Source organism: Chlorocebus sabaeus, chromosome 17 (genome assembly GCF_047675955.1).
Source record: "Chlorocebus sabaeus isolate Y175 chromosome 17, mChlSab1.0.hap1, whole genome shotgun sequence".
In the NCBI taxonomy this organism is placed as follows: domain Eukaryota; kingdom Metazoa; phylum Chordata; class Mammalia; order Primates; family Cercopithecidae; genus Chlorocebus; species Chlorocebus sabaeus.
In genome coordinates this window covers 69,423,823-69,627,132 of record NC_132920.1, presented here as the reverse complement: position 1 = coordinate 69,627,132, position 203,310 = coordinate 69,423,823, and the positions used below count along the sequence as shown (strand labels likewise).

The following is a 203,310-nucleotide window of genomic DNA, read 5'->3' as shown; positions in this document are numbered from 1 at the left end:
GTGGCCAATAGTATAAATTTACATTTAAAGCTAAATTCATTGGTTTGTGTATCTGGATTTACACATATCACAACTTGGATGTGCATATCATGCGACTTCTTTATTTCTCTATAACTGATCTAATCTTTATGACCCTACTCACCCACACACTAGGAAGTAGGGTTGAAATACTGAATTTGGTTTTCTTTTCTTTTTTTTTTTTTTATACTTTAAGTTCTAGGGTACATGTGCACAACGTGCAGATTTGTTACATATGTTTACAGTGCCATGTTGGTGTGCTGCACCCATTAACTTGTCATTTACATTAGGTATATCTCCTAATGCTATCCCTTCACCCCACCCCGCCCCCCCCCCCCACAGTAGGACTCTGTGTGTGATGATCCCCTTCCTGTGTCCAAGTGATCTCATTGTTCAGTTCCCACCTGTGAGTGAGAACATGCGGTATTTGGTTTTCTGTCCTTGTGATAGTTTGCTGAGAATGATGGTTTCCAGCTGCATCCATGTCCCTACAAAGGACGCGAACTCATCCTTTTTTATGGCTGCATAGTATTCCATGGTGTATATGTGCCACATTTTCTTAATCCAGTCTGTCACTGATGGACATTTGGATTGATTCCAAGTCTTTGATATTGTGAATAGTGCTGCAATAAACATACGTGTGCATGAGTCTTTATAGCAGCGTGACTTAAAATCCTTTGGGTATATCCCCAGTAGTGGGATGGCTGGGTCAAATTGTATTTCTAGTTCTAGATCCTTGAGGAATCGCCGCACTGTTTTCCACAATGGTTGAACTAGTTTACAGTCCCACCAACAGTGTAAAAGTGTTCCTATTTCTCCACATCCTCTCCAGCAGCTGTTGTCTCCTGATTTTTTAATGATTGCTATTCTAACTTGAATTTGGTTTTCAAATATTAGTATACTCCAACTATCTGAAGAGATTAAATGGGGTAATCCTGCAGTAATTCTGCAAAAACATTTCATTCTCCTTTCTCTATTTCTCTTTAAGATGGCATTTGAATGTGTGGGAGAGAAGTGTAAATCACTCAGTAGCACTGGGGAAAAGGGAGAATGCTGGCCTCATGCTAGTCCTTGGATATGCACTGAATGACTAGCCACTGAACTTAGTCATTGAATTGATATTGAAAGTAAAAACACAGAAATCAGTACAACGCAAGTACCTAAGAATACAGACACAACTATAAACTACCAGTACAATCATACTCTGCATGCTGACTGACTCACAGCACTGCACCTGCTGTTAGTGTCCGATGTTAATAAACCCCTTGTCTATCCCCTCTCAGCTTAATAAGGATCCAATGGCTTCTTTCAGCAGACTAGGTCTCCCCAGTCTGGTGCTATAGCTCCCTCTCTCACCTTTGCTTCCCCAGTTCTCTGCACAAACCTCTAGACAATGAAAGCAGGCTTCCCACTACATTATAACCCTCTTCTTCCTGAGAAGACATCTACTATCTCCTATTTATTTGCCTGGAACTGTAATGATGACTTTATATTAGAAGAGAAAACCAGCTTATAAATAAGGAGAAAAATCAGGAATTAGTGTTTTTTTAAAATATTATTCCTATATCCCATGATAAAATACAAAAAGTAATGTCATATAAATACTAGAATACTAAGACTTCATGTATGCTTTAAAACAGTAAATTGAACTACTTAAAATCTTTGTTTCCTTTATATCAACCTGTGACTATAGAGACAATTTCTTACAAACTTGCTTCCAGAGGCTGTATGTGCCCTTTATTCTGATACCATAAAAATCAAGATGAACCTACATTCTTTTTTTTTTTTTTTTTTTTTTTTTTGAGATGGAGTTTCACTTGTTGCCCAGGTTGGAGTGCAATGGCAAGATCTCGGCTCACTACAACCTCCGCCTCCCGGGTTCAAGCGAGTCTCCTGCCTCAACTTCCCGAGTAGCTGGGATTACAGGTGCCTGCCACCACACTCAGCTAATTTTTTGTATTTTTAGTAGAGATCAGGGATTCACCATGTTGACCAGGCTGGTCTCAAACTCCTGACCTCAAGTGATCAACCCATCTCGGCCTCCCAAACTACTGGGATTACAGGTGTGAGTCACCATGCCTGGTCTAACCTACATTCTTAAGGCTAGTCATTTGACACCCAAATCAATATCATATATGGAGAAGAAAATGAGTCAGTAGAAGTAACCTATCATTAAGTAGACTAAAATCACCTGAAATTGAAAGTAAGGTAGACTTTAAATTTTTTTTTTTTCCTGTTAAACATCTTTCTTTTGGTAGCATCATCTGGTTTTCCTTTCAGTGATCAAGTCTTCTCCACTTTCAGTCTAGGTTGTTTAAGTGGAGCTGATCATAACTCTCTCATCTAGGAGTAGGCATGTGACTTAGCCCTGCATAGTGAGCATATCTTACCTCCTTGGGCATAGCAATTGGTTCAAGGGTGTGTGCATGATCCAAGTCATCCAATGATATTTAGTGTTGGGATTGTATTGGGATTATTCAGAAGAGAAACCATTTTTCACTGGAAGAGTTAGCAGTAAGCCTAGAGTTTCTGGAGGCCACCTCAGATAGACAGCTTACTCGTGGAAGATAGCCAACACAAAACAAACTAGAGCTAGGGAATAAAAAGAGAAAGATGACTTCATTTGAGTCTCTGAATTTAGCAAGCCCTGAAGCAGGATGCAACCCTTGAGTTTTCTACGATGTTAGTCAGTGAATTCTCTTTTTGTTGTTGTAGGTTTAGTTAACTTGAATTTAAATTTCTATCAGTTGCAGATAAAAAGACTGCTGAGTAATATAGACTGTACTGTTTCTACTGCATACCACACCATTGCCAAGAGTTTATCCACCTCCCTTATAGTTTATTTAGATTCTTTCCAGAGGGCTAAGTGTAGATTTATGAGGAAATATTTTGTATGTCATTGATACATGTAAGAGAAATAGAGTTTCTGTTTATTATTTCTCAGAATATATTATTGTAATTGAGTAAAGAATGGTGTCCTGGCTGATTGTGCAACCATTAAAAACAAACAAAACAAAACAAAAAGCAAGTAGTAATAACTTGACTGGAAATTACACACTAACCCCTGCTGGTTGTTTGGAATGCCAAAAGGAACAGTTTTTTGCTACCTCAAACATAACTGTAAGTCTAGGGATGGAAACTCCATCATCAGCAGGAACAATCAACTACAATATTTCAAATATGGTGGTAAATTTTCAACATGTGTAAATCTTGAAAACTTTTAGTAGTATTTGCTTACAAATTATTTAAAATTGTATTCTAGTGCATTTTTGTATATTCCTAGATTATAAGCAATTTACTAACTCTAAACAGCAGCAGCAACCTTTAACCATTATAAAAATTGCCTTTGTCTAGATTAGGACTTCTGTAAATTCTGCAAAAATAAATATTTCCATTTTTTTGAAGCTTTGATCACTCAGGCTCAAGTGATCCTCCCACCTCAGCCTCCGAGCAGCAGGCGCCACCTCTGTGAGCCACCACACCCAGCTAATTTTTTAAAAAGTTTTGTAGAGAAGCAGTCTCACTAGGTTGTCCAGGCTAGTCTCAAACTCCTGGGCTCAAGCAATCATCCTATCAAAATGCATGGACTACAGGCGTAAGCTACGACATCCAGCCAAGATTTTCATTTTTAATAATTCAAGCATGAAGATATTTGGGGCAGCCAGATCATAGAACTAACAGCAAAATGTTAGGGTTCTGGAGTATTTCAGAAATAATATTTATCTTAAAAATAGACCATGTGTTCTACCTTTGAGGCACTGGAGGATGGAAGGATAGTCTAGTTGTATTACCAAATTTTTTTGGACACACTAAACACATTCACCCTGTAATTATAGCATTCACATTATGTATTGAACTATGTATGTTCTATTTTACAAATTAGATATGCCTGACCTGTTCTGAAGTCTGGTTTATGCATAACAATTCTGTGTAGTCTCATTAGAAAAAAATAAAAAGTGTTCATGTCTCTGTATTGCTATTTATATTTTTGAAAGATAACAATAAAGATAAGTTTTAATAAAATGGAGACTATGTAATCATCAAAATTTTAATATGAGAAACTTAGCATTATAAAAATAAACCAAGTTTGAAACTGGGCTTTTACTATATTTAAATTCAACCTAATTTTAAAGAGACGTGGAATCAACGCTGAGTGTCTGAATTCGTTAATAAAGCTACACACTATTTTCACTCCATGTAATTCAGTTGGCAACGTATGTTAAACAATAACTTCATATCTTCCTTTAATAAAAATTGACTGTCAGAATTGAAACTTTCTTTTCATGAATAATTGATAAAAACAACAAATATGCCTTCCTAAAGTGACTTAAATTACACTAAATTGAAGCAGCAAAATTCGTACTACCTTAAATTTCAAACTTTCTTTAAAAGAAAAACAATGTTTAAAAAGTATAATAAAATGTAGCATTGTATTTATTTATTTTTGTGAAACACTGTGCTGATACTTTTAAATTGGCAGGCCCAGTGGCTCACAGCTGTAATCCCAGCACTTTGGGAGGCCGAGGCGGGTGGATCACCTGAGGTCAGGAGTTCGAGACCAGCCTGGCCAACATGGTGAAACCCCGCCTCTACTAAAAATACAAAAATTAGCCAGGCATGGTGGCGCGCCTGTAATCCCAGCTACTCAGGGGATTTGAGACAGGAGAATTGCTTGAACCCAGGAAGCAGAGGTTGCAGTGAGCCCAGATCCCGCCACTGAACTCCAGCCTGGGCGACAGAGCAAGACTCCATCTCAAAATAAAAGTAAATAAATAAATAAATAAATAAATACATTGTTTCTTATCTAATCCAAAATGTTAAATGAAACAAAACATTTCAAGTAAAACTTGTTTTTGCCCACACTTTTAACACAAGTGTAAAGTGAAAATCTTTCTCTGCTTGTCTAAAATGTTGTTGACAACATTTTTAAAAATCTATTGAGATTATCCTAAGTTGAAGAGGAGGCTATGTGGTAACACTGATGTTGGGATCCCACACACACCAACATGACTACTCTTTTATTATCTATGCCATTATGTCATTCCATCAATTATAGTCTGTTGTACAAGAAGCACTTTGAGAGCAAATGATGGTTTATTTATTTTGTCCCGATATTTCGTATTCCCAGGTCTATTCAAATATTCGTTAAGGGATAAATAGGTAAATGGAAAGGTGGGAAAAAAAAAAAGACCCCGGTTTTACAGTCTTGGCTGTTACATGCCATCAGTGTTGGATAAGTCATCTAACTCTCTGGATCTCAGTTTCCTCAGCTGTAAAGGGATGAAGTTGGACTAAATAATGTCTAAGTTTTTTCAGACCTAAAGCTCTATGGATCCCCAAGAGGGCTGCTGCCAATCAGACACTTTTAAGGCAAACATATACCCTATCCTAATGTTTTATAATTTATAATAATAAAACTCCCTGAACTTGATATCTCTTTATTATCCTATGTAAAATCCATTAATATCCTCTATAATATCTTTTTTCACACCTATGTGATACAAATCGTAAATAAATGTAATGTAATTGTGAGCTCTGGGAAAGTAGATTCCTTTCAGAGCTTAATATTTTTAAATATCCCCGTTAGTGATTATGGACAATATGAATTCAACATCTGTTTATTGGATAAGTGGCTAAAGAATCCTGATTTTTTAAACTTATTTTATAATGCTTTAGTTTCTTTCCATTATTCTTTTTTCAATTGATATTAGAATTCTAATTATATAAGTGTCCTTTATGTAGAAATCATATTTCTATTTTTAGTATAAAACTTTAAAGTTTAAATGCAGATAATTATTGACTCACAAACCTTGCAAATAATCATCCATATATTTTCCTAAATCAAGTATACCAACATGAGTGAATAATTATATTTTGGTACCTAATTTTTACTTAGCATAACTGAGCCTACACACATCTGCTACTCACAGATGAAAATAGAAAAAATGATTAAAAATAAGGGTAAGGAAATCAAGAAAAACTAATCTGAAAAGAAATCCAGGCAAGAGAATTAAGACATTAGCAATTTTCTTTTAAGACTCATAAAAAGACTTGTGTGGAGTGGGAAAAAAATACAACAGAAAAGAATCAACTCACTGAGAAAGAATATGAAAAAAACCAACAACATTTCTTAGGTCTAAGCCTATCTTGGCAAATACGTATGTTGAAAATGGGTGCCTTTGTTCACAATATTTTTTCATATTTCTTTTTGTGTTCAAAGACAACCAATAAAAGAAGTGAAAATATTTTTAACTTATTAGTAGACATTGATTTTACAATGCCTCTAAGCGCTGGATCTTAGCTGGACTGGAAAAATCTTATTAGGATGTCCAGTTATGAAGCCACTAAATAAGAAAAAGCGAGCTAGAAGACAGAGAAATTTGAACTTTTAGGAGATATGGACAAATTTATAGGACATGACCTCATCAAAGTCAAGGGTATGGAAGAATTACAATGCTTTTGACACGTTCAAAAACTGAGATTGGAGCAGAGGCAATTTTGTGACTAGCACGCTGACATGTAAGCGATTCAGAGCCTGGCTGGTGTTAGAGTAGGTGAGAAAGAGTTACCCCACACAGTAGCCACAGATCAGAGAAATAGACACAAATACAGAGAAGAAAATGGGAAATAATTCATCCTAGTAAGATAGGTGATAACACAAAACAGAGAGTCACAGAGCACTAGCGTTGGCAAAATAATCTTGTTGAAAAACATTAGATCTGATGGGAATTTACAGCACCTGGTTTTGAGAGTCCCAGGTCAAAACCAAACCAAATAGCTGAGTGACCACAGGCAATAAATAAAAGCCAAATTATTTATTGTCTATAATCATTCAGCAATATACATTTCAGGTTCCATTTACTCAGTTCTGAGCCAGACACTACCAGGAGTAGGAGGTATAGGAAAAGGGATGGAGATGAATGAGGTCCAACTTTGCCCCCAGGGAGCTTAGACTCCAAAGGAATAGACAAACAGGTGGCAAGGACTTTCTGGTTCAAAGTGGAAAGACATGAGTGGTAAAAAGCACATTGAGAGTCTAGAATAAAGAAACAATTCTCACCTAGGGAGCAGAACAGAAATGTTTTAAACTAGGTTAAAAATACAGCATAAGCAAGGATTCAGAAGTAACAAAATGCACATTTTAGGGGCTAATGAATAAACTAATGTCAACTGAAGGCAGGGTGCAAAAAATCTGAAAAATTGTTACGGGTCAGGTCTTACAAGAAATGTCATACTTTATTCTTTTTGCAACTGACTGCAACTACAAAAGTTTTTGCACCATGTATAATCATTAGTCTCAAAAATATTTTTCAAAATTGACTATTTCAGCAGCTGAAAGTGCATTTCTGGCTGTTTCAAAAGTTATTTAAATAATTGCTATGCCATCTGAAGATTGGAAGGTAATAAAGCACATTGTTTAAGGACAAGCTGTAAGGTCAGACTGACTTGATTCAGATCCCATATCTGCCACTTACTAGCTGTATGACTTGAGCATGCTACTAAATCTCTCTGTGCCTCAGTTTCTTCATCAGTAAAAGACATGCTAATGGCATATAGCAATAATTTCACAAGGGTAGCCTCTAAGAAAAGAGAGACGATGACCATTGCAAGGGGTACAAAATGGAGAAAGAATAACAAAATTCACGTGCAAAGTAAAAAATCCATCCATTTGTCTTTCTTGCTTTTAACATCTTCATTTTTAAAAATCCACGTTCCCACCAAGGAAATAAAAACAAATCATCAGGAATTTAAGTATATATTACTCAGTTATATACATGCAATTTTTTGATCAAGAACAAGCAAGTAAATAAATACCCCTATTCTCAGCATGAGGGCATTGGTTCTCAAAGTGCTACTCCAGAGCAGCAGCAGAAACAGCATCCCCTGGGCCTTGTTAGAAATGCAAATGATCTTGCCCCACCCCAGACTTACTGGATCAGAAATTTTGCGAATGGGTCCAGCACTTGGTCCTTTAACAAGCTCTCTGGGTAATTCTGATACTAATGTTTGAAGACCAAAACATTAGACATAAAGCTTTGCCCCAGTTTGTAGGAATCTATCTACAGGTACTTAGGGAGAGGAATCCCCTCCCCTCTTTATTAGAAAAAGTAATGGAAAACAATGTATATGGAGTGGGCAGAAGTGTTTAATTTGGAACCATTTGAGAAGCTGCTTTGTGTTTCTGTGAGGAGATGCCATGCCAGTTATGCCAAATATATTTACATATCATCTTCCCAGGAGACAGGACAATTTTTTGAATGTAGTCATGTATATTCTTTTAAAATTCTTAGCTAAGTTTATTATAGTGCCAAAGACAACTTGAGATTTGTAATGAGAATAAGAAAAAGGTTAATGAAAAATAAATACATAAGAAATAATCCGTACTATTCCTAGTAGAAAACTTAGGGGAAAAGCTCCTTGGTATTGACCTTGATGATTTTTTTGATATCACACCAAAAGCTCAGGCAACAAGAGCAAAATTAAACACGTGGCACTACACTAACTAAAAAGCTTCCCAGTAAAAGAAACAGTCAATAAAATGAAAATGCAACCTATAGAATGGGAGAAAATATTTAAAAACCATGTATCTAATAAGGGTTAATATCCAAACAATATATGAAACTCATACAACTCAACAGCTAATAAAAACCAAATGGCCAAATTTACAAATGGGCAATGGACCTGAATCAAAATTTGCCAAAAGGGACATGTATATGGCCAACAGAAATGTTAAAGAGTGTTCAACATCATTACTCATCTGGGAAACACAAATCAAAACCACAATGAGATATCAGCTCACACAAGCTTAGAGATAGCAAGTGTTGGGGAGGGTATAGAGGAAAGGAAACCTTTATATATTGCTGGTGGGAATGTATGTTGGGACAGCTATTAAGGAAAACAATGTGGAGGCTCAAGAAATTGAAACTAGAAGTACCATATGACCCAGCAATCCCTCTGTTGGGTATATACCCAAAGGAAATGAAATTATCACCTCATAGAGATATCTGTACTCCTTTGTTCTTTCCAGCATTATTTATAATAGCCAAGATATGGAAATAATTTAAGTATCTATCAAAAGATGAATAGATTTTTTTAAATTATGGTATGTATCTGCAATGGAATATTATTTGGCCTGTAAAAGGAGATACTGCCATGTGTAATAACATGGATGAACCTAGAGGACCTTATGCTAAGGAAGTAAGTCAGACACAGAAAGAAAAAGACTGGATGATTTTACTTATACGTGGATTAAAAACAAAAAAAAGTTAAATAAATAAAAACAGTAAAACAGTGGTTACCAGGAGCAGGGAGGGGGAGGAAAAGGAGAGAAGTAGGTTAGAGAGTACAAATTCACAGTTATGTATGATACGTTTAGAGATACAATGTACAACATGAGGATGTAGTTAATAATATTATATTGTATACTAAAAATGTGTTAAGAGATGGATTTTAGGTATTCTCAATTCACTCACACATACAAGGTAACTATGGAAGGTGATGGATATGTAAATTTGTTTGTAGTAATCATTTCACTCATTTCATTATGTATATGTGTGTAAAAACACCATGTAATACACCTCAAATATGTACAATAAAAATTTTTAATAAGAAACTACAAACAAAATGCATATTAAACGCCACAATGAAAAAAACAAACTTTAAAAATCAACAAAAGCAACCAACTTTAAAAATTTCTCATGTGTTACATCTTCAAACACACATGGAATTCACTGGCTAGAAGATACTGAAGCAAATAGTTTTGTTGTTAACTATAGTCACCCTACTCTGCTATTAAACACTAGAACTTATTCTTCCTATCTAACTGTGTTTTGGTACCCATTAACAAGAAAGCTAAATTTTAAGTTAAATAAAATTAAAGGATATTGTCTAAAAAAAAAAAAGTGCAAATGATACATTTATATAGCTAAGAATAGAACTAGCAGTTATAGTACCTAAAATAAAATTACAAGGACTATAAATCTTTATCCTTTAGGGTATACTGCTGGGATTAGAAAGAAAATCTACTTATGATTTATGGTCTTAATAGTTCTGAGATGTCTATGAGCTTTTTTTTTTCTTTTTCACTTCTTAAACTTGCTTTGGCCAACCTTATCATGGCATTTGGAGCTTACATTTTATAGTGGAAATATACCATGTAAGCATGATCCATGTTCAGTGTCTCAGTAACAAATATTCCTTATTAATACATATTACCAAAATACAGCTTCTTGTGAAAAATAAATTTGAGTCTAAGTATTTCAGAGTATATAGCAACAGAAAGTGCAAGAAAATATGGTCCACTATATGTGGATTGAGGTGTTTTATTAGTCAAGTGAGAGTTGGTAGACTTGGCTCAAAAGCACCATGTCATAAAACACAATAGCCAAGTAACATCTGTGTAGACAGGTTACGTATAGACAAAACATAGCATAGACTGTTGCAAGAATATAATGAGAAAAAGGGATGGTTTCTTTAAGGTCATTTATTAACAGCCCTTAAGCTCAATCTATAGAGAAATTAAAGTGCTGAAGTGAGACAATTATCTGGAAAGACTGGGTAATAAAAGTTTAATTTTTTTAAGTTGTTGCAGCCTTTATCTACTTTGGATGTTTATATTTAGATCACTGAATAATCACCCAATTGCCCAGGTAGCTTTGGGTTATAAATGAGCATAAGCTGTTTACCCAGGGCAAAAATAAATGAGTTTTCCACTTTAGGACAGAGCTAGGAAATCAGAGTGGGAGTTGATCAGAACTAAATGTCCTAGAAAGCTTGATGCAGAAGTAGTCAAAGTTGCAGTGGCACATGAATGGAAGTGATGTAGAAAACATCTAAAATAAGGGAAAAAAGATTAATCCCATGGTGAAATTTCAGTATTTGTAGAGTATGAATGGAAGAGATATTTTCATTCTTTTAAAAAAATTTTTATAAACCCCTGAATTTCCGAGCAGGCAATTTAAACCAGTCTTGATGAGAAGGCAATAATTTAAAAACAAAAATAAGAGCAAAATTACAGTAGATTGATGATAATATGAACTAGACCTGTGACCTCCAATATTTGCATTTCCTGCCCTTAAACTTTCTGATCTAGATTCCGTAATCATCTCAAAGAAATTCTGAAGAAAAAATGGTAAATGAAGGAAAAGTTGTTCACAACATATATTCTCTGATGCTGTTGATTATAGTCTTATATTCTTTATCTGGGTGGAATGTGCATCATCAATATAATGTATGTGTATTTCATTTCTGACCTCAATTTTTTTCTCACGTAGCCTGATAAATGTTTATTCCTTACAGATTACAAAGACCCGTGATACATTTTATGCCATTGAATTCTAACAACACCTCTATTAGTTGCCAAAGTGGTTATTAAACCTATCAGGTAGTATACAAAGAGTTAGCAAAACAGAGGTCAGCCTGACTTTGAAGCCAGGTTCTGCCTCTTAGTAACTGTGGAAGTTTGAGAAGTTACTTAACCTCTTGATGCGTCAGTTTACTCATATGTAAAGTGGGGACAAAAAAATATTCCTTCCATCAAAGGGTCATTGTAAGAGTTGAGTTAGTTAATGCTTGTAAAGTACCTGGAGCCATGCCTGGAACATAGTAGGTGTTAAATAACTAGGAGTTGTTAGTCCTCTATTTAGAATTAGATCTAATTTTGAAATCTCAGTTCCATGTGTCTTATAGCTGTATGCCCTGGGAAAATCCCTTCTTTTATTTGATGCCTTCTTTCTTCTTGGATAATTTGGAGATTTAAAAAAAAATCAAAAAGAAATTTCACAGGGGTGTTATGAAGACTTAATGGGATAAAATGTGTCACAGTTCTTTGTAACGTACAAGGAATAAAAGTTGACCTAGATGGCTAAGAAGTTTTGGTGCCAGAAATCAACTGTATATATATAATACTAACCTTCTTAGACACCAATGTTCACTGACTTTCTGACTCTACGAGTACATTCCAGATTTGTTTAGTAATAAAGGAAAGTAAAATTGATCCTTAACCCATCAAGGCTAACCTGCATTTACCATGGAAAACGACAATGTTAAAAATTACACTTCTGACAAAAGTTACATGTTAACAATAGCTTTTCATTTCAGTATGCGCATCATTCTCAGTTATGTGATAGTATTGTAATCAAAGGTTCAGAAAAGCTAATGAAATACTATAAAATGTCAACTGTAAAATTAATTTTAGTGGAACAAATTGGAGAAGTGGAAAAGACAAATTGGTTGGGAATAAGACCATCCTAATAATTAGCCATCAGAAAATAGTCTCACTGAGCAAAATAAAGGTCACATGGGGGTTGGCTGCTAAGGTTCAGAATTATGAATCAGAAAGTGGATAATATTCAGAAATCAATGGAGAAACTAAAAACTTTAAGCCATGCAAAATAATCAGCAATGAATTACACTTGGATAAACACTTTCTTCAAGTCTCCAAATACATGGCAATCGTGACAAGTGAAGCAAAAGCAGGTGGAAAGTTGAGGAGGGAAGGTATTATTGGACTTGCATAATACCAAATATTTCCCTTATCTATTACTCTAGGATTTATATCTTCATCTGATACTACTATGTCTGATAATTTTACAAGTGACGGATAAGGGCTGAGAAGTGGGACAGGAAATAACTAAGACAATCAAAAGAGAAAATCATGCTTGTAAAGTGCCTAGAGCTATGCTAATTCTGAATATTATCCACTTTCTTATCCCCTAAGAAAATCTGTGGAAGAGGAAAAGAAGAAGAATCAAATATGAAACTTATGAAATACATCCTTAGTAAAGCCCTTAAATCCCATTACTCTAAACGTCTGGAATTGACGTGAAGTACTGACAACTGTAGAGCACCATCTAGTTTTGGCCTCTAGAACTGCAACCAAGTCTTCTGATTCCCAATGGTATGTGAAGTTAATTCCCAGAGGGGGAAGGAAAACTTACATTTTAGTGTTTTTAGTTTATTGATTAAAATTCTAAATTGGCTGTTTTTTTCCCATTCCCTCAGAAAATAAGCATACTTTGCAACAGTTGTTGTTCATTTGACATATTAGTTTCTTACGGAAAATAAATCATTCATAGGTAAATATGAAATATAAAACAGATCATAATAGCACAGATTTATGGACATTTAAACACAATGATGTCAGTGCTTTCATTATGAACTTCTTTCTCTGGTGCTCATGAATCAGCAGCATAAATTTGCAGTAAGTGTAATTTTGGTGTATAATGAACTCCAGTGTATTTTAGAAACAATCTAATTTTAATAAAATCAGTATTTTATAAAAAGAAGAAGATTCCACTTAACAGTTTTAATGTCGAAAGTATCTTTTAGTCTTGAATGGAAAATTAAGTTTTTGTTCTCTGAAAATATTTTAAAACAAAATGTTTTTGCCATCTTCATTTTTTCTCGGCTTAAAGATTACATTATACATTTCAGCTAATCGTTTATACTGCCCTTTTTGGTCAATTTAAATATTCCTCCAGTTGAGTTTATTGTGCATGTGTAACTATTTAGAAATAATTAAAAGAAAGGAAATAAAATTTTACAAGAGTTTTTAAAAGAATGAGAACACAGATTGATTTAGTTAACTTGAATTTTGTTCATAAAAAGACATCCTTCATTCTTGACAACTCACCATAGTGTTCATGTTGTATTCCTACATAAGCTTTAAAAGCATTTATTAGTTATAAAAAGAGTAATCACTTTTGATTATTCTGACAAAAATCTTTGGAAGTTTCACATTGAAAAATGTCATCAATGCTTCAAAATTATAATACTTTCTATTTATATAGAACCATAGTATCTCAAAACACTGTTTAATACATCACTCATTATCAACAAGCTTTATGTAAGAGGCCACTTTAAGTGCTTTAACCTATATCTTTTCTATTCCTTAATTATTCTACCTATACTTAATTAAACTTCTGGTTTATTTTTTTCTTCTTGCCATGTAGTTGAAAATGTGTTTATTACTCTAGGAAAATATCTAACTACCTGATGCCAGGATTCAGTGACTACTGGGAGCAGCTAAGTCTTAGTATTCAGGCCATTTGACGCTTCTCAAGAGCTAAAACATAATTAGGTAATGCTGAACCTGATGAAGGGCGAAATAAAGCATCCTTCAGTATAGCCACTTCTACAACACCCTAAAGAATTAGTCTTATCCCAACTGACCCAACCATGCACTGTTCTGAAGAGGATTCAACACACTTGTCAGTTGTTCTTAAATAATCTCCTTAGTCCAGTTCCAACCCTTGAAGATTGTATCATATTGTTAGTTTCTATAGAAACTTTCTTTCCAACCTTCTCAAAAATATTGCTTAGGACTCTAATCCAAAGCAAGCATTATTGAACTACTTCTGGGTAAAAAGTGCACCTATCAGACAATAAGAAAGCAAATTTAGGGGAGCAAGAGGAAAATTGTCAGATCACTGGTTTTCCAGATAAGACAACTGTCAGTTCTAGTAAGGGATGAAATGTGGAATGATCAACTCTGTCAAAATTCAACTAGAATGTTTTGGACATTTGAATAAAATTGGCAGATTTAATTATGCTTTTTCATTTTCAAATTGGTCTTTGCAACTCAAGGCAAGCATTTGAAATGTCAAGGACTTAAGCTATGTTAACCAATTTACAAACAGGAGCATATATATCTTACTTTGCAAAGAGTTACCTAGTATGTATTTTAAAAAAGGTAATTAATTTGTAAATACATATTCTTTTCTCCAAAACAAAATTGCTCTCATCTTATGATTTTCTACAATACATAAACAGTCTTTGAATATACTGCCTAAAGGTTTCTACATTTTTTATTTTTACTCATCTAGATAAAAAATTCAAAACTAATGTATGAACTACAGTGCCCCTGTGCAGTGAATGCTCCAAAAGGGCAAATTCCTAAGAATCAGTATGAATATAAAAGTTAAAGGGAAAAGCAAATAAAAGTTGGAGGGGGATCGAATCTTTATGGAATTACTGCAGCAGTTGGTAGATAAGACAATTAGGCCACATAGATAGAGAAACAAATGCACAAACACATGGAACTTTGATCAATCATCTAAAGTTGTTTCTCCTGAGATCATGATAAATAAACTTACAATATCTGATCAGAAAGAATCCTAAAACAGGTACAATCATCCCTTGGTATCTATGGTAGATTAGTTCCAGGACCTCCCTCAGATACAAAAATCCGGGAATGCTCAAGTTCCTGAAATAAAATGGGCTACTATTTGCTTGTCGCTTATGCACATTCTCCTGTATACTTTAAATCTCCCATAGATTACTTATAATAGCTGATACAGTGTAAATACTATGTGAATAGTTGTTAGACTGTGTTCCTTAGGGAATAACGGCAAGAAAAAAAGTCTGTATATGTGCAGTACAGATGCAAATTTTTGATCCATGGTTGGTTGAATCCAAGGGTGTGGAACCCATGAATACAGAGGGCCAATTATACTATGTTTTGGGAATGTCTCTTTTTATATATAATTTTTTAAAAAATTAAAAACAAAAACAAAGATGAGGTCTTGCTATGTTGCCCAGGCTGGTCTTGAACTCCTGTACTCAAGTGATCCACCCGCCTAGGCCTCCCAAAGTGTTGGGATTACAGGCGTGATCCACCTTGCCTGGCCAAGGAACTTCTCTTTTTTTTGCCTTGTTTTTCTTAAGTTGGTTATGTCTCTGGTTATTGCTAGAGGGAATTTCTCTCTAATTCTAAATTTCTCTGGGAAAAGCAACTTTCTATTAGTAAAAATGTTAATGAATTACCAATGATATCTTGAAACTACAAAAGTATTCCATGTTAAATGTGCATTTTATAATGATAGAAACAATCCAAGTCTTGAATTACATGGAATCTTGTTTATCAGTGTTGATTTGCTATCAGAGGGTGACCAGACAGTGACAAGAGCAAAAAATGGAAAGCAGGCAGAAAGAATCAGTTAAAGAACAGATTTGTAAGAGGTGCAGAGGCCAATCTCAGTAGCACATCATAGCTGACAGAATGTGTAGAATGCTGGCATAGCAGGATGAGATATATCATCTCATGTCTCTTGAGAAACATGACAGCCCCACAGATGTAGTACACTTCTCATTGATTTCTATTTATCCCGTAAACTAGAATAGGCAGCACAACACAGAACTGTAGTAGTCTATCCAAACATTTTCCCTTTTATATTTACGTTTTCCATGAAAATAAATTCAATGAAACCTGAACAATAAACTTAAATAAGTCTAACGGAAATGATTAAATCTATCAAGTGAAATTTAATTTCTGATTTGTTTATACTCCTCTTTGTCTACCTATAAATTCTGGAACCACTGGACATCTATTGGAATGTTCAGTGGTATAAATTCTGGAACCACTGAGCATCTATTGAAATGTTCAGTGGTTCCAGAATTGACCTAACGGTGGCAAAAATATTGATCAAATCCTCATATCATCTCTATGATACTTTTGATCCAATCCTCTATAGTTTTAAAACAAGAGTCTATGATCTGTCATCTTATTCTGTTATAAATTTATGTGACACATGGAGCTTTTTGCTAATTATTGAGACAGGATATAAATCATTCAAAATTAATTTATCTACTAATGTACGCTATTAAAGAATGTGGACCAAATCAAGGAGTTTGGGTTTTGCTTTTTTGTCTGCCACAGTGTGGTGCACCTTATGGTCATCTAACACAAGAGCTTCTTTTCCATGTTTGTAGAATTCCCACCACATGAGGCAGAACTTGCCTCCCACCATTAAAGTTGAAAATAAGAGATAGTCTCTTTCCCAGCTAAGTGCACAACACAGGTGGCAGTTGTGTTTTCACCAGACTACTTTAATGGTGTGATTTAATCATTGTTTCTTGCTGTATAGCCTTTAAGAAGTTGTGTGAGTTACCCAGTACCTGTTTAACAAACCCATTTTCTGCTTAAATCAAACAGAGTGAGTTTCATTTGCAGAATGATAGAGAGAGCAAATGAAGAGGCATGTTGCAGACCACAGTCTATCATGACAAAGGAGGGAAGCACAGGGTCTAATATCTGCCCTGGTGGAATGGAAAGCAGTGAAAATCCTGTTTATATTAATTGATAGGACTTCAGAAATCACAGCATCAAATTATTTACTAAATCATCTAGGATGAAATACCCACTGAATACAAGGCTTTTGGGAAATAAGTAGCCAATCCCCAGGAGTAGTTTGAAGGGCTTGAAGAATTAAGAGACTTAATTCTTGGGAAACGGTAGTTATTTCTAACAGTACGATACAACTTACACATAAAGAGAATGACAAGGTAAGGGAGGATAACTAAGGATCTCTCTGTTCTACATTTATGGAGCAAATTTATGCATTTGTCTGATTTTGTTTCATGGACGTATATCGTTCTCAAGAAAATTTACAGTGGCATGGGTGCCTGATGGAGCACTAATACAGACTAACGTCACTCCTTTCACAAAATATTCAACTTGAATTTTGAATGATTTCCCCCACATTGGAAAGAGTCAGGTATCATTAAATAATTAAATCCAAGATAGATAAGAAAGGAAGTAAAAGAACATGTAATCCTTAACTGTGTTAAAATTTCCACATCAAGATAAGTGAATTGTGTCATTAGTTAGGCAGGTTATGGTATAGGGCATGCTTCAGTACTTGAAAATTCAGAATGCAATAGAGAAGTTGGGAACAAAGATTTCCCAACCTCCCAACAAAGAGCAGGAAGCTGAGGACAAGTATACAGGAGAAAGCTAACCTGACAGCAAATGTTGGCCTCAATGGAAGGAACAAGTGTTTAAAGACGACTCAGATAAACATTGACACCAACTTGATCTCAAATGCAGGGTTTAGTAGGAAGGGATCTGATTAGTTGTTCAGTTTGTAAGTTGACAGAATCCCCACCCCTTCACATTTCCTAGGGAATGGGGACTTACAGTATTATAATTCGCTAAGTCAATGAGACCTCAACGACTGGCTTCCATTTAAGTTGATGTCTCAGGAGACTCAATTAAGATTTTTAAAAAAGAACTGAGATAACAAAGGTTTGATATATACATATGAAGGTGGAAACCCAACCTATTAACTCCAGCCTATATTGATGATGAGTAGGGAATACAAGGATTTAACATTACCATAGGTACTTTACCAACAGCACAGGAGGTTTTGGTCAGCACAAGAGTTGTGCACTGCAAACAGATTCCTAATGTCAGATAATGAGTAAGGAATACAAGGATTTAACATTACCATAGGTACTTTACCAACAGCACAGGAGGTTTTGGTCAGCACAAGAGTTGTGCACTGCAAACAAATTCCTAATGTCAGACATTTCCAAAGTCCCTGATAACTAAATTTCCTGCTTCAACTAGGACTCTTCAAGACCTAGACTGAAATTGATTTTTTTGAATTGTGTGACATCCATTTGTATGGCACAGCATTTACTGAAGAAAACAAAACAAGTCAAGGGTTGAAAAATTGTCTAAGATGTTGTGTAAAAGATTTTGCGGTCATGTTTTAGAGATCACAGGGAATGAGAGTTTTTCAGAAGACCAGAGATGGTCATTGTAGTCTCCACTTTGAAAAAAGAAAAACAGATAAATCATTTAAAAGTAGATTAAAAAATAGAGGTAGACTTTGCTTCTTGAAAAAATTCCATTTGGATCATTAACCAGAGGAATTTTCGACTTTGGAGAAATAATGTAGTAAACATTAAATGAATTAATGAGTCATTTAGATAAGATATACCAAGATAGCATCATTTCCTTTTTTTTTTTTTTTTTTATTTAAAAAAAAGGGTCTCTAGACTGGTGGTAGATAAAATAAAAACCAAATGTGTAGTCTACAAAATATTTGATTGAAGCCCTTTTTGATAATTTGTGAAAAAGATGGTGAAACATTAAGTAATAGTATATGTATTAACAATGTAAATTGTTTAGAAAGATGTTAGACACCGAATATGAAGTTGAAACTGACTTCTGACTATAAAATTCCTTATTAAGGACATTAATTATTTAAATTTTTTATAGAAACATAACTCAGGCCAAGCAGCCCAAGATGGAGATAATGCAATTAACTTAGAAGTATATAATCATCAAATAACTTCATATTGTCCCATTTCTTTATCATTTTCACATTTTCATTACAGTTACTTCTGTTAATAGACTTTGATAAGAAAGAACCAGATGGAATTGAGATTTTTCTCTTGCTTTGGCCTGCATTTCATGGCACCTTTGTGTTTCCTTTGTTAGATGTGTTACAATAGATAACGCTTTTTCCAACATCCTGAAATTTCTTCTCTGAAGACAAGACCACCTGGAGAACATTCTGCTTTTTCATTTCATGAGTTCTGATAAGAATGAACTTTGATGGCAGTCTCTCTATTTAGGTGAATGGTTTGTGTGACCCGTTGCTCCTCTTGCTTTGATCTGTAGACGTTCATCCTGAGTAGCACACTTGGAATAGAGAATCTTGTGTGCCTGAGAGATTCTGAAACTTTTACCAGGTTAATGATAGTTCATGCAGAGAAGTAGAAGTCACAAATATTGTATGGATTTTTAAAAGTTCCCCACTTGTCTTTCTAACAGAAGCCCACCTGTTCGTCGTGGAGTATGAGATGGGAGCCTGAATTGCAATGGAGCTGAAGAAGGTAGTGCATTACAGTCAGGGATTTAGCTCATTTAGGTTTAGGTCCTAGGCTTGTGCCTGCTAGTGGTCATCCTGAAGCCCTTAGGTTTCATCAGTTTCTGTGAGACACAGTGTCTTCTGCAACCCTGGGTTCTCAGGGTAGACGCAATTTTAAAAGTGTAACTTTTCTCTTAGGCTTCCATTTTTCTATTTTCCTCATAAGAGTATTTCTCTGCTTATTAGATTGTTACTCTTGTTTTACAACCTTCCAAAGGGTGGGTTTTCACCACAAGAAATGATCTTTTAGCCTCTTTTTTCTTACTGGTCAACTCTCTGCCCTGATGATCTTAACTAATTTCACGACTCCCAACATACCTCCTCTGTGAGAATGACTCCCAACTCCCATTTCTAGCCCTGATCCTTTTCCTAATCTCCAAATTTAGTTTGGGCTGCCTATGCAGCTTGACATGGCACTCAACTCAACATTTCCAAAACGTATTTTCTATTCCCATACTCTCAATTCTCAGAAAATAAAAAGCAAAGAAATCGTGTTTCTCCTTAAAGAATAAAATAGGCCAGACGAAATGGCTCATGCCTGTAATCCCGACTTTTTAGGAGGCCAAGGTGGGCAGATCACTTGATCCCAGTTCAAGTCCAGCCAGGGCAACATGGCAAAACGCAGTCTCTACAAAATTTTTTTAAAAAAATTAGCTGGTTGTGGTAACATGTGCCTGTAGTCCCAGCTACTTAGGAGGCTGAGGCAGGAGGACTACCTCAGCCCAGGAGGTCTAGGCTGCAGTGAGCCATGACTGTGCCACTGCACTCCAGCCCGGGTGACAGAGTGAGACCCTATCTCAAAATTAATTAGTTAATTAATTAATGGCTTTTGTAACTAGTACCACTAATACTATATTCCCACTCATCAAACATGAAAGTTCAGGTTTTTTATTTTTTAAAAAACTCCATTGTCATAGACAATATCACCTACTGTAATATATTTTACTTGTAATATTTTTTACTCTGCCTCCTGTTGTTCGTTTTAAAACTACTCCCTCTTTCAGGCCCATTTTGCTTTTTACTATTATGATAGTTTTCCAGTGGATTCCCTACCTCCAAAGCATGTTATATACTGTTGTGACACTTATTCTTAAAATGTAGGAGTAATTATGTCACCTTCCTGCTTATAATCCTAAAAGACTCCCTATGGTTTACCAAATTAAAAAGAAAATCCTTGTCTGACATCTTGTCAGCAGCTGTATCCAACTTTTTGTCTTTATTTTTCGTCATTTATAACAGATATGAGGACAGTTTTTGCATCACTCGTGCCCAAATCCCTGGGTGCCTGTCAAGATGTGTATTTCTAAGATACACGTTTCACCTACTGAAGCAGAATCTCTAGATGTGGAGGCTTAGAATTTTCAGTTTCAAAAACCTTCTTACACACTTTAAAGTTGTAGAACCATTATCCAAAATTCAGTCAAAGTTGTCAATTTGCTGATTGTCAAATATGGCCTATGCCTTCTGGCCTCTTTCTCTTTATTCATGCTCCTCCCTCTTTCTGGAATCCCCTTTACCTTCTGATCCCTACTTATTTAAACCCTATGCATTCTTCAGGAATACCACATGCCAGCCCCATTGTAAGTGTTCCTACTAAATAAATGACTTTTTTTTCCTGGCAAGTTCCTCAACTTCTCTAGTCACAATTTCTTCAAAGTCAAAAACACTGTTTTAAACTCAATGATCTCCAAAGTAATGTTCTTCCAAATTGTGATTCTTGTTTTTATGTCTGTTTTGGTACTTGGCACAATCTGTCTAATGTTATGTATTTGTATACTTTTGATCTTTGTATTGTAAGGACCTTAAGAATACAAACTATGTCTGTTGCTATCTGTACTCTGCAGTGCTTTGCAACATGTGTGTCATGTAAGTGGCTTAAAGGAGGTAGACAGATATTTACATTTTGCTATGCTTTTGCATCCTGGATTTTCCTGCCTTGACCATAATAATTTAGGCATATGTGCTTGATATAAATGGAAAATTAATCTGATGGTCCTTTTAAAAAATTAAATGATTTAGTATTAATTAAATACTACAGTGTTAATGACATTTTCTATGGTATTAACATAAAGGAATGTGCAACGTGAGACATGGACATCAAAATTCCATTATAAGAAGTAACATTTTTAGTTCTCTTCAGAAGCATATTGATAGTTCAGGGCATTTATGATACTAGTGGCTTCTTAACATGCATAGTAGGTCAACTGTAATTCAATGTTATCAAAGAAAAAGATCTATTTGAAAGAAGTCAACACCTAGAAGTTAGTTACATTGATTTCTGTAATGCAAAAATGACTATTTATATTTAAGTACTTTGAGAAATGTGTCTGAAATTTAGCCTGCAATATTAGCAGGCTATTTTACTATTTTACTTTTCCAGATTTTACTAATTCTGGATATATACCGATATATTCTCTGATAATGAGAACAAATTTCCACTAGTGTATTCAAGAAATAATTAGACAAATAAACTATAGCAAGAAGAATGATGGTTAGATATCAGGAGGAACTTGATATCACTATGAAGTCTATAAAGTCATAAAAATAACATTAGAAATAAAAATGTTAGAAATAATATTAGAAAATGTAAGTATATAGTCTCTTTATAGAAGATGAAAAAATACCTTTTCAATCTGCATTACGCAAATGGGTCAAAAGCACATGCCACTTATGTCATGTGAACAGATATAAAATAGGGCTTACTAGGGGAAAACATAAAAAGAAATAATAGAGGGTACACAAGTAACTCAAATCTCGTTGCTTAGGTCAAAGATAGTTTGCACACGCTATGTCTGACAGTCCAAATAAGACTCTCCTCCTGAATGTTCTGTAGATGTATAGGATGGAGAATCAGGAAACATCTATATGACCATGTAATGGTGGAAGCTCGTGTTTGAGCAAATGGCATTGTTAGAAAAGGGTAACTTCTGGAACCCAGTGTGTGGTAACCGCCAGTTCTTCCGTTGCATTAACTCTGACTTGTAAAATCTGCTCACTCCCTAGCTGAATGCCCTGAACACAGTCAAAAAAGCATTGCAAAGATTTTGAGAACAACATTATGAGATAACCCACTGTACAAGACCTACATGAACTTCTGAGTGGCTCAGCCAAGGGGCAGACACAAAGAGCACAGCAAAACTTTGCTACTAACCCAACATTGCATGCAAGAGATGAGCCAGAACTTTGTCTGTGTGAACCAAGAAAAAAGAAATCAGCACTCTCCAGAGGATTTTAACAAGATCCAGAGTGTTGCACAACATAATGTCTGAAATGTCCAGGATATGATGCAGAACGACTTAGCCTACAAAAAATGCAAAGAATTTTCAAGAGAAAAAGTAACCAACAAAGGGAAACTCCAAGATGATCCAGATGTTGGAATTATCAGGTAAAACTTTATACTAACAATTTTAACCACCCTCCTTGAGGTAAAGCTGAACATTCTTGAGATGAATGAAAAGTTAGAAGGTATATTCTGCATTTTTTGGTTGTCATATTCTGTCATGTTTCATATATGTCCTTTAGGCATTGACTGCTTTCTTTAAACCTTCTGTATTGTTATTTTTATTTTACCTGCATATTATAGCAATTTGAGAGAGACTCTATAATTGTAGATATTGTTTATATCTTTGTGGCTCTGCCAGTTTTTGATTTATAAATTTTGAACTATTATTAAATACATACAAATTTGATATTTGATATTTAAAAATTGAACATTTATCATTATGAAGTTACACTCTATTCTTAGTAAAAATTTTAGACTCAAAGCCTATATTTTATATTAATATATATTAATCATATTAAATATACATATGTAATATGTATTATGCATGTTAAACATATAATTCACTCTCTTTCTTACATTTTAATTTTTATTTATTACCAGGAAAGGGTTGAGGCCCAGATAATTTACTCTCTTTCATTTAGAATTACTTGTTACAGTTTTTTTCTTCATTTTTACTTTAAATCTATTTCTATCTTTAGTTTTTTGATGTATCTGTTGTGATTAGAATTTTAAAAATCTAGTCTGACAAATATTAGTGAAAGTTTTTATTCTTTACAAACAACACTAAGACCTTATAACACTTCCATTACATTAACCTGGTATTTCACCTTTCTCCAGCATAACTGATGAAGTCATTTTTGGGTTTACCTAGTCCTTGTATTGCTTCAACATTGTATTTTTTTTTTTAATTTACAATTGTGAAATATGTTAAACATAGATATGTGCATGTAATGCATAAGTACAGTTTGAAGAATAATACTAAAATAACACTTAAACATCACTGAGTGATATGGTTTGGCTGTGTCCCCATCCAAATCTCATCTTGAATTGTAGTTCCCATAATCCCCATGTGTCATGGGAGGGACTAGGTGAGAGATAATTGAATCATGGGGCGGTCACACTCATGCTGTTCTCGTGATAGTGAGTGAGTTCTCATGAGTTCTGATGGTTTTATGAGGGACTTTTCTCCCTTTGCTCAGCACTTCTCTCTCCTGCCACCTTGTGAAGGAGAACATGTTTGCTTCCCCTTTCAGAGACTAAACTGTGAGTCAATGAAACCTCTTTTCTTTATAAATTTCCCCATCTTCGGTATGTCTTTATTAGCAGTGTGAGAATGGACTAATGCACTGAGCCTAGAAAAATGAAGCTTTAAAAGTCTGTTAAAGCTTCCTGTAAGTCACTCCCACCTCCCCATATCAGCTTCATTTTTCCACGACAGAGGAAACCACTATTTTTATCTTTATCGTGCCTTTGTTTTGGTAGCTTCACTACATATGTATCTCTAAACAATATATTACATAATTTTCCCCTTTTAAAAATATTACATTATTAAAACGATACTACATATATTCTTTGGTAACCTGCTTTTTTGCTCAACAATAATTTCTGAAATCTTTTCATAGTGATATGCACAGTTGTTCATTTTTATCACTCTGTGTATTACTTTATTTTTGTTACCATTTTTAAAAAGCTGCTAAAACATTCATGGGCATGCCTTTGGGTGAACATGTGCAGAAATTTCCCTCAGGTGTAATTCTAGAAGTTAAAATGCTAGGTAGTATGGTGTATGCCCATGTTCAACTTTATATCATAACAGTGCCCTGTTATTTTTGAGACACTGTCAGAGCAGTTTTCATTACTCTACACCCTTGCCACCACTTCAAGTATTTGTCAACTTTGAAGTGTTTTTCTATCATGTTGGTGTGAAGAGTTCTTCATTTGTTGGTTTAATTTGTATTTCCCTGATTACTGAAGTGTTTGAACATCTTTTATATATTATTGGCCATATATCCTATGTGAGTCCATACAATATTAGGGTAAAAAAAGGCAAAATTAATCTATAGTGATAGAAGTTATAATAATAATTAACAAGTAATGAGGAGATGGGCAGTTGCCAATTTGTAGAGGTCTTAAGGAAGTTTTTTGGGGTGCCATATATGTTCCATAGCTCTATTTGGGTGTGGTTATACAGAGTATGTGTAAGTAGAAATTCATCAAGATAGAAACTTAAAATTTGTGTACTGTGCTGTACATGTTATATAGCAATAAAAAAATGCTCTCAACTGAAAAGGAAAAGGTAAATAATATCACAGCATTTCTAAAACAATAATAATAACAACACCATATAATGGAATCTTGGTGGTGCAATTGAATTAGCAATTTGAGGCAAAAATCATAATCTTAAAACTATGCCAACAAAAATGGTAATAAAGATAAAAGCAAAAATTAATGAAATGAAAAAATGATAAAACTAATAAATAAGTAAAAATATTGGGTCTTTAAAAACTCAAGAAAATAGGAAAATATCAAGAACACAAAATAAAAATGATTAGGAGAAAATAACCATTGAATAAAGGACTTTTAAAAGTTAATGAGACTGGTCACTTCCAAGATGGCCAAATAGAAACAGTGTTGGTTTGCAGCTCCCAGCAAAACCAACACAGAAGATGGGTGATTTCTGCATCTCCAAATGAGGTACCTGGTTCATCTCACTGGGACTGGTTGGACAGCAGGCACGGCCCACAGAGGGTGAGCCAAAGCAGGACAGGGCGTCACCTCACCCAGGAAGTGCAAGGGGTCAGGGAATCTACCTTTCCTAGCCAAAGGAAGCCGTGACAGACTGTACCTGGAAAAACGGTATACTTCTGCTCCAATAATGTGCTTTTCAATAGTCTTAGCAACCAGCAGACCAGGAGATTCCCTCCCGTGCCTGGCTCAGTAGGTCCCATGCCCACGGAGCCTTGCTAACTGCTAGCGCAGCAGTCTGAGATCGACCTCTGAGGCTGCAGCCTGGCAGGGAGAGGGATGTCTGCCATTGCTGAGGCCTCAGTAGGTAAACAAAGTGGCTGGGAAGCTTGAACTTGGCAAAACCCACCACAGCTCAGCAAGGCCTACTGCCTCTATGGACTCCACCTCTGTGGGCAGGGCATAGTTGAATAAAAGGCAGCAGACAACTTCTGCAGACTTAAACATCTCTGTCTGACAGCTCTGAAGAAAGCAGTGGTTCTCCCAGCATGACGTTCAATCTCTGAGAATGGACAGACTGCCTCCTCACGTGGGTCCCTGAGCCCTGAGCCCCGTGTAGCCTGACTGGGAGACACCTCTCAGTAGGGGCCGACAGACACCTCATACAGGTGGGTGCCCCTCTGGGACAAAGCTTCCAGAGGAAGGATCAGGCAGCAATATTTGCTGTTCTGCAATATTTGCTGTTTTGCAGCCACCGCTGGTGATATCCAGGCAAACAGGGTCTGGAGTGGACCTCCAGCAAACTCCAACAGACCTGCAGTGGAGGGGCCTGTTAGAAGGAAAACTAACAAACAGAAAGGAATAGCATCAACATCAACAAATAGGACATCCACACCAAAACCCCATCGGTAGGTCACCAACATCAAAGACCAAAGGTAGATAAAACCACAAGATGGGGAGAAGCCAGAGCAAAAAAGCTGAAAATTCCAAAAAACAGAGTGCCTCTTCTCCTCCAAAGGACTGCAACTCCTCGCTGCAAAATGGAAACAAAACTGGATGGAGAATGACTTTGACAAGTTGACAGAAGTAGGCTTCAGAAGGTCAGTAATAACAAACTTCTCTGAGCTAAAGGGAATAAGGGGAATAACCCATCACAAGAAAGATAAAAACCTTGAAAAAAGGTTAGACGAATGGCTAACTAGAATAAACAGTGTAGAGAAGACCTTAAGTGACCTGATGAAACTGAAAACCACAACACGAGAACTTCTTGACACATGCACAAGCTTCAACAGCCGATTTGATCAAGTGGAAGAAAGGGTATCAGTGATTGAAAATCAAATAAGTGAAATAAAGTGAGAAGACAAGATTAGAGAAAAAAGAGTAAAAGGAAATGAACAAAGCATCTAAGAAATATGGGACTATGCAAAAAAACTAGATCTATGTTTGATTGGTGTACTGAAAGTGATGGGGAGAATGGAACCAAGTTAGAAAACACTCTTCAGGATATTATGCAGGAGAACTTCCCCAACTTAGCAAGGCAGGCCAACATTCAAATTCAGGAAATACAGAGAATACCACAAAGATACTCCTCAAGAAGAGCAACCCAAGACACATAATTGTCAGATTCACCAAGGTTGAGATGAAGGAAAAAATGTTAAGGGCAGTCAGAGAGAGAGGTCAGGTTACCCACAAAGGAAAACCCATCAGACTAACAGCAGATCTCTCAGCAGAAATCCTACAAGCCATAAGAAAGTGGGGGCCAATATTCAACATTCTTAAGGAAAAGGATTTTCATCCCAGAATTTCATATCCAGCCAAACTAATCCTCATAATTGAAGGAGAAATAAAATCCTTTACAGACAACCAAATGCTGAGAAATTTTATCACCACCAAGCCTGCCTTACAAGAGCTCCTGAAGGAAGCACTAAACATGGAAAGGAACAACCAGTACCGCCATTGCAAAAACAGGCCAAATTATAAAGACCATTGATGCTATGAAGAAACTGCATCAACTAATGGGCAACATAAGCAGCTAACATCATAATGACAGGATCAAATTCACACATAACAATATTAACCTTAAATGTTAATGGACTAAATGCCCCAGTTAAAAGACAGACTGGCAAATTGGATAAAGAGTCAAGACCAATCAGTGTGCTGTATTCAGGAGACCGTCTCACATGCAGAGACACACATAGGCTCAAAATAAAGGGATGGAGGAAGATCTAACAAGCAAATGAAAAGCAAAAAAAGAGCAGGTGTTGCAATCCTAGTCACCGATAAAACAGACTTTAAACCAACGAAGATCAAAAGAGAAAAAGAAGGTCTATACATAATGGTAAAGGGATCAATTCAACAAGAAGAGCTAACTATCCTAAATATACATGCCCCCAATGCAGGAGCACCCAGATTCATAAAGCAAGTCCTTAGAGACTTACAAAGAGACTTAGGCTCCCACACAATAATAATGGGAGACTTTAACACCCCACTGTCAATATTAGACAGAACAATGAGACAGAAGTTTAACAAAGATATCCAGGAATTGAACTCAGCTCTGCACCAAGCAGACCTAATAGACATCTACAGAACTCTCCACCCCAAATCAACAGAATATGCATTCTTCTCAGCACCACATTGCACTTATTCTAAAATTGACTATGTAATTGGAAGTAAAACACTCCTCAGCAAATGTAAAAGAACAGAAATCACAACAAACTGTCTCTCAGATCACAGTGCAATCAAACTAGAACTCAGGATTAAGAAACTCACTCAAAACTGCACAACTACATGGAAACTGAACAACCTGCTCCTGAATGACTACGGGATAAATAATTAAATGAAGGCAGAAATAAAGATGTTCTTTGAAACCAATGAGAACAAAGACACAACGTACCAGAATCTCTGGGACACATTTAAAGCAGTATGTAGAGGGAAATTTATAGCACTCAATGCCCACAAGAGAAAGCAGGAAAGATCTAAAATTGACATCCTAACATCATAATTAAAAGAACTAGAGAAGCAAGAGCAAACAAATTCAAAAGGTAGCAGAAGGCAAGAAATAACTAAGATCAGAGCAGAACCAAAGGAGATAGAGACACAAAAAGCCCTTGAAAAAAGCAATGAATCGAGGAGCTGGATTCTTTATTGAAAAGATCAACAAAATAGATAGACCACTAGCAAGACTAATAAAGAAGAAAAGAGAGAAGAATCAAATAGATGCAATAAAAAAATGATAAAGGGGATATCACCACCAATCCCCCAGAAATACAAACTACCATCAGAGAATAAATGCCCCTACACAAATAAACTAGAAAATCTAGAATAAATAGATAAATTCCTGGACACATACACCATCCCAAGACTAAACCAGGAAGAAGTTGAGTATGCGAACAGACCAATAACAGACCCTGAAATTGAGGCAGCAATTAATAGCTTACCAACAAAAAAAGTCCAGGACCAGACGGATTCATAGCCGAATTCTACCAGAGGTACAAGGAGGAGCTGGTACCATTCCTTCTGGAACTATTCCAATCAATAGAAAAAGAGGGAATCCTCCCTAACTCATTTTATGAGGCCAGCATCATCCTGATACCAAAGCAGAGACACAACAACAACAAAAAAAGAATTTTAGACCAATATCCCTGATGAACATCAATGCAAAAATCCTCAATAAAATATTGGCAAACCGAATTCAGCAGTACATCAAAAAGCTTATCCACCACAATCAAGTTGGTTTCATCCCTGGGATGCAAGGCTGAAATATATGCAACATACGCAAATCAATAAACATATCCATCACATAAACAGAACCAATGACAAAAACCACATGATTATCTCAATAGATGCAGAAAAGGCCTTTGACAAAATTCAACAGCCCTTCAAGCTAAAAACTGTCAATAAACTAGGTATTGATGGAACATATCTCAAAATAATAAGAGCTATTTATGACAAGCCTACAGCCAATATGATACTGAATGGGCAAAAAATGGAAGCATTCCCTTTGAAAACCAGCACAAGACAAGGATGCCCTCTCTCAGCACTCCTATTCAACATAGTGTTGGAAGTTCTGGCCAGGGCAATCAGGCAAGAGAAAGAAATGAAGGGTATTCAATTAGGAAAAGAGAAAGTCAAATTGTACCTGTTCGCAGATGACATGATTGTATATTTAGAAAACCCCATCATCTCAGCCCCAAATCTCCTTAAGCTAACAAGCAACTTCAGCAAAGTCTCAGGATACAAAATCAATGTGCAAAAATCACAAGCTTTCCTATACACGAATAACAGGCAAACAGAGAGTCAAATCATGAGTGAACTCCCATTCACAGTTGCTACAAAGAGAATAAAATACCTAGGAATCCAACTTATAAGGGATGGGAAGGACCTCTTCAAGGAGAACTACAAATCACTGCTCAACGAAATAAAAGACGACACAAACAAATGGAAGAACATTCCATGCTCACAGATAGGAAGAATCAATATTGTGAAAATGGCCATACTGCCCAACGTAATTTATAGATTCAATGCCATCCCCATCAAGCTACCAATGACTTTCTTCACAGAATTGGAAAAAAACTACTTTAAAGTTCATATGGAGCACAAAAAGAGCCCGCATAGCCAAGACAATCCTAAGCTAAAAGAACAAAGCTGGAAGCATCATGCTACCTGACTTCAAACTACACTACAAAGCTACAGTAACCAAAACAGCATGGCACTGGTACCAAAGCAGATATATAGACCAATGGAACAGAACAGAGGTCTCAGAAATAACATCACACATCTACAACCATCTGATCTTTGACAAACCTGACAGAAACAAGAAATGGGGAAAGAATTCCCTATTTAATAAATAGTGCTGGGAAAACTGGCTAGCCATATGTAGGAAGCTGAAACTGGATCCCTTCCTTACACCTTATACAAAAATTAATTCAAGATGGATTAAAGACTTAAATGTAAGAACTAAAGTCATAAAAACCCTAGAAGAAAACCTAGGCAATACCATTCAGGACATAGGCATGGGCAAAGACTTTATGACTAAAACACCAAAAGCAATGGCAACGAAAGCCAAAAGAGACAAATGAATCTAATTAAACTAAAGGGCTTCTGCACAGCAACAGAAACTATCATCAGCGTGAACAGGCAACCTACAAAATGGGAGAAAATTTTTACAATCTACCCGTCTGACAAAGGGCTAATATCCAGAATCTACAAAGAATTTAAACAAATTTACAAGAAAACAAACAAACCCATCAAAAAGTGGGCAAAGGATATGAACAGACACTTCTCAAAAGAAGACATTTATGCAGCCAACAGACACATGAAAAAATGCTCATCATCACTGGTTATTAGAGAAATGTAAATCAAAACCACAATGAGATACCATCTCATGCCAGTTAGAATGACGATCATTAAAAAGTCAGGAAACAACCGATGCTGGAGAGGATGTGGAGAAATAGGAGTGCTTTCACATTGTTGGAGGGAGTGTAAATTAGTTCAACCATTGTGGAAGATAGTGTGGTGATTCTTCAAGGATCTATAACTAGAAATACCATTTGAACCAATGATCCCATTACTGGATATCTACCCAAAGGATTATAAATCATGCTACTATAAAGACACATGCAGATGTATATTTATTGCAGCACTATTCACAGTACCAAAGATTTAGAACCAACCCAAATGTCAATCAATGATAGACTGGATTAAAAAAATGTGGCTGGGTGCCATGGCTCATGCCTGTTATCCCAGCACTTTGGGAGGCCGAGTTGGGCAGATCACCTGAGGTTGGGAGTTTGAGACCAGCCTGACCAATGTGGAGAAACCACATCTCTACTAAAAATACAAAAAATTTTCCAGGCATGGTGGCACATGCCTGTAATACCAGCTACTTGGGAAGGCTGAGGCAGGAGAATTGCTTGAGCCTCGGAGGTGGAGGTTGTGGTGAGCAAGAAAAGGAAATGTGGCACATATATACCATGGAATACTATGCAGCCATAAAAAAGGATGAGTTCATGTCCTTTGCAGGGACATGGATGAAACTGGAAACCATCATTCTCAGCAAACTATCACAAGGACAGAAAACCAAATACCACATGTTCTCACTCATAGGTGGAAATTGAACAATGAGAACACAAGGACACAGGGTGGGGGAACATCACATAACAGGGGCTGTTGGGGGGTGGGGTGCTGGAGGAGAGATAGCATTAGGAGAAATACTTAATGTAAATGACGAGTTGATGAGTGCAGCATGCCAACATGGCACATGTATACCTATGTAACAAACCGGCATGTTGTGCACATGTACCCTAGAACTTAAAGTATAATTAAGAAACAAAATAAAAATTAATGAGACTACCTTTCACAAACTTCTGCAAATAATTTTTAAGACATGAATTAAATGGATAATTTGCTGGGAAAACACAATTTGTCAGAAGCGACCACAATATAGAAAATTCCACACACTATTTTCCATGGCATATAGAATTTTTTTTAGCAGTCTCTATTAAAATTAGACATGTATACTTTAAGACCAAGCATATATATATAAAATTACCTACCCACAAAACATTTTAGAGGTACTTTTTAATAAGGGAATGGTATAAAATCTTCGAAATCAATAATTGAATGATGTTTCAGAATTTAGAAAAAATAGAGAGAACTTTTATTAAGCAGGTTTAAAAGTAACAAATAGCCTTAAAAGGTATAAATACTATTTTTTAAATTTTGAAGTATATAATATATATTATAGACATGAACCACTGCATCCAGCCAAAATGTACAAATAATAATCAGAATACATAATGTAGGAAAAAACCCTATTTACAATTAAAAAAGAAAAGTTAAAAATACTTAGAAATAAACTGAAAAGAAATTTTTAAACCCTATGTCTTTGTTTGGGCTGTTATAACAAGTACCATAGACTGGGTACCTTATAAACAATAAACATTTATTTCTCACAGTTCTGGGGGCTGGGAAGTATAAGATCAAGACACCAGCAGATTTGCTGTCTGGTGAAGTCCCATTCCTCATAGATGGCACCTTCTCACTGTGTCCTCTCATGGTGGAAGGATTCATGAACTTCTATGGGCCTCTTGTATAAGAGCACTAATTCTATATATGAAGGCTGTGCCTTCACGGCCTAATAACTTCCCCAAAGTTCCCACCTCCTGATTCCATCAGCTTGGGGGTTAGGATTTCAACATATACATTTGAAAGGGACATATGCACTAAGACTATAGTACCCTATATTAGTAAAGCTTTAAATGTTACTAAAATATGTAAAAGTAGACTTGAAACTTGGGTACATAGAAACATCTCATGTCTATGTAATTACCAAAATGTTTTATTTTCTGGAGTTAATTTTAAATCAAGTCAATTGTAAAATTTACACAGAAAGCAAAAGCAAGACTACTTAGAATAATCCTGCTAAAAAGAGAAATACGGAGTGTATTAGTTTGCTAGAATTTCCATAACAAAATTCTACAAATTGGGTGGCTTAAATAATGAAAATTCATTGTCTCACAGTTCTGGTGTCTAAAGATCCAAAATCAAGATCTCAGCAGGGTCAGTTTCTTTCTGAGGGCTGTGAAGAAAGGATGTTCCAGGCTTCTGTCTTTGGCTTATAGATGGCCATTTTCTCCCTATGTTTCTTTTTTTTTTTTTTTTTTTTTTTTTTTTTTTTGAGGCAGAGTTTCACTCTTTCACCCAGGCTGGAGTGTAGTGGTGCGATCTCAGCTCACTGCAACCTCCTCCCCTCAGGTTCAAGCAATCCTCCTGCCTCAGCCTCCCAAGTAGCCAAGATTACAGGTGCCGGCCACCATGCCTAGCTAATTTTTGCATTTTTAGTAGAGACAGGGTTTCACCATGTTGGCCAGGCTGGTCTGGAACTCCTGACTTCAGGTGATCCACCCACCTCGGCCTCCCAAAGTGCTAGGATTACAGGTGTGAGTCACCATGCCTGGTCCTCCCTATGTTTCTTTACATCACTTTCCCTCTATGCAGGTCTGTTTCCAATTTCCAGGTGGTTTTTTTTTTTTTTTTTTTTTTTTTTTTGAGACGGAGTCTCACTCTGTTGCCCAGGCTGGAGTGCAGTGGCCGGATCTCAGCTCACTGCAAGCTCCGCCTCCCGGGTTTACACTAGTCTCCTGCCTCAGCCTCCCGAGTAGCTGGGACTACAGGCGCCTGCCACCTCGCCCGGCTAGTTTTTTGTATTTTTTAGTAGAGACGGGTTTTCACTGTGTTAGCCAGGATGGTCTCGATCTCCTGACCTCGTGATCTGCCCCTCTTGGCCTCCCAAAGTGCTGGGATTACAGGCTTGAGCCACCGCGCTCAGCCCCCAATTTCCAGGTTTTATAAGGATACCAGTTAAACTGGATTAGAGTCCATGCTATTGACTTCATTTTACATGATTCCTCTGTAAAGAGACTATCTCCAAATGCGGTCACTTACCTGAGGTGGTGAGGATTAAGACTTCAACTTATACGTTTTGGGGAGACATAATTCAACCCATAAAAAGGGAGAACTAGCATTTCCAAATAATATAATATCCCATAAAGCCAGTGAGACACTGGCTGGTATGAGTAGATAGACCTATGCAACAGCAAAGTAAGTACAGAAGTAGACCCAAGCACATAAGCAAACTTGCTTATAATTCAAATTCAAACCCACATCAATCATTAGGAATCCATGGGAAAAAACTGTGCTATTATGAAGTTATAAGTGCTTTTACTTTAGCAAAAATGGGGTTGACCACAAGATTGAAATGTAGAATAATAATATATCATGAATCTATCATGTATTATTAAGGAAAACCAAGGTATTTGGTGTGGAGCACTAACCTTTGGAGATTACAATCATAGAGACAAATATCATCATGCCATGCTCTGAAGTGGAATAATGGGATAGATGGACATAGCTCCTAACAAAAGGCAATGACTGAAATGCCTTGGGATTTGGAATTTGGAGACTTCCAGTCTGTCATTTATGGCCCCCGGACAAAGCAGGGAAGTCAGGCAAGTGTGCCTGGGAGACAGCATATGGTTCTGAGAATTTTTAAAAAGTGTCAGTTGGGGCACCCCCAGAAAAGGCAAACAGAGCAGATGGGCATGTGGCAGTAGAGGAGGGAGCACTAGGAAATGGGCAGCAAGGCTGCTGGCTGGCCTGGGCCCAGGACACGTGGGAGTGACAAGCTGGATAATACACCAAAGCAAGAAAGATAACATTCCCTGTTACAAAAAGGTTCGTACTGAAAAGAGTAAAGCAGAAGAGATTATAGGAGAAAGAAAAAATCAAATGTATACATAAAGAGACAAAAATTGTTCAAAAAAATATAACCTGCTCCACAACATTGGGGTACACTGTAGTTGTGTCTCTTTTAATGTTAAAATGAATTATTACGTCTCCAATGTGTCTATTATCAAGAATTTTAGTATCACCAACCATCCAGTAACCTCAAGGGCATACTCATTCTGAAAGCATCAGTATGCTTCTAGCCACAGAGAGCCAGGGCTAGAGAGCAAGTACAGTACACAACTCCATTGCTTACTGCTATTGCTCAGTGTTGCTGTGAGAGACTGGTTTGATGGAGCTGCAGAGTCCTGTCCATTGCTGCAGGGTAACTCTTGCTGGTTCAGGGCCATGCACAAAGTCATCATGGTGCCCCACATTGGGAGGCAAGGTGGTCTTTCTTTTAAATTAACTTTCTGTAGAGGACTACGTGATCGCAAACGAGACGTTCCGATAAGTCCTGCTCTTGCAAACGAAGCAGGGCGTTCCTTCCCTGCAAATAGGAAGGACAAAGGAGCCAGCTGCTAACAGCAGACCCTGGGGGCTTGTTTATGTGTAAACATCTTGAAAATCCAGAAAGTCAGGGAAAGGTCAGAAAAACAATAATGTGTCTTGTGACTTGGTAACATTCCACAAACAGCTGTATAAAATAAAGCAGAGCGTGCCATTCGAGGCAGCCGCCATGTTTGTCTTGTCTTGTGTTGTCTTGTGTGTTATTCCTTTGTTTAGGAAACACGCTGACCCCAACAACTTTCCCTTGCTCAGTTCTTATTTTCTAAAGCCTAACCATTGTGGCAGAGTCAGGAGGTGCCTTCCAGATCAAGTCAGAATAAATCCTCACTTAAAACTTGAGAACCATCGTAGGCACATATTTGTATAGGGACCTAATTTTCCCCAAATGAGTTGATTTAAAAGGTTTCTTGGTTTCCTTGAACTGTGAGGCCTAATTAAAACCACTGTGATGGTCCACACAGCTGAGCTTCCCAAATTTGTATCTCAGGGAACAAGGTTTGGGGATTGATTCATTTTTTTCTCCGAGAAGACCTTGGATTCTCCTCCCCAGTAACCACCTTTGGTGTACCAAGACCTTTGGTGAGGAGTTGAGGGGCAAAGAGGAGGCTGAAAAGAGTGGGGGTAGCATTGGTCCAGTGAGTCTATTTTCCCTGCTTTTATATAAGTGAGAGAGACTCTGAATGATTCTTCATAGAAAAAATAGCTATTTGAGAGAAATTTTCTGTCTTGCATTTCTGAGTTAGCAAAAGGAGCAGTCACTTCTCTTATTAAAATATGTGTGTGTATGTGTGTCATGTATTTGCCATATTAAACGCCCTATTTTATGCAAAAGAACACTGTAAATAGGGATGATTAAAGACTAGTGCATGTGTTTGTAGTTTTTTAGAGTGGCTGTTTCATTCATTCATTCATTTGACAAAAAGTTATGGATAATATCCTGTGTCTCAACACTGAGGATGTGGATAGCATGCATAACCCCAGACCTAGAGGCTAAAGTCGAAGAAATCGGTAAGTTAAATGGACCATTTTAATACAACAGAGTAAATTCATATGCTGGCTAATGAGTACAGTGTTGTGCAATTATTAAAAAGGTTGTATTAATTAGGTCTCTTTTGTTGTTGCAAAGACAGAAGTTCCTTGAGAATATCTTAACTCATGTGGAGCTTATTAAAAGGTTCCATGTGGAAAGGAGAAAGACAGAAATCATGCTCATTCACCTTGGCTTCTTGGGGAGTCAGGAAATTTCCCCAAACCAGGACCCACAAAAAAAAAAAAAAAAAAAAAAATAGAATCTCCTTCTGTAGGGCTAGGTTTCATGGACTTCAGAATGTAGAAAGTCATTCAGGAGCCAGTCAATTCTATCAACTCTTACATTACATATACTTTTTCATCTATTCTCTTATTTGCTACTTTGATTAAATGTCCACTTGCCTCCTTCTTTTGGATTCAGAGCTTGCATTTCTTCCTTTCTCCTCGTTTTTGGTTACTCACAATCTCTGCCTCCTTAGTTCTGTTGCCAGATATTTGCTCTTACCTTCTTTCTGTACACCTTTCTCTTTCTCTGTTTACTAACTGGCCAACTACTTCTCTCCCTCTTTTTTCAAAATTCAGAACTTCATGAATTTGCATTCAGTTTATCCTCATTGTCATTTTGGGCAAAACTCTTGGGCCTGCCTGCCTTGTTTCCTACTTTGCAGTCTATAGACTGGCTGTTCTCCTCTTCCCCAGTTTTATCATCTGGTCAGGAAACCAGAATCAAAGCAGGTATAACATGACCACTAATGTGTTCCATTATTCCCTGCAACAAAGAGTTACGAGCAGGGTTCAAAGGGCCTTCAGACATGGGAGGCAGTTGGCAACTATGTCTACCCAAACAAAGATGCATGTCAATATTTATAATGATTTATACTTATAACAACATTCAAACTACCAATCACAAAATTTTGTTGGCAATATAGCACCTATGTGTACAAAGGTTGTCAAGATAAGTTATAATGTGATGCCCAGACACTTTTAGGCTTCTATCTTGTAGACTACAAACCCTTAACTTTCTGAAGAACAGGTGAGTGGTTTCATGTGAGTCCTAGTGTTACAATTTTTGGTTATTCAGGTATTTTCTTCTAGGGTCTGATTTTATATGTACACAACACATTAAAAATATGTAGATAATTGTTTTGGGAGCCTATAAAATATTTTAGCATAACTATTACAATAGACAAAATAGATAGTAATAATTTTAGTGCTAAAATTACAGGAAGCATTTTATAATTATCTTATTTAGTAAAGCAAAACAACAATAATTGAGAATTCTCTAAGTCAATTTTTTATTCTGCATTTTTATTTTCACAAACATTTTACAAAATTAATACGAGCCTATGTTAAATCATGTGGTTCATTTGAAGTACCTGATAACTGAGTATTATCTTGCAGTTTATATTTTCTGTCTCTTTTGCATGGAGTAAAGGTCAGGTAACAATCAAACTGAATGTGTGAAAGTAGTTCCTTGGTTGGAACAAAAAAATGTCATGGTGGAATTGATGGATCCTGTGACATATGATAATACAGGCTTACTAACCTCACAAGAATGTCTTTAGATTAGTCAATGTTATGCAGTATTCACATTGCGAACAAATAGTTTTAAGAATACTATCATGTACATCCCATTTTGTAATTAATATTTCATTAGCAGAAAATATGCAATGACAAATAGTTCTATTTCCAGTTCCAGCAGTAATTAGATTACATGCCCATTTAATACATATTTCAATAGTGCCAGTACTCTTTTTATCTCCAAGTAAAAACAAAAATTTATACAATTATCAAGTGACTCCACTATAAAACTGGCACTCCAGGATTGCTCACTGGCGGAGATTTAGTTACGCATAAGGCCTGATTATACTTAATTTGCAAACAAAGACTTGAAGTTATTAATACCATTTTGTACCACATACTTATGGGAACAGACCTTTTCTACATTTGCATTATTGAAATCAAAATCCCAAAACAGATTAATTATAAAACCAGACACGAGTCTGCATCTTTCTACTATTAAACTCAGGACTGGATGATTTTTTTTTCAGCCAAACGCCACTATGCATCACATTAAAATAATGTTATTAACATGATTTTATCTTCTTTTTAAGTATCACTTGAATTTTTATTTGTTGTAAAGTTGTATAAGGCCTATAAAATCAAGGCATTCATCCATTGTTTTACTTTTTACTTATTTAAACAGCATCATGAAAATAATTTAAGTTGTCATTAGATTGTCCCAAAATGTTTTCTCATTTTAAAATGATTAATTTATGTACTGCTCAAGTTTGAGAAACAATGGTTAATTGTGGAAGAGACGGAGGATTTTATTCATGTTTAATTCCAAAACACAGAGCTACTTCTCAAAAATAAGGCAGTTAAAAGAGGAAAAGACGACGCAGATGCTTAGCGAGATATCTGTGAATGAGAGAGGTGTACATAAAAATGCAACAGAAAGACGGAAGCAGTGATGGGGGCACTGTTAAGCAGGAGATGGTGCTTAGTGTGAAAAGCTAGCCTGTCTGTCAGGCAAGTTTTCTGGGAAGTAACCAGAGAGAGGGCAGTGAGAATTTTTTTCTCACCTGCAAGGCAGATCCAGGAGACAAACTTTTAGCTTTGTAGGAGCTCCTCCTCAAGAAAAAGAATAGAAAATTATGAATACAAAGGTAGACTCAAAAGTAAATGTTAATTTAGAATGAGAGAAACAGATTAGAAAATCTTAACAGATGCCAAATACCACAGACATCACAAAACCTAGAAAATAGCCTTCATTTTGACTCCACAGTTTCAAAAATAGTGTCTCGTCCACTACCCACAAACTTCTTGGTTTGAGATACATTCCTGTCATAATATACAAACCTCTGGTCTTGCCTTTGTGTCATAGTGCACATCAAGTTGGAATCACGGGCAATAAGAATATTCCTGGAAGCCATTGCTATACCTGGATGCCTAGCAATAACTTAACTAAACATGAGAGTAACTCCATGTAAATACATGCCACGCAACCTAAACTAAATGCATACCTAACCCTACTTACCCTGAGCTAGAGCCTCAGAATGCTGCAGCCACTTCAGGGATACTCATATGAGGCAAAATGTGAAAGCGAAAATGGAAAGCCTCAACAGACTGAAGTGAAAATACATTACTTACAAAAATTTGCAAAAAAACCGTAGGTCCATGGGAGCACATTGCTAGGCCTTTTTTTCCACCATGGAAAACACCTGTGCAAGTGGATCATTGACATTGAAGCTCCATTAACATGATGGTAAATCTGCCCCTGCAGACATGTGAGAGAATATGAGAGTGAGGTCTAAAGGAAACTTAAAAGAAGTATAATTACCCTAATTACCCTTTGGTAATTTCTCATGGGGGTGAATAAAATCTCCCTTTCTTCTAATTATATTTTTATGCCCAACTGGTGTTTCTTTGAATGTGAGTCCAGGAGACTGGATTACAAGTAGCTCCAGAAACGTAAGTTACAAGGTAATTAGATAATGATACACAGATGATTGATTTGGGCACTTGGTAACGGTAAAGACTGAATGGGTTTCAAGAAAGTTATGAAAACTTGTATTTGCAGATCAGGAAAAAAAAATCTGGCCTGAAGAAAGATGAGTTGTAATCATCAGAAATGATAGGACAACTCCCTATCTTTCACGAAGCTCCATCTTCCCTTGAAAATTAAGCTTATTCTAGTACTGGTCAGATGTTAATTGACATACTGACTTAGCAAAGAAAAAGCTGTGTGTGTGTGCGTGTGTGTGTTTGAGTTTGCTTAAAATATATAAAAAAGAATTTTCTTGAGAGTTCTCTGTTGACAGACCAAAGTGAGTGACTGAAGCATAAGTCTCAGATCATTGATGTTTGTTGAGCCAGCCTGAGGGTTCACCTGGTTAAAATGCCAAGTCACAGATGCATTCTGTGGCTGTACTTTCAAAGAGGTTATCAGGAAGTTTAGTATTACATATTTTCCTTTAAGAAAAGGGGCGGGCAGGTAGCAGTTAAACTAATGATTACATACTTGTAGATTTTTAGTTAGTACCCAATAAATCTACATTTTATGTAAGATAAAGTGAACATGTGAAGAAAAAGGGAATAGAGGAAGCAGACATCTCAGGCAAGGGTAAAAGAACAATTGATTTCTCTTGTCTTTGTTCGGTACCTGGGAAGATAAGCTAGTGATCAACATTATCATTGTGGAGTCTTTTGAAAGGGCTAGTTTTTGTTTAGCCCTTAGAGGAGAAAGCCTAATGGTGGTTAGCAAGGGTGGGGGTTATAATGAGGCATGTCCGTCAACATCCATCCTGTCATGACTGTTAATTCAGCTTCCAAGATTTCCCTGGACTCCCCTTGGCCAAGAGAGACATCCATTCAGTCAGTTGGGGGCTTACAATTTTTTATTTTTATTTCTCACTATCAAATTTAACTACCCAATCTGCATTCCATTTCAATATGAGAAAAGGCTTCTGTGAAATGACAATCGATCTAGAAAGTATGCATGTGGACATATGTTTATGTGTTGATAAAAGTAATTTTAACAGTCAAAATGTGATATCTTATTGGTGCTAGATTTTTTTTTCTAAGTTCTCATTTGTAGATATAGCACTGACTTTTTATTTGGTACAATTCTTAAGCTGTCTCAGCAAAACATCATCTATATGTGATGCTAAAAAATGAAATAGATACAGAACCAACATTACTGAAGTCATTTGGTCTTATCAATATCTGATTAACTACATAACAGAGTAAAATAAAACAACCCAAAATTGAAATGAATAAACCTTTCATTTCAAAATTAAATGGAAATACTAAAGGCCTATAAAAATTTTAACACTGTTCCTTCTTTTTATTCAGGGCTAAATCTAGCCAGTAGTATTTTTTATAACATCCATTTATTCATATTTTTAAAATTAGAAACATCCTTATAATAGGAAAGCTGCATTTTAATATAAAACTGAAACATTATACACTTAGTTATTCTGCAAATAATTAGAATCTTTTTTGAACTATAGATATCACTGGCTGTCTTCATTTTGCAGAATACAAAATGAACAATAGACTTTAATTAAAACAAGGATATTGGGTCTTTTCTTATTTAGACATATCAGTTTCTCATTAACTACTCAAAAATTGAAATAGCATTGTTTTTCCACTATTGCTAGAACATAAAGCATCTATGAAAAACGCCCTCTTTGTCTTCACCAGGAGTCCTGTTTTCCTTGGTGTTATTCTATTTAAGCAAGTCTTTCCCCTTCTGCTGAGTGTCTTCCATTTGTTCCTCCAGGTACACGTTCTACCCTTCTCCACCTTGCTCTGTGCCCCAGGAGGCTGATCATTATGTTTGCCATAAATAGGCTCCCTTGCCTTTTGGTTTCCTGTTAAATACATTCAAAAAGAGTAACAGAGTATTTATCCCCTGGCTCCCTTCTTGGGGGACTGTAGGTTGACAACGACTACTAGAAAGCTTTTTCCTAAGTGTGTAGGTCTTTTCAGATTCCAGTAACTTCTCCTTCTGAGACAGGGAATGTCCTTTCAGCGGTGGTAATGGTTTCCTGTTTTGACAACTCTAGGGTTAGTTTCCCTTTTTCCTGCTCACATCTTTGTAAATAGTCCAATCATTGAACTCTTCTTCTGAATCACCCTTTTAGATGTACTACCCTCTGTTTCTTGCCAGAATCCTGACTGATTGCCTCCTCTTTTTTTTCTGACTACCTCATTTCTTCAGAGTTCAAGTTGTTAAAAAAAATGATCTGACAATCAAACTTAAATTCATATGTTAAGTGAGACAAAGCAAGAACTTTTCTTAGGGGGCTGCTGCCCGCTCCCCTTGCCAAGCATGGAAATAAAGAAAAATATTGAGTTCCTTTAAGGGAACTTTCAGACACCTGGTTAGCCCTGAGAAGTAAATGAGCAACTTGATAAGCAAGAAGGCAAGAGTAGCTTAAAACTATAGCCAAGGGAATTAGAGTTTTGAGATGTTTGGTTTCCTTGTAACCACTCAATGGGTTCACCTTGCTCATTGCTTAGACAGAGCCAATTTATCAAGAGAGGGCAATTGCAATGGAGTAAGTCACACAGAGCCAGCTGTGCAGGAGACTGATGTTTCATTATTACTCAAATCAAGTCTCCTTTGAGGATCAGAGTTTTTAAAGATAATTTGGCGGGTAGGGGCTTGGGAAGTGGGGAGTGCTAATTGGTCAGGTTGGAGATGGGATCATAGGGGGTTGACTTTTTCTTGCTGTTTTCTGTTCATCTGGGTGGGATGGTAGAACTGGTTGGGCCAGATTACTGGTCTGGGTGGTGTCTGCTGATCCACTCGGTGCAGATTCTGCAAAATATCTCAAGCACTGATCTTAGGTTTCACAATAGTGATGTTATCCCCAGCAATTTGGGGAGGAGCCAGAGGCTGCATGCCCCTAAACTGTAATTTCTAATCTTGTAGCTAATTTGTTAGTCCTGCAAAGGCAGACTGGTCCCCAGGCAAGAAGGCGGTCTTTTCAGGAAAGGTCTATTCTCAATTTTGTTTCAGAATCAAGCCATGAACTGAATTCCTTCTCAAAATTAGTTTGGCTTATCCCCAGGAATGAACAAGGACAGCTTAAAGATTAGGAACCAGATGGAATCAGTTAGGTGTGATTTCTGTCACTGTCATAATTTCCTCAGTTATAATTTTGCAAAGGCAGTTTCACCCTGTAGAAACTAAAGAGAACATCACCATATATTTCCCTGAGTTGTTTCTTAGAAGCTGGTACCCCCACCAAATGGATCCACTGGCATGTAGACCTCAGATAAGAGGTAATTGAGGACTGAACTCTTGCTTTAAATTTCTTCCTGAGGGTCCTGGAGGAAGTCACGCCCACAGGCCAGACTTAATATTTCTTTCTTCTGATCCCAAATTTTTAAACAAAGTTTCTCTTCTTTAACCAATTGCAAGTCAGAAAATCTTTGAAATCCAGTTATGACCTGGAAGCGCCCTGCCCCACCTGACTCTGCTTCCACCTTTGTAGGCCAAACCAATGTATCACCTCTATGTGTTGATTTATAATTTTGCCTGTGACTCCTGCTTTCCTGAAATTTACCTCTGCCTTTAAACACCCTTGCTTGCAAGCCATCTGGAAGGTTGGGTCTTACATCTCAGCTGCCCAATTCTCCTTGCTTGGTACCCTACTAATAAAGGCCCTCCTTTCTCCTGCTGCAAAACAACCTTCGTTTGAATATTTGGCCTTACTGCACTGAGCAATGGGACCCCTGTTCGATTTAGTAACATAAGAGTGGCCATGCCTTTTCTATGTTTCTTAGAAATGAGTTCAAATCTGAGTCACTTCTGCAGAAATCACCGTTAATCTTATCCTATTTAACTTTTTCATTTTTCCACCCTTTTTAGTCAAGCTTCCTGAAAGAATACATCTGTTGTCCTAATTCATGTCCATTCGTGGCCTCTGTTGTCCTAATTCTCCTTCATTCCTCTAATCCAGTGCAATCTGTCTGCTTCCTATCCACTCCAGTGGAATTATTCTAGAAAATTCATTAACGACCCCCCAATCATGTTGCCGTACTCAGTGGGCACTTGCTAGTCCTCTCATTGCATTTGGTATTGACAGCTACTCATTAGTTTCAAAAAGTATCTTCTTTCTTTGTTTCTATGATGTATACTGATTATTAATTCTAACTACTATTTTCCTTTTATTCTCTTCATAAAATTTGCTGGTTTTTTAGGGTTGTCTATTTACCTTACGATTATTCTCACTTCTACCAATTTTTCCTGGAAATTTTTTGCCTTTTCATTGCTTCGGCTTTCACTTGAGTACAGATGACTCATATCTCTGTGGCAGGTCCCTTGGCTGAGTTTCCTGCCTATACATTCTATGAACTAGAGCAATCCGTGTTCCTCAGGCACCTCAAATCCAAGGCACCAAATAAAATCTACTACCTTGTTTCCTTCAATCTGAGGTGACATTGACTGTAAGATGCACCATCATTTTATAAATGATGAAGAACAAAATATACCAATTACAGTGGTAAGATCCCATCAATTTAAAGGTGCATCCTAACATCAGAGATGTTAAAATATAAAGGAGAAAAGTACATCTTAGAATCTATAAAATACAGTTTATTTCTGTCATTCCTCACCCTTAATCTTCTCTTCTTCACATGTTCCCTATCTTCATTAGTGGCATCATCATTCTCTACATCTCTCAATTTACAATCCTGAAAGGCATCTCTAATGTTAACTCAGCTTGGCTATAATACTCAGCTATTCAAATGCTATGTGTTGCCCTGAAGGTATTTTGTACATATGATAAATATCTACAATCAGTTGACTAAGTACAGTTGACTCCTGAATAAGTTGGGGGTTAGGAATGCTGAATCCCCATGCAGTTGAAAAATCTGCCTATAACTTTTGACTCTTCAAAAACTTAACTAGTGATAACCTACTGTTTCCTGGAAGCCTTACCAATAACATAAATAGTTGATTAACACATATTTTGCATGTTGTATGCCTTATATATTGCATTCTTCCAATAATAAAAACTAGAGAAAAGAAAATGTTATTAAGAAAATTATGGTTGGGCATGGTGGCTCACACCTATAATCCCAGCACTTTGGGAGGCCGAGGTGGGTGGATAACCTGAGGTCAGGAGTTCAGGACCAGCCTGGCCAACATGGATAAATCCCACCACTATTAAAAATACAAAACTTAGTCAGGCATGGTGGCAGGTGCCTGTAATCCCGGCTACTCAGAAGGCTGAGGCAGAAGAATCGCTTGAACCTGGGAAGCAGAGGTTGCAGTGAGCTAAGGTCGTGCCACTGCACTCCAGCCTGGGTGAGAGAGTCTCTGTCTCAAAAAAAAAAAAAAAAGAAAGAAAGAAAGAAAGAAAGAAAAGAAAAGAAAGTCATGAGGAGGAGAAAATATATTTACTATTAATTAAATGACAATGGATTGTCATAAAGGTCGTCATCCTCATTGTCATCATGTTCAGTGGGTTGAAGAGAAGAGAAAGGAGGGGTTGGTCTTGCTGTCTCAGGGTTGGAAGAGGCAGGAGAAAATCTGCACATAAGTAGACTTGCACAGTTCAAATATGTGTTGTTCAAGGGCCAACTGTAAATAAAATTATTCTCAATGATCCCGTGGGTCAGATTCAATCAATTGAAGGGACTTATGGCAGATTTCAGTTTCCCTCAGAAAGAAGAAATTTTACCAATGACTGTCAATGTCAGCTCCTGCCTGAGAGTTTCCAGTCTGCTCTTCCTGATGGCCTGCTCTATGGATTTCTAACTTGCCTAAGGAGCCCCCACAATTGCATAAGCCAATTCTTCGCTCGCTCCCACAATTCACATGTGTTGTGGGAGGGACCCGGTGGAGGTAATTGAATCGTGGGGCCCAGTCTTTCCCATGCTATTCTTGTGATAGTGAATAAGTCTCACAAGATCTGATGGGTTTATCAGGGGTTTCTGCTTTTGCTTCTTCCTTATTCTCTCTTGCCGCCACCATGTAAGAAGGCCTTTCACTCTCTGCCATGATTGAGACCTCCCCAGCCATGTGGAACTGTAAGTCAAATTAAACTTCCTTTTCTTCCCAGTCTCAAGTATGTCTTTGTCAGCAGCATGTAAATGGACTAATAGGGTAAATTGGAACCAGTAGTGTGGGGCACTGCTGAAAATTTACCCAAAAATGTGGCGACTTTGGAACTGGGTAACAGAGGCTGAAACAGTTTGGAAGGCTCAGAAAAAGACAGGAAAATATAAGAAAGTTTGGAACTTCCTAGAGACTTGTTGAATGGCTTTGGCAAAAAGTTGATAGCAATATGGACAACAAAGTCCAGGCTTAGGTATTCTCAGATGGAAATGAGGAACTTGTTGAGAAATGGAGTAAAGGTGACTCTTGCTATGTTTTAGCAAAGAGACTGGTGGCATTTTGTCCCTGCCCTAGAGATCTGTGGAACTTTGAATTTAAGAGAGATGATTTAGGATATCTGGTGGAATAAATGTCTAAGCAGCAAAGCGTTCAAGAGGTGGCTTGGGTGCTTAGGACGTTCAGTTTTATAAGGGAAGCAGAGCATAAAAGTTTGGAAAATTTGCAACCTGACAATGCAATAGAAAAGAAAACCCCATTTTCTGAGGAAAAATTTAAGCCAGTTGCAGAAATTTCCATAAATAACAAGAAGCCAAATGTTAATTCCAAAGACAATGTGTAAAATGTCTCCAGGGAATGTTAGGGGTTTTTGCAGCAGCCCCTCTCATCACAGACCCAGAGGCATAGGAGGTAAAAATGGTTTCATGGGCCAGGGCCAGGGTTCATGTGCTGTGTGCACCCTAGGGACTTGGTATCCTGTGTCCCAGCCGCTCCAGCCATGACTAAAAGGGGCCAAGGTAGAGTTCCGGCAGTGGCTTCAGAGGGTGTGAGCCCCAAGCCTTGGTAACTTCCATGTGGTGTTGAGCCTGCAGGTGCACAGAAGTCAAGAATTGAGGTTTGGGAACCTCTGCCTAGATTTCAGAAGATGTATGGAAATACCTGGATGTCCAGGCAAAAGTTTGCTGCAGGGCCGGGGCACTCATGGAGAACCTCTGCTAGGAGAATGCAGGCGGGAAATGTGGGATCAGAGCCCCCACACAGAGCCCTACTGGGGCACTGCTTAGTGGAGCTGTGAGAAGGGGCCACCATCCTCCAGACCTCAGAATGGTAGATCCACCCATATCTTGCACCGTGGGCCTGGAAAAGCTGCAGACACTCAATGCCAGCCCATGAAAGCAGCTGGGAGAAAGGCTGTACCCTGCAAAGCCACAGAGTCGGAGCTGCCCAAGACCATGGGAACCCACTTCTTGCATCAATGTGACCTGCATGTGAGACATGGAGTCAAAGGAGATTATTTTGGAGCTTTAGGATTTGACTGTCCTGCTGGATTTTGGACTTGCATGGGGCCTGTAGCCCCTTCATTTGGGCTGATTTCTCCCATCTGGAATGTCTGTATTTACCCAATGCCTGTACCTCCTTGTATCTAGGAAGTAACTAACTTGCTTTGGATTTTGTAGGCTCATAGGCAGAAGGAACTTGCCTTGCCTCAGATGAGATGTTGGACTGTGAACTTCTGAGTTAATGCTGAAATCAGTTAAGACTTTTGGGGACTGTTGGGAAGGCAAGATTGCTTTTGAAATGCGAGGACATGAGATTTGAGAGGGACCAGGGGCAGCATGATATGGTTTAGCTGTGTCCCCACCCAAATCTCAACTTAAATTGTTTCTCCCAGAATTCCCACATGTTGTGGGAGGGACCCAGTGGGAGGAAAGTGAATCATGGGGGTTGGTCCTTCCTGTGCTATTCTTGTGATAGTGAATAAGTCTCACAAGATCTGATGGGTTCAGCAGGGGTTTCTGTTTTTGCTTCTTCCTCATTCTCTCTTGCTGCCACCATGTAAGAAGTGCCTTTTGCCCTCTACCATGATTGTGAGACATCCCTAGCTATGTGCAACTGTAAGTCAAATTAAACCTCCTTTTCTTCTCAGTCTCAGGTATGTCTTTATCAGCAGCATGAGGACGATTTATACAATAATTTTAATTTAGAATATTTTTAAAAACAGGATTCAGATATAACAGTTTAAATTCCCTACTTTATATCTTTATTACATTAAAAACAATGTAATAAGGATTACATGAAACAATAAGTTACAGAATATATTTGGCAGCAAATGATAATGTAAAGATAAATGATTCCAGTCTAATGTAAAGATAAATGATTCCAGTCTATCAATTGTTTAAAAATTTAAAGATCAATTTTAAATTATTTCACATAGTGCTACACAAATTGTTATCCAGAAATGACTTACTGTAGCCTCATAAATTCTAACAAGACCGATTGGTTTTACAAAATGTTATGACTGTAAGTCATTAACATATGGGAATTGAATACTAAAGGTTATACCTTGAATTCAAATATAAGCTGAAAAACTCTGCCTAGAAATAAAGCAAACAGAATCATGCTATGAAAAAGAATATATGCTTGACTCAGGAGAGGGATCCTATTGCTTGAAGAGCAACACATGCTACAAAAAAAGAGCACTTTTGTTAAAACTATTGAGTGTGCTATAGATCATTTTTAAGTGTCATAAATAAAAAGCAGTTGTTATTATAACTTCTACTCATATTGTAAACTGACTTTGACATCACCTTATGGTTGAGTAGTATATGTAAATTTATTTTTATACCTTGAAATACACACCAGGTTTAGGAATTGACACAACAAAAAATACTTAGAGGTATTCAATGTGTCTAAATTATGAATAAGTTATTTTTTTCATATGCAAAAGAAAAATCTTAAGAAAAACATTTCTTATTAGTGTACATGGAAATGTTTGTTTTATTAGGAGAAGAGAAGTGTATAAACAGTAGTCATTGAGAGCTTATAATTACAGAAATATGGAAATGTAAATTTTACAATTCACATTGTGATACTGTGTGCAATCTAATTTTAGGATAGCAAATTAGAAAGTTGTTCACAAATAAAAAACACCCAGATATTAACATTTCAGTGGCATTCTTCTCCCTGGCATTTTTTTTTTCTATTCAATGAAATAGATGAACTAGGTGTTTTTTGTTTTTTGTTTTTTTTTTTTTTTTGAGAACAAGTCTCACTCTGTTGTCCAGGCTGGAGTGCAGTGACGTGATCTTAGGTCACCGGGTCACTACAACCTCTGTCTCCCGAGTTCAAGTGATTCTCGTGCTTCAGCCTCCCGAGTACCTGGGACTAAAGGCATGAGTCACCACACCCAACTAATTTCTGTATTTTTAGTAGAGACAAGGTTTTACTATGTTGGCTAGGCTGGTCTCAAACTCCTGACCTCAGGTGATCCACCTGCCTTGACTTCCCAAAGTGCTGGGATTACAGGCATGAGTCAGAAGTAGATTTTTTAATATACTTTATATGTTGGGCCTCAAAAAAGCCATTTTGATTTTGAATAACAAAATGTAGACCATAAATATTTACTTTTTCAGAGATTGGCACTTGTGTAAAACTTTTGGCTTCCTACAGGATTATATCTAAATGAACAAATGTTCTGGCAGAACCAAATGGGTCTCTCAACCATATGTTCCTGTGACCTTATAAACACAAAAAGCCTTATCACAAAAGAAGAAATATCTTAGGGTTGTGATGGCTTATTTAGTTAGATGACACGGAAGGATTAGGAGGGAAAAGGAGATCATTTAGTGTTGGGAAGAAAAGGCAGGTGCGCTGAAACATCCTCAGCACCACATTAATGTTCCCCTTGGATCATTGCTAAATCTTCTTGACAGAAGACCAAGTATAGGCACTACATAGAACACAGCAGAACACTACATTCTAAATCAGCACATTATGGATCATGACAGACATGCACAAAGTCACTAGGATTTGAGGCCAGTAATGTTTGACTGTAGCCCGACTGAAGGAATTAAAATCGCTGAGGAAGGAATTTGTCAATCAGGAGGATTATTGGTTAGCAATGGAAGCACAGAAAAAATGACAGTTGGAAAGAGAAATTTTAAGGTTTTCCAAGAGTTTTATTTGGACTTGGATAGTTCAATGTTTTCAGGTAACAAATTTTAAAAATTTGGTATATAATCATGAACTATGTTTTAAAAACATCAATATGTTAACATTCAGTTGTACAACACACATAGTTAATTTGGATGCGTAGCTAAACTGTGGTCTAAATATATTACATAATTTCAGATTACAAACTATATCCCTAGTTTAGTCCCCATTATGCAATTAGCTTAACTCCACTTTCAGGAGCTAAGTTGTGAAGTCATTTCTACAGGGTTGCTTTAGACTGCAGACCCTGAAGTAGGCTTTAGTCACCCACCCTTCTATTCTACAGTTCAAGCCCTAGTTAAGTCTCTATGTACTACTTCTTGGTTTTGGGGTTTTGATCAGAAAACAGTCCCCTGATTCTTTTTATCTCTTTTGTGTCTTATTAAAATAAATTTTTCTTCCAGGCTGTTCTTATTTCCTGTTAATACTTTCAGTATTCTTTTTGTTCTTTCTACGAATTCCTACGTAAGATTATTTTTATAAATTTTGTCTCCCAGTTTATGCCACTTGATCATAATCCTATCTTTGTTTTTATTTATTTATTGATTTATTTTTGAGACAGAGTCTCGAGTGCAGTGGCCCGATCTTGGCTCACTGCAACCTCCACCTCCCAGGTTCACACCATTCTCCTGCCTCAGCCTCCCCAATAGCTGAGACTATAGGCACCTGCCACCACACCCAGCCAATTTTTTCTATTTTTAGTAGAGACAGGGTTTCACCATGTTAGCCAGGATGGTCTTGACCTCCTGACCTCGTGATCCACCCACCTCAGCCTCCCAAAGTGCTGGGATTACAAGCATGAGCCACCGTGCCCGGCCCTAGCTTTGGTTTTCTAAAAGCACCTCATAAAGGGAATGAGACACCACTGTTATACCTCCTGACCCTCAAACCCACCCCCAATCCCCCACTTCCAGGAGGGGCACTCATTGAATGCCATGGAGGGTACAGATCAGGGGAGGAATTGTCCTTACTTCATGAATACTTTTCTTAATAGTTTTGACATCTATGTTCATGGTAGTCTTATTTTTTTTTTTGTTTTACCTTTGCCTGGTTTTGGCTTGAAAATGACCTTTCTGTAGGCCATCATTGCCTGGTTTGGTTCCCCCCTTGGGGCTGCTCCCCAACTCTCTGCTGTCCATGTGTGCCTCCCCCAGCAAAGGGTGTTTCATCTCTCCACAGCTCTCCACAGGAATAAGCACATGAATAGGGTGATTCTCAGGGGCAATCCACCAAAGCATTCAGTGAGTTCAATGTGCCTGTGTGTGTGTGTGTGTGTGGTGAGAATATGAGGAGGAGCTAGTCTATACCCTTTCTGCACCAAGATACTGGGAATTTCTGTGTGCTAGCCACCTGTAGCAGTTACAAGAGGCAGGGCGTCTCCCAAAATTCAGGTCACGCCCTCCCTTCAAATTCTGTGTCTTCCCTCAACTGGCTCTAGGGGAGAGGAACCATTCAAAAGCTGAGGGATGGAGAAATGAGGGCAAAAATAGTTGCTCCTTCATAAACTTTTCTTTCCTTCAAAGGCCACTAGCTCTCTTAATATAAGTCAAGGGAGTCTAGGTTTTGATAGAAGTTTTTCCGGAATGTTCTATGGCAGATGCACCTGACAGCAATAACTTACTTAACTTGAGCATACTCTGAGAAAGACCCTATGGTCTAAGAAGAATTACAAGCTCAGGAGTCTAGAAGTGGCCAACCCAGGGATTCATTCCTTATCTATGAGGAATATCTGAACTCCCGGCCCATTTTGTGAACACAGGCCATACAGGGAATTAAAGCCCTTTGTTTTGGGTTAAATGAAGGTTGCCAGGTGGTTGTTGGGGGAGAGTGCTAAGTGAAAATGCTGTATAAACTGAATGCTTTTTACAAATGGTAGTGTTTCTCCTATATGTTCTCCCTATATGTAAGTTCCTCCCTATATGTAAGTTCGCCGGCTCTGGGTCTCTTCTTAGGCCTCTTGAACATAGTGCCATTCCTACTGAAGTCAATAGGGGTCTGGCATGACAGATATCTTCTCTTAATAAATCTCTTGGGGTTGACTAGCTTTTTATGTGTTTCCTTGAACTTATAATGGAACAGAGTTCACAGAAATCCTGGTATCTGTCCATGAGTTGTTGGGTGAGGGGTTAAGTAAGTTGCATTCTACAGTAACTACAGGCGAACAGGAAATAGCTATTAGTTTTCTACATTCTCATTGAACACATCAGAATGTGCATACAAAAAGCCCCAAAAACTCTTAAAGGGAAGTATTTTAGGGTAGGAAGGATTGTGTAAATTTATAAGAACGACTTTTGTTTCTAAATTATTCAAATTGAAATATTTATAAATGAGCATGTATTTCCTTTGTAATTGTAAATAGCAAATAAAAATATTATGTTTAAAAAACTCTGGTTTGATTCAGAGGCTTCTTAGATTTAAAAACATCATTCCAGAGAATGTACTCAGTCCTTGCTGGTCTGATTTACATGTTAAATGACTAGACGTAAGAATAAAGAGAAGGTTGAAATGCATGCTTCTACCGACCCAAAATGACTTTTTCTTCTCACCCTACTCATCTTGCTGATTCAAATTACTGTTCCTCTGTAACTAGTCACTCTTGTCAGCAACACAGAAATATGAGGCTTTTCTGACCTGAAAGTCAAGCAACTGTACAATACAACTTTGGGAGTCAGAGGCAGCAAAAGGGTTCAGCCAGTTTATTAAATGGACTTAATTCAATGGAGGGCACATCAGATGTTAAAAATATTTAGTATAGACTCAGTAAAAGCTCCAGTTTCACATATAATTTAAAGCAGTGGGGAATATTTTTATCATAATAATTTATTTGACCCAATATATCCCAAATATTATCATTTTAATATGTAATCAATATATAATTATTAATGAAGTGTAACTTTTGGTACTAAATCTTGGCAACTCTGTCTAATATTTTAAGTTTTCAGCACATGTCAGTTCCGAGCAGCCTATTCCATGTGCTCAGCAGCCCCATGTGGCCAGTGGCTGCCACACCGAAGTGCAGCACTGAGGGCTCTGACTCTTGATCTAATGAAGCTGAAGGGCCTGAAACACTCTTCAGCTTCCTTAGCTGTTCCCTTAGGTGAGAGAACAGCCTCTGCCTCCCAACATCTCTCCTTAGGCCCAAGGGTGAGAGATTTTGCCCCTAGAAAGCAGGGACTGCAAGAAGAAAGTGTCTACAGGTACCACTGCTGCCCACCTGATGTCCATCTTCCTTCCAGAGATCAGACAGTAAACAAAGGATGATAAGGCCTCCCAAAAAGGAAACTCAATGTCTTCAGATCTGTCTACATCCTTGATCTCCAAAGTGTAGATATGGAGGAAATAGATTAAAGGCAAACTTCTTATTTTGCTATTTGCTATTCGGCCTTGGCCCTAATGGTCAGGCCATGGCTGTTTCCTTCTGTGGCATGGGGGACTGTGTAATTTAAGCACCAATCACATGTACACATCTACATGCATTTCGGTATAACTCACCACCATCTAACAAGAGATCCAACTTTAAATAAGGGGAAAACGAAATCTGTACCTGTAGGGTGCTTTCTGTTCGCAGGTAACTAGTAATCAACCTGTCATTGAATCCTGGCATCCTATTCGCACTGGGTACATGTATTAGTTAGCTCTTGCATAACAAACTGTGCAAGACTTACTAGCTCATGATGGAGTTGCTCAGCTATTTGGGCAGGGCTCAACTGGGCCATTCTTTTGGGCTCAGGTGGGCTCCTTCGGGCATATGTGATCAGCTGCTGGTTGACTAGGTGGCTCTGCTTCTGAGTGTGAGTTGGCTGTCAACTGGAGCAGTTTGGCTCCTCTCCCCATGATATCTCACTCTCCAGCAGGCTAACATGGGCTTGAGGTCATGGAGATGGCAGGGTTCTCCAGAAATGGGACATTTCAGGAAATTTTGACTTTCCTAAAAATCCTTAGGGGAGTCTTTTTCTTTTCAGCTCTAGAACCCTCTCCCTGGGTCCTGACTCTGGGCTCCCTTTCTCACCTTCAGGTGGGCAGGAGACCTGGATCCCGGTCCTCAGAGAAAACGGAGGCCCTAGGGCTTCCATGGAGGAGGGTCAGATTTTTACTTTTACTTGTCTTCATTCTAACTATGAATTATCCCTTATATGCATAATTAAAAAGGGATTCAATAATTTATTCTATAGCTCTTAGACCCCTCAGCCAAATAAAATTTCTACAAATGTATTAACAAGAGGAGAAGATTCATAAACAGATTTGTTTAATGAGAGCTGTTGCTGATCTGTGTAATTCCATCCTTAACTCCAAAGAGTGGTGTATTTGTGGGTGAGGTGGAGGGGTGGGTGGGTTGGAGTGGGGTGTTACCTTCTAACCCCTAGCCTAGTAAGGGAGGTCTCAAGGGAGCTACTTGGAGAATTTGAAATACGGCCCCTGAAATTGAGGACACAGAGGGCTAGTGTCTGACCCAGTAGAGACAACTACAGTGGACTGTAGAGTCAGGGGCTGACTTTCTTGGGTATAATCCAAAAGGGCTGATTCCTTTGATTGTAGAACTAGGAGAATGGAGCTACATTGGGATTGGCCTGTGCTCCCAAAGTTGTTGGTGCAAGGTATGTATCATCATTCCTACAGAGGGGATTTAGACTATTTGGGGAAAGGGAAAGAACTGGCTTGGGGTTGTCTTAGGCCTCTTCTCCAACTTAAGTGAGCTTCTAGAAGAAGATTACAAGACATCAGCAGGAAAAGGCATAATTAAGTGTACCTCAGTATGCTCTGGGGCTTGTGGAGGAGATATGTGACTACCTGTCAGTGGCTCAAGTCCCTGCAAGTTTGTGTCTTTTCACAGTCAGACTTTTGTTGATGCTATTTCAATCATAAAAGCCATGAGCTGTATGAAGGTCTGAAGGAGGTAATTTTCCTTAGTGGTACCCATTCATTTGGTAGTCAGAACCAAGGACACAAAGCTCTAGCCACTCCACAAGTCAGTCAATATTGCAAACCATAAATAGTAGTATACTTAACCAACATATAAATATTATAGGCTAAACATTCTAAAAGAAAGTAACATTTAACATCAAGAGAAAGGTTAGGAAAACGGGGTTAACCAATCCAAAGAGAGTAACATGGACAAGGAGAGTATCCTGGGCTGATCAGGATGCATGTCAACACTCTGCAAGGAAGAGTCTTTGATTTGAGAAGAGCCTTTGGTGGCAGATGCTGGATGCTGATCATGAGCAACAGTAAGACAGTGTCTGTTAAGATGGTTATCTCGAGCTGATGAAGTTCTACTCTTTTTATAGCCTCAGAGTCCTCTGGTGATGACTGAGGGTAAAGAGTGTGCCTGGTTATGTGCTTATCTGGTTGGGTGCAGTCTCTATTGATTAGGTGAACATCTGGTCCCTTCTGGCATGATTCCTTTTGAAATGTAAATGGAGTCTTTTTTAAGAAGTAGTTATTTATGTAAAGGATGCTCTCTACAACCTGGAATAGAGATATCAACCTGGAAGTGATACCCTTCCTCACTTTAAGGAAGCTATGACAGAGGTCTCCAGGGATATGAATTATTAAGGGAGAAAGTGAAATTCAAACATTTCCAGGCCTAGAGGACTTAAAGCCAGCTTATGATGGTACCAGTTCAAGTTAAGACTATTCTCCCCTATTCTCTTCTTCTCTTCTTATTCTGTCCGGGCAGGAAGGACTATCCTACTTTTTTCCTACAGCAGGCTTCCAGCTGGAAGTAGATTCTAGGTAGAGGATAACTCATCACCACATAATACATTGGAAAAAGATGATGGTATTTTTTCTCACAAGAGTTGTTTCTTGACTACATCACAGTGGTGAAACATGCACTCACACCCCTGTGGACTCAGGTAAGCCATCCCAGGAGTTTCCTCCTTCTTCACTGTGGGCCTATGGCAGTGTGTTTTGTTTGCTGATGCATATACCTTTATGTACAAAGCTATCATGGAAATTCACAGGCACGCAGACATCTGAATAGAAAGGGTAAAACATCAAGTGATAAGTTCATGTCCAGCCAACTAGTTATCCCGGCTTGACACCAGTGCCAGTAAATTAAAGTCATTTGGACAGCTAGTCAACTTTTATTCAGAGTCACCCATTCTTGTAATCACACACATTCCACCTTGTACACGAGGGCCAAACTTCCTTTTAGTGAAGAAGTATAAACCTCTAAAATTGACTTGGATCTCCAGGTGCACCTAGTCCGTTCTTTGTGGAGTTCCCCTGTTCCAGTCTATCAGCTTAGGCTGAGTCAAATAGCCCAATAAGGTTACCCTGCTATGAGCCAACACCCCGCTCTGCAGCCCTCCCACATCTCAGCGGGCGCGGAAGCCAGCGCGGGCAGCGTGGTGACGTCACTGCGTCCGGACGCGCCCCGCCCCTGAGCAGTCCTTGCTGCCCCGCCTCCACCCTGCTCGCCGCCAGGGGACGCTAGTGGGTCGAGTCTCCTTGGCAACCACTTGCTCCTCCTCCTCCGCCCTTTTAACCTTTAGGGTGCGCGGGTGCAGTGTACCTCGCGCTCTCTCCCCTTTCCCCCTCCCCTTTCCCCACCCTGGCGCTCTGGTCGGTCTGGACCGGAAGCGAAGATGGCGACTCCTGGCGCGGCCTCGGCGGAGCTGGTGATCGGCTGGTGTATTTTCGGCCTCTTACTACTGGTAGGGGAGGCGCTTGGAGTTTTCCCGATGTTTGGACTGGCGGAGGAAGGGAGGGGTCGGCCCTGCAGTTGGCCTTTCCGGACCCCGAGACCCTCTTCGCCCCGCCCCTCTTTTAGCCTGGACTATGGAGGGCTTTTCGGTGTTGGGGGCTTGGGCGGGCGGCGGGGGCAGGGGGGTGCCGATTTTCGGTCGCTTTTGCTTTCATTTCACTGATGACGTCTAGGGTTGCAGGGTCCTTTTTGGAAGCTCTTGCCGTCATCCCTGATTTGGGCAATGGGGCCGGTGGGGTTTGGGGGCGGAGGAGACCCTCGGGGTTGAGAAGCATGTAGTGGCCTTTCGTCCTCTGTAAAACAGTGGGCACACAGTGTGGGTCGGCAGCGCTGGATCTTTGCAAGTTAAGTAGGCGCTGGCGTTGTTTACTTGTCGCCTTCTCTGTATGTTTTTTCCCCCATGTTCCCTACCTTTGGGGCTAGTGAGTCTCCAACCTCTGTACCCATTGTGTGATTCTGCCTTGATGACGTGAGTTGCTAGTTCTGACTTCCAGGTGTCACATTCTCTTCAAATCTTTTTTTGATTGGTGTAGATACCTGTGGAGGGCGTAGCTGTAGCCCTCTTTATTACCAGTATCGGAGTATATACTACTACCTGTCTGCCCTCAGGTGCTTTCTTTTCCAGTGATCTTATTTCTGCATATTCAGTGAGCAAAATGTAGATTGAAATGGCTTAAAGTGGCCTGGCTATTACTTCCCTATTCATATTAAAACCCTTTGTTTTATTTTATTTGAGAGTTCAATTTATTTCCTTTCATAACCTCTCTTCCTTCTCAAATCTTCTCTTCTCATCCTCCGAGCCTGTAGTTACTTTCTGTTCCCATTTATTTTGACCTTTTTGCATTGCAAAACAAAACAAAAACCTCCAGTTCTGGAAATCAGGCTTGTTTAGTTTTACTTTAATTGTCAGATCCAGTCAGTGTCTGGTACCTATGTAGTATGTTCTAGTAAATTTTTGCAGTAGAGACTAAAAAAGAAAGAAAGAAAGAAAAGAATGGTGTGAAAATTTAAGAAAAGGATCCTCTTGTTACTGTCATCACTGTCACAGGTAAAAATACTGCCTTTACCCTGGATTATGTTAGTCCTCTCTTGGAGGAAATGAAACCCTAAAGGTTGACTGTGGTCTCTGCAGCCACCCAGTCCTGTATTCTGAGAGTCCCCTTGGCTTTTCCAGTCCATCAGATTTAGTTTGTTTAGAAGAAAATAAATAAACATGTAATGTATGAAAGTTAATTGAGGCTATCTTGGCAGTTATAAATTAATCAACATTTACGGTACGGAAGTGGTGTGAATTTTAAGAGGATGTTAACGAAACAAGATATGGCTTTAAAGAGGGCCTGAAGATAGGTGGGAAAACTGAAATTCTTGAAACATGTATTTTATGGACCGAAAGCCAAAGTATGACTAAATAAAGTAGGACTTAAGAGAATAGACAACAATATTGGAAGAAAATGAGAATTGTGGTAGAGTTTGGATAGATGAAGAAGGGAAGCCATTTAAGTTGGCAGTATTACAGCAAGGACAAATAAAATCAGAAGGGAATTAGGAGTTTGACACTTGAATGTTGGCGTGGATAAGAGCATTAGGAAGAAGGACTCTTGTTTACATTTCTGCAAATCTCTTTAAATCCTGGTTTATTAGAAGAAAGGCTGGTTTCTTATGTTGGCTTCTACATTCAGTTTTTTGGAGTATGTTATTTTGGTCGAAATGTATGAAGAAAATACAGCTGCAATGATAGGTAGTCAGAAACAGAGGAGCATTTTTCAGATAATTGTGGATGTTTTTCGATCCTACACCAAAGCCCAACAAGTGGAAGATTCTTAAAGGTCAGTTGCAAGGTGGAATCTGAAACGCTATCAATGAGCTTTTCATTCATTGTTACATTAAAATCCATTAGCCCATCTTGCACTTTGAAAGGATCTTTTACCCATGCATGGTTTTGTACTATGATGCTATGGCCACTTAGAAAATATTGGTTTACTGAGGTATGCACATCTTTTAAATATGGATACGTTTCATTACACAATATCAAAATATCACATTTCATTAAATTGCAACTGATCTTGTCAGAAATGTCTCTGAAAATTCTAAGTATTGAAGAGTTGTCAAGCTTATAGTTGTGGATGTAAGTCTTTCAAACTCCAGTTTTCATTTGAAAGTTTGACTCTTATCATTAGTATCAAATACTGTCAGTTTTTCTTTAAGTGATAGGTTCCCTTTGTTCATTTGACAAAATCTGCCAAAAAGCGAAGTCTGAATAACCATAGTTTGACGATTGTTCTTTCAAGTAAAAATGGTGTTCCTTGAAGAGTGGTGGTTTTAGCTTTTAACTCTAAACTTTTCCTGGAGATGGCCATCACATCTTGGTATGCAACAGAAGGACTTTATGTATGCATGCTTCATATTTTACCCCACAAAGTATTAAAAAGAGTCAAGGGTTGAATTTCAATAAAATGAATTTATACTGCTTTGGGAAGCACAGTCTTAATTTAAATTGTCCCTTTTTGAGCTCGTGGTGAAGAATACAATGATTACTGGTGCAGTTTGGTGCCACTGTCTTGAGTCACGCTAATGCACCAGTAGTTTTACCCACTGTGGCTATGAACCATGAGTGCAAATGCCAGCACAATGAAAAAGGCAAATAGCATCTTAGTATTTATTATGAGAATAGTTTTCAACTTCTGAATCTCCAGGAAGGATTCTGGGGACTCCCAGGACCTAGGGATTTCACAATTGGAGAACTTCTGCCAGTCATCTACTAAAGATTCAGGACATGGGCCAGGTGTGGTGGCTCACGCCTGTAATCCTAGCACTTTGGAAGGCTGAGGCAGGTGGATCATTTGAGCTCAGGAGTTCGAGACCAGCCTGGGCAACAATGGCAAAATCCCATCCCTACTAAAAATACAAAAAATTAGCCGGGCCAGGTGGCAAATGCCTAAGGTTCCAGCTACTCGGAAGGCTGAGGTGAGAGGATTGCTTGAGCCCAGGAGGTGGTTGTTGCAGGCAGTTGCAGCAAGCTCTGATAGTGCCTGGGCAACAGAGGGAAACCTTGTCTCAAAAAAAAAAAAAAAAAAAAATTCCGGACATGAATGTTGCCTGCTTTTGTCATCTTGGGCAAAAAGAATGGGCTTCAGTTTCTTCCCACATAAAGAATTGTTAGATTTGGTCCCTCATGCATGTAATCTAACTATGTCTGTCTTTGCTATATCAAATCTAAACTGTTCTGTCTAGCTCCAGTGTCCTCTGTAATTTGGCTCACACCACCTTTAAATTGTATTTGCCATTACAGTAGGAGACTCTCCGTTTTTGTAAAGCAAATTTATTCTTGTTCCTTAAAGTGTGGGCATCATCTGGGAACTTGTTAGAAATACCAACTATGTGACCCCAGTCCTACTGAATCAGAATCTGCAGTTTAATAAGATCCCAGATGGTATATCATGTATTCTCATTAGTTTAATAAAGATTCATCTCTTCTCATTCCTTCTTCTGCCCCAGTGGTTCACAACCTTGACCTTTCATCAGAACCACCTGGGGAGTTTTAATAATCTCTGTTCAGATCAGTTTATTTTGAATCTTTTGGGAGAAGCTGGGGGGACTTTTATAATTGTTAACAGAATTATATATTTGTTTCTTTTATCAAATGTTCTAATAACAACTACTATTTGTTAAGTAGTTACTATGGCCAGCCACTATGGTAAACCCTTTATATCTCATTTAATCCTTAAAGCTTGTTATGAAAGAACTATTCCTATTGATGAGGATACTTGGTTTTATTTTATATTGTAATAATAATTGATAACATGAACAAAAAGCTCTTTAAGTTTATCAGTTTTAAAACCATTATAAAGGGATTCTGAGACCAAAAAATTTGGGAATCTCTGGCTTAACTCTTCTGCCTGGTTGCCCTTTCGCAGCTTGTCTGCCTGATATTGGCAAAATTCTTTGTTTGTAGTAATACCTACAAAATTCAGGTTTTCTTTCATTCTTGAAATCCAATAAAAAGTTTACTGGAACATTTTGTGTCAAATACTGCTAAGGATAGAAAGATGAGGCTCAGCTTTTAAAGACTTCAAAATAAATTTGGGGAATGTTAAAAATATTTGTGAATTCCTTTAAAAACAAGCTCATTCAAATCTTAATATAAAGGAACATTTTATGAAAAATAAATTTCCCAAAATCAAGAATTTGAGCCTAGATCCTTTTTGTTTGTTTGTTCCAAAGTGTTAACTCCCTTCTCAATTTTTTCTTGCTCTTCTGTCACCAGCTGAAAGACCAGCAGTATGAAGGAATGACATGCAGCAACTTGGATAGGTTTTAAGTGCTCTGTGCCAAATGACACAAGCCAGACTGAAAAGACAACATACTACGTGAAGGCATTATGATGTTCTAGAAAGGGACAGAAAACAGATAGTGGTTGTCAGGGTGATACCAGTGGGCTGAGGGAGATCCCCAAACACTGGTGGGATCTCAACCCCAGCTGGTTTTCAGGTGCTTGACACTGTCATGAGAACACATTAAAGGGCAAGTCAGAAAATAGTGCAAGTATGGAGATTTATTAAAGGGAAAGTACACACTCTTGTGGGCATTCTTAAGAGAGAGACGCTTAATTAGGTTTTGAGTTTCTACATTTATGAATTTATCCAAGGGATATATTCATGAAAATTCCTGGAAAAAGGTAGAGACTTCTTGAAATTATGGTGCCACCCATTTTTGCATCAAATATGAGTGGTCTTGGAACTGCCATGGTGCTGGTAGGTGTGTGATTGAGCATGTTAATGAGCATATAATGAGGTCCTGGGTGAAACCTAGGTCAAATCCATTGCCATGTTGGGTCCAGTGGGTTTTAACCAGCTTGGTCCACACCCTGGTTTTTCAGGGTCTTATTAGCCCTTAGCCCCTAGTCATGAAAACTGCTCTGTGGAATTTTTTAGGAGTTCCTACAAAGGGTCAAAGGAATTTTCTGAGATGATGGAATTGTTCCTGTATCTTGCTTGTGGTAGAAGAATTTGGAAGCTGCAAAACCAGTTTGGTGGTTTTATTAGTTTCATTTAGGTCCTGGAACTGCAGGATGCTCAGAAAGAAAGTAACCAATGAATCTGTTGAAAAAGTGAAAAGAAAAAAACAAGGCTTTTAAAACTACCAGAGCTGTTATTTAGAACCATGGTTCTCAAGTTTGACTCAGATTGAAATCCTCAGGCATTTAAAGTACTGATGCCTGGAGGAGGCTTATGCTCCATTGATAGAATTGATTGGGGAACGTAGGGAAGGTAGAAGGGTACTTAAAAGTTACCCAGGTGATTCTGACTCCCAGTCAAGGCTGAACTAACATAGTCTCTGTCTGCGATTCCCTGTAATTGAGTAGAGTAGAAGTTCTCAGAATATAGCTCCGTACAGTACAGCAGCAGCCTCACCTGGGGAAGCTGTTAGAAATGCAGATTTTCTGGCTCCACTCCAGACTTCTTGAATCTGAAACTCGGAGGATGGGGCCTAGCAATCCATGCTTTAACAGTTCCTCCAAGTAATTCCGATGCCTCCTAAAGTTAGAGAATCATTAAAGTCCTATGCACTGTGTTAGTCCCTAGAATGGTGTTGGTAACTATTAAGAGTACCTGGCTAACTAGAGATGTCAACCTCTATCTCTGAGTGAACTTTTTTCACTGGAAAGCTCCTTGCTGTGCACATGTATCCATTTTCAGCACTGACTTTTCTTTGTTTAATGCTCTTTAAAATTTAAATTATAGTATAATATGATAATTGCGTGGCGATTACTGGCAGTTAATCTTTAGCTCAATGCTATTCTTGAACTGTCAGAACAGGTCAGAAGTTAATTTTTATCCAAGTTATATTCTGTAATGCTTCAGTAATAAGCCTAAAATAGAACAGCTTCTACTCATATCTCCTTTAGGTTGGAAAAATCTACAGGGAAAAAATATTCAAAGCTAGTTATAACTGTGATGTGTGAAACCATTAATGTTTGCACTGTGTTGGGTGAGGAAATATGTAACTGAGCACTGTTATTAATAGTATTGTGTGTGTATGCCTACGTGATGTACTGCATTCATGAAATAGGCTTTGAAAATTATACATCTTGGGCAAGTTTTGAAGGATGGTAGGCTTACCTTACACAACTAAAATAACCTTTACTTCACATAAGATTTCCTGCTAAAAACTTTCAAACACGTGCAAAAGTCAGAGAAAATATATTGGGTAGTAACAAACATCTCTTTTTGTTCTATTTCAGGCTATTTTGGCATTCTGCTGGATATATGTTCGTAAATACCAAAGTCGGCGGGAAAGTGAAGTTGTCTCCACCATAACAGCAATTTTTTCTCTAGCAATTGCACTTATCACATCAGCACTTCTACCAGTGGATATATTTTTGGTTTCTTACATGAAAAATCAAAATGGTACATTTAAGGTAAATATAATCTTACTTTGCAGATTTTTTTTTTCCTTTCAAATTTCTGGCACAGTGGGCAGTCCGATATATATTATGTTTTTTTTTTGTATCTGGGAATGAATGAGAATGGAAATACAACATAGAGGCTGAGAATGTGACATCTAACCTGATAGATTAGAAGCAGACTTTCAACTGACATAAGAACTATTAATTCAGCAACCTTGCAAATGCTTCAAGTAATCATAATAGGTTATATATTTTTTGCTGCTCATAACTCCCTTGAAGCTTATTTGATTTGCGTTAATGCAATAAGTACATAATTTAGAAGGGCTTTTGTTAGTGGCAGATCGGGATCCTAATCTCTGTTTCATATTGAGTACTTTGAGTCAGTATGGTGTAGTGAGTTAGGCTGGCAATTATAAGACCTGAGTTCTAGTCTTGACCCTTAATTGTCTAGCTGCGGACCTTTAGCCAAACCACTTAACTTTTCTGGACTTGAGGTTCCTCATTTTAAAATTGAAGGGTGTGGACTAAAGGTTTCTGAGTTTCCTTTAAATTATGCAAATTACTTTTAAGTTTCTTACTAGCTTAAGCTTCTATGACTCGGAAACTGTCGTTATAGTTTGTTATAGGCCTAGTATTTAGCTTTAGTACTTAAATATTTGAATGAAATAGTATTTCAGTTATCTTAATGATGCATGATTACAAGATTACAAAATAACTTCCTGAATTGGGCTAAATTGGGTAAATAATTTTTATTTTATTTTATTTTATATTTTGTTTATTTTATTTTATATTTTATGTATTTTTTTATTTTATTGAGATAGAGACTAACTCTGTTGCCCAGGCTGGAGTACAGTGGCGTGATCTCGGCTCACTGCAACTTCTGCCTCCTGGGTTCAAGCTCGTCCCTCAGCTTCCAAGTAGCTAGGAATACAGACGGGCAGCCACCATGCCCAGCTAGTTCTTTTTGTATTTTTAGTAGTGATGGGGTTTCGCCGTGTTGGCCAGGCTGGTCTTAAACGCCGGGCCTCAAGTGATCCACCTGCCCAGCCTCCCAAAGTGCTGGGATTGCAGGCACGAGCCACCATGCCTGGTCCAAATGGGGTAAATAATTTGAAAATATTTTTGTAGTTAGGTTTAAATTTATTCTGATTACTGTGGCAATTAGATATATTCTGATTGCTAGGAAAACCACATTTTTTTCCTGTACACCATTTATTTAGCAGTTTTTAATTGAGCACTTAGTGTGTGCCAAACATCATAATGTTATGAAGATAGTAACTAACATCTATTGACTATTTGCTGTGTGTCAGACTCTATTTTAAGTGGTTTACATTTAGTAGCTTCCCTTGATCTCTCAGACAATCCTGTGAGATAAGTAGTTTTATCTATGGTTTTCATGGGTGAAAAATCAAGATTCAGAGAGGTGAAGTAACATAGCCTGTAAGTGCTGCAGTTGGGATTTGAAGCTCTGCAGTCTGGTTCCAGAGAGCTTTGTTCATGAGGTTTCTTGGGAAGATGGCTTCTAAACAAGAAAGAGATACTTTCAGGTAGCTCAGTAAATGGGGTATCTACCAGTGAGTCTACATTTTTTCAAAATATAAACTTAATTCACATTTTATATTTTGGGTTGAAACATTTCTAGAGAAGATGACTAATTTTACTGGTATCGTTGGGTTTTCTCTGCTTTTTATTATTGGGCAAGAAGAATGCACTTTTAATAATGTTAGACATAGATAATTAAATGGTTGATTGTAACATTATGAGGTCATTTTCTCTGAGAAATAAGTGTCATTTTAGAATTACATTCTATAAAAATGGTTAATTTCTTGTGACTCTGTATATAGCTGTGTTTCTTAGATAACAGATTTTGACATTTTCAGAATTTCTGGATATTCTTTTTATTTTAAAATAGTGTAGTGTAATTCCCCATGTACAGTACATAATTATAAATTTCTAGGATATTTTTCTCTTTAAAAGCTGTTACTTTTAAATAGATAATGATATATATGTATGTGCATGTATTATAATGTCTGGAGGTAATATAATTATCCCTGGTATAATTATTGTTTGAATTGGATATTTTTTTAGTTTAGAATTGAGAATGTTTGATTTATTTAGATTTTGTAGGAAAACATTTCATCTTTAAATTTCTAAAGTATTTTCATGAAATTATGAACTTTCTATTAGATTAAGTATTGTTTTGGGCCCATGCTTAAATTAGTGGTCACTTCCTGGGAAATAGGTTTGTTTTGTTTCTTTGTTTTTGATATTTAAATCTATGAGATTGCATTATACTTGTTTGAGCAAGATTTTAAGAATGCATTCACTAAAGAAACAGAAATATTAACTATAAAAATTTAGGGTGCTTGTTTTAATACATGTGCCCTAAAATAAAAAATATGACTGTAGTTAACACACTTACTTTATATTTGTTAAATCTAAATGTTACACCAATATTTAGAAGGAAAAAAAAATCTGTTAAAGTTTTTCCCTCTACTTTTTAAAACTTTGTTTCATTATTAGGATATTAGTTATTCATCAGTTGTTGGTTCTCTTTTTTTTCTCCTTTTCTTTTTTTGAGACAGAGTTTCACTCTTGTTGACAAGTTTGGAGTGTGATGGTGTGATCTTGGCCCACTGCAACTCTGCCTCCCGGGTTCAAGCAATTCTCCTGTCTCAGCCTCCTGAGTGTCTGGGATTACAGATGCACACCACCATGCCCGGCCAATTTTTTGTGTTTTTAGTAGAGATGTGGTTTCACCATGTTAGCCAGGCTGGTCTCGAACTCCTGACCTCAGGTGATCCACCTGCCTTGGCCTCCCAAGGTGCTGGGAGCCCCTGTGAGCCCCTGTGCCTGGCCTTTCCTACTTTTCATTACTAAGTTGTCTCTAGTTCTGTTTGTTTTTAGCTTAGATAATGTATCAGTTTTTTCTTGGTGGTTTTGTTGATACCTTGAAACATTCTGTGTGTCTGTATTTTCCCTTCTCATTTTGGGGGGCTTGGTGAGGATTAGTGCAATTCATGAGTTTTTATTTGAAACTGGACTATTTGCTGATTCTCAAAGAGTAGAACTGAAAAAAATTTTGAAAACATTTTCCAAACTCTAGACAATAGTTTTTTCCCAAAGTTATTGCTGAATTCAGGTGCCTAGTGAAAGATAAGTTTAAGTGTTTAAGAATTAATCCTTCAAACTTCATGCCACGGTTATAAATGTAGTCAGAGTAAAAAGGATGCCAACGTGGTTTTAGTCTATTCCAACCTTATTTGTAAAGATAAATGTACAAGTTGACATTGTTTTCCATGATGAATGTTAACATGTACTAATATTTACAATGTGCATTTGAAATTCCTAAATGAATATATGCATTTTCTAACTTTCTCTGCTTCCACCTCAAATATTTTGAAGCCTCTCTCTAATTATGGACTTGGCTTGCAAAGTATAATGATTTGAAACTCCACATATCAATGATTGCTAACATTTTTCTTAAAAACAGAAGGTGCCCAGACTTTTCTGTGAGCAGGCAGTCATTGCTAGTTTCTTTATTTTTGTTTTAGTTACCCTCCTATAATTTTCTCTGTCTTCTTATGGCAGGGGTATGTTATAATGCCTGAGTTGTTTCTGTTGACCTTTCTTTCAACATATGGCATTATTAATAATTTTAGCTAGATAATTTGTTTCTAGCTTTTTTCTAAAATAATTAACTTTTTAGATAACAAAAAAGAACCTTTTAGAGTACAGCTGGAAGTGCTCTCTTTAACAGTCTTTGATAGTTGGCCAATAACATTGGGTGGGGATATACATGAAATATACTGATCCAATGGAAAAAAAAAAAGAAATTGACACTAATATGAATAAATATTCTTTCTTTTATACAACATGTAAAAATAAAAAATTTAGTTAATATTAAGGTATGTCATGAAAACGTTTAATGTTTTGGTGTTTGTTCACATCTTACTCCTGTTCCCTAATTATGAATATCTTTATGGCCTGTTATTAGATGTCTGAGCTAAACTCTACGGCTCCCTCATTCCTAATTTCAGCTGGTGGGAATTGTATCTTAGAACTTTGTGCTTTTTATTGAACCTTAATTATGTTTATTTACTTAATACTAAGTATGTAGTATGTGCCTGACAATTGTAGGTACTGGAGATTAATTGTTAAGGCAAATGAGGTTGTTTTTCTTATGGAGCTTAATCTGCAATGCTAGATCAATAGTCAACAAATAAAATAAGGTCACTTTATAGTGATAAATTCTATGAGGAAATATAACAGATTGATATGAGAGTCTAGTCAGGTTATGAGTGTTTTGGAGAGGGGCAAAGCTGCTGAGCTTTCTTGCCATGATACCTGGATGAGGAGCCAATCTAGTAAAGAGCCAGAGGGAGAGAGCCTTTAGGGAGAAGCAGCAGCAAATAGAGAGGTCTTTAGGCCGGGATGAACTTGGCTTATTTGGCTGATGTGTGTTGTTGAGGGTTTTGCTTTGATAAAAGCTGAGATCCAGAATAAGGCAGGAGCCAGATTGTTTATGACTTCTAAGTCATATTAATAAGTTTAGATTTTCTCCTGACTGCAATATGAAGTTAATGAAGGTAAAAGATAAAGGTGACTTGGGCTAGAGTGGTGCTAGTGGAGAAAATTGATTAAAATTGGCATGTATTTTAGAGGTAGAGCTGCTGGGATTTGCTGATAGATTAGATATAGGGGGACAGGTGAAGGAAAAAGAAAATTGGAGCACCGATGCCTAGGTTTTTGTATACCTTAGAGAAATAGGGAAACCTGGAGGAATAAGAGGGCATATGCATGTGCACGGGCAAGTGAGGGGGTGTAGAGAAAAGAGTTATAGTTCGGACAGGCTACCTTCAAAGTGTGTACTGTACTCTCTATCCAGGTGGAGGTGTTAAATAGGGAGTTGAAGCTCTGTGAAGAGCTTAGTGCTGGAGAGAAGTATTTGGGAAGCAACATATGGATGAAATCTACAGTTATGGACTGACTAGGAGCTGGGAAGACTGAGTAGTCAGAGAAGCCTTGACATTGGACCGAGGACTGGAGTTCTCTGTTGTGTAGAAGGTCAGCTGAAGGGGAGAATCTGCAACGTGAGAGATAAGAAAAACAGAAGAGGGAGACTTTATGGAAATCAGAATAATGTGTTTCGGAAAGAAAGAATGATAGCTTTTTCCAGTGGTGTTGAGAGGTGAAGTGAGTTGGGTAGAGAAGTGATTGGTGGCTTTGGTCAGTGGTGACCATGAAGAATAATTTCAGCAGAACAGTAGGATGGTTAGGTTGAGTGGGTTAGATATGAACAGAGAGGTAAGGAAGAAGTGATAAGGAATGCTGACAACTTTTCAGGAAGTTTTTGTTCTCTAGGAAAGTGAGAAGAGGAGTTAGTAGAGGTGTTTTTATTTGTGGTGGTTGTGTATCTCTTTGTGTTTAGTAGTTACTAGAATTTGTATACTTTAGAATTCAGTAGAGTGAGAGGAATTTTTGAGGCATGAGAAGGTATTATTGCAGGTGCAGTTTCCTCCAGAGGATGAGGGTTCTCAAAGTGAAGGGGTTGGGTGTAATAGGAGTATGGGTACTTCAGAGGAAGGAAGGTCTAGAATTTGGATACAAATGGAGGTAGGTTTTAGATTTAATAGTAAGTTGAGTGAGCTCCTGTCTTGGGACTACATATTATTTTAGAGACCTGTAAGTCAGTATTTCTCAATCATGGACATTTTGCCTTGGGTAATTCTTTGTTATGGGGGCCTGCCCTGTGAATTGTAGGTGTTTAGTGGCATCCTTGACTTCTTAACTCCTAGATTCCTGTAGCATACTGACTCTGCCCACCATGTCTCTGGACATTGTCAGATGCCCCATGGGGATCAAAATGGCTCCTGAATGAGAACCACTGTTTTTATGGTGAAGTTACCAGGTAAAAGTGAGGAGAATCATGTTGGAGTTTTGGGTTATGCAGCAGGTTTCAAAAGTCAACTTGAAAAATGGGGAATGGAATTTACATATGCCACCAATTACATTCTTGTTCTATGGAATTCATATCCTTGTCTTCTGAAATATTCTTGTTTAATATTCTTTATTTAGTTCTTGATTGTCTCACATTCCTTTGTGTCCTAAATGACTCTGAAGTTCCTTTTAGTTTCTACTTTGAGAGGCAATAGTTTATAAACATATCAGGGTCATAGTGGTTCCCAAAATTAGAAGGAAAGTTTTACAAACTAAGCTCTCTTGACAATACATCAAGTATCTTGGAGGCAAGAGAGTATGTAAAAGCCAAATACACTAATAGTACTTGAGTGATATTGTATATCTTACACATATTTGTAGCTTTAAAATAGTAACAGCAATACTCTTGTTGCTACAAGAACTGGTGAGGCAAAAGATCCTTATAGAGTAAAAGATGCTAGATTTCAGTGATTCTTTTGCTTCACGTTAACCTTCAGACTTTGTATTTTTAATATTTTTTTTGAGATTGGGATTTTGTCCAATTTCAAACTAATTTTTAAGTGATTCTCAGTGGAGACATTACTACCTCCTGGGGCTGTCTTGGAAATTAGTGGGAAGTTTGTATAACATATAATAAGTAAAAAAAGATGGTTGTCATTATTCTCTGGCCCATTGATACATTGTTCTTAATTTGCTCGTCTTCAAAATCCTTTTAGGCCAGGCACGGTGGCTCACACCTATAAACCTAGAGGCTGAGGCAGGCAGATCACTTGAATCCAGGAGTTCAAGACCAGCCTGGGCAACGTGGTGAAACCCAGTCTCTACAAAAAATACAAAAATTAGCTGGGCATGGTGGTGTGCACCTATGGTCCCACCTACTTGGAAACCTGAAGGTGGGAGGATCACCTGAACCCGGGAAGGTCTAGACTGCAGTGAGCCATACTCATGCCACTGCACTGCAACCTGGGTGACAGAGTGAGACCCTGTCTCAAAAACAAAACAAAACCCACAAAAATACTTTTAAACTTCTGTTTTGATACAGAAGCAATCACTAAAGAAGCACAGCTCTTAGGAATTGAAGCTTTGATTATGTACATGCTCATTTGGATACTTGAATCATTGATGGAAAAATTTTCAATGATTGTACAGAATTCTCCCCAATGCTTTCCCATTCTGTGTGGTAAGCACTACTTACATTTTCTTTTCACTTTTTCTATAATATGTTTGGGTATTTCTTTCATTACTTTTGTTAGACAAAGATTACATGTGTTAAAACTTTTGGTTGTGATTTGTTCTGTTTCCCCCTACTCAAAAGTGCTTCATGGATATCTATCTATGCTAGTTTATATAGGTCTCATTGTTTTTAATATCAACATGTTATTCTATGTTATGCATGTACAGTAGTAAATTTTACTATTTCTATTCTGGCATTTAGATTGTCTCCAGTTTCATTTTTCTTTTAAAAAATATTTTAAATGACCCTACACCGAATATTGTTGGGTAAAGGACTCTTGGGCAAAAACCAATAAATGTTGCTTGGTACAGTCTCTAATTTACCCTGACAAGGGTCAGCAAGTGCTCAGGTTCTTTTGTAACTTACTTATGCAAAGAGAGAAACTCTCCCAAAGTGCAGGTGCTTTAGTAGAGGTGTATAACCTCCTGGTGTTTTCTCTCTCTCTTTTTTTTTTCTTGAGACAGAGTCTTGCTCTGTTGCTCAGGCTGGAGTGTAGTGGCATGATCTTGGCTCGCTGCAACCTCTGCCTCCCAAGTTAAAGCAATTCTCATTCCTCATCCTTCCAAGAAGCTAGAATTACAGGTGTGTGCTACCACGCCTGGTCTCAAACTCCTGACCTCAAGCAATCCATTTGCCTCAGCCCCCTAGAGTGCTGGGATTGCAGATGTAAGCCACCATACCTGGCCTCTTAAGAATGGTCTTGCAGGTAGAATAAACACCTTGGATTTGGGTGCCAAGGAATATGAGCTGAGTAGGTACAAGTGGTTCACTGAGTGCTAGGACATACCAATTGCTGAACACCTGGAGACTTTGGGTCTCTTAGTCCCATGAGTAATGGAATTTGGTACAGCTCCTGCTGTGTGGGAAAGGAAGGGCCCACTTGGGCTAGCTTATCACTTTGTAAGAGCTCCTGAGGTAATTTGTTGGACAAGTAGTATTGTCCAATGAATAAAATATCTATGTATTAATATCCATCCTAATTTGTGTGAATATTTTTAGGATCGATTCAATAAAGAATGTCTACATGGTAGACTATCTTAATGTGTAGCAGATGGTTTTCCCTCCACATTTTGACATTACTGGATGCTATTGTTTTAAATTTTGCCAATAGGTAGGTGAAAGATTATATAATAGTAGATTTTCATGTTTTATTAGTAAAGGATAGTAATTGGGAAATTCCTCCTTGTTGGTCTTTTTCAAATGTATTTGTGGCCCTAGCTTGTTTTTTCAGATGATTTTTAGAATGAATATGTTAATATACTCTACCTCCTAGCACAACAGGATTTCGAAATACACTCTACCTCCTAGCACAACGGGATTTCGATTGGTGATATATATTAATTTCAAGATTAATTTGGATAGCAGTTGGTATTTACAATCTTTACATGTGGGAACAGGTGACTTTCCATTTATTAAATTGTTTATATCCTATGATTTATTTTTTATATTATTAACATACATTTTTCTATTTGGCCTATTAAGGGTTTGTTTGTAGAAGTAAGTTTGGATTTTCTACATTTTTTGATCTTTTAGACGTTTGTCAGCAAGAAATTTGTAGCTACTCATTGCTAGAGGTGTTTATGGGCAAAAAAGGAGAAAAGAAAAGAAAACTCCTAAATTATCTTAAGAGAATTAAATATTGATGCCCTTTTTTAAGAGCACTTGTAGAATGTTGACACTGACTTGAGCTCTTAAAGTGTTTATAAAAAATTGACCTGGATTCTAAATTGTACTTTATACTTAATAGCAGTGATAAGTCCTTTAGACTCTCCAGGTTTAATTTTTCACATGCACAGAATTTAGAATATAGGCCAAAAGACTTGACATTGTACCTCAGTTCTGACATTATAGGGTATAGTTTTTTTTTTTTTTCTATTGGAAAAGATTAATTTGAATTATATTTTCTAAGTTTAGTAATTCGAACAACACTTATGTGGGATGAATGCAAAGGAGATTAGACTGATTTTGCTTGTAGGTTTTTTAAAAAAATGTATAATATGCTCAAATATGTTCTTTCTGAAGTACAAATCAGGTTTGTTAATCTCTCCTTAAAATTCATCACTATTTTCCATTGCCTTTAGGACAAAGTCCAAAATACTTAGCATGACTCACAAGCCCCTGACGTATATGTCCTTCTCTTCCCTCTCTCCATCTGCTTTCTCTTACCTTTCCAAAAGCTCAGTTGAATCTATATTTAGCTACTTGAAGTTCTTTTTCAAACGTTCTGTGTACGTTCTTTTCTCCCTTCTTTCCTTCCTACTATTTTCTCTGTTTCCCTGAGATCATTCTGATCCTCCCAGGATCAGATGCCATTCCTGATCTTCAGTCTGAGTTAGGTGCCTTTTGTCTTTGTGTTTTCCCAGAACTGTGTTGTCTTATCTCAGCATTTACATACTGAAATTTGTCTGTTGTCTGTCTCTCACTTATTGAAGGCATAGATTGTTTTTATTTGAGTGGATAGATTTTGGAAGTGATATTGAGTTGTATTAAAACCTAACTCTTAATTGTTAGGCAAATGGATGTTTCATTAATATTTCTATTGTTTCCTTTTATCCTAGGACTGGGCTAATGCTAATGTCAGCAGACAGATTGAGGACACTGTATTATATGGTTACTATAGTAAGTATCTTTCAGTTTCTTTTCCTATTGGGACTGCTAACCAAAATATTGATACGGCTCCGATGGGTGGAGAACCCCAGCTTCTTCCTCTTGGGTCGAATTAGAAAAAAACCGACATGGACACACGTGGAGCAGTTTTAAGGAGCAGGGCGTTTAATAGTCAAGAAAGAAAGGAGAAGAAAGAAAGAAGAAACTCTCCGGTGCAGAGACAGAGGGAGGCGACTTCAAAGCTAAGAGAGGGAACCCCACCTGCCATGGATACCAGTCAGGTATATGAAGAGGCTGGAGGAGTCAGTGTTTGATTTGCATAGGGCTCAGGGGATTGGTTTGACCAGGCATGTCATTCACATAGCCTGCAAAAAAAAAAAAAAAAACCGGGCCCTCCCACCCTAGCCTGTTAATATGCAAATACAGGGCGCCATGATGTTCTACACAGGTGGGGATATGTGGGGGCGGCCATGTCGCCAGGAACATGTGGGGCAACGGCAAGAAGAAGAGTGCGGGTATTGTCAGGTTTGGGTAGACCCAGTTTCTAGTGGCCTGCATTTGCATGTCAAAGGGTGCCGGCCTGTCTCTAAGAGCCAGGGAAGAAACTTTTCTGGAGATGCTTTAAAAAATGAAAACTTCCTAAGGACCCTTTTCCTCTCTATCTGCCTAAAATAATTTCTTAATAATTCCTACAATATAAAGCTACATATAAACTTTTAATTTGGAAACCACATAGGAGATTTCTGTTTTCTACAACAGGAATAAATAATATGCATTCATTCTCAAAATCCTGAAACTTCTTTAACCTACTTTGCTTCACTTAGATTCACTTTTTATCTCTTCTTTGTAGTGGTTAAATCAAGTTACTTTAAATCTCACCTCTCCTTTTATCATTATCAATTTCCCGCTCCTGTTTTCTTGGTTTTAAATTTCAGTTTTCTAAAAATTTTTTCTAAGTATTGCCATTAGTAGACTTCAGTCTCTGGGGAATTTATCCTACCAACTTCATTGTTCTCCACAGAGTCATTTTAATCCCGGACTTATGGTTGCTTGGCTCCTCCTCCCTCCCTCCCTCAAACATCTTTCTCAGTATTAGATTCTAAAAGCTTTATAATAATATGAAAGCTAAATGTTTCCAAAATTTTTTCTTTGAATAAACATGAAACTTGTGTTTTATTAAAAAAACTGTGATTGTTGAGTTAGGAGAGGGATGTCATTTTTTCCAGCAATGAAGTAAGATGGCTGAATAAGATTTCAGTAGGACATTAAATGGGAAACTGAAAAAAAAAATCTACAAAAGCTTCTGTGGATGGGAAATGTTTTCGAGTTCTATTGAATTTTTTTTTTTTTTTTTTTTTTTTTTTGAGACTGAGTCTCACCCTGTTGCCCAGCCTGGAGTGCAGTGGCACAATCTCAGCTCACTGCAGCCTCTGCCTCCTGGGTTCAAGCGATTTTCCTGCGTTAGCCTCCTGAGTAGCTGGGATTACAGGTGCACACCATCACGCCCAGCTAATTTTTGTATTTTTTAGTAGAGATGGGGTTTCACCACGTTGGCCAGGCTGGTCTTGAACTCCTGACCTAGTGATCCACCCACCTTGGCTTCCCAAAGTGTTGGGATTACAGGCGTGAGCCACCGGGCCCGGCCCCATTGAGTTTTAATTCAGCTGCTTTGCTCCTTTGCCTTTATTGTGATCTAAAATCTGTAGACCCCATGAAATTTTATTTCTTTCAGGTAGATTTTAGGAAGAATTTATGAAATTTCAAAATATTTCTGATGAATATATTAAGTATAATAAAACACAATTTTGACCTATTAAAATTTTTGAAATGGAGCTATATTAAGTAGAATGTTGCCTTTTTAGTATAAATAAAATATAAATTACTTCTACACAGAGTTTTAGGGGGGAAGTCTGTCTCCTGTATGACACTAAAGTATAGTCATTCTTTAGAACATATGATGAGATAAGCCAGTTTATACGTTTGTGAAGTCAAGGTCTACGATCTCTCTTATCGTTGAATCTAGAGGCCATTGGACTAATCCTTTGTAACTAAGTTCGCAAAAGACTTGTAAACTGGAATGTTAATTCATGCAGCCTTTTTCAGTTTGTTCTATGGAGAGAATTAAACCTACAGAAAAGAATTTTAGTAAGTATTTTTCTTAGTCCTCCCAAAGGTAGTGTGTCCTCAGTCCACTCAAGGATAATGTGCCCTTAGTATCATTTTAAATGCCTGGGAGGTAAGTTATTCATTACAAACAGTAGATGTCTTGGGACTTAAGGCTTGATTTTCTGTAGAACTTAAGTTATAGTGAGAAATATAATTGCTTTGACTAGGATAGTTGAGACACTGATCTAGGAAAAAAATTTGTTTGAAAAGCCAGATTATGAATTGAAAAGTTTGTTTTATGACTATGAAATCAAAACAGGAAAATTTGATTGGATAATATGAATGGTTGTTGTTATAATATTAGTCATCTTCATCTCAGCTATGGCTAATAGGCCTTTGGCCCTGACCCAGAGGTGACCTACAGCTAGGAGCCTGAAAGGATTCCACAGCTTCGAACGTAGTTACTATCCTGAAGCTCAGCTATTTCTTTTGAAATGCTAGATACTATCTAACTGCCCTAATAGGAAGCATCTAATATGTCTTCTCCTGGATTTTGAGAACTATACAGAGTTCAAATAGAAAACACAGTTTTTATCCATCTCTTCTGTCAGATGCTAAGTTCATCTAATCCTTCCTATCCCTCCTAATCTATCAGTGTATTTTCATTATCTAACCTTGCCAGGCACTGTGTAAGACTTTTACATTCAGCATCTTACCTAGTTTTCATGAATGCCCTCTCTACCTTTTGTGTGTGTGTGTGTGTGTGTGTGTGTGTGTATGTTTTCTACCTTTCACAGATGAAGAAATTGATGTGGAGAGATGTTGAAGATCACTTTGTTAGTGAATGGCAAAGCCCAAAGTGGTTCTTATTTCCTCAGCTGTAGCTTCTTACTGTTAAGTGAGCTGCCTTTTGAGAAATAGTACTGGAGATGTTACCTATAAGAATGATTAGCAGCACTGACCTCCCAAGAGCAGCTTCAGAAATCATCTGGGGACTTTTTTTTTTTTTTTTTTTTGGCAACAGAGTCTTGCTGAAGTGCAGTGGTGTAGTCTCAGCTCACTGCAACCTCCGCCTCCTGGGTTCATGTGAGTCTCCTGCCTCAGCCTCCCTAGTAGCTGGGATTACAGGCACATGCCACCATGCCCGGCTAATTTTTGTATTTTTAGTGAGAGACGAAGTTTCACCATGTTGGCCAGGCTGGTCTCGAACTCCTGATCTCAGGTGATCCTCCTGCCTCAGCCTCCCAAAGTTCTGGGATTACAGATGTGAGCCATTCATTTTGCCCGGATCCCTTTTTTTTTTTTTTTTTTTGAGACGGAGTCTCGCTCTGTCGCCCAGGCTGGAGTGCAGGGGCCGGATCTCAGCTCACTGCAAGCTCCGCCTCCCGGGTTTACGCCATTCTCCTGCCTCAGCCTCCCGAGTAGCTGGGACTACAGGCGCCCACCGCCTCGCCCAGCTAGTTTTTTGTATTTTTTAGTAGAGACAGGGTTTCACCCTGTGTTAGCCAGGATGGTCTCAATCTCCTGACCTCGTGATCCGCCCGTCTCGACCTCCCAGAGTGCTGGGATTACAGGCGTGAGCCACCGTGCCCGGCCTTTTTTTTTTTTTTTTTTTTTTTTTTGAGATGGAGTGTCCCTCTGTGGTCCAGGCTGGAGTGCAGTGGCACAGTTTCGGCTCACTGCAACCTTCGCCTCCCGGGTTCAAGTGATTCTCTTGCCTCAGCCTCCTGAGTAGCTGGGATTACAGGCGTTTGCCACTATGCCCAGTTAACTTTTGTATTTTTAGTAGAGATGGGGTTTTGCCATGTTGCTCAGGCTGGTCTTGAACTCCTGACCTCAAGTGACCTACCTGCCTCAAAGTGCTGGGATAACAGGCGTGAACCACTGTGCCTGCCCACTGGGGACATTTTAAGTAATACGGAATGGTAGATTGTATCCAGAGAGATTCTGATATACTTTGTTGTGATAGGCAGCCTGTGAATCTATTACTGAAAAGTTAATGGTGCTGATTCTGATTTTAGCACAGCCAAGTTTAGAAACCAGTGGCCTAAGTCAGTGGCTTTTCTAAAGGTGTCTCATGTGCATGTGCAATGAGATAAAGGTTTGAGGGATAAGGAGGCTAAACTTTGACTCCATGGGACCTGCTTATGCTTTAATTGTCTTTTATGTTTGGGTTCCATGTGTGTTTCCAAAAGAAGAGCTTTCTGTCAACAGATCATGTGATAATCTCTTTTCTAGAGTATTAAGATTAATGTGTAGATGCTTAATTCATGATAACTTAGAGTAAGCTGTGTACATATTTTCCTTCATAGAGTTACTAATGCAAGGTTTTTTCTAAGTTTTCTTAGGTGCTAGTTTAGATGCTAGTTTTCCATAGAAGAGAAACTGATCAGAAAGGTTTAAACTCTTAAAACTTCTGAAGAAGTTTTAGTCATCTTCCTCAATGGAATTGTTTAGGAGTGTTAACTACTTTCAAACTACTGATTCAAATGTATAGTCTCACTGCTTTTTCATACTCCATGACGTTGAAATCTATTGACCCATTTGTACTTTGAATGGATCTTTTGTCCATTTGTCAAATGCCAAATAAGACAGTTGACATTATGCCTTATTCATTTGGAAAATATTTGTTCAGTGAATAGTGTAGGTCTTCTGAGTGTTGACACATATCATTATACATTGAAAAAACCACATTTGTTAATATCGCCATTATTCTTATCAGAAAAGTATGTATTGAGAAGCTGTAAAACTCAAAGATAGATTCAAGTTTTCCAACATTCTAATTTTCTCTTGAAAGCTTCAGTTTTATCATTGGTAACAAATACTGTCACTTATTTCCTTTGGAGTGACAGTCTCACTGTCATTTTTGAGAAAGCCTGTCTAATACTCAGGTCTGGATAACCACTGCTTATCTGTCAGTCTGTCAGTTGTTCTTTCAAGTAAAAGTGATGTTCTTTGAAAAAAAGTGGCTAGTGTAGCTCACAACTCAAAGAGCGCAAACAAAATTGAGATATTGTGAGACACAAGTACAGCATGGTTTATGTGTATTTCCTGTCAAACAGAATATTGAAAGGAAATATATGCAAATATGGACACTAGAATTTTTACTGCTTCAAAAGGGACTTTTGTGAATAAAAGGCTCAAATCTCCCTCCTCCCTGAAGAACACAATGACTGCTAGCATAATTTGAGTCTACTATCTTGATTCCTGTAAAGGGGCAGCAGTTTTATCCACTGGTGGTTTTGCACCATTAGTTTAACTGTAAACATAGTGGAAAGGCACATAACATCTTAGTATCATTATGCAAATAGTTTCGATGTTGTGAATACCCTGAAAGGATCTCTGCAAATCCTGGGGTCTGGAAACCACATTTTTAAGGATCTTCTGTTATATTAATGGAATTTGGGGTGTTTTGTTCTGAGAAGCTGGCAGAAGTCAGGCTGCCTGCTGCTGCTTCTTGTGAACACTCCCCAGCTGTTGGTTAGTTATTAATAATCCTCAGTTAATTGAAGCTACTTACAAAGCAGATACAGTTTTCTGGAGATTGTTGAAGCATGAGAGGGTGAAGTTGTTCATTTCCATCCTGTTCCCTGCACACCTAAGGATTCTGTGATCAGGAAACTCCCTCATCTGGGAAGGTTATGCCCACCCCAGAAACTTTAAGGATTTGTACCTTTTATTTCTTTTGAATGTTTTATTTAGTTTTTCATCTTTATCTTCAATCTTCTTTCTTTCTTTCTTTCTTTCTTTCTTTCTTTCTTTCTTTCTTTCTTTCTTTCTTTCTTTCTTTCTTTTCTTTTCTTTTCTTTTTCTTTCTTTTTCTTTTTCTTTCTTTTCTTTCTTTTCTTTCTTTTCTTTCTTTTCTTTTCTTTCTTTCTTTCTTTCTTTCTTTCTTTCTTTCTTTCTTTCTTTCTTTCTTTCTTTCTTTCTTTCTTTTCTTTTCTTTTCTTTCTTTCTATCTTGATAGATAGATACAGGGTCTCACGTATTTTGGGCTGGAGTGTGGTGGCGTGATCATAGCTCATTGTAACCTTGAACTCCTTGGGCTCAAGCAGTCCTCCCACCTTGGCCTCTCAAAGTGTTGGGATTACAGGCATAAGCCACCACAGTCAGCCTACTATTTTCTTTTATAAAACTACCCTTGTGTGACTTTTTAGTTCTGAGTTTTGTTTAATTTTGCATTTAGACCTGCTATGCAGGCTTAGCAGTGACTTCTGAGTTCTGTTTAATTTCATATTTAAGCCTGCTATGCAGTCTTTTTATCCCTTATATTGTCTGTGTTTTAGCCTTTTATCTAAATTGTTTTTATTTCAAATTTATTTTTATCTTTATATTTGGGCTCTCCCTATTTCTACAACCACTGCATACATGCAAAAATAAGAAGTGAGAAAAAACATTAAGTAAAAGGAAATTCCTTTAAAAGAAATTAATGAAAGGCAGAGGGTAAATGAATTAAAACTATCCCAAACCCTAAGCAGGAATTATTTGAGGCTATTTTTGTTCAGCTCTTCTGTAGTTGGCCTATCAATTCCTCATGGTATTAGCCTGTTCTCCCACTGCTAATAAAGACATACCCAAGACGAGGTAATTTATAAAGACAAAGAGGTTTAATGGACTCACAGTTCCACATGGCTGGGGAGGCTTCATAATCATGGTGGAAGGTGAGGAGGAGCACAATTACGTCTTACATGGTGGCAGGCAAGAGTGTGTGCAGGGGAACTCCCTTTTGTATAAAACCATCAGATCTTGTGAGATTTATTCACTGTCGTGAGAACAGCGTGGGAAATACCCGTCCCCATGATTCCATTACCTTCCACGAGGTCCCTCCCATGACACATGGGGATTATTACAATTCAAGATGAGATTTAAGTAGGGACACAGAGCCAAACCATATAACCCACATAGACTTTCTTCTCTTGACACTGGTTTTCAGGCTATCATCTTGTGTGTGGATGTAAATTGAATCATATAGTTCATAGTGTTTTGTGTTTGGCTTCTTTAGTGCATAACATCTATATTTGAAACATTTATATTGATGCAGGCAACAGTACTCTGTTGATTCTTATTACTATATTAACATACTGTAGTTTGTTTATCCATGCTAGTGTGGATGAAAAATGGGGTTGTTGACAATACTTGGTTTTTTCAAATGCAGCTGTTAAGAAGATATGTACATTTAAAAGATTTTTACTGCATTGTTTTCCACTGTAGGGATGTTCATAGTAAAAAATCCCAGTTTATTACGTGTTTAATAAATTTTTGTTTGGCTGTTAAACAATTTTGTAGTAAAAATTGGAGTGAGTCAAAGTGTATACATATTTAGATGAGTTAAGTTATGGAACTAAGGGAGAATAAGATGGATTGGGAAGCTTTTCAGTTCCAGTTTCTATGCCAGACATTTAGAGCACCTAAGAGAGTTTTTTGGAAGTTTCTCTTCATTCCCTGTTGATTAGGTGCTGATAATTTGTATCTGGAAACTTTTTTATGTATTTTGAACTTAGGTTTATCTTAGTGTGTTTTGTGCTGTTAAAATAGGATACTCAAAACTTGGTAATTTGTAAGGAACAGAAATTTATTAGTTCATAGTTCTGGAGGCTGGGAAGTTCAAGATGAAGGAACTGGCATATGGTAAGGGCCTTCCTGCTGTCATCCCGTGGCAGAAGGGCAACGGAGGAGGGCACACACATCCTTTTATAATGAACCCACTCAGATGATAATGACATTAATCCACTCATGAGCGGTCCCCCTTGCTACCCAAACACCGTTAGGCCCTACCTCCCAAAACTACCATATTGGGTAGTGATCGTGAACTTTGAGGGACACATTCAAATCATAGTAGGGTTTACAACACCTAGAATCTAACTTGAGAAGAGTACATGAGACCTTTGAAGTCATTTGACTTCTTTGTGATTTCTCCACCTTTGAAATGGTGATAAAGTAGTACCTACTTCATAATGTTAGGAGTGTGACGTGATTAGTGCTAAATAGGTGTTATTCACTGCTGTTTATTCAAATCAGGTAAGAGAACAAGAGAAATTTTCTCTGATAGTGCAATGATATAGGAAAGTTAATATTGAAAGAACTGGCTAGTATCTCATCAAGTTTCAATTTTCTTGACACTATTGTTTTGAAAACATCTCTAATAATATATTTCAGTGCTTTTCCAGACAAGATAGACTGAGACTAATTTTGAGATTTGTTTGATTCAAAATCCTTTTTATACAATCTTGTTTTATAAGATACAGTTGTCTCCTGTGTCCTGCCCCTTTTCCCCCTTTTTAAAAGAAAGTATTCTTAATTATAGGGGATGTTTTCTAAGTGGTTTCTGGTTAAGTTTGCTCAAGAGATTATCTAGATAATCTCTAGAGACCTAGTAGCCTAAGAATTTGTTTCCAGTTGGAAATACTAAGAAAGCAAGTGATCTCTTGGACTTATAACTAGTGTGACTTGTACTTTTTGTCTGTAAATGAACTGCTGATTTGTCACATTAATATCGTAAACCTTCCTTCACACTCCACAGGTTGGATATTGAGACATATGTTCTTGGTTTTTCTTCTTATGTTCTTGGTTATGCCTTTTGAGTTTCCTTTGCTCGTTCTTTCTCTTTTTTCTGACCTTTTAAAATATTTGTATGTGCCAGGGGTTAATCCTTGAACCTGTTCTCTGTTTCAGTTAATCCTTTGGTGATTTTATACCATTGCTTCCTTCTAAATACCACCTATATGCCCAATTCCCAGTTTTGAATCTTTGTGCAGACCTCTCTGGAACTTCACAATCCTATGTCCAACTGTTACGGAACTCTCTACCAAAAAATCAAAGACATCTCAAATTGAACATTTCTAAAGCAACTGACCTTTAATCTGTCATACATTAGTTTTTTTTGTTTTTTGTTTTCTTGTAGTGGATAGCAACAAGAAGGATAGAGTTTCTCAGGCTGAAAACCTTGGAGTCATCCTTGAATCTTTACTTTTTCACATGTTGTGTCAAATATGGCAGGAAATTCCCTTGTGCCTGATTTTCAAAATTTATATAGAATCTGACCACTTCTCACTACCTTTTTTTTCTGGCTATAATCCTAAGACACCATTGTCTGTTTTGGGGTTATCACAGAAGCCTGTCTTTTCTACCCTTGTTTTATTCATAACAGTCAGAGTGATTCTTTAAAAATATGACACTTCTGTTCCTTATCTGCTCAAAACCCTGAAGTAGCTTCCCATGTAATTCACAGGAAATGACAAAGTCATTACTGAAGCCTGCAGAACCTTATGTGATCTGACATTCTTCTCCACCCCACAAACTTCTTTGTCCTCATCTACTATTTTGCTGTGCTAGGCAAAGTCTCATGATGGCCCACAATGCTGTCCACTTCCTGATATTCATGCCCTTATGTAATTCCCTCCTTTTGAGTGTGTGCTGGACCTAGAAATTTGCATCTGCCAAAGAGAATGTGGCTAAAATGATGCTGATAGGATGTCACTTCTGAGATTAGGTAGAAGACAGTGACTTTGTCTTGCTTATACTCCTTTTCTCTTTTTCTCTGGCATGCTCATATTAAGCAAGCTGCCACTTTGTGTACTGCCTTATGGAGAGGCCCACATAGCAAGGAACTGATAGCAGCCTCCAGCCAACAGCTAGTGAGGAACTGAATCCTGCCGAAAACTCAGTGAGTGAACCTGCAAGCAGGTTCTTCCCCAGTCAAGCCTTGGGATAACTGCTGCATTGGCTAACATCTTGATTGCAGCCTTGAGAGAAATTCTGAGCTTGGCGACCCAGCTAAACTGTGCTCATATTCTTGACTCACAGAATCTGTGATAATAAATATAGTTTTAAACCACTAAGTTTTGAGTAGCCTGTTACGTGGTAATAGATATCTAGTACATCTCTCCATCACTGTTACATTAATGTTGTTATTAATGTTCCTTGAACATTTCAGTTTCACTCCTACATTAGACCCTTTGCTTTATGTTCCCTTTGCCTAGAATGCTTTTCTTTTAGTTATTTACTTGACTAATTTAACTCCTTTCGCCTTTAAATCTTTGGTTATATGTTACCTGTGAATGTGGACTACCTTCCATCTCTGGCTCATTTTATCCTAATTTTTTTCTTTACAGCCTTTAATCACATTCTGATGCGTTACATAATTTAGTTATGTTTATTGTTTGTATCCCCTTGCTAGAATTATACTGTGCTAAGGAAGGAATCTTTATCTCTTTTGGTCCTTGATATAATTTAAGCACAAAGAACAGATATTGGCACATAGTAGGTGCTCAAATATTTGTGAAATTAATAAATTTTTTATTTTCTGTAATTTAGGGAAACTCACTTGAATTTCTTACTTTGTTAATGAGAGAGAATAATGTGTACTTCCGTGTTGTTAAGATTGAGTGAGTGGGGTGGGATTTCAGCCATGGCCAAGTATGAAAATTGGCAGATTCTCTCACCAGAAAACAAATATGAAGTTGGACAAAACTGAACAGAAAACAACAACTTCAGTACTTTAGCAATCAATGAAAAACATACAACAGTCTGAGAAGTGTGTATGCTTAAAAACTGCTAAGAGACAGTGTTAGTTTCTTGTATTTCAGCCTAGGACTGTTATGTTTCCCTACCCTCAACTTCCAGCTTGGTTATTGCAGAAGATCTGCCAGGGCAGGGTGGGTCCAGGGAGGACTTACAGCTGTACTGCTCTATCAGAAGGGGACTCACTCAGGTGGGTGGTGCTCACTTCTAGTGCTACTGTTTATGGAAGTGACAGTCTTGGAATCAGGTGAGTGGAGAGGATCCAGGATTCTACTAGCATGGGATTGTGGTCATAATTGGGACAAGCGTATGTCTGGTTGAAGCTGCATACATGTTTATAGGAGACTGGAGAGGGTCCAACCTCATCACGTACTCCTGGCTGCCTTAGAGGCTCTACACATGTGCGTAGGAGACCGGAAAGGAAAAGCCAGAGACAATTGGGCTGAACTTTGAATACACTCTCCTACCAGTATGCAGGTTCATTGGCAAGGGCTGAAAGCCTCACTGGCTTGAGTTTGAGCAAAGTTTCTTTCTGGTTATGATTATTAAGCTATATAGACACAGGAACAATCCCTAGGAAGCCAGGCTTAAAAACAGTAATTTAAATAAATATTTTTTTTGAGCTGAGATAACAATTAAAAAAAAACCTGAAAACATAGTTAAAAAAAAATAGAGACATCATCAGTTGCACGCTATGTGGAAAACAGATTTTACAGACTTAACCCTGCCAAATAAGTGAACGAAGAAATTAAAGAGGCAACCTTCAGGAGCAAAAAGCACAATACAGAGTTGCTACAACATATTGTCTAACATGTCCAGTTTCAATAAAATTATAAAATATGCAAAGAAATAGGAAAACATGAACAATGCTAAGGAAAACAGCATATAGTGGAAACAGTATTTCTAGACGTTAGATTTAGCAAAGACTTCAAAGCAGCTATTGTAAATCAGTTCAAAGCAGCAAAGTAAACTGAGAATGAAAAGAAAGTGTGACAAATAGAGATGTTCAAAAAGGAGATAGAAATGATTTTAAAAACAACAAAATGAAAATTCTGAGATTGAAGAATATAGTAACTGATGTGAAAAATTTACTAGAGGGTCTTACCAGAGGTTTGACGTGACAGAAGAAAGAATCAGTGAATTTCAAAGGTAGATGATCTAATCTGAAGATCAGAGAGGAAAGAAGATTAAAGAGAAATCAATAAAGCCACAGAGATTTGTGGGTCAGCATCAAGTTTACCTGTGTATGTGTGATGGGAATCTCAGGATGAAAAGAGAAAGAAGAGGGCAGGAAAAAAAGTTTGAAGAAATCATGGCCAAAAAGCAATCTACCCATCTAAGAAGCTCAGTGAAGCCCAAGTAGGAAAAAGCAGAGATACAGACCTGGACAAATCATTGTTAAATTATTAAAAGCCAAAGACAAAGAGAAAAATTTAGAAGTAGCCAAAAAATTACATGACAGCATCTTTATGATTAGTGACTAACTTCTAATGTGAAGTAGTGGACTCCAGAGGGCACTAAAATGAAAAGAGAAAAAAAATAAAGATTTCTGTGTCCTCTAAAATCCTCTAAAAATGAAGGTGGAATAGGATATTCCAAGATAAAACCTGAGAAAATTCATTACAAGAAACCCTTTCTTACAAGAATGCTAAAGTAAGTCTTTAAGGATAAAAGGAAATGACACTAGGCAATAAACCAAATTCATAGGAAGAAAGAAATCAGAAATTATAATGGTTAATGTTTAATATAAAGGCACTATATTTTTTCTCCTTTTCTTACCTTTGTAAAAGATTTAAGATTGTATAAAGCAATAATTATAGCACAGTAAATGCTGGGTTTAGGGTTTATAATATATAGACATAAAATATGTGATGAGAATGGCACAAAGAAAAAGAAGTATTAGAGCTATTTTGGAGCAAGTTTTTAAAAAAAATTTATTTTGCCTGAATTGTGTGAATACTAATTGAAGGTAAGTTGTGATAAATTAAGGTATGTAGTGTAATCCCCATAGCAATCACTAAGAAAATGACTCAAAAATATACTTATTTTATATATCTATAAATATCTATAAAGTAAGTCAGGAATTGGTAATGTAGAAAATAACTTTTAATACAAAATAAGGTAGTAAAGGAGAAGCCTGGAACAACAAAAAAGACATAATAAAGGATAAAATGGCAAATGTAATTACAGCCATATCAATAATTGTTATATGTAAATAGTCTAAATACCCCCAATCAAATGAGATTGTCATAGTGGATCAACAAATGAATATTCGTCAGTGTGTTGTCTATAAGAGAAACACCTTTGATTCAGAGACAAATAGTAAATGGTTAAAGACAAGGTTAGAAAAAGATGTCATGCAAATAGTAACTCTGACAGCTGAAATGACTATATTAATATCAAATAAAATAGACTTTAAGACAAACAGGGACACTTCATAATTATAAAATGGTTAATCATTAAAATGACAGAAAAATTATAATTATATATGCACCTATTAACAGAGCTTTAAAATACACGAATTCAAAATGGGCAGAATTGATAAGTGAAATAGATAATTCAACAATATTAGTTGGAAATTTGAGGAACCAACTCTTTATTGGTTAGGAAATAATTGTTTTTTGATAGAACAATTAGCAAATCAGTGAAGGTTAAGAAGATGTAAACAACAATATTGATAAACTTGCAAATACAGAAAATTGTATCCCAATGGATGCAGAACACAATTGACTTAAAGCACACGGAGAACATTCTTCGGTATAGACTATATAATAGGTTATAGAATAATTATCAGTAAATTTAAAAGGATTAAAAATCATACAAAGTGCATTTTCCAATCATAATATAATTAAATTAGAAATCAGCAATGGAAAAAAATCTTGGCAGTCCACAAGTATTTGGCATTTAAACCACATACTTCTAAATAACCCATGGATCAAGATGAAATCACAAGGCAGATTGGAGAATGTTTTGAACAGAATGAAAATAAAAATGTAACATATCGAAATTTATGGGATATAGCTTAAGCAGAGCTCAGAGGATAATTTGCAGCTTTAAACCCCTCTGTTAAAGAAGATTCTCAGCTGCCTAAACTTCTACCTTAGGAAAACAGAAAAAAAAGAGCAAACTGAACTTTAAACAAACAGAAGAAAAATAAAGGTCAGAGCAGACACCAATGAAGTAGAAAACAGAAAAGCAATAAAGAAAATTCAAACCAAAGTAGGTTCTTTGAAAAAAAATAAAAATCAGCAAATCTTTAGCTAGACGTAGGGCATCGGGGAAGGGGGAGAGAAAGAGACAAAGGATATAAATGATCAAAACAAGGAATGAAAGAAGTGGCATTATCAACTTTGCAGAAATTAAAGGGGTTACAGAGGAATATTGAGTAACTTTATAGCGACAAATTCCTAGACAATTTTCCAATTGAATCAATTACCATAACTGATTTAAAAAGTAGCACTTCACATAAAAAATATGTGAAGAATTTCACATATATTTAAATAAGAAATTATACCAATTTCTATTTATGTATCATAAGTAGAAATTATACCAATCCTTTATCAACCTTTTTAGGAAATAGAGGATGAAGGAACACTTCCCAACTCACTTGAGGGCATTATTTCCTTCATACCAAAATCATATAACGACATCACAAGAAAGGGAAACTATGGACTAATATACCTCATGAATGTAGACACAGAATTCTTAAAATTTTAGGAAACTGAATCCAGAGTCATATAAAAAGAATTATGTACTATGACAAAAGTGAATTCATCCCAGAAAAGTAAGGTTGCTTTACTATCCAGAAATTAATTTACTTAACATACATGTTAACATACATAGTACAGAAATGAGTGATCATCTCAATAGATGCAAAAAAAATTCCAGTATCTATCATTGATTAAAAATTATCAGCAAAGTAGTTACAGAGGGGAACTTCCCGAGCTGACAAAGGACATCTATGAAAAACCTACAGCTACATTATACTTAGGGTTGAAAGATTGAATACTTTTCTTCTGAGATTAGGAGCAAGATACCTATGTCTGCTCTCAACACTGCTATTTAACATTGTACTGATGATTCTAGCCAGTGTGATAAGTCTAAATAAATAAATAAATATACATAATTAAATGAATAAATTTACTTAAATATTAATTTTTATTATTTAGTTATTTAAATATTTACTTAAGTAAATACATCCAAACAAAAAGAAGAATTATTACTGTCTTACTTTCACAGGTGATATAAGATTCTATAGGTAGAAAATTTTAGGGAACCTATATATGGACAAATGCAACCAGTAAGTAAGGTTAGCAGGATCACAAGTACAAGATTGATATGAAAACTAGAAACAGACAATTCAGATAAAGTGATAAAAGCAATTCTAATCAGAAGCCATCAAAAAGGGTGAAAAAAGTACTTCACATTTAACAAAAAAGTATAAGATTTCTGCGCTGAAAACTACAGAGAAATTGCTGATAGAAATTAAAGAAGATTTAAATAATTCCATGGGGTTGAAAACACAATGCTGTAAAGATGCAATTATGTCAGTTTTCTCTCAAACTGTTGAATGCAGTCTCTATTAAAATCACACAGACTTTTAAAAATATTTTTGAAAAACCGACAAGCCAATCCTAAAATTTACGTGGAAGTCAACAGGATCTACAGTAGCCAAAAAACATTTTGAAAAAAATGACATTAGAGAATTACATCCTCAGATCTCAAAATGTAATATAAAACTCAATAAACAAGACTCTATAGTATTGCAGTTGGTCAGGAGTATAGAGCAATGGAATAAAATTCAGAGTCCTAAAATAAACCTTTATATTCATAGTTGATTTTCAACAGCTGTGCCAATTTAGTTTAATTCCATTCAATTAAAAAATTTTTGCTGGGAAAGTTGGACTGTTATATGCAAAAAATGATTTTTTTTGAGCCTTACCTTATACCACACTCAAAATTCAATCATAGACCTAAGCTGTAAAAGTATAATACTTTAAAGGGCTGTGATTACAGGCATGAGCCACCACACCCAGCCATTTGTAACTTGTAATGTAGATTAGTGAAGATAAGAACCAAGAAGAACCTAATCAGCCACCCCAGCAGAAACACTGCCAGTTTGAACTGAATTTCCTATATGGTCCAGCAGTTTCATTCCTAGGAATTTACCCAACAGGAATGAATGCAATGTCTAGGCAAAGATGTTCATAGTAGCAGTTTTTATAGTAGTCCCAAACTGGAAAGTATTCAAATGTCCAACAACTGGTGAATGTTTAAATAAAATGCAGTATGCCCATACAATGGACTATATTAATATATTCAGCAACCTAAGTTACAAGTCAGCAAATTATGGCGTGGCTTCTATAAACCTGTCTGTGTCTGTTTGTTTATGTGTTGTCTATGGCTGCTTTGCTACAGCAGCACAGATGAGTAGTTGCAACAGAGATGTATAAGCTGCAAAGGTGAAAATATTTATTATCTGTTAACAGAGGAAAATTCCCAATCCCTGTGCTTAGTGAAGGAAGCCAGATGCAGAAGACTGCATCAAAGTTGTTGGGAAAAGTATCGAATCAGCTAATGTAAGTGAAGGTGATAATATAGTTCTGCGTATATTATGGAGAGTCAGTAAAGGATAGTTGCTATTAATATGACTTAAAATCTTAGAGGATTTGCATTTTTATTATTTGATTTTCTAGAGTTGTAATCTTATCCCTAATTCATAGATGAAAAAAATGAGGTTAAAAAGTTATGAAGGACTAAGGCTTATACATTGGAATGTGATTCTTTGTTGCTATACAATTGTGAATTATAGCATGATTTATTTAGCTTTTTGTCTGACCATTTTATTTAACAATTTTTTTTGTTGTTGTGAAAAAAAAACGGCCTTGCACTGTAAACCTTGGAATAAATACCATTGAGAGGAGGAAATAACCAAAAATATCCATGGGGAAAATGACTATTCTTCAGAATATGACTAAGTTCAACCCTGTAAATGGTTTTTATTCTCAAGTTGTATATTCTTAGTACTTATACAGCAGATGTCCGACTCACTTTGCTATACTGTCAGCAGTTGTACTAGTTATCTACTGTCATATAACAAATTACCTCAACATTTAGCAGTTTAAAACAGCAAACTTTGTTTCACAGTTTCTTTGGGTGAGGAATCCAGATGCACCTTAGTTGGGTGTGCTCCATCAGGTTCTCTTGTTGGGCTAGAAGGAAGGTGTCTGGTGAGACTGCAGGCATCCCAAGACTCCACAGTGGGGAGAGTTGACATGTAAGCTCTCTCACATGAGTCTACACAGGCCTTAGGGTTTCTCTCTCTGTTGGCCTGTAACATCAGTTCTTTGTCACGTGGACTTCTCTATAGGGCAGCTCACAACATGGCAGCCAGGGGGTCTCAGAGTGAGAGAAGGATAGAGCAGTAAGATGGAAGCCAGTCTTTTTGTCACCTAATCTCAGAAGTGACATCCCAATACTTTTGTTCATATTCTGTTCCTTAGCAGTGAGTCACTAGTGCCAGCCCACACTCAAGCTGAGATTACACAGGTCACAAATACAGAAGTGGGGTTATCAGGAGCCATTTTGGAAGCTGCCTACCACAGCAGTCTTGCAAGTATCAACATCTTTGATGTTTACTTGACATATACTTTTATTCTTAGCAGACTATTTATTGATCATAGAAAGTGTGAAGTTTGAGGTAGTCATTTTGAAGTCTCCTGTGTTTTTCCTGGTGCCATTTCTTCTGTTTCCCCATTAGAAATACTCTAAATTTAGTTTGTGTTAATCCCTTGCTTTGTCTTTCAGTGTTAACATGTTGTGTTCTTACTTAGTTTTACATTTCTGAACTTTATATGAAATGGCTTGCTATAATTTCATTGTGTATGACCATGCCGCATATTAATCAGTGTGGACATTTAGTTTTTTGCTGTTAAAATTGTGCAATGAATATTATTGTACATATTTTCTGTTGTATATGTGCAGAGTACATACATAGCAGTCAAATGGCTGGATCATAAATTGTATGCATTCTTAAGCATTGTAGATAATGACAAGCTATTTTGCTAAATGTTTATACTAATGTAATTCTCATTAGAACATAAGTCTTCTAGTTGCTCTATATTCTAAACTTTGATATTGTCATATGTGTTTAGTTTTTGCTTGTCTGGTGAGTGTGAAATGAGAGTTCACCAGTCTGTGTTTCACTTACTTGTAAATGAAATTGTATGTTTTTTAAAAAGTTGTTGGCTTCTTCAGTTTTCTGCTTAAAGTAACTTTCAGTTGGGTTGTTTGTGTTCTTATTGATTTAAGAAATTTTTAAAAGATAATTTGAGTAGTACATACTACGATTTTAAATATTGTATCTTTTCCTCACTAGAATTAAGTCTCATGAGAGGCTTCTCTGTTTTGATTTAGCTGTATACATCGCCCTAGAATGATGGCTGGAACATACTCAGTAGGTATTTGTTAAATGAATACATTTTAAAGGGACCTTTTCTGCATCTATTAAGATACAGAAGTATCTATAAGATCATCATATAAAGTTTTTTTAATTTTGTTTTGGTTTATTCTTTCAAGTGGTATATTATATACTATGTGGCTAGATTATACTTAAACTAATTTTGCATTCGTAGCATAAACCCAGTTGGCCATCTTTGTGGTTTTCTTTGGTTTGTTTTTAAATGTATTGTTGGATTTGATTTGCTGCTCTCTTAATTGGGATCTTTTTAAAAAATCAATTTGCAGGTAAGACTGGTCTGTAATTTTTTCTTTGTCTTATTATTCTTGTCAGGTGTGAGTATTAAGACTACTAGCCTTGTAAGATGAGTTGAAAGATCTGTCTACATTTTAGAGAATGCTCGGGACCAGTGAGCACTTATGTTTCTCTTTCTCCCATAAAATACATACTTGTTACTGGTAACTAAGAAATAGAAGTGAGCATAGAAGTTTACACTATTATTCCTAATTCAATATTGAGTAGTTCATTTATTAGTAATTTTGAGTGGTTTGTTACCCACAAAACTTTTGCTTCTTACCTTGCATACTGGTTTATAATTCTTACTAGGTATCTGGGAGTACTTCCACATAGGATGAAATAACAGTTCCCTTGAATTAGAAGGTATGATTTCTACCAGGCCACTTTGATCTTCTTATTCCAGTGAATAGTTACCATATCAGATGGAGTGATTGACCCTATTAGGGGAAATAGGGTTGCAGCTACACAGTTAATGCAAGGAGAAGTATATCTTGAACCCATGAGATTCTGTGGCACCTCATGATATTACCATGTTCAGTGGCAAAAGTTAGTTGAGATCTATTATACTTACCCTTCACAGACAAGACGACGAAGGGCTTGGAATAGCTCGGGAATAAATATTTGAGTTTGCCCATTTCTAGTACCAAATTCTGTTTCTGGAATTTCATGTGGCTGCTATTAGTTCAGAAGTACCTGGATTAAATAGCCATGTAGTATTTCAGTCTTACTTAAAGTAAGTATAGAGATAGGCTCTCCAGGGCTGGTATGGCAGTGCCATAACATCATGAGAGTACTAAGTTCATTCCTTCTCTGCTCTCCATCCTTAGGACATGATTTCCATCTTAGGGTCACCACAGATTTTAAAATGGTGCTAGAGTTTAAGCCATCACATACCAGTTTCAAATAGGCTGCAGCAGGAAGGGGTAAGGTCAAAAAAGAGAATGCCAGCTGAAAGGAAATGGGTGTAGATATACAACTATCAGTCTTGACTCACGAGTTTTTCAGCTGGGTAAATAGATAATTTTAGAAGGCTTTTAGAGTTCCCAGAATATCTTTATACTTTGACCTCTAAAATAAAAAGCTTTGTAATGACTAATTATTCTGTCACAATATTGGCTAAGTTTTTCTTTGTCATTGTGTTCTGATGTAAATGTTAGCTATTTTCATTGGTAGTTGGGAAGGATACTTTTAAAAAAAATTTAACAATTTAAAAGTCTAAGGTATCCAAGTTAATTTTCATGTGAGTTATAATTTAATGATATGTGGCTTTTAAAAAGTAGATGGTTGCTTCGTATATGTTTAAAAATCTTAGGAATTACTATGTATTCTTTGGTACAGTTTTTGTCCATGACCTTTAAGTGGCTCTCTATTCACTTGTTTTTGCTAGTTCTTGATAAGTGGTTTTAAAAAACCAACTTGTTTCATGAGTTTAATTTTGCTCAATTTATATGGACATGAGGCTTAAAAATTTTTTCTTAATGTGTTCTTTGATGTTAGTGGGTCTACTAAACCAAAAATCTGTTTATCTTTTATTTGCTAGTAGCAGTCTTTTAACAAAAACATTTACAAGTAAAAGCATATTTTAGAGAGATGTTAGGATATGAGAGTGTCATAACTGTTAGAGTCAAGAATAATTTGCCTTTGAAAATGGCTATGAGTTTGATGTAGATCTTTTAAAAAAACAATTTTTCCTGTTTCATGGTAGTGGAGGCAGCAATATTTTTTTCCCCATTTGCAGGTATATAAACTCAACTTGACATTAGAACTGATCATATGATAAATGTTGTAAAATAAATGTTAATTTAATTCTCTCTTTACAGTTCAACATTTATGCACTAAAAGAAGAAATCTTTATAAAGGAAACTGAGAGAGAACAGTCAGATTATTAGAAGATAGCTTAGAAGGTTGTATCAGGGAAACAAATATTTAGAGCAGTTTTAAACCTATTTTGAATTATTGACTACTAGAGGGATGTTATAGTCTGTTGAGAATTGTGTCTGTTCTCTACTTCATTTCCCCAGATGTTGATTACTAAAAATCTTTTGTGGGCACTCTTACCAGCAACATGAGAATTTTGGTTGCCATACATCTTTTAAGTCAATAGCTGCCCCGTTTTTTTTAACTTCTCAGATTAGTTTTGTCAATTCTAGAACTTCCTTACATGTTCAATCATAGAAAGGTACTCTTGTGTACAGGCTTGTTTTATTCAACACAAGGTCTATGAGATTCTTCTGTATCTCATGTTTCTTTTTTATTGCTGTGTGATCATCTTTTATGTGAATGTATCACTCAGTTTGCTTATCCATCCACTTGTTGATGATCATTTGGATCATTTCCAGTTTTTGATCACTGCATATGATGTTTCTCTGAACATCATTCTTGTGAAAGAGTTAATACAGTAGACCTAATATTGCTGAATGCTTGTATGTTTTCAGGGAGGTCCTGCCTGTGTGGCTTACCTTTGACTACCAGAAACTTAGCCCTTGGTGTATTCTCTATGTTACTAACTGAAAGGTGGTTTTGTAAAGCTGTATATGGAACCATGCACTACTGACTAGTTTAGATTGTTCAAAAACATGATTTTTGGTGAATTCTTGCTTTCCTTTTTGGAGTCTGTAGCTTTGGTAATCAAAGCTGGTCACTTTAGGCAAATACGCTTGTTTTGCAAGTCTCCAATAAATGCCCTGGACTCTGCGAATCAACCAAGCTTCTCTGGGCAGAAGTCCTTTAACATAAGTTGCTGTGCCTTATTGCTAGGGAAGAAAATTGTTGGGTCATGTGATAGGTGTATGTTTAACTTGGTAAGAAACTACTAAACAGTTTTTTACAGTGTTGTACCTCACTCCTACAAGTAAAGTATGATAGTGTTAGTTGTTCTGCATTCTTGTCGACACTTGGTATTGCCAGTTTAATTTTAGCCATTTAGATTTACTTAGCATTTTCCTGATGACTTATGGTGATGAGCATCTTTTAAAATGTGCTTATTGGCCATTGTATATATTTTCTCTTTCGTTCGTTCGTTTGTTCGTTCGTTCGTTCATTCTTTCTCTCTCTCTCTCTCTCTCTCTCTCTTTCCTTCCTTCCTTCCTTCCTTCCTTCCTTCCTTCCTTCCTTCCTTCCTTCCTTCCTTCCTTCCTCCCTCCCTCCCTCCCTCCCTCCCTCCCTCCCTCCCTTCCTTCCTTCCTTCCTTCCGTTCTTTTTGATGCAGTCCTGCTCTGTTGCCCAGGCTGCAGTGCAATGGCACAATCTTGGCTTACTGCAACCTCTGCCTCCTGGTTTTAAGTGATTCCCCTGCCTCAGCCTCCTGAGTAGCTGGGATTACAGGTGCTTGCCACCATGCCTGGCTAATTTTTTTGTATTTTTAGTAGAGACGAGATCTCGCCATATTTGGCCAGACTGGCCTGGAACTCCTGAACTCAGGTGATCCTCCTGCCTCGACTTCCCAAAGTGCTGAGATTACAGGTGTGAGTCACCATGCCCAGAAATTGTGTATATTTTCTAAAGTGAAGTATTGAAATCTGCCCATTTTTAAAAAAAGGTTGTCTTTTTATTGAGGTACAGGAATTTGTCTTACACTTTGCTATGCTACTTAAATATAATGATAACTTAGGTGTTCAAAAGATTGTTTATCACACAAGATTAGGAGCACCAGGAATGCTTATAAAATAGTCATTAGGCTGTTTGGCTATCTAAAGGCCAAGCCTACCAAGTAACAGACACAAGTGGCATACTCAGACTGAAGCTAAACTTTACTCCACCTATTAGTTTATCAAAGTTTTTGGTGTGAGGCTGTCAGCCTACTCAAGTCTGTTGTGCTAATTCAGTTTCTTTTTTTTTCTATTTTACACAAATTATTTTATTTGATTATTTTAATCATAATATTGGCATGGTATTTAGGGTGATTTACAAATGGTGTTTTGTATTTAAGTTTTTAAAGCTTTGGAATACTTGTTACAGTTTTTTGTTTTGTTTTTGTTTGTTTGTTTTTTACTTTAAGTTCTGGGACACATGTGCAGAATGTGCAGGTTTGTTACACAGGTGTACATGTGCCATGGTGGTTTGCTGTACTTATCAACTCATCATCTAGGTTTTAAGCCCCGCATGCATTAGTTATTTGTCCTAATGCTCTCCCTGCGCCTTGACCCCACCCCCCAACCGGCCCTGGTGTGTGATGTTCCCCTCCCTGTGTCCATGTGTTCTCATTGTTCAAGTCCCACTTATGAGTGAGAACATGAGATGTTAGGTTTTCTGTTTCCTGTGTTAGTTTGCTGAGAATGATGGCTTCCAGCTTCATCCATGTCCCTGCAAAGGACATGAACTTACTTTTTTTTATGACTGCATAATATTCCATGGTGTATATGTGCCACATTTTCTTTATCCAGTCTATCATTGATGGGCATTTGGGTTGGTTCCAAGTCTTTGTTATTGTAAATAGTGCTGCAATAAACGTACGTGTGCATATGTCTTTATAGTAGAATGATATATGATCCTTTGGGTATATACCCAGTAATGGGATTGCTGGGTCAAATGGTATTTTTTGGTTCTCAATCCTTGAGGAATTGCCACACTATCTTCCACAATGGTTGAACTAATTTATACTCCCACCAACAGTGTAAAAGCATTCCTGTTTCTCCGTAGCCTCGATAGCATCTGTTGTTTCCTGACTTAATCACCATTCTGATTGGCTTGAGGTGGTATCTCATCGTGGTTTTGATTTGCATTTCTTATTGACCAGTGAGGATGAGCTTTTTTTCATATGTTTGTGGGCTGTGTAAACGTCTTCTTTTGAGAAGTGTCTGTTCATATCCTTTGCCCACTTTTTGATGGGGTTGTTTATTTCTTGTAAATTTAAGTTCCTTGTAGATAAATGTTTATGTCTGTTGGCTCTTAGATTTGCAATAGAAATGTTAAAACTCACTACTCCTTGGTTTGTACTAGAAACACCAATATTCACTGCCCTAAAAGATTTATTGTCACTATTAGTTGCTCATAATATTAAAAGCCTGCATAAATTTCATTAAATGTCTATAGTGCCAAATTCAGTATGTTGACATTTTGTGATTGCTAAGTATAAATTAACTCTGCCCCTCTGTTAATTATTTAGGGTCCTATTTGATTTGAGTTTTTTTTATCTGTATTGCATGTAGTAGGGCTGTTTCATAAGTGTCCTCCAGATAAATGAGATAAGGCTAGCAAATGTTAAGAAAATTCTTTAACTCTAAAGTCATTTCTTCCAACACAATAAGTAATTTAGATTTTATTATACATTACTAACATGCATTTTTTCCGTATTTGCTTAACCATCTTAACTATTTCAAGTATACTATTCAGTGGTATTAAATATATTCATAATATGCAGCCATTGGTGCCATCCATCTCCATAACACTTCCCATCTTGTAAAATTGAAACTATACCTTTTTAACGGTAACTCTCTATTTTGCCTTTCCCGTCTCCTTCTGACAACCACCATCCTACTTTCTGTCTCCTTGATTTTAACTACTCTCAGTACTTCATATAAGTGGAGTCATATAGTATTTGTCTTTTTGTGACTGGCTTATTTCACTTAGCATAATGTCCTAGTTATGCTAAGTTCATCTGTGTTGTTGCATATATCATTTCCTTCCTTTTTAATGCTGAATAATATTGTGTTTTATGTATACCACATTTTGCCTGTCTATCCATCCATCAATTGACACTTGGGTGGCTTTCATGTTTTAGTTACTGTGAACCATGCAGTTATGAACATGGGTATTCAAATAACTCTTTGAGACCCTGCTTTCAACTCTTTTGTGCATATACCTGGAAGTGGAATTGCTGTATCATACGTAATGCCAGTTTTCATTTTTTTAGGAAACATCATACTGTTTTCCACAGCTGCTGTACCATTTTACATTCCTACCAGCAGCACACAGAGTTTCAGTTTCTCCACACCCTTGACAACACATGTCATTATTATTATTTTTTGTTAGTAGCCATCCTTATAGGTCTGAGATGGTAACAGTTGCTTTCTTTTATAAAGGAGTACAATGATTATCATTCTGTAATTGCTTTGTATAATTATACTGGTACTATTATTTTTCATGAATACGTATAAACAAATGAATGTGAAAATACAGATTTTAAGAACAGGTTTCTTAGGCTTAAGTCTCAAATGTTCCTCCTTCTGTTTTTATTGTTGAAGGTACTATATCTTTGGCTTAACTTAAACTCTATATTGAATTTAAATAAATATTTTGACTGACTACTGGTTAAAAGTATTTCAAATCTAACTTTTTTTTAAAAAAAAGCAGATAAATAGTAATTCCTATCAGTTAATGTTGAATCTAATTTTGAACATAAGAATTGAAAACAGGATCATGAAGAGCTATTTGTCCTTCCATGTTCATAGCTGCGTTATTCACAAATTGCAAAATTTGGAGGCAACTCCAATGTCCATTGATGGGTAAATAGAGATCTAATTTTACTGTTCTACTATTCTTTTTACCTTTTCTCTGTTTTGATTTGTGTAAGATTGGTTGTGTAATACTGCATATTTTTTTAAACTTAAGATGAGAAAATTATATCAAGAAGACCATATTATTTATAGCTATTTCTTTAACTTGCCGGAATAGCAAATGTTGTGTCAAATGTACTCAAATTTAAGTTGGAATGAACACAAAAGTTAAAGTTCATTTAAATGAGATGGTTTATAGGAAGTTCTCAGCATTGTAGTTAGTACAAAATGAGATGGTTTATAGGAAGTTCTCAGCATTGTAGTTAGTACAGAGTAAGAGCTCATATGTCAGCTGCCACAATTGTTCTGGACCCAGTTATTACTATTGTTAGAAATTGCCACGTGTAATCCCAGCAGTTTGGGAAGCTGAGGCGAGTGGATCACGAGGTCAGGAGATTAAGACCATCCAGGCTAACACGGTGAAACCTCGTCTCTACTAAAAATACAAAAACTTAGCCAGGCATGGTGGCGCGCGCCTGTAGTCCCAGCTAGTTAGGAGGCTGAGGCAGGAGAATGGCGTGAACCCAGGAGGCAGAACTTGTAGTGAGCCAAGATTGTGCCACTGCACTCCAGCTCTGGCGACAGAGCAAAACTCCGTGTCAAAAAAAAAAAAAAAAAAAATTGCTGCAAAGTTAACTTGAATTATAGGTTGTTATTCTGATAGTACTGTTGATCTCTTGGGACATGGGACAGAGAAGGCTATTTGGGCATCATATACTATATAGAAAGAGTTATGAGTAGAGGGAATCAGGGTAGTGAATTTGTTAAGTGAATGTATATACACATATAGATAACTGTGATTAAGTACATACGTATTTAGTAAAACTTGGTTTATTACTTATTTCCACAGCTTTATATTCTGTTATATTGTTCTGTGTGTTCTTCTGGATCCCTTTTGTCTACTTCTATTATGAAGAAAAGGATGATGATGATACTAGTAAATGTACTGTAAGTATCTTTATTTTAGAGGCCTCAGTTTAGGAAAGAAAAATAGTATTTCCTGCTTTTTCAGAGAATGACATGACTGAATTTTTTTATAGAGCAGTGTTGTCTAATAGAAATACAGTGTTAGCTAAATTAAAATAAAAAGAAACAGTTGAAATTAATTTTAATTATACATTGTATTTAACATAATATATTCCAAATATTATTTCAAATATAGTGAAACAAACTAGTAATATTAAGTTTCTTTTCTTCACACTAAGTCTTTGAAATTTGGGTTGTATTTTACACAACAGTTCAAGCTAGCCACATTTCAAGTGCTTTCTAGCCACATGTGGCTTGTGACTATTATTTTAGACAAAGCAATTCTAGATCAGGCATACAAAATTCTTTCTGTAGAAGGCCAGGAGGTAAATAATTTAGGATTTGTGGGCTATATGGTCTCTGTCTTAGCTACTCAAGTCTGCCATTATAGTGTTAAAAGTATTCAGAGACAATGAACATTTTATAATCCAATAAAACAGAAAATGAATCAGATGTGGCACACTGAATGTAGTTTGCTGGCCTCTGTTCAAAAGCATAAAGAAGGAGCACTTATAGGTTGTACTTACTAATCCAGGATAAGGCTGACTTTCTTTTTAGACGGGTGCTGTGGCTCATGCCTGTAATTCCAGCACTTTGGGAGGCCAAAGTGGGCAGATCACCTGAGGTCAGGAGTTAGAGACCAGCCTGGGCAACATGGCGAAAACTTGTCTCTAGTAAAAGTACAAAAATTAGCTGAGCATGGTGGTGGGGGCCTGTAATCCCATCTACTCTGGAGGCTGAGGCAGGAGAATTGCTTGAACCTGGGAGGCGGAGGTTGCAGTGAGCCAAGATTGCGCCACTGCACTCCAGCCTGGGCGACAAGAGTGAGACTCTGTCTCAAAAAAAAGGACTGACTTTTTAAAAACCTGACTAATACAGCACACATGTGGGTTCAGAACTGCAGATCATTATCACTTAAGTATTGGTATAAGCATCTTAATTAAAATAATAGTAAATATAATTCAGGAGAATCTTAGAAATATATTAATATTATGTAACTGAGTTGGGCCTGTCTCTCAATTGCATGAATGACTGAAAATCAGGAAATCTATTAGTATATAGTAATTAATAGGTCAAAGAAAAAAATGTATATTAAAAGATATATGTCAAAATCGAACACTTTGTAATTTAGGGGAACAGTTGTACAATAAGACTAAATGTCTTATCTTTTTGACTTACAGGATTTTGTTTTATACCTTGTTTACATATGTATTTAAATATAGAAATAAATATATTCAGTCAAAAGCTAGCATCATGCTTAATTATGCTTAAAACCTCAAGAGCATTGGCATTAAGGTTAGGAGCAAGTAAATTAACAGTATTTTAAATGACTCCTAGAGTGATAATCAGCGTAGTGTTAGAGAAAAAATATTAGACATTTAAATATTTATAAAGAGAGTCAAAACTGTTATTTGCAGATACTATATTACTCTATATTTGGAAAAACCAAGGTATGTGAAGTAAGGTAGCTAGTTGCAAATTTAATAAAATCTCCATGAGATTTATGCAGTCTCTTTCACTTCTTACAGAGTGCACATTCTTCTACCCTTTGGTTGATCTTAGGATCTTCTTTATCTTTTCTTCAGTTTTTTTCCTAAGGGATATCTTATCCCCTTTGTGAGTAAGAACTTACTATGTGAAACATTCATTCAAATTTTAAAAGATCATTTTTAGATACTTCATTAGTCGGAGAGCACAAATGTTATTTCTGACTGATTTAAAATGAGATTATTCACTTTTTAATTCATATTCAGAATGTCCAGCTTTGTCTTTATTTGCTTTTCTTAGCCTTTGGAGTATGTTACAGGCACCAAGCAAAACATAGTTTTTAAATTCCCAAGTTCCTGGGCTTAAGTACTTACTTAATCACTTGTGACCTTTGTGCCTTAGGAGAGATTATTAACTTCTCTGGACTTCAGCTTCGTTATGTCTAAAGTAAAGATGAGAACAACCTGTCTTAGAGTTGTTATGAGAATTAAATGAGTTAACATATGTGACGTTCTTATCAGTGCCTGGCATATGTTATATATGTATGAAATATAAATGTATGTAAGTGTATATACACACACACACATAAATATTTATGAATATGTGTATAAATATAAATACATAAATATTTATGTATGTGTATATATACTTATATGTATATATGCGGATATATACATGTATATTTATACTCATGTATATACTCAAACAAAAACGTGTATATTGTGTTGATTATTATAAACCATTTTGATGAATTGGATTGGGGCATTGTAGATTCTGATTGCTGTCTGGGCGAGTATTACATGTTCTGATAATTTTACTAAAGATGCCTACTGGAGAATCAACTATACTTCAGGTGGTTTGGTTTTTACAAGGGCGTAACTATTGAAAAGATTTTAAAAATCTCATATTTTGCAAAGATACTTAAGATGTAGTATATCCGTTTTCTTTAAATTTTAAGGTTTTCAACCTTAGTTGAAACCTTTGACTGTAAGCGTGTATCTGATGTGAAGGTACTGTTAAACTGTTGCAAGAATATTTTATATTTTAAAGGGCTTGCTAAATGTTATACTTTTTTCTCCTTGGCATCTAGCAAATTAAAACGGCACTCAAGTATACTTTGGGATTTGTTGTGATTTGTGCACTGCTTCTTTTAGTTGGGTAAGTCTTGGTTTTTTTTTTTTTTAACCATGAAATGGAAATAGAATTATTTGAAAAAATAATAAAAGGATCATTCAGAAAAATCTAGGAAAGAAAAAAAAAATGTAAAAAAAAAGAACAATCCACTCTCTGTATCTCCAAAGAACAATAGCCACAATTTAACAGTTTTGTCTATGTCGTTTCATCTAGACATTTTTATGTGCTTGAATGCATGCAGAGTGCACCTCCCTTCTTGCATGCACCCTACATGTTTTAGTTTTACACAAATGTGATTATATTTTATATAATTCTTGGTAATCTACTTCTTAACATATTGCAGGCATCTCTTCAGGATAGTAAGTGTAGATCCATCAATTTTGACTACATTGCATTTCCTTCTAAGGATACAAAAATATATTTAACTGATCTTCTAGTGATAACTGCTTAGACATTTATAATATTTCCCCATTATTATAAATAACACTTTGATGAAAATCCTTGTCTGTGCATCTTTTCAGATTTGACCCTGTCAGTCTTTAAATCTTTGTCAGTGAATTTCCTTTCTTAATTCTTCTTGTTTTTATACTTATATTAATAACATTTTGTTTATTTGTACATCTAAAATTTATCCTTGTTAATGGAAGACATTTATCTTTGTTAAAAATAGGTCATTAGTCTTTCTTTTTTTATGTTAGGAAATACATTAGGAATTAATAAATTTTTTGAAGTTTCTGTTTATAATTTAGTCTCAAAATTTTCAATACATAACTTTCCATAAATAAAAAATTACTTATTATATGTAACTTGTAATAGGAATAAAATTGTTGAGTAACTTTTTGTAGTTCCCAGAGTTCTTAGGATGCATGTGTTTTATAGTCAAGTCATATTTTCAATTCTTTTTACCTGCCTTGATGTGTCATGAAAAAGAGTACTTTTTGTAAGCACCTTTTTTAGTGGTTTTTCTATGTATTTTAGCTACCAAGTATATTTCTAAAGTATTTTTTTGGCTCTTTAAAGAAAGCTAAATATACTTATATTAATTTCCCTTGTTAACGTAGCTGTCCCTTGTACGTAAACCTGAATTATCTAGAGTGGAAATCAGCAAACTTTTCTTAAAGCATAGATAGTATTTTAGATTTACTGTCTGTATGGTCTCTGTGTCTCTTTTTTAGCTCAGAAGTAATCAGACAATACGTAAAGAACATGACTGTGTTCTAGAAAAACTTTATTTATAAACACAGGCAGCCAGTAGTGTGCCAACTCCTAATTTAGAACATGAATGAGAATCACCAATAAAACTACAAATCTTTGCAACAGTCAGAATAAAAGAGTAGTGAATTAAAGATTATTAGCGTTTCAGCCGTCTAGGACAGTGTTCTTCTCATTACCATATGTAAATGTTTGAATGAGGTGTGCATTTAGGTTAAGTGATTGACAAAAGGTCTTGAAATATTTTTGAAGTTGGCATATTCAGAGTTTCTTTTGAGATAAAACTAGATAATTTTATGGCAAAGCCGTGATCTAGATTTAACTGATTCGTGTAGCTCATACGTTTTTGGAACACTTATGTGTTGGATGCTATGCTAGATCTTTGGGCTAAAGATAGAGGACCATGGTCTCTGTCCTCTAGGTGTACGTTGTGGAGGCATGCAGATTCATACCTTGAATTACAGTGTTTAAGTGCTCTGATAGGAGATACATACCAGATGTTGATGGTAGAGGAGCAGGTTCTTACTCTGCCTTGAAGAATCAGGAGATCTAAGAGGAAGTAATATTTGAGTTGAGATTTGAAGGTATGGGAATTGATCAGCTGACTTGGCAAATAAAAAAGATGAATAACATGTATATTGTTTTCGTCTGCTTTGGCTGCCATAACAAAGTATCATAGACTGGGTGGCTTAAATAACAGTCATTTATTTTCTCATGGTTCTGGAGGCTAGAAGTCTATGTTAAGGTTGTTGGCAAGTTTGGTTTCTGGTGAGAGTTGTCTTCCTGGCTTATAGAAGGCCACCTTCTTGCTCTGTCTTCATGTGGCCTTTCCTTTGTGCTTGCAGAGGGAGAAGGGGAGGGGGAGAGTGAGAGGGTGCAGGAGAGAGGAGAAGCACTCTCTGGTGTCTCTTCCTCTTCTTATAAGGACACCGATGCCATGGGATAATTAGAGCCCCACCCTTTTGACTTCATTTAACCCTAATTCCCTTGCTAAAGGACCTGTATCCAAATACCATTACATTGGGAGTTAGGGCTTCAACATAGGGATTTTCTTTTTTCTTTTTTTTTGGAGAGTTGAGTACAGGGGATTTTATTGATAGTACATGACAAAGTGGTACTCCCTAGGTTCCTCCTTCTTCAGGGGGTCTGGCATGGAAACTGTGACCAGGGGAGATTCTCAGTGTGGTGGGGGACTGAGTGCGGCAGGGACTCCCCATCAGCTGAGGGCCTCTCTCTCCCTGTTGTGCTCTTGCTGGAGCTGGTGATCCAGGGGCCCTTACCCCTTGGAAGCCAGGTGGAACATGAGTTCCACCACCCTGTTGCTGTAGCCAAATTCGTTGTCATACCAGAAAACGAGTTTGAAAAAGTAGTTGTTGAAGGCAGGCCAGCCCAGCATCGAAGGTGAAAGAGTATCACTAGTAAAGTTGGAAGAGACAACCTGTTGCTGAGGGTAGTCGAGAATGCCTTTGAGGGGACCCTCCAATGCCTGCTTTACCATCTTCTTTATGTCATCATATTTGGGACGTTTCTCCAGATGGCACATCAAGTCCACAACCAACACATTGGCAGTGGGGACATGGAAAGTTATGCCAGTAAGCTTCCTGTAGCTCAGGGATGACCTTGCCCACAGCCTTGGCAACACAGGTAGAGGCAGGGTTGATGTTCTGGAGAGCCTCACAGCTGTCACACCACAGTTTCCCAAAGGGACCATTCATGGTCTTCTGAGTGCCAATGATGGCTTGAACTGTGGTCATTAGTCCCTCCATGATGCCACAGTTGTCCATGGTGACGAAGCAGTTCATAGTGCGGGAGGCATTGCTGACCATCTTTATGCCATTTTTGTACTTCTCATGGTTCAGGCCCATCACATGGGGGTATCAGCAGAAGGCGCAGAGATGAGGATCCTTTTGTCTCCCTGCTCTAAGAGAATCTCAGCCTTCTTCATGGTAGTAAAGATGCTGGTAGACTTCACAACATTATCAGCGCCCAAATCACCCCATTTAATTTTGGTGAAATCTTGCACCTGTAAGAAGAGGGTGATGGGATTTCCATTGACGACAAGCTTCCAGTTCTCAGCCTTGACAGTGCCCTACAACTTGCCATGGGTGGAGTCATGTTGGAACATTTAGGCCATATAGTTAAGGTCACTGAGGGGTCAGTGATGGCAACAATATTCCCTTTGCCAGGGTTAAAGGGAGCTCTGGTGACCAGGCACCACTATGACCAAATCCATTCACTCTGCCCTTCACTTCCACTATGATGTCTCAGTGATGTGGCTGGTGCTGCTGCAAAGATGAGGTTCTCTATAGAGTGGAGGAGCAGAGAGCCAGCAACATATGAATTTTTAGGGAGCACAATTCAGTCTATAAAATATTTTAACTGGGAGGCTGAGGTTAGCATGGAGTGTTTGAAGAATGACATAAAAAGTATGATGTGAATTTAGATTTCCCCTCCCCTCAAAAAAAGAAGGGTAGTGTGATGTTTCAAGTGTTCCTGTGGGCAAGTGACAGGATATGACATTAGCCAGGTAAGTAGACTCTGGGTCTTACATGCCATATTTAAGAAATTTTTAATTTTGTCCTACTGAGTAATTGAAAGACAGTGAAGGTGTGTATATATTTGTGTACATGAATGCATGAAAATAAATATATATGACTTTACTTTAAGAGTTACAGCACTGTGGGCCGGGCATGGTGACTCCTGCATGTAATCCCAGCACTTTGGGAGGTCGAGGCAGGTGGATCACGAGGTCAAGAGATCGAGACCATGCTGGCCAACATAGTGAATTCTACTAAAAATACAAAAATTAGCTGGCCATAGTGGTGTGCACCTGTAATCCTAGCTACTTGGGAGGCTAAGGCAGGAGAACAGCTTGAATCTGGGAGGCGGAGGTTGCTGTGAGCTGAGATTGAGCCACTGCACTCCATCCTGGCAACAGGGTGACACTCCGTCTCAAAAAAAAAAAAGTTACAGCACTGTGGAGGATGCATTGCAAGAGGATTTTGGGTGTTGGGTTGGAGAAGTGGTATGTAAATAGTAGGTAGGAAGATCAGTTAAGTAGCCATTATGTAAGTTCAGGTGAGCTTTGGAACTACAGTGGTTACCAAGAGAACAGAGAGGAAGAAACAGAAGCTATTTGGAAGATAAATATGAATTGACTTGGTGATGGAGTGTAAGAAGTGAACATCTTATTTTCAGTTCTGCTGAATTCATCATTTCCATTTCATATCTACTGAAATTCATTAGCTTTTTCTTTGTCTCTTTCTGAAGAGATAATGTGTGTTAAGCTAATTCAGTGAATCAGATTGGGTAGAAAATATTTTTACTAAGCAGTTTTTTAGTTTTATTATTTTCAAGGGCATGAGGGAAAAGTGTTGTCTTACTAGACTCTAGTTTGTATTTTAATCCATTTATGCCAGAGGTTGCAAATTTTTTTAGTGAAAAATCAGACCTTGGTGATGACCTTGAGCAGTGAAATATAAATAACTCCCACAAGCTTAATATTCCAATAATGGAACGCTAGGCATAAATGGCTTAATCTAATACTTTGTGTTTTTGGAAGCTGAGGTGCTCTGTATACTTTTTTTTTTTTCTAGAAGGGCTGAAATTTTAAAAGTATGTGAACCTTTCTACCACACAAATCCCGTTGTATACTAACTCTTGGTCACTTTAATGTCATCACCATTTCATTTAGTGTACTAAATACCTGATAATCTTAACTGCTGTTTCTTTCCTCAGAACTGATGTATTTGTATTATAACTTTGACTTCAGTTGCCTTCTCATCTGTTGGTAGGCATTTCTTTTTCTTTATAGATCTTTGTCTGTGGGGCTGCTATTTGGCTAATGAACAGTGGTTTGTTCTTTCTGGTGGTTAAAAGGTCGACATGCTTTTATACCAGTCAGGTGCTGCTCTGCCCTCTGGGTCTTCTTACCCTACATCAGTTCCATTGGAAAAGGAAAGCCTGGTTCGTCAACGTCCTGCAGAATTAAGGCCAGGGTCTGTGTTGATTAATTAGTGCCTTTGCCATATTTTGAGTTTAACTTATGGATGTTTTCTTAGTTTATGTGAAAATATTTTAGGTCTGTTTTTTAGATTATAAAATCCTGGTGGTAAAGTGATTTAGGAACCTGCTTTGAATTTGTGCTTTCGTTTATACCTACAATACTAAGTGCTCAAATGTTAACTCTCTGATGGATGCTTTCGAAGTATTTTCGTGAAGTCATTCTGATAGTAGTGTGGGTCACTTAGTCTTTTTAGGTTTTTTTGGTTATATAAGGTTCCCTCTGGTGTTACTCTTTTTTGAATATTTGAACTACTAGATAATTCTGCTCAGGAGTTGAACGTGTGTCATCAAGAGCAAGGGTTAATTAATTTTCTTCTCTTTCTGTACAGTATCTTTGATTACCTAAAACTGACATATTGAGTTTTAGAATATTGCATATTGAGCCCTATGAGTATGAATGCTATTTTTAGATATCCTAATACATATTTCTTTTTTAATAGTACGATAGGTGGTATTTTTGTACAACATAGAAATTTTTGTTTTCCCACTCTCACAGATTGGTTATTCCCAACTAACAAGTTCAGAACATACTTTCTGGGATATCCAGAACAAACTCTGTTCAAATAAAGGAATATCATATAGGTAGTTTTTTCTTGCTTAGTTTATATTTGTGTTATGGATGTATGATATACAAAAATGTTATAGTTTTATTTCTTGATTCCACACCTCTGCTCTTTGTTTGATTTCATACCTCGGTCAACAAATAATAAACTTTCTGCATTTATTCCTCTATGCCTGCGAGTAAGCACCTTTTTTTTCTAAAAGTGGGGAGAAATAAGTCTCGAGGATTAAGAAGAATATAGTAAACTGAAGTCAATGCAGATTGTTAGAAATTTAACCTCCTGACATACTGTGCCCAGTCATCTTTAAAATAAGAGTTATCAGTAGCAATAGGAAATAGGGATTCTTTTTTTCTTTTTTTTCACTTCCTACTCCTGTGTGTTCCTACCTATATACAACCTAAGGGATACCCAGCTCTTTACCTTAATCTCTTGATTATCTTCTTGTTATTGGTATGGGCTAGTTAATAAAGTGAACATTTATTTATTCTACCTTTTCCCGGTCTAAGATCATAGAGCAGGTCCTAGGATGCTAGCTATCTCTATTATTTCTACAGTTCCTCTTCACCTGTGGGTTGAAAAACAAATAGTTTTGAAACTACTTTCATTGTGTCTGTTGGATAGAATCTTGAAAGATATATTAATAGAAAAATACTAATAAAAAAGTGCCACTTCCAATTCCACAGTGAGACATTTACTGTTTATTCTAATATATTTCTTTTCTTAAATAATTGCATATATTTACATTCTGCTTTACTGATTTAATACAGATGTCCTTAACCTTTTTTGTGGATTGTTTTGATCGTCTAAAACCTATGGTCCATTCTCAAAATATTATATATTTATTTTTTGTTTTTTCCCAGCTTTATTAAAGTATAATAAAGTATTTTAAGTGCAGAAAACATACGGGATTACAAGGGAAATTTTACTGAATGCAGTAATACAACTATTAAAACAAATTTGCAATGAAGTAAATGCATAGGTATTTAACTCTTCACTCCCCTCTGTGCATAGTACAGATTTTATTTATTTATTGTTTTGGAGAAAAATAATTTGAGTTTCAAACTATCTAATTTAACATTTTATCTTTAAAGCTATTAAAACAATTATTTTCTCTTTTGTAGTGCCTTTGTTCCATTGAATGTTCCCAATAACAAAAATTCTACAGAGTGGGAAAAAGTGAAGTTCCTATTTGAAGAACTTGGAAGTAGTCGTAAGTATCGTTTTTTTTTTTAAAAAAAAAAACATAGTAATTTATATTTCCTGATACTTCAAACTTTTGAGAAGCAGTCTATTTGTATTTTATTAAGAATTTAACCCCAGCTGGGTGTGATGGCTCGTGCCTGTAATCCCAGCACTTTGGGAGGCTGAGGGGTTGGGGGTGGATCACAAGGTTAGGAGTTTGAGACCAGCTTGGCCAACGTGGCCAAACCCCGTCTCTACTAAAAATACAAAAATTAGCTGTGTGCAGTGGCAGGTGCCTGTAATCCCAGCTGCTCGGGAGGCTGAGGCAGGAGAATCTCTTGAACCCAGGAGGTGGAGGTTGCAGTGAGCTGAGATTGCGCCATTGCGTTCCAGCCTGGGGGACGGAGCAAGGCAGTGTGAGGCTTTGTCTCAAAAAAAAAAAAATTTAACTCCAGTTTTTCTAACTCGTTGTTTTGAACCTAATGCTAGACAAATTAGAAGTATTGCGTTCTTAAGGTTTGCTTTTAGCCTTCTACCTATTACGTAGCTATTTTCTTGACTCTTTGACAAATTAGAAGTATTGCTTTCTTAAGGTTTGCTTTTAGCCTTCTAGCTATTACGTAGCTATTTTCTTGACTTCTTCATAAAATTACCATATTGAAAGAAAATTTAATCTTTTCTTTGAAGTATTTTAGCCGTGAGGCTCTTATAATTTCTAATTCACTTAGGATAATATAAAATAATATGTTAAAGAAATATACTGGGTATATTAGGTTTCATTTTTAATTTTTAATTAGTAAGAGAGAACCTTTATGTTTTTGTTTGAGATTAAATCATCTTTTATATAAAATATAAATTACAGAGGTTTTATATGAATTAAATACTGTTTTATAAATTTGCCTCATCAAAATATTTTGGCATGGCTTTTCTAGAAGTTTTCCTTAACTTACTCTGTGTGACCTAGGTTTTTACAGAAAAAAAAAAAGGCTCATGAGTTAGATTAAGAAAGTTGCTTAATCATTGAAAAAATAACTTTGGCGTTAGAAAGTGATGTTAAAATACTGTGTATCATAGTAAAAATTCCTTGTGCATTTGAACATAGCAACCTTATTTTTAAAGATACCTAGTGTACTTATTTCTATTAATATTATGCAGAAAAATTGCTTTTTTGACTATTCTAATAGGTACTGTATATTCTTTGATCAGCACTTCTTTCTTTTTACCCAGGTACAATACTAAACAATGATTAAATTAAGTCTTGCAGTCTGCTATATGAGTTCTTAATTTTCTTGATTTCCACTTAAGATCTCATGTTGTACATTGTGATTCATTAATATCTTACTGATACCAGCAAGAATAAGGGTAGCAGGCCTGGCATCTACTAATACTGAATCGTCAGATTTATATACCTTGATTCTATCGCTGATAAATTAATGGCTTCTTTTCTTGGAGTTAACTCCTTTAGATATCTTGAGTAACTACTCTTCTATCCTAAACATTATTTCATAAGTTATACTTTGAGTATTAGTATAACTTGAATTGGTGATTAGATAGGTAGCATTATTCTGTTTTTTTGTAATTCCATTCTCTTTAGTCTTTTTTTTTTGGTCTCCAATGTTAAACACCATATTCTAGTATACATGTTACTTATCACTGTAGATCAGCTGTGTAAGTCCAAAACAGTTACCCAACTATTCTTAAATTTTAGTCCTTTCGTCTCTCATCCCGCCTCCTTGCATTGCATTTTTCAGGCATCAAGGGTATAAACCTTTTTATTGATTGATTGATTGATTGATTGATTGAGATGGAGTCTTGCTCTGTCACCCAGGCTAGAGTACAGTGACGTGATCTTGGCTCACTACAACCTCTGCCTCCCTGTTTCAAGTGGTTCTTCTGCCTCAACCTCCTGAGTAGCCGCCACCATGCTCAGCTAATTTTTGTATTTTTAGTAGAGATGGGGTTTCACTATATTGGCCAGGCTTGTCTCGAACTCCTGACGTTGTAATCTGCCCACCTTGGCCTCCCAAAGTTCTGGCATTACAGACATGAGTCACTGCACCTGGCCTATATAACCTTTTTTAAGAAAATGCTTTATATGTAGTAAAATGCATGGATCTCATGATACATGTATACAGTCATTGTAACCGATTGCAGTTAAGGTATAGAACACATCCATCACTCCAGCAATTTTTTTGCAGTATGCCGTTCAGTTAATATCATCTCCCAGGAGAGGCACCATTGTTACAATTTCTGCCACTGTATATTAGTTGTATTAGTTTTGCTTTTTTTGAATATTGTAAGTGGAATTCTGATTCCATTTATTAATGATTCTTTTTTGTGTATGCCTGACATTTTTCATGAAATAATGTTTTAAAATTCATTTGTATTAGTAGTTCCTTTTTATTGCAGCAGAGTAATGCATTTTGTGACTATACTACAACTTGTTTACAATAGGATTTATTATATCATAAAGATGTATATGCCCAGATCAAAGACCCCGTAACATATAAAGAGAATGCATCTTCAAGTATCTTCAGCACATGTTTTTATTCATCTTTTACCCAAATGGGAATAATTAATAATGATCAATTTTGAGTTATTTGGTTCAGATGATTTTGACTATTAGTAATATTAACATTTTGATTGGCCAAATATGTCAACGTGTCTATTTTATCATTTCTAAGGCACATAATTTTTCAGATTTTTGCATCTCTGGGAGATATATTTTACAAGTGATAGTACCTTAAAATTATTATCAGCCAGATGTCAGACCCTCCTAGTTGTATGAACACGTTCTGTTGATACTTCTGGTATGATCAATAAAGTAACAGCATCAAAATGTCTTTGATTTGATAAAAAGTAGTTTTAAAAAATTAAGGCTTAAAAATTTGCCTTGCATGATTGTGAATTTGTTGATAATATGCTCTCTCTATGTGTTATATAAAACTGAGACATGAGTTTTAAGATGATAGATCATTATAATTTTATTAGTACTCATGAAAGATTAGTGTTAATACATTGAATTAATCAAAACCTTGTATTTGGTTCCACAGGACTTGCATTTAAACTCGATCAATACAGGCCTAATAGGACCTGTTTTAAAACTGGAAAAAGTATTGCTCCTACCTAAGAATATTCAAATTTGCATAGTGTTTTATTACATAATTTGATATATTTATGTGAAAGTGTCATTCCTGCCCCTCACTCTTTGACGTTCCTTTAGAAAATTTCCTAAATGCAACTAGTTAGCATAGTATTTTGTGTGTGTGTGTGTGTGTGTGTATTTTTGAATCTATTTTCTAGTTGTGTTTGCTTTTATTTTTCTGCCAAGTGGGCAAGCTTCTCCTTTCAAGTTAAAAAGTGAAATAAACTCTTTAATTAAGATTTTAGTTTTTGACTGTCTATTAAGAACTGATTTGAAAATTAAGAACAAAGAAACTGAAAGTCTCAAGACTGAGTGAGGGGAGAGGGGAGAAAGAGTCAAGGTCAGTAGCTTTCCTATGAAATGTTATTTCTCAGGGTCTGCCATTAAGAAAGGCCATGTGATCTTTTTAATCACCTTTTGAACATCTGGTATTTTACTGATCTCTTTTTCGGCCCAATAATTAGCCAGTAATTTTCCTCTTAATTTTAAGAGGTGAAGGAAAGAAAATCTCCGCTAGTCTGAAAGATTTTTTACAAATCAATTTTTAAAGAGTCCTTTAGAAACTCTTTTCTCCACTTGGAGTTAGCACTTCAAGAATACGGTAATACATAGTGGTTTTTATTTTTTCAAAATATGTAAGCCGCTCAACTTTCTATGTTGATTTGCCAAATATAAGTATTTGAGTAGTGTATATGTACATTTTTAACAGTTTTTCTTTCTTCACAGATGGTTTAGCTGCGTTGTCATTTTCTATCAGTTCTCTGACCTTGATCGGAATGTTGGCAGCTATAACTTACACAGTAAGTGAAATGGGGATAATTGAGTTAAAATTGCCTTATAAAGCAATTTTTTTACCTTAGTAATTTATTAAACTTTATTGTTTTCCTTTATAATATTTTGATTCTTTTTCAATTTTTCTTCAGTTTTCTTTACTTAAGGGTAAATTTTAACTACTTAGTCATCATTTTAGCTGTATTTGTGCAATGTAATAATCAAGTTTTATAACTTACGAACCTTGAAGGTGATTATATACTGTTATAATCTACGCTTATAAATCCATATAATAGATTTATAATATCTGATATGCTTATAAATCTATAGGCATATAGATTTATAAGCATATTAATACATTTATAATATGAGCATGTATAATATAAGCATATTAATAGATTTATAAGCATGCTTATAAATCTATATGCATCTATAAGCATATAGATTTATAAGCATATTAATAGATTTATAAGCATATTCGAACTCTGAACCATAGACCATATCTATTACTGATTTTGCAGATTTACTCTACTTGGGAATATAGGGCTTTTAAAATCAGATATTTTATATAACTTGACACTTCTCTTGTATATGAAATCTATTCTTATACTCTCAGACTTTTTTTTCCCTTCAGTCTTGCTGGAAGTGGTAAGGTGTGATTTATAAATGACTGACCAAGTTGTATACAGACTTCTCTTTGAGTCTTTTGTTCACATTATAGATAAAAAGCTAGTAATAAATGCTTCTTTATTACCTATCTTGAGAGTTGTATAAACAGCGTTAATATTATCTGGAACCTTTCAGATTAATGAAGTTTATGTGGAAGCACTCTTAATTCTTGCAAAGATGAAAATTCTGGTTACAAAGGAAACTTTTTTGGGTATTTTCTTAAGATGTCTTCTGTAGACATAAAGGAAATGGCTATTACTGTAAGAACAGAATCTAGTTTTGTCGCATGATCATTCACGTGCCGTAATGTATAATAAAAGAACCCCAAAAGACATACATTTCAGTGTCTTACAGGTGCTTATTTGGGTACTCAGTTTTATTATTCATTGACATTTTTGTGTTTTTATGTGATACCACGTAAGGAATTTGCCATCTAATATCAGTGGGTAATTATTCTTCTGTCTCACAGAATGTACAGTATAGTAGTTATCTTTTAAGAAGTAGTCACAAGTTAATAACAAATTAGGAATTAGACCTGGATTCTAATTGCTATTATTCTGTGACTGATCTGTTATGCTAATCTTGGGTTTGTCCTTTAACCTTTCTGGATCAGTGTCTTCCCTATTAAATGGAAATAGAAAATGTTCCACAGGGATTTTTGAAGGTCAGATGATACTATTTGTAAAAGTGCTTTGAAACCTATAGAGAAATGAGGATATAGCAATCAAACATTAGTCAGGAGAAAAAAAATAGAGAGAAATTCAATATGTAATGTCAATGTCAAGAACTATGAAGGGCCTATGATATTTACCCTACTTGTAACCTGCCAGTTTTATGAATGGCAACTGAAGATGTAAGACTTCTGCTCATAGCAATAGCAGTAGCCATAGGATCAGCGTTTTTTTTGTATTGGTTTCCCGAGTCCCAGTTCCCCTAGGGCAATGGGGAGAGAACTAGATGAGACCTGCACATAATTGAGTGCGTTGTAGAAGAGGAACCCTGAGCTTAGGGAAGCTGAATCTTTTATAATGGATGGTGAGCATGCCTGTCCTTTGCTGCAGGGAAAGATATTTTGTGTATCTACCAAGACTATTTGCTATACAAAGATCTTTGAAAAGATAGTACAGAAAAAAAAAAGTGGTGGGTCGGGTGGGGGGGGCTCAGTTAGCTCCTGGCTTGCAAAATATGCAGAAATGAAAGATGCACAGAGACATGTCTCCCAGTGGTCAGTTGGTAGATACTATGAGGAAAAATAAGGCAGCATAAGGAGATAGACAGTAGTAGAGGCTGAGACTACTGTAAAGATCAGGAATAGTTTCTAACATCTGAACAGAGACCTGAATGAAGTGAAAGTAAGTCATGACAGAAGAGTAAGAGTGAGGATCCTGAGGTGGGCATGTACGTGCTATATTCAGATACTAGCAAGGAGGCAAAGCTATTGTGGCTGGAATTCAGTTGACAAGGGGGAGTAGTAAAAGTTTCATTGAGAGGTAACAAGAGGCCATGTCATGTGAGCTTTATAGTCCGCAGTTAGGGTTTTGAATTTTATGCTGATTGAGAATAGAAACCACTGTAAGTTTTTAAATGGAAAAGTCATGGGCTCTGACAAACATTTTAACAGTACTACTCTGGTGGCTCTGAATTAAATAAGCTATGAGGGTAGCAAGTGGGAGTGGAGAAAGTAAGTTGTTCTTAAAACTATTTCAAAGAGAGCTTCTTTGTAGGAATGATATTATTGGAAAGAAATATTTTAAACTATTTTATATTTAACTGGAAACTTTGAAAATTATTTAAATCAATTGAACCAACATAATATTCATACTGAATTAGTTAAGCTATCCTTAAAAGAGCTTCAGTTTTCTAGAATACAGCAGGTCCTCAATAACATTTTTTTTTTCATGTTGTTTTCTTATAATGTTGGTGTGAAAAAAGATGAGTTTCTGGCTAGGGCCACCGTGTGGAGTTTGCACGTTGTTTCCATGTCTGCGTGGGTTTTCTCTGGGTACTCTGGTTTCCTCCCACATTCCCAAGATGTGCACATTAGATGAATTGGTATGTCTGAAATTGTGCCAGTAGGAGTTAGTGTAGGTGTGTGTGAGTGTACCCTGCAGTTGGAATGGCATCCTGTCCAGTGTTGGTTCTTGCCTTGCAACCTGAACTGGTGGATAGGCTTCCAGCCACCCGTGACCCTGAACTAAGAATAAGTGGGTTGAAAAATGAATGAATAAATGAATGCAAATTATTGTATAATAAAAATTCATAAAGTATACTACACACAAGTGCATAACAATAATTGTAATACAAAAACGTTCAGCTAGCCCAACATTGTTGTTTGTTTTTGTTTTTGAACTGTGTGGTGGTAGGAGGTGCTCTTTATAATTTTCACTTTGCAAACATTTATTCCTTAATTTAACCCACTATGACCACAGCCATCGTCACTCACTGATTCACCAAGTTGAGTATTTTGTTTTTATTGATCTTTCCTAAATGTATGTAGAGCTTACATTTATTTCAGTATTTAATATTAGATACTTTATTGATTTAGAAGTTTATTTAGAATCTTTATTTAGAAGTTTGATGATGTTCTTGTGACCAGAAATATGCCGTAGGAAGTTAGCTCTTGTTTACATCAATTAGTCTGTAGTAAAATTGGTTTTGTTGCCAGGCGCAGTGACTCATGCCTGTAATTCCAGCACTTTGGGAGGCTGAGTTGGGCGGATCACCTGAGGTCAGGAGTTTGAGACCAGCCTGGCCAACATGGTGAAACCCCATCTCTACTAAAAATACAAAAATTAGCTGGGCTTAGTGGTGGGCTCCTGTAATCCCAGCTACTCGGGAGACTGAGGCAGGAGAATCGCTTGAACTTGGAAGGCAGAGGTTACAGTGAGCCGAGATTGCGCCATTTCACTCCAGCCTGGGTGACAAGAGCGAGACTCCGTCTCACCAAAAAAAAAAAAAGAAATTGGTTTGTTATACATCATTTCACTTAAAGTCACAGTTTCTGAGAATCCATTGATGACATTATGTGATACTTTACTGTATAGAGGGCTGGGCTGAAGGATATTGATAAAACAACCAGAGGACCTTATAATGATGGGATTGAGGGTGGGAACCAGGAACACATAAAAGAGTTTGCTAAATAGGTAGAGAGGGCCCACTTAAGGCCTAAGGCCAAGGGAGAGATTCCAGTGTAACAGCCTGCTAAGATCCAACTTCCCAGCAGTTATTTGTTTTCTTTAAGCAGCATAAACAATAAAATTAAAATAATTGGTGTGGAGAGGCTGAAATGTGGATCCATGGGTCTCCTGACCTACTTTCCCATCTAAATTTCTTCATCTTTATAGTGGTATAATATTTAAGTAATAAAGTAGTGAGGATTTAATTAAACAATCCACCAAGTCTTGGAATCTACTGGCCACTTAATAAATAGTCACTATTAGCTTAAACAGTTGAATATTCACAGTTTCATATGGTTCAAACTATAGTTCCCACCTCTTTCCTCTCTCACTGAAAATAAACCAAATGCAAAAAGCAGTTGTATTATGATCAGCGAGAATGTTCCTTATTCAAAGGTAAGTCAAAAGGCCTTCGTAATTGAATGGTGGTTAGTTGGGGTTGGGGAAGTGTGGATAGAGAGATAATATCTTTTGAATAGCACTACAGGTACTCAAAGCTCAGGCTTTGCTACCAAGCCATGATTTGACCAGTTTTAATACCTATGATATATAGAGGCAGGGGAAGAGGAAGGTAGATGATGCTCTGTTCAAGAGGGGCATCATGGTGTGTATAGCTGAGCTCCATTTGTGGGTGTGAGTTTGTTGAAAATCTACTACCTGATCCCAAGCTTCCCCATCTGTAAAAATGAGCCAATAATACCTACTGGAATTTTAGTAAAAATTCAGTGAAAACCAACAATTTATAGATATGTGGTTTTATTGTAGATAGATGGTTAAATAGTATAATTATCATACTTGCTTGTAGTTGGGATACAAAGTTTTCTCCTAACTTACCTTGGAAAAGCTTGAGAACTGGGCTTTTCTTGTGACAGCTTAAAAGAGGGTATAGAAAATATTCATGAGGAGTAGAAGACGTTTAATCTTAATTATTAAGTACCCAGAGTGGGAAATTAATACTTGAGTACTTTGACCCTACATATATGAAATGTAAAAATCGTGTTTCTTACAGAATTTGTAACTGAATTTTGTTTTGTATTGAGGCTAGAGAAGTTCTTTTATTTTATGTGTCAGTCAAGTGTGAATTTCTTAGTTATGTATTATTGTTTATTTTTGAAACTAGTTGATTATTTAAATTTTACTGATTCTGACTACTGTACCCTGTATTAATGAATGCCAAATAATTAGGCAGTGACTTTAGGAGAAGAAGGTCAAACAGCATATTAGTTTGCCTGTTATTTTAAGCTTACATTGAAAGGGAATTGATACTTATTAAATTTAAAAAAGTAAAACTTGTAGGCATGGATATATATGTAGATATTCTAATTTTTTGGTGCCACCAAGTGGGGAGATGTTGAATAATGATGTCTTCAGCAAGATGTATCATATAGACCAGTGAAGTGCCTATAGAAGCAGTGACTGCTAAATTATTCACTATATACCTTTATCCGTAAAACTTTAAATATGTCCACCAGGATATTTATGATTATAAATGCATATTTACATATTATTATGCTAACTTATGTACATTTAATGTAAAATATAAACTGATAGGTTACAGAAAATTAAAATGATAAAGATTCAAATATAGAAATAAAACATTTAATACTTTCTTATACCCATCAAATGTTGGTTTGCCTCCATGTCTTAGTTCAGGTCAGTACAACAGATGTACCATAGACTGGGTAACTCAAACAACAAACTTTTATTTCTCACGATTCTAGAGACTGGGAAGTACAACATCATCGTGTCTGGTGTCTGGTGAGGGCCCTCTTCCTTGATTTGCAGTTGGCTGTCTTCTCATTCTATGCTCATATGATAAAGAGCAGGAAGAGAAAGGAAGCAAGCTCTATTGTGACCCTTCTTATAAGGGCATTAGTCTTATTTATAAGGGATCCACCCTCATGACTCAATTAACTCTGGAAAACTCCACCTACAAATATCACACTGGGGATTAGATTTCAACATACGAATTTTAGGGGAAAACAAACATTCAGTTCATGTTACAACACCTTATGAACCACAACAGTGGTTCTCAATAATATTTTGAGAAAGAAATTCCCTTTAAAAGTCAAATTTCTCAGCCTATGTGATAGCACATTTCACTGAATGTATGCTACCGATTGTAAGGTGCACCATTATTTTATGTATCACTATAAGGAAAAATCTGACAATTTTTTCTTAATTATTTATAATCTTTGTTTTATATTTATTGAGTGAGATTTCTTGGATTTATCTGCATCCATAACACGGAAAATATGAAATGAAAGGCATTCCTAAAACTTTATATTTGGAGTGTGAGAATTCTAAATCACTTTTTGAATTGGTTATTGATGTTCATGTTTTACTATATGACACAGATGCTTTTTGACTTACAGTGGGGTTACATTCTGTTAAATCCATCATAAGTTGAAAATATTGTAAGTTTAAAAATTCACTTAATACACCTAAACCAATGAACATCATAGCTTAGTTTAGCCTATCTGAACACAGTATCTTAGTTTAGCCTATCTGAAACATGCTCAGAACACTTAACATTAGCCTACAGTTGCTCAAAATTATCTAACACCAAGCCTGTTTTACAATAAAATATCAAATGTTTTCTTATGTAAATTATTGACTACTGTACTGAAAGTAAAAAAGAATGGTCTTATACCATCACAAAGTATGAAAATCCTAAGTTGAATCATTGTGACATGGGAACCAACTGTATTGTCTTTTATTTTTATTGATACATAATAGGTGTACACATTTTCCAAGTACATGTGATAGTCTGAGACTTTCATATAATGTATGATGATCAGATCAGGGTAATTGGAATATCCATCACCTTAAACATTTATCTTTTCTTTATGCTAGGAATATCTGAATTATTTTCTTCTGGATATTTGGAAATATACAATACATTATTGTTGACTGTAGTCACCCTACTGATCTATCAAACACTAGGTCTTATTTTGTCTATTTAGCTGTACCCACGAATCAAGCCTCTCTTCATCTCCCCTCTGTACTCCCTACCCTTACTGGCCTCTCCTCTCTTAGTCGTTAGTTTTAGTCACTATGTTAGGTGAAATAAGCTGGGCTCAGAAAAACAAGTTTCACATGTTTTCACTTATACACAGAAGCTAAAAAAGTGTATTGTCTTTTGTGCTATCAAGAGAATTGATGTGCATCTTTTCTTGTGTGTTCTAGTCTTATCTCTGGGATTTTCTTTGAAACCACCAACACACCTATCCTGTAAATTTAAGATGTTTTGTTGTTTCTTGTTTTGCCATATAGAAGAAGGGAATCCTTTTGCATATACCTAAGCAGAAAAATGCAAAATAACTTCTGTTTTGGATATCTCCCTTTCTTAAGCTTATGAAGCACTTGACTGTTGCTTTGTAAGAAAATACAGAATTATGCCCATTGTTCTAATGAATATTTTTTCTTTACTATTGATGTTTCTTCATTCTTTCTCCTTACTTACACATTAACTTTTTGTTTTAATGTCAAATCATATTATCTTTTCAGACATAAGTGCCAATTAAACCCAATAATTGTACCCAGAATGCTTGTAATTCAACTGAAGTGACTGTAATGTAAGTTGCTGTGACCAAATTTGTAAATGTGCATGTAATGACAACTATGTCATGGCTTCTGCCTGGCCTTCAATAATATGATGCCTTCAATTTTTAGATGCATCCAAATTTCACTGATATTAAATGTAAGAAAATATATACATCTTAGACTCAGTGAAAACTTGAAAGTCTTGAGTACTTGTATTGTTTCATTAATCCTAATAACATGTACATCTTTGAATAATAGATTTCACAAATATGTAGAAGACACTTATTAAGTCTACAGGTAGTATTCAGCATTGACCATTTACTGTAATCTAAGGCCTGCAGAGTTGGAAACCATCATTCCAGATAAAGAAGAGAGATATGTAAAGAAAAGTGCCATTCTAAACTGAGCTGTGAAAGAAGGTATTAGGAATGTAGTTTGTATATATTATTTTAAAACATTTTAGTTTTCAAATAGAGTTGGTGATTTATTCTTGGAAGTCAAAGTAAATAAATTTGGTGACAATTATGGCCAACCTATTAATAGAAACATTTTAAACTATACAATCTCTTTAGTTTTCTGATTTTTTTTTTTTTTCTGGAAATTCACTAGAGGGCAGTAGTAAGTAATGAAAGTTTTGTGTTTCTGAAAAGTATAGCCTTTTTGTACATTTAAAAAAAAGTCTGAAGTGAAGTTCAAAAGATTGTTGTTTAAAGACCTTAAAAGTTATTATATTTTATATAAGGTCCTTGTCAAGCTTATCATAATCTAAATATTATAGTTAAATTCCTGATAATTACTGAAAATGCAATCCAAAAACAAGCTAAAAGCTTGGTAACCAAACGATGGCACCTTTCTTCTACTTGTTGTCTTTGGACAATTAAACATTTAAAAATAGTGTTTGTTCTGGTCTTATGTTACCACAAGTTGTTACCAGAAACTTTTTTATTTTACAAAATATTTTATATTAAGCTATTTAGAAATTCAGTTCAGCTCTTCTAGTAAGTATATCAATTCCATTTAAGGAAATAACTTTGTGTGAATTAAGAGCTCTCTCTTCCTAAAAGCTTACTGGTTAATTATTATCTTCTTGGAGAAATTATTTTGTTAATTTAATAAATTTTTGTTCTTGAAACAAAGGTAGGAGGAAAAAGAATTGGGACCCAGTCATTACATACCAAATAGTCTACTGTAGTTGTTACTAGTCTGGCCTAGAAATCTGTTCAGCCAAGTTTGGCAGATCTAGTGATAAAACAAATGTGCAGATGAATAATATTAAAATACCTATGCGTTATAATTGAGTTATAAGCAAGGGACATTTACAAGTCAGGGAAGGTTTCTCAGACATATTGTAATTAAGCCGAGACCTGAAGGGCATTAACAGTTGTTAATGAAATAAGATGAGAAGGTGGGCATTCTAGATGATGGCACTACATGGAATAAAATGTGTCTGTTGGACACAGCCTAAAGTAGCATAAAAATTGTAGTGTTTTAAGAACAATGAAAAATTCAGAAGCATGAGATAAAGTTAACAAGTTGGTAAGCATCAGGTCATGAAGTGCTTTATATGCAAAATTACATTAATTAGAGTCTATTCCCAATACCAACTAGTAATTGTACCTTTCATAAAAAAAAAAGCAAAACAACTTTTTAAAACAATTTTATATGTTCATATACATATAGAGGTTGGGAACAAGTAGAATTGCTCTGGTTAAAGTAGCAGCAGATTCCTGCATGGCTAGCTGCCTTATCTTCTGTAGTGGTCCTAGTGGCACCTTTACAGATTCCTAGGAACTCATACCAGAATGCTTTGAAAAATACATTTATTAGTCCTGTAGAATCTTAAAGGATATTAATTAGAGGAATGACATATACTGACTTGGGTATTAGAGTGAGATCACTTTAGAAACAATGTAGAAGATGGATTTGTAGAAAGTGAAACCAGCAGACCAGTTTAGGATAATTCAGAAGGCCTTGTGTTTGACAGTAGACTGTAAATAAGGCCATGTTGTTAATAGTGACTAAACCAAAAGGTTCCTTGGGAAACAGTATTGAGCACTGCAGTTAGTACATTCAGGGAACCTAATCCATCCAACACAGAATAACAAGCATTGAGGTCAAATAGGCCTAGACTGGAGGTGGTTGAGAGGACAGGGAAACATACCTGCATATAAACTGGGTTTAGCAAATATTGCCATGGCATTTTGTTGTAAAAAGCAACATTCTATTGGATTATTAAAATAATATGAATGATACGGTTTGACTGTCTGTCCCTACCCAAATCTCATGTTGAATTGTGATCCCAAGTGTCAGAGGTGCGGCCTGGTGGGAAGTGACTGGATCATGGGAGTAGTGTCTAATGGCTCAGCACCATCCTCGTAGTACTGTCTCATTTTGGGTGTTTAAAAATCTGTAGCACTTCCCACTTCACTCTGTTCTTCCTGCTCCAGCAACATGTAACTTGCTGGCTTCCCCTTTGCCTTCTGCGATGACTGTAAGTTTCCTGAGGCTTCTGTAACCATGCTTCCTGTACAGTTGGTGGAATCGTGAGCCAATTGAACCTCTTTTCTTTGTAAATTATCCTGTCTCAGGTAGTTCTTTATAGCATTGTGAGAACGGACTAATACAATAAGTAATGAGAATTGATAAATAATCATATAATGCTATATATTAATCAGAGTCTTAAATTATTCTTACTTTTTATCAATAATGTTTAAAGAATATGGAAGTACTAGAATAACCAAATCAAATAGGTTAAAATAATAATAAGGACAGGAAAATCCTATAAGGAAATGCTAAAGGAACTGTCAGGTACTTTGGTTCCCATAGGCTTTATTCTTCATATTTTTCAATGTTTTGAGGATGTATAATTTCATATAAAAAATATAAATGAGATTCTTTTAATTTTTAAAAATATATTTAGAGGGTACAAGTGCAGATTTCTGACATGCATATATTGCATTGTGGTGAAGTCTAGGCTTTTAGTGTGGCCGTCACCTAAATTGTGAATGTTGTACCCAGTAGGTCAGTAGGTAACTTTTCAACCTTACTATATACATTTTAAACCCAATTATATATTTTTCCTTTTATATTTTACCAAAGTATATATTTTGGAAGTATACATTTGATAAGAATTGAGGTAATTAGAGGAAATTACTCTACCCTAATCTGAAAATCCAAAATCTGAAAGCTTTCAAAATTTGAAACTTTGAACTCCAAAGAAATGTTCCTTGGAACATTTTTTAAAATTATTTTTAATTTTTGTGGGTGCGTAGTAGGTGTATCACATATTTTGGTGTAGGCATGCAATGCATAATAATCACATCATGGCAAATTCGGTATCTATTCCCTCAAGCATTTATACTTTGTGTTACAAACAGTCCAGTTATATTCTTTTAGTTATTTAATTTAATTATTTAATTTTGAGACAGAGTCTCACTCTGTTACCAGGCTGGAGTGCAGTGGTGTGATATCAACTCACTGCAACCTCCACTACCCGGGTTCAAGCAATTCCCTCTCCTGCCTTAGCCTCCTGAGTAGCCGGGACAACAAGTGCCCGCCCCCACGCCCAGCTAATTTTTTGCATTTTTTATTAGAGATGGGATTTCACCATGTTGACCAGGCTGTTCTCAAACTCCTAACCTCAAGTGATCCACCCGCCTCGGCCTCCCAAAGTGTTGGGATTACAGGTGTGAGCCACCGTGCCCTGCCAGTTATTTAAAAATGTACAGTGAAATTATTGACTATAGTTCCTCTGTTGTGCTTTCAAATACTAGGTCTTACTCATTCTTTTTTTCTTTTTTTTTTTGGTACCCAGTAACCATCCTTACCTGCCTGCCACTGCCCCACTACCCTTCCCAGCCTCTGGTAACCATCCTTCAATTCTCTATGTCCACGAGTTTAATTGTTTTGATTTTTAGATCCTATAAATAAGTCAGAACATATGATGTTTGTCTTTCTGTGCCTAGGTTATTTCACTTAGCATAATGACCTCCAGCTCTATCCATGTTGTTGCAAATGACAGAATCTTACTCTTTTTTATGGCTGAATAGTACTCCATTATATATATGTACCACATTTTCTGTATCCATTCATCTGTTGATGGATACTTAGGTTGTTTCCAAATCTTGGCTGTTGTGAACACTGCTGCAACAAACGTGGGAGTGCAGATATCTCTTTGATATATAGATCTCCTTTCTTTTGAGTATGTGCCAAATAGTGGGATTGCTAGATCATATAGTAGCTCTATTTTTAGTTTTTTGAGGAACCTCCAAACAATTCTCCATAGTGGTTGTGTTAATTTACACTCCCACCAACAGTGTACAAGGGTTCCCTTTTCTGCACATCCTCACCAGCATTTGTTGTTGTCTGACTTTTAGATAAAAGCTCTTTTAACCAGGGTGAGATGATAATCTCAGTTTTGATTTGCATTTCTCTGATGATCAGTGATGTTGAGCACCTTTTCATATGTCTGTTTGCCATTTGTATGTCTATTTTAAGACATGTTTATACAAATCTTTTGCCCACTTTTTAATAGGATTATTAGGCTTTTTTCTATAGAGTTGTTTGAGTTCCTTATATATTTTGGTTATTAATCGCTTGTCATATGGTAGTTTGCAAATATTTTCTCACATTCTATGCCATGTCTCCTAATTGTGTTGATTGTTACCTTTACTGTGCAGAAACTTTTTAGCTTGATGTAATCCCATTTGTCATTTTCTGCTTGATTGCCTGTGCTTCTCGGGTATACTCAAGAAGCTTTGTCCAGACCAATGTCCTGGAGAGTTTCTCCAATGTTTTCTTGAAGTCGTTTCATAGTATGAGGTCTTTGATCTTAGGTCTTTAATTCATTTTGATTTGATTTTTGTATGTGGCAAGAGATAGGGGTCTAGATTCATTCTTTTACATATGGATATCCAGTTTCCCTGGCACTGTTTATTGAAGAAACGGTCTTTTCCTCAATGCATGTTTTTGGCACCTTTGTCAAGAATGAGTTTACCATAGGTGTGTAGATTGATTTCTGGGTTCTCTATTCTGTTCCATTGGTCTGTGTGTCTGTTTTTATGCCAGTACCATGCTGTTTTAGTTACTATAGCTCTGTAATAGAATTTAAAGTCAGGTAATACAATTCTTCCAGTTTTGTTCTTTTTGCTCAGGATAGCTTTGGTATTCTGGGTCTTTGGGATTCCATATACACTTTAGGTGTTTTGTTTTGTTTTTTGGTGTGTGTGAAGATTGTCATTGCCATTTCAATAGGGATTGCATTGAATCTGTAGATTGCTTTGAGTAGTATGGACATTTTAACAATATTGATTCTTCCAATCCATGAACGTGGAATATTTTTTCATTTTTTGATGTCTTCTTCACTCATCAGTATTTTATAGTTTTCATTGCAGTGATCTTTCACTTTTTTGGTTAAGTTAATTCCTAGTTATTTAATTTTATTTGGGGCTATTGTAAATGGGGCTTACTTTTTTAAATTTATTTTTCAGATTGTTCACTATTGGCATAAGAAATGCTACTGATTTTTGTATGTTGATTTTCGTATCCTGCAGCTTTACTGAATTTGCTTGTCAGTTATAATAATTTTTTGGTGGAGTCTTTAAGTTTTTCCAAATATAAAATTATATCATTACAAACAAAGATTTATCATTGATATCATAAAATTATATCATTACAAACAAAAATTCCTTTCCAGTTTATATTGCCCTTTCTTTCTTTGTCATGTCTGATTGCTCCAGCGAGGACTTTCATGTTGAATAACAGTGTTGAAAGTGAGCATCCTTGTCTTGCTCCAGAACTAAGAAGAAAGGCTTTCAGTTTTTCACCATTCAGTATGATACTGTCTGTGGGCCTGACATATATACTCAGTTTTTTGAGGGTTTTTATCATGAAAGGATGTTGAACATTATCAAATGCTTTTTCAGCATCCGTTGAAATGATCATGTGGTTTTCATCCTTCATTCTGTTGATATGATGTATTACAATGATTGATTTGTATTTGTTGAACCATCCCTTCCATCCCATGGATAAATCCCACTTCGTCATAACGAATGATCTTTCTAATGTTGAATTTGGTTTGCTAATATATGATAAGGGTTTTTGTATGAATATTCATGAGAGATATTTGCCTGTAGATTTATTTTTTTGTTTTTTTTCCCCAGGTGTCTTTGGTTTTGGTATCAGAATCTTGTAGAATGAAACTAGAACTATTCCCTCCTCCTTCATATTTTGGAGCAGTTTGAGTAGGACTGGTATTAGTTCTTCATTAAATGTTTGATAGAATTCGGCTGTGGATCAGCAGTAGGTCCTGGTCTTTCCTTTACTGGGAGGTTTTTTATTACAACTTTGATCTTGTTACTCGTTACTTATTACTGGTGTGTTCAGGATTTGGATTTCTTCATGGTTCAAGTTTGGTAGGTTGTATGTGTCTAGGAATTTATCCATTTCTTTCATATTTTCCAATTTATTGGCATGTAATTAGTTGTTCATAGTAGCCACTAATGATCCTTTGAATTTCTGTGGTATCAGTTACAATGTTTCCATTTTCATCTTTTATTTTATTTGGGTCCCCTTTCTCTTTTTTTCTTAGTCTGGCTAAAGATTTGTCAATTTTTTCTTTTTGAAAAACCAACTTTTTGTTTATCTTTTTTTTTTTTTTTTTTTTTTGAGACGGAATCTCGCTCTGTCACCCAGGCTGGAGTGCAGTGGCGTGGTCTCGGCTCACTGCAACCTCTGCCTCCCAGGTTCACGCCATTCTCCTGCCTCAGCCTTCCAAGTAGCTGGGACTACAGGCGCCCGCCACCATGCCCGGCTAATTTTTTGTATTTTTAGTAGAGATAGGGTTTCACCATGTTAGCAAGGATGGTCTCAATCTCCTGACCTCATGATCCACCCGCCTTGGCCTCCCAAAGTGCTGGGATTACAGGTGTGAGCTACCGCGCCCAGCCTCATCTATCTTTTTTATTGTTTTATTCCAACTTCATTTATTTCTGCTCTGATCCTATTTCTTTCCTTCTCCTAATTTTGGGTGTGGTTTTTTCTTTATTTTTCATTTCTTTAAAATGCATCATTACAGTATTTGTTTGAAGTTTTTCTTCTTTTTTGATTTAGGCTTTTAGAGCTGTAATTTTCCCTCTTATTGCTACTTTTGCTATATCCTATAGGTTTTTGGTATGTTGTGTTTCTGTTATTTGTTTCAAGAACTCTTTCAATTTCTTTTTTAATTTCTTCATCAACCCACTGGTCATTTAGGAGCATGTTGTTTAATTTCCATGTGTTTGTATAGTTCTGTAAATTCCTTTTGTTACTGGTTTGTAGCTTTGTTCCATTGTGGTCAGAGAAGATGCTTGATATTATTTCAATTTTTGTGAATATGTTAAGACTTGTTTTATAACCTAACATATGGTTTATCCTTGAGAATGATCCATGTGCTGAGGAAAAGAATATGTGTTCCACAGACACTGGATGAAATGTTCTTTAAATATCTATTAGGTCTATTTGTTTCGTAGTGCAGGTTAAGTCTATGTTTCTTTGCTGATTTTCTGTCTGAGAGAACTGTCCAGTACTGAAATTGGGGTGTTGAAGTCTCCATTGTTAATGTATTGGGGTCTCTCTCTCTAACTCTAATAGTATTTGCTTTATATATCTGGGTGCTCCAGTGTTGGGTGCATTTATAATTGTTATATCCTCATGTTGAATTGACCCCCTTATCACTATATAATGACCTTCTTTGTCTTTTCATACAGTTTTTGTCTATAAATCTATTTTCCCCAATATAAACATAGTTACTTTTGTTCTTTTTTTATTTCCATTGGCATGGAATGTCTTTTTCCATTCTGGTCTGTGTGTGTCTTTATAGGTGAAATGTATTTCTTGTAGGCAACAGATCAATGGGTCTTGGATTTCTTATCCATTCAATCAGTCTGTGTCTTTTGATTGGAGAGTTTAGTCCATTTACATTCAGTGTTGTTACTGATAAGTAAGGACTTCTGCCATTTTGTTATTTATATTCTGGTTATTTTACAATCCTGTCTTCTTTCTTTCTTTCTTATCTTCCTTTTAGTGAAGGTGATTTTGTCTGATGGTATGCTTTAATGTCTTGCCTTTATGTTTTTAAGTATTCGTTGTATGTTTTTTAATTTGAGGTTACCACAAGGCTTGCGTATGCTATTTTATAACCCATTATTTTAAACTGATGACAACTTATCACTGACTACATATACAAACACACACACAAAATAAAACGAATAGAAGCGCTACACTAACTTTATCCTCCTGCTTTTAAACTTTTTGTTGTTTCTCTTTACATCTCATTGTACTGCCTGTGTCTTGAAAAGTTTTTTTTTTTTGATTGGTTCGTCATTTAGTTTTCTACTTAAGACAAGACTGGTTTACACACCACCATTGTAGTGTTATACTATTCTTTTTTTTCTGTGTGCTTACTATTCCTGTGAATTTTGTACCTTCACATGATTTCTTCTTGCTCTTAACATCCTTTTGTTTCAGATTGAAGAACTCCCTTTAGCCATTTCTTGTAGGGCAGGTCTGGTGTTAACGAAGTCTCTTAGCTTTTGTTTCTCTGGGAAGATCTTTATCCTTCATACTTGAAGGATATTTTCACTAGATATACTATTCTAGGGTAAAATTTTTCTATCTTCAGCACTTTAAATATGTTATGCTGTTCTCTCCTGACCTGTAAGGTTTCTACTGAGATGCTGTCTGGGAGCCAGGAATTGGAGTAAAAACCTTAGCAGTTTACCTGCTAATCTATGGCTAAGCTGACACACACACCACCACAATACAAAGTCCTACTTGCTCTTCCCTCCCCTTTCCACAGGCAGAGGAGTCTCTGTGGAGACTCTGTTCCATGGGGGTCCACCAGGCCACCGCCAGTGTTCACTTAAAGCCCCAGGCCTCTTCTGACAGCTTGTGGTGAATGCTGCCAGGCCTGAGACTCAGCCTGCAGGCAGTGGGCTCCCTTCTGGACAGGGCATGTACAAAAGTGCTGTCCTCTAAGAACCTAGACCTTGACTTGGGGACCCCAAGAGTCTGCTTGGCTCTGCCTTACTGTGGCTGAGGTGCAAGACAAAGTCCCCCTTACTTTTCTCAGACAGAAGGAGTCTTTTGTCATAGCCACCATAGCTGGGAATGTACTGGGTCACCCCTGAATCCAGCGTGTCCCAGAGCCCAAGGCCCACAGTGTACTTGGTAGATAACATTCCTGGTTATTCAGGGACCAGGGGCTCTTTAGTCAGCAGGTAATCAATCCTGCCTGCCCTTCAAGGCAGCAGATTCCCTTTTGGCCCAAGGTGTGTCTAGAAATGTCATCTGTGAGCTAGGCCCTGGAATGGGGGCCTGATGACTCTGGCACAGTATCCTGCTGTGGCCATGCTGGTATCCAGGATGCAAAACAAGTTCTCTTTACTGTTCCCTCTCCTTTCCTTAGGCCAAAGGAAAGAGTTGAGGTGAGCTACACCGCATGGGGTTGGGAGAGGGATGGTGCAGGCACTCCCTTAGCTGGTGTCTTCCTGGGTGACATGCCACCCTAGTCCACTCTAAGCCCAGCCTAGCACTAGGAGTTGCCTAGGAATTGTAGTCTTTGCTTCCTAGACTGTCTTTTGAGTTTACCTAGGACGACAGAGCATTTTGCCCACAGTGGCAAGGCTTGCTGAGAAACTCCAGTTCCAACCACTGGGGTGAGTGATTCCCCTCTAGCTAGGGTTGGTGCAAATGTGCCTTCTATGCATGGGTAGTAGCTGAGCCCAGCACAGCTGTATTGTCAACGGTGACAGGGCAGCACTGAGTTCAATGTAGAGTCCCCCCAGTCACTGTGCTGTCCCTCCCGAAAGTGAAAAGATTCTCTTTCCATGGTGCCTCATGGCTACTGCTGGGGGATGGCAGAGGGGTGACATTGATGATTCAAGACTGTCTCTCCTGACTTCCTCAATGCCTCTTTTAGTGATAAGAAGTTAAAACCAGGTGCTGTGATTGCTGACCGGATTTTTGCTTCTTGTGACAGTACTTTTCTGTGTGTAGATATTAAAATGTAGTTTTCCAGTGAGGATGATGAATGGTGTAGGCTTCTATTCCACCATCTTGTTTCATCTCTCCTTGGAGCATTTCAGATTTTGGATTTTCAGATTACGCATGCTCAATAATGCAAATATACTAAAAGTCAAAAAAATTCTAAAATCCAAAACACTTCTAGTCCCAGCCATTTAAGATAAGGAATACTTAAAGTGTACTCTATCCAAATTGCATTTTCATTTAATAGTAACAGAATCTTCTTCCACTCCTTCCTATTTTAGGATTAAAGGGAAATAATGAGACTACTCATGTTTTAATAATATTTAAAGTGCAAGGTTTTTTAAGTGTTGGAAATACAAGGATTTGTATATTGGGTAATAATTTCAGCTAGATAAGTATCTAAATACAACATACTCTAGAGTTGCTATTATATGATAGAACTAGTTGATTTCGGGATATTTTTTATTCATGTTTTTTGTTCTCCCTTTATTTAAAAGAAAAAGCTGATTTGTTAGAATATATGCTTTGCTATTTGAATTGTGGTTTAAGCAATGTTTAGTCATTGCATAAAGGAGACTCAGTGAAGAGTGTTAGAATATTAAACTAATTAAAATTAACACTGAAGGTATCTTAAGTCATTCTTTGAGTTGACAGCTAGGTAGCAGAGAGCATGAGTAAAAGCATTCAGGATCACCCAGGATGTTTTGGTGTTTGGGGTCATGCTTAAAAAGTGGCATTTATCACTTCTGCCCGTATTCATTGTCCTGAACTCAATGTCATAGCCCACCTAACTACAGGGGACACTGGGTAAAGTGTGCCAGAAGGGAAATGAAAAACATTTAAGTACATAATGTAGTATCCGTTTCAGAGTTTGTTGCTGCAACCAGGAGGTTATAGTTGTTAGTGTTTCTGCTAAGAAAGTACGGTCAGTAATGATTCTGAATAATGGTTACGTAGCAGATGCCATTAAGTATTATTAATGGCTATATTAAAAAGCTGTCATTTGGTACTGGAATATGGAATTGGGTAGTACATATAATAACATGTTTATTCTTAACACTGATTAATAAGTTAAAATTACTTGGAAAATATTTAAAATACTTAGCAAAAAGATTGGTTATAAATATTTAGAACTTTCAAATAAACTTTATAATGTAAATAATTGGTATGCTAATCAAATGACATGTATATATTAAAATATTTACTTTACCAAAGGTTTACTATATATACTTGGAGAAAATTGTTCTTTGTTATAGAAAATCATTTTTTAAAATTTTTTTACTAATTTATACTATTTTAACCTTCGATTAGTCTGAGGTTGTAATTATTACTTTGATATAAAGAATTGTACAGTAAATTTACAGTAAATTTGCAACTTAACCTTTGAGGAATTGTATTATAAATTTGACTCTGTTTAAATGTAATGTGAAATAAATGGGAGAATTGTGAGACAATATAGTGTTCACTCCCGTATACCACGTTTTTCAGTGACTGTACTCTTTCACAACTGCTGACTTTTATGACTTTAAAAGACATTTTTAACCTAAAATTGTGTATAATATGTTTGAAACATTATTTCTAAAACATTTCAATTTTTTTTCTTTTAGGCCTATGGCATGTCTGCGTTACCTTTAAATCTGATAAAAGGCACTAGAAGCGCTGCTTATGAACGTTTAGAAAACACTGAAGACATTGAAGAAGTAGAACAACACATTCAAACGATTAAATCAAAAGTGAGTTGGTATTTTGGTATAATTGGGAAGCATAAAACTACTTTGTCTTAGAGCTACTCTGATATACTTAGACATTGTCAACCCCATAACTTTTTACATTGTTTGAATTTTTTGCAGCATAGCTTATATGGTTTGGCTGTGTCCCTACTTAAATCTGATCTTGAATTGTAGTTCCCATATTCCCCTGTGTTGTGGGAGGGACCCGGTGGAGGTAATTTAGTCATGGGGGTGGTTACCCTCATGCGATTCTCATGATAGTGAGTTCTCACAAGATCTGATGACCTTATAAGGAGCCTTTCCCCCTTTGGCACTTCTCCTTCCTGCCGCCATGTGAAGAAGGACATGTTTGCTTCCCCTTCTGCCATGATTGTAAGTTTCCTGAGGCCTCCCAGCCCTGTGGAACTGTGAGTCAGTCAAACCTCTTTCCTTTATAAAGTACCCAGTCTTGAGTAGTTCTTTATAGCAGCATGAGAATGGATTAATACAGTATCCTTACAGAACCATGTCTATATTTCTAAAAATTTATCTTATGTGTAATCTAGGACACTAGCAATTTGAGAATTTCTATCATTGTTCTAACACTTAAAAAACAAAAGTTTTTCTTATGTACGATCAAGATCTTACTAGTTCTCAGGTATCATCATTTAATATATAATATTATATTTTACTATAATATTTATGTTGAAGTTTTATTTATTAGTTGAATAAGCTAAAGATTACATGTAACCCCTTGCCAATTAAATGTGCTTTTAAAAATACAGTAAAAAGTTTTTCTTCCTCTGTCGTCTTCAAGTAACAGATAAATCTTATTCAAAGATCATGGGGAAAAAATGGCAGGTCCTCTAAATTATTCTCCTAAGCTAGTATGATTCTGATAAATAAACCAGACAATGACAGCACACAAAAAAAGAACCATATACTGGCTTTCTTATGAAAGTAGAAGCAAATATTTTAATACAAATAAAATGTAAGCGGTCAGGTATGTACTGTTGGCTGAAACCTGTAGTACCGGATTGCTTGAGCTTAGGATTTTGGTACCAGCCTGGGCAAAACCCCATCTCTACAAAGAAACCAAAAACTTAACTAGGTGTTGTGGCATGCCTATAGTCCCAACTACTTGGGAGACTGAGTTGGGACGATCACTTGAGTCCAGGAAGTTGCGGCTGCAGTGATCCATGATCGTGCCACTGCACTTCAGCCTGGATAATGGAGCAAGACCCTTTAAAAAAAAAATAGCAATTCAAAACCTGTGCTATAGTAAGAGAATATTTCCTAATCATCAGATTAGGTTTATCTCAGAAATGCAAGCATGATACATCAGAAAATACATTAAAGTAGTTTAACATATTGAGATTAAATGTGAAATATAAACATCTTAATAGATGTTAGAGTATTTTCTAAAAGTTAATTTGTAGTTACAAATTTTAATAAAGTCTTTTCAAAATAAAGATAAAATATGGAAAGGAAGCCTCTAATGAGCACAATACTTAATAGTGAAAGAATAGAAACATTCCCATTAACATCAAATATAGGAGTAATGTTACTTGTTACTTTTAGCATATTTCTGGCAATCTGAGTCAAATAAGAAATAATTTAGAATTTACATGTAAGCATGGAGAGGAGGGGGGGAAAAGGAAAATAACTTTTTTTGTTGGCAAATATCATCTACCATGATAATCTAAAATAACTGACAAACTAATAGAACTAGTAAGAGTTTATCATGGTGCCTAGATGTAAACATAACAATCATTAATTAGTTGGAAGATGTAATAGAAAATAATCCCATTCACAATAGCCACAAACTGTAAAATAATAATAAATGTCAAGAACAACTCAATATATATTTTTAAAATTCTTTGGACCTCTTTTAAATTTTTATCTGTGTCAAATTTTTATCAGAATTTTGGGATTAGACTGTTTGTGAGTATATAAAATAATACAGCTTTTTAAAGAATATTGAATGTCATGACATGTGCCTGTACATACCCATACACACTTTTTAATAATTAAAGTTTAACAGTTTACCTCTAGGAAATTATCCTACTGAATTGTTTGTACCTAAGTATATAAGGATGTTTATGGCACATTGTTAATGGCCCTCAACAAAAATTAGAAAAGGAAATAATCTACATGTTCAAAAGAAGTTACTTGTTAAATCTAGATACCATCTTGTAATGTGCAGTAGTGAAAAGGAATGAGATATATTTATAAATCTGTATATAGCTTGAAGAATATGTCATGTAAAATCCGACTATTTCAGTTCAAAATCTAGCTCTACTGATTGTGCACATAACATCTGTAGGCCTTTTTTTCTCATTTAATAAATGAATGTAATACTATTATCTGCCTCAAAGAGTTATTCAGAAGATGTACAAAAAGTAAATACAAAAAGAGAAGACCAGTTTTATGCACAAGAAAGGTGCTCAAGACACTTCTCAAAAGAAGACATACATGTGGCCAAATAATCATACGAAAAAAGCTCAACATCATTGATCACTAGAGAAATGCAAATAAAAACCACAGTGAGATACAATCTCACACCAGTCAGAATGGCTGTTATTAAAAAGTCAAAAAATAACAGATGCCAGCGAGATTGCTGAGAAAAGAGAACCCTTGTACACTGTTGGTAGAAGTGCAGATTAGTTCAACCATTGTGGAAAGTAGTATGGTGATTCCTCAAAGAACTAAAAGTAGGACTACCATCCAACCCCAGCAGTCCCATTAGTGAGTATATACCCAGAGGAATATAAAGCATTCTGCGACAAAGACGCATGCACGCAGATGTTCATTGCAGCACTATTCACAGTAGCAAAGACATGGAATCAACCTAAATGCCCATCAATGGTAGACTGCATAAAGAAAATGTGATACATATACACCATGGAATAATATGCAGCCATAAAAAAAAATGAGATCATGTCCCTTACAGGGACATGGAGAGAGCTGGAGGCCATTATCCTTAGCAAACTAACACATGAACAGAAAATCTAGTACTACATGTCCTCACAAGTGGAAGCTAAATGACGAGAACACATGGACACAAAGAGGGGAACAGTGCACACTAGGGCCTACTGGAGGGCAGAGGGTGGAAGGAGGGAGAAGATCAGAAAAAATAACTAATGGCTACTAGACTTAATACCTGGGAGATGAAATAATCTGTGCAACAAATCCCATGACACACATTTACCTGTGTAACAAACCTGCACATCCTGCACATGTACCTCTGAACTGAAAAGTTAAAAAAAGGTTTTCAAGAAATGTTAGCTATTATGTATAACCAGAAATCATAAATACTTTTGTATATGTGTACTTTCTGTGTGTGTGTGTGTGTGTGTGTCTAAACAGAAAATTTGCCGAAGGATATTTAGCAGCTTAACAGTAAAAAACATAGGAAAGGGGAATGGTAATATGGTAATTGTAGACAGTGAGACAGTGTGAAGGGAAGCTTTCGTGTTTTACTTTTTTTCTTAACCAGGGGTTTGTTATACCCTTTAACTACATTTTAACCTGTATAACTACATTTTTTCTTTCAAATGAGATAGATGTTCACTGCTGAGTTTACATCTTAGTATTTGTTTCTCTGATCAAAATTATTCTTATATTCGTTTAGTCAATTGGCAATGCAGAATGGAAATTCATCCCTCATTCCACTGAAGCATTCACCAAGTAGGCAGATAACTTGGGTTTGTTTCAAGTGGATCCTTAAATCAGTTTACTAATTTTTTTTTTTTTCTAAAATAGTGAACACCAGCATTGAGACAAAATTACTTCATTTTTAGTATCCTTTTGATACGGTAATGGGAATTTTGGGGAAAATTGTTATGGTTAAGATAAAAAGTGCAAAATCCTTCTCATACACACTTGAAGTATTATTACCTGGATTTATCCTCCAGAAAGGAGTATTCATTTTATTCCTCTGATCTCAGAAAATCCCTCTTAGTTTTCATTGTCTGGGATCCAGTGATAATACCCAATGTACTTAGAGGAATGAAATATAGTCTGTAGTATGTAATGTGTGGTCTCTGGACTAGTAGCATCTGTATCTCCTGGAAATTTGGTAGAAATTCAAATTCTAGGCCCCACCCAAGACCTACCAAATCATATCCTTTAGGGATAGGGCCTAGAAATCTGTATTTAACAAACTTTCCAAGTGATTCTTATGCATAAAGTTTGACAAGCAATAAGATAAGGCGTGGAAGAGGATGATTGGTTCCAGAAGGTCATAGTGATGCCGATGTGTAAAGAGATTGTTGTAACTGTGTAAATCTCTTTATTAAATGTTACCTAGGTATTCTCTGCATTATATTTATGATTTCAAATTGAGGCTGCACTAGGATATATGGGAGAGCAATATGTTGTGTATCTGCTAGGAACCTATTTAAACCTGAATAGGAATATTAAAGACATTCTAATACCTAATGTATCTGCATTTTAAAAATATAATCCTATACAAATATTTTTATTGTTCCTGCTGATAAAAACAATTTTATATTTTACCTTTTCTGTATTTAGTAGCTGTTTTATTTTTTGTACCCAATTAAAGACAGGAGCAGGAGAGTTCAGTGGGAAAGTGTATCTATGAGATATGATGAGAAAGGTACTGCTCATGGTTACAGAAAGTATCGTGTAAAAATAGATGGAAATTATCTGTCAGATAGGTTGGCCAAAGAAAGTTTGACTCATTTGCCAAAGTACTTGGAAAACAAGGAAGTATCAGTTGTTAGCAATTGTTACAAAAACCTCTCCACGCCATCTGTACTTGTGTTGCTTCATTCTGCTAGCATTTGAATTGGGCTGAGAGGCATCAGTTCAGGTAACATAACCACTTGACTGAAGAGAGGGAAGGGGCAGAGCCAAATCTATTAAAATAAGTGATACAGTGAGTTTGGAGAGGAGGGAGAATCATTAAGCAAAGTACATAGTAGTTAACACTTCTTATCAAATACACTTTTTGTGGAATGTTTTTACAAATGGTTATCTCTCTCCACATAACTACCGTGTATTGGGATCAAGAGGAAGGTAGGCATAAACGTACACACATCCACATTTTTATGCTGACCTTGGTTATCTTATGTTTATTGCAGTTGTACGATTTTTTAGTTTGTAAATTTGCCTAAACAGTGTCCATCCTGAAAAAGTTTTGTCGCCTGATCTGCTAAATCTGCTGGGTACTTTATTAAGATGTTAATGGTAAAACTTTTGTTTTGTTCCGTCATTTGCAGAGCAAAGATGGTCGACCTTTGCCAGCAAGGGATAAACGCGCCTTAAAACAGTTTGAAGAAAGGTTACGAACACTTAAGAAGAGAGAGAGGCATTTAGAATTCATTGAAAACAGCTGGTGGACAAAATTTTGTGGCGCTCTGCGTCCCCTGAAGGTAAATTAAATATTTAAAAATTATACTGTCACTCTTCTCCCAAGTTTATGTAGTATCTCTTGGAGAGATTGAGCTCTCCTTTTGAAGCATTACAGCATGGTACTTAAAATGGATTTGGGAGTTTAATCTGGTTTTAAATCACAGCTCTCTTTGGTAGTTTGGGCAAGGTGCATAACCTTTCTGAGCAATGTATTACAACAATTGTTGAGAAATAAAAATAAAAATATAGGTAAGTATTGCAATATGCTGCTAGCATATTCTTCAAGTTTATACTTTCCTATAAGTAGATCAGTGACTCATGTTAGAGCTTAGAAGCCTATGCTTTCTCCTGGTAGATTTACAGTTTCAGGTCTTAGGTTTAAGTGTTTAGTCTATTTTGATTTGGTTTTTGTATATGGTTTAAAATGAGGGCCCAGTTTCATTCTGTTGGCATGGAGTTCATTTTCTCCAGCACTATGTTGGATTGACTATCCTTTCCTTAGTATGTATTCATGGTACCTTTGTCAAAAATAAATTGACTAAGTTTGTGGATTTATTTCTAGGCTCTCTATTCTTTTCTACTGGTGTACATTTTTGTTTTCATGCCTTACCATACTGGTGTTTCCTCCCACTTTTATGGAGATCCAATTATTTCTTTTAACACTGCACATAATTAATGAATGCAGTTTGGTGAGTTTAGACATACATATTCATTTATGTTGCTATCACCACATTCTGGGTAATGGGCATATACATCACCTCCAAAACTTTCTGTATTTTCCTTTGTTGCTGTTGTTGATTTGTTAACATTTAAAGTGAGATCCATTCTTTCTAAAATTTTTATATGTACTACATACTATTGTTGACTATAGGCCCTCTCTTTCGTGGCAGACTTGTTCATCTTGTGTAACTGCATCTTTATACCCTTAGATGACAACTTTTCTTATCTTTTTTCTGCATTCCCTGGTAGCTACTATTCTAATTTCTATATCTATACTTTTTCCTATTTTAGGTGTCTCACATAAGAATTTTGCAGTGTCTTTCTATGTCTGACTTATTTCATTTAGCATAGTGTCTTTCAGGCTCATCCATGTTGTCACAGATGAGAGGATTCCCTTATTTTTTACAAGACTGAATAATATTCCAATTTTGTATGTGTGACATTTTCTTTATGAATTTATCTATTTGTATGGGTTGTGAAAACTGTGAGAAACAAAATGACTTTCTTTAATCTAAAAAAAAAGAACACAGGAACTCTGACTTACAGTAATAGAATTTTTCTCATTGTTAGATTATGTTTCTGAAAGTATGTAAAAAGACATTATTTGGGCTGGTCACGGTGGCTCAAGCCTGTAATCCCAGCACTTTGGGTGGCCGAGAAGGGTGGATCACGAGGTCAGGAGATCGAGACCATCCTGGCTAACACGATGAAACCCCGTCTCTACTAAAAAAAAAAAATACAAAATACTAGCTGGGCGAGGTGGCGGGCGCCTGTTGTCCCAGCTACTCAGGAGGCTGAGGCAGGAGAATGGCGTAAACCCAGGAGGCGGAGCTTGCAGTGAGCTGAGATCCGGCCACTGCACTCCAGCCTGGGCGACAGAGTGAGACTCCATCTCAAAAAATAAAAAGACATTATTTGACATGGAAAATTATTATTTTCTCTTTTTGGAAACCATTGTTTGCCAGCCTTGGATTCTTGGGACTGTGGTACTTAACCTAACTACATAGAATGAATTAAGATCATTTTAATATGGCTCAGACTAAAAAGTAACAAAAACTGCTGGCCACAGACTTCTAAATATGCTCATTCTATATCTGGAAGCATTTCAAACATGAGACCTTTGTATACAATAGCATAAAAGTTGTAATTCAGAAAATTCAGTGAGTGCACTAACTTGGAGTTAGGCAAAATGAAGCTAGAAAGTGGGTTTGGGCTAAATTTTAAAAGAAGTGATTCAACATGGACAGATAGAGGGGAACAACACACACTGGGGCCTTTCAGGGGGTGGAGGGTAGGAGGAAGGAGAGGATCAGGAAAAATAACTAATGGGTTCCTTGCTTAGTACCTGGGTGATGAAATAACCTGTACAACAACCCCCATGACACAAGTTTACCTATATAACAAACCTGCGCTTGTACCTGTGAACTTAAATGTTAAAAAAAGAAAAAGAAATGGTTCAAAGAACCATTCAAAGATGAGTCAGTCAGGTTCAATTCGGATGCTGCTTTCTCTACCTTTTATAATTAGAAAGAAATGCACTAACTGCTCACTCTAAAAAGACCCTGGTTTGAAAGAGATTTTTAAAAATAGACCATAATCAGTTAGTTTTTCTGTATAATCATTTTTTAAATCTTCTGTTAGAATAAATTTTTCAAACTTTACCCCAGTTTTTTTTTCCCCAAGGTGATTTGTCTTCATAGCTCTGCAAGTATGATAAAACCCTCTCCAGCTTTATTTTAATCCTAAATTGTTTTTTATGTTTTTATAAATATTTATAATCTGGTCTCTAACATCAGCGGCCTTCTTTTAAATGTACTGTGTTCCATTTCACCAAACATATGTTTAGAAGGATTTTCAGATCAACTTTACTAAGTGTACAGATTGGTTTTGTCAAATATAGATAGATAGGACATCCACATCACCTGGAAAATCTACCTCGTGCCCTGTCTTGCTCCCCTGAGCTCAGACTTTAGGTAACTGTTGATGTCCTTTCTATCGTTAGAGGTCAGTTTTATGTGTTCTGGAATTTTAAATAAGTGGAATAATAGACTGTACAATCTTTTGTCTGGTGGCTTCTTTGGCATGGCACGGTTTTTGAGATTTACTCATGTTACTATTTAATACTCTTTTTTGCCCAGTGGTTTATTCAGTTTTATTGTTCAACAGTATTACAGTGTGTGTCTGTATCACAGTTTGTTTATTCACTCACCCCTGTTGGTGGAAATTTGGGTTGTTTCTGGTTTGAGACTATAATGAATAATACTAATATGAATATTTTTGTAAAAACCTTTGTGTAGATGTGCTTTCATTCATTTCTTTTGGATAAATACTTGAGTAGAATTTCTGGATCTAATGTTTAATATGTTTAACTTTATAAGAAACTGCTGAAGTGTTTTCCAAAAGGGTGACAACCATTTTGCATTCCCATAGCAATAAGAGATTGCCCATTGTTTCACATTCTTTTCAACTCTTACGTAGTGTCTGTAAGACTTACTCTTATGAATGTGCAGTAGCATCTCACATTTTTGCTTTGCATTTAATTAGTGATTAAATGATATTTAGCATCTTTCTGTATGCTTATTGGCTATTTTCTATAAAATGTGTGTTTCAATCTTTTGGCCATTTTCTAAATTAGGTTTTTCTGTTATGAGTGAGATACAAACATTCGTTGTATAGTCTGGATCTAGCACTTTGTCAAATTGATGTCTTGTATCGTCTCCTAGTTCGTGGCAAGTTTTCTTTACGTTTTTGGTTTCTTAACACTGTAATTCAGGTGTTTCTTAAATTTTGATGAATTCCAATTTATATGCCTATTTTTGGTTCATATTTTTATGTCCTCAGAAATGTTTGTCTATCCTAAGGTAACAAATATTTTCTTCTAGAAATTTTGTAGATTTACATCTTATGCTTGGGATCGTGGCCCCGTTTAAGTTACTTTTGTGCTATGGTATGACTTAAGAGTTAAGGTTCATTTTATTTTCTATGTGGATATCCAATTGTTCCAGAAAAATTTTTTGTCAAGACTATCCTTTGCTCATTGACTTTCCTTGGAAGTTTTGTCAAATAAATTGATTGTAGTATAAGTGTGGGTCTGTTTCTGGAATCGCTATTCTACTCCATTGATCTATATGTCTTTATGCTAATACTTGATTACTAGAGCTTTATAGTCTGCCATAAAGTTAGGTAGTATAAATTCTTCAGTTTTATTTCCCTTTTTAAAAATTGTTTTGGCTTTACCAAATCCTTTGCATTTTCATATCAATTTAAGAATCAATTTATAATTCCACAAAATATCCACTAGGCCATCTGTTGGGATTACTTTCACTCTTATAGGTAAATTTGGGGGAGAACTGATATATTCTATCCATGAACATGGTATCTATTTATTTACATCTTAAATTTCTCTCAGGAATGTTTTGTAGTGTTCAATGTAGAGGTCTTACAAATATCTTGATAAATTTACCTCCAAGTATTTTTTATACTCTTGTAAATTATGTTGTTTAATTTAAGTTTTTAATATTTGTTGTTAGTATGTAGAAATTTGTCTTTGTATCTTACCCTTACATCCTGCAACCTGATTAAATTATTAGTTCTAGTACCTTCATTGTAGATTCCTTAGGAGGGTTTCTTTTGTACATGATCATATCAGCTGCTAAAAGACGGTTTTACTTCTTCCTTATAAGATTTGTAATTGCTTTTATTTCTTACTTTCCTAATTTCATTGGTGGAAACCTCCAGTACAGTTATTCTTTATGTTAGTAAATGTGTCATTTCTGAATATTGATCTAAATTTGTACCTGTCTTTCCGTGTCTGGTCCTAAGTTAGGAATAGGGTAATAGGCATGCCTGAAGGAATCTCTAGGGGTACAAACTAGTCGTTACGTAATTGAGGGTTTAACTTGTATTATGATGAGATAAACACTGCTTTTTTCCTTAAATGAGATATGAAAGTTCTTATTTATTACCTCATGTGTTTGTGTACAATTGGTGTAATAATTCAGAAATAGAAAGCCAAATTTTCGTTTAGTGTTTCTTTTCTTTTTTTTGAGATGGAATTTCACTCTTGTTGCCCAGGCTGGAGTCCAGTGGCGCAGTCTCTGCTCACCACAAGCTTCACCTCCCAGGTTCAAGCGATTCTCCTGCCTCAGCCTCCCAAGTAGCTGGGATTACAGACATGCGCCACCACGCCTGGCTAATTTTGTATTTTTAGTAGAGACGGGATTTCTCCATGTTGGTCGGGCTGGTCTCGAACTCCCCACCTCAGGTGATCCGCCCGCCTCAGCCTCCCAAAGTGCTGGGTTTGCAGGCGTGAGCCACCGCGCCCAGCTCATTTAGTGTTTCTTAAGCATTAACATTCAAGTCAAACTAGAGGAAGAAAGTAGATCTAGGTGCACTTGCCCTTCTATACAGCTCTCTCTGTATATGCTGAAGGTAATTTAAGATCTTTGGGAGTTCCTGACATTAAATTTCTTAGAACTGATGTTCTATCTCAAAATTTTGTGCCAGTGTTACCTTTTATTCTCTACCATAATTCATGTTTGTCTTTTTATGAAATGAATTAAGTTAAAATTTTTGCAAATGTAAAAAATTTACAATTTTTAAAATTAGTGGAGGATTTTTTTTTTCATTCCCATGAAGATGCCTGTTGATCTTGTGATTGCCATGCATTTCCCTAGCATATACATAACTTATTTCAGAAGCATAGGCTTTATGGTCACCTAATCCTGTTTTGAGTCCTTGCTCTACTCCTCACCAACTATGTGACTTCTTCTTACTTAAGCTTTTTGAACTTCACTTTTCTCATTCTTAAAATGGAATTATATACCTGCCTTATTTTGTTGTGGGAATTAAATGAAATAATGTATGCAGTGCAGTTCCTTTTGATGTAAACAGCTCAGAAAATTGCAGCTGCTGCTGTTATACTTCTATATGTAGGATTTTTCAAGTTCTTAAATCCTGCCATGAAAATGAAGGGAGATTAGTTTTATGCTGAAGACAATTACAAAAATAAGCACCTAATTAGAATAAGTTAATAGCTCCTTAAAACAGCATTTATATATAATATTGAACACATTTCTAAGCATACAGTCTGCTGTTCATTAAATACTTAAATAAACTCTTCCCTGACAGAAGAGTATACTTTGAGCTTATACAGCTAATTGGCCAGGGTAACTTATAGATCATTAGGTTTTAAATGTAACTTGAGATTTTACCATATATACTTCTTAGGCTTATACAGAAAATTATAAATTCATGTTTGTAATTACATTGCATATATTTTTTAGATTTTTTTATTGCGGTAAAATATGTATGTCTCAATCTATGATTTGGAATATTTTTAGGTGTATATTCAATAGCTGTAAGTACATTCACGATGTTGTGCAACCATCATCACTATTCATTTTCTGATCTTTGTCAAATGGAAACAATACGTTTGTTAAATGGTAATTCTCCATTCCCTAGTGATTTCTCTTCTCTCCATGTTTGCCTATTCTTGGTACCTAAAGAATACAGGAAATATAACATACACAAAATTATCTAACAGTAAGATATTATTGAGACTAAATATGTCCATAATATCAACAGATGTGAATAGACCTAACTCACCATTAGAAGAAAAATTTTAATTTTCTTCACAAAGAAGATAGATCCAATGTATGCTATTTAAAAGAGACATACCTAAAACAGTAGTTCAAAAAGACTAAAAATAAACAGGTGTTCAAAGACTTACTAGACAAATGGAAACAGTGATCCTATTAGACAAAATAGAATTCAAGCCAAAATACACCAATTGTAACAAAGAAGGACACATTTTGTGGTAGGTCCAGTGCTTTCTTCTTCACCTAATGATGGCCTCATCCAGGAAACCTGTGAGGTTAAGTGGCAAACGAACCTTACAAATGTATTTAAGGTTATAAATCTTAAAATACAAAGGTTATCCTGGATTATTCAGGTGGGCTCAGTCTAATAACATGAACCCTTAAAAGCAGAGAACTTTCTGGACTAGAGTCAGAGAGAAGTGATAAAGGGTACATCAAAGATATTCAAAGTGTGAGAATGACTTGACTTGCCGTGACTGATTTTAAGATGGAGGGGGAAATGTGACGAGGAATGCAAGCAGCCTTAAGAAACGGAGAGATGTTCCCAAATGATAGCCAACAAAGAAATGAAAACTCCAACTCTACAACCTTAAGGAACTGAATGTCAGCCAACAATCTGAATGAGCATGAAAGTATTTCTTTCCCAGAGTCTCCAGAAGGGAACATAGCCCTACCGACACCTTGGTTTTGGGCCTGTGAGACCTCAAGCAGGGACTCCATTGAGCTGCACTGTGCACAGATAGCTGACCCACAGAATCTGAGATAATAAGTGGATGCTGTTTCAGGCCACTACATTTGTGGTGGTGTGTCATTGGCAGCAGTAGAAAACTCACACTTTTTAATATGAAAAGCCACAATTTAGAATGAAGATGTAATAACTGTGGATATCTGTGTACCAATTAACACAGCAGCCACCTTGAAAGCAAAAACTCTGGGAGATTTCAGAAGATAAAGATTGAAATATAGTAGTAATAGGAGATTAACAACATACTCAGGGTAAGACATTTCAAGTGGATGAAATAGAGTAAAAATATAGAAGGCCTAATAATCAGTAAGGTACAACTTACAACTTTTAAACTTTACATCTAGATAATAGAAAATAACCTTTTCTCCAAATGCACAGGGAACACAAAAGTTGATCATATATTAATTAGATCTTGAAGAAAGTATCAGGAAGTTTCAGAGAATAGATATATTGCAAACAACTTTTCTCTGATTGCAGTGCATTAAAACTAGAAATTCTACAAAATCAATAAACTAACATACTTTTCACTTGAAAATTAACCTTATATTCAGCAACTTTTGATCAAAAAGCAAGGAGAAATATAGAATTTCTGAAAGTTAATGATAATTGAAACATATTAGAATCTGTATGATACCTTTAAAACAGAGATCAGTCCTGGTGTGATTCCATCCTCTGCGACTGTTCTCTTGAGCAGTGGTTGTTTATCTCCGTCTGCCTTCTCTCCCACCTAAGTGCATGCAGCCACCTGATGGAAGATTTGATGGACATGGACATGAGCCCCCTGAGGCCCCAGAGCTATCTTTTCAGTTGTGAACTAAAGGCTGACAAAGATTATCACTTTAAGGTGGATAATGATGAAAATGAGCCTAGTTATCTTTAAGAACGGTCAGTTTAGGAGCTGATGCAAAGGATGAATTGCACAACAACAGAGAAATTCATAGCCTGAAACACACTTACCAGTAAAAGTGGGGACAAAAAAAAAAAAAAAAAATGTCCAAGGAAGAAATTCCAATCCCAAAAAAGCTATCAGAAGAACAAAAGGAATTAGAAAGAAGAAAATAAAGATAAAGGTAGAAAGCAGTGAGGTAGGGAGAAGAAAAACAGATGAATTACAACAGTCCTCTATATCTGCAGATTCTGCATTTGCAGATTCAACCAACCATGGATTGAAAATAGAGTCTTAATTTAGTACTAATAAAGTAATGATTTCTGCATATGCATATGTTTTTATTAATAGACCACTACCTAACTTCGTTAAAAGGAACTAGTGCTGCTTGGAGAAATGTCTGATTTTAGGACTGGTGCTGGGAAAGCACCTAATAAGCTTGGAGAATCTGATGCCACAACGTAAGAAGTGTTTAGAGAATAGTGGGGGGATAATAAAAGGAACCAGTTTGTAGGGGCTCCTATTGCCTAAATCTGGGACCATTTAGGTATCAGTGATAATAACAGATGATAACTAACTGAATAAAATAAGAATTTATAAGTCTATATTGACATAAATAAAGTAAATACATTAGTAAATGATGGGGAAGGGAAAGCTCTTCCCTACAGTGGAATTTCCAACAAATAAATATAGAAACAATTAGAAAATCAGCATTTGACAAATACCACAGAAAAAAACATATTGTTTCTGGGAAGAGGCACCAGTGGATTCTCAACTTGAAGTTAAATGTTTGGTGACAACAAGATTTTGCATATTCTCAAAGTATCTCACCACAAAACGTTAATTACAGAGGGGAAATATTAATTGTACAACGGAGAAACCTGACTGAAACCACCTTACTGCATGATTTAAGTTAAGCTAATCAGTAATGGGGCAAATAGACATGACTGTGCCACTTGATATGATGTATTGAGAAGGGCTCAACACTTCTCTGTCATTTCTGCCAAAAAAGCATAATCTAAACATAATCATGAGAAAATAGACAATCCAAATTGAGAGACATTCTGCAAATTAACTTCCCTGGACTCTACAAAATGTCAAGGTTATGAAATACCTTGTTCAAGAGAAATTGATATTATATAGTAATTAAGACTTGTTAAAAACAGAATGATTAAGGGTAACATGTTAAAATTTGGAGAATATGAGCGAAGGGTATAGTGGAATTCTTTGTATTGTTTTTGCATATGTCTGAAATTATATTAAAATAAAGTGTTTAAACTCTTAAGTTTCACTGGATCCCCTCTCTCCTCCTCTAAAAAAATTGGCTATATCCTTACCCATCTCCTTTCTTCATTGTCAAATTTTACAAATGTCTGTCTCCCCGTGATGTACTTACTTCACATTGCATGCCTGTATCAAAACAATTCATGTACCCCATAAATATATACACCTATGTACCCACAAAAATTTTAAGAATAAAATAATGAAAAAACCTTTCATCAGAGAAATATTGAACTACAGAAATTGCTCCTAATAGACAATAGGGAAAATTATAATCAAGAGCTGAGTGATACTGCATTGACAAATCATCATGAGAATCCTTGCAACTTGGAAAATAATATTTTATAGCAAGGCTGAATAACATTGATCTTCTAACTTTTTTTAACTTTATGAACTAGGGCACTTATAACATAAAAAATAGATTTCTATTTACAGAATTATTATAACTTATTACAATGTCTTATCAAAATTTGATAATGAAAACCATGTGTCTTTACCCTTTTACCTATGAGGAAAGTCTTGAAGACTAGTCAGTTTGCTACTTAATTTGAGTTAGGGGCCTGAGATGCACTGCTTCTCAACCATTGGAGAACTAGATATAAGAAAGTCATATGGACTGGAGAGAAGAAAAATTTAGTTTGGTTAAAACTTAAATCCAATTATCCTTTCCTAAATTCTCTTTTCAACCTCTTAACATGAGTTTGAGTCATCTTTTCATAAGAGTCATCTAATATTCTAGATGACTTTTCTAAAGCAGGGTTTCTCAAACTTTAGTGTTTGTAAAAAAATTACCTGGGAATCTTGTTAAAATACAGATTATGTTTAGTTAGCACGAGATAGATCCCAAAATTCTGTATTTCTAGCAAGGTCCCAAGTGATACTGAAGGTCCATGACTACACCTTGAGTTACGAGATTCTAAGCAGCTTTACAGCAGCCACATACTTATGCTTCCTGTCCTCATTACTAGTAAAGATAAAGAAAATTAAAAGGTTTTCTTTCCTCAGGCCCTTCAGTCTATCTGAAAGAAACATTATTTTTTTTCTTTAAACATTCTTCACATCAGCCATTGCTCTCAGCAACAAAAGAAAGCAGTACACGTATTTCATAAATTTAAGGCAACAATAATAATAAAATGTGATAGTAGTCACTGTTTATTTTACATTTGTAACTTTGATTTACTCTCTACTCTTTTATTACATTTCTAGAAGTACAAATATTATTTTATGGATATAGGCAATTCACCTGTGAAACCTGATAAGAGGTGTGGCTTTCAAAAATTGACCCTTTATTATTTCCTTACACACTGCCTTGAATTTTGTTTCATTTTTGTCATGCAGCATTGAATTTTAGGATTGTCGTGCAGCATTGAATTTTTGTTTCATTTTGTCATGCAGCATTGAATTTTAGGATTGAATTGGGTTAATAAGCATCTGAAAACACAACTGATTTTGGGAAAATGATTAAAAGTGTATATTTGGTATAATTATTTGTATTAGTAGTTGATGCTGCTTTCTAACACTAAGCCGAGTTTAACACTATGCAGAGTCTCTCAGTCTCAAGTCTTGGCACAATTAATGTTTGGGGCCCAATAATTTGTTGGGTGGGGACATAAAGGGAAGGCTCTCCTGTGCATTATAGGATGTTTAGCATATCATCTGTTGCCTCTGCCCACTTAATGCCAGTAGCAACACCCTCCTCCCTCAGTATCATGATAAAATGTCTTCAGGTATTACTAAATTTCCTTTGGGAAGTAAAACAGGCCCAGTTGAGAACCACTGGTTTAAATGAAAAGAATACAGGGTTTTAAATTTATGTAAAAGGGATAGTGAATAAATTTTGAGGAATAGTATGCCATTAGATAGGGACACTTTAGTCTTCTTTTTAAGTAATACAGAAATAATTTTCTGGAGAGTTGATTCATCATTGGTTTAGATAACATCATGTGTAAAGTAACACTGACAATATTTTTACTCTGACCAAAGCAATGTCTTGATATTCTTCATAGAGTACCACATATCACCTTTTATTATATATTTTTTAAATTGCATTATTTATATCTGTTTAATACCTAGGAAAAAATTTGGTTTCTGTCCTGTTTATTCATATCTTTAAAACAGAACATTTTGTTTTTAAAATGTTGTTTCTTCCTAACTTGATATATAGATTCAGTGCAATTGCAGTCAAAATCCCAGCAAGTTTTTTTTGTGGTTATTGAGAAACGGGTTCTAAAACTTTTTGTGGAAGGGAAAAATAACCCAGAATAGTCAGTGTAATACTGAAGAACAAAGTTGAGGTCTGACACTACCCAAATTTTAGCCTTCCTATAAAGCTACAGTAATCAAGACAACATGGTATTGGTGGAAGACTAGACACCACTAGATCAATGGAACATAATTGGCCAGGTGCGGTGGCTCACACCTGTAATCCCAGCACTTTGGGAGGCTGAGGCAGGTGGATCACGAGGTCAGGAGATCGAGACCATCCTGGCTAACATGGTGAAACCCTGTCTCTACTAAAAATACAAAAAAAATTAGCTGGACTTGGTGGCAGGCACCTGTAGTCCCAGCTAACTCGGGAGGCTGAGGCAGGAGAACGGCGTGAACCCGGGACGTGGAGCTTGCAGTGAGCCGAGATCGCGCCAGGACACCCCAGCCTGGGCAACAGAGCAAGACTCTGTCTCAAGAAAAAAAAAAAAAGGAACAGAATAGAGAGCCCAGAAATAAACAGATACAAAGATAGCCAACTGGTCTTTGACAAAGAAGCAAAGGCAGTTCATTGGATAAAGAATAGTCTTCAACAAATGGAGCAATAATAATTGGATGTCTATATGCAAAAACAGTGGATCTTTTTTGCATATAGGTATCCAATTATTGCTTTCACAAAATTAAATCATCTTTCACAAAAATTAAAATATATTTTAGACCCAATTGTAAAAACAAAACCATAAAACTTCTAGAAAATAACATAGAAGGAAATCTATGTGACCTTAGGTTTGGCAATGAGTTTTTAAATACAACACCAAAAGCACTATCCATGAAAAAAAAAATGTATAAGTTGGAATTTACTCATATTAAAAATTTCTGCTCTGTAAAAGATACTGTTAAAAGAATGATAAGACAAGTCACAGACTAGAAGAAAATATTTGCACAGTCCATATCTTGATAAAGGACTTGTGTCTAAAATATACAAAGAATTCTTAAAACTCACCAATAAGAAAACCAGCAATGCAATTAAAAAATGAGCAAAAGTTCTGAGCAAATACCCCACAGAAGAAAAGACACAGATGGCAAATAAGCATATGAAAAGATACTCAATATCATGTATCATTAGGGAATTGCAGTTGAAACCATGAGATGCCACTTCATGCTTATTAGAGTGATTAATATCCAAAAAGGATATTGACATTACCAATTGCTAGCAAAGATACAAAGCAACAGGAACTACTTATTCATTACTGATGGGAATGCAGAATGATGTTGCCATTTTGGAAGATAGTTTGGCAGTTTCTTACAAAGCTAAACATACCTGTTTATTAGGATCTAGCATTTAGAGTCATAGCCATTTACCTGATTGGATTGAAAACTTATGTCCAGAGGATACCATGTACATGGATGTTTATATTAATAGCAACTTTATGTGTAATGTCTAAAACTCAGAAGCAACCAAGGTGTCCTTCAGTAAGTGAAGGGACAAACTGTGGTACATCTATGTACTGTGATGTTATATAGTGATAGAAAGAAAAACTATCAACTCACAAAGAGAAATAGAGGAAATCTTAAATACACATTGCTAAGCGAAAGAAGCAAAAGAAGCCAGTCTACAGAGGCTGCATACTCTGATTCCAACTATATGATATTCTGGAAGAGGCAAAACTGTAGAGATAATGAAAAGATGAGTGGCTGTGAGGGATTTGAGGTGAGGTAGGATAAATAAGTGAAGCACAGGGTATTTTAGGCCAGTTAAACTATTATGTTTGATGCCCTGATGGTAGATACATGACAGTATCCATTTGTCAAAGCCCATAGAATATAAAATGTGAACCTTAATGTGAACTATGGACTTTAATAATAATACATCAATATTGTTTCATCAATTTTAACATATGTACCACACAAGTGAAAGACGTTAATCATAAGAAGACTGTAAGGGAGAGGGATAAGTAAGAACTTCAGTACTATCACCTTAATTTTTCTTTAAACCTAACGATTTCCTTAAAAAGAAAGTCTACTAATTTTTTAAAAAATCACATTTGTCATACTGTTGCTTCTAATAACCACATTGTGAAAACAATCATTGTTCATCAGGAGACTGGCTTAATCGTTATCTCCATTTTAGAAAGTACTGTAGAGCCATTGAAATGAATAGGAGCACTATATCTTTCTTTACAAATAAATCATATCTTGAACAGTCCTTTACAATGTTCATCATGTGTTGTATTTTAACTGAAACTAATGTTAAGTTTGCAAATATTGTGGTAGGTACTCTTTTGGTTAATATTGTGTGAGAGTGCGCATGCACCATTTCTGGAATGATTCGTAGGAACCTATTAATGATAATTACCACTGAGGAGTGAAACTGGAGACTAGTGAATACAAGTGAGACTTATCCTTTAATTTTTTAGCCAAGCTTTGTTTTTAATTTTAAATTGTAATTGTGTTTTTAAAGATGTCCTTCTCTTCTACCCCCATTTGATAGTGGACTTTTCCTTTATTGACACCTGTATCACAACTTCCTATATTTTCTGTCTCCCTTGTATCCTCTTTGTTTTATTCAAGCTAGCCTTACCCATTCCATATGTTTGCTTTGTATATATTTTCTTACCCGGATTATTAAGATCCAGCCAGACTATTTTTTTCTCTCTCTCTGCTGTTATTTACACATGTATTTAACAGACCGTGTTCAATATATTTGTCTTAGTTTGTGCTGCTATATTAAAAAATAAAATAGAACTCATAGACTGAGGGGCTTAAACTGTCAGCCCAACCTTTTTGGCACCAGGGACTGGTTTCAGAAGAGAATTTTTCTGCCGACTGGAGTGGGGATGGTTTTGGCATGATTCAAATGCATTACATTCATCATTAGATTCTCATATGGAGTGTGCAACCTAGATCCCTCTTATGCACAGTTCACGAAATGGCTTATGCTCCTGTTAGAATCTCATGCTGCCACTGATCTGACAGGAGATGGAGCTCAGGTGGTGGTGTTTGCTCACCTGCCGCTCATCTCCTGCTGTGTGGCCAGGCCATGGACTGGTACTTGTCCAGGGCCCCGGGGGCTGGGGACCCCTGGCTTAAAGAACAGACATTTATTGCTCTGGAGACTGGAAAGTTCAAGATAAAGTTGCTAGCAGATTTGATGGCCATATTCTTGCTCTGTCCTTTCATGGCAGAAAGAGAGCTAGTTCTGGTCTCTTCTCCTCTTATAAGGACACTAATTTCATCATCAGGGCCTCATCTTCATAAACTCGTCCAATTGAGTTACCTCCCAAAGACCCTACCTCCGAAACCATCACATCGGGGTTAGTACTCCAACATACAAATTTTGGGAGTGTGTGGAGACACAAATAATCAGTTCATAATAATAATATAGGTTCAAAAATCCTCAGCCAAAATCCTTGGATCAAACGTAGTATAAAATTTAGAATTTTTCATTTTTCAGAATATATATATATTACGTATTAAATAATACCCTCTGAAAGAACCCAGAGCAGCAGCCCTTTTGCCCTCTTTTGAGCACATTTATAGTTCTGCAGTGAATATATATTAATAAATATTCACAGTTAGTTACTTTTAAAAGACCCATGTTAGTTTAAGCGAGATTTAATCAACAAATGAGTTAGGAAAAAAATTTTGATTTCTAGAACATTTTAGATTTCAGAATTACGGATAAGTGATTACAGACATATGTAACGTTTTTTTTTCATTTGAGACATAATTTACCATGAAATTCACCCTTTTAAAGTGTATATTGCAGTGATTTTTAATATATTCACAAGATTGTGCAGCTATCACCATCTAATGTCAGAAAATTTAATTCCCTTAACAAAAAAACCTGTACCCATGAGCAGTCTGCCCCATTCTCCCAGTCCGTGGCAATGACTGATCTTTCTATCTCTATGGATTTGTCTTTTCTAGACATTTCATATAAATGGAATCATTCAATATGTAGTGTTTTCTGTCTTCATTTAGCATAAATGTTTTTAATGATTCATTCATGTGCATATAGCATTATTTCATTCTTTTTATGGCTGAATAATATTCCATTGTATGGATATACCACAGTTTGTTTATCAGTTTATCAACTCATGGACATTTGGGTTTTCATTTTTTAGTATTATGAAAAATGCTGCTGTGAACATTTGTACACAAATTTTTGTGTGGATAGATGTCTTCATTTCTGTTTGGTATCTACCAAAGACTGGAATTGCTGGGTGATATGATAACTATATTTAACTTTTTGAGGAATTGTCAAGGCTGTTTTTTAAAGCATCTACACCATTTTACATTCCCACCGAACTCTATGAGAGTTTCAATTTCTCCATAGCCTTATAAACACTTGTTAATTTTTTTTTGTTTATAGACATCCTAGTGAGCATGAAGTAGATTGGCTCACATTTCTCTGGTTCACATTGTGGGTTTGATTTGTATTTCTCTAGTGAATGATATTGAGCATCTCTTCAGGTGCTTATTGGCCAGTTGTATATTTCCTTTAAAGAAATGCATATTCAGATCCTTTGCCCATTTTTCAATTGGATTGTATTCTTCTTCTTAAGGTGTAGGAGTTCTTTATATTCACAAAACAAATATTTTCTCCTATTCCGTGCGTTGGTTTTTCACTTTGCTGATAGTATCTTTTGAAGCAAGAGAATTTTTAATTTAGATGAAGTCCAATTTTTTTTCTGTTGCTTGTGCTTTAGGTATCTTATCTAGAAAATCATAGCCTAATCCAAAGGTCACAAAGAGTTACACCTGTTTTCTGTTAAGGGTTTTTATAGTTTATTAGCTCTTACATTTGGGTCTTTGGTCCAGTTTGAATTTTTATATGGTGTGAGGTAAGGATACAAGTTCTTTTGTATGTGGGTATCTACTTGTCCCATGCTATTTGTTAAAAAGGCTCTTCTTTCCCCGTTGATTTTTCTTGTAATCTGCTTCTACAGAGGAGAAAATGTTCAGAAGTTCTTATTCTGTTTTTATTGACGTTACCTCTATAGTTTAATTTTTATTTCAAAATTGACATTATAGCTAGAGCATAATATGTAGCATTTAGGTCACCCCAATGTGGTCATCACTGATATGATTCTGTAACTACTAATTTAAGTTCTAATATTTAAATATGTATAGTTTTCTTGGTCTTTGTAAAGTATTTATATTTTTTACGTTTGTTCTGTATTCTGTTAAGTCACTGATTAAGCAGTCTAACTCTGGGTCAGTCATCTCTACAGATTGGGAAGATAGCTAAGAGGGTGGGTTTTTTTTTAGCTTTTTTTTTTTTTTTTTTGCCAAAATGGACATCAAAGGAAGGGAATCTTAACTTCAAATCCTGTTTCCATATCATGTTCTCCTACTACTAATTGGCACTTGGTAATTATACTGCCTCATGCTACAAACTATTTTTTGTTAACAGCTATTAGGAAGGAATGTTTTTCACTTGAGAATCCTAAGTATAAGTCTGTCTTGCCTTTCGGTTCACCACAGTACCAAATATAGATGCCTGAATCTAGTAGAAAAAAAAGATTAACTCCTTTATACACTCTACTAATGAACATTTGTTACTATAAAGGAGTCACTTCAAAATCTTTTGCAATGAAACCCTTTTTAAATAATGAATTCTCTTGCAGAATCCCAGCATGAAAAATAGTACATGCACTATCACTCTGTTTTCAAGAGATGACTATAGCCTTCTTGGTCCCTTCTCGTTGTCAACTCTCTCCTTCCTAGTGAACCCCAAAGGCACCCTGCCATAACTGAAGAATTCCCCAGAATGCAGGTCTAAAATTACTTCCAAAAATCATCTTTTCAGGCTAGGTAGGTTCATGCATTACTTCTTTTATTCTCTCAGGATTCTAAAATTTACTTCAACAGTCATGTGAAATAAGATGAAAAAATCTCCCTGCCATTCATGATTTCATAACATTCATTGATCTCTTTATATCAATTCCAGTTAAAGGAGGAGCCCCACACACTTAACTGTGCTTACTGGGACTCTTCTTTTTGGGTCTGGTCTTGACAACTCTTTAGCCCAGTTGTCCCTGGAACTTGGGGAAGATTTTGGGGGAAAAAGAGCTTAGGTTTTTCTTAACATAGATTTCACCCCTTTTATACTCTGAAACTTTTCATTAGAAACTCAGTTATAATATTTTTCTTCCTCTTTTTCTACCAGCTTTAATATAAAGTTCATACAATTGGGAGAAATGTGTTCCGCTACTTAAAGTGCTTAGGACATTTTTCCACAGAAACATTGTTTTACATGACAATTTTTTCAGTGTTGTTAGTACTCTGTTTCAGGAATAGTGTCACTTGTACAGGCTTTTATGGATTGTAATACAATTTAACCACTATATATATCATTTATATATATTATTACTTCTATGGGAAAATGTTCTAAATTTTCTATTTTAACTAACAGGGTAATATAGCCTGCATTTCATGGTTTTGGGGGGTGTGTGTGTGTCTGTTAGTCATAATGTACTTTTCAGTCAACATTAAAGTCTCATTTCAGTGTAGTGGAATAAAAACTTTGTATTTGGTCTAACAAAGAGTTTCATTTGTTTACTTATTAGTGAAGACTTTTCAAATGCTTTGTCTCTTTTATGTACATGTTCTCAATCAAATAGTCTTATAATGAAAATTCAGGTATAAATGCCTGGAATTGTATACTAAATTAAAATGTATCTTAGATTGTTTTTGTTAGATCTTTGTCATATTCTAGCAACTCATATTGAATATAATGGTTTTGTGCTTTTAATATCAACTTTTAGAACTATATTTTAATGAATATATTTTTGCTTTTAGATCATCTGGGGAATATTTTTCATCTTAGTTGCATTACTGTTTGTAATCTCTCTCTTCTTGTCAAAGTAAGTACAGTAGACACATTTTCTAAAGCACTTATGCAAATTCTGTGATAATATACATTTTGTTGCTGAATGCCATTAGTGTAGGCTATTCATCTTAAGTAGTTTTCTTACTTGAAGTGTTCTATAGCATTAACTCAAAGAATGGCTTAAACGTCCAATAATAGAATGTTTCTTTATTCTCCATCAATTGAACAATAGCTGTGAGATATTTAAGTGAGATTTAATTTGTTATCGATTGTTTTCTTTGACTTAGATGTATTTGCATGCTTAAATTATGATTTTTTTTCTAAATTTGCTGAAAATTTGGTAGTATAACAAATTTCATTATAATTTTTTTAGTTTAGATAAAGCTCTTCATTCAGCTGGAATAGATTCTGGTTTCATAATTTTTGGAGCAAACCTGAGTAATCCACTGAATATGCTTTTGCCTTTACTACAAACAGTAAGTAAAATATCAATCATTTTATACTGTAGCTGCTAGAGTATAAAATGCTAGAGTCTAGCAAACATTCTGACATCCTGTTCCACATAAAATTATTATGCTAAAAACCTATTAATAGTTTGACATATGCTTATGTTATTTTCTAGTTTTACTTTTTATTTGCCTGTAGTTTATACATTGACATGTTGCTTTAAATATTATTATATTGATATATTCCTAGACTTTTATGTTATACATAATTTGACTTGGGATATATTACATAACATGAGGTGACCCTCTCCAAATTATTTTTGGTGTTAATATTTAATCAAGTCTTTTATCTCATCAATAAATGAATTTTAGTTTAATTTGCTTTAGGATTTTTCTTAGTATAATGGTATTAAAAATTTTGGTAATAGTTTGGTACTTGTTTGTTTTTTGAGGATTTTTTTTTTAAACACAGTAGCCTAATTTAAATCAAGGTTGATATTGTAAATATTTGCCAAATGGGAATAATGTTTTTAGTTTACTTTATATGACTGTTAGAGTGCTTATAGTTTGTATGTTAAATTTAATTTCATCTTTTTTTTTTTCAGGTTTTCCCTCTTGATTATATTCTTATAACAATTATTATTATGTACTTTATTTTTACTTCAATGGCAGGAATTCGAAATATTGGCATATGGTTCTTTTGGATTAGAGTAAGTATATATTACAGTATTTTTTTCTCATTTTGTGTGTAATCTCCATTATTGCAAATTATCTTAGATTTAGATTATAGTAGCTGTATCTTTATACCACAAATGAGAGAAATACTAGCCTTTTCACTTCATGTTGACATAAGAGTACTTTTTATCTAGAGCAGTGGTTCTTAAACAGGGTGATTTTGCCCCCCCGGAAACATTTGGCAGTATCTAGAGATATTTTTAGTTGTTATAATTGGGGAGTGCTAGTGGCATGTATTGGGTAGGGGCCACAGATTCTATTAAAAATCCTATAGCGCATAGGGCAGACTTATCTAGCCTAAAATGTCAGTAGTTCCAAAAGTTATATTGTTTCTTAGTAGAAACACATTCGAATATAATAGATACACTGAAGCTCAAAAGATAGCCCTCCCTATTAGTAAAGATTACCGTATCATTGGTTATTTTCTTCAAATGCTTATTTTGCGTAAATTAACAATTTTAAAATGAAGCTGTATCAGGTAGACACTACTTCCACTACTGTGGGTAGTGACACTACTTCCACTACTTTTACCCACTACTGTGGGTAAAAGAGATCTCAGTTAAATAGTGGCTTGAACTAATAAAAGATTTCTTGCTATGGAAAAAAGAAACTAGTATTGCTTCAGTAGCTCAAAAAGTCAGATCCAATATCTCTGTAATTCTTCGAGTATCTCTGTCATGATTGTAGTATGGGTGCTGTAGTTCCTTTTATCCTGTTCATATTCTGTGAAGAAAAAGGTAGTTAGGAGAAAGGGGTATACAATTATATCAATAAAACAAGACTTTTACAGAAATCCCTAACAGACTTCTGCTTTGCTTTTCATGTTTAATATTTTATCACATGGCCACTACTGGCTGTGAAAGAACCTGGGAAATGTAAATTTATAAATGGTCTTATTGTCATCCCATCTGGAATTGGAGTCTGTACTACAATCTAGTAATAAAACAGGGAGGTGATACCTAAGTTGCTAAAATATAAAAGCATGCTATGGTATTGAAATGAAGCAAGTTACCTGGTTCCTTATATTTCAGTTACCATGTATTTTCATTTCCCTTTAGTATAGATAAATGTGAAAAGCTCTTTAGTAAGATTATCAGAATTTTTCACAAACTAATTTTTATAGCAAAGTATAAGGATGTCATGAGTATTTCATAGAAACGGATGTTTATAAACACATGACATTGTCTATTCTTATACAGTATTATATAAAAAGTTATATAAAACCATAGTATATTACTGATACTTATAGTTTAAATTCATACTTCTAATCTTTAGATAGAACTAGAGATAGTTCACAATTAGCTCCATGAATTTCTAACAGATACTGTTACACAGTAAGTTTAGAAGATAAATAGACCATGTGAATTATCTTAAAATTATTTGGGATGATTAAGAATTTTTAGTATTTACTTTGGAAGAAAAATAATGGTTGACTGAACTGTGTAAATCATTTCCCATAACACAAGAACAGTATTTAATGCTTTACAAATGAAATATTTTGCTGAAATTTTGTCACTCTTTTCTTTCCAGTTATATAAAATCAGAAGAGGTAGAACCAGGCCCCAAGCACTCCTTTTTCTCTGCATGATACTTCTGCTTATTGTCCTTCACACTAGCTATATGATTTATAGTCTTGCTCCCCAATATGTTATGTATGGAAGCCAAAATTACTTAATAGAGGTAAGTGAAATACTTAAAACTTGATTATTTTGATATTTTAAAGATAGTGATATTTAAAATCAAATTTTAATTGTGATGGTTAGCATATTAGCTCATCAGATTAAATTTAATATTGCTAAAACTGGTTTTTTATTTCTATTTTTAGCATGTTTATATTTGTTTCATACTGTTGTTTTTTTGAAACAACACACAGAATTTCATTACAATAGTTCCTTAAATGGGCCCTGTGATGCTAAGCTACTGAGCTTTACGTTAGTACTTCATTAAAACTCATAATACTTCCTCTAAAATAACATTTTAACTAATTTTAATAATGTGGCTCCCAAAGAACATTTTGGTGAGCACAGCATGTCCGTTCATTGGCACTATGAATCCCCTGGAAGAGGCTTTATAAATGTTTTATATGTAGATAACTATACATTCTTCTAACGTGATAGGTATCCTCATATGCTGATTTATTGATGTTGTTGAGCTCTCAAAAGCCACTTGTGACTTTTAGTTTTAATAGAACAGTGTTTGGATTTTCTGACGATTCAAAATATTCTGACCAAATCTGATTCAAACTTTGTTTAGTTTGTTTCCTTTTTTTTAAATACCTTTTGCTCTACTTCTTAACTGTTCAAACCATATTTATGTTTCAGGGCCTGATCAAGCATTGCTTTAGTGGAGTCTTTCATTATTAAATCAGTGTGCCCAGATCATTTCTTTTTTATCCTGCACTTCCTTCATTCTTTCTTTACTTTAACATGCAATTAGAAAGAAAAATCTAACAAACATATCAACCCTCAATCAGTACCCTCGATAATATTGATGAGTGTTAAAAGGCTATTTCATTGAAAAATGTTTAGTTATAATGCAGGTGAAACAGATAAAGCACACATCATGATGGAGGTACATGAATGACCTGAGTTTGGGAAACACCATGCTGGAAAATCACCTGAACCATATTTCTCACTTCTTATACCTTTTTATTCTTTTCTTGCCCAATCATCCCCTTCACCTACCTCACTAGGTCATGCTTATTAAACATCCTTCTGTGAAGGAATGAAGGAAGACTATGCTTTTGCTTGGACAAAAGATATTCTTTGCATGTTCCACAGTCTGAAAATAGCATTCTTTTCAGATGCTCTACTTTGTACTTAAAATGGAATTTGTTCTGGGAAGAAACCCTGTTGTTCAACACAGGACCTAAAGGATTATTATTGCAAAAAGCCTTAATGTTTAATTTACCATAATTATTTTTCTTCTAAGAACAATGTAACATAAAATTTACATTTTGGAATGTTAGATAGCTGTAGTTAGTATATGGAGTATACAGTTCATAGTGATTACTTTTTAAATCCAAATGTATTTATTAATGTGGTTTTTACATTTTAACTGTATTTTTATCTTTCAGACTAATGTAACTTCTGATAACCATAAAGGCAATTCAACCCTTTCTGTGCCAAAGAGATGTGATGCAGATGCTCCTGAAGGTAAAAGCAACTTGTTTTAGAACTTACAACTTTGTAGGAAAAGAATTTCCTGGCATTTTGCTGTGTTAATCATTTGATGCATTTGTTTTGCTACGTGGTAAGAAGGAAACTTTCAGCAAGTAGAGGTTGGCAAATCTCTTCAATAGAATTTCTTGTTAATGAAAGGATTTGCATTAGAGAAAGAACCATTAAAATTACTTAGGAAGTAACAAAATGTAGTTATTATTTATCACATTTACTAGTATAATAAGAAATCCCTCTTAAGTGGTTTTTTTTTTCCTTAAGAACATAAAGGAGTTTGGTGGAATCTACAATTTTTAGTACCAAGACCAAAAGTACTTATGACCTAGAACAATTTTTAATTCATCCATGTCTGGTTATTTAATTTAATAATAATAATATTAGTTATAATAGCAGTTAACTTTAAAGATATACAGTTGTGCCGGGCGCGGTGGCTCAAGCCTGTAATCCCAGCACTTTGGGAGGCCGAGACGGGCGGATCACGAGGTCAGGAGATCGAGACCATCCTGGCTAACACGGTGAAACCCCGTCTCTACTAAAAAATATAAAAAATTAGCCGGGCGAGGTGGCGGGCGCCTGTAGTCCCAGCTACTCAGGAGGCTGAGGCAGGAGAATGGCCTAAACCCGGGAGGCGGAGCTTGCAGTGAGCTGAGATCCGGCCCCTGCACTCCAGCCTGGGGACAGAGCGAGACTCCGTCTCAAAAAAAAAAAGATATACAGTTGTTTTCAAGGCACTGTGTTAATTATTATATGTGTACTCTGACAAAAATTCTGTGCTCTTAACCCTTGTGTAGTTTTAGAGTATCTTTTTTTTTTTTGCTATGTGAGTTGTTTAGGTGATTTTTTCTTTGAATGTTATAGTATTCATTTCTGATTAAGGATTCCTGATTTATTCTTTCAAAATTTGTAAAAGTGTTTTCTATGCTTGCCTTCAATGCTTTTATTTTGTGGTAAAGTAATGTGTCAAATATTATATGTTTCTGCATGAATCATTCATGAATACCATTACGAAAAACACAAATTCTGAGGTTTTTTTGTTTTTGTTTTTGAGATGGAGTCTCACTCTGTCGCCCAGGCTGGAGTACAGTGGCGCGATCTTGGCTCACTGCAAGCTCCGCCTCCCAGGTTCACGCCATTCTCCTGCCTCAGCCTCCCAAGTAGCTGGGACTACAGGCGCCTACCACCCTGCCCGGCTAATTTTTTGTATTTTTAGTAGAGACGGGGTTTCACCATGTTAGCCAGGATGGTTTCGATCTCCTGACCTCGTGATCCGCCCGCCTTGGCCTCCCAAAGTGCTGGGATTATAGGCGTGAGCCACCGCGCCTGGCCAATTCTGAGTTTTTTATAGCAGGGTCAACTATGTAATGTAATAGAGTATTAGGAACAAGTACAAGGTACAGGGATAGGCCAGAGGAAGACACAATTAACTCTGCCTTGTGGAGGTCATTGTGGAGTAGTAGTCAAAAAAGAAACGTTTCAGAAAAGAGATATCAGAGCTACATTTTAAGGTATCTGGTATGCACATCAAGGGAAGGCTGTTCTAGCCAGAAGAATAAAGTGTACAAACGATTACCTTAAATTGCACAGGCGTGTGTTCAAGAACATTGGTTTTGTTTGGGGATTGGAGGGAGGAAGGCAGAGTCATGAGTCAGATCATAAAAGGTTTTAGAAAGTGACGAAAGAGGTAATGAAGTGTTTCAAGCAAGAAAGTAGAAGTTATGATCTGATTTCTTTTCAGTAAGTTAATTATAGCGGTTATAGAGATAATGGATTTGAGAAATTGAGACCAGATTATGGAAATCACTTAGGGGAGGGAGAGCTATCTAAAATAATCCAAGAGAATTGAAAGCCTGATCTGAACAGTGGTCATGAGGGTATGAAATAAAGAAATTTAAGAAGTAAATTGAAAGAATTTCTGATTAGTTGTAGAGCAATGGTGAGAGAAACAGAAGATTCTAGAATGATACTCCAGTTACTGAGTACTTTGATTAATTTTGGTGTTACCAGCTGAGGTAAAAAATACATTGGGAGGCCAAGGCAGGCGGATCACCTGAGGTCAGGAGTTTGAGATCAGCCTGGCCAACATGGCAAAACTCTGTCTCTACTAAAAACACAAAAACTAGCTGAGTGTGGTGGTACATCCCAGTAATCCCAGCTACTTGGGAGGCTGAGGCAGGAGAATCGCTTGAACCTGGGAGGCGGAAGTTGCAGTGAGCCGAGATTGTGCCACTGCACTCTGACCCAGGCAGGTGACAGTGCAAGACTCTGTCTCAGAAAAAAAAAAAAAAAAAAAAAAGTACTGAGATTAGAAAAATTGTAAAAAAAAAAAAATGATTAGTTAACTTGAGATGTCTCAAAATTGTTCAGGTGGAGGTCTCATAAGTAGTTGGGTATACAGTTAGACCTCCATATTCATTGGTTCCAGATCCATAGAGTCAACCAACTTTGGGTCAGAAATAATTTGGGAAAAAATAAAATAAAAGATAACCAAGCAACAATTTAAAAAAAAAACACAAAAAGCAATACAAGTATAACAACTATTCACATAGTATTTACATTGTATTAGTGTTATAAGTAATCTAGAGATAATTTAAAAGATGTGGGATGGTGTGTATAAGTACATCATTTTATGTAAGGGACTTGAGCATTTGTGGATTTTGGTTTCCAACAGAGTCCTGGAACCAATCCCTCAGGGGTACATATGAGTTCCTGTTTATGTGAGAAACTGAGAGGGTAAAGAGTGAGAAGAGAATGGACACTGGAACCCAGGATAATCATTGTTTAAGGGCAAGCTGATAAGGAAGGTACAGAGATGAAGGCTGAAAAAAGAGAAAAAATTTAATGTTAGAGATAAAAATTCCTTGAAGAAGATGTGCAGGGTCAAGAACTTTTTTTTTATTTTAGTTAGGAGAGACTTCGGGGATAATGGGACGGAACTAGTGGAGCAGGAAAGATTGAAGAAAAATGTCAGAAAGGATGAATGATGGACCAATATCATCCAGTTCTGGGGGATATGGTATTAAGAATATCCAGGACAGAATGCTTTAGATAGAATGAGGGATATTTCTTTCTGTACATTGCAAAGAAGGAAGCAAGGATATGGCCTCAGATGGTAACTTGTTACTATCTGAGGGTAGACGACAAGTGGCATATCTGTATAATTCTCAACTGGCTACAAAGGATGAGCTCAGCTCATATACTGAGAATTAAGCAGGCTGTGGAGTAGACAGTTAATGAAAGTAGCAAAAGCTTTTGATAGCCTGTGAAGGGGATTAGGAGAGGATCTAACTGAAGGTAAGTTAACGATAGGTAAATATGTCAACAGACAGAGGTGAAATTATCAATTTTATATTTTTATTGAACAAGTCTGCACAACTTGTATAATTTTTCTCCATTAGTTCTTAGGTTGTTTGGGAGAAGGAATGGATTGAAGAACTGAAGTAGAATTCGGGATTTAAGGATGGAAAGCAAAGGACAAGTTGAGGTTAGAAAATAAACGGTGACCACAGGGTCCAGGATTTGTAGGGAAATAAGGGAAGAGACTAAAACTGAAGGAAAGGATTAAAATAAAGAGATGAGATTGATAAACGTCTGATGGGGATACCTTTATTTTGCCTGAAGAAATAATAGTAAAATGTTGTTAGTATAAATAAATACAACAGAATTTTCCAGTTCTACTTAATGATGTTAGTTCAAGAGTTTTTACTTGGAAATGTATACGTACATCACAAGTAGGGTTGATAGTTGAAGTGCCTTGGGTTGCCATATTTCACTGGATGAAAATAGATTGAAAAATTAGTGTTTAATTGGTTTGTAATTTGTTTTTAACCAAGGAGTCAATGACCTTGAAGATGTAAAATAGATTCTATTGTTCAAATTGTTACAGTAGTATTGAAATAATAGCCGTAAAACAAAAACAAATTGTAGTTTCAAAATTATGTTGAACTGATAATGGGGCCTTTAAAATGCCCCGATACTACTGGACTGAGTGAATTTTTTATATTATAGGTCAATAAGATTTAATCAAATAATACACTTCACTGTAACTTTTTTATGAATCACATTATTTTTCAGTCTAATCTAATTTACAATAGTGAAAAATGATTCCCTTTGATCTACTGAATATTTTTTCTTAAACATTTTAGTTGACTCATTCTTTGAAATGTTATTTTGCAGTACAAAAGCTTACCCTTTAGTTTTATGGGTTTATCTTTCCCAACTTTGTTTTGTTCTGTAGCACATCTCTAAATGTTAAATTTGCCAGTACGTAACTTAGAAGAGGATGGTAGAAATGTAACTAAATTTGGGATGGCAGGGTAGTTTTTTAAGTGAATACTTTAATAATGATAGAGACAGATAAGTAGATTAAGACCTTGGATTTAGACACATAAGGGTAGGGATGGGATGGCATCGCTACCCTTAGGGTGAGAGATGGTGAGGGACTTATATAGCCGTATACACTATTCTTTACAACATATTTAGTGACAACATTTGACTAGAGTAAATGATATTATAATAAATAACTCATAAGGCATTTGATGTCACCTTTGCAATGTGTCCATTGCAAGTAACAGAATTTTAGAGAATGATTTTTAGATTTAAAACAAAAATTTAAATTTTCAGTGTTATAATGAAAGTTCTTTCTAAGAAAAGTTAATCTGCCTGGAGAGATATTAAAGCAGTAATTTCTAAAAATACGTATGTTGCTGTCTTATTAATATTAAACATATTTTAGACTTTTAAAACTAATATTTTTTTATATATGAGACAATCTGACATTTATTCAACATAGAAAATATTGCTGGAATCCTAGTTGTGTTTAAAATGATTAGGTTTCAAATGAGAGTCATTTATCTAAAAATAATTTAAGTACTTTGTGTTTAAAATAATCCGTTAAAGAATAGAATAATTTAGTAATAATCCTATAAAGAATGCCTATCTTACTATTTTTATGAAGTTCTCTTAAAATGACAGTATTACTTAATTCATCCTGACAGGTAACGCATGGTTTATGTTCAAAGTGAGTCAACTGAGCAAATTAGGAATCAAGTTTTAAATTTTACATACTGTTACTCCAAGGGGACCTTTACATGTAGACAATTTATGTGTAAATGTGAATGCAATATGTAAAACAAATAATTATTTAAAAGACCATGTACATTTGGAAACTATAAATATTTGAGTCAAAATAGGAAGATGAAAGACCAATATACCTTAATGGACAAAAATAGAAGACATTGTCAGTACTGGGTTTGATTTTGGGAAAAAGAAAGTACCAGAGAAAACACATGTACAGTACTTACCTTCAAAAAGCATGTAGCCTAATGGACTTGGATAGGAAAATAAATAATTATAATAAGAGGGAAAATAAATGGCAAGCTGTAGTGAAATTATAATCAAAATGCAGTGGTAAAGCAAAAGGAGATGGTGATTTATTCTGCCCTGGGGGGCAGTGTAACCTTTCTGTGGACCCAAAAGAGTAAGTTAAATCTGAATGAATGATCAGAAAATAACGTGGATATTTCAAACAGATAAAAAAAAAACCTGCATTAACCAGGCATAAGAACATAAATATATTTGGTATGTTATGATAACAATGAATGGTGGCAACATCATTGAATATTTGGAGACTACAGTTAGGGGTGAAGCAAGATAATATGTTTCCAAATGACATTTTTAAAAATTCATTAACCTAAATTTTTATTTCTGCTACCCTGCTTAATTATTTTATCTTTGTTATTGTAAACTTGTGTTGCCTTATTTGGACATTAAAGTGACTGGAAATGGAATGATCTCTGTAAATCAAAGTTGATTTTTGTGGTTTTATTCTGATTAAGTATATTTGCTTACTATATATATGTGGAGGGGGGAGCACGAGAGAGAGCTCCTTAAAAAATAATCACATGACCAATAGGGTTAGGATTTAGCTTGAGGATACCATGTTACTAGGGCAGATGATTAAGACAACTTAGCAAATGCTAAAATGGAAACCTATGTGTTAAACCAAACTACATGAATTATAAACAAATGAGCAGACAAAATTGAAAGCTAAAGCAGGCTTTTAATTATATATATATATAGGAAGTACAAAGGAGGAAAATAAAAATTATTGTAAATAATAATGTGAGAAAGAATAAGTAAAATGTGTATTGATATCTTACATTAAAAAGTAATTGAACTTTAAGTTCTGGAGTAAACAAGGCCGTCATCAAGCGATGATTCAAAGTACAGTCTCTATAAATAAAACTTGCTTACCAAGCTTTCTTTTTATTTATTTATTTTTTTTTTTTTTGAGACGGAGTCTCACACTGTCGTCCAGGCTGGAGTGCAGTGGCGTGATCTTGGCTCACTGTAACCTTCGCCTCTCAGGTTCATGCCATTCTCCTGCCTCAGCCTCCTGAGTAGCTGGGACTACAGGCGCCTGCCACCATGCCTGGCTACTTTTTTGTATTTTTAGTAGAAACAGGGTTTTACCGTTAGCCAGGATCGTCTCGATCTCCTGACCTCCTGACCCACCTGCCTCAGCCTCCCGAAGTGCTGGGATTACAGGCGTGACACACCTGGGATTACAGGCGTGACACACCTGTAATCCCACACCTGTAAGTGCCCGGCCCAAGCTTGCTTTCTATAGATAACAAGTTAGCACACTGACTTATTTTCACAGAATCTCAAGTACCTATCCTTCTGAAACCATTTGTCTAAGATGTTATGTAGTTAAAGAATCCCCTCATTTTTTGTATGAGAGTCTGACTAGATATGGGAATAAAGGCCATAAAGTGCCACATAAGTTGTAAACAGTTTTAAAAATACGAACTGGAATATTAAAAAAAAAACTTTAGAAAGATCATCTAGCTAGTTTAGTCATTTTTGCAGATGGAGAAACTAGGGCACCAAGAGATAAAAGTTAGACAGTATAAGACTTAGGACTTTTAATGCAAGTATCTGGATTCCAGTTTTATTTTTCTTAAGATTTAACATTTTTGTGTTTTGTTTGAGTGCAAGAAAATGAAACATTATTGCATCATCTGTCCTTTAAATTGTTAAAAAAAAAAAAAAAAAAAAAAAAAAAGGGAGACCATTGCTGCTTTTTAAATATAATGGAAATGGTTGTTTGAAGCCATAAAGGAATGAAAGTCATAGACAATATGAAGAAAAAACTAAGGTCGAAAGGCTAAACCTAGGTTATTGGAGGAGACATAAGAGTCTGGAAGAGGAGAGATAAAAAGAATACTATGGCATTATAATATCCAATAAAGTATCATATTTAGAGATCAATAGTGTTGATGCTTTGAAGAGACATTTAGCAACTAGCAAATCTTAAATAGGAAATGCAGTTTTAGTAGGATTGTATGGACTGAAGTAGAGAATTAAGTGAACAAATTTTTAACTGAGGAGAATCCCTTAATGTGGTTTTGGTTTGGGATTTTTTTCTTACATTTTTGTAGATACATACTAGGTATAGGTATATATATTTATGGGGTACACAAGATATTTTGATACAGGCATGCAATAAATAGTAATCACACCAGGGCAAATGTGGTGTCCATTACCTCAAGCATTAATCCTTTAATTGTATTACATAACTTAAAAAAATGGATTGATTTGGGATTTTTTTACCACATATTTAAAAATAACCTTTAAAAATCCCACATACTGAATGCCACATGAACTAAAAGCATGAATTTATTACCAAAAGTTGTTTGTAAACCTAATATTTCATATGGAATCTTACTGAACAGCATTCAGGAGATGCCTTGTTGGCTAATTCCTCTTGAGTCTTTTTGCAAAATAATTGTATTCTTTATTCCATCTATCTATTGTTTACATTTATGTATTGAGGGAGAATGTAGAGTTTAGTTTTGAGCATTTGTGTTTTAGTCATTCATTAAACATCAAGTGGAGATCTTGAGTGGCAATTAAGTTGTATCTGGAGTTCTGGAGAGAAAATGTATACTGGATTACTTAGGAATAGATGGGAAGTAAAGTTGTGAGACTGGATGAGAGATCACCAAGAAAATGAGTATAAATAGACTTGCAAAGATCTGTGTTAGAATTATCGACACAGATTAAGACCCAACCAACTGAAGGAAAGGAATAAGATCAGCTCAAAATATTGGCAGAGGACAAGAACTAGTTGTTTTTCTTTAAAAAAAAAAAAAGACAATGAATGAAACCTTCACGTTACATTATATGCTAATACTATTCTCCTATATAAGGGGCTTGAGTATCGTGGATTTTGGTGTCTTAGGGTGGGGGTGGGAGGGTGGTTCCTGGAACCAGTCCCCCGTGGATATTAAGGGACTATTGTAAATTTACTGCCTTCTCTCTAGTTATTTTTCAGATTTACCTGTCTACCCCAGCATATCATTGCAGAGTACCAGATTTAATTTTAGCAATTCATATTAAAGTCTAAAACATTTTTAAAGCTGATCAATAAATTGTAAAAGCTTTTTAATTCCATAAAATGGGGGGAGTTGGCACCAATATAATATTACTATGATGAACAATTCTGGGGCAGGAATATTTCCATGCCTCTATGCTAAAGAATACTTAAAACCAGCAAACATAGTTGTATGCTTGCTTTAGGAAATTCTCACTCATGATGGTGAAACAACTAAAATAGCTTATTTATCAAGACTGATTTCCCAAAAAGACTTGCTTCAGGTCTTCCCCATTTCATCATCGTTACCAATCCAAAACTATTTTGTCAGTTCTAACCAGGTCCTCACCTTGAAAAACGTTGATTAAAGCCCACCCAACCCTAAAACCTTATAAATATCCTTCTCTGTCTTTCCTCTTCATGTTCTTCCTCACTGAAGCTAGTCTGCTAAACTTAGCTTTGCTAGATCAGTGAGGTTTTTTAATGTTGTTTGGAGAGTTGACAGTACATAAGCTAGTTATGCTGAATAATATAAGGGGAAGAAATCAAGAATTCAGAATCTTACATTTCTATTCTTATTTTTTAACTGTTTGCTAGTTTATCTGTATGGACATGCATGTATGACCAAGCTATGACACCTGCATTCTTAGATTGAACTTCTTTCCTTCTCACCTCCATTTATTTTTCTCATCTACCCCCACCCCCAGCCATGGGGTTGGGATAGTTGTCCTATTCTTTTTCTGTCTCCTAAAGTAGTTTACCGTGATAGAAGTCTTGAAACCAGATTCTTATTTTATCTCATTTTAGTAGCTAGTATCCAAATCCCACCAAGTTTACATAAGAAATAGCAAAACAAAAGGAACCAACTGGCTATTTATCTACCAATGAAGATACTGTAAATAGCAATACATACAAGGTAATGATATAACTTTGTATGTTTTGACATAGAAAAGTAAACACTGTGATGGTAGGTGAAAGAGTGTATATATATTACCTCATTTTTAAATGCTTTCATGCATAAACAAAATCTAAAAGTCTGTGTGCCTCAGGAAAGAAGTAGATAATCACTTTATTTTTTTTAAATAAATATCTTTTATTACCTCTGCAATTTAAAAGTATTACACATTTTTAAAGATGAAACAATGACACACATCTGCCAAGTAGATGCTGATTTCAGAGAAGACTTTTTTCCCAGTTTGTTGAAAAGTATGAGTAGGAAGGTAGTTACTGAAACTTAAAAAATTAAATTATTAAAGTCTTGGTACCATCTTTTCCCAGAATATGGAATATATCTTTCTACTTGAACTTCTGAGATTCCTAAAGCAATACTGTTTAAACAGTTACATTGTCACTAACAATGGATTTAAGTGAAAAAAAAAATCTCTGCCCTTCAAACTTTGGCCTGTGAGCTAAATAAATACAAATACATAAAGAATGTGTATTGCCAGAGAGGCTTACTTTTGTTTAAAACTGACGTTATTAAAAGAATTACTACACTAGTTGATACCTAATGTTGGATTTATCCACTTAAAGTTAAAATGTTCATGTTAGGAATAGCCAGTTTTAACAGGCTAAAATGAAGCGGGTCAAGCAATTTCACTAGAAACTAAGTCTTAAAGGGTGAAATAAAAAGTGACACTGATGCTTTGTGATGACAGTCTCCTAATATCTTCGTTAATATCTTCTGTGGTGCTGTGAGCCTAGTGGTAGTCCCTAAATATAATGCAAAATGAAAATGGTGCTAGATTGCTGCTGTCTTAATTTAAAAAGCAGATTTGAATATGGACTATCAACTTCACACTTCCTCCCCCATATTAAGCTTTTTCTGAAAGTATATAGCTAAGAAGATAACCCTCTTCAGGAGAATGTAGGTCATCTGTTTCTTTAGACGGAAGAACATGGGGCAGAGACGTTTAAGAAAAACTATGTGGTCCTTTTGTTTTATAGTCTGAAAATTTGGTAGTGAGGATGAGAAAGTTAAGGATAGTTAGATTTAGCTTAAAAGATTAATATAAGTCATCAACTCTACTAGAATTTTGATAATTTTGATAGCTTTATTTAGAAAGTTACCGTCTTTGCATAATACAATATTAAGTAATGACTGTGTTGCACTTCAGTCACCTTTCTAATATATTGACGTATCTTTAGTAATATGGAGAACCACAATCCTGTTAGTCATGAAATTCTAAGATAAATTTGTAAATGTTTTAATTTCCAGTATTACATAGGTCATTTAATTTTACTTATCTATTATTCCTGTGCTTTGTCCTTTAACAAATATTTATTGATGTCTGCTATGTGCCAGGTACTGTTCTAGGTGCTGGGGATACAGCAGTGAACAAAACACTCTGGTATCCCTGTCCCCATGGAGCTTATTTAATATAAGGAGACAGACAAATAAATATGTCAGATGATAAGCATTATGGAGAAAAATAAAGTGCTAAAGGAGATTAAGTGGTGTTCAGAAGGAGGAATGGTTTGAAATTTTAGGTACAGGAGAAAGGGAATTCTTACTGGGAAGGTGACATGACTTTAAAGAAGTGAGGAGCAAACACAGTATCTGGGGAGGAGTATTCTAGATAGTGTTAACAGCAAGTACACAGCAGGAGTATGCTTGAAGAGGCAGAGGAATAGCAAGCAGATAATTTTAAGGATGTCAGCTTTTACTTTCAAATGAAAAGTATCTGGAAGATTATGAACAGAGGAATGGCATGATGTGACGTATGTTCTTACAGGATCACTCTGACTACTGTGTTGCATATAGACCAAGGCTTGGAAACTTTTTTTCTGTAAATAGCCAGAGAGTAAATATTTCAGGCTTTGTGGGTCATGTAGTAGTCTATGACAACCACTCAGCTCTACTATTGCAGCATGAAAACTGCCATAAACATTACTTAAGGGATGGCTATAGCTATGTTTCAGTAAAACTTAGAATTGATAGGCTTGATTTGCCCTGTGTGTCATAGTTTGCCTACCTCTGATACAGACCACAATGAGACAAGGGTAAAAGCAGGTTGACAGGAGGCTTTTGCAATAATCCAAGGGAGAGCTTATGGTGGTAGTGACAGTGGCAAAAAGTGGTCAGAATCTGGATGTATTTTGAAGGTAGAGCCAATAGTATTTGCTTGGTAGAGAGTTTGAGAGAGACATAAAGAGAAGGGAGTCAGGGGTGATGCCCATGTTTTTAAGAGTTTTAATTAGAAAGTATTTGTTTAATATTTCACATTCTAATTTTGATAATATCTGTAATAATTATCTTTAAAATTTATGTGTACCTATTAAGGTTATACATTTCTTTTTTCCTTTGGGCCTATTTGAGTTTGTTTTGTTCTGGGTATTCCTTCATAGAGAACTAATAGTGTAACCTATGAAGTTCTGAGCACTGCCACTGGTTACTGAACATTATCTCATTAGGCTTCTCTTATGGATGAAAGCGTGTGTGTAGCTGTGATGTGGTATGTAGGTTAGGGTGTTCCCTCAAGGCCAAGGAAGAAAAAATAAAGATGCTACCTATTAGCTATGTATGGGAAGCTCTGAATGAGAATTATTAATCATGTAAAACTAATATAAAGAACTTTGCTTTATTTTGGTAATGTATTTATAAGAATGTTTATAATAGCTCTTGGGGAAGATAGTACAAACTATTAGATAAGGACTTTGGACTACACTGACTTAAGTATTTCATATACTACCACATTCTTCAAAGTAGTTATTTGCTTCTTCTCCACCCCTAATCAGTTACTAAGAGCTGCAGAGTTTTTTTTTGTTTTGTTGTGTTGTGTTGTGTTGTGTTGTGTTGTGTTTGCCATAATGACCCTCACATCCCATTTTCATCATGTCTCACTTAAATTATTCTACCTTTTAGTGATTTTACCTTAACTTAGAGTCAAAGAAAGGTTATCAAACTTTTGCATGCATCAAAATCACTTGGAAGATTTGTGAAACCAAGATTGCAAAGTTGTATGTGTGTTTTTGTTTGTTTGTTTGTTTGTTTTTGAGACGGAGTCTCACTCTTGTTGCCCAGGCTGGAGTGCACTGACGCGATCTCGGCTCACTGCAGCCTCTGCCTCCCGGGTTCTAGCGATTCTCCTGCCTCAGCCTCCCGAGTAGCTGGGATTACAGGCACGTGCCACCACGCCTGGCTAATTTTTGTATTTTTAGTAGTGACAGGGTTTCACCATGTTGCCAGGCTGGTCCTGAACTCCTGACCTCAGGTGATCTACCCACCTCAGCCTCCCAAAGTGCTGGGGTTATAGGCATGAGCCACCATGCCTGACCCAAAGTTTTTGATGTAGTGGATTTGAGGTGGGACCCTAGAATTTTCTGGTCTGGGAACCACACTGTGGAAACCACTCTTCCATAGTACTCTGATAATGCCATTTCTCTAGTAAAAACTGTAAAAACTCACATCATCTGATAAATTCAGTCTAGGATTTAAGGACTAGTATTATTTAACCTTTACAAGTCTCTAGCTTTTTTTCATACATGTTCTGGACATGGCCAGATTCTTATCTACCTTTGCTTTTCAATGATTTATTTTTGAAATATCACAAGAAGTCTTCGCCCTACCCCTCCCATTTTCATCAGTCAGAATCCTGATCTTCTTACAAGGTTAATTTCTAACTCAGCCTTCTTTTTTGAATCTCCGAATGTGTGTGCTCTCTTTTTTCCTCTGAATTCCCGTAGCACATATACTTTTTATAACATTACCTTATTCTCTCTCAATGTATAGTCTTTATATATCTTATCTCTATTCTACCTTTTTATAGAAATGTAAGTTCCTTGAGGATAAGAAAATATATCTTTGTCTCCCTTAAACATTTGTAGAATTGAACCACTTTTTAAAATTTGTTCCTTTGTCTTTTCTCTTTTTAAATAGTATTATTAAAGTAACATAAGATGTTAGTATGCCTAGTATTTTCTAGCTTCTTGCTCACTTTATCTGTTGGATGAAACCCATTGTATTAACCTGAAAACTTCCTTCTGGGAACCTACTGACTTCCTGTTTTTATTTGGATTAATTCCTTTCTGATTCTGCTGCTCAGCTTTACAAATCATAATTATATATAATAATGCTACAGTTTCTATCCATTAGACTTCTGATGCATTGTAAATCATATCTTCTTTTTTGGTGAATTCTCCCAAGCCCTTTGTTTTACTAGGGTAAAAATTAAAATTCTTTATATGAAATACATATCTGAAAAGTACTCATATATCTGAAAAGTATTCTGTCCTTACAATTAATGGATAGTTTGGTTGTGCTTAGAATTCTACATGAGAAGTCATTTCCTCTTAGAACTTTAAAGGCATTATATTATCTTCTACTTTCATTTTAACTGGTAAGAAATCTAATGCCAATTTATTTTTTCTTCTGAAGCTACTTTATGGTTTCTTTCTATTTTCTCTTTTCTCCTTGGGGAATTCTTTTTTATTATTTATTGAATATCTGCAGTTGGTCATTTGTATTATCTCATTTTCATATTTTCTGCCTACCATTTGCCCTATATTCTTTGGTATGTATTCAGCTTTGTCAACCATATTATGAATTTTAATTTCGTATAATAAAATGTTATTTTCCCTGAGTATTTTGTTGTTCTGATTGTTCTTTTCAAGCATCCTTATTTTATGGATGTAATATCTTTAATACCTGAAGATACTAAACATTTTCTTAATGGTTTCCTTTAAGTAAAATTGTAATTTTGGTTATCCTAGTACAGTTATTTATCTTGTTTTCTTTTTCCCTTATGCTGATAGTTTTCTACATATATTTGATGATCTGTTCACATTTATGCCAACTTGTATTTAAATATCAGGAACTGGGAAGCCTCATTGCTGGTAACTCTGTGCATGCGTCTGGGACCTCTTGATCCTCATATTTTAAAATAAATGGGAGGAAAACCATCTGTTTTACTGGAGACCTTTTAAATATGACCTTCCGTCTTCCAGATTATGGTTGGAACCTCTCATCAGCTGATGGTTCTACTTCCATTCTCTTTGCTGATAAAGGAGTGCTCCTGGCTTTATTCCTATACTAGAACGGTAATGAGGTCCCGAGAAGGATAAGAAACAAATGACTGTGCTAAGTCTGTTATCTTGAGCCAGAAAGCTGTGTTTTCAACAGGTTAAAATTGGTTTTTTTGTGGTTAAATACTATACATTTCTGGTCTTTTATTTGACAATAAGTTTGTGTTGATAACCTCATTTGATTTGATTGTAGTAAACCCATAAGATGTGTAGCACAATAGTAGAGTGATGAGATAGAATTATTTCTAAGAAGTGCCATACTTTGGTCTCCAGCATCTGTATTTAACTTCATATAACTGAACAGAGAACAGCCCAAGAATCTAATGTCGCCCAAATGGCAGCTTATTAATTTACCATAGAAAGTTTAGCTATTAAATAAACTAGATGATCAGGGTTAGTGAATTATCACCAGAGAGAAAGAATTTGCGTGGAAAATCAAATGTATAGTCATACAATATCTAAGTAAACATGAAGTTAGAAAGAGGGCCTCAGTGATCTTATTGGCTGGTATCTAGCTGAGATAGCCTTGTCAAGCAAGATTGTGATACAGACTGGAAAATTGAGTATTGATCAGAGCATCATTTTTCTTGGATGTTGCTGGATATCCAGAAAGTCTCCTGATGTTGAGGTTCTTTTCCTGGGTGACATTGCAATTGTGTTGATAGAAGTTTAATAAAATAGTGTAGAAAAATTAATTAGCTGTGTGCTTTCTCAGTTCTCCAGTATCTGCAGCAAAGCCAACCTAAATAATTTTGTGAAACTTCTCAGCTACTCACAGATTATTGCTTAAGGTGGCTAACTCTGAAAACATCAATCTAATCTTTTCTTTCAAATGCAGATTTCTCTCTGAATTCCCAGAAATTTGATCTAGCACCATATACCACACATATCTGTATGTCACTTACAAAGAAACTGATATTTAGAAGCCAAATGAATTACCTCAAGGAGACGTCTCATAGTATATTAGTGTCAGACTCAACTAAATCTCAGTTTTCCATCTTTAACTTTAATATTTTCTTGTATATCCATTTAAACTACTTTTATCAAAAGATAAAGTAATAGAAGACGATTGCTTTATATCTGACTATCCTTGGACAATTACAACCAGCAGCTAGTAAGTCTCAGTAATTTAGAGTTCACTGATACAGATTGTGATTATACAATTTCTACATTTTATATGCTAATACTTACCTGTACTCCCTTTTAATGAGTGTTATATGGCCAATTAGTAATAAAATGAAATTAGTAACATCCTTTCTTAAAAGGCAAATATATATTTTAGCACCTTGGAAATGCTTTAAGCTTACTTAAATATAACCAGAGCTCAACACAAATTATACTAGTTCTTAAAAATGGTTACTCTGAAACTTATTCTTAAGTGCAAAACATTTGGCAAATATCTTTATTAGCCTGATACAGTTTGTGTATTCTTAAAGTATAAGAAAACTGTGTCCTTCAAAATTTCTGTGAGTTTTGACATTCATCAGTTCTCTTCCCCTTTACCTACATCTCCCAGTGAGATTTAACAAAACACTGATTTAACTATATACCACTTGTTAAATTTTAATATAAATATACAACTTTGTTTTTTATTATATATTTTCATTTTTTCTGCCTTCCCATTTATTTGGATGTATTTCATTAGTTTCCTAAAACTTTTTACGTGTATGTATTCCATCTGACAGTAAAACATTAGGATTTTACATCCTAAAAATTTCTCAGATCCCAACTTTTTTCTTCCCATCCCTGAGCTCGTTTTTCCAGCTGTGTAGTCTTCTAACTTGGTAAACCTCTTTTCTGCTTACAGTCTCCTCTTCTAGTCTGTACTCCACTCATGTTATTCTTTCTTAAAACCATTTGATAAATAATTTCAAATCATATCACAATAAAATCCAAGCTCCTTACCCTGTATACAGTTAAGATATATATGTTCATTATAAATATTCAATAGTAGCAAGACCCTAATCAGGAACCAATTGGCACAGTCATGGGCAACCAAGAGCTATGAAGTAGCTTCTAAATAGTCCAGGCTTCTAACAGATTTTTTGGTCACTAGTCAAATAATGCTTGTTTTAAAATTATTCTGCATGTTACATGAGTTTTCTCAAATGTCTTCTATATATATACACACACATATGTAACATAAGTCTTTGTTTTATAAAATGCAAATATGGAGTAATTAATTGTAAATAGATTTCAAGTGAAGTTTTAACATGATGACTCAGTTGTGGCTTTTTTTTTTTTTTTTTTCCCAGTTGTGGCTTTTTAAAATATGTATTTAAAATAAAAGGTATTATTTATTCTACTTAACCAGAGTTATCTTAGTGGCAGTCAGGATGCATTAAAAGTGACATAACAAAGGAAACAGGAAATATATAATATAAAATTTATCAGGTAAATCCTTAGAGACTGCTGTTAAATTACAAAAAATAATGGTGTACTTGCATTTCCTATTATTTCTCTGTTTGATGATATGTGAGAAGAGATGAAGGAATGGTGGTAGTAGCAGGATTCAAAAGTCTTTTGATTTTATTCATATGCTTCAGATGCCCCTTTTTGGCCCTTTTAATTCTTATTATTTTTGTATGGCCACTTTCTCATCAGAAAAAAAATTATCTGAGCCTCCCTCTCCCATGTTTAGTTTTCATTATTAACATCTAATCTTTAGTTTAATTGAAAGTTTAATCTTTAATTCAATTATATGTTCTTTTGAAGAAGAATAGTCAGAAGTTTCTGGAATACTCCTGATTTTAGAACACAATTCCTAAATGAAATATCCAACAATTTAAATTTACTTTGAAGGTAAAACCAAATTCAGAACCTTTATTGTGATTTTCTTAGTTGGATAATTGTAGAAAGAAATCTATAGATCTCCTAGATATCTGTGATTCAGGTGAGCAGCTGGAAGATAGCAGGTGGTGAAGAACAGCACTCCCCTCCATTTATTCAGTGTGAAATCGTCGCTTGAATAGGAAATATATGTGTGTGTCTTACTAGTGAAAATTTTTATATGGGTATATCCCAGTTAATAGAAATAAAATGATATATATGGACAAAGATGAATATAAAGAGCTTTTACTTATTGTATGTGTGAATTTTTAACCTACTATCATTTTTCAACAACAACACAGAATGATGGTACCTTTTTATGGTATTTTAAACGGCTTGTGTCAAAGTCCACAACCCTTAAAAAAGGTAAACATGTAAATAATGTGATCAAAAAAATATTGAAGATATGGTTTTAGTGGTGGGCACGAGTCAGAGAGTATAAGCCAATTTAAAATGTCACTAAGTGGATTATTAGATGTCTAGAGAAGAATGATTTGATTTATCTTGCTTTTGCCAGTTCAGTCTCTGTTTTGTTAGCCCTGTTCTGGCCCTGAAATTTCTAATTTAGTCAAGTTCTGACTCCCAAAATATCTTTAAATATGGAAATGAGTAATAGAACTTTTATTTTTTAAGTTGAGTTTTTCACAGGCTTATACTTGTAAATTGAAGCTAAAGTAATACTTAAACCATGAATGATACCATTCTTGTTTTTAAAATAATTATGAAAAGGCATTTTTTTGGGTAGGTCCAAGCCTGTCCCACTCTTCATTTTTGAAACATTCAAATTGGTTATTTAAAGGTATGTTACTATGTGGCAGTGTATCCTGATACTGATAATACAAATTTGAATTTTGCCAAATCCATTTGTGTCTGTTTCAACTATAGAGACAGAAAAATAATGGGCATGCACAGAGTAGTCATGATATTAGTGACTAACCAAATATTTTCCTACTATTGGACATGAATGTCTGAAATCTTAAGACTTGCAACCATTTGAGCAACTCTTCACAGTTGTTCTCTATACTTCGCAGAGGAAAAAGGAAGAAAATTAATAGTAAGTGCCACTTTGCATGGGGCTTTTGATATATATCTATCATATGATCTTTATAGGAATTCTGTGAGGAAAGATGGTGATATCCCCTTTTTATAAGTCCACAGGCTCCACAGTTCAGATCTGCCTGTACACATAGCAAAAAAGTGACCAAATGCTATTCACCTCCAAGTCTGTCAGAGTCCGGAGCCTGGGCTCTTCGTTCACCGTGCTGGACATTTTAGTTATGCTTTAATTCAATATATATTCAGTTTTGTCATTTTTATGCCCTTGGAATCTTGTCAGATTTTAATTTTAAAAAATTAGAAAATGGGCTATTTAACAATATGAATTTTAAATAAAATATCTGCTTTTAAATTTATTTTATGTCAACAGTCATTGAATATGAATGAATTTGAATACTCCAGTGGTACTTCAGGATACTCAGTGTATCTACTGAAAAAAAATGACACATTGAATAGCTGTATCACTGTGAAGTAAGTTCTATAATAAAAGAATAAAATGTGGTGGGAGCACAAAGTAAATGACAAATAAATTTTCTATCTAGGAGTCTCTTCTGTGAGTCTGAACTCCCAGCACCTAGTGTAAAGTTGTAATCATCTGTGGTAACTATAGGAGACAGAAATATGTTCAGCTAATGCTGCTTAAAGGCTATCTAGTTTTCTTAGAAAACTGAATATTCCTTCTAGACTTTTCTGTTGATAAAGAGAAGAAAGACTCTGAAGGGAGCCTTTGGGGTATCAATAGACAGGAATTACATTAGTAGTCCTTGCTCCTAAAAGGAAGAGGTTGCTTCTTTATTAAACTGTGTTTTTTGTTTTTGTTTTTTACCAGAAAGAGACAGGTTTGTTCAGTTTGGTATTAAGCAATTCAGAAGTAAATGTTGAAGTACAGTGGAAGGGTTTAGAGTAGATAAAATTTAGATTATCTAAATCTTTACATAACATATCTGAAGCTTTATATAACAAGTATTGTATGTTTATAAAATACAACTTTAATGCTATTTTCAGAAAACCATGTGATAGGAACAAAAAAAGTGTTATTAGATCCCTTATGTAATAAGCTGGACTGTGTAGCCCTCAGTTCAATTTTATGTTTTGAGAGAAAATAACACTTACTTATTGAAGCTAAGAAGAGAGCTCAGAAAAATAGAAATAAAAGGTGTATTTTCTTGATTAGCAATAGGATATGAGATTGGTCTCCTAATTGCATGTAGGATCTTTTTGCCATTGTCCATTTTGAATACAAATATGCAGAAATTATAATTTATTTTGTAATTAACAGACTGAAAAGAAATTGCTTTGTAAGATAAGGATTTTCTTCTGTAAAACATAAAGGGTTTCTGAAATTTGTGAGGTTGGTATCCTCCATTAGGTGCAGCATATATAATTTTTCACTCAATTACATAATATAGTTGACCCTTGAACAACACGAGTTTGAACTGCATGGGTTCACTTATGCTGGATTTTTTTTCAATAAAAGTTGCAGTTGCCTCTCCTGCCTTCTATTCTACCTCCTTCACCTCTTCCACCTCTACCACCTGAGACAGCAAGAGCAGCCCCTCCTCTTCCCCATCTTTCCCCTCCCCCTCAGCCAATTCAATGTAAAGAGAATGAGGATAAAGATCTGTATGATAATATACTTCCACTTAATGAATAGTAAATATATTTTCACTTTTTATGATTTTCTTAATAACATTTTCTTTTCTCTAGCTTACTTTATTGTAAGATCACAGTATGTAATACACATAACATACAAAATATGTGTCAATCAATAGTTCGTGTTATCAGTAAGGCCTCCAGAAAACACCAGGCTATTTAGTAGTTACGTTTTGGAGGAGTCAAAAGTTATATGTGGATTTTTGACTGTGTGTGGTGGTTGGCACCTCTAATCTGTTTTGTTTGAGGGTCAACTGTATTATGTTGCCACAGGCCTTTCTGAATGGCTTAAATAAATATTTCCTGAGACATCGTTTACTAGATATGTGTCAATATGTGTAGATGACTTTGTAACTAATGGAAATAATGTATTTGTGGAAACCTATTATGGGGTTTACACAAATATCAAATAACCAGTCTGCTACTTTCTCTTTAAGAGTTACATTTTATTTGAAGGGGAAAAATATGATTTATTTTTAATTACAGCTATAATGCTGTCTAAAGTTCAAACCGGAATCACATCAGTAAATAGTGATTTTCTTATTTCTTTATAAGAAGTAATCATCCATTCAATAGAAGTCATAAAAAGATAAAAGCTGAAAGAAACCTCTCAAGCTTTAGCTGCAGTGAGAATTGGTTTCTTAGAAAAGTGTGTTGGGGATGAGAAAATGATAGCACACACTGTAACATGTTAAGTACTTTGAACTGAAGGATATTGGAAGAGCCCCAGAAGCAAAGTATCCTTTCAACCTTCCCTTGCCCTTCTTTCTTCTGTTCCCCTTTCTCTCCCAAGCAGACCATAGAAACTAGAATTTCTCTTCCCCCAACCATGTCATAGAAATTAGAACCCCACTTTCCCAAAGCCAGCCATAAACCTAGAAATATTATTCTAACCTTCACCTGCCTTTCTGTGTAGGGGCTGGCCATAAAGAAATTCTGTGACCTACCTTGTCTGATAGTAGGTCGTAAGACCCTCATTCCAGAAGGAGTTCTGCCCTGTACCTTGAAGGAGGGGATGCTATGTAAAAGACCAAGAAGAATCTGAACATACAAACCTTGCTGGCTTTCCTCCCTCAGTCTGTTACCATTCACTTATACACCTTTGTCCAATTACTCTCTATTCTGAGCTCTCCATTCTTCATTGACTAAGCATGAAAATACAGTGTTCCCCTGAGTCTTCATTTCTGAAGCCTCCTGTGTCATGAAAAACTGATTAAATAAATTTGTTATGCTTTTCTCTTGTTAACCTGTCTTCTGTTATAGGAGTGTTGGCCATGAAACTTACAGGGGGTGAGGAAAGGTATTAGACCTTTCTGCTCCTACAAGTGCAACTTAATACTAACCACATCTGATTACTTTGTTCTTTTTTCTTGATGTTCATCAGGAAAACTTTTTTTTGTTTTAGGATATGTCTGACACTCCAAGTAAAAATGATTCTTCTATTTCCAATAAAGCAGACTAGCCAAAATAATTTTTTTATACTTAAGATCTGGGTTGCATTGGTGGCATTCATTTTTTTTTTAAATATGTCATATTAGTTGGCAGTTTTTAACACTACATTAAGGTGGTTGAAAGAGTAGGCTTTGGAGAGAGACCTAAGTTTCAGTCCCATCTCTGATACTTGTTAGCCATATGATCATGGTCATTAGCTTTGGTTAATAATCTTTTAGAGAAAGTATTAATCATCAGTTTTATAAAAGAACCTATTTCACCATAGTCTTTTATTTGCTTTTACAGATCAGTGTACTGTTACCCGGACATACCTATTCCTTCACAAGTTCTGGTTCTTCAGTGCTGCTTACTATTTTGGTAACTGGGCCTTTCTTGGGGTAAGTACAGATAGCCCAGGCATGATTTCACCTTCTTTTATAAATTATAGTTAAATGTATAAACTTTTTGTATCTTAGTAGTCCATTTGTATCATAGTACTGTCATTGAATTTTAAAGCATTACTTTCCAAATGATTTTAAATTTGAAAAGTAACACATAGCTTATTTAAATTTACAGGTATTCTTGATTGGATTAATTGTATCCTGTTGTAAAGGGAAGAAATCGGTTATTGAAGGAGTAGACGAAGATTCAGACATAAGTGATGATGAGCCCTCTGTTTATTCTGTTTGACAGCCTTCTCTGTCTTAAAGGTTTTATAACGCTGACTGAATATCTGTTATGCATTTTTAAAGTGTTAGACTGACATTAGGATGAGCTAACTAGCTTTCATCAAAAATGGGAGCATGGCTATAAAACAACTATATTTTATTATATGTTTTCAGAAGTAACATTGTATCATAGATTAACATTTTAAATTACCATAATAATGCTATGTAAATACAAAACTACTGGCTTTGTGAAGGAATGTTTGTGCAAAATTTTTTCCTCTAATGTATAATAGTGTTTAATTAAAAATCTTCCAGAATTAATATTCCCTTTTGTCACTTTTTAAAAACATAATACATCATTTATATCTGTGCCTTAGGTTCTCCAGAGTGATGTGGAATTTTAAAGTGTCTCTCTCTGATTGCCTCCAAATAAAATTTACAATATAGCTGATGAATGTTACTCCCATATGCAACTTGTTTTCAGTTTTCTGCCTAAAATCTTTAGCACCACTCAAGTAGATTTCATGAAAAGATTTCAAACTCTCCTTAGTGCTACAAGAGCATGGCATTCCAAGATGTGTTATATTGTTCAAATGTCAGTCCATTAGATATCTTACAACCTCTACAGTATTTAAGGCATACATATTGTTATTGGTAGCTTTCGTTTTGTATCTGACCTCAAAATTTGTATTCCAATATAAATGGGGTACTGTCAAGAATAATCCTGAAAAAATCAGTTTATGGATTAAGATAGATGGCATCATATTTTGGTTTTAGAGATAATTTTTCATTCTAAAGATTTGAAATTTGCAAAAGATATAATGAAAGCTGTATGACATCAGGGTATTTTGAACACATTCTGGATAGTGAGAAATAATTAAAAAAGGTATATATTCTAGTTTACTAGCATAAGCACATTAGAACTCACAAAAAAAGTATGTATCATGATCCTTGAGGTAAAATATCATTAGGTTTCTGAAAAAAGGTTTAGGAATTAACAACTATATCCGAGTTAATTCTTCTCTCCTTTAATTTTTGTGCCATTTTTCTCTGTTCTGATTCTTTGTCTCTCTTGATAAACCTTCACAGCTTTCATATTTGGCTTCTGCTTCTGCAACTACCCTTTAGCATTATTCACCAGGATTTCATTCCCTTCTGTTCTTATTTTACATTTTCTTTCTTTCTTTTTTTTAAGATGGAGTTTCGCTCTTGTCGCCCAAGCTGGAGTGCAGTGGCACGATCTCAACTCACTGCAACCTCCCCGTCCTGGGTTCAAGCAATTCTCCTGCCTCAGCCTCCTGAGTAGCTGGGATTACAGGCACGTGCCACCACGCCCAGCTAGTTTTTGTATTTTTAGCAGAGACGGGATTTCACCATCTTGGCCAGGCTAGTCTTGAACTCCTGACCTCATGATCCACCCACCTTGGCCTCCCAAAGTACTGGGATTGCAGGCGTAAGCCACCATGCCTGGCCTTGTTATACATTTCCTTTGTGGACAATCTCACATACCCTTGGCTTCTATCTATACTACGTGTTCTTAAGCTCTGAACTTTGACTTACCTTTTAGCTAGAAATTACTGCTTCAACTGCAATTTTTGAAAATTGAAGTATTCAATTTTGGGGGGCAAACTAAGCCGCCTTCTGCATTCATTTTTTTGACAAATGACACCAGCAGACACTTGATTGCCTAAACCAAAAAATCAGGTAGATCTCCATATCTCTTGTGTATAACTGACTCATCAAACAATCATGTCATGTTAATTTCTACTTCCTATCTTTCCATTTGTCCCCTCTTCTCCACTTTCTATGTTATAGGCTGAATTGTGTCCCCTTACAATTCATATGTTGAAGACTTGGACCCTGGCACTTCACAGAATAATACTGTATGTGGAGATAGGGCCTTTTAAAAGTAATTAAAATAAAATGAGGCTATTGGATGAAGCCCAAATCCAGTATGACTGGTGTTCTTATAAGAAGGGGGAGAGACATCTAGAATGTATATGTACAAAGAAGAGGCCATGTGAGGATACAATGAGAAGACAGTGGTCTGTAAGCCAACAGGAGAGGCCTCAGGAAAATCCAGTGTTGTCAATGCTTTAATCTTGAGTCTCCAGCTTCCAGATCTGTGAGAAAATAAATTTCTGTTGTTTAAGCCACTCGGTCTGTGGCATTTTGTTATGGCAGCCCAAGCAGACTGATAAACTCTGGTTCTTGCAATTCCTCACTGGACTTTCTGCAAAGTCTTGACTCCTTTCAGTCTTTTCTGAACATTTAAAATATAAACCTGATTATTTCTTTACTGCAAAATTCTTTCAGTGATTTTAGAATGAACTCCATAAGCCTTCATGAGATGGATAAGGCCTTTCTGGTGTGCATCTCTTCTGACTCCAAGTTCCCCTGCCATCCCCACACCAGTTATGGGAGGCAGCTAACAAATGGCTCCTATTACTCACATGGCTGTGAGTCTTCACATCCCCACTCTGTTGAACTATTCCTTCTGCTTGTGATGCCTGTCCCTTCCTTTTGTCTCCTAAGAAAATCCTTATTCTTCAAGTCTCAGCCTTAGAATTATCTCCCTAGGTCCCTCCTCCCCTAAGTTGCCCAGACACAGGTGCTAGCTTTTCCCTATCCACATGGCACCCTGTACGGTATATTGTGATTTATTGCCTTCATGTCTGCCTCCACTAGACTCTAAGTACTTAAACGCAATGTCTGGTTTTTCAACTTTGTCCTTGGTGCCTAGAATAGCTTCTTACACATGGAAGGTATTCAATTGACAGGTGAATTTGTTAGAAAGAAGCCTTAAGCTCGTCTACATGGTTTAAGCATACAAAAACTATTTTGATTAAGGAGGAATATATATTTAGCCTGTTTTTGAGGTTTATTTTGAAACCCTGAAGGTTAGAAGTATTATATTTGTCTTGAATACTCTATATACTTTACTTTTAGGAATGTTTGGTTGGTTTCTGTCAGACCAACTTCTTAGCTTTTGATTTTGCTAGTTGTATTTTTTTTAATATATTTTTTTTGCCCTAGATTCTATAAACTTTCTACATATTTAGAAGCTTACTTTTATTCTAACACTAAGGGTTTTTTTTCTCCCAGTCATATGGAATGCCTTTATTAACTTTGTATTTTCATGAAGCTGATTTGTGTTATAAATTCCACTAATGAAGAACATGTTTCCTTTGAAGTCCTTCTGAAAAATACCTAAATTAGAGATCATCTAGAGTGACAACTTTCCAAAAGGCCAAGACTGTCATGTTCCATGTAAACTTCAAACAAGTGATTATTCATCCATGCAACGTTGGTCCTGGCAGAATGAGGACCCTGGAACTAACTTCTAGCTCAGTGCTACCATACCAAAGGAAGTAGAAAATGCATATTGCAAAAGAAAAGGAAACAGGAGCTTCAGGAAAGCAAAAAGCAATACAGAAAATAATGTTTTCAAAATATACTACTGAGCTCTTCAGTGAAAGATATGTACATAGTTCAGTAATATACTGTTTTAGAATCATTTCATAGGCGAAGCACAGTAAACATCGATTACGGCACATAATTTAAGTATTGACCTTGACCACATAAAAAGATAGTTGTTAAAACCTGGAAGATTGAAAAAGAGGGGTGGAGAGAGACCTAAGGGGAAAAGAGTCATGTTGATATCCTCATTTTATGAGAGGGATGATGGGGAGAAGAGAGAAATTAAGAAATAGTCTCTGGTACAGGGAGTATATATATTGAAGGGTAGCAGAATATGCCACCCCAAAATATGCCATTTTGGCATAAGAATTATTTTGAGCTTAGCAGATACAAGAAGGATGCTTTGACCACCCCTTTTTCTTCCTAAAACCAGGACATAAAACTCCCATGTGGAAGATGTCCTGCCTATACCAGAAGGAAAGTAACATTTTTGTCACAAGGGCTGAAAAAAACCTGTATAAACAAACCTTGGTAAAGTAACCTTTATTGTATTAGTCCATTTGCATTGCTATAAAGTAATACCTGAGGCTGAGTAATTTACAAAGAAAAAAGTTTATTTGGCTTACTGTTCTTCAGGCTGTACAAGCAACCTGATGCCAGCATCTGCTTCTGGTGAGGCCTCAGGAAACTTAGAATTACGGCCTAAGCAGAAGAGGGAATGTACGTATCACATGGTGAGAGTGAGCAGAGGAGGTTCCAGGCTCTTTCAAACAACCAGCTCTAGCATGAATTGATAGAGGACTCACTACCACTAGGACAGCACCAAACCATTCATGAGGGATCTGCGTCTATGACCCAAACACCTCCCGCCAGGCCCCTCCTCCAACACCGGGGATCACAATGAGATTTGAAGGGGACAAACATGCAAAATACATCTCTTATCGTCCTAGTTACTGTTCCACCATTTTCTGCCCTAGCCCTGGCCTCTGTCTTGTCACATTTTCATAATTTACTACTATTTGTCCAATTCAGTGTATAAGTATTCAACTCTTACTGATTTGTATGCTTTTCTCCTGTTAATCTGTCTTTTATTACAGAGCCCCAGCTGGGGCTCCTAAAATGGACAGAGAAAAGATTTTTTTCCTCCCCTACAATTGATTAAAGCTATGGAGGTAATCAATACAGCATCTAAAATGGTAATCCTTTATCCAAAATGTTTGGGAACAGAAGTATTTGGGTTTTGAGTTTTTTTATCTTAGAATATGTGCAGAACACATACCAGTTGAGCATTCCTAATCAAAAAATACGAAATCTGTAATGCTTCAATGAGCATTTCCTTCAAGCATCATGTTGATGCTAAAGAAGTTTCAGATTTTGGAGTATTTCAGGTTTCAGATTTTCAAATTAGAGTTGCTCAATGTGTATGACAATGTTAGGAGATGGAATAAAAGGGAAGGAAGAAAAGAATGTCTCGAGAAATTCTCTTTCTATAGGAAGTCAGTAGACAATATTGAAATATATTAAAGATAAAAAGTGTTTAAAGGAGAAATTTTATCAGAAGATAAAATAATAGCCATTGTGATTATATGTAAATATGTCTTGGAATTTTCTGGCAGCTGAGAAAAAAGATGATGGATAATGAGGATTTTACATTTAATAGAAGGAAGCACTCACTTTTCCTCCTGATAGTTTTTTCTGGCACTAAACTTTAGAAGGAAGTTACACTGTGAATTCTTATATAAAGAATGTTAGTGAACAAATGTCTTTGCTAAGGTTTAAATAGAAAGACTATATGCAAGGAGACAGAATTTGGGATCTCCAGGAAAATCATGTTGGCTATCAAGAAGTCTCAACATGGATTAGCTTTGTGTGTATGTAATTTATTCACTCAGCAAACATCTAAACTTGTAGTTATTTCAGGCACTGGATTGTGGCTACGGAATTTCTGCAATTAGAGAAGATAAGACCCATCATTTCAGAACTTGATCTAGGAATTAATAGCCGAATGGCCTTTGGCAGTAACTGGACATTGTCAATATCTACTAAGATTGTATGTGTCTGATATTATGAATAAATATACATAAAAGACATCACTTTGTCAAATTACAGTTACAATCAAAGATACTCCAATTACCGGAATTTTCATCTCTCCAAACCACAATACATCCTCTCCTGGTAGCCTAATCAGAAGGTTACTTGATGACTGTGGGATTGAAGTGATGTGAGATAGGTAGCAAGGGGCATTTCAGATATTTTGTGATGAAGACTGAATAAATATCCACTCTTCTTCAGCAGAGACCACTCTAAGGGGACCAGATTGCCCAGGTTGCCCGGATTGTGTTGTGCTGCCTTGGACAGTTCTCAAAACATACTGGCTATGTTTAAATCTCAGCTGACATACTTTATTAGATTTGTACATATAGATTAAGCTACACCTTGGTTCTAGGAAAGTCACTCTTCTGACCTTTTTGCCTCTCCACGCTTATTTTAATTTGGTAAATTTTATTGGGGGCTACCTTATTCCTCTCATTGGCAAAATCACAAGAAGCACTTCTAATATCACCCATAATCTTCACCTGCGATTTCACAGGGAAGTTGAACACTTTCTTTGTAGAACAAAGCCCATAAACAAAGATTAAGTTGTAACCTAGGGATAGGATAGCATTTCTCTGGAGAACTAAGCTTTTATGGTCAGGAATATAGTTTCTTGTGTGGTTCCCCCATAGGCTCCTATCTGCTTCAGCTCTACACTGAAGCTGCTGGATAGTACTCAAGACAAGTATGTGTGTAAAGCAGTGTCTTCTGTTGGCCTAGAAGACACTTTCGATAGCAGATGAGCAGATAACAAAGTTAACACTTGGGGAAATTAGGAAGCACTCAGAGTTCCTCATTTCCACATCAAGTGATGTTTCTGTTGACCAAAACAAAATTTGTATCTAAAGGACATTTTTTTTTTTACTTATACAGAGTTCATTCAGTGGCTCCCCAGGAGCATCTGTGATATACTAGATTCTGTTCTGGACCTTATTCTAACATTAATGAAAAGCACTTCCAAACTTGATATCTACCACCCTTACCAGTTCAAGTTCCACTTTTCACTATATTTACCTGACGCTTTTTGAAAACCTCAAGTGTGTGTATAAGTAAATATTTATACACACACAAAATCTCCATTGATGTAAGGGAAGACCAGTCTTCCCACAGTAAAAGAGTATTTTAAAGGAAATGCAAGTTCATCCCTGATGCATACAATAATTCCAATGCTGGCAAAACTAAAATCAAGCCTTCAAAGACTCCTGTAATGAATTTAGTGACTCATTCACTTGATACTGGAGTGCCTAGTATGTATCAGAAACTGCTATAAAATGGAGAAACAAATGAAAACACAAAATGGTGCCTATTTTCAAAGGTGTTTAGAAGCCAGGGGGCAAATAGACTCAGAAAATTATAATGTCATAAATGCTATAAATGAGAATGCAGTAAGGCTAACAGTGATACTCTCTTGAGCTTAGGAAAGGCTCAAAACTCTTGAGATAAGCAAGTGCTAACCAAATTACAGGCAATAAATTGCCTTAAGCAGAAAGAATCTGGCTTTGGTTTAGTGAGTCTGTAATGGCTTTAGACAGTGGCAAGGAAGTAACGGTGGGGAAACACGTCCTGAAGGGGCTGTGACTAGGGACTGTGTGACTAGGGACTGTGTGACTAGGGGGCTGTGTGATAGGGGGCTGTGTGACAAGGGGCTGTGTGACTTAGGCTGCTGTGTGATAGGGGGCTGTGTGACTAGGGACTGTGTGACTAGGGACTGTGTGACTAGGGGGCTGTGTGACAAGGGGCTGTGTGACTAGGGACTGTGTGATAGGGGACTGTGTGATAGGGGGCTGTGTGATAGGGGACTGTGTGATAGGGGGCTGTGTGACTAGGGACTGTGTGATGGGGGCTGTGTGACTAGGGACTGTGTGATGGGGGCTGTGTGACTAGGGACTGTGTGATGGGGGCTGTGTGACTAGGGACTGTGTGATGGGGGCTGTGTGACTAGCGGGCTGTGTGACAAGGGGCTGTGTGACTAGGGACTGTGATAAGGGGCTGTGTGACTAGGGACTGTGTGATAGGGGGCTGTGTGATAGGGGGCTGTGTGATAGGGGGCTGTGTGACTAGGGACTGTGTGATAGGGGGCTGTGTGACTAGGGACTGTGTGATAGGGACTGTGTGATAGGGGGCTGTGTGACTAGGGACTGTGTGATAGGGGGCTGTGTGACTAGGGACTGTGTGATAGGGGACTCTGTGACTAGGGGGCTGTGTGACTAGGGACTGTGTGATAGGAGGCTGTGTGACTAGGGACTGTGTGATAGGGGGCTGTGTGATAGGGGGCTGTGTGATAGGGGGCTGTGTGACAAGGGGACTGTGTGATAGGGGGCTGTGTGATAGGGGACTGTGTGATAGGGGGCTGTGTGACAAGGGGCTGTGTGACTAGGGACTGTGTGATAGGGGACTGTGTGATAGGGGGCTGTGTGACTAGGGACTGTGTGATAGGGGACTGTGTGATAGGGGACTGTGTGATAGGGGACTGTGTGATAGGGGGCTGTGTGACTAGGGACTGTGTGATAGGGGGCTGTGTGACAAGGGGCTGTGTGACTAGGGACTGTGTGATAGGGGACTCTGTGATAGGGGGACTGTGTGATAGGGGGCTGTGTGATAGGGACTGTGTGATAGGGGACTGTGTGACTAGGGGACTGTGTGACTAGGGACTGTGTGATAGGGGGCTGTGTGATAGGGGACTGTGTGATAGGGGGCTGTGTGACTAGGGACTGTGTGATAGGGGGCTGTGTGACTAGGGACTGTGTGACTAGGGACTGTGTGATAGGGGGCTGTGTGACTAGGGACTGTGTGACCAGGGACTGTGTGATAGGGGGCTGTGTGACTAGGGACTGTGTGATAGGGGACTGTGTGACTAGGGGGCTGTGTGATAGGGACTGTGTGATAGGGGACTGTGTGACTAGGGACTGTGTGATAGGGGGCTGTGTGACAAGGGGCTGTGTGACTAGGGGACTGTGTGACTAGGGACTGTGTGATGGGGGACTCTGTGACTAGGGACTGTGTGATAGGGGGCTGTGTGACTAGGGGGCTGTGTGACAAGGGGCTGTGTGTTAGGGACTGTGTGATAGGGGACTGTGTGATGGGGGCTGTGTGACTAGGGACTGTGTGACTAGGGACTGTGTGACTAGGGACTGTGTGATAGGGGGCTGTGTGACTAGGGACTGTGTGACCAGGGACTGTGTGATAGGGGGCTGTGTGACTAGGGACTGTGTGATAGGGGACTGTGTGACTAGGGGGCTGTGTGATAGGGACTGTGTGATAGGGGACTGTGTGACTAGGGACTGTGTGATAGGGGGCTGTGTGACAAGGGGCTGTGTGACTAGGGGGCTGTGTGACTAGGGACTGTGTGACTAGGGGGCTGTGTGACTAGGGACTGTGTGACTAGGGGGCTGTGTGACTAGGGACTGTGTGACTAGGGGGCTGTGTGACAAGGGGCTGTGTGACAAGGGACTGTGTGACTAGGGACTGTGTGACTAGGGACTGTGTGACTAGGGACTGTGTGATAGGGGGCTGTGTGACTAGGGGGCTGTGTGACTAGGGACTGTGTGACTAGGGGACTGTGTGACAAGGGGCTGTGTGACTAGGGGGCTGTGTGACAAGGGGCTGTGTGACTAGGGACTGTGTGACTAGGGACTGTGTGATAGGGGGCTGTGTGATAGGGGGCTGTGTGATAGGGGGCTGTGTGATAGGGACTGTGTGATAGGGGGACTGTGTGATAGGGGGCTGTGTGACTAGGGACTGTGTGATGGGGGCTGTGTGACTAGGGACTGTGTGATAGGGGGCTGTGTGACTAGGGACTGTGTGACTAGGGGGCTGTGTGATAGGGGGCTGTGTGACTAGGGACTGTGTGACTAGGGACTGTGTGACTAGGGACTGTGTGATAGGGGACTGTGTGATGGGGGCTGTGTGACTAGGGACTGTGTGACTAGGGACTGTGTGATAGGGGGCTGTGTGACTAGGGACTGTGTGACCAGGGACTGTGTGATAGGGGGCTGTGTGACAAGGGGCTGTGTGACTAGGGGGCTGTGTGACTAGGGACTGTGTGACTAGGGGGCTGTGTGACTAGGGACTGTGTGACTAGGGGGCTGTGTGACTAGGGACTGTGTGACTAGGGGGCTGTGTGACAAGGGGCTGTGTGACAAGGGACTGTGTGACTAGGGACTGTGTGATAGGGGGCTGTGTGACTAGGGACTGTGTGACCAGGGACTGTGTGATAGGGGGCTGTGTGACTAGGGACTGTGTGATAGGGGACTGTGTGACTAGGGGGCTGTGTGATAGGGACTGTGTGATAGGGGACTGTGTGACTAGGGACTGTGTGATAGGGGGCTGTGTGACAAGGGGCTGTGTGACTAGGGGACTGTGTGACTAGGGACTGTGTGATGGGGGACTCTGTGACTAGGGACTGTGTGATAGGGGGCTGTGTGACTAGGGGGCTGTGTGACAAGGGGCTGTGTGTTAGGGACTGTGTGATAGGGGGCTGTGTGACTAGGGGGCTGTGTGACTAGGGACTGTGTGATAGGGGGCTGTGTGACTAGGGGACTGTGTGATAGGGGACTGTGTGATAGGGGACTGTGTGATGGGGGCTGTGTGACTAGGGACTGTGTGACTAGGGACTGTGTGATAGGGGGCTGTGTGACTAGGGACTGTGTGACCAGGGACTGTGTGATAGGGGGCTGTGTGACAAGGGGCTGTGTGACTAGGGGGCTGTGTGACTAGGGACTGTGTGACTAGGGGGCTGTGTGACTAGGGACTGTGTGACTAGGGGGCTGTGTGACTAGGGACTGTGTGACTAGGGGGCTGTGTGACAAGGGGCTGTGTGACAAGGGACTGTGTGACTAGGGACTGTGTGACTAGGGACTGTGTGACTAGGGACTGTGTGATAGGGGGCTGTGTGACTAGGGGGCTGTGTGACTAGGGACTGTGTGACTAGGGGACTGTGTGACAAGGGGCTGTGTGACTAGGGGGCTGTGTGACAAGGGGCTGTGTGACTAGGGACTGTGTGACTAGGGACTGTGTGATAGGGGGCTGTGTGATAGGGGGCTGTGTGATAGGGACTGTGTGATAGGGGGACTGTGTGATAGGGGGCTGTGTGACTAGGGACTGTGTGATGGGGGCTGTGTGACTAGGGACTGTGTGATAGGGGGCTGTGTGACTAGGGACTGTGTGACTAGGGGGCTGTGTGATAGGGGGCTGTGTGACTAGGGACTGTGTGACTAGGGACTGTGTGATAGGGGGCTGTGTGACTAGGGGGCTGTGTGACAAGGGGCTGTGTGACTAGGGACTGTGTGATAGGGGGCTGTGTGACTAGGGACTGTGTGATAGGGGGCTGTGTGACAAGGGGCTGTGTGACTAGGGACTGTGTGACTAGGGACTGTGTGATAGGGGACTGTGTGACAAGGGGCTGTGTGACAAGGGGCTGTGTGACTAGGGACTGTGTGATAGGGGGCTGTGTGACAAGGGGCTGTGTGACTAGGGACTGTGTGATAGGGGGCTGTGTGACTAGGGACTGTGTGACTAGGGGGCTGTGAGATAGGGGGCTGTGTGACTAGGGACTGTGTGATAGGGGGCTGTGTGACTAGGGGGCTGTGTGATAGGGACTGTGTGATAGGGGACTGTGTGACTAGGGACTGTGTGATAGGGGGCTGTGTGACAAGGGGCTGTGTGACTAGGGGGCTGTGTGACAAGGGGCTGTGTGACAAGGGACTGTGTGACTAGGGACTGTGTGACTAGGGACTGTGTGACTAGGGACTGTGTGATAGGGGGCTGTGTGACTAGGGGGCTGTGTGACTAGGGACTGTGTGACTAGGGGACTGTGTGACAAGGGGCTGTGTGACTAGGGGGCTGTGTGACAAGGGGCTGTGTGACTAGGGACTGTGTGACTAGGGACTGTGTGATAGGGGACTGTGTGATAGGGACTGTGTGATAGGGGGACTGTGTGATAGGGGGCTGTGTGATAGGGACTGTGTGATAGGGGGACTGTGTGATAGGGGGCTGTGTGACTAGGGACTGTGTGATGGGGGCTGTGTGACTAGGGACTGTGTGACTAGGGGGCTGTGTGATAGGGGGCTGTGTGACTAGGGACTGTGTGATAGGGGGCTGTGTGATAGGGGACTGTGTGACTAGGGACTGTGTGACTAGGGGACTGTGTGACAAGGGGCTGTGTGACTAGGGACTGTGTGATAGGGGGTTGTGTGACTAGGGACTGTGTGACTAGGGGGCTGTGTGATAGGGGGCTGTGTGACTAGGGACTGTGTGATAGGGGGCTGTGTGACTAGGGACTGTGTGACTAGGGGACTGTGTGACAAGGGGCTGTGTGACTAGGGGGCTGTGTGACAAGGGGCTGTGTGACTAGGGACTGTGTGACTAGGGACTGTGTGATAGGGGACTGTGTGATAGGGACTGTGTGATAGGGGGACTGTGTGATAGGGGGCTGTGTGATAGGGACTGTGTGATAGGGGGACTGTGTGATAGGGGGCTGTGTGACTAGGGACTGTGTGATGGGGGCTGTGTGACTAGGGACTGTGTGACTAGGGGGCTGTGTGATAGGGGGCTGTGTGACTAGGGACTGTGTGATAGGGGGCTGTGTGATAGGGGACTGTGTGACTAGGGACTGTGTGACTAGGGGACTGTGTGACAAGGGGCTGTGTGACAAGGGGCTGTGTGATAGGGGGCTGTGTGACTAGGGACTGTGTGATGGGGGCTGTGTGACAAGGGGCTGTGTGACTAGGGACTGTGTGATAGGGGGTTGTGTGACTAGGGACTGTGTGACTAGGGGGCTGTGTGATAGGGGGCTGTGTGACTAGGGACTGTGTGATAGGGGGCTGTGTGACTAGGGACTGTGTGATGGGGGCTGTGTGACTAGGGACTGTGTGATAGGGGGCTGTGTGACTAGGGGCTGTGTGACAAGGGACTGTGTGACTAGGGACTGTGTGACTAGGGACTGTGTGATAGGGGGCTGTGTGACTAGGGACTGTGTGACAAGGGGCTGTGTGACAAGGGACTGTGTGACTAGGGACTGTGTGATAGGGGACTGTGTGACAAGGGGCTGTGTGACAAGGGACTGTGTGACTAGGGACTGTGTGATAGGGGGCTGTGTGACAAGGGGCTGTGTGACAAGGGACTGTGTGACTAGGGACTGTGTGATAGGGGGCTGTGTGATAGGGGACTGTGTGACTAGGGACTGTGTGACTAGGGGACTGTGTGACAAGGGACTGTGTGACAAGGGGCTGTGTGACAAGGGACTGTGTGACTAGGGACTGTGTGATAGGGGACTGTGTGACAAGGGGCTGTGTGACTAGGGACTGTGTGACAGGGGGCTGTGTGACTAGGGACTGTGTGACAAGGGACTGTGTGACTAGGGACTGTGTGATAGGGGGCTGTGTGACTAGGGACTGTGTGATGGGGGCTGTGTGACTAGGGACTGTGTGATAGGGGACTGTGTGACTAGGGACTGTGTGATGGGGGCTGTGTGACTGGGAAGCAGGGCTGCTGCATGAGAAGTGAGACCGACAGGAAGGCCAGGAGAAGAGTAGGGCCTGTTTCAGCAGTACAAACACGTGAAACGTGGTAACCAGATGTCTCCCTCAAAATTACAGTCAACCCTGGGTGAAAGGGAAACCCCAAATCAGCTGACATTAAGTTTCTGCTCCCTAAGTGGTATGAGAAACAAATTAAGTCACTACAGACATAAATTCTGTTTCTCCCATGCCTAAGTTTGCAAAATAAAGTTGTTCATAACCAAAGCTAAATATTCTTAGTTACATCACTAGTAAATATTCTGATTTTAACTTGCCACTTAATTGTTCTGTAAATAGTGGAATACAGAAAACATTTTTATACTTACATTGTCAAAGTAAAACCTCCTTAAGTTGTACTTATTATTTCAGAATGTTTGATTATTCTCAAGGTTGATGAACTTTTTCTATGAAGGGCCAGATAGATAGTAAATAGGCTTTTCAGGACCACACAAAGACCCTGTCTTTTTTTTTTTTTTTTTTCCTTTTTACAACCCTTTAAAAATAAAAGTAAATAAATAAATAAAATGCTTGGATTTGTTCTCCTGGCTGTAGTATGCCAACCCCTGAATTATTCCATTAATCACTTTGCTTAAGGGAGTTTGAGCTTGATGGAACAAAGACAAGTAGGCTAAAGACTAATACAAACTTAGAAGGGAGATTGCTAATGAGAAAGAACTTTTTTCAAACACTTTTAGCACATTTCACAATTTTTTAAAGGCTAAACAACTTGTATTCTGAGTTTAAAGGTGATATGAACTTGTAAAATAATTCAAACAACTCAGAAATTGTGGCTGAACAAGAAAGTGAGTGAGCAGAATGTGCAGTGATCTTCAAATTTATTTGGGGATCCATTCATCCCACATCTTCTCGTATGGAACCCAGTTGGAGAAATGATGGACAAATTGATCTCTAAGTGACCTTCACGTCTAATATTTATGAGCGATTTCTTTCTTTTGATTAAAGAGAATTATTAGCGAGACTCCAGGGTTAAAAATCGTTGAGTACAAGGGATTTTTCTCTTTGTGCTACAGTTTCCTCATCTGCAAAATTGGGATAATAATACTAACCTGTTCATGGGACTACTGAGGGCACTAAATTTGTATAAAATGCTTAGTATAGTGCCTGTGAAGTGGTAAACTCAATATTTATTAGCTACTATTGTTACTATTTCTAAGATACTTTATTTCATAATGCTCTTTAACACTCAGGGCTTCAAACCCTTTAAGAAATGCACCTTAACCCCTTTTTCACTTTGCTTCATTGCTTGTCTTCCTGTACCTTAACCCTAGGTTAAGTAACTAATGAGTCAAAAACAAGCACTTAGTTGTATTATGAGGGCTCAAAGCATAAAGAACCCTAAAGACTAAATATTTTTAAGACTGAAAAAACAGGTTTTTGTAATGTAAATCATGCCTATTATCATCTCTATGTTTTTTGTTTAATGATCTTATTTTCTTCAAACTGTATTTCAAAACTCCAAATAATGAAATGCAAGAATGACACATTACAATTATTTCAAGCGTTGAAGCGGTCAGAGCACTTAATTACCTAGAACAAGCCATTGTGTTCCACATTTTTCACACTGCTGTCTTGAAAAGACTACCGTGTATTCTTTGCCTACCAGTTTTGTTGTTCTGTTTAATATACAGAAGGAAAGCTTTCTCTTCAATTCTTCGTTGGAACATTGTGAATTCACAACTAACATTTTTAAACCTTTTTGTTTTTTGAGACAGAGTTTTGCTCTTATTGCCCAGGCTGGAGTGCAATGACGTGATCTCGGCTTACTGCAACCTCTGCCTCCCGGGTTCAAGTGATTCTCTTGCCTCAGCCTCCTGAGTAGCTGGGATTACAGGCACCTGCCATCATGCCTGGCTAATTTTTTTGTATTTTTGGTGGAGATGGAGTTTCTCCATGTTGGTCAGGCTGGTCTCAAGCTCCTGACCTCAGGTTACCGCCCGCCTTGGCCTCCCAAAGTGCTGGGATTACAGGAACGAGCCACCGTGCCTGGCCTTGTAAAACTTACTTTTTTTAAAGGAATGAATAAAAAAATTGTGTACATACCATCATTGCAGAGTACAAAAAGGAAAACGGAATGAAACATTTGCTGTCACTGACAGGCTAAAATATGCAATTTAGTACACATAAGCATCTGTTTCCTCATACACTTCCAGTAAGCTTACTGCCCTCAATAGGGTGGTGAAAGTAGAAAGAGAAGACTTACCTGTGACTAATGTCTATCCTCATACTGCTGTGAAGAAATACCCAAGACTGGGTAATTTATAAAGAAAAGAGGTTTAATTGACATAGTTCTGCATGGCTGAGAAGGTCTCATGAAACTTACAATTTGGTGGAAGGGAAAGCAAACCCAACCTTCTTCACATGGCGTCAGGAGAGAGAAGTGCAAAGTGAAGGGGAGAAAAGCCTCTTATAAAACCATCAGACCTCCTGAGAACTCATCATCACAAGAACAGCATGGGGGAGCCGTCCCCACCATCTAATCACCTCCCACACTGTCCCTCCTTCAACAATGGGGATTACAATTCGGATTGCAATCCAAGATGAGATTTGGGTCAGGACACAGCCAAACCATATCGGTATCTAACATGGGTTGTTTAATAACTGAGTGATTCTTGGCAAGTTATTTTGCTTCTGTAAGTCTCTTTCTTCATCTGTAAAATGGAGTCACGTTACCTACTCTGCTGCATTATCGAAAGGATGTACAGCACTCAGAACGTAGTAGACACTCAACCAGTATCACCAAGAACCACTCTCAACACATAAAGTTGGAGACCTAAAATGGAAAAAATTGGAAAGCACCAAGTTGGAAAGCACAAAGTCGGAGGCTAAAATGAAATTGACAGCTTTTAGGTAGGGTGTATAAACTCCAGTTGGCCACTCTCCCCACCCAGTAGTATCATACATTTGCAAATATGTACTCCATACTCCTAGAAGGCTTTTGCCTTGGACCTTGGGCCCTTGGTTCTGTCCCTGGAATTCAAATGGATAAGCCTCCCAGAGGAGTAGTTAAACCAAAAATACTCTGAGATCTCATAATACCAAAAACACAGACACATATAAAAACACAGATTTTTCCCCATCTAGCATTTTCTGTGAGCTGACTGAACAGAAGAGAGCTACGAAGACATATAAAGCATGGGCCCTGCCCAATAGAGAACTTTTCCATTCAATGATTTGTTTTTTTTCCCTGAAACTTGGAATTAAAATTACATACTATAAAGCTCACAAAAACAGAAAGTAGAAGGGTGGTTACCAGGGGCCAAGGGGTGGGAAAAATAGATATTAATCAAAGGGTACAAACTCTCGGTTATAAGATGAATACGTTCTGGAGACCTAGTGACTATAGTTAATAATACTGTAAATTTTCTAGATTGTAAGTATTCTCGCCACGAAAACACACACAAAAAAACCCTGTGAGGTAGTAGATACATTAATTAGTTTGATTGTAATAATCATCTGACAATGTATATGTATATCGAAACATCACATTACACAACTTATATATGATTTTTGTCAATTATACCCCGATAAACTAAAGAAAATAAATTTTAAAAGTTACATAGTATATTATGGCTAGGACGGAATTACATAGTATATTATGGCCAAGGCAAATAAATACAGTAAAATGTAAAGGCAAAATATAATGAATTAATTCTGTCTTATCTTTAATTCTTCCCAGTCCTAATCTTTTTCCTCTTTCTCCTAACGCTGTAAAAACTGAACCCCTCCTTTTTCATCTATTAAGGTGTCAATTTTCTGTGTAAAAAATATGGTTTCACAGGAATCAAAGATGAACAACCCCCAATAGCCTTTCTCAATGTGGTAGCTGTCTGTCATCTCAACCTCTCCCAATTTAGTTGTTGAAGTAATTTCCCTGGGGGATTTTTGGCTTCTCTCTTTCAAAACTGTCTTTCTCTTCCCTTTGGTTTGACAGAAAAAGAAGAAATTTCAACTATGGAAGTCCCACATTTCCCAGCATGACTCTCTTTTTCTACTCAGTAAAAGCAGTTTCTCACCTTTTCTAAGCCACAGTCAACTCGCTCTCTACTGGATTTCTTTATGCCTATTGCAAATTTTTGCCTTGATCCAGGCTGCTCATATGTAAAAGGGCCATACTTTTCACTCAATATATATTAAAGCAATATTGAAAAATCTATGTACCTACTCAGCATATTTAACCTATGTATGAATTTGTCCCCCAATCATAAATTTTTAAATGAAATAAAAACCAACCAAACGAAAAACGGGGTTTGCTCTCACTACCAAAAAATTGCAGCAACTTCAAAGTGACATTTTCTGTTCTGATTGTCCTTTCGAAATAGAGATATAAAAATGTATGTATTTATAAAATTAAGCACTTTTAGAATCATCAAAGAAGATGAAAGTCATTAGGGGACACAGAAATTTCTAAAGCTTCCATAAAAGAAAGCCAGGGGCAATGCCCTGGCTGTAACCTCAGAAGCCCCATGAGAGGGGTTTCCAGCTCTGCAGTAGCAATTTAAACTATTGGCCCAGGAGCTTGACTGGTTTTTAACAACTAGCATGAGCAAGCTTGCCTTTGTCATTTCTCTTTGTAGTATGCCTTTGTCATACCTGGTTTTTGCTTAGTCCTCCATCTCAGTCTCCGAGTCTCATTTCCACCCATTCTCAGCACCTTACCTCCATCCCCCTTTCGTTTGCTGCTGCTCAGCAACCTCGCTTGATCCCTTTCTCCACCTTGGCTTTACTGGAACAGCCCCTAGAGAACTACACCAACCTGTAAGACTGTGGAGCCTGGCTGACCCTGGGCCTGGATGCAGCTCAGTTGCTTATTAACTCTGTGATGTGGGGCAATTTGCTGTCAGAATTCTCAATAGTGTATACAAATCACCTACTGTAATGCCTTGGCTTTTAGTAGGCATTCAATAAAAGGTAGTTGCAATTACTTTGCACTTTGGTATTTCTCCAAACAGAACTAATTCTGCCCAACCATCTCTCTATCTTAGTGGTTGGAACAACAGTTTGCTAATTTATTTCATCCAAGCCTCCCCTCTCCCCACCATCCTTGTATAAAAATTATGTCTGTTGGAAATGTTTAGTCATTTAGGCACAGCAGATGTTTTCTATGAAAATAAACGTTGGCAATTGTTTCAAGAGTCATAATTTTTGAGAGTGTAGAGACCTTAAGGAGTCTCTTGTCTGATCTTCAATTAATAGATACTGAAGAGGTAATCTAGCTGTGATATATGAATCTTTCAGGATAAATCTTTCTTTATATTTATAGTAGCATTCCTATGATATTATTTTCCTGAGAACAACAATTCCTACAAGGAGTTAGAGTCACTTATCAAATGCAGAGCTCTCCTTCACTCAGAAACATGTGGTGAGCTTTTACTGCGTGCCAGATTCTGGATGAAGCTGGGATTACAAAGACTAATAAGGACCACAAAACAGAATCCTGTCACACCTCTGAGGAAGTAACATTTCATAAGTGGGCTCACTCAAGAGCTCTCAGAAAAGCACAGATGTGATGACTCTAAATGATGGTGTGAGGCCAATAATATCAACAACGTTCGTTGTGAAACCTTCTGTCCACATTTGGTTGGTGACATTGTTTCCAGAATCTCTCATCTTCACTGCAAATAATTTGTGACCTTCCCTCAAAAGAAGCTCTTTATATCATTATGAGTTATTTGATCTGTGATGGTGTTTCCCAGTCATCAGCAGGTGTCCTAGACCCCACCTCGTGAGACATATGTATATTGTTTATTTAAACTCATAGCTGTACCCAACAAGCAAGTAATCAGTATTCCTAAATTTTTTCTGACCAGAATGCCAAGTAGGGCTGTTTATTCCACCTCATCGAGAATCAGGCATGAAAGAATTAAGGATTTTTACAAACAAGCAAGAATCCTTTTAAGTACAAAAAACTCTGGATAAACACTGTCAAAGATAAAGGATTAGGAAATATTAATACTGAGCTTTGACTTACAATGCTAGGATTTTAAAAATAAATATTTACAGGCAGTAAATAGATTCCTTCATACTAGAGAGAAGCACACTGCTCCATTAGCTTACCTGCTGAAATTACTAACAGAGCTTCCACCCGTCTCTCTAAGGCTTTACAGTTTGGGTATAGTGTAGTTAGTGTATTATTATAAATAATGCTAAAAGTATTACATAAATCTATTTTATGAAAACATCCTTTTTACCTGAATGTTTAATCTTATTTTTCCATTTTTATTAAGATTTGGAATCAACAATTTTAAAAGAAAAGCATCTATAGTTAAAAGGGTCAAAGTAGGGGAAGGATATGCCTTAGTGTTTTAGAAATTCACTATGAAAACAACGTTTTGGAAATTTAAGTTGTTCAGGGAGACACATCTGGGGTATACATAAGCATCAGTTTATGCTTTTGATGACTTGAAAAGTAATGGAATCTTGCAAACTTGGATAATACTTTCATGTTAGACTTGTACTGTGTCCTCACTTTTGGAAAAAAGGGAAAGGCTGATTGTTATGGTGATTTGATGTTTCTGTGATCTTTCTCATTCTAAATATCCTCAAGTTTTTACTTATGTATGGGATATTTGTGTGTGTGTGTGAAGTTTCTATCATTAAAACTAAGTTACATTTACAAGACAAAGAGGCAGCCTTTGTACTAACTTTTTTGGTACTTTGAGTTCTGTAGCCTTGTGGTTTCCAAGTTTGTGCCCTAGATCAGCAGCACAAGAAAAGTGAAGAAAGAAGGAAACTAATGGAGATTATTTATTCGGATGGCTCCGTGAAAAGTCTCCATATTTTCCAGGTTTTTAGAACAGCCCTTTCTTTGTCCTTTCTATTCTATTCAACTCTCTCTGTTTAGTTCTGTGTTTTTGACTCTTTTCCAGAGTGATAAGACTGTTCTCTGATTTGACCATCTTCTCTTTTAGTTTTTCTGTTGAAATTTTTAATTGCTTATTATACATATATGTATATATTTAAATTTTAATTAAATGATTATGAGTTATACATGATTATTTGGTAAATATATTAAAATCAATTAAATTGCAAGTACTTTTTTTCAGAAAGTCCATTTTGTGTTCTCATTTCATCTCCTTATGATTTATTTATTTTTTAAACTTTTAGGTTTGGGAGTACATGTGAAGGTTTGTTACACAGGCAAACACGTGGCATGGCGGTTTCTTGAACATATTATTTCCTCACTCAGGTATTAAGCCAATATTCAATAGTTATCTTTTCTGCTGCTCTCCCTCCTCCCAGCCTCCCCCCTCAAGTAGACACCAGTGTCTATTGTTTCCTTCTTTGTGTGAGAGCAGGCAGTATTTGGTTTTCTGTTCATGTGTTAGTTTGCTAAGGATAATAACCTTCAGCTCCACCCATGTTCCCACAAAAGCCATGATTTAGTTCCTTTTTATGGCTGCATAGTATTTCATGGTGTATATGTACCACACTTTCTTTATCCAATCTGTCATTGATGGAAATTTAGGTTGACTCTATGTCTTTGCTATTGGGAATAGGGCTGTAATGAACATTCCCATGCATGTGTCTTTACGGTGGAAAGATTTACATTCCTCTGGGTATGTACCCAGTAATGGGATTGCTGGTCTAATGATAGTTCTGCTTTTAGCTCTTTGAGGAATTGCCATACTGCTTTCCACAATGTTAGAGCTAATTTACACTCTCACCAACCGTGTATTAGCGTTCCTTTTTCTCTGCAACCTTGCTAGCACCTGTTATTTTTTGACTTTTTAATAATAGCCATTCTGACTGGTGTGAGATGGTATCTCATTGTGGTTTTGATTTACATTTCTCTAATGATCAGTGATGTTGAACTTTTTTTCATAAGATTATTGGCCGTATGTATGTCTTCTTTCGAGAAGTGTCTGTTCACGTGCTCTGCTCACTTTTTTATGGGGTTGTTTTTCTCTTGTAAATTTAAGTTCCTTATAGATGCCAGATATTAGACCTTTGTCAGATGCATACTTTGCAAATGATTTCCCCACTCTGTAGGTTGTCTGTTTACTCTGTTGATAGTTTCTTTTGCTGTGCAGAAGCTCTTAAGTTTAATTAGATCCCACTTGTCAATTTTTGCTTTTGTCGTGATTGCTTTCGGTGTCTTTCTCATAACATCTTTGCCTGTTTCTATGTCCAGGATGGTATTTCCTAGGTTGTCTTCCAGGGATTTTATAGTTGTAAGTCTTTAATCCATCTTCAATTGATTTTGTGTGTGTGGTGTAAAGAAGTGGTCCAGCTTTAATCTTCTGCATATGGCTAGCCAGTTATCCCAGCACCATTTATTGAATAGGGAATATTTTCACCATTGCTTATTTTGGTTTACAAGTGTCTTTTGAGGATTTTTGCATTGATCTTCATTAAGGATATTAACCTGAAGGTTTTCTTGTTGACATTGTTGTGTCTCTGCCAGGTTTTAGGTATCAAGATGATGCTGGCCTCATAGAATGAGTTGGGGAGGAATCCCTCCTCCTCCATATTTTGTAATAGTGTCTGTAAGAATAGTACTAGTTCTTTTTTGTACATCTGGTAGAATTTGGCTGTGAATCCATCAGGTCCCAAGCTTTTTTTGGTTGCTAAGCTATTTATCACTGATGCAATTTTGCAGTTCATTATTGATCTGTTCAGGGAATCAATTATTTTCTGCCTCAGTCTTGGGAGGGTGAACGTGTCCATAAATTAACCCATCT

The 203,310-nt window shown here is 36.6% G+C and overlaps 1 protein-coding gene across 1 annotated transcript; it reads left to right on the top strand.

Annotated features, from left to right (window-relative positions):
* Positions 1-56,503: 56,503 nt before the first annotated feature.
* Positions 56,504-182,028, top strand: LMBRD1 (LMBR1 domain containing 1). Its single transcript, XM_008013601.3, has 16 exons — positions 56,504-56,700; positions 62,992-63,168; positions 72,889-72,949; positions 98,664-98,761; positions 101,418-101,485; positions 108,423-108,511; positions 112,355-112,428; positions 131,424-131,549; positions 136,772-136,924; positions 155,149-155,213; positions 155,553-155,655; positions 156,231-156,335; positions 157,891-158,040; positions 159,437-159,515; positions 181,216-181,307; positions 181,486-182,028. The coding sequence occupies exons 1-16, from the start codon at positions 56,632-56,634 to the stop codon at positions 181,597-181,599; spliced, it is 1,623 nt and encodes a 540-aa protein (XP_008011792.1). The 5' UTR covers positions 56,504-56,631; the 3' UTR covers positions 181,600-182,028.
* The last annotated feature ends 21,282 nt before the right edge of the window (positions 182,029-203,310 follow it).

Excerpts from the sequence above, each read along its gene's own strand:
- LMBRD1 (XM_008013601.3), top strand. The coding sequence starts at position 56,632 with ATGGCGACTCCTGGCGCGGCCTCGGCGGAGCTGGTGATCGGCTGGTGT. Across the intron at positions 98,762-101,417 it reads ATGATACTAGTAAATGTACT|CAAATTAAAACGGCACTCAA; the intron begins GTAAGTATCTTT and ends CTTGGCATCTAG. Across the intron at positions 101,486-108,422 it reads GCACTGCTTCTTTTAGTTGG|TGCCTTTGTTCCATTGAATG; the intron begins GTAAGTCTTGGT and ends TCTCTTTTGTAG.